At 42.7% G+C, this 288,358-nt stretch overlaps 9 protein-coding genes and 1 long non-coding RNA gene across 24 annotated transcripts in view; 2 read left to right on the top strand and 8 right to left on the bottom strand.

Moving 5' to 3' along the window:
• LOC131131892 (neuroligin-2-like) overlaps positions 1–78,637 on the bottom strand; it is an 86,497-nt gene extending 7,860 nt beyond the window's left edge. Inside the window, exons 1-9 of the mRNA XM_058076905.1 lie at positions 77,859–78,637; positions 49,481–50,214; positions 33,521–33,574; positions 23,216–23,365; positions 8,739–8,924; positions 4,945–5,210; positions 4,722–4,875; positions 2,460–2,826; positions 1–771 (exon numbers count right to left, since the gene is read on the bottom strand). The exon at positions 1–771 is cut by the window's left edge and continues 7,860 nt beyond it. Coding sequence (XP_057932888.1) covers positions 1–771; positions 2,460–2,826; positions 4,722–4,875; positions 4,945–5,210; positions 8,739–8,924; positions 23,216–23,365; positions 33,521–33,574; positions 49,481–49,970 — 2,438 coding nt within the window. The 5' untranslated portion in view covers positions 49,971–50,214; positions 77,859–78,637. The remainder of the gene's footprint in view (positions 772–2,459; positions 2,827–4,721; positions 4,876–4,944; positions 5,211–8,738; positions 8,925–23,215; positions 23,366–33,520; positions 33,575–49,480; positions 50,215–77,858) is intronic.
• A 31,543-nt stretch (positions 78,638–110,180) lies between these two features.
• fgf11b (fibroblast growth factor 11b) lies at positions 110,181–149,700 on the top strand. Its single transcript, XM_058077084.1, has 5 exons — positions 110,181–111,101; positions 132,405–132,515; positions 133,185–133,288; positions 141,992–142,190; positions 142,654–149,700. Exons 1-5 carry the CDS (start codon positions 110,909–110,911, stop codon positions 142,788–142,790), a joined length of 744 nt encoding a protein of 247 aa, XP_057933067.1. The 5' UTR covers positions 110,181–110,908; the 3' UTR covers positions 142,791–149,700.
• LOC131131987 (uncharacterized) lies at positions 123,671–155,511 on the bottom strand. Of its 2 annotated transcripts, none has more exons than XR_009130290.1 (3): positions 154,130–155,511; positions 148,708–148,819; positions 123,671–124,255 (listed from the first exon to the last, which is right to left on the bottom strand). It is a non-coding gene; the product is annotated as an uncharacterized LOC131131987 (long non-coding RNA). The 2 variants fall into 2 exon arrangements; XR_009130289.1 differs by lacking the exon at positions 123,671–124,255 and adding an exon at positions 138,992–139,936.
• On the top strand, positions 154,926–158,612 carry LOC131131986 (claudin-7-B-like). 2 transcript variants are annotated; one of them, XM_058077087.1, is made up of 4 exons: positions 154,927–155,317; positions 157,470–157,634; positions 157,707–157,791; positions 157,878–158,612. In XM_058077087.1, exons 1-4 carry the CDS (start codon positions 155,095–155,097, stop codon positions 158,029–158,031), a joined length of 627 nt encoding a protein of 208 aa, XP_057933070.1. In that variant the 5' UTR covers positions 154,927–155,094; the 3' UTR covers positions 158,032–158,612. The 2 variants fall into 2 exon arrangements, with proteins under 2 accessions (XP_057933069.1, XP_057933070.1); XM_058077086.1 differs by having other exon boundaries at positions 154,926–155,317; positions 157,470–157,791.
• A 1,118-nt stretch (positions 158,613–159,730) lies between these two features.
• npm1a (nucleophosmin 1a) lies at positions 159,731–163,373 on the bottom strand. The gene is made up of 11 exons (XM_058077579.1): positions 163,153–163,373; positions 162,308–162,387; positions 161,784–161,903; positions 161,341–161,434; positions 161,151–161,269; positions 161,054–161,076; positions 160,901–160,928; positions 160,739–160,819; positions 160,504–160,614; positions 160,352–160,426; positions 159,731–160,277 (listed from the first exon to the last, which is right to left on the bottom strand). The coding sequence occupies exons 1-11, from the start codon at positions 163,199–163,201 to the stop codon at positions 160,227–160,229; spliced, it is 831 nt and encodes a 276-aa protein (XP_057933562.1). The 5' UTR covers positions 163,202–163,373; the 3' UTR covers positions 159,731–160,226.
• A 1,651-nt stretch (positions 163,374–165,024) lies between these two features.
• On the bottom strand, positions 165,025–182,714 carry kcnip1b (Kv channel interacting protein 1 b). Of its 4 annotated transcripts, none has more exons than XM_058078340.1 (8): positions 182,180–182,705; positions 169,198–169,322; positions 169,069–169,138; positions 168,920–168,990; positions 168,739–168,846; positions 167,805–167,909; positions 167,670–167,732; positions 165,025–166,602 (listed from the first exon to the last, which is right to left on the bottom strand). In XM_058078340.1, exons 1-8 carry the CDS (start codon positions 182,265–182,267, stop codon positions 166,555–166,557), a joined length of 678 nt encoding a protein of 225 aa, XP_057934323.1. In that variant the 5' UTR covers positions 182,268–182,705; the 3' UTR covers positions 165,025–166,554. The 4 variants fall into 4 exon arrangements, with proteins under 4 accessions (XP_057934323.1, XP_057934324.1, XP_057934321.1 ...); XM_058078341.1 differs by lacking the exon at positions 182,180–182,705 and adding an exon at positions 172,396–172,723; XM_058078338.1 differs by having other exon boundaries at positions 168,920–169,138; positions 182,180–182,714.
• A 3,710-nt stretch (positions 182,715–186,424) lies between these two features.
• LOC131132582 (histamine H2 receptor-like) lies at positions 186,425–211,324 on the bottom strand. Of its 8 annotated transcripts, XM_058078343.1 has the most exons (11): positions 210,899–211,070; positions 210,107–210,359; positions 208,658–208,779; positions 207,135–207,445; positions 201,623–204,463; positions 199,751–199,825; positions 196,638–197,890; positions 196,380–196,481; positions 192,090–193,974; positions 190,005–190,812; positions 186,425–188,004 (listed from the first exon to the last, which is right to left on the bottom strand). In XM_058078343.1, the coding sequence occupies exons 10-11, from the start codon at positions 190,623–190,625 to the stop codon at positions 187,552–187,554; spliced, it is 1,074 nt and encodes a 357-aa protein (XP_057934326.1). In that variant the 5' UTR covers positions 190,626–190,812; positions 192,090–193,974; positions 196,380–196,481; positions 196,638–197,890; positions 199,751–199,825; positions 201,623–204,463; positions 207,135–207,445; positions 208,658–208,779; positions 210,107–210,359; positions 210,899–211,070; the 3' UTR covers positions 186,425–187,551. The 8 variants fall into 8 exon arrangements, 3 of the variants coding, with proteins under 3 accessions (XP_057934326.1, XP_057934327.1, XP_057934329.1); XR_009130400.1 differs by lacking the exons at positions 186,425–188,004; positions 190,005–190,812 and adding an exon at positions 206,936–207,054 and having other exon boundaries at positions 193,764–193,974; XM_058078344.1 differs by lacking the exons at positions 201,623–204,463; positions 207,135–207,445.
• Positions 211,325–216,682: 5,358 nt separating this feature from the next.
• Positions 216,683–240,051, bottom strand: LOC131132347 (protocadherin alpha-C2-like). Its single transcript, XM_058077888.1, has 4 exons — positions 237,260–240,051; positions 233,301–233,359; positions 229,036–229,121; positions 216,683–222,400 (listed from the first exon to the last, which is right to left on the bottom strand). Exons 1-4 carry the CDS (start codon positions 239,801–239,803, stop codon positions 222,090–222,092), a joined length of 3,000 nt encoding a protein of 999 aa, XP_057933871.1. The 5' UTR covers positions 239,804–240,051; the 3' UTR covers positions 216,683–222,089.
• A 9,110-nt stretch (positions 240,052–249,161) lies between these two features.
• LOC131132633 (protocadherin alpha-C2-like) lies at positions 249,162–258,001 on the bottom strand. 3 transcript variants are annotated; one of them, XM_058078446.1, is made up of 3 exons: positions 255,499–258,001; positions 253,713–253,749; positions 249,162–253,191 (listed from the first exon to the last, which is right to left on the bottom strand). In XM_058078446.1, the coding sequence occupies exons 1-2, from the start codon at positions 257,920–257,922 to the stop codon at positions 253,738–253,740; spliced, it is 2,436 nt and encodes an 811-aa protein (XP_057934429.1). In that variant the 5' UTR covers positions 257,923–258,001; the 3' UTR covers positions 249,162–253,191; positions 253,713–253,737. The 3 variants fall into 3 exon arrangements, with proteins under 3 accessions (XP_057934429.1, XP_057934427.1, XP_057934428.1); XM_058078444.1 differs by lacking the exon at positions 253,713–253,749; XM_058078445.1 differs by lacking the exon at positions 253,713–253,749 and having other exon boundaries at positions 249,162–253,188.
• A 10,061-nt stretch (positions 258,002–268,062) lies between these two features.
• LOC131132688 (protocadherin-10-like) lies at positions 268,063–275,264 on the bottom strand. The gene is made up of 4 exons (XM_058078538.1): positions 272,614–275,264; positions 269,682–269,743; positions 269,493–269,605; positions 268,063–269,426 (listed from the first exon to the last, which is right to left on the bottom strand). The coding sequence occupies exons 1-4, from the start codon at positions 275,140–275,142 to the stop codon at positions 269,155–269,157; spliced, it is 2,976 nt and encodes a 991-aa protein (XP_057934521.1). The 5' UTR covers positions 275,143–275,264; the 3' UTR covers positions 268,063–269,154.
• Positions 275,265–288,358: the final 13,094 nt, after the last annotated feature.

The following is a 288,358-nucleotide window of genomic DNA, read 5'->3' as shown; positions in this document are numbered from 1 at the left end:
GTCATGAGCGGCACATCCTCCGGTGCCCGCCGCAGGGCCAGTGTGTAGTCAGGCGGGCATACTGGGGGGCGCAAGGGTTCCAGGTCGCCATGGATACCACGGGAAGGGAGGGGTGTGCCATGCTCCAGCTCCACTCTTTGCTGCTTCATCTGCAGTGACATCAGCTCCTCTTCCTGGCTTAGGGCCAGGTCGTTGTGAGGCGGCGCCCCGACCACTCCGATGCCGACGCCCATGCCCATTGTTGCGCCACGCTGTGGCGACAGTCGGCGGTGTCGCCTCTGCATGAGTTCGTGGCGCTTGTCTCGTTTGTAGTAAAGAGCGGCGAAGGCCAACACGTTCAGGAAAAGGAGAGACGCGCCCACCGCCACCGTCACACTCAGCTCAGTGGAGTAGTCCCTCGTCTCGGGAGGGAAGGGAGTGTTCCGGGGTCTCTCGGAACCATCCGGCTCAGGCGGGTAGGAGGAGATTACGGGGTGCGGTGTGGAGCGGGCGCCGGTGTTGGGGTTGACCTTACGGCGGGGGTCGCTCCCGGGCGGCAGTCGAGTGGTGATGGAGCTGGTGGTCGCCCTGTGGAGGCTGTGGAGGTGCGGTACCAGCTCCAGCCAGAAGGCTACCTTGTTGGCCCGGTAGTTGTCTCGGACGCGCGGCTTGAGGCCGATATGCAAGTACTGCTTGTCTTTGGAGCTGAATTTGGTCCAGATGACCTCCTCAAAACGGTTTGGTTTGGTGTGGATGAAGGTGGTGTCCTGAGGAACCGGCAGGTTCGGATCCCTGGGAAACAGAATTAAGGGGAATTACAGAACGCAATTATGTTCTCCCGACAAAGACTTGTTTGGGAAAAATGCACAGATGCTCCAACGCCGTCCGATTCTAAACTCCTTCAGAGACTTCATTTACCAAATCCAGCTCGACATTTCAATTCCCTTTCAGGCTTAAGTTACAATAAAGTCAGTTTCTTTCCGAGATCAACGTGCACAAGGCATCGTGGCTCTATTGTACGTTCACTTGATCTCATTTCAACAACATCCAATTTGCATGTTTTCTATCCATGCCACCGGTTGCAATCGTTCTAATGCCATTTCCAATGTAGCCGCACAGCCAGATAAGTAGCATCATGACACAACATAATGTTACGTTCAACGTGTGTATGATTGATAAAACTATGGACGTTTGCTGCGGCGGCACGGTGGTTGAGTGGTTAGCGCACAGACCTCACAGCTAGGAGACCAGGGTTCAATTCCACCCTCTGCCATCTCTGTGTGGTTTGCATGCAAAGTTAATTGGCCACTCCAAATTGTCCATAGGTATGAATGTGAGTGTGAATGGTTGTTTGTCTATATGTGCCCTGTGATTGGCTGTCCACCAGTCCAGGGTGTACCCCGCCTCTCGCCCGAAGACAGCTGGGATAGGCTCCAGCACCCCCGCAACCCTTGTGAGGAAAAGCGGTAGAAAATGAATGAATGAATGGACATTTGCTGAGGACTAACTACCCATCAGAGACTGAACTAAAGCCATCGCATCGACGCTCATTGCTTTATAGCTGCCGTGCTTTGCGGTGGTGTGGGGCTACGCTGCATCATCTACTGATACTGCTGAACAGTGAACACCCTGAAAAGGAAACTTCTTCTCCAACCATCCCAATCAAAGCTCAACATCATGGTTGTTATTGTGCAGATGCAGAGAGACGATGAATCAATAAATAGCACTTCACGTTGTTTTTTTACTGGCCCTTGGCACATTCTAAAAATACAATTACCCCCCCCCCCCCCCCAAAAAAAAAAAACAATTAAACAACAAAAATACAGCCCAAATTGAGTGTAAATGTGTGTAAGTGTATAAGAATAAAGTTGACCTCAGTGGAAAAAAGTAAAAGTAAAAAGTCTTAATTGAAGTTAATTTAACTTAAGAATAATGTTGAAATATTTGGAAAGTATAGTCATAATATTAAAATGAAAAAAATATCATTTTGGCAGAATGAAGTCATAATATAAAATTATTATTATTATTTTTTATATTATATTATTATAATATTTACCTATTAAAGTTGTAATCTCATGAAATACAGTCATAATTAAAAAATAAGAATAAAGTCATAACATTAAGACAAAAATGTTGTAATCTTACAAGAAAAAGTAATTTAATTAAAAGTATTAGAATTATTAAAAATATAACAAATAAAAGAAAGAATAACGTTGCGGTTTTTGGAACACTAGCTTGCTATGAAGATAGAATATTTGGGAAATAAACTCAAACTGTGATAAGATTGAAGCCTCGATGTGAGGGGGAAGAAATGACAAGATGAGAAAGGGCAAAAAGGGGAAGATGGAGCGAAGGTCGGTGGACGTGTAGAAAAAGCTCAGTGTACGACTCTGGCTGTAAAAATACTGGACCGCTCTGGTTTTCACGAGTACGTAAATGGAAACTAATAAGATGGATATTGTCGGTACCGTGTCACTCACCCCGTCTTGGCGAAGTTGGTCCAGTACGTCATGACCACAGCACTGAGCATGACATCGTTCTTGGAGAAGTTACATGGAAATAAGTCAGTGGCGCCCACCATGGGAATGCCAAACACGTAAGGGATCTCGTCTCCGTGGGCGGCGTCGGCCCACTCGGGCCGTGCTTCTGTCTGACAATGGTGGTGGAAGGTGTAGAAGAAGACCGGAGATTGGAACTCTGCGTGCAATTTGGCGGTAGCCACGGCCGGAGCCACCCATTGATGATCGGTGAAGAGCGCCAAGAGGGTCTTCCTGCGCATGTCGCTGTTGTCCCGGTCAGCCCAGTCTGTGTACATGAACTTGATGGTTTCCCTCAGGATGTCTTTACCTTGGAGGGAAAGGAACCTTGGTAACTTATTCAATCCCAGACACTTTTCAAAAGCCCACCCCTTCAGTTTTAGACCATTATTATCTTGACTGATCTTTCCAGGCACACAGAATATTGTGTTTGATGGCTATAGAAACATGGAACCCACCAAAAGAAGGATTACACTGCCGTCTTTTATCACATATCAAAACTTACTTTCCAAGTTTTTCCGTTCTTTAGTAATCAGCAGTAGAACATGGGTACGTTTCAGGGAAATATGAGTTCCCAACTAGAAAACCAGCTTTTTTAAAAAAAGATACAACTTCCACTTTAACAAAAATCTTTTTTGCTATTCTTACAGATCAAATATCTAAAAAGTATACCAACATAAACAACACAAACGGGTGTTGTTGGGCATGAAAAGAACCATTTCTTTACAAATATAACACCATCAACTAGTTGCAGTTTTCACATTTGGAATGGAACTATGCGTGTGCATGTGTGTGCGCTTGTGCATGCATTAGAATTTCCCTACTACAATGCTTTTGCATGCGACACTCAGCACTCCTACTTCCTGTCAGGTGTGATTCTTACATCCGCAGGATGTCTGCCGGCTCTTCTCAAATGCACTGCTGCCACCTTGTGGCCGTTTATATGGCTTCAAATTGCTCTAAAGTCAAATACATTAGTGGAGAGTTGTGTCATCACGCAACAACATTAACAACGTATAAATACATTGTTGGGATCGGGCATTCGGCATCATAAAAACATATAAATACATCTTTGGTTTTGAATAGTTAATGTAAAAACCATAACATAGCCAAGTTGACAATGATATACAAGCGGGTTTAAAATGTTAATGACCAAGTCCAGTTATAAAACTCATATCTGGAGGTTTTTGATGCGATTTCATGCCTACCCTCATGAGAATGAGGCATATCTATGTGTGATTTATAAGATATTGGACTATTGATATGAAAATTAATTAGAGAGGTGGTATTCAAATGTGCAGTATGGGTTTAAGTCTGAGACTAAATGTCTTCACAGATGTTTTTAGGGCTTCATGCATCATGTGACAGGTTGCAATTAATACCCATGAAGGATTATTAGGGTCTCACTGAAAAGAAGAAATAATGATTAAAAAAGGTTGTAACGCGTGAGGAAAAAACATCATAATATTGGAATGTAAAGTGGAACCTTGGTTAGCGTCAATAAATCAAAACTCTAACCAAAAATTTTTTTGCATGAGAAAATAATTAAAATTCAAATTAATCCATTACAGGCAAACAAAAATATTTACACAATATGTTTTACAGTTTTACGATATGGAAAAAACCCTTTGAAATGTGTATAAAGACATACTGTATACATGATGAATGAAAGGGATACATGGACGGCCAAGGTAACGTTTACCTTCATTCAAGGTGTGAATGCTGACAAAGACACAATATGGCAACCAACAACACAAACAGCACCTTCTTGTTTTGCCATGACTTATTTCTTGAACTCTCACAACAAATACCTGCTTTTCAATGATGGCTGCAAAATAACCCAAAACTGAGCCAAAGAATGTTGTAGGTGGCAGCACATTGACAAAAGATGATGAAAAACACAAAGAAATAACTCATAGCAAAACAAGAAGGTGATGTCCGTGTTTTATTGAGTAAAAGTAAAAAGTAACCTTAAATGTTGATTTATCCGTTTAATTCCATGTGCATTAAGTATTGTTTTGTACTAGAATTGTAAAATTCTAAAAATTTGTTGTCTCAACATTTTTGAAACTTGTGGTGTGTGTCAGTTAGCAAAGAACTAACCGCTGATGACATGAAAGACGGGCGCCAAGAACACAGTAGGAGTCATGTAGTGTATTAACAACATGACAATATTAGTCAAACTGTATGCTAACCAAAACTGACCATCAGGGTATCCATAAAGATTGTCGACAAAGTTGGAGATGGTGTAGTCAAATGAGGGTGCGGATATTCCATCTTCTCCTTCGCTGTCGTCCACAAACTTCAGCCCTTCTCCTTGGTTAACACCCAGCAGGATGTCGTAGTTCAGGAACTCGCCCTGGTGTTGAGACGTAAGAGGTACCAAGCATCAGATGAAGGGACTAAAAGAAGGGATGTGACCACTGACCTGCTGCATTAGGATCTCCGGGTCGTCCGGCACAACATCCCCGTCTACCACCGGTCCGAACGCAATGTGGTAGCGGGCGGGCTGTATGTCTTGGTCCACCAGCTCCCGGAAGCTCTTCCTTCTCAGGCAGTGCACCAACTCCGCCATGTCCCCCAGGGTGCAACCCACCTTCTTTGCCAGAATCTTGGTGTACATGACAGGTCGGTAGTTGACAGACCAGCTGGCGATGGCTGAGCCGCTCTGAGCGATGGCCCTCTGAAATAAACCTACAGACAAGGAAGTCGTACATGTTGATAAGACGTCCTTTCTCTTTTTTTCTCCCCCCCCGTGGTGACACACTTACAGTATGCTCAATAATGCATATCTTGGAGGAGAAGCATTGAACGCGCCATGAAGAGGATCTTCCTGCTTGCATTGCAACCAGCAAAGAACATTTCTGAACATTAGAGGCAGGAAAGCAAAGCGCTTGTGTTCCATACGTGGGGAGACGGCGGCAAGGAACACGATGACAGCCCTGCACGCAGCACGACTTCAACTCCAAAAGCAGAAGAGATGGGGAAAAATAATGCTGTTGCAGTGCTGCAGTTACGTAAAGTGGCTTGCTGTCCCTCGGTTTTATCTGCAGACTCTGTCATTAATAATTAACCCCCCCCCCCCCCAAACATCCACCCGCCCTCACACACGGCATATATCGTCCGCTCCTTTCCCTGTGAAATCAATTAAGCAGCCTCTCCAGATTTCTTCTGTGCCTTTAAAAAGAACCTGTTCCGTTTTAGAACCGTAAAAGTGTCGCATACTCACTGGCCACAACATTAGGTACGCCTGTCAACTCTAACAGTGATACCATAAACCTTGAAAAACAAGGATAGTGATAGGAGTGATAGAATCATATCACACATAAATGGTTACGATCAACAGGAATAAGCGTAGACATGGAATAAAACAGGGCTGCACGGTGGTCGAGTGGTTAGCGCGCAGATCTCACAGCTAGGAGACCCGAGTTCAAGCCGAGATTCCCAGAGTAGAGTCGTAGGGGGACATGAATGAAAATTTAAGCGGCGTGACCAGAGTGACAGTTACATAATGCGCCTGAACGCCTCATGTGCAACGGCGTGCACAGTGAAGGGAGTACGGTGGGGAGGAAAGACGACACTGATTCTCGTATTGACTTCATTTCCTTATTGATTTATGCACTTGATGTGCCTTTGTTTTCATGATTATTTCTAATTATGACACGGATCATTCCTCGTACGCCATGTTGGAGCATACAGATGACGGTTTACCACATCTTACCACAGCTTGTTATAAATAACGAAACATGAGGTTGTCAATAAAAGCTCAGCTCCACTGTCTTTGTAAACACCCGCTTTTGCTGATCTTATTAGACGGTGCAGGTATACCAAATGAAGCGTCTGGCCAGTGCATATTGATTCTGCTCCAGGTTTTGCAATTGGGAGGAGAATGCGTTTATACGGTGCGGTGCATAAGATGCTTTAAATTCACTACCCGGCAACATCAGCCATCTGTCTCCGTTGTCTGACTCGTGATTATCAGAGATGTGCTCACCCATGCATTGCATACGCGGACTAAAAAAACATATCTTCAAGGTCACCTTGCCCTCGCAAAGGGTAACAGTCCGTCATTAACGTAATCCGATTTCTTAGAAGTACAAAGTGGCGTTGAAATGTTGAGTGAATGAGTGGATTTAGGGATGAAACATCTGGTGGGTATTTTAGAGGTCTGCCATCCAGAAAACAAACACAACACCGACGGATTAGTCCGTGCAGTCAATTATTCAGATTTATCTTGGAAGTCCACCACCTACCTGATGTTGTTTGCATCTGTGCTTGCAGAAGAGACTCCTGAGAATTACTTTGAAAATTACCTGCAGAAGTCGACGTTTTTCCAGTGCGTTGCACCTGAAGAACCCCCCCAGTCTCCCACCAAAACACTTCATAATTGTGACGGACATGGCTGCAGTTACTTTTCATACCAAATACCACTAAATTCTTCTGAGTGACTACGACTAAAAAAAAAAAAAGATGAGATTAGGCCATAAATATGGTTAACGTTAATGTTATATTCCTAATGTGTTGTAATGTCGGTGATTATTTCAATTTATAGCTGGGGTGGGCCACACCGACTCACACTGGCTTAAAAAATTTTAACAACATATTTACTCACGGTGCAACAAAGCAAAAACACATCCGCATCACATAAATCAACTACTACTACGACTGCTACTACTACTACTACATGGGTGATAAAGTACAACTAAGCACTAAACATAACACATAACATGCTCTGTGGATTATTGGTAACTTCCTCCCTAAACCTATAAACCTAAACCTAAGGCCCTAACCCTGATCCTAAATTTACCCCTATCCTTAATCCCAAACCGAGCTCTAAACTCAAGACCCTAACCCAACCACAAACTTTTAACCCTGATTGTAAACTCACCCTATCTCTAACCTTAAACCTAAGCCCCTAATACCAACCGTAAATTTACCCCTATCCTTAATCCCAAACCGAGCTCTAAACCCAAGCCCCTAAACCAACCACAAACTCCTAACCCTGACAGTAAACTCACCCCATTCCTAACCCTAAACCTACTGTAGCTAACCATAACCGGAAACTCATCCTTATCCCTAAACCTAAGCCCCTAACACCAACCGTAAATTTACCCCATCCTTAATCCCAAACCGAGCTCTCAACCCAAGCCGTAAACCCAACCACAACCTACTAACCCTGATCGTAAACTCACCCGATCCCTGAACCTAAGCCCCGAATAACAACCGTAAATTTACCCCATCCTTAATCCCAAACCAAGCTCTAAACTCAAGCCACTAACCCAACCACAAACTCCTAACCCTGACAGTAAACTCACCCCATTACTAACCCTAAAGCTACTGTAGCTAACCATAACCGCAAACTCATCCTTATCCCTAAACCTAAGCCCCTAATACAACTGTAAATTTACCCCATCCTTAATCCCAAACCGAGCTCTAAACCCAAGCCGTAAACCCAACCACAAACTCCTAATCCTGACAGTAAACTCACCCCATCTCTAACCCTAAACCTACTGCAGCTAACCATAACCGCAAACTCGTATTCCTCTTAAACTCGTAAACTCTTATTCTTACCCTTATTCCTAACCCTAAGCGTAAACATACCCCGATCCCTAATCCCAAACCTAGCTCTAAACGCAATCCCCTCACCCAACCACAACCCTAACCGTAAACCTAGCCCTAACCCTAACCCTTGCTTTTGTGGAACAACAGCCACCAGGGCAAACGGACTAGTTTCTTCCTGTACTTGCCATATTGCCTGAAAACCAGAGCAAACTGGGTGAACATTTTGGACAAAAAACAGATCATATGGAAACTGGGCCGGGTCAAGACCAGGTGGACTGTATGCATAAATAGAGGAAACCAATGTCAACAAACTGCTTCATTGTCACTCATTGTCCTTGTGTCTTTCGGCAACGTCGACCAGTGCCAGCGATGTCGAGGTAAGTGGGTTCCACTATACAAAGTAATTGGGGTAACCTCTCCACGACCCCAAAAAGGTACACATGCAAACATGAAATGGTCCAACCGTGGAACATCGACAAGCCATTTCACACCAGAAGCGTTGATTTGAACGTGCAATGAGAAACTAAACGTGCATTTTTCATTTTTCACGGCTTTGCCAGGTTTGTCTGTTTGTCTGAAGTCAGTTCCCACTGAGCGAAGGATATTTTTCCATCAAATCCAAGCCGATCTATACCCCACAGACAGAAGCCAGATCCTTACCTTCGGAGTGGTGAGAGAGGATGAGAAGGTTAACACAGGTGGCACCGGCTCCCGAGCCAAAGATGGTGATTCTCTCCGGGTCTCCTCCAAAGTGGCCGATGTTTTCATTGAGCCAGCGCAGGGCCTGGATCTGATCCAACAAACCATAGTTCCCCTTAGCAGACTGGTCCCCTGTGCTCAGAAAGCCTGCAGGGTAAATGACAACAAACACAGAATGATAAGTGGGAGTCAGGAGCACAGTTTAAGGTTTGTGTACAAACAGTGGGGCAAAAAAATCACAGGCACAGTGTAATGGAAGGCCTTGGCTGTGTTGTACACGGTGGCTACAACTCATTTTAAGGCCGCTAGGCCTCCGTACAGATACTTTTACACTGAGGAAAGCTACTTTGTTTCATTTGCACTCACTCCCACAAAGTAGCTCAAACTTTAATGAGGCTGTAGCACAGGGGTGTCCAAACATTTTCCCAGCAACTTTGCCACTTTCATATTTTTCAAGGCTACACATGTAGGCTACACGCTAAGGAATTATTTACAGTATATTCCAAGAAATCACTGCTTCGTCAAAGCCCAATATTAGAATTCACTTTGTTTGTTTGCGCTTTTCCCCCCGTTTTTGCTTTTTAATTTTCCAAATATTATTCAACTTCCGGCATAAGAAAATCTTTATACATTTTCCTCTTGTAAAATTCTGACTTTATTCCCATTATATCATAACTTTTCCATAACTTGGTTTCTCATAATATTACGACTTTCATTTTTCTTTCATATTTCAAGGGTAAAAGGGTATTATCTTTTCCAACTAACATTGCATTCTTGTAAAATGACAGCTTTCCTTCCATTTCTGATGATGATGTTTTTTTCACAACTGTTTCAACTTTCTTTCATAATTATGACTTTATTACCAGAATATTTGGACTTTATTCTCATAGTAATATAACATTTTCCTCCAACCTAAGTTTCCAAAATTGACGGCTTGATTTGTTGTGTTGTTTTTTCATCACATTACAACTTTAAAAAAACATTTCTTTACTTCAACTAAAATTTTTTATTTTCCCTCATACTATTACGATATTAAGCCTGTAAAATTACAACCTTTTCTTAGATTACTACTTTTTTCATTTAAGCACTTTGACTTTTCTTATATTCTTCTTCAGCTTTCCATACCTGACATTGCTTTTTATAATTTTATAGTAGAATTCTTTCTTCTTTAGAATTATTTTTCTTCTCATGTAATTATATATTTTTTTTCTTTTTTTGGTAATTTTTAGACTGTGCCACAGGCAAAATGTGGGCCACAAATGGTCCCCGGGTCACACCTTGGACATCCCTGCTTTAGGACACAAAAAAGTCATATTCAGTATCAACTGCAGACCTGTTCAAGGTCATTTAGCTTATGCTGGACTTGGGCGCCATTCTCTCTTGTTTCGGCCCGTCTGCTGATGCCATCACTTGGATAATGCTGCATTACTACAATTTCCCTGTCTTTGTCTTATTTTGGTGGTTGTGAGTATTGATCTCATGCTAGCCAGGAGCTGTCATGAATTACTTGCCACAGGAGCGAATCATTAGTCTTTCATACAGTTTTCAACGTTGTTGGTCGATGACTTAGTCACGGTTACAAAGAGTGTTCCAAGAAATAATAAGATGGAAATGGACTACAGGGCTTTGCTTTGCAGGCCCATAAAATGTGGATTTGTGCATCCCTAGAGTGACGATGTAGAGGACTGCATGATAGCTTGGTCTCCATCCTGTCGCCACCAAACAAGCAAGCAGGACAGCAGCAGCGCAAAGGACCAGTTGATCGCGTACAAAAACCACATCGAGTTTTCAAGCACGTGGAGCAGGCAAATTAAGTCCGAAAGTTGATGATTACACACAAGTGACGGTGACGATGAGTGGTGATGACAATGTGCCAAATTGACCTCTCCACAACAATCAGAGCAAACTACACATCTCAGTCCACACTCGTCAGCGTACTTACACTGGTGTTAACAGCACTTTAAACCTGGAGTGATTTGGTTGCCCTAACCTGGTGTCATTGTGATTCATAACACTACATTGTCCACTTCCAGCTGCAGCCCATCACAGCGGAAAGGCAGGGTACACTCTGGACACATCGAAACTGACAACCGTTCACATTGTCTTCCGCACCTACAGGCGATGTCAAAATTGAAATGGTATTCTTGTGTGTGAAAGCCTGAGGCACATTCAGGCCTGGGAAGAATATGCCAGGAGGTTTTAACCCAGGATCTTTTATCTGCCTGTGCTACACTGCCCTACTGTGTCCACATTCTTGGCCCAATTTATTTCATGTCTTTGCCCTAATCAGCGCACATTTAAATCTTAACAACTCTTTCACTTTTAGCCTGGAATTGTCTGCCATGAGCTACCACACCAAGAATGTCAGCATCTCCATCCATCCATCCACCCATCCGTCCATCCATCCATCCACCCACCCATCCATCCCCTACCCACCCGCCCATCCATTCATCCATCCACCCACTCACTCATCCACCGACCCACCCACCCAATTCAAAAACCATCCATCAATCCACCCACCCATCCATCCCCTACCCACCCGCCCATCCACCCACCCACCCACCCACCCATCCATCCATCCATCCATCCACCCACACACTCACTCATCCACCCACCCAACCATCCACCCAACCCATCTATCCACCCACCCACCCATCCATTCTCCACTCATCCACCCACCCATCCACTCATCCACACCCACCCAACCCATCCATCCATCCATCATCGGTGGTGGTCGGAGAGGAAGTCTACAGGTGTAGATCAGGGCTGCCATAAACGGTCATTTTAATATTCGACTCATCGGAACGAAAGAAAACTCAAACACACTTGACTTTTGACTTATTATTATTGTGCATTATTATGGGCTGTCAAAGTTAACACGTTAATGCCGTTAATGGAAGTCCCCTTTAGCGGCTGTGTTTTTTTTGACGCGCGATTAACGTGCACTGCTCCTGTTTGACCCTCGGCCTCCACCGTAGTTTGGTTGAAGCACGGTAACTCTGTAGCCCCAAGCTGGAACAAATATTGATGGGAAATGGAGAAAGAAAAGAGTATTTAGATTGGTAAAGTTAGCTTCAAAGCCCTGGCAGATGGCTCTTGTAGCAAGACCAAAGTTATTTGGATCTACTGTCGCTGTTTGACTTCACGGATTCCATGGCCTGCCAGAGACTGGAGCAGTGCAGCTATTGTTTTTATTGTCATATACAGTGCTACCTTGGCATAAGAGTGACCCAACTAACCAGTCCTTTTCACATTCTGGCATTGAACTGCCAGCTAAATTGGACTTCCAGCTGCTATTGACAGGCTGTCAATGTGATGACCGTGGCTGAATTTTGATTTTGAACTGACACAAATAAACAAAACATGTTTGTGTCAGTGTGAGAGGTTTCACTTGCTCACATCATTTCTGGGAGAGTTTAAGAGCTAATGTGCTAATAATAAAGAAAAATAGTAATACAAAAATATGCTTACGGTATTGTTTTAAATAATGGCCCATAGTTCCCAAATTGATATCGTTTTAAACAAACTCTGCGATTAAATGTGATTAATTGTAAGTCAACTATGGCCAAAATATGATTAATCCCGATCAAATATTTTAATCGGTTGACAGCCCCAATTATTATATATTATTGCACGACAAATTTGAATTTCACTGTCCGTATTTATTTATTTATGTCACTATTTTTTTCACTTTTCTTATCTCTGCTTTCTGCCTTGGTTGTTTTATTTTGTGATGAAATTGAATATCCCGGACACATGAATTTCTCTTGGAGATGAATAAAGTATCCATCATCCGTAAATTGAGTCGCGGCAGCATGAAGCTGCTCTTGTAGAAGTATCATTTTGAAGTGTTTACGGTTTATACTAACTAAAAATAAAGACAATTAAGATGATAGTTCATGAAGCCTTTCATGAAATATGCTCGTAGCAACAAAAACATGTTTCCCTGTGTAGCATAAAGTGCAAACTAGTAAAATAAGGAAAAGGTACTTGCCTGAACACACAAACAGAAATACTTCAGATAATTTTTTAATGGGTTTAGGTTTTCTTTCCATAATTTGTCTTCAGCATCAATGACTTGATGAAGTAGGATCTGCCTGGTAGGTAGTCGTCATGATAAAGGCTTTTGCAAGAAAAACAAAGATTAAAAAAAAAGTAGACTAGTCGACTATTAAATGAGTTGGACATAATCGCAATGGTGACAGCCCTCGTGTAGATGACCCCCACCAGAGTACGACTGAGGAGTGAATGAACAATGGCTTCACTTCACCGTGAAGCGCTTTGGGCGTCTTGAATGTAATCCATGATTATCATTATTATTATTTTTATCCAAACACAAATGGCGGTCATTGTAATAACAGAGTGATCACAAGAAACGTACGCATGATTACATTCCGAGTTAATAGGATTACAAGTGTCAGTTACATGGCCATCCAAGTACACCCGGCACGTGTGAACAGGGTAAGGGTGTTACCCGGGGCTTACGTTGTCCCCGCAGGTGACCGGCTTTCACCCCAATGTGACTCTGACCTGGAGAGGTATCATTGCTGACCTTTGCCTCTTGTCAAACCAGAGTCATGTGGAAGTGTCTGCTCTGTGGCGGAGTGCTGAGCTGCCGACCACGGTTGCCTGGCAACTGTCCAGAGCTTCAGGCTAAATGATATGGGCAGACACTCGCTAAAGCACTTGCATACAGACATGCAAGCACTTACACCGTCAAGCACACAAATGCATACACACACACAGATGATGTTTGTGAACTTGCATGCAATCATGGCTATCCTGTCACTCTCTTTTCAAGGGTAACATAAGAGAGCATTTTCTATTTGCTCTCCAGCACTGATGTCCAAACAGCTTCTCTCCTTCCTCATTTGCTAGGTTTGCTGTCTAGCTTCCGTCCACCACACACTGAGTTGGTCTTCCTACCGACTTAAGCGCTGAGAGCAGCATTTTACCCGACTGAAGTCATGCATATTCAACACTGCTTTTGGTAACGGCTGGCAAAGTGTGGGAAGAGTCTTTAACCTTTAAATAAAGGCTGGAGGCAGTCAAAGGAATGGGCGAAAGATAGACCGCTAGTCGGGAGCTGATGGGAGGGGGGTTTAAAAGACAATTATAAAATAAACAAGGCAAGTGGGAGTGGAACCTCAGTTAGCATATGCCCCGGTTAGCATGCTTTTTGGTTTACATCAAAAATGCATTCCAAAATGTCGGATTGCTTCTGGCAAAAATACATTATGTTTCGGAGTCAGACCTTCTGGAATGGATTAATGGCGCTAACCAAGGTTCTGCATGGGTCTGTTGTTGTGAAAAGTTGAGCTGAAAGGCAAAGGCTGGAAGGCCAAGATGGCAGGTACAAGCGGCTGAAATGAGACTTAAGCCGAGGTTACAACTGGAAGTGCGATTTTTGGGCCATGCGTTCCACACTTCGTTGTATTTATTTTTGGTTGTTGTTCTTGGAGAACGTAGTAGTAACACGGCCTCTATGCGTTTTGTGTATTTCCATTTTTTTGCTGCCGCCGCTGCGCCTCCATGTTGGGATTGACCAGATGAGGCGGCTCGGGCATCTGGCCAGGAAGCATCCCGGACGCCTCTCTGGGGGAAGGGCACTTCCGATGGGGAGGAAGACTCTCAACTGTCTCTCAACTGGCCTGGATACTCTTTGGGATCGTCCAGGAGGAGCTGGACAAAGTAACTTAGGCGTCTGCCCCTGCAACGCAACCTCAGATAAGCGGAAGAAGATAGATGGATGGAGAAATGGATGGACAAATAACAGCCAATCAAAAGACCGTCACAATATAAAGACTCAATAAAACTTGATTGATGCCTGCGCGACATGGTGAGTGATTCTTCCAAAATACATTCACTACCGCTTAGACCTCAAGCTGTGAAACAAGGTGGCTGAAAACGAAATTGGACTGATCCGTGCAGTTTTGAGGAGCAGGAACAAGTCAACCAAGGAAACAGGACACAGGTGGGAGAACATCGAGACAGCGAGCACAGTAGTCAAAAGCCTTTCACACAGATTAGACAAAATTAGCACATCAGAGAGGGGAGTTTTATTTCGCCTGTGTCATTCACACTGAACGCAGCCAAGTGGAACATGACCGTGTCTGTGTGTTCACAAAGCGATCAGTCTATCAATTAGCTTCGCTGCGACATCTGTGCCGGCAACTGGTGCGACGTATACAATACTTGTCAAATAGTTATGATTGCTTTCAACACAAAAGACAGAAATATGTCTTGGGAGTTAATGAAACACTCTGGTCTTGGCATTGCGGAATGGAATCGTCCCTCGTTTATAGCGATTAATTGGTTCCGGACTCGACTGCGATAAAAACATGTCCACAATAAAAGATTCAATGTTAATAAATTGATTATTTATGTAATGTTGTAATGCTGTTTATGACTTTCTAAATAAATTTTTCGACATTATTAGAGCTCTGTCGGCATGGGATAACACCCCTATAGTCACCTTTACACTGGAGATGGCCGCTAGCTGGTGAGCTAACAAGCGAGCGGGCTGGTGGCTGACTTTCTTCTAAAAACTATCAACGTCCACAAGGAATGGAAGGAGACCTTCTTTTCACTCTATCATGTGGGACATGCCGTAACTGACTGCATGCAGTGTTAAGGTAATGTCATGTAAGCTAATATCTCAATGTTTTGTGTCATTACTGCCACCTAGTGACCAGAATACTACATATCACTTGTATTGACATATGTTGTGACTAATAATAGACTACAGTCTACCACCAAACAGCCATCTTTTATTCATTCATTCATTTCTAAAAAACGGCCATATGGCGAGGGACACAGCTGCCTCTGACACTGCCTCCGAAGCCAGCTGATTCGCCACCCCCCACCCCATTCTGTCCTGGTGCTTTTCACACAGACCAGCCACCAAGTCTAAGATTCACTGCTTGAATAAGCGGTGCATGTATTTGCAAAAACGGGACAAGCATCATCAATAAACCAATCAACTGACAGGTATTTGATATTGGTAATTCATCTATTATGATCTACTATCATTGTGTTTGAGACAAAACGAGATATTCAAACCAGTGATGAAGATTTGTGCCTCTTTTCTAATGTGTTGTGGAGCAAACCACTAACTGTGTTTGCTTCATTGATGAGTTTCCCAGTGACTAGCTAGCGCACCGCTACAGTATTTCCATCCATTCTGGTCTTCAGGCATGGTAAGCTACGGAGCATGTGCGACCTTCCTGTCACCGGAAGCCCGGGTTCTCACGTTGTTTAAGAGACTCACTGTCATCCGGTTGCTAGTCTTGCAATTCCCGGTCTTAGAATAATCGAAGGATTTATGCCGAGATAAAGGAAGTTGCTACCGATGCAGTCGCAACTCTCGCCTGCCAAAGTGGATATCCAGTCACATGGGCTTACGGTTCACAACTCTATGAGCGAGGTGGCCGGCTAGTGACCTTGTGTTCCTTTGTGCCGCATCAATGCCACTTTGCTAAGCTGTTAGCTGCAAATGACGAGTAAGTTGCAAAGTTGGCAAGACCAATCTCTCCTAGCCATCTACTGTATGCAGACGTTCCCAGACAGTCCCATTATAATGTGTTTATGCACCAATCATATATCACCAGTCAATATATTTGTGGTGGCCACAAATAAGGTAGGGAAACACTGCGGTATGAAAAGAGGCCAAAGACTGCAGTAGGCTACTGATTACATGTGGACCATTGTTACTAGGCCTGCTTGTTGGACCGTGCCACCAAACTGGCATCAGTTCAACGGTGCTGCATGAAAGAACCCACCATTCTAGATGATCCTTTTGCATGTATACTGCTGATCAAAATTTTAAGACCAGTTGCAAAATATGCTGGCGTAACCAAAGTGAAACAGGCTGTTCAGCAGCTGATCCAAAGTTCAGGAGCACAGCCATTAAAAGTCAAATCTTGGCAAAAAAAAAGCCAAAATGTAGATTGACTGTAAATTAGTGTCAGGTATTCCCACTGTCATGATCTCTTGATGGCAAAGGCAAAAAAGCTTTCTCTCTTTGAATGCGGCGGAATGGTTGAGCTGCATAAGCAAGGCCTCTGGCAGCACGCCATTGCTGCTGAGCTTGGACGTCATTTCAAACTTCTGAAAAAGCATCCTGAGGCTCATCGAACAAAAAAGTTAAGTGGTAGACCGCAAGAAAACGAGCCGGAGGATCAACATTGGCTGTCCAATTCAAATCGGGGTTGTTCCTGGTACCGAGTGTAGTCCGATAGCCGTCAGACATCGTCCGCCAGGGAAGACTTTTAAGAAGAAAGAACGTCTTCAAAGGCCTTGTCTCCTTCGATGCCACAAATTTGTTTGGAATTTGCAGGACAGCACCAAACATGGGACATTGAAAGGCGGAAGAAAGTTCTTGACGGACCTGACGGCTTCCAGCATTACTGGCAAGGAGATCCCACCTGAGATGTTTTCCATCATCATGACCCCTCAATGGAAGAATGGTGCTTCAGGTTGTGCAGGGGCATCAAACGGCAGCTGGCTATGTGGAGAAGTTGCAGGGGCGTCCGCCATGACCGAAGGCCATCGTCTGTGTGGTAATGACTGGCTTCTTCAACAGGACATCGATACACTTCACAGAGGAACAAGCTCCCCAAGCTCCTGTGTGTTCCCTTTATCTAAATCCAATGGAGAACATTTGGGGATGGAGAGTGGCGCCCTCGTGAAGCCATCTTGACCACCCGGAGGAACCTTCCCACACCATCAAGTGTGTCCAAGTCATTTCAGCTACTCATTAGTCACTCCTTTTCTATTTTACAGGGATTTCTCACTCTTGTCTCACTCTGGGTTTGCATTATAAAGCTCTACTTAGAATCTCCAACATTTTGATCAGGAGCGTAGTACTGTACATGTGGGAAAAAGTTCTGCTCCAAAGTAGAAAAGTGCTGCTAATGTGCCCCTCCGCTACACGTGGCCTGAGAGTGATGGCTAACTGTGAGGCCATTGGATGCATGCCCAGTGTATGATGGACCCCTGGGGTAGGTGACCCCGGTGTGAGGGACTCCAGAGACGGGATGCATGAGAGACACCGGGGGAGGTAGCGACGCTCTGCATGCACTCTGACTGCAATATCAACAATCCAAGCTCTTTCCCAGCATATTTGGGTGTGCAGCTTTCCTACACACCAGTTACCGTACAAGCCCACCGTGATTATGATATTGTTATAGGTGATTTAAATTCCCACTTTCCAGTGTTAATGAGCTGTGCAATGAAACTGAGCAGTCCATTGGGAAAGCCGTATTTAAAGCATCAAAAACAACATAACATCATGAAAAAAAAGCAAAATGCTACAGTCAAATGTCAGCTTGAATTCACGACACACTCACTAATCATGTTTGCCGTTCTATGTATCCACTCAACTGCATGTGCTTATAAATGACTCATAATTCTTGGCATGGGATTATGTCATTTTACATTCATCACCACACATTAGCCGTCCAATTATTCCAATGTGGATGCTACATTAGCAGCTCCTGCACACAGCTCCCATCAGAGGTTATTGGTGAGTCACGTTAAAAAATAGATGGAGACTATCTTTCCTTCCTCCAGAATGGCTGCTAAATTACACAACAAGGCAACTCCCAAATCCCGGTATTTGGGGTGGACTCCAGACATCCAGAATTTAAAATGTGACATGTTGGATGTATTATTTTGGCGTGTTTGTTCCAGCTGAGCTTTGGTGAGTACCCTGGAACTATTCAATGTGACTTTTTCTATCTTTGATAGAAAACGGACGGTTAAGTCGTCCCCTGAAGGCCCAGGTAACCCGCTACTGGTAGTAAGCTTCACCAAGCCTTGATTTGCACATGTTCCTTGTCCAAGTCAGAGCTGCCCGTGAAGGGGCCCATGAGGGGCCCTTGAGGCGCTCACAAGGGGAAGTGAGAGCGAGAAGGGTCCAACATTGAACATTGCAGATTGAAATTGACTACTAGCAAAATTTGCCATAAATTTCCCCCCCTGACCGACCCTTACATTCCATAAACCATTTTAATATTATGTACATTGTAAAAAAACAATACTTTAGAGATGAAACCATGAAACAAACAACACTGTTGTAGTCCACTGCATTTTTTGAAAGGCAGACCTACATCGTATAATGGCTTCTTTGAATGGCTTCTTAACGCTTATTTTGTCTACTATACTCGGTGAGACGAGTGTAAAGTCATTTAAAGCAGAACAAAATCAAGTAACATGTAATTTGTCTTATTTATGTCCACTGTGTCTCTGATTATATCTATTCTATTGGGTATAATATGTAAAGGTGACTATAGGGGTGTTATTTCATGTGCTGAGGGCTCTAATAATGTTTAAAAATGTATTTAAAAGGTCGAACACAGGTTTTCTATGCCATAAAATTCACTAATTACAGTTGGGTCTGGAACCAATTAGCCGCCATAAAGATGGTAGGACTGTATGGGAACCATATAGAAACTACAATGTTGTAGTTCCACTGCATTTTTTGCCAGGCAGCATCGTATAATTTTAAGATGGCCATTTGTGAGGCAATTAAACAGACAAATATAGCAGCGCATACTAAATGTGACATATTCCAGGGAGTGATTTGTTTAATTTCCAGGAGGAAGCAGTTAACAGGGCCTGGGAGGGGGGTGCCAATAAAGAATCGAACAGGACAATTGTAAATATGACCGGTAAAAATTGAAATCCGAACGCCGAGGCCGTTGAAGGAGCATCCAGAAGAAGCATGCACCTCTTCTTCCCCAGGTGAAAAATGTGCTCACTCCCAGTGCCCACTTTGGCTGGTCTTTTCTCCAGAGTTCATTAATTAGTTAATTAGTTAATTAGTGTGAACAGATGGCTTTGCAGCCCAAATCAGAAGGCTCCACGAGCCCGGAGCAGGAGGAACGCAGGAGAAGGTGAGGAAGGATCTCAACCATCACCAGACCTCTGATCCAGGCTGTGTGCTGCAGACATTTCTTATTCAGGGTAATTAATATTTCACAGCTAAATTCTGGGTTCTACATCTCTTCCTGAGAAAAAAAAGCCATATCCATGCTGCATCGTGCGTGGCGGTGCGGTGGACACACTGGTGCAGACCTCGTTTGAATGAATACTTTGCATCGCTGCAGATTGAAAAGGCACTTCTGAGGGTTTATTTTTAGACCGTTCTCATCTCCCCCCTTCTGTTTCCCTCACTGTCTCTCACTGATTCTCCCTCGCTCATACGCCTCCATTGCCTGTTCTGTCCCCCCGCCCCCCATTCCTGATTCCCTATCAGCCTCTTAAAGGTACAGGCATGGCACGGAATGAAGTTGGCACGAGTGCGCTTCCCACCGTGTAAGTACAGGCTAATACCAAAGATTAGAGCAGAAAATTACTTAAATACGACACGCTGGTGTTTCTCACTCAGACTCAAATTCGCACTGTCAGAGTGGAGCGACATGAAAAATTGAAATGGACGCTGCATTATTCATTTATATATTTCATACATGGCACGCTAAACAAATAGCCCCCACACACACAGACGGCATCCCGTGCCCGCTACACTGACGCTGCACATACACATAAGGACCATGGCCTTAGTACACTCACCTATTTACAGCCTATCTGTGAGAATGAGAGTCCAACCACGTTACAACAACAACGCCACGAATCAAGGGCACTGCGTCACGCCTCAGACTCACCCGAGCAGAATCCTTCCCCACCTCTTCAAGTGTGTGTTTTATCTGCATATTAATAGTTGCCGAGCAGTAAACATACCGTGCCGTGCATGAGTGCACATCAAACATCAGCGCAGCAAGCCCGCTTCCCAGGCTGCAGCGAGCCCAAAGAAAGACGCCGCTGCCCATTTCTACAACTTTCATTTCAAAAGACACAAGTGGAATCACATGCTCAACTGGCTGCTTATTTCATGTGACGGCATGTTTCAAGGATCATGCAACAAAGTGAGCAGGACACAGCTGCAGGTTGCGCTTCTCAAACGCACTTTGTCCTTGCCCCCCCCCCACCCCGTGCCTCTCCCCATTGGCCCGGATCACGTTACCCTGTGTTAATATGCAATGCCACTCTTGGACAGCATCCTAAACTACTCTCATCCCCGTGTTTGTCAGTGTTCAGAAGTGTTGAAACAGGCCTGATGCACCAAACAAGATCTGATTACCCAACTGGGAAGGCAACAGAGAATGTGTGCAAAAGACGACGGCGAGTGTAAACACCTGAGTCCGCTACTCTATCCCGCCGGCATCCGCTGCAAAACTGTGACAGAATGGACAAATACGCCGCTTCATCCAGAAATACTGGAACTGCAACAGACACATTTGACTGGCAGGATGTCGGAATAGTCGGAAGCTATCGTCCGTGTTCACAATCATACAAACACAAATTGACTCAGCAAAGGCCGAAAAGCCGCGCCCATAAAAATGCCTATTTTTGACAGACGGCTCGCTCCTCCCCCCTGCAAACCCTCCTGTTAGCTCGACGTTGAATAAAATGTGCACTTTTTTTGGAAGATCCACAATCATGTAAGGCATGAACACGTCTTTCTCTTTTCACTTCTAAAGATATAAAAACAGCAACAAAAAGGCAGCTAAGTGCATATAATGGGACACACCGATTTTGCTGAAACAGCCTTCTGAAAAAAAATCCAAAAAGTACCAACAATGCAACAAATTACACATTTTAACCTACATATTAACCAAGATTCAGAGACATTGTTATTAATCTTGTTACGCCCAAGAACAACGTCACACCCGCTAGCCAGCTAGCTGCTAGCTGGCAAGTGTAAGGTACATAAAAGATAAGGTAACATGGTTTAAAAAAACTGTTTAAAATGCATAAATATGGTTTAGAACATTTAAGAGTAGTAATAGTTCATGTCATACATATAAAATTCAGTTGCAAAAGAAAAAAAGACACCCTACTATTTATTTAATATGTTTGTTTCTAAAATAACCAAATCTCCATTGTTCGCGTTTGGGTGTAATACCGCAAGGTCCACTAGGTGGTGCTTGCAACGATGGTGGTATAGAGTAGGTGACAAAACGACAGAAGAAGAATAAATCCGTCAAGTCATCGTGGATTGTCTTCCTTAATCTGTACCACAGGTTAGTACAAAGTAGAGATAATTTATACTAACGGCTGTAAAGAGTTTAGAAAGTTGCTAGAGTAAACAGCTGACTTGCAAAATGTGTTGTAGAGCATTTGAACATAAGCGAAATGGCTAATGCTAGCCAGCGTTAATAGCATGAAGAAGGCTAATTGAAAAATGTGAAATGTGTCTGGACACAAATTGGTAATTGTTGATGTAATCATCTTATGATATCTGAAGAGTTGTTATTTTTAGATTCTAATAAATCCTGAGGGTGAATATACGTCAAGTCATCATGGATTGTCTTCCTTATTCTGTACCACAGGATTTTCAAGGCATACAACCCCTCCAGGTGGTGGAGGAGCAACACAAGCTACTAGCCGGCTAGCTACTAGCTCACAAGCTATTAGCCGGCTAGTGACTAGCTGGCGATGCTGCAGGCCTCTAGCAAAGGGTAATGCTACATATTTTGTTTTGATGCTAGGTCTAGCGTTCCTTACTATGTGAAATCAAAGCACCCAGGATGGATGTTCCCAAAATACTGCAAGTACTACATGTTATGTTAATGTACATGTTGCTACAGGCTCACAAGATAGATAGAAAACCATAAAATGTTGTTGGAGCTTTTTGGTGGTCTTTTAATAACGGCCTTTCTGAGCAGAATAGTTGTATCCCATTACGTGCCGTAATGAGGTGCCTCTTTTTAGCTCATGTCTTTCCCTTTTCTCATGTGTGTGATGCACGTGATGGGACACACTCATTCCACATAGAAGCTCAGGAAACAGAAATGCACAGACAAAAAGAAAGACGTGTGTTCATGTCTCATGGAAAGATTGTGGATTCCATTCCATTCCATTGTGCTCCGCTTATTCGGGTCCGGGTGCCGGGGCAGCAGTCTCAGTAGGGAAGCCCAGACTTCCCGGTCCCCGGCCACCTCCTCCAGCTCCACCGGGAGGACACCAAGGCGTTCCCAGGCCAGCTGTGAGACATCATCCCTCCGGCATGTCCTCGGTCTGCCCCGGGGCCTTCTCCCAACTGGGCATGCCCGGAACACCTCACCAGGGGGGCGTCTCAACTGGCTCCTCTCCATGTGAAGGAGCAGCGGCTCTACTCTGAGCCCCTCCCGGATGAGTTTTCCTTTAGATGCAGCATATTTGGACTTCCCAATCGTCGTCATGATGAACCTCGCTTGGCTAGTGCTAGTTTGAAGGTGTCCATCCTTTGTGTACATTTTATGAACTTATCCACTTTTTCTTTGTTTTTCTGTTCATTTGACAACACGTACACGCACAATAAAAATATTGTTGTGCTGGTCGGAGTGTCATCAAATGCCCCTGGTGCAAGAATGAGGAAGTAACACCATACTCACCGAGCACGCCCAGTCGATAGTTCATGGTGACCACGATGACATTCCCATACGCGGCAAGGACGCTACCATCAAACATGTTCCCCGAGCCCTCCATGTAGGAGCCGCCGTGGATGAACAACATCACCGGCTTCTTACGGCGGTCGCGGATATCTGTGGAAGCACACACATTGATCAGATTGACGATTTTTAGGTTAAATTGACATCCAGAATAACATCACAAGTGGAACCTTCTAGCAGTTTCATCCCACACGTTTACATCGACAGTGAGGCAGTGAAAAAAGTGTGAGTAAAGGAATGTAGGCATAGAAATTAGAAACAGATGACGATGTACTCAGACACTTGGAATCTCTCAAGTTATTAAAAGTGAGTCCTTTTCTAATTTCTAGCTTTCAGAAACGGGTGAAAGAGCTACGCAGATGTCATGTGGACGGAGGAGTCACGCATGACAGGAAGTAGTAGGAAGTGAGAAAGCGTGGAGGAGTGTCGCGTGCAGAAGGTTACGCATTGGAGGGGAATTTAACGCATGTGCACACACACACACGGCATTCCGAAGACGCATTCAAAGACGTTGTGATAAGTCATGTGCGATACCACTGATTTCAATTACGATCTGATACCGGGTAAAATTCATGCTGGTATCGGCCGACTGTAGACAAACTAGACTAGCCAGACTAGAGATCATCTTCTACGACAACCTGAACAGTCCAGCTGCCATGGACTCGAAGCCCTGAGAATACAAAGACCTGGATTGTTGACAATACTCACAAGCATAGGAAACAATGGAAACTCACTTCATTCGTTCACAATACGCTTTATATAGAGAACAACTGGAGTTTTACATGCAGGAAACAATGCAAAATGCATATACAATAATCCCGTCTTTGTCGTGGTTAATTGGCTCCAGACCCGACTGTCATAAGTGAATTTTTGTGAAGTAGGATTCTTTAGTTATAAATGTAATACTTTCACAGTTAACTTGTTTACAACCTTCCAAATATGGTTTCAAACATTATTAGAGACCTCTAGACATGAAATAACACCCCTATAGTCACCTTTACACTCCTACTATCTACTACAGTAGACATAAGACACTCTAGACTCGTGCTCTTATGTGTGCGTTACTGTCAACTCGAAAGGCAGGCAGACAGGAAGTATCGTCGGGGTTTCAGAGTTGAATTTCAGATTTAAATGCAATTTTGTGAGATAATTCAAACCAGGAAAAAAATCTGGTTGTGTATCCAGGCAATCAAGTCTGGTGCTTGTGTGTAATAATAACACTACTGACACCTGGTGACCAGTGTAGAATACTACATATCATCAACGTCTTTGAATGTGTCTACTTCATGCCTTATATACAGTCTTATATAATACTTAACTCGGGCAAAAACACATGCAATATTTACCTCAATATAAATATGATTTGAGCCAAAATAGGCCGTATATGTCATGATCTGCACTTGTTTTGGTCTGCTGCCCCCTGTTGTCTCTTTTCTGTGCTGCAGCAGACCCTGCCTGTTCACCTGGTCTGCACACCTGCTGGCCATCATCAGGCCTTCATATATCGCTCCACTTCCATTGTTCCCCTGTCAGATGGTCGTCCCGTCATGCCTTGTTTTGCCTCGTCCTGCCTGCATATTGCACGCTTCAGTTTTTGCTCCTGACCTTTTGCCCCTCTGCCTTGTAACTTGCCTTTCCACTGCCTAGTGTCTGTAAGTTGAGCCTCTTTGGATATCCTTATTTGATACTTCCAACTCTTTTTGGTTGTACTTTTAGCTTCCCGGTGACCTTCTGTCACCTGCGTCTTGTACTTTGTTTTTCCTCCTCTGTGGGCGCCCTGTTCTGGGTCCTCAACACCTGGCACGAGTGCCACCCAGTGTAAAGAGGTATTCAACCGTAGCAAATGAATGCACACACCTATTACGCCAAATAGGCCGAGATTAAAACGCTGTTTGTGCTGTGAGCATATACTGTAGTAACAGGCACATTCATGATAACATGTAATACTTATGGTATTTAGCCATGTTTTGGTCATTTTTAAGCATTAGCAAAACACCCCTCCTGGGTGCAACGACTACATATACAGTAGCAACATAGAAAGCAACTCTACGCTTAGCGTCCAAAACAAAAAGACAATACATAGTGTTACCTTTCGCTAGCAGCCTGAGGCATTGTGAGCGAGTGTGTGGTGAAGCTAGTCTCTAGCCGGTGTGGTGTGTCGAGGTGTCACTATGCCAGTAATATCCTTCTTGAGTGTAACAATGTTAATAACAATAACAATAATAATGTCGCTGTATAGCTTGGTTAATACACAGGTATTACGTGCATCTTAGCTGCCTCTTTTTTTAGCTGTTTTTGTACCTTTAAAACACACACAGGCAAGACCCAGACATGTGTCTCACAAAAGGATTGTTGATGATGGCCACTTTTCCTTGAATAAACTTCATGAATAATTCTGGCATATCAATGAAACACAAATGTCCTCCCGAATACCGAAGTCATATTGTCTGATGCCTCTGGCCTGTGAGGGGACACCTTTCAAAACCACCAAACCTCCTCAAGTGTGTAACAAATGGTGCAACCACTCGGATGCCCCCCTCCCCCTTCCAAATAAAACCCCTCTCGCTGCGTCGGTGGTATGGTCTCAGCATCCGAGCAACGAGAGCCGAGCCGGTGCAGCCCAGTTAAGCCGAGCGTCTGCACGATGCAGGCCATGTGGATAATTTGTATGAAAGGCAGACCAAGTGGAAACATAAATAACAGCCACAGCATCTGTTTACCCCCATGAGCCAAAGCACTCGGTGATGGGGCGAAACAGAGATAGCAGCAGAGGAAGAGCGATAAAGAGGTATAAGACAGAGGGGAAGACGATGAAAATAGGACAGCGTGAGAGAACAGAAACGTGCGTGCGTGTGTGTGTGTGTGTGTGTGTGTCGGGGATGCTAACGACGTGGATGGAAGGTTCACACCAGAAAAACAACAACATGATAGCAAGGATGAAAAAACATGAGATGCTAAAAAGCCAGTCACACACAGCGGGATACGCTAATGAACACTCACATTCACACCGCAGTCATACACACACACACACACACGCACAATGCTTGCATCGGCAGCTGCGATGCTGAGTCGCTATGGAAACTGCTTCTCGCTAATAGAACTGCACCAGCCATTCCATTGCACCGACTCACTGAATGCCTGTTGCCGTGGTAACAAATTCAACTCACGTCTTTGCACACCCGCCTGCATCACCACCTGAATCTCAGGTTGCACAAGTCTTGGGTGCGACACTCACAGGCGCACGTACACACACACACACACACACACACGACACATTATGGATCACACCAGTGACTCCAGCAGACGGCTACAAAGAATAAACTATTTTCTGTCCCATACTCCAACACGCTGCTCTTCTCTGGCGTGTGTTCTAAACCTCTGCTAATTTCCCAGAGGATATGTAAACTAATTCAATTATGCTTAAGCAATACCAGGACAGTAAAGAAGAGCCCGTGTGAAGGCGTCAGCACACACAAAGACAAACTAATCACTTGACATGTAGCTGCCATGTCAAGGCCCAAACTGTGAGTGGCGTCACTGCTGAGAAGCAGCTTCTCTATCAGGACTTTTCTAAAAGAAATGAACACATTCTACATCATTCAATATTTTCCGTGATTTAAAAAAAATGAATGGGCAATGTCAATGTTGCCCCATTTGCTGGAAATTCATTTGACATTTAACATTACCTGTAACATTCTGCTTAGTTTGTGCAAGGTGGGACGACACAGGTCGTAACACGGTCGTTGGATGGTTGGTCATTTTTTTTGTCGACTAACTCCTCCCCCAGTTATGAAAGGATGATCCATCGTCACGATGTTCAGCTCATTCACATGTACTGTCATTTCGTATTTTCTGTTTTCCCAAAAATGAATGGGCGACCCCGACTGCTGGAATTTTTTTGACCATTCCCGTGAAATTCTTCTTATTCAGGAGGGTGACATGGCTCAGTCTGCATTTTTACTTCCTGATATTTCAAATTCCGCCAAATCTATCAGGACTGTAAAATAAAATTCCCTCATTTCCCTCATTCCGCTTATCCAGGTCGCGGGAGCAGCACTCTCAGTAGGGAAGCCCAGACTTCCCGGTCCCCGGCCAGCTGTGAGACATAATCCCTCCAGCGGGGCCTTTTCCCGGCTGGGCATGCCCGGAACACCTTACCTGGGAGGCGTCCGGGAGGCATCCGGACTAGATGCCCGAGCCAGAGAAGCGGCTCTAGTCTGAGCCCCGGATGACTGAGCTCCTCACCCTATCTATCAGGGTGAGTCCAGCTACCCTACGGAGGACACTAATTTCAGCCGATTGTATCCGTGATGTCATTCTTTGAGACATGACCCAAAGGTCATGACCTTAGGTGAGGATGGGAACATAGATCCACATAGAACATAGATCCACCTTCCGGCTCAGCCCTCTTTTCACCATAACGGTCCGGTACAGCGACGGCATTACCGCAGAGGCTGCCTTGATGCATTGTCTGTCGGCCTCAAGCTTCCACCATCCCTCACTCGTGAACAAGACCTCGAGATACTTAAACTCCTCCACCTTGGGCAGGACCTCATTCCGGCCCTGAGGAAGCACTCCACCCTTTTCTGACTGAGAACCATGGCCTCTAATTTGGGGGTGCTTAGTCTCATCCGAGAATGCAAACTGTCCCAGTAAACGCTGAAGGTCGCAGCCCGAAGAGGCAATCAGGACCACATCATCTGCAAATAGTAGAGATGAGATCCTAAGGCCCCCGAAACAGAATCCCTCGATGCCTTGGCTGCATCTAGAAATTCTGTCCATGAAAATTGTGAACAGAATCGGTGACAAAGGGCAGCCTTGGGCGGAGGCCAACGTTCACCGGAAACAGGCTCGACTTACTACTGGCAGTGGGAAACAGACTCCTGCCCCGTTTGTATAAGGACCGGATGGCACGTAGTAGCGCGCCACCAATCCCGTACTCCTGGGCACTTCCAAAGGGCACCACCTGTTGCCAGGTTGGGCAAACTCCCATGCGCCCTCCAGCACCCTGCCAAGGGTGTAGAACTGGTCCAGTGTTCCGTGACTAGGACAAAAACCGCATTGAACCTCTTGAAGCAGGGGTTGGGCCAACAGGCGTACCCTCTCCAGCACCCTGGAATAGACTTCCTCAGGGAGGCTGAGAAGTGTGAACCCCCTTGTAGTTGAAACACACCCTCTGGTCACCCTTCTTAATAAGGGGGCCCACCGCCCCGGTCTGCCAATCCAAAGGTACTGTTCCCGACTTCCACACAATGTTGAAGAGACGTCAGCCAAGACAGTTCGTCAACATTCAGAGCCTTGAAGAATTCTGGGCGGAACTCGTCCACCCCCGAAGCTTTTCCACTGAGGGGCATTTTGACCACCCCAGATACCTCAGCCACGGTGATGGAACTGTCCGTGTATGTGTCCTCAGATCTGCTTCCTCTATGGAAGGTATGTCAGTGAGATTGAGAAGGGCCTCAAAGTATTCCTTCCACCGTCCGACTACATCCCCAGTCGAGGTCAGCAGGCCCCCGTCCCCGCTGCAAACACCGTGGACTGGGCACTACTTCCCTTTTCTGAGGTGCTGGACGGTTTGCCAGAACCTACAACAGAAAGTCATGCTCCATGGCCTCACTGAATTCCTCCCCCATCCGAGTTTTTGCCTCAACAACCACGGAAGCCGCGTGCCACTTGGCCTGACGGTACCTGCTTCAGGAGTCCTACAAGCCCCCTCATTTTCCATAATTCAATATTTTCCGTCATGTTTATCCCATTGGAAATGAATGACCAATTTCAATGTCTCCCCCTATTGGTGCAAATTAATTTTGCATTGAACAAGACATATAACATTATGCTTAGTCTGTCCACGGTGGGATGGCTCAGGTGGCAGAGTGGCTGTCTACCAACCTGATGGCTGCTGGTTCGATCACCACTAGGTTTCCTGTATTTCAACATTAATCCTACATTTCAGAATTCACTCACAGTTTCTTCAGGGGTCACCAAGGCACTGCCTGTAAGCACCAGGTCGCCCCCCCCCCCCCCCCCCCCCCCCCCCCACGACCACATGAGGGACAAGCCTGCTTTTCCTCAGGTTGTCGGTTAATAATGTGAGAACAAAGAAATTCATTCCGAAAGGCAAACGGTGAGCTGTGGATGCCGCTGGTAAAACAAGAACATCCGATGTGTTTGGGCTGAAATAAGCTATGAAAATAAATGTTCAAAAAATGAGAAGCTCTCAGCTATTTTCATTTTGCAAAAGTAGCTCTCATGTTGGAGAACGATGATCTATCTCCTCCGCTTCTTCTTATTCCGCCTCGTGTTTTGTCTGCCAGCTCCAATGTCAAAATGTTCAGGTCATTTAGGACACGCCGGTTATCTATCCGGGCTTTTCAAGGCATTCCCACATTTATTGTCATTTTACATTTTCTGTGTCAGTTTTCCCACTGACAATGAACAGCCAATCAGTGGAACATTCTGTTTATTCTGCAGGGTGAGCCATGTCACTCTGTGTTGGTCTTTCCCCAACTCCATGGTTGCTGGTTCGGTCCTTAGAATTACTCAGCTAACTTACATTTCAACATTTACGTTTTTTTACTTTCCAACATTTCAGATTCTGTGGTTGATACTCAGCTCATTCTGGACATTTTGTAAAAAAATATTTCTATATTTTCTGTGACAGCTGTCCCATTGAAAATGGAGAAATTTAAAGTTGCCCCCTATTGGTAGAAATTCCTTTTACATTTAACGTGACATGGAACATGATGCTTATTCGGTGAATGGGGGCATGGCTCAGGTCGCACTGAGGTCATCTTCCAACCTGATGGTTGCTGGTTCGATCTTCGACTGCAATCATTCGACTATCTTATGCAACTGTCAGTCTGCATTTGTACTTTCACACATTTCAAGTTGCACCATTTTTAGTCAGCTCATTCAGGACATATCGTCTATCTGCTGGGACTTTTATAAACATTCCCATATTTTCCAATAATTCATTATTTTCTGTTTTTCCCATTGAAAATGAATGGACAATTTCAATGCCTCCCCCTACTGGTATGTATTAAAATTACATTTACTAATTTACATTTGCTGCACGGTGATCGTGCGGTTACCGTGCAGACCTCACTGCTAGTAGACCAGGGTTCAATTCCACCCTCGGCCATCTCTGTGTGGAGTTTGCATGTTATCCGCGTGCATGCGTGGGTTTTTCTCCGGGTACTCCGGTTTCCTCCCACATTCCAAAAACATGCTAGGTTAATTGGCCGCTCCAAATTGTCCATAGGTATGAATATGAGTGTGAATGGTTGTTTGTCTATATGTGCCCTGTGATTGGCTGGCCACCAGTCCAGGGTGTACCCCGCCTCTCGCCCGAACACAGCTGGGATAGGCTCCAGCACCCCCGCCACCCTAGTGAGGATAAGCAGTAGAAAATGAATGAATGAATTTTACATTTAACATTACACGTGACACTGCTTATTATGTCCAGGTCATAAGTGGTATAAGTGGTCGTCTCCTAACATGATGGTTGCTGGTTCAATCCTCGGCCAGTCAATAGACTTATACTTACGGATATTTCCGTTAAGCTTCAGCATTGGCACACAATTTTTACTGGAACTTCTCCATCTTATTATACGAGACAATTGAACATGGCTGAACAATTATTTCATGCCAAAGCTTCATCAATATACGGGACAGCGACGGCTAATGTTGATAAAAGGTTGTGACGACACGACTTTAGCTCATGGCTTATTTGTTTCCTGCTAATTATGATATTGTTGATTTCACTTTAAACAACCACAAATTACAGCGCTTATTTCATTATATGGTAATTAAATCATGTGTTTGTCTTGTCATTGTTTGTTTTTATCATTTCGCAGCAGCAATAATATTCCAACGGGGGGAAAAAAACAGAATCGATAAAAAAAAAATGAAATATCTGCCTGAAACTAAATGGCAGTAAAAATCCATTCATTTGGGAATGGAAGATAAAAAGCTCATGCATAACTATAATACTTTAATGAAGGCTAGATGAGGAAAAAAACTCTAAGTAGGTTTAAATAAGAAAGCACGCCGTATCTCATCACCTGGACTCCCTTTTTCCCCACTTTTGGATTCAAGGATGTAATTTTAAACAGAGTGTTTGTCTTGTGTGTGCAATTACAACAACATACACCTTAAAATAACAGTACATGGACACACACACCACACACACACACACACCCGCAGTAACGTGTGGATGGTGGTGCCAGCCAGACATCTCCATGAATCTCGCGTACTATGAGCCAGCTGTAGCTGTCACATGACATCAGTCAGCTGCCGTCTGAATCCCTTCCTGATTGGCTGTTCTGTTCCTGCAGCGGCTGGCATCTACCATCCAAAGGCGGGTGAAATAAGTATTATTGTTGCCATTATTTCATCAGCAATTTCAAATAAATGATGTTTGTAATCATATTATCCAAAAATAACTGATATAACTTAATTATTTAATATTTCAACACTATGCTACTTTAGTCGAGGAATGTTGCTTTTTTCTTTTTAGTACAACTTTATTCGCTTCATATTGTGACTTTATGCTCCTAAAATTACAGCTGCTTTTTGGCATTTCTGCTGCAACTACTTCAAGTTTTTGGTTAGAAATTAGACTTTATTCCCATAATATTTTGGCTGTATTCCACTAACTTTTGTTTCTCATACTATTACAACTTTTAAAATAACTCTTGTTGGAGTCCACGTTTAGAATGTGCTGCGGGCGCCAAAGCCATCCCTTCTCTTTCTCCCGGACTTTCAAATGGGCCATTCCCGGACGCGCACGGCGTCCACGCCAAAGCCACAGTAATTAAGAGAGGAACTGTAGGCCCCCCCGACCCGCGACCCATTCATCCATGTGTTGACGTAAATGTCAAGCTTTAGCCCCCCCCCCCCCCCCCCACATGTCCATCACTCCAAAGCTGTCTAAATGTCATCTTCATGACTTGATGACTTACTTACACAATATTATACAATACCCTATATATATACAATATGAAATTATACAATATTACAACTTTTTACCTGATTTGGTTTTGTTGGTTTTCTCATAATATTATGGCTAACATGCTAATAAAGTCACACGATTTTTCCTCATAAGATACCATTTTACAAATTTATTCTTCCCAATTTTCTCATGAAATAATTACTTTTTCTGATGCTTTTTAAAATTTTCCAATTATTTCAACTTCTTCTTGTACGTATTTTTTTTAAATCAAAATAAAAACTTTATTCCCATTTTTCTGGCATCATTGGGAAGATTTTTTTTTTTTTTTGTACAAGTGAAAGCATGTATTATGTGTTCTCACTGGTCCACCTCACATAGATCATTCATTCATTCATTCATTCTGAATGTTTCTCACAAAAGACAACAAAAAATATGTTTTATTTATTTAATATTCAAGTTCTATGCGACTAAAAATAATAATTTCCTCAGTTTAAGACTTTTTTTTCCCCATTAGAAAAGATTTTTCTCTTGATATTTTGACTTTTATTCTTGTGAAATTCTTATTATTTTATTTCAACTTTGTTATTATAATTATAAGTAAAATTATTATATTAATTATATAATTCTACATTTACCCAACCTAATTTTCCAAAAATGACAACTTCTGTTTGTTTTACTTGTCCTAAATTATACATATTATATTTATACAATATTAATATATTATGATATATTATATTAATTAGATAATATTTCATGTCATATTATTTCAACGCTATGCTACCAAAATGACATTTTTTTGTTCAACAGAAACTTCTTTATTGATAGAATAGTTCTTTTTCTTCATAATTTGACTCATAAAATGACTCATAAAATGTTTTTTTTCCATTCTTGGTTGATTTTCTCATATGAAACATTTTTTTTAATATTTGAACTAATATTCAAAGCATTTCTAACTTTTTCTTGTAAATTGTTTTGACTTTTTCACCAACATATTTTTCCTTGAAAATTTGCAACTAAAACGACATTGTTTTTCCTCCGAATAAAATGAGAGCGTGCAAACGTGCACGAGCGTGCATGAGCGTGCAGCGAGGGTGAAAGGGAACAGCGTCAAGGCTTCACACAATGTTTTCTTTGTCTGGGACCGCACAGGTCAAACAAAAAACAAAAGAGCAGTAATTTTAGCATTGACTGTAATGTTAGTATTTTGGTAGTACAAGCGCATCAATGTAAATATAGATGTACTCCATCTGGATGTAAAGTTTATAGTATTCATGCAGTGCAGCCAAGTAGCCTACCTTCATCCCTGGGTCTGTTCATTGTCGATTCGTCCTGTTTTTTAGTGAGTGGACCTAAGAACGAGAAGCAGAAAGACGAGAAAATGAAAACCAGAAGCTGGCAGCAGCAGAAGAAAGCCAAGGCAAGACAAGGAGAAAGAATAAAAGACCTGTGACGTAGTGTTTGTCAGTGAGGATACACTTGTTAGAAGGATTACACACTCCTTTCTTTCTCAAAGGATCACCCCAAAGTCAACTGTTTCAACTGCTTAGTATCTTGTCACGGACTGCCTGGTGAATGACCCCGAGGGCTGCGGCTCCTCCATCCTCCTCCTAATCGCTCCTGACACTGTGCTGCTTTGTCAAGAAAAATGAGAAGAATCAAGTCATCACTCTTTTTTTTTTTTTTTAGGCCGACCGCCATTTCCGTCCGTGACTGTGACAAGCCCGCAAAAACGCGAGCGGCGCGGCGGAATATAGACGCTCCTACGTCTTTTTATCTGACCTAAAATCCTTTTCACAACGCAAGGGCAAACACAGGACGTGCCAGCAGAGACGCAGCGTGAATAAAAGTCAAATAAAAAGCAAATAATGGAATGGATTGAGTAAGGACCTCAAACAATGCACAACGATGAGCCAATTCAAGAAACAATACAAGCAGTTGATGTTTGCTAAATACAAGGATGAAGAGTCTTGAACCAGTCATGATGTGCTATATATATCACTATATTGACACTTACTATGGTACCCATTATGGCATTGGATGCTCATATCACCTCCTACTTCGGTACGAGGTACATTATTAAAAACCAAAAAACAAACTGCATGATGGAAAGCAGGAAGTGAACAAATGTAACAGTTACTGATTGTAAAAGTACCAGATGGAGGGGTAGGATTTAATAAGCTTTGCTTCTTCCTACTCCTTTTGGACATGTGGAACTGTGAACTGATTATGGGATGCACTCAATTGTAATCTGATGCATGTTCAAATGAAATAAAACCATTACCATTACCATTACCAAATAAGATCAGGTTGGACCATTTGGAAAAGAAATGACTTGACGCAGACGCTTTTTCATCCGTTCCAACTGTACCAACGTAAACAACTTAGGGCTCTACATTAAAAACAAAAATGACTTGCCCATGGGGAATCCTTAAGGTGAGAACTACTTGCCCGAACATGCCCGAATATGCTGATAATTCATCAGATAATAGTACTGATGCATTGTATTTGGAGGAATGTCTGAAACGTATGTTAACATGGCATGCCATACTACCTTACACATCGTAGTCGTAGTAAGCAGTGATATTTATACGTTGTGCACCACAATGAAACATTATTGAACAGACACATTTGTGTAGTAGTAAAGTGTTTTGAATCCAGAAAAAATGCTCAATAATGCTCAACAATAATAATTTGTGAAGCAAAAGTGAGAAAAATACACAGAGAAATGGAAGCGCTAGATTTTGTAGCTTGTGCAAAATCAGCACTTGGTATTGGATCTAATGGGTGGTGTTTCATTGTGACCACTTCAAATTGTCACAGCAATGTGATTCACTCACCTGTGCCATCATTTGATTTGCTGCCGCTAATAAAATACTTGTTTAGGAGGCACTGGTTCATCACTTTTTGCTGTTTTCCTTCACAAGTTGTTGAAGAATTAGACCATGTTGGCAGGGACGCCATGATAGATGTTTTCCTAGTCAAACCATCGCTGATTGGTTGATCGCGAACAAGAACGGGTGTGGGTAAAACGCGGACTGTGGACTATGGACCCCGGTCTAAATAAACGATTCTGATTGGTCCATTTCAAGATTTGCAAGGATTGGTTTGCAAATTACCACCGGAATTACGCAGTCCGTGTTTTACCAACACCCAACAAGAACCGCTTTTAAAAAAACTCTTGGCAGTATGGCATGCCAAAGTGTACTTGCCCGACGGGAATATTGCTGATTGGATTTACTTGCCCCAATTTTTTTTAACTTGCCCCGGGCCATCAGTACATCGTTATTGTCGAGCCCTGCAACTCAAACTAGGATTGTTTGACATCACAACAACAATTTAACCTTCTGCACGCTACACTCCTCCATGCGCTGTCACTTCCTCTTTCCGCTCACTTGAGCCCTGCCGAGCGCTTATCAAACACCCTTCTGCCACCTTGTGGACGTTTTTATAGCGTAAAAGTGCTCTGGAGTCAAACGCGTTAGTGGAGAGTTGAGTCATCGCCTATTTTATACGTGTAAATACATTGTTGGGATTGGTGGTTTGGGTTTTATAAAAAGGTACAAAGCCGTCTTAGGTAGTGAATGAGTTAATGGTCCCATATCCGATGAAGGACACGAAGTAAAATGTCTGCTGTTTTTATCTGAAAAAGTGAGGAGGATTGTGGCGCTTGGAGTGTCTTTCTTCCTTCCCTCATTAAAATGGTATGCCATCCTAAGCATTATATTTGGCTTGCTGCAGATTGTAAAGTCCCCCCACCCCCATCCACCGCCACCCCCCCGCTCGGTGCCGTGTGATCCCTGCATAAGGGAAAATTCCACGGCCTGAAACCGAGACGCTGAGGTTCACCTGAGGACGCTATGAAAGTCTGCAGGACGCGTGAGACACCGACAACGCCGACATACGCTTACGCTCATGTCATGTGACCGTGCGCCGCATGCCATTTAGTTTCAGGTGCCTTGAGATATTTACACGGCCCGTGACAGGACGGCCGCCACCAAGGTCAAAGAGGAGCCCCGCATTAAGCTTTAATGGTAAAGGCCGTTAAACGCTCCATAGGGCCAGCCAATAACACACCTTTATCAGCAACACCTTAGCCTGTCAACCCCAGGAAGTTTCCCTGATAAGGATGCCATTAATTTGCCTATTCCCGCTCCCTGCTGTCTGCTGTTGTTCCCAAGTCGCTATCTGCAGCAGTCAAGTCTTCAAGGAAGCCATTAAAACACTCCAGTCCCCGAGCCCACACTCATTAAATCCACACATGCTGCACAAAGCATGTTTACACGCGCCGTAACATCTGTTGCTGCGCTGCTCCCGCCTCCTCGCTACACAAAACTCACTTTTTGTGATGCTCGTCATCCTGGTCACCCGGAATAGTCGGGGAGATAAACAATGAAGTGGTCATTTTGGGAAAAATTGGTTGGGGAAAAAGAAAGAACTGATGTGGTATTTTGGCCTTTGGCCAAGTTTTGGTTTTCTTCCCATGATGTTACCGCTTTAAATAAACCACAATACTCATTTCATTTCAAATTTTTTCTCAGAATATTTTAATTTTATTCTTGTACAATTACTACTCATTTTCCCCAAAATGACAGCTTTATTTTTCTTTTGTTTAATTCTCATTATATTGTGACCAAAAATTACATTTTTCATTAACATTTCAAGTCTCTGCTCCTAAAATGACTTTTTAAAAAACTTTTTTTCTCTTAATATTTGGACATTATTATCAGAAATAATAATACATAATAATATATATTTTTTTCATTTCTGCTGGTGCTTTTTTTTTTTAATTAAAATTATTTTCTTTATTCAACTTTCAATGTTCTTCTTTCAATTCTGATTTTCTAAATAATAATGAATTCATGTAATATATAATTCCATTCTCCTCCGCTTATCCGGGTCGGGGGGGGCAGCAGTCTAAGTAGGGAAGCCCAGACTTCCCGGTCCCCGGCCACCTCCTCCAGCTCCACTAGGAGGACACCAAGGCGTTCCCAAGCCAGCTGTGAGACATAATCCCTCCAGCGTGTCCTCGGTCTGCCCCGGGACCTTTTCTAAGCTGGGCATGCCCTGAACACATCACCAGGAGGGCGTCCGCGGGAGGCACACAGACTAGATGCCGAGCCACCTCAACTGGCTCCTCTCCCTATCGCTTTCGGTAAGTCCAGCTACCCTACGGAGGAAACTAATTTCTTGTATCCGCAATCTCGTTCTTTCGGTCACAACCTAACGCCCAGGACCATAGGTGGGGTTGGGAACATAGATCCACATAGAACATAGATCCACATAGAACATAGATCCACATAGAACATAGATGCACATAGAACATAGATCCACATAGAACATAGATCCACATAGAACATAGATCCACATAGAACATAGATCCACATAGAACATAGATCCACATAGAACATAGATGCACATAGAACATAGATCCACATAGAACATAGATCCACCTTCCAGCTAAGCTCTCTTTTCACCACGACGGTCCGGTACAGCGACTGCATTACTTCAGACGCGGCGCCGATCCGCCTATCAACATCACAATCCCACCTTCACTCACTTGTGAACAAGTGGGGCAGGACCTCATTCCGACCCGGAGCATCCCACGATTTTTCCGAGAACCATGGCCTCTGATTGGGGGTGCTGAGTCCCAGAAGCCTCACACTCAGATGCAAACCGTCCCAGTAAACAATGAAGGTCGCAGCCCGAAGAGGCCACCTGGACCACATCGTCCACAAGATCCTAAGGCCCCGAACCGGACACATGGATAGAATTTCTGTCCATGAAAATGATGAACAGAAGGAGGCCAACGTTCACCGGAAGCTGGCTGGACTAACTGCTGGCAATGCCGACCAAGACCCTGACCCGATTGTACGAGGACCGACTGGCACAAAGTAGCCAGCCACCAATCCCGTACTCCCGGGGCGCCCCCCAAAGGACACCACGAGGGACACGGTCCAATTCCTTTTCCAAGTCTACAAAGCACATGTAGAGCGGTTGTTCAAACTCCCATGCACTCTACAGCAACCTCACGAAGGTGGAGAGCTGGTCCAGTACTCCGAGACCAGGACCACTTGTAGCAGAGGTTGGACTAAGGGTGGTACCCTTCTCTCCAGCACCCTGGAATAGACCTTCCCAGGTAGGCTGAGGAGTGTGAGCCATAATATACAATATTATTCACCTAACATTATTATTATTTTTGTTTACGTGTTCAATCCTAATATCGTGACGTTTTATTCTAAAAATTACATATTTTTCTCTGAATATTTTGCCTTTATTCTTATCATGGCTGTTTTCCCGCCTTTCGGATGCGTGCTGTACAAAGCGTGCTTACATGGTTCTTAATATTTGCTCTTGTACAGTCGGTCCAAAAAAACAAAAGAATAAAGAAACACTTGAGTTTTTGTTATGTAATTTTCAGTAAGATGTTAAGGAAAAGAGAACAAGAAGATATTTCCCGCTGATGAAAAGCACTGCAACCGTTGCAATGCAGCATTTCCATCCCATATGTCTCTATGAGTCCAACTTCCTGACATAAAATGTTTATCTTCCTTCTAAATGGATAAAAGATCAATGCTGAATGGATTTCCTGCATCCCCCCCCAAACCACCACCGAGGCGCTTGATCCAGATAGTGCTTTGTGCGTTGGAGGGGGGGGGCACAGCTGGTCCCGGGCTAGGCTTCTCCTCACCGAGAGGAGCCAGGTAGGCAGACCGGTAATGGATGGAAAGGCACATTAGTCCTCCATCTTGTCAGCAATTTTCCACTACTTAGCGCCACTCTAAAACCACACCTCTCGTCTTAATGGCAGCGACTCTGCTTTCATTCATTTTCTAATGCCTTATAAAGAGCTCCATTGGATGTGAGCAGAGGACCCACTCAAACACGGCGCGGAAGGCATCGTCGCGTCGCTCCGAGAGGAGGGGCCAAGTCGTCTGCCGATAAAAGGATGTGGGATTTCAAAGTTTTCAAATTCATTAATCCGATTAATCAGACATTTACATTTCTCATTTTTAATTTTATTTATTATGTATTGTGTAAAACTAAGACAGGACCAACATCAAATCAAAAGAGAACCACCTTCCACCAGTACCAGCCTGGACTTGGTTTTTCACCAAACAGGTTAGCACGTTAGCTCTCAGTAACGTCATTGAATCTTACCTTTATGCATTCCCACACAGTATCAGCATTTGGTAGCAAAGATGTGAAAGAAAAAGGGGGGAAATATTGTATAGTAGTCTATCCGTGCACCGTGGGAGAAAGTTACATGGTGTGTTCAAATGCTGTCGAATAAAGTGGGAGGATTGTGATTGATATCGAAATCACTCATGGATGTTTGGTATCGGAATCTGAGTGTTCCTAGTAGTTCACATGACTTCTTATGGGAAAATGGAATTCCGTTATTGTCTGTTTTTTGCTTCCAAGTTAGGTTGTGGTAGTCCATATGGGATGGGTTTTCCTGGGATTTTTCTTTTCATGAAAAATCATTAAAAAAATCTAAATTCAAAAACCTGTTGAGGTCAACCAGACAACTTTTTGGTCCCTAGAGGGCTAAAAAGTCTACTCAAGAAAACTGCTACAAAAACACAACATATTAAAATTTTTGTCTACATTTTTTTGCCTAAATCTCTCAGAACAAAACAGCAAACATGTGAATATAATTCTAATTTTAACCCTTTAAATGCCCATTTCATAAAATGATGTCACTGTTTTTGCTTAGAAAAATACAAAGAAAAGGAGTTAATTTCCATATAACAAATTTTAGACAACTTCACTGTATACAAGGTGAGTAATACAATTCATTTTGATGCTTTGTTGTTGTTTTTTTTTTTACAGGGTCAGATTCCAAATTTCCCACCTTTTTGGGTTCCGAGAGGACAAAAAAAAAACAACAGATGAATCTTTTTTTCTGCTTTTTGACTTTTTTTTGTCCATCCGGGGACTCGAAAGGGTGGGTGGGGAATTAAAGGGAGCGTTGAACATGTGATGCACACTTTGTCAGAAAAGCTACATTCCGCATCAATTGAGAAATGGCGATTTTATCCTTAAAATGGAAAGGACTTTCTGTTGAGAAAAACAGGAGTGCGGTATGACCGTTTGACTCCCTCAGCACTAAGACACGACCAGAATACCGAGCAGAGAGATAACCCACCAGCATTAAAAAAAGCATCAAGACGTAAAGATGTGCTCAAGGGAATATTTTTTTGCATGAAATGAAAGAAAAGTGTTCTTTTGAGAGGAGGCCATCGGTTAGTGAACACAAACTGAACGCATGAAAGGACGATAAGAACAAACATACTTTTTTGGGTCATAAGCATACCCTCTCGGCCCCCGAAGGAAGGCCTGCTGGTAGGCCGACACGTGTCACATGATGCAGTGGCCAGTGGTCACCCTACGTAGCGGCGTTTAGCCGGGCTTTTTCCCCGGCGTGGTTTGACCCAATGTAGCTCCATCTCTCATTCGGCGGCGTTTCTGTGCGCTTGAGTGCGCTAGTGGCCGCAGTGCAAGCTGTCTCCTGTCTCTCTCCATTTCCTCAGCGCGCTAAATGGGATGAAGCTGCGGTATGTCATGTCTGCGGAGGCCTGTCTGCTTGACAAGGTGTCTGACACAGCAAGCCTTGCATCCAGCTGTTCCTCACGCATGCAGCCCTGCAAAGTCCTCCTGCTCGACGCTTCTTCTACCCCTCCCGCCTCTTGAAATATGCTTTTTAATAAAGAGCACAGCACTGCAAACGACTGCTGTAGCGGCAATAAAAATGAAGGATCTCGGGTCTTCTGGTTGGAAGGTGGCGCTGCCTGGTTGTGCAGGACCAACATCGTCCCGATGCTCCGTCCTGACCAGCACAATTTGGTTCAGGGGTTCTGTTGATGCTTTGCCAGAATAAAAAAAATGGAATTTGTCTCTTTGGATCGCTTTGCTCGGATGAAACCAAGCTTGGCTAGCACCAGCATGACGGGAAGAGAAACGTAAGCAGGGGCGTCACAGTCGATGACAAGACTGCTTCAACCGGAGTCGGGCGAACATCAGGTCCATCGAAAGAGTTGCCTTACTTCATCGAGTTTAAATAAGTTGGCATCAGTCCGCTGACCGCATGAATGAATCTTGCGTTTTGACTGAAACTACATTCCTAAAGTTAACTGAGTATACTTGCTTCAGCGATGCATTCAAGGGAAAATGTGCTGCATTTGTATATTTTGGAGCTGGAGAAGGAACCGGCAGACGTGGAGGAGCCGCAAATGGACATGCACGGCATAATTATCTTTGCGTATGATTCCAACGCAATCAAACACACAATTTCTCTGCTCTCCTGAAGACTTGATGCCCTCTTCGGGGCAATCTTCTCAAATATACACATTCTTCTTCATCTTCTTCTAATGAATTTCCGGCCAGCTGCTCTCCTGCTCTGATGTCCCACTTCAGTTATAACAGCCTGTCATAAAAGATTAGGACTGTGACCAATTATAATCAGGAACATCAGAGCGGCGAGGTCCGCCCCCTTACTGCTAAGAAGAGCAAAAATCCCAGCAAGAGAACCAGGTCGAAGTTTCTCGAGTGTCCAGGTGTTCTTCTGGATGAAAACCCCATGATATGATAAGTTCCTCTGTGCATTTTAACACAAATATGACACTGCATCTTCACACGTGGATGCCATCTCTGCGTGTGGTTATTGGCGGCTCAAAGCAGCCAAAGGCCTGGCGGGGAAGGGCATCGGCTTCATTTGCATTCAGAACAGTGAGCCATTCTACCGCCATCTGCATAAAGATGGAGGAGAGACGTGGGGTTGCTTCCAGATCAGGACGACGGGGGTGAACAGATGCGGAAAGAAAAGAGAGTTATTTAGTGCAAAGACTGTGTGAGCATCTCGGGCCGTGAAATAGCTGATGGGTGGACGGACGGCTGCATGCGGCATCGCTCTCTGGGAATGAAACACGTCAGAACTCCAGCCATGCCGCCCAGATGCAGCGCAGATGAAGACCACTTTTTTGTCTCTTTTCTGATATATTGAAGACGAAATCACAAACCACATGGATTTGGTCCATCTAGGGGTAGGCAACCCGCGGCTACGGAGCCGCATGTGACTCTTCAGCTTCCTTGTTGTGGCTCATTTTTGTCATGACATAAAATTAATGTTATTTATTAATGTAATTATTCATTCATCCACTTTTTACCGCTTATCCTCACGAGGGTCGCGGGGGTGCTGGAGCCTATCCCAGCTGGGTACACCCTGGACTCGTGGCCAGCCAATCACAGGGCACATATAGACAAGCAACCATTCACACTCACATTCATACCTATGGACAATTTGGAGTGGCCAATTAACCTAGCTTGTTTTTGGAATGTGGGAGGAAACCGGAGTACCCGGATGCACCGGGATAACATGCAAACTCCACACCAAGATGGCCGAGAGCGGGATTGAACTTGTGTCTCCTAGCTGCGTGCTAACCACTCGACCGCTGCACAGTCCAATGTAATTATTATCTACATATATATTATTTCCTTTGGTTTATTTTATATCTTGGTGTCAAATTTTGCAGACTGGGAGAAGGCATTGGAGAAAAAATGTTCTTGGAGGAAACCATGGTGTGGGATCCCGGACCACCTAAATCAGGCGGTTCCCTCCCAGGATGGCGGCCGCGCCAGTTGGACGCCGCCAGGTTGGCCGTTTGTCACCGACTCTGTTCATCACTTTGATGGACAGATTTCCCAGGTGCAGCCAGGCCATTGAGGGAGCGCTTTGGTGGCTGCAGGCCTGTGTTGGGATAAACGGAAGAAGATGGAGGGCTTCCATGTTGTTTTGGCTCGCTTTCAGAGAGCGAGGCGCTTGTTTCGACACTGACTTCCGAATGTCTGTATTTTACTTCATTGAGCCATTTAAGCTTACAAATGGTCAATTTGGCCAAAATGGGGTAAAATGTTGCTAAATATGAATATGGATGACTTATAACAGGCTGTAGTCAACTGCCAAACCACAGTATGATTTTTTAAGATTTTTTTTGCCATTTGCTGGTTGTCCCTCAGATTGTTACCTCATCAAAAAGCGGGTGGGGGGGATCTACAGCATAACTTTGCTTCCAAACACAATGAAGCAACAGTATAATCCACATAATTGATGAAACAAAACGATGAAATTATTTAAAATGATGACTTCCCCGACAGTATAGCTTCCTTTGGATCCCTGGATATTGCCCAATTGTACCTAATGTTGTGTCCAGGTGAGCGTACATCTCGCCACGTTGTATCTAAGCGTACTCGGGGCCAAATCCCGCTGTTCAACCTGTTCGCTTTCCCTGAATATAATAAATAAATCCTTAAACAGGCTGGCATATGGCTCCACGTAATTAATGACCAACTGTTCCATGCCATCATCAGTTGCACCTCCAGTGAGAGGCGTGTGATGAGGTTTCCAAGCAGTTCCAGGCGGCGTCATGTGTCGGCGTCACCCATGCATGAAAGGCTTGGAAACAAATGGGCAGAGATAGAGACGCGTCTGCCACAAGCGCAGAGGAAACAAATGGGGGGATCGTGACAACGCTTACAAACAGAGAAAAGGAAACATGTTTGAATTATTTTTCTCCAAGCTCCATTTCACTGTCGCACACAAGATAAAAGGCATCCTGGGGGACAGCATCAGCCTTGTAAGCGCTGACCCCTGACTATAAGTGACAGATTCTGACAAGCAGAAGGGCTTCATGTAAAACTCTGTCACTCATTTGTACACCTTTCTCCTGGGAATAGCACCGCACATCCGCATCATCCTTCATCGCTATTAGCCGGAAACACAACACATGCATCAAACCACATGTGCTCCGTTTTTGTGTGGTGGGAATCGATTGTGTCCAACAATTGTGTCCGACCACTGCAGAATGAAAAATGAAACAACGGAAGGGCCACATGTTACATTTTGGAAAGAAACGCATTTAGGTTATACTTTGTACTCGTGGGCTCAAAACTGCGTCGAGGGGTCGTCCATATGTATATAGGTGGTCATCAAACAGAACGACAAACTTATTCACAGTGCAACAACATTACACACAAGTTCATGCTAAAGAGAACAGCTAACTTACAACTGTTATTTATAAGTGCCCGCAAGGCATGCTGGGCAGTCCAGTGGCATCAATAATGTGAGCTGTGGTCATCAAGAGTATTGTAACATCCCTCCTTGTTCACTTTTTCGACTTCCTAACATATTTTGCACCCAAGCAAAAATGCTGGGAGAGAGAGTACCACGAGGTACCCAGCATGCCTTGCAGCAGGAATATCTGGGTGTCATATTGGCATGGTATTTTGCATAGATATGTATTTGTGTGCCCACATGGTGCAGTAGGTAGGTTATGTGTGTGTTGACGTCTTGTGTTGTTTGGTTCATTCATTCATTCATTCATTTTCTACCGCTTTAACTCACGAGGGTTGTGGGGGTGCTGGAGCCTATCCCAGCAGTCTTTGGGTGAGAGGCGGGGTACACCCTGGACTGGTGGCCAGCCAATCACAGGGCACATATAGACAAACAACCATTCACACTCACATTCATACCTATGGACAATTTGGAGTGGCCAATTAACCTAGCATGTTTTTGGAATGTGGGAGGAAACCGGAGTACCCGGAGAAAACCCACGCATGCATGGGGAGAACATGCAAACTCCACACAGAGATGGCCGAGGGTGGAATTGAACCCTAGTCTCCTAGCTGTGACGTCTGTGTGCTAACCACTCAATCACCATGCAGCCTGTGTTTTTTGGTTGAAGGTTTAAAAAAAAGGAATTGAGAAACGGCCGGTGGACCACGTTAAAGCTTGACGCATCCGTGAGGTCTCCACGGATGGACGGTCCTGCACGGAAAAACATGGCGGGTGTGCAAGCCCCACTGGCGTTGTAGATTTGAACATACACAAGTCTTTAAGATCCGGCTCATAAAGGTCACCGAGATCAACAGACGGTCAGGAACTCTTGGAGACAAATGGCTGCCACTCTTGGAGGAGACGAGAAATGACATCCCCCTCCGTCTTGGCGAGTCTCGTTTAATGGGCGAGTTGATCATTTGTTTTGTTAAAGCTGTCACACCAACAACGCTTCTACTCGTACTATGGTTTAGTGTTGTACGCATGCCGCAGACGCCCCACACTGCCCCCTATCGTCTGTTAGAACTTTCCCCAACCTTCATTCATTCATTCATTTTCTACCGCTTTTTCCTCACGAGGGTCGCGGGTGTGCTGGAGTCTATCCCAGCTGTCTTCGGGCGAGAGGCGGGGTACACCCGGGACTGGTGGCCAGCCAATCACAGGGCACATATAGACAAACAACCATTCACACTCACATTCATACCTATGGACAATTTGGAGTGGCCAATTAACCTAGCATGTTTTTGGAATGTGGGAGGAAACCGGAGTACCCGGAGAAAACCCATGCATTCCAAAAATATTTCACATAATATTATGACTTGACTATTTTAACTTTATGCTCCTAAAATGACAGCATACAATTAATTCCTGTAAAATTGCACAATCTTTCTGGTCTTTTTGTATGGTCATATCACCTCGTACTTCGGTACGGGAGGAAAAAAATTAAAAAATTTAAAAAAATAAAAACAAAACAAAAACAAAAAACCTTAAACCATATTAGGAAAGCAGGAAGTGAACAAATGTAACAGTTAGTGATTGTAAAAGTACCAGATGGAGGGGTAGGATTTAATAAGCTTTGCTTCTTCCTACTCCTTTTGGACATGTGGAACTGTGAACTGATTATGGGATGCACTCAATTGTAATCTGATGCATGTTCAAATGAAATAAAACCATTACCATTTTTACCCTGAATATTTTGACGTGATTCTTGTCAAATGGGATAGCGAAGTAGCTACTGCTAACCGGACCATCAGTTAATCAGTTGTGAAATGATTCGCTGTTGCAAATGCAGGATGAGGTTTTTGATGTGTCCTGCTGAAATCTCCCAACGGCGGCGTGGGATCCGTGGTTGAGGTTTCCTGGCAGCAGGGAAGCAGACACAAAGCTGCGTAGGTTGAGCATCCTCAGCAACTCTTAAGACGAGGCCAATTAATTGGAATTTTAGAAAAAAAAAACTTTGTATCATTAGACGGGCATACTCATTAGCACTGCCTCCAAAGTTGGACTTTGATCCTGTTTTCTTTCACCTGCCAATTAATAAAAGACAACAAACAATGAGCCCATTAAGGCATGCAGGTTTTGCATCCTGCTCTATTCCTTTTTTTGTGTGTGCTAATTTTACCCCGAGAGGCCAAAACAAGGTTGTGTTTTGTGTTGTATTCGATCTGTATTTGCCTCTCACCTCCTTGCTACACTAATCTTAGCAGCTTTAATTACGACTTCCTTCTGACCTTATTAGGAACTAATGTGTAGGAAAGTACTGATGTGCTAACCCTTCAGTCAAGCACGGTTATTACGCCGAGCAAAATTTAAATATATCTCTTATGAGAGGTACTCAGAGGGAAAGAAAATTCTAATGAAGATGCCTTCTTTGTCCAGGCTATTCCCCCGAGACTAACTGAGCTCAAAGGAACATCAACAGGAGATCAATATGAGATTGAATCATTTTCTCATCTTCAAATAGACTCGCTTTCCTTTCTTCTCACGTTGCAAAAATACACAAAAGTACAAAAGACATATTCAAGTCAAGTATTGACTTGTATTGTTTAGGGCGGGAGTGTCCAAACTTTTTCACACACACACACAAGCACGTACACACACGTAGATGTGCTAAGACGTTATCTACTGTCTACTGTATTTCCAGAAAAAAAATACATCTCTCCTTTTTTTTTTTTTTTTGAATTGTCCAAATATTTCAACTTTCGTCTTGAATGATCTTTGTACATTTTTTTTGGTAAGATTATGACTTTATTGCCACAGTATTATAACTTTTTAATAATTAATTTCTGTTGTTTTATTTTATTCATTCAATATTTCAATGCGCTGTTGCTAAAAGAACATTATTTTCCCTCAATATATTATAAAAAAAATTGTCTTAGTATTTTGACATTATTGCCAATAAATGATCAATAAATACATCATATAAATATCTGTCTCTGCTGTTGTTCTGCTCTAAATTTGACAACTATTCCAAATTCTTTCTTGTGAATTTTCTTCTCGGAATTATGATTTTATTGTCATAATATATGTAGGAGCCATGAATGAATTTGGATTGATTTTTTTGTAGGTGCATGATGGTTTAAATTTGAATAGTGGTGTTTGTTATTGTTTATGATATTATTTAGATTCGTTGTGATCACATGGACACGGGAAGTAGGTCAATTGGTTATGGGCGGTGACATTTCGTTAATATAGGCACCTGTTCACCTGTGTGGCCAGAGAGACAAAGAGAGAGGGTGAGCAGGGTTGCCGTATTTTTTGTTGACCGCTAATTCATTTAGCTAATTCATTTATCTCTGTGATTACTTTGATTGTGAGTTTGAGCCTCTCAGCGACTCTTTTTGATGAAGTCGCTATAATATACATTAATAAACAATGTTTAAGATACCAAACAACATTATTAGTAATTATAATATCCTGATGTTGGTCTAGTTGACTTTTTCTGGTCAGTTTACAACATTTTTTTCTCAATATTTTGACTATTTTGACCAGTTTTCTTACTGAACAGTGGTTTTACGTGCCGCAGCCAATAAAAATACTGCAGTGGGCCAAAAATGGCTTTTAGGCCGCACTTTGGTCACCCCTGATAATCACAATAATAAAGTTCATCCTGATGAAATATTTCAATGAATTAAACATGAAGAATACAAGTCAAGTGTACTTAATTTGTGAGCAAGTTATGATTAGCACGGTGTAGTCTGTCTGTGCTAAATAATCTAAAAAAAAAAACAAACAAACATTTATCTAAATGATTAATGGTGATTGACAAGGACATAAACCACAGGAGATGAAGAAGTATTTTTCCAAATGTGACATTTAAGAAGGTATGAGCTGTTGCTGTGGACTCAAAGTCTCTTTTGAAGCAAAGGAGCCCCGATCGATGAGGCTGAGCCCACGGCGTTTACCCTCACACTCCTTTTTTCCCTGATTTAAACAGGCGGGAACGCAATTCATATCCTCTTCCAGCCCTGGCCACCTCGCTACAATTTGGGGTCCGATGCTACGGTAATATAGACTGGGGGTCATTCCACGCAATCGGTGCATTTGCATCCCCAGCAAATAAAACGGACTGTAAAATACATTTATGCATACATAAATTCTTTTATTAAAAGAAAAACTGCACTTTTGGGGCAAATTTTTCCCATCATCCACAATCCTTATGTGAGACACGAACACACACGTCCTTCTCTTTTGTGTGTTCTAAAGATACAAAAACGGCAAAAAAGAGGCAGCTAATTACAACACATAATGGGACACACTATTAAAACACCTCCAAAAACCTCCAACACGGTTTTATGGTTTTATATCTATGTAGTGAACCTGTAGTATCATTTTAGATAACATGGAATACTTACAGGATTTTGTCATATTTTGGTCATTTTAGGTGGAACTTTAGCGGGACTTGTTTCATGGGATGTATCGATTTAGCGTTACATTTTGCTATAGTGGTGTCAGGCATTATGAGGAAGCTAGTTGTTAGCGGGCTAGGAGCTAGAGCGGTGTGGCGAGGTGTCACTACACCGGTAATGTAGTTTTTGTGCATAACAATGTTAATAAGAACAATAATAACAATGTCACTGTAGCTTGGTTAATATTCAGCTCACTTTATGGAAATGTGAGCGTTGTTGGCAATTTTTTGAGTTTTTTTTTTAAAGTAGGTGTTTCCCATTATGTGCATTCTTAGCTGTTTTTATATCTTTACAACACAGAGGAAATAGAAAGACATATGTAGCTGTATGTCTTCTTGTAATGCATAATGATTGTTGATGATGGGAAACAAAAAATTGCAATCTGATTCGTGAACATACCTCGCATTCTGGTGTGTGCTATTCGTTTTCTACGTCACCACAAGATGCATGTATGTTTTGGTCCATTGTCCCTTTAAATATAATATTTGAGAAATTCTTCGCACTCACAATCATACCTATGGAGAATTTAGATGTGCATTTTTACATGTTTTTTGGAATTGATGGAATTGGAAGTCGAAGTCCCGGGCGAAAACCCCAACCACGGGTTGAACACAGATGCCCAAACTGCGATACAAACCCAGATCTTCCAGATCTCCCGACAGTGTGGCCAACATGCTAATTCGATTCGATTCCACCGTGCAGAAAAAAAGAGGGACTGTGTGGTGGCCACTTACCGTCCTCTGTAGGTACATAGATGTTGAGGTAAAGGCAGTCTTCGCTCTGGTTCTGAACGTAGGTGGCGGCGGCATCCAGATTGTCGGTGAACCACACCGGTAGCATGATCTCAGGTAACACCCCGTGCACGTTCTGGGGACACACGGGTGCGAACTGGGTGGCGTTGCGGATCTCCTGCCAGGAGCCCGGCGCCTCGGGAGGCTGGAAGCGGCGCTCGCCGATGGGCGCGGTGGCGTACGGTACTCCCAGGTACTGTTCCACCGGGCCCAAGATTTCATTGTTGAGCTCCTTCCTGACGCCGCGGATCTTTCCATAGCCAGTGGACACTATGGGATGTCGGTCAACTCGCTGACACGAGGAGAGGACGAGGTGCAGGGCGAGCCCCAAGAGCCACAGCAAACAGGGGTTAGCATTCCTATGAGGCGTCTGTCGTTGGCGTTTTCCACCAAAGCCTTGGTGGCTGGCAGCATTGAGGGGAAAAAACAACATGTCCAAAATAAAGGCTCCTTTTGTCTTCTCAAAAGGACATCAGCTCGACCATCACAGATTCACAGTCATGGAGAAGGACGGCAAAAAGAGGATTGTTGTGAGGTGGCAGGTTAATGGTTTTCCTTGGCTGACACGGTGCTGTGGTGGTTTTGGTAGCATCCTCAGGTATAATATGTCGTCTCATCTGTCTCCTGCTTTGGATCTCTTGATGGGACCAAACAAGCAGTCAGGAAGCCAATTCCACCTTCAAGAAAAAGAAGGTGAAAGAAGTCAGAGGTTGGTTAATCGTTGGTCGTCAGCGTGTTTACGAGGCAAACGCAGAGACGAGATATCTTTGGTAAAGGAACAATTGCACCAAAAATGATGTCTGTTTGAAGATAAAGGAAGGAATGAGGACAAGCCAAGCTTTGATATCCACAGCGAGAGACACAAAGCGAGGGTTGTGACGTGTGAGCAAGATTGATGGAAGGTGAAAATGGCTGCACTGTGACAAATAGCTCACATTTACTTAAGAGTTGTTGCTGTTCCCGACTGTTGGGAGCAGCAATCGCTGGAGCAATGATGTATCTATTAGGGGCGTGCGTATGTCACCGTACCATACAGTATTGCCATATTGGCCACTATGTTGTTATATTCTACATTCTTTCTTATGTTACACTTTATATTATTAGCTAAGTTAATAGACCTTGCATCTTTTAGGACACATTAAGTTGTAATATGTCGTGTTAGCTTCAATAAGGGAATATTGACTTTACATCTCTAGAGTTATAAAGTTTATTTTGGGTTTTTACCATCTTGGATCACATAGGATTTATACAAACAATAAATGTAGCTTTTAAACCTGACTCGTTTGATCAAGGTAACACAGTGCAAATAATATATCCATCCATCATCTATACCGCTTATCCTCGCGTATGGGTATGCTGGAGCCTATCCCAGCTGACTTCGTGCGAGAGGCGGGGTACACCCTAAACTGGTCGCCGACCTTAAACAAATAACATCAACAAATTGCAATAGTTTGTCGAGATTAACATGCGCTTCAGTGAAGTGTCCATGTTTTCAGAGCGTCATTGAACGCTCCATCTTGCTATTGCATGTATAGGCAAACAGATATGGCGCTTAATGGCTGTCGTTTGCAGTTTGTAGACGATTTTGCAGTCACCTCAATGGCGAGGATGGAGTTTGCTTAAGTCACTAGTGCTACTAGCTTTACTAGCGCTACTAGCGTTACTCGCGCTACAAGCATTATGAATGCTAATAGCGTTGCTAGCATTACTAGCGTTACTAGCGCTACTCGTGCTACTAGTGTTACTAGTGCTACTAGCGTTACTAGCGCTACAAGCATTATGAACACTAATAGCGTTACTAGCGCGACTAGTATTATGAATGCTAATAGCGTTACTAGCATTACTAGCATTACTAGCATTACTAGCATTACTAGCGCTACTAGCGTTACTAGCGCTACTAGCGTTACTAGTGCTACCAGCGTTACTAGCGCTACTAGCATTACTAGTGCTACAAGCATTATGAACGCTAATAGCATTCCTAGTGCTACCAGCGTTACTAGCGTTACTAGCGCTACAAGCATTATGATCGCTAATAGCGTTACTAGCGCGACAAGCATTATGAGTGCTATTAGTGTTACTAGATTTACTAGTGCTACTAGAATACGTTACGAGTAAGAGTACTGGTAAACTAGCACTACTAGCATGACTAGCGCTACTAGCATTACCAGTGCTACGAGCATTATAAACACTATTCGTGTTGCTAGCATTACTATGTCTATTAGCATTACTTGCACGATTAGCACTACTAATGCTGTCAGCATTTATAACGCTACTAACATTAATGGTATTAACAGCAGTGCTACGACTATTACCAGCATACCAGGTGGGAATCACAGCAGCAGGTTCGCCACTTTGAATGCGCTCCGATTGTCTGGATGATTAACTGCAGCCGAAAGGGAGGAGGCGGGGCGAGCAAGCAGTTCGCCAGAACAGGTACAGCAACAGCAACAGAGGTGAGGAAGTTGAAATTGGCCCATAACATGACTTATTCAATATCAAGACATTCAAAATTTTTTATTACATTGAAAAAAAGTATCACAATATATTATAATGAATATTAATAATATTGATTCATTCATTTTCTACTGCTTATCCTCACGAGGGTCGCATGCGTGCTGGAGCCTATCCCAGCTCTCTTTGCGCGGAGAGGCGGGGTACACCCTGGACTGGTGGCCAGCCAATCACAGGGCACATATAGACAAACAACCATTCACACTCGCATTCATACCTATGGACTATTTGGAGTGGCCAATTAACCTAGCATGTTTTTGGAATGTGGGAGGAAACCGGAGTACCCGGAGAAAACCCACGCATGCACGGGGAGAACATGAGATGGCCGAGGGTGGAATCGAACTTGGTCTCCTATAGGTGTAGCCTGTGTGCTAACCATGCATCCGCCATGCAGCCATATTAATAACATATTATATTAACATATTTTATCGATATTTTCACCTATTCCTAAACTACAGCCTAATCCACGGTGTATGATTGGTTATTGTAATATTTCATCTAGCCAAGCTAATCATAATAGGACAACGTCATGTTATCCTTTTGACCCTATAACAGACGAGTTTTACTTCCTCTCAGCACATCTGAGGTCGCAAAACATGAGACATTTTCTTTATTTTCTTTGCTAAAAGAATAGAAAAACAGAAGCAATAAAAGTATCATTACATAACCTGATCAGTTGCGGTACCATTAAAATCTTAATGGCGCCCTTCTTTAGAGCGGAGCGGCTATTGTACGGTAATGACTCCAATCCTCAGAGAACATCAAATAAATAAAAGCGTATAAATACAGCGTACCACAACGCCGTTTTATAGCGGAGCCTTTCCCTCTCGACTCACTTCAGTCGGTTCTTGCTGCCGCATTATTACAGACCAACGGGCAGTGCTTATCGCACTCTGGCTTTGGAGACGGAGTCTTTAGGTGCGATAAAGGCTTGATGTGGCGCTCACAATTGCTTGATGCCGCATCATCCCTCCATCCTCCTCAAACCTGCAACATCCACTCCTCCACGGCCAGGCCGAGGGAAGCACGGCGAGGGTGTGCAGCGCTACAAGAGGCTTCAAATTAGTGACGTGACAGCACATTTGTCTCATTAGGAAAGCCAGAAACAAGCTAGCTGGAAAAATATTTGGTTAATTAAAGGCCACTTGAGTGACTCTATGTTTTGTCACACAGCCTCAGGTGGCGAAACGGCCGGAAGCCTCTTTGGACATCACCAATCACTTTCATTTGGTAGAAAATTACATGAAAAGTACAGCACAGCATTGTTTTCTAATATAGATATTATACTCTATGCTGTAGACTCAACGTGACAGACGGACATATTCATTTGGTCTGTCTCGGGAAACAACAAGCTTCACATTCATCGACTAAGAACGTAATCATCCTAGATTTTCCACAGGGTTACATCCAGGACTATTTCCTAGCCGAGAGTTTCTCTGCAGTATCAGCTGGTTACCTGGCAACCACAGAGCAGTGCCTGTGATATACTGCAGACTTACCAAGTGCAATAACCAATAACTGATAACCGATAACCAATAACCGATAACAAATAACCGATAACCAATAAACAACAACCGATAACCATACGGAAATAGGACTCCAATGCAAACATGGAGTCCCCGTCCATTCTCGATGCCGCTTATCCTCACTAGGGTGGCGGGTATGCTGGAGCCTATCCTAGCTGACTTTGGGCGAGAGGCGGGGCACACCCTGGACTGCTCAACATGGTGTCCCATTATGGTGACTTTTTCCAGCCAGGGTTGCATATTGAAAAAATGAACAAATGCATTTTTTTTATAAAACATAAAAGAAACAGCCTGCATCTCAGATATTTTGTTTTTGACCTTACTGTACACAACTTCTTGTTGCCATTTTTTTACACAAATATTTTCCAACAATGTATACTTTTTATTTTGTTAATTTCTTATATTACCACTTTATTTACTTTCAAATTTCAATTTATTTGTATTTATTTTCCCCTTAATACCATGACTTTAATATTTTGTATTTACCTACTTCACTTAATTTCTGCTCCTTTTTTGTAGTCTTGTTTAATTGTATTTTTGGAAAGTGCTGAGGGCCGATAAGAAACAGCTGCTGTCCGTAAATGCCCCCCCCCCCCATGTGCACTTTAGACACCCCTGTTTTGTAAGAATGAATCAAATGTTCAAATAATAAGAGAAAAACTTGTAATCAGACAAGACAAATTCATAATTTTATGAGAATAACTTCATACAATTCAACCAAATAGTATGAAAGTCATTTTATCAGCATAAAGTTAAAATACTAAAAAATACATATACATACACTGCAATACTACGAGAAATAAAGTTTTAATTATTGTGAAATTAGGTTGCAAGGAAAGTTCTAATGTCATCAGAATAAGTGAAAATATGGGGATAAATTCATCAATACGTGAAGAACATTTTCTTGAAGAAAATTGAAATTGTTCTAAAATGTAATGTTTTTATTTCATTTGAACATGCATCAGATTACAATTGAGTACATCCCATAATCAGTTCACAGTTCGACATGTCCAAAAGGAGTAGGAAGAAGCAAAGCTTATTAAATCCTACCCCTCCATCTGGTACTTTTACAATCAGTAACTGTTACATTTGTTCACTTCCTGCTTTCCTAATATAGTTTAAGTATTTTTAATTTTTTATAAAAAATTTAAATTATATTTTTGTCACGTACCGAAGTACGAGGTAATATGACCATACAATGACATAATGGATAACATAGTAAGTGTCAATATAGTGATATATATATATAGCACATCATGAAACATCAACTGCTTGTATTGTTTCTTGAATTGGCTCATTGTTGTGCATTGTTTGAGTTCCTTACTCAATCCATTCCATAGTTTGATTCCACATACTGAAATGCTATGGCTAGCATAACGTAGTCCTAGCATAGAAGTGTTTCAAATGTACTTCTTCCCTGAGATCATATTTCTCCTCTCTTGTAGAGAAGTATTGGATGACAATTTTAGCTAATTGGTTATTTTTAGCCTTATGCATTATTTTAGCTGTTTGAAGATTAATTACGTATATCAGCAAGTTTAAGTATTAGTGATTTTAGAAATGGGGAATTAGTATGTTCTCTGTAGGCGGCATTATGAATTATCCTTACTGACCTTTTTGTAGTACATTTAGCGAGTGAAAATTGCTTTTATAGTTATTAGCCCATATTTCCACACAATAAGTAAGATATGGTAGAACCGTATCACATAAACATACTGTTGTCAAACAAAACAACAGCAGAAATACAACAAATACACAGTATTTTTACAGTATTCCCACATGTACAATACATGAGCGTTGGATGTGGCGTGAGACGGACGTCGCCACAAATGGGTGTGTCCCCAACCTTTCACAGCAACCTAACATGCCGAACATCCGTTCACGTCAACCATCCGTGGGATGAAATGGCACTAGACTTCAGTCCTTGCACATTAACGGGGATAAGCGGACACCCAAATCACCTGGCTGATGTAAGAGTGGTCGGTACTGCGTTATATAAATGGTGGTCCTGTCATCGGAGGCCGCATGAGAGGGTAATATCTCCCCGTGACTGGGACACTTTTATGGCTGTGTTAAAATGGAACAGTCAACGTAGTTGGGGAAAACTTTGCAGAACGGGGGTGTCGGAAGAAAATGCTTGCCTTGGGGGTCCAGATCGCTTTGTTTCTGCATTTGGATGTTCAAACCACATGTGTTGCTGTCAAGTTGCTCTCCTGCACGAGTCTATGGACGCCAACCAACTCGGCACGCCAGACAGAGAATGCTGAGTCTTTAAGTCAGCCTGCCAAGTCCTATCCCTGGGCTGAGTAAATTGCCCGCTTAAATAGAAATGAGCCAATACACATAAACATATTCTTCTTCTGCAGCATGTTTGGATGCTGTCATTTGGTGTCCATTTATTCTCTGAGAGGAACATTTCCCTCTGGAACGTCATCATTCATCAATGCATGGAACACTTGATAATTAGATGTGCTTAATAAAATATTCTATAGCTCTAGGACTGAAATTTAGTCAGAAATGATCCCTGAAGTACTAAGATAAGTTCATATTACATCCAAGGACACTGTTGCCGCTGCTACGTGGTTGCAGACCACTGCTCCTCAGGCATGAGGAAGGCAAAGAACGTACAGTATTGCTGTAGATCAGTAAACAAGTTCCAAGCACTCGGCTAAAGTACAAAGGGAGAGGAAGCCGGACTACCCCGGAGAGCATGGACACATGCACAGGTCCAAATGCAATCTCCATACGCAGAAGCATAAATAGAGTCCAACCTCCAAAATGCTAACCACCATCCACCATGCAGGTAATGACTCTGTTAGCAATGACAAGGTTCATTCATTCATTCATTTCAATTGCTTCTAGTGTTACTTACATTCCGAGCACTAGTAGCATTACTAGCGCCACTAGTGTACTTATTGTGTACCTATTATAGAGTGACTATGCTATTAGCATTACTAGAGCTACTAACATTACTTCTGCTACTCGCGTTACTAGAGTTACTACTGTTATCAGTGTTACTAGTACTGGTAGCATTAGTAGCACTACTAGTAGCATTACTAGTGCTAATAGCTCTACTAGCCTTACTACCGTACTAACACTACTTGTGTTATTAGCAGATATTAGCGTTACTAGTGCCACTAGTAGTATTAAAAATGCTATCGTTATTAGCGTTACTCATGCTACTAGCGTTACAAGCACTACATTGTTCGCGGTGGGAATCACAGCGGCAGGTTCGCCACTTTGAATGCGCTCCGATTGCCCGGATGATTAATTGCAGCCGAAAGGGAGGAGGCGGGGCAACCAGGCAGTTCGCCAGAACAGGTACAGCAACAGCCTGAAGAGGAGAGGAAGTTGAAATTGGCCCTAAACATGACTTATTCAATATCAAGACATTCAAAATTTTAGATTATATTGAAAAAAAGTATCACAATATATTATAATGAATATTAATAATATTGATTCATTCATTTTCTACCGCTTATCCTCACGAGGGTTGTGAGGATAAGCTGTCTTCAGGCGAGAGGCGGGGTACACCCTGGACTGGTGGCCAGCCAATCCCAGGGCACATATAGACAAACAACCATTCACACTCACATTCATACCTATGGACAATTTGGAGTAGCCAATTAACCTAGCATGTTTTTGGAATGTGGGAGGAAACCGGAGTACCCGGAGAAAACCCACGCATGCACGGGGAGAACATGCAAACTCCACACAGAGATGTGGCCGAGGGTGGGATTGAACTCAGATCTCCTAGCTGTGAGGTCACTCGACCGCCATGCAGCCCACAATGACAAGGTTAAAATACTAAATGAATATCTATCCATTTTATCCATCAGAGGTCAGCCCAGATTTCCCTGGCTGCTTCGTTCACCTTCTCCTGGCAGATACAGACGCATTCCCCGACCAGTAGACCAACGTGTCCTGGGTCTTCCTGGAGGCCTCCTATCAGTCAGATGTCAGGAAGGCATCGGAGCCACTTCATCTGACACCTCTTAGTGCAGAGAAGCAGTGTCTCTACTCCAAGCTTCTTGAGGATGACAGCGCTTCTCACCGTATCTCGAAGGGAGAGCGCAGCCACCCTACGGAGGGAAGTCATTTTGGTCATTTTGGCCGCTTTCGGTTACGACCCAAACCTCATGACCATAGGTGAGGGGAGGAATGTAGATCGACCAGTACACTGACAGCTTTGCCTTTCGGGTCAGCGCCCTCTTTGCTCCAACAGACCGAGTCCGCATCACTGAAGACACTGAGAACCATTGACTCGGACATACATCCATACATCCGAATATCCATGTACATCACAAATACGTACATTTCCCATTGTGTTGAGATGTATTACGCTATGTATTCGTAAACTAGGAGTTTGCTTGCTGAAGAACTGAGAAGCTAGTCCAAGCTAGCATGTTAGGAACAAAAAGGCTAAAAATAACCAATTACCTAAAAATGTCATCCAACACTTCTCTACAAGAGAGGAGAAATATGATCTCAGGGAGAGAACTAAATCTGAAACATTTATATTCTAGGACTACATTAAAAAGCCATAGCATTTCAGTATGTGGAATCAAACTATGGAATGGATTGAGTAAGGACCTCAAACAATGCACAACGATGAACCAATTCAAGAAACAATACAAGCAGTTGATGTTTGCTAAATACAAGGATGAAGAGTCTTGAACCAGTCATGATGTGCTATATACAGTATATCACTATATTGACACTTACTATGGTACCCATTATGGCATTGGATGCTCATATCACCTCCTACTTCGGTACGTGACAAAAAAAAACCAAACAAACCAAAAAATTAAAAAAAAAATTATAAAATAAAGTTTAAAAATATATATATATTAGGAAAGCAGGAAGTGAACAAATGTAACAGTTACTGATTGTAAAAGTACCAGATGGAGGGGTAGGATTTAATAAGCTTTGCTTCTTCCTACTCCTTTTGGACATGTGGAACTGTGAACTGATTATGGGATGCACTCAATTGTAATCTGATGCATGTTCAAATGAAATTAAACCATTACCATTACCATTACCATTACCAAAATAAAGGTATCCAAAGGTATGCGCTCAAAATGTGTCCTAAAATGGGACAAAGATTAGTCTTGTTAGTCGCCTGAGCCCCTGGGACTCATCACCCCATACCAGCCAGCTAAGTGTGCATCCAGGATATGGTGGGTGGTAGAAGAATAGAAACCAAAGAGAAGATGGCTACTAACCCGGAGAAGTGCAGCATGACATTATATTTTTTACTCTGTGATGCATCCGTGAGGCAACAGGAAGTGTCGGCGTAAGATTTTCCCGTCCTACATCATTGACCAAAGTAGTGCCTTTAAAATGGACATCAACATAAAGTGGTTTCACATTTGAAGAAGCTTTTAAGGTAGGTGCAAGACCGGCACATCTTGAGAAGTGGGCGCTGGTAGAAACGTCACAGGATTGAAAATACGCCTTTTAAGTTCCATACACTCTAAAATAAGATACTCTGAGACCTGTTCCAGCCAGCCGTTGTCATTTAGAATCATGCGGAATACGGTTGCTATCCCGAAATAGCCAAGTCAAACTCAACATCATCAGATCGTTTTGGTCACACTTGTAATGTATTTCATCCACAACAAAAATAGTGCCTTCATGTGCCTACCTTAGTTTAAAAAGGGTCTTCATGTGAGGAAAGTGTTCTGATTTTTATACATTTTCATCTTCAGTTACTCGCGTGCATATACACTGGAGAAATGAAAATAGGCTACATAGAGAACACATCTCATTTGTGACGCATGGATGAGATAATATATGACGAGTAGGTATGATGTTCAGGACATGCATCACTGTCTAAAGCCACAATTTGTACGCGTTTCTGTCTACCTAACCAAGCCATTCATTACTTTTGTGGACAGAATTGGTTGGCACAGCCTAGAAACTGAAGGGATCCAGTTTGGTGGGGGCAGAATTGGGTCTCTGCGTTTTGCTGATGATGTGGTCCTGCTGGCTTCACTCACTGGAAAATCAGCACTTCCGAATCCATAGTTCTCGCACAGAAAAAGGTGGAGTGCCATACCGAGGTCAGGGGTGAGTACTGCCCCAAGTGGACTGGGAACTTCTTAGGCTGCTGCCCCCGCAACTCGACCTTTGGATAAATACTACATGAATACTTTATTGATTTCCAAGACAAATTCATATGCAGAAGATGCCTGGAAACGTTGGTCTCCCGGGCTACCTCGTCCAGCTCTTCTCAGTGGATGGATGGATGGGATGAATGGAATGGATGGATGGATGGATGGGATGAATGGAATGGATGGGATGAATGGAATGGATGGGATGAATGGATGGATGGATGGGAAGAATGGAGTGGATGGGATGAATGGAATGGATGGATGGATGGGATGAATGGAATGGATGGATGGGATGAATGGATGGGATGAATGGAATGGATGGATGGGATGAATGGAATGGATGGATGGGATGAATGGATGGATGGGATGAATGGAATGGATGGATGGATGGGATGAATGGAATGGATGGATGGGATGAATGGATGGGATGAATGGAATGGATGGATGGATGGGATGAATGGAATGGATGGATGGGATGAATGGTTGGATGGATGGGATGGATTGATGGTTGGATGGGATGGATGGTTGGATAGATGAATGGATGGATGGATGGTTGGATGGGATGGATGGGATGGATGGTTGGATGGGATGGATGGTTGGATGAATGGGATGCATGGATGGTTGGATGGGATGGATGGAATAGATGTATGGACGGATGGATGGTTGGATGGATGGATGGATGTTGGGTGGATGAATGGATGGATGGTTGGATGGAATAGCTCATTACATTCTCCCAAACATGAGACAAGTTCTGTCTTCCTTTCTGTTGTAAATGAGGCTTCATGTTACTTAAATTGAGACCTGAGTCCATGAAGACAAGGGAAGGGCTGCAGGGGCTAATAGACAAAGATTTGACAGACTTGGTGCTAATTTGGCTTTTATACATAGCATGACATCTTAATTTGATCCCTGCTGAACCTGCTGAGCGGGCAGTGGAGTTGTGCAGTCATGTTTTCTTTCAAGCAGAGGTTTATGAAAAACAATGAGTCAACGGCGTCATGAAGGTCTCTGCATGCCGCGTGGCTTCAACGGCAACTCTGAGACTCATCTGAGACTTCTGAGACTGCAAGATTCAACAGGAAAATAAGTATTACATGCAACAGTGAGACAAAATTCTGCCTGAAATTCCCCCTCAGTCTTAAGATACAATGGAACCGTGTGTCATAAATCCGTTCCAGAAGGCCTGACTCTAACTGAAATGTACTCGAAACGCATAAGAAATAATGTTAATCCAATGAATCCATTCCAGAAAGCCAAACATGTTAACACTACACGTGGTTTACAATTATAGTTTTACATGCAGAAAACAATAAATGAAAGGGATAAGCTAACATTAGCTTTATTTTGGTTTTTAGGTTTGTTCATTGGCCACTCCAAATTGTCCATAGGTATGAATGTGGGTGGGAATGCTTGTTTGTCTAAATGTGCCCACCAGTCCAGGGTGTACCCCGCCTTTTGCGAATTTTCAGCTGGGATAGGTTCCAGTATACCCCCACAACCTTAATGAGCATAAACGATATAGAAAATAGGTGGATGGATGAAAGGGATAAATGAACATTCACTTTTTTTTTGACGAGGACACAATGTGGCAGCAAAATCAACATGGACATCTCCTTTGTCTTTTTCTAGGAATCTATGAATCTAGTTCAATAGTGTTTACAATATTCAATATTCAAGAAAATGAAGGTCATTGCTTTTGATACAACGTCTGCCATTATTATGCCATATATTATCCTTACATTGATGATAAAAGTGGTCCCAATATAACGGTGACAATACTACATACATATATTATCCTTACATTAATGAAAAAGTGGCCTGAAAATATTGTGCCAATTATGTATGTCATTTATCTGCAATTATTTGTCGCACAATTACCATCCACCAAAGTGTGTTATTGTAACAAGGAAAGAAGAGAGTGAAGCACATTAAGAGGTGGCCCTCCCAGACACATACACTTGGAACGGTCCCATTGCACAGTTTAGTCCATATTCCAGCTGTGAGGACTAGGGTTGTAAGAAAATATCGTTTAGGCGATATATCGCGATACTTCGTTCCGCGATACTGTATCGATATTAAAAAGTATGATATGGATATTTTTAGGCATTTATCATGGACTGTATATGGTATTTATTCAAGTGCAGACACTGCAAAGGTTCATTTTCTGATTTTAATTTAAACCTCCGATCGTTAGGTGGCAGCACTTACGTAGTCAATTAGGCAAGGACGTTGAATGAGATTCACGAGTGAAACGTCCTCACACATTAACACAGTTCAACAGCGGCCCCTGCGGCGTACAAGGCTGAAGTGTGGACACATTTTGGATTTCTACACAAAGTAGGGTGTGCAGAAATTGACAAAACCCAATGCCGTTTCTAAAATGTGTCGTGCCCGAATGAAGTATTCGGGAAACACAAAAAATCTGCGAGTCCAGTTAGCGAGACACATATGTGCCCTGTGATTGGCTGGCCACCAGTCCAGGGTGTACCCCGCCTCTCGCCCGAAGACAGCTGGGATAGGCTCCAGTACTGCCCGCGACCCTCGTGAGGAAAAGCGGTAGAAAATGAATGAATGAAATTGATATCACTATTTTGTTAAATAATGGTTATTTTATGGCATCCTAAAAGGACTCTTTACTGATGTTAGTTACTTTGTTCCACAAAAATACTGTTCTGATGGTGGAAAAGTCAGGGACTCTATACTCTGCATTTTTTCACAGCTAATAGAATGTGAACATTTGAGCAGGATCTTGAGACACAATTAAATTTATTTGTTTTTTATGGGTTTTTTGGTAAATTTAAAGCTGGATGTTAAAGCTTTATTTATCCAAATGCTACACTTTAAGTTTTTCCATAGGAAAGTTTGTGATACAGCATAACACAATGTTTTAATCGAACAAAAATGTGTTTAGTAAGTGCATATTGCTGGTGTAATTCATTTTTTCCAGGAAATAATCTTTAACTACAAGAAAAACAAAAAAAAATATCGCCTTGTTAACAGTATCGTGATATATCATATTGTGAGTCTAGTATCGCAATACGTATCGTATCGCCATATTCTTGCCAATACACACCCCTAGTGAGGACATAGAGGTGCATAAAGCCGTCCAACCTAATCAAACACCTTTGGGATGAAGCGCAACACAAACTGTGAGACATTTGAATTGAAAAATGAGCATAACTTTGGCAAGGCTATTGCGTTTTATGCGGTGGAAGCTGGAGGTGAGTTGGAAGTAAGATTGCACTCATTAGACACAGGACTCACTCATTTATGTAAATAGTCAGTTCTGAGAAGCCTCAAGGACACTCATGCGCGCAGTGGCCGAACCCGTAATTATGCCTATTATCTTTTGGTGCGGGGCTAGCATTAGTGTGAATGGTTTGCAGTGATGGAGCCGCATTGTGTGCGTGTCGTATCATGGCACAGTAATTAGTGAAGAGCCATGTAAAATTGTTAGTTGTGTCGCTTGTCTGTCACAACACCCACAGTGTCAGTGACCGCTCTGATAGCATCATCCACAGCTCCGAGGCATTTCTGAACGAGATAAATCAGCGCAGACGTGATTGTGCTTGAGTCTCACTCGTCATTATTTGGAATAATGATCATGACGGCGATTGTCATCTTTTCCTTTTTTTTTAACTCGGCACAAAAATAAGGAAGAAAAATGGAGAAACACGGTGAGGAGATAAAGACAGTCTATAATGGCATGTCTAGAGGGGTGCAATTTAAAAGGAGATTTACAGGATGACATTGAATTAACTAGCTTACGTTCCTCAGGCAGCCATGTTCAATGCTAAGCCCCCGGAGCAAAACTGCAATCAGCTTTTATTCTCCAGTGTAGACTAAAGAAGAGTCAAAAAGAGCCTGAGGATCTCGGGCTGATGGGAAACTTAGAAGTCTCCGTGCAGTTATGTGCCCGACGCTGCTTTGGCCTACTTTGTACGTGATCACTCTAATGTGGCAACGCCGAGCCGGAGCGCCACAATCACCTCCCAAAATTGCATCATGCTTTATCTAATCTCGGGATTGCAGCAAGGAGATGCGCTCACGCACTCGGCACACTCGTCTCCGTCCGACCAAGGTTGCGGAGGTCAAGTAGTATCAAAGTAGACACGGCCGACGCAATATCACATGTGTAATTTTACAGTCTGGTGTGATCGAGTTGGAGAGCTTTAGGCATCGGAAATTCTGCTTTCCCAACGCCTGTAGAGTTTGGGCCGACAACAAGTTCCACAGATATCCAAGTGTACCTTAAGCCAAGTGTGTAACTGTGTGTACTTGTCGTGCCATTGACATCCGTGGGATCTGTGACCGCGTCCGACGTCCAACAAGAGTTGTGCTCCTGCTCGGAGAGGGTCGGAGACCAAAGCAAATTAGCAACACTCTCATTAGCATTTGTGTCAGTGAGTGTGTCAGCTGTTCATAGTTCAAAAAGCAAACCAGATGATGAACTCTAGAACCCTTACATGCATCAGAACACACATTTACACAAATACACAAACTATTTGAACATCAACTGTAATCACGACGTTCATTGTTGTAGCGCCGTGATTTGACGTCAGCATTTGATACCGTGACGTAATAGTATAAGTGGAGGCTGCAGGCACGTGGGGAAAGGACTCCTGTCAGATATACGTATAGCCTCCATGGGTGGGCTACATACATATGTTCCTTGTGGGGTTCCGGGGTACACCCTGGACTGGTGGCCAGCCAATCAAAGGGCACATATAGACAAACAACCATTCACACTCACATTCATACCTATGGACAATTTGGAGTGGCCAATTAACGTAGCATGTCCACCCACACCGACGGTAGATGCTAATAACTTCGGTCTTGTCCAGAGAGCCATCTGCCAGGGTTCTGAAGCTAAACTTACCATTCAAAATACCCTTTTCTTTCACCAGTTCTGCCCGATATTTAACCCTTTAACTTTGACATCCCTCATGCATGCGCTTTAGATAGACAGAAAAAAAAGCACTGCACGGGGAGAACATGCAAAGTCCATCAAATGATCCCCGAACGGAGATACAAACCCAGATCTTCCAGATCTCCAGACTGTGTGGCCAATATGCTCACCACTAGGCCACCGTGCCAGTACAAAGAGCTGTCCATTGAACATGTTGGCCACTGCAGCCCTTAGCTCAACACGCTCACAGCAAAGGCGAGGGCCCGCGACTTACAGTTGTGAGGTCAGAGAAGAGCTACACATATGAGGTCAAATGAGGAAAGAGGAGAGGACAGCTTCAAAAGGATGAGGAGGAGCAGATGTCAGAAAGGGAGCGAGGGCGAGGAAGAAAAAGGAGCTAAATGGAGGTAGGTGCAGGAATAAGGTTGGCACGCACGGTGGTTAAGTGGTTTGCTGCTCTGCCTTTACCGTACGGATGCTCAGGGCAAACACATCCCAAGATGACGTAGGGTATTATTCCGTTGCATTACTGAAGCGACATCATGCAAATGAGATATGCAAACTTAATAATGACAATGAGATCCAAGGAGCAATTAAGTGGAGTGGAGGTGGAGGATTTCTTGTTTTTTCTTCATCAAATATCTATTTTAAAAATCAAAAGCAGCCAACTCTTAATCCTTCAAGCTGTCACTCATCACGTTTTATCTAAAAATGCTCTGCTTTTTCTTATTTTATATTTCCAGCTCCTTTGTCACACATCAAGGTGCCCAAGTGACTCATGGTGAAATCATTATTTATATGTTTAGCGTGCACCCTCCTCCCCCCAAAAATATGCCTGTCAAGTGTTTTGTAAGCTTATTAAAAATGAAAGAAAAAAACATAAACGTTGACAAAAGACATATGGCTAGCTTGTCTACGTTGCTGTGGAAAGTAATTCCCTTGTGTGGCTGTTAGACACGATCCATTCAGACACTCCACCACAATATTAGCCAGCGGCCCCCACTGGACCAGATCAGCATTCCTCAAATATCCTGGAAAACAAACAACAAAATACCATAAACATCTTTAGCAGGCCATTTGCTTTGACGATGCTATTTCTGAATATTGAATATTATTGTTTTGTTTTTTTTAATCTGCACTGTGCAACTGCGGGATAATAAAAAAAAGACGTGCGGGTCTTTCTTGTTCATTGTGCATTCAGATGCTTTGTTTGGTGAGTGTCAGTCAGAGTAATTCATCATTTTTTAAATGACTGTCACAACAGATTACACTGCTCTTACCATCTTTCAATGTGACACGCCTGGAATTTTAATGAATCAATCTTTACAAGACAAATGTAACAATTAAGGAAGCCATGTTTGGTATGTTCCAGCCCACATCTGAGAAGAAGATACACATCTCAGACCGCCTCAAAGCGGCGGCTTGTCTTGCATGTTCAGCGTTTCAATATGTACTGGACACGATCAAATATACAATGCATAAGGGAATTATGACGTATAGTTTAACGCATTTGCCAGGGGGAGTAGAAAGTTTCATGTGATTTGGGAGTCAGTCTAGATTTTACTTCTCTTGGGCGCCCTATTAGGTAGGTGGCATTCAGCTCCATCCAATGTAGGCAGGAGTAGTGGTTCAGCGAACACAATTGCCAGTTAAAGCTGGGGTGTCCAAGCCTTGTCCTGCGAGGGCCGCGTGAAAAATGAAAGGATGCAACTTTGCCACGTTGGTATTTTGCAAAGCAGCTATCAAAGTTAGCACCATGATAACCTGGGATGGGTACCAAATGTGGTACCGAATTCTATGAGTACGATCGTTTAGGTACCGAAAACGTACCATGTTTTGGTACCTTAACGCATCTTTGTGACTGTGAGGGAGTGGGGGAGTGGCCGAGACGCCCGGTTGCAGTCGGCACCGACTCAGGTTAGTGACCATCAACAACCAAAATTTATACTGAAATTAATTTCAGAAAAAAAGACCTCTTCGTGAGAAAGTGTTCAGGGCATGACCGACCAGTAGGTCCTCTGGAAAGACCCAGGACACGTTGGAGAGACCATGTCTCTCAACTGACCTGGGAGGAGGTGGACCAAGTGGCCAGGGAGGGTTTTTTTTATTGTCATTTAGACAGTGTTACCTTGGCATACGAGTGTTCCGACTAATGGGTATTTTTGATACGCGAGCATCTCTTGACTGATATTTTGCTTTGAACTGCAGGCTAAAATTTGGGTTATGAGCTACTAGTTATTGACAAGCATATCTGAGGACAGCTATTTGGGGGGGCTTGTGTCAATGTGACAAAGGCCAGCTTTGTGGAAAGAAGTATGTTATGTGTATGTTTTTGGAAAGCTATTATTTGTCCAAATATTCTGCCTTCCAAAAAAAGTAGAAAAAAACCCCAAAAGAAAATCGGTCACCCCTTTGGGATTAAAAAAAATGATGTATTATTTAATCATACTGATAAAAAAAACACACACACATTTAGCAAAAGCATTTCCATGCCTGAGTTGACGTTTGCCTTTTTATGATCTGCATTTTCCCTTTCTTCCACAATATGACTGATATGAAGCGACTGGGGCGGCACGGCGGTCTAGTGGTTAGCGCGCAGACCTCACAGCTAGGAGACCAGGGTTCAATTCCACCCTCGGCCATCTCTGTGTGGAGTTTGCATGTTCTCCCCATGCATGCGTGGGTTTTCTCCAGGCGTGGGTTTTCCTCCCACATTCCAAAAACATGCTAGGTTAATTGGCCACACATTGTCCATAGGTATGAATGTGAGTGTGAATGGTTGTTTGTCAATATGTGCCCTGTGATTGGCTGGCGACCAGTCCAGGGTGTACCCCGCCACAGCTGGGATAGGCTCCAGCACCCCCGCAACCCTGGTGAGGAAAAGCGGTAGAAAATGAATGAATGAATGAAGTGACTGCAATCCAAAATAATGTTGATATACTTCACGGTCAGCATATTTCATGATGTCATAACAGAAACCGATGACAGTACCTCTGCACATTAGCGGTTAACTTTCCTGGCAGAGGCTCACATTTCAAACTGCCGACAAAAATTGTCAAATTGCAAAAAAGAATGAAATGCAATCCAACACAACGTTATCCCACGGAGATCGGCCTCACGTTTAAATATGCGCTCTTCAGCGCTAATACCAATAGCATTGTGCAAGCAAACCAAACATTCCACCGCTGTTGGCGTAGGCAAATAAAACAGCAGCTTTAATTGGGAAGAAACCACAGCACACACAATGTGTTTGTCTTGGATTTACTAAGCCTGCAAATGCAAATGAGCACATCCCCTGACATGATGATGCTCAAGGAGTACACTCATTCATCTCTGAAAGCAGTATTTTTACTTTTACAATGTTATGATTGAAGCGTAATCATGAGTGATGTAACCAAGGCCGTGATGCTTTTTGAACCTTAACTATGACGTTAAAGACAAATTCAGCTCATGTGGTCTCTGTGCCGTTGTTCATCCTACAACGCTCAACATCAATGCTGATGTATGATTGATCCATTTGGAATGAAATTATCTAATAAAACAGGGTCTATTCTATACTACAGTGGTGCCTTGGTCAGCGTCATCAATCCCTTCCAGAAGGTCCAACTCAAACCAAATCAGACTCTAACCAAAGCAAATGTTCCCATGAAAAATAATGTAAACCCAATTATTCCGTCCCAGTCCAATCCAATCGCTGTTTGTTTAAAAAACAGATATGGTGCATGTCTAATTTATAATCCTGTGATATTGCAAATGTTGACCCAAAATTGGAGGAAAACTCAAACATCAAATTAGCACAAAGTTTTGGAGGGCGGAGGGAGCAAGCTGGGGTACTGTACCTAGGCCAGGGTGGTTGCAGCATGTTGTCAAACTATAATTTAACAAAAAAAACTAAAAAAAAAAGTAAATTAATGTTTTAATGAAGTAAAAAGTTGCATCCTTTCATTTTTTTACGATGTGGCACTCGCTGGGAAAAAGTTTGGACCCCCATGGTCTGGGCTGTGTGGTCTCGGAGCGTAACCCCACATTAGCGAGGATCTCCATTGTCTACTTACTCAAGCACTCGTCTTTTTAGGGGGACTGACTGCAAACACGTTTACGTCCCAAAAGTTGCAGCCCGACCCGACGGCAAGAGCCCGCTTTATTGTGTCATTCCTGGCTCCTGTTGACCGACCACGATAATCCCTGCAGATGCGGTTTACTGTGCAAACAGCATTCCAACAGCCACAGAAAAAAACAAGCAGCTGCTGAAATTTAAATGTTGCCTTAAGAGGCCTGTCATGTTGAGCCGAGAGCCTACCTTGACAGATGGGGTGCGCTGGCTGCATTGATGATGAGGGAGTTAGTTGAAATAGAGCAGTAAGACTTGTTGTGTGTGATGTATTCCTCTCAGATGATTTGTATCCCCAAAAGTGGCAAGAGCCTTCCTGGGACACACTCGGGGACCGATGTGAGGGCAGTTGAATAAAAGATGGCCGAAGTAATGTGGGTTTTGGTGTCACTGCTTTCCAAAAGGGACAGGCAAGTATAAGTCAGGCTAAGTAGTGACAAGACGTACAGTACATCAATAATTCCACAAAAAGAAGCTCAATGTGCTGATCAAGGCAGTGATGCTGTTAGAAACATGGCCCCCGACAGCAATCAATGAGGATAAGCAGTTGAAATTCCTAATTAGTCAAAAGGCTGACAAAAATAGGATAATAACCTGACCTCACATTAAACCTTTAGCATTTTGACTTGGGCAAAATAGAGAACAGTAATGGTGGAAGTTACATCATAACATATAACCATGGATGCCTAACAAACACAGTATACCCACCTGGGTTGTCTGAGTGTAAGTACAGTGGAACCTCAATTGGCATATGCAATACGTTAGCATGTTTTCAGTTAATGATGAAAATTTACATCAAAGTTTTGCCTTGGTTTAGGTAAATTTTCTGGTTGGCGTAGGCCCTGGATTGCGTGTTTTTTCGATTAACAACAAAAATTTACACCAAAGCTTTTGCCTCAGTTTGCATATATTTTTCAGTCCGTTTAGCATACAATGTGTCGTGGAACCTTAGTTAGCATACACACTGGGCATCGTGTTTTTTGAGTTAGTGACAAAAATTTACACCAAGGTTTTGCCTCGGTTTGCATACATTTTTTGGTCCGGTGAGCACGCAATGTGGTGTGGTACCTTGGTTAGTGTACGCCCTGGTTAGGGTGTTTTTCAGTTAACAACAAAAATTTGGAACAAAGTTTTGCGTACATTTTCTGGTTATTGTACAATATGGTATGAAACCTTGGTTAGTGTACGCAATGGTTAGGTTGTTGTTCAGTTAACAACAAAAATTTGCGATTTGCAAAGTTTTGCGTACATTTTCCAGTTATTGTAAAATATGTCATGAAACCTCGGTTAGCATACGCCCTGTTTAGCATGTTTTTAGGTTAAGAACAAAAATGTACTGCAATGTTTTGCCTTAGTTTGCATACATTTTCTGGTTATTGCACAATATGGCATGAAACCTTTTTTAGCGTACGCCCTGGTTAGCATGCTTTTCGGATAACACTGAAAACTTACACCAAAGTTTTGCCTAGGTTTGCATACATTTTCCTCGCAACCATTTTAGTATTCAAAAAAATCTTCAAAATACCTTCCGATTTCAGCTGTTCAAATTGCTGGCACTCATTGGCTTTCTGGCGGGTTCTTTCGCAGTAAAGAACGGCCGGACAGTGATTCAGCAGTGCAAATGGTGCTTTGCGAAAAGATACCGTACAGAGAAAACAAATATTGTATAAAAATCGAGACAAAATGTTGCAGAAATGTTTTGATGACCACCAAATCACACAAAATATGGGGGGGTAAGAAAACTAGAGTTTGACTATATTTCCGAATCAGTGAAAGGTATAGTTAATATCATCTTTGGTCTGGGAAACGACAAACTCAGAAGGGCGCTGCTATAACGTGCCGATAAAAGGAACAAATACTATGTTGTGACGATATAAAAATGCCCAATAATAGCATTAGAGTAAAAATACCCAGTGAAGAGTGAGTTATTTTTGCTTGAACAAAGAGAAAGAAGCTGTGAAAGTTTGAAGAAGATTGATTAGGACCAGTCAGACAGGAGCAGGTACTTCGGCTGTCCATCTCCTGTTGGTTGGCTTCCTTAAAGCTATACAAGTCCCACTAAAGCAATGTAATTAAAGCAGTCTGGACGATCTGCCAGGCAGCTTTCATTATTTATGTCACTGCTCCCGTTATGGGCCGCATATACACTACATGCGCAGAATTTCTCATGCCGCTCAGATTCCCGCGGCCCATAAAATGTAGAGCATCGGGCCATCTCATTTGTTGTAGGCGTTGGACTGAAATACGACATCGTGCAAAGCTACTCTCGCTTGTCGCGGGTGTAACTGCAGAAAAATTACTTCTTTGCAGGATAAAAAAAGATGATTCTGACGTTGGGTACTGTATGTAAGCTCTTATGATGCCGTCCCTCTTAACAGGTGCACTAAGTGTGTTTGTTAAGTTGCCATCGCTATAGCTGACATACCAATCATTCAAGCCCCCCTGAATTACACTCGGCAAATCCCAGGCTGCCGCTCTAATATAATCATCTATAACGCATTTCACCCCTAATTAGAAGAAATTGATTTTGCTAAGCAGATCAGAGGTAATATTGTAAAAGTGTCTGCTTGTCTCTGGGAGGGATATTTCTTTATTTTTAACAAGATATGGGACCCTGTGTTCCGCTTCAATTATTGTGCAGTTAACGCACTTTTCAGGTCGCGAGTGTAAATGTGCTCGAGCGTTACACTCCTCCTCTACTCGCTGACAAAATCTGCACAACCGGGGAGCCAGGATTCATTTGCAGTCTTTACTCCAGAGTCAACAAAAGAGCACCCAGACATACTGCATCTATCGGCAAAATGGAGATACGCTGTGACAGCATGACAAATCTTACAGCAAAGTTGAACAAATCATTGATTAATTGATATTCAATTGTGTATGCTACCTCCTGGTGCAATGGTCTTCAATGACAGAGAATTAGGGATGTCAGACCGACATGATGGGCTGATACAGTGGAACCTTGGTTAGCGTCCGCCCCGGTTAGCGTCCGCCCCGGTTAGCGTCCGCCCCGGTTAGCCCCTTTTTCAGTTCAGGTCAAATGTAGGCCACACAGTTGCCTTGGTTTGCAAACATTATCCAGTTTTAGCCCAGTATGGTGTGTACTAGGATTCTGATCTCTTTTAATCACAATACACCCTTGTCCTAAAATATGCGTTGCTTCTTCTTTCTCCCTTTGGACATGTGGAACTGAGAATTGATGTGACGTCTATCATAACCCGTATGCAATTCAAATCCAATCAAATAATTACCAAAATTAAGGAAATCACTGCATGCTTAATTGACACTTTTTTGGTTAGAGTACCTTTTGGTTAAAGGAATGGATTAATGACGCTAACCGAGGCTCTGCTGTGTTGACAACACGGCGAAGCAATTTTCAGTGACACAAGGACTTGGGTCCTTTTGAGAGAAGAACTAAGGATTTGGAGCAAGCTTTTTACCATTAGTTTTGAGCAGGGGTGGGGCCACATAGGGTTAAAAAAATTGGCAGAGGGGCCGTTATATCGGTGGTCATCAAACAGAACAACATAATTATTCACAGTGTAACAAAACAAAAACAAACAAATCCACGGTAAGTTACCGCATCACATAACTACTACTACAACAACTAAGCGCTAAACTTACACTGTTATTTACAAGTGCCCACAAGGCATGCTGGGTAGTAACAACAATAACTATGTATGATAAAACATTGGACATCAAGAGCATGTCAACATTCCTCTTTGTTTACTTCCCCGCCGCCTTCTCAACATATTCTCCAATCAAGCAAAAATGCGACAAACATTTTTGGGAGAAAGAATACCAGCTACCCAGCATGCCTTGCGGCAGGAATAGATGGGTGTGACTCATGTGTGCCGTGAAAGCACTTCAAGTCATGTTGCTGGTTATTGCTGTGGTGTTAAAGATTTAAAAAAGGAAAGGGCCGAATTAAGGCTCTTGGCAGACCGGATGTGGCCCGTGGGCCACAGTTTGCCCACCCCTGCCTTTGCCAAAGCACTTGGCTGATTAGAGCAGTGTTTTTCAATCTTTTTTGAGCCACGGCACGTTTTTTACGTTGGAAAAAGTTTGCGGCACACCAATAACCAACATTATTTGCTTCTTTCAGTTTTTTCCTGATTACGGACTCGCCACAGCAGATCCTTTCGATCCGCATACTAATTTAACCAACAATTTTACAACATGTCACCACTACCTCTCACATGCATCACTAAGTCTATTAGAGGAACGAGGCAATCAGCTAGTGTTGCCACACGGACGAATATTACATTGCCAGTCTTTACACCAATGACACGCGACAATGACATAATATTTGCAGAAAATTATGAATACATGTTAATTAAAAAAAAGTGATATTGAATAATTCCTCACGGCACACCTGACGATTTCTCGCGGCACACAACAGTTGTTGAAAATCACTGGATTAGAGAAATGTACCAGAGCGAAAGAGTAGTTGTTAAAAGACAAAATCAGCATCAACAACAGGTGAGCGTGTATTATCTTTCTCAAGTCATTCAAACAGCCTTGTGAGCTTGACTGGGCGGATCACAGGTGAGCCTCATGAGGACTACCTCAGTGATTAGTGTGCCTGGAGGGTTAAATCATCCAGCTCAACTGCTCAAACAATAATTGTATTTTTGTTCATCTCCCTCTGCCAGCGACGTACAGTGACAGGGCATCCCGGGCATCACTTACTCTTGCTTATCTCAGAGACGCTTGTTATGCGATATTGTTCAAAACAGGTTACACAAGATGGTCACCATGGCGTTTGCACTGGTGCTTCTCCACCTTCGCTGTGCTCACAGATAATGGGTCAGGTCAAGCTACTCTGTTGCTTTTCTCCTCCTTGGTCGTGACTCGACTGAGAGCTGGGTCATTCTAACCTCTATTTTCTCTGACTTAACATCTTCACACAGAAATTGAAACGTCCAAAATCCCCATGACAGAGGCTGCACCATTAATTCAGCATACAAGCGAGGCGTGCTGATAAAAAGATCCTGGAGCATCGATGGCTGACAGACTCCAGTGGTCACATGGGACGGAGACACAACATCTGAAACTATTCTGAGGCTGCGTTCACACGGCAGGTTATGATGCCTGATCCTTGATGCATTACCAAAACTAGATGATGAATGTCAGTCGAAAAACACTGCTAACTTTTTACAGCGGCGAAACCCCTTCAGACATCTGACCTGAAGCAATGTCCGCCTCACTCCTGGACACTTACGACACATAAACCTTTTCACCTTATATAACTTGAAATATTAAGTAAATAAATACCTCATTCTTTCCTTGGTCGGGTCAGGTCACGGGACTGTTAGCAACTGAGAGAAAACGCTAGCCCACTTATCCTCCACTCCTGTCTCCTTCTCAATCATCTGCGTATTTGGTGACCCTGCACATGAGCAGTATGTCGACCGACAAAGGCGACAGCAGCGCGGTCGTACGGGCGCCGCTCAATGCTAGCGATGCACAGGAAACACCCGTGGTTTCTACATAACGAAGCCCAGTTTGCAGGAACGCCATGACGGATCATTATTGTGCTTTTCAAGACGGTAACCAGGGAGTGACGTGGACGTGGGAAATTACGAGCCGAGTGGCATTGGATTCATGACCACATACGAAAAAGACCTGGCTTGCATTTGAAAACATGGGAATCAAATACCGGTAACACATGGACACAAACACGAACGTAGCCTAAAGAATGGTTACGTTCGGTCCCTGCCTGTGAATCCCAAACTGGGATGAATAATTATTTGATTAGACATGAACAAAAATGTATTTTTACCATTTTATCAGATGTTGATGATATCACTTCGTACTTCGGTACAAGGTACATTATCAAAAAAAAAAAAAAAAACTTAAACTGTATTATGGAAAGCAGGAAGAGAACAAATGTAACAGTTACTGACTGTAAAAGTACCAAATGGAGGGGTAGGATTTAATAAGCTTTGCTTCTTCCTACTCCTTTTGGACATGTAGAACTGGGAACTGATTATGTGATGCATTCAATTGTAATCTGATGCATGTTCAAATGAAAACCATTACCATTACCATTATCATTACCATATTCTGTCTCCCTCTGTTCAAATAAACCAACCATAAATTCTGGACTGTTCCAGTCTTTGGGAGTATCAACTTCCAAACAAAAACAGCTGCGGATCAGATGATTCTTCCCCTCAGCCACACGGGAAGGTTCTCGATCCAATCCTGAGGATACATGGGAGTCCCACAAGTCATATGAGGAATCTTCCTCAGTCTTTGAAATCCCTGAGTCTTGTCATTGAGTGACCAGCCTGCAACTCCCGGAGATGTGACATTTCCGACAGCCATGACGAAGACAACCCAGAAGCATCAACAAGAGCCCTATTGCTGGCCTCCAAAATAAAAACATGCCGCTTTTGCTTAATAGAGAAGAATTGTGTGGCGTTCCATGACTCACCGTTGAAATGCCGTTTTAGCAAAGCTGTATGACACAAACATGTGATGATTGACAAACTAGAGTTGACTCCAAACAAGCAAATATCCGCTTTTATGTCACTTATCCAGTCACAGCAACCTGTAGAGTCCTGAAGGATCTCTTACAGAACCTCTTACACGGACGTCTCAATGTTTGAATTGCGGGGACAAAAAGCTCGTACCGAACTACTACTACTCCATCTCAGAGATCACCATATACTGTTTAACTGTTTATAGCATTGAACAATATGCTAATGTAATTTTTTTTTTTTCATAGCTCAAAAGCAAGTGGTGAAGACACGATATGCAAACTTAATGGTCTCGTATTTGTAATTATCTTATACATTGCTTGATTTTTTTTAAAAGCAAAGAGTAAATTATCAAAAATTACATTTATAGTTGATGATGCCACCCATGATGCCCAAAGCTCACAGCTCAGCCTCATCTCTGGACGTTCATCTGACGGATATTCACAGTATCCCCGTAATGCTGTATGTTTGTTTTCTTTTCCAAAGAACAACATTTAAGACAGGAATGAATGGAGCAATTGCAGAGAACCAGAGGCAAGATGGACGCCCACCTCGACTTCTGTCCTTTGCAGTGATCATTTCACTGATGACTCCTTCGAAGGAACATCTGTACAAGAAGCCTTTAGCTTGAAAATACCGAATAAACGCCTTCTGAAAAGGGATGCGGCACACAGGGACACAAAGACAAGAAAAACGACCGCTATGTCAAAGTATGTCATGTCTTCTAGATGTCGATTCCACTATAGCGACAAGGCTGCAACGCTTTATATGTGTTATATGGCAAACAGTCTTCATCTCTGTGTCTTAAGGCTTCAGTCCATGTTCTGCAAGTTCATCTCCAAATGTTTCTTACTTCTTTTCTCCTTGAAAACATTTTTTTTTATGCTTGACTGCCAAGTTGAATTTCATCAACTGCTATTTTGACTTCTGCGCTGCTCAACCTAACCAGCAACCAGCAACCGGTAACCAGCCCATGCCTACCAAGAACCCAATGAGCCACACAAACATGAACACAAATCGTGGAAATGAATGTGCGGTAAAATCAAAGCCATTGTGGATGTCAGCCATGTTTGTTTATGTTTGGATGTGAAGTTGTATTTCATTGACTCCAAATGCAACATTGAAAATGCAACACTAAATGCTTATGAGGCGGGCTAATGTCAGCGCTATCGATGCCCGACTTCTGGCAACACGACACACGCTTCAAAGCCCAGTTCCGACAACCAGGAAGTATTTCCTTATAGTGGTTTCCAAACTGGGACGTTTTCATACCGAGGTACACCTTGCCACCGGTGATCAAGCCACGCCTACCTGGCATGTCAGGGTATATTTCGTATGTTTGAGTTCTTGCGGCCACCGTTACACAGATAAGGGACTCAACTAAAGCAAGCGCTTTATGGGCATTCGGCACATAATAGCCTGCTGGGCAAGGAGCTAGCACAGTATATTTTTATACCGGCACATTTTTGTCTCGTAACAAGGCTCATTGGTCCTAAAATTGAAAATTTCCATTAAACCACACAGTAATGCAGCATCAGAGAGCAGATAAAGGGCCCATTTCATCTACGACTAAATCTATGATCTGTGCCTTGTTTTTAAAATTCATGGCCTACTTCAGTCCATAGACCAAGTAGTCAGCACGAGGGAAGATGCTGATGAAAATTTCAAGTGCTTGTCAAGTCGCTGAAGTGGTGTGTTTTGTACTTTGGAATGTACCTTACGTCGGCGTGGGAACGGGAATAAACTCTGACATCTGTTTTCTCGTCTGTGTAAATAATCGCGGTTAGTCAATCAATAATACAAGGGAGGTTATGTGGGAGCACACGCCGCACACTTCCCGCCTAAACAAACATTATTTAGCGGCACGCGTCATCCGTGTTGTCCTGCAGTCTATTTCTATTTCATTATCCAAAAGGACAATTACTCCGCTCACCACAATATTAGCTTTATTGGCTTGAACACCCCCGGGACGGAAGATGCTTGATTCAAAAGCGCGGTTGGTAATGATACACAAGTACCACACAGGCTTTCTATGTGTTCGCCCAGCTAACACTTCAAATATACCTTTTTTCATCCATGACCTGTCGGAACAGAGGTCTTGTTGTCTAGCATGAACCAAGCACTGAATATTAATGGACCCCCCCACCACCACCCCCCCTCCCGGATCATCAGCGTGTGTGCATTTAATTCCCTGTCTGCGTCTTGTAGGACACTGGCTTTGTGTGTCCAGATGAGTGTGATGTTTTTCACATGCAGGAAGAAGACATCATCGCCGAGTGATGTCTCTGACAGGCTGTGATTGACGTGATCGAGTCGTGCCTTCCGATTCACCAAAAGAAGCATTCCGCCTGCCCGGGAAGTGGAACGCAGCACGGACGGCACCATCACCTGATTGGCCGAGTTGCTGTGAAGACGGGACACTTTATCAACAGGCAAGGCCGAGCTGAGGCTCCCTGGGGGGTGCTATGTATGCGCTATGTGGCGACACAGTGATCGGCGTTCGATACCCGTCAGCACCCCCAACCCCCCAATAGTGACAGTGCGTCAAGATGGACAGCGTGCGCAATGTGCAAAGTCACCAGCAGAGCGGTGCGGATTGCGCACACATGAACATGCAAGATCGTCTGCAAAAGCAGGAGGTGCCGGAGCAACATATGGCTTACCTTCCAAACACGGAGCTCCGAGCCGTGGAAAAGTCCTCCGTGGTATCCTCGGCTGTTGGGAACTAGGCCATTTCTTTGCATGGAGGTGATTATTTCTCAGGAGGCTCACCTTCCCGGGTTCCGTCCGGCTCGCTTCCCCCCTCCGCCACCTCCACCCCAGAGAAAATGCACAGAAGCGCCTTCTTCCTCTCCTCCACCTCTTCCTCCTCTCATCCCCCACAACACGCCGCTCTGTTTACCGACGTGACACTTTTTAAATAATAACAATAATAATATTCAGCCGAGAGGATGGGGAGGAGGGGGGATCCGAACGGACACGCAGTGCGATAGCGTCAAAATTGCGCGCTGTTTGCAGCCAACGCAAGCTTCTGTCTGTCCTCTGTGGCCCGTTTGTCAATGCCGATCATGATCCGGAATATCTCCTCCGTGCCCCGGACCGACAGGGCCTTCAAAAAAGTCACATCAGTTTGGCTTCGTATGTGAAACAGACACCCCACCAAAAAAAATCTCCTTTTTTTTACGCGCTTGCGTGGAGGACTCGCGCTCGTTCTTTCTCTCCCCCCTTCTCCCTCGCTCTCTCTCTTTCTCTCTCTCTCTATCTCTCCTACTCGGTAAAGCACAGCAGCCCGACAAACAAGGCAGGGATGCTCATGGCTTTATAATGCTAGAATTAATGCACCTATAAGGACGCACTGATTGTTGCGCTGCGCCGAGGGAGCCTTCAATCCCCGCTGCTGTTTTCTCTCTCTCTCTCGCTCCCTCTCATAGGACACTGCTTCAATATTTCAAGCTCGTTGTCATGACGAGGAGGTCCGACGCATAACTCAGTGACACTCTGCTGACGTCATCATGAGGAAAACCAAAGTCATCATCTCAAACAGGCTGGGGGGGCTGCACTCTATAGGTTGCCTGGAGATTTAAAAGAGAGACGAGCACTCAGGCTCCATTTGTTTCCCTCCACTCTGACGGAATAATAATGAGCAATCAAAGAGCGCGACGTGAGGCTGGCGTCTTCTTAGACCGGGAGGGGGGGTGTCCCCGGCTCCCGGGGGCCGTTTGTGTGTTTATTGGCTCCCGGCATATTTGATAAATAAACACAAATACAAATAAACAGCAGACATCAGAAGCATTTTTTCAAGAATAAAGTCAAAATATTAAGTGAAAAATGTTGCAATCTAAGAAGAAAGGAGAACAATGACGTGATGCGAGAAATATAATTCATATTTTAGTATTCTGTTCAAGTCTGAATATCATGAGAAACAAAGCAAACAAAAAATAACGTTGGAAAGTTATATAAGTTGTAATGTTCAGAGACTAAATATATATATAAAATGTATATAATATAATATAATATAATATAATATAATATAATATAATATAATATAATCTAGGAATACAATCACAAGAGAAACATTTCCAAAAAGAAGGTTAGTCAGTGGAAAATTAAAACAAAACAGCAGAAATGGAAAAAATTGTACTTTGGCAAGAATAAGGTGATATTCTATAAAAGTAACTATAAAAGCAATCTTCACTCACTAAATGTACTGCAAAAAAGGTCAGTAAGGATAATTCATAATGCCGCCTACAGAGAACATACTAACTCCTTATTTCTAAAATCACAAATACTTCAACTTGCTGATATAGTTCATCTTCAAACAGCTAAAATAATGCATAAGGCTAAAAATAACCAATTAGCTAAAAATGTCATCCAATACTTCTCTACAAGAGAGGAGAAATACGATCTCAGGGAAGAAGTACATTTTAAACACTTCTATGCTAGGACTACGTTATGCTAGCCATAGCATTTCAGTATGTGGAATCAAACTATGGAATGGATTGAGTAAGGACCTCAAACAATGCACAACGATGAGCCAATTCAAGAAACAATACAAGCAGTTGATGTTTGCTAAATACAAGGATGAAGAGTCTTGAACCAGTCATGATGTGCTATATATATCACTATATTGACACTTACTATGGTACCCATTATGGCATTGGATGCTCATATCACCTCCTACTTCGGTACGGGACGGGACAAAAAATTACAAAATTTAAAAATAAAAAAACAACCTTAAACTGTATTATGGAAAGCAGGAAGTGAACAAATGTAACAGTTACTGATTGTAAAAGTACCAGATGGAGGGGTAGGATTTAATAAGCTTTGCTTCTTCCTACTCCTTTTGGACATGTGGAACTGTGAACTGATTATGGGATGCACTTAATTGTAATCTGATGCATGTTCAAATGAAATTAAACCATTACCATTACCATTACCATATTCCTCCATCCAATTTCTACCGCTTATACTCACAGGGGTCGCAGGCATGCTGGAGCCTATCCCAGCTGTCTTTGGGTGATAGGCGGAGTACACCCTGGAGTAGAGTGATTGATATTGTGAGGGAAAATAACATCATTTTAGTCTAAATATTACATTTGTAGATGTCCCAATATTGTAAAGTTCTATAATGTTATGATAATGACGTCAAAATCTGATGCAAATAAAGTCCTAACTACAGGAAAGGTCATAATTCCTTCTGTTTTCACTATGCAGTGTTTCCAGCCAGCTTTGTCCGTACCAGTGCAAACAAGTCCTCCACTCGTTTGTGTTTTGGATGATTTAGGTCAGCACAAATGGCACGGCCAAAACGTCGTCCATCCGGTTGCGATCAAAGCTTGAGGTAGCTTCGAAATTTGTTGTGTATAAAAACCTGCTAACGTAACTGTAGCATCAACCGCCTGATCGCGAGAATGCGAGGCCGACGGGACTGGAATGCGGACATCCGGAGACCACGTGAATGGACCCCCACTGTACATGACTGCCGTAACCGGCCATTTACTTTCAATCTTTCAATGAACGCTTTCGGAGACCCCTTGAGGTCCTTCCCAATGTAACGACTGCGCTCTGGGATATCGGCAGCCCTTGAGGGGGGGGGGCTCTCTTAAGACTGCATGGTCTTCACAGCATTTGTAGCCCTTCCAAACCGTGAAGGTTGGATGGGACGCTGATGAAATGCTATAGTCTACGGAGGTTTTCTTATCGTTGTCACCAGCTGTCACTACCCACGCCCTTCGACCAATAAGCGCCACTTCCAGAACTTGTCGGACTTGGGGGGGCACTGTCATGTTTGGTTAGAGAGGAAGTCATTTCAAAGGAGATCATTAGCTTGGATCACCTTATAGGATTCTCCCTCTCAGTTCAAAACCTTGTTATCTGGGGATCTGGTACCCGCCAAGGAGCCACGAGGAATCATGAGCTCTTGTGCACGGCGGGGTGGGGGTGGGGGTGGGGGTGGGGCGCACTGCGACAAGATCGAGGATGAAAGCTAACCAAAAGAGTTGTGTTTGCAGGGTGTTGCAGCGTGTGTTGGCTTTGCCTTTTCTGAAGAGTCGGAGGTCTCCTGGGCACTTTGAGCTGAAACCCAGAAAAGAGGGGTGATGTAACCCTTTTAGTCGGGGAACGACTCAGGATGAAAGATTCCCGCGCTCAGAGCCAATAGTTCCAATTTTCTTCTTTAATTTGGTGTCACATTTGACTTGACAGTTTGACTCGGTGTTAGCTACCAGGTGGTGCTACCGCCTCTTTTTCTGCTGATGGGGTTCAGCCGAGGGTCTGGTACAGACTATGTGCCCTGGCATTGGCTGGCCACCAGTGCAGGGCCAGCTGGGATAGGCTCCAGCATACACTCTACTGAGGCTAGGCAGCTTAGAAAGTGGATACTTGGACAAAACCAAGTATTCAAACCACACAGCAGCAGAAATGCAAAGACCACTTACATACGTATGATGTTACAAGAATAAATATAATACTACCGCATTTCCAAATCAATCAGATAAGATAGAATAGATTCTGAGTCCCAGTCAGACATTGCAGACAGTATTTTCCCTGATATGAGTACAGATAAGGTGAATTAGGATGCTTGATGCATATTAAATATGCAAGATGAAAATAATTTTAGTCATGATTATACTCTGGAGGCCAAAGTGTTGAGACCCACCGATCAAATGATGGATGAATCCATCAGGGGTTGGATGAGATTCGCTGATTTCCCCTGAATGTTAATCTGCCAGGAACTGGAGGACCCGCCCTTCCAAATGTTCTTCTGGGTGACAAAAAATAAAGAACATTCCAACATAAATACTGCAAAACCTGACAAAACCAAACTCTGTTATTCGGTGGCAGCAAACCTCCCGTTGTCTCGAATTTTAACTTCCTGGGAGGTGCAATGGTTTGATCCCGGCCCCACACTGAACATCACATTTCTAACATCATAGATGCGGCAGCCTTGGGTAAAAATCATGCATTCCCGACACTGAATAGAAAATGTAAGCTGTCTCAAATCAGTCTATGAAGAGCAAGGAGACGCTGAATAAACACAGGACGGGGGACAAGGACGCTGCTGTAAGTGAAAGAAGAAAATTTATGCAGCATGGCGGCACGTGAGAGACTAAGCCGAGCCTCAAGATCCAGCAGTTCAAAGATGCACTCATGATGAGATGATAGCTTCCTCTGACCAGTCGCAGGCAAACAGCTCACTCTGCTGCACACACTTGCTACTGCATCAGTGGAGCATTCCAGCACCGATACAATTGGGGCGGCTGGCGGATGTCGTACCTGGGGACTTTAGCGACCCAATTCCCACCGCGATCATGTCACAATTATACAAAAGCATCAATAAAATACCAAAACGCAACATAACCAAGTGTGGTATTACAGAACCAGGGATGAAAGTCATTATTACTTGATACTCATCGTACTGATAATTATCTGGCCAATATCAGGGAATTATGACGTCATTCAGATATATCTGATAACATAAAAAATAGCTCCCTTGACCGATTTTAATGCTCCAATGAGGCGACGTAACCGGTACTGTGCAGGTGAGCAAATGATGCACTCCTTTTTTCCTCCTGCCAGTGAACTTAACGGACTGTTGTAATGTCCCCTGAGCTCACTAGTAAACAAACACTTCATTTTCCGAGAAGACATTTCGGGTGCCATTGTATCCAATGAAAAAAACATTGAGCGCCAGAGACATTTGAAAGGTTTTGACATTTGCCAGACCTCCATGGCATCACACCAGCTGCTCCAAGCATGTGTCCGAATATAGTGCACCTTGCTGGGCCACAGCAGGCGGTTGCTCCCCCTCTAGACTCTGGTTTTCCTGATAGTAGTGATGTGCTCGTAGTCTTGTCATATTTCACTAGTACACATCAACAGGTACACTTGGTCAAATCCTAATTTGAGATCTGACATCTAGTGACAAGGGCCAGCGCTCCTGATTCTGAAGGCCCTGGGCAAATTACATGAGACATGGTACGAAATGAAGATTTCTGCACGTTTTTTGGAATAAGATAAAATGAGATAAGACAAGGCTTTATTAGTCCCACATGGGTTAGGTTTAGTCCAGGTTTACAAGAGGTTTACAAAACACAAGAGCAGATTGAGCATAAAATCAAGGTAATACAAATTAAACAAGCCACTGGTTTATTGCACAGTTATTGCACGGTTATTGCACAAGATTTTTGGAGCAGTTTTTGTTAGAGTCTGACTGCAGCAGGAAGGAAAATCCTTCACACACTTTGGATATATCAGCCTGTCACTGATGGAAAGTGGGAGGAAACCAAAGTACCTGGAAAACACCCACCTACGCACGGGAAGAACATGCAAACTCCCCGCAGACTGATAGGGAACTGGGATTGCTGCACACTAGAAAACCACTTCTTCCGTCCAATGTGAGGCCTTCATGATGAAATAAACCTGTTTGCATCTGGTTGCATACAGACACTGTACTTTATGATCAATCCTATTTGCTGTAGCTGCTTGCTATTATTAGCCAGGCCCCATTGGAAAATGCCACGTTTGTGTTGTGTTGCGTGTGAAGTCCAGAAATCGATCAAGTAAATGAACTGATTTGCAACTGTCTGCAAGAGTGAGAGTTAAATAAATTAGAGGCGCTGCGGCGGAGACGCTATCAGATGAACCCATCAAAGAAGATGGCTCCAGTAATTGAGAAACAATCTCCTCGGTTCAAAACGAGAGGACAGTCTTCATCATCGCCAGCCAAGGCCACTCGCTCGTTTTGTCGAACTGCTCATTCATCCCTCTCGGTGCCTGTGTGGGAAGAGTCACCATGGCGACATGACACGGGACACAGCATCCTCAAGGATGCTTTGCTCACTGGATGGCCACCCTCGAAATGGGACTATATGTCATCCCTCGTTCATCACGGTTAATTGGTTCCAGACCTGACCGTGATCAGTGAATTCCCACAACGAAGGATTCTTGATTTATAAATGAAATATTTTCAAGTTTAAGATGATTTTTAGCATTTTTAGAGCCTCTATACATGAACTAGCACCCCTATAGTCACCTTTCTACTCCTTTTACTCAATACAGTAGACATAATAAGAGAAAGTACGCCATTGAAAACATGTTGGTAGTGCTCGTATGTGTTCTGGTGCGAGGGCAGCTGAGTGACGGGCGGACAGGAAGTGACCTTGGGGGTTCAGAGTTGAGTTTTAGCGTGGCTTGGGTTACGGTCACAACAGTAATAGTAGTTCAGGGTGCCGGTGCCGAGAGTGAGATCGTTGAAACAATACAATATTGCAATACAAGCCTCCTGTTCTGGTGCTTGTGTGTCTCACATGACAGCAACATTGTAGTGTGTGGAATACGGTTGTCCCTCGCCAATTTGGGCTTCAAATGTTGCAGCTTCACACTATTCACTACTATCACTATTTAAAAAAAATCGCTTCATAAAGTGATGCTGTTTCGTGGTTGAATGCAGCCTACTGGTCGTCCAAAAATACGCACATCGAAGCAAATATTACCATATTTGGCCGACATGAAGCATTTGCAAGCAAAAAAATAACTAAAGCAACTAAAATACAAATATAAACAGACTTAATAGATGCAGTATTCTAAGATTTCACAAGCACAAAAATCCCTACCATGGCCTACTCTTATGGCTGTAACCCACGGCGAGCTCAAACTCAACTCTGAACCTCTGACATCACTTCCTGTCCACGAGCACCAGAACGCATTTACGGTCCTATTTATGTCTTTTTATCCGCTTATTATGTCTGTCAGTATACTGGTTAATAGAAGTGTAAAGGTGGCTATAGGGGTGCTATTTTATATCTAGAGGGCTCTAATAATGTTTAGTAGTATTGTTACCATAGTATTGTTATTGTAGTAATGTTTAGGAGTCTAGTAGTATATTTAGATGGTTGCAACCAGGTTTTCTATGCTTTAATGAGGAACCCTCCATTGTGGAAATTCACTTATCACGGTCGGGTCTGGAAGCAATCAACCTTGATAAATGAGAGCTTACTGAATTTATAGCAGCGGTGGGCAAACGTTTTGACTCATGGGCCATGTTGAGCTCATAAAATTGTCCAGGGGGGCAGAACATTTATTTAATACACACGCACAATTTCATGATGATAATTTGCCGTGATTATTTGTCAAATTGTGTAAAAATCTGTAAATATTATGTATCATACTGTGTCATACTATCATCTGTATGTTCTCATGTCGAAATCTCATACAAAATTTTATTTTTCAGTTTTGTTGGCATTTTTATTCCGAATAAGACATCTGATTTGCAAGTTATGTTGCCAGCTTGTATGTTAAAAGTTGAAATACTTAGAAAGCAACTGGCGGGCCAGAGCCAAACGCTTGGTAGGCCACATGTGGCCCCCGGCCATAGTTTGCCCACCCCTGGTTTATAGCATATTATTATGAATGTCCTTGAATCGTTATGCTTGAGAATGCTTCAAACATGAATACAGTTTGACTAACATAAAACTGAGTTATGAGTCGAAGTGCAAAGCGCTTAGAGACGAGTGTCCTGCACTCCCAGACCGCAGGAAGCGTAGGATGTACATGGAACATATACGAAGCTGCTCACTGTGACGATTGACCACTGCAGTGATGATGAAATGTACGGCTATTGACTCGGTTGAACTTCACATTCGTTCAGCGTTCAGTGTGATCAACTTCCACCGGTTAATGGTCACCACATCCCTCCCCACATCCCTCCCACCCTGTGTGCGCAGAGCTCGGACCTCATTTCCTGCACGGGAGAAAGGTTTGCTCTTAAATGTGCGTCTGTGCGTGTGAGGATTTGCAGTCGGGCAAACAATGAAAGGTCATCCAGTCCAATCTACGAGAGATGATGGCGAGAACCGTGAGAAGCCCGAGCGTAGATAGAAATATGAGCCCAATGAGGATTTGTTCTCAACATTCAACATTCATTTAATCTCTCCCTCTCATTTCCCCTTTCTCTCTTTCTCACCCCCCCCCCCCCCCCCAAGCCTTAACAGTCTGGCTACCCATAGCTATGTCTTTAATAGGATGAGGGAAATCATGTTAAAGGCTTTAAAACCTCTGCAGTGAAACGGTGTCGATCTGCCAAGCCTGCTCTGCGTCGTTCAGCTTCTCATTCTTTGCGTGCGCTCAAACGCTCTCCTCCTTTTTTGGAGTGACTTAGCACCGGCTCTCGCCGCTCACGCCCACAGGCCCCGGCTCATTAATGGCGGGAAAGAACGTCGCAGCCGTCTGCACCAGTATTTGTGTCGGGATGTTTCCTCACTTGACGGAACGGACACAGCAATTGGAAAAAGCGAGGAAGCTTCCATGCAAGAGTTGTACTGTACAAAAAAAAGCAACGACGCCGTATTATCTGTACCAGCAAGACTCCAGGCCGCCGCTGGAATCCCAAATATGGATCACAGACTGAATGAATGTGCTGCCGTGTCCTACTTTCCTCAGTGTAACCAAATTTGCCAAAGGCCCTTTATAATAGCTGGAATACAACTTGCCTGAATAATATATGGATGCTGAAATCACAAGACAGTACGCTACTCGGAGAGGATTCACGTATTAATGTTGCATTGAATAATATCCAGCCTCTTTAACACATTTCTCTGGGTGCCAGAGCATTTATGTTGAATACAACAGCTAGCTTCCCTCCCGTACACTTCAACCTATACGGAGTTCCGTACGGAATACGGAAGACTGGTCAGCACAGGTGAGTCCACACTTCACACCTTTTTATTGGCCCACACACATTCAATATTAAATATTATTTAACAAGAAATGGAAAAGGGGCCGCACAGCTTGGAGACCTGGGTTGGATTCTGTTCTGTTGTATGTTTTCCCCATGTTCTCCCAAGGAAAACGAGAAGAGGTAGAAGAGGTGTCTGCTGTGGACCAGGAAGTAGCAAAGATTGGTAAACAGGAAGTGAGAAGAGCATTGAAAAGAGTGGGAAGGCACTTGGTCCTGATGGTATACCTGTGGAGGTATGGAAGTGTCTAGGAGAGGTAGCAGTAGAGTTCCTGACTGGTTCAATAGGATCTTAGGTGGTGAGAAGACACCTCAGGAATGGAGGAGAACTGTTGGTGGCCATTTTTAAGAACAAGGTTGATGTGCAGAGCTGTGGCAACTCAAGGTATAAAGTCAATGAGCCATACCATGAAGTTATGGGAAAGGGTAGCTGGGCTTATTTCATGCCTACAGGGCTCTAAACTGGTTTTCAATGTTCTAATATGAAAATATTCCAATATCCTATTTTGTGGAAATTGACTTATCACGGTGAGGTGCGGAACCAAATATTATTGTATATAACTTTTGTTTTTATCTTCTTTTTCATACCAAATCAAGCATCTGTGGAAAACGCTTGGACGCCCCTGGTGTGTATGGTCACCTTTATGTAATAAAGTCAAACAATATATCAAGCATCCTCAACAACATCATGCTGATGTTGATGACGGCATGATAACACGGCCGCCATGAGGCTTTATTTATTGTCTCCGTCTGCCATCTTTTCCCCGTGACGCCAGACAAATGAGCAGAGCAATGTCCTTGCTGTCATTTCTCAAGGAGATTTGGGAGGTCGTTCCATCCTTTGCTCTGCAGGTGGCGCTGTCGGACCGCATTCAGGTTTGTCTCTCTAATCCTGTAGTGGCTCTGTCGGGGGGAGATAGTCACGGTGTGCGGCTGAGGCCATCAGGAAGGAGAGGGGAACCAGGATTGAAGGGGAAGATGAGAGGATAAATGTGCACGAGCCAGGCAAATGGGGCTCACTGGTAAGGTGTAAGGGAAGGGGGGGGCTTTCGGGAATAGATGGGAATGGTGTGTGATCCCTGACGACATAAAGTAGCAAGCACTCTTCTTCTCAATGATTGTTTGTCTTCAGCCAGGTTCTCTTGTTACACCCCCCCCCCCCCCCAAGTGTCCATCTCCGGGTGTCTCCGAGTCTTATCACCCAGGGAAAGCACTCCCTCACCCCAGCCTGTGTCTCCAGGAGTTGCAGGTGAAATTAGAGGGTATAATTTCCTGCAATCAGCAGAATGTGGTTCAGAGCACCCTCCCCCCGCCCGCCACCCCTCTAGCCCTTTCCCACCCCAGCATCCACCCACACACATAGACACAACCCTCCCATGGCCTGGAGCAGAGAAACCTCAGCAGTCTCAGCGAGAAACCTCCCATCCCTCCCTTGGTTCTGTCTTCCACATGAGGTCACTTTCATCTTAAGATCGGAGAAAAAGAGGCACTAATGAGGGTGAAATGCCGATGAGGTGTAATCTGGGGTGAAGAGACTCTGGGAGAAGGTGAGGGTTGAATGCTAAAAGAGGCAGGTAGATTATGAAGAGCGAGCATATACTGTAAAGTCAGACACACACGGACACGTCACATGATCAACCAAGCCGCCATGAAGAAGGAGATTATGGCACGCTGGAATGTTCTCTCCTGTCCACCCTCGACCAGCCCGACCAACCCCGGCACATACACTCTTCTTGGGGTGCAGCCTGGATGCATTGGTGCTCGGATGGTTCGGTGCCTCGCGGTTACATAACCTTAGCCCCGTCATGTGTCCCCAATGCAACCCACTCTACACACACACACACAAGCATAATTTCAGCTGTGCCGTACATTGCACAGCCTTTGCAGTAAATTATCAGGGTCATCTGAACAAACCATGGAAGATGCTGATGCTGTCAAGGATACATGTTACATTTTCTATCCTTTGTTGGGGCTTTCATCCATGTACAGTCATCCCTTGGAATATCGCCCCTTGCTATCGCGGTTTTACGAAAAATAGAATCCTGAATACATGACGGCTGTTTCGTGGTTGTCTGTGGCTTATTATTAGTCACTCAAGAAGGGGAAGCTCATTTTTTTCATAAATGGGAAAGACACCGCAGAATGACACAAAGACAAAGTCGCTGAGGATCGGTAAAGTCTCCAGTTCAGTTCAGAGCAACGGAATGAAAAGATCGCTGATTCGTTCATTTCACTGCCAATCGAAAAAAGCTTCAGACAGATCATCCAATCATCATGCAGAAGCCAAGCGTCCAGGCCAGTCCACTGCCCCATAGACCCCCTGAGACGCTGAACGTCCAATGGGCGCCCAGCATTTATCCAACGACCATCCAGGTTCCCCCAGTGGACCAATCCCTCTAGGCTTCTCCATCCAAGTAGATGCTTAGAGTCTGAGAAGGAGAGAAGGCGAGAAGGAGCGACAGTCTTACAGGCAGGGAATATTTTTAACTAAATGCTAAAGTGTAGAAAAAAGTCAGGACTTGAACATTTCTACTGAGGTAGCAGCTCTAATATTATCAGGTAGGGCATTGGAGCCTCAATAGAAAAGGCTCTAGAGCCTACATACTTCTTTCTGGCTCTCAGGATTGTCAAAAGACCGGCGTGTTGTGAGCGTAGGTTTCGAGACGGAGCGTAGGGTACAATTAGGTCAACCAGCTAGGAAGGTGCCAACCCCAAATTGGAGGATGACCTTTGTCTGCTACAATGGATAGCTTACGATAAGAACTTTGTTCCAAACAGTCATGATAAGACCTTCCAGCAATGGATCCCAATAGGTATAACCGCATGGTGTACAATAGTAAACAAGGGGAAATTCATGAGCTTTTAAGAACTACAACAACTATATGACCTGGGCGAAAACGATTATTTTAGATACATACAAATGAGAAATTACTATGACAGGAAAATAAAATTCTGGATGAATAGAAGAAGACATGGGCTGATTCAAATGACAATGTCTGCCTACAAATCAAAAACTACCAAGATAGTATCCACACTATATCAAATTTTAATGGAGGGAAAGGCAAATACTCATTTTATTAAAGAAAAATGGGAAAAAGAGCTCAAAACAAACATTACAGAAGCTGAATGGTTGGGTATGATTATGACCCAAAACACCACAACATAATCTCGGGTCTGGAGGGAGCATTGCTGGAAGAATATAATTAGATTTTGAATAACACCAGAAATTAAACAAAATTATCTAAAGGTTACCCAGCCATGCTGGCGTCAGTGTGGTACAGTCAATGTCAACCATTCACATGTGTTCTGGCTATGCCCAAATATCATTCATTTTTGGAAGAGGGTATGTAAAACCATGGAGAGGATTTTGGGTTACAATGTGACTTTTTCATGTGAGACGTTGTATCTGGGCCACCTGGTGGGAGACTTTGTGTTAAGAAAAGATAGGTATTTGTATAAAATCATGTTGGTAGCAGGTAAAAAAGCCATTACAAAAAAATGGCTTAGTCCAAGACCCCCGGTACTGGAGGACTGACTTTGTGTGATGAACACAATACATGACATGGAACTATTGACACATAGATTGAGGACTGAAGAAGACATGTGTGGAGAAAAAATGGGTGAAATGGACACTGTTCACGGACAAAAATCAAGGACATGACGCAAATTGTGTGCTGTGTATGTCCAGTGCCCCCTTTTTGTTTTGAGTGTGTTCGTATTGCTGTTGACGTTTTGTTTAAAAAATATATAAAAACAAATAAAAACAAAGTATAAAAAAAAGAAGGTGCCAACCCATGTCATATTTTGTAAACAAGAAGCAGAACCTTAAAGTCACATCTTAAATGAACTGGGAGCCAGTGCAAGTTGGCTAGTACTGGAGAAATATGGTCACATTTAAGACATCATTTAAGAGTCGTGCTGCAGCATTTTGGACTAACTGCAAGCTTTTCAAACCAGAAAACCAGAAAGCAGTACATTACAGTCGTCAAGGCGACTTCTGCATCAGAAGTGGAAAGAATAGGCCGTATCTTCGCCATGTTGCCAAGATGAAAAAAATGCTGTTTTAATAACATTCTTAATGTGCTTATGAAACAATAGAGTCTAATCCAATATCACACCCAGATCTTTTACACAGTCACTTTGGGTAATGTTGCTTTTATCAAAGCACAGAGTGGTGTCCTTAAACAGGCAGCTCTGTTAAGCAGGACCAATCATCAACATCTCAGTGTGGTCGGGGTTTAAGAGTAAAAAGCTACAGGACATCCATTGTTTGATATCAATGTTATCTAACATGACATTAGAGCAGAGCCCAGCCGAAATGCCATTGCTGAGATCGAGCCCAAAAAAGAGATTCTCCTCTCATTCCGTGTGGAAGTGGTACTGTTTGGCTTCTTCGTCCTTTTTCCACACCTCATTGGAAACATTTTCTTTAGTTTAGAATAACTAAATTTGAGAGGCTTACAAGTTAGCTCACTATCTTGCAAGTTAGCACGCTATCTTGCTATGCTAGCAGCAGCCATCTTTTGTCCCTGCAAATTGGTGGCAACATCGCAATAGCACAGTGAACATTCACACAGGAGCTGCTGCCAGCCAAAATTCAGCACTCTCCACACTGCTAACCATGCTAACACTCAGCGACTCAGCTAGCTGATGTCACACACAATGCTTCCCAAGCCCCGCCTCTTAAAGGCACACACATCTACATCTGTAGCTACATCTGTAGCATCTTCTAAATGTCTTATATTTTCATTAATTCGGCCATTTTTGTGTACTAAAATGCTTAATTTAGGCCAGGAATACATACTATTTGCTTATATATGCATATGTCTTGACTGATAATAGGCCATATTCAACCACAAAACGGAGATCATTTATGAGTGATTACATTTTTGAAAAGCAGCGATAGAGTGAAGGGTTGATGTTCAACGACTGTAGTACGTTTCTACCTTCAGGGTACTGAAAGTGCTGCGACATTGTCACCACATTTACCTACTGTGATGACGCAGCATCAGGAGTAATTGGGGCTTCACCATCTTGCCCAGGGACACTTCAACATGGTCCCAGGACGACGCAACATCGAACTGGCAACCTTCAGGTTAGTAGATGACGGCTCTGGCGCCTGAGCCACGTTGCCTATTTAGTACACTTCAAAACATGGAAAACAGTAAAGAAATGAAAGTAAAACCATTTGGTTAGGGTTCTTTGTGAATGGAGATGTACTACTATCGGAAAGGAGTAACCTTAAAATACGAATGACACTTACGTGTTGCCACGTCTACAACACTGGGGCTTCCCATTTTTTTACAAGACTGGAACACCACCAACATCACTAAGCAGTTAAATTATGTATTTTCTGGGTGCGCCTCCAAATGAATTAGTATTCTCTTTGACAAGTGTTTTTGTTTCAGTTTGGAAAGGAACTCTTGGATGCAACATAATTGGCCCCGGTTCAGAAGCTTTGAAGTGAAATTGCTTCGGTGGAGAGGACTATTGTAAACTGGATTATGAGTCAAGGGGGTAATAAGTAATCATTCTTATTCTCTATCATCTTTCACTTTTCTTTTCTTTTCTTGCCGTGTGTGAAAAGAGCTCGCAACATCCTGCTTCCTCACCCGTGCCCTTAACGACCTCTTAATTGTTTGCATGGGATCGATTTGAGTGCTTGCTGTGAAAAAACATCACAGATGCAACAGAGATGACATGCCAGAAAAAGGCATACCCATATAGTTTTAGTCAACATTTTGAGAAATACTGACAAACCTTGGATTTTGAACACCCCAGTATTCATATGACTCAGTTTTGGATGAAAAATGCCAGTTCTCGTCCACCGTCTCGGACGATCCAGGAGTGTTGCAATCAATACTAATAATTCATTAATTCATTCATTTTCTACCGCTTATCCTCACAAGGGTCGCGGGGGTGCTGGAGCCTATCCCAGCTGTCTTCGGGCGAGAGTTGGGGTACACCATGGACTGGTGGCCAGCCAATCACAGGGCACATATAGACAAACAACCATTCACACTCACATTCCTACCTATGGACAATTTGGAGTGGCCAATTAACCTAGCATGTTTTTGGAATGTGGGAAGAAACCGGAGTACCCGGAGAAAACCCACGCATGCACGGGGAGAACATGCAAACTCCACACAGAGATGGCTGAGAGTGGGATTGAACTCGGGTCTCCTAGCTGTGAGGTCTGCACGCTAACCACTCGACCGCCGTGCAGCCCTCAATACTACTACTACTACTAATAATAATTGTGTTGCTTGGTTAATATGTAAGGGTTGTTTTCAGAAGGCTTTATAGTCATTTTCCCATTACGTGTAGTCTTCTTTTTTTATCTGTTTTTATATCTTTATAACGCACAACAAAGAGAGAAATGTGTGTTCATGGCTCACATAATTCCATAAAAAGTGCGTTCTTCATGGGAAGAACAACTAAACTATGCGGCAGAAAGGGGTTAAAATGTTCTGTAGCGAGGGAATGATGCATGCAAAGACAGGAAGACAAAGACAGTGGGCTTAATAGAGAAAAAACAGACTCCTAGCAGGGCGTGACAAATGATCCTTTAAGCCACAGGGCACTAGATGGGCTGCAGTCTGAAAACAAGGCCAGTAATTAGACAAGGAAGCTTTGTACGACCACGTCCAGAAGCAGGTCACATTAAGCCAAGTGGAAAAGTCAGTTGTAGCGATGAAAAGCTCATTGTACCTGAACGTTGCTTAGTCCAGAAAGTATGACACGTTTTATGCATGTGTGCTTATAACAACAGCTAATGTACTTGTTCAGCTGATATCTCATGGTTGGATTTCAGTTTTACAAGACTCCCTGAAGAAGAAACCTGCTCTCTGTGTCTGGCGTCATGGAATTCATTATATTCATTTGAAGTGTCTATTGATTTTCGCCACTCACTATTAACCAATTAGATCCAATCAGCGGGAGGCTATGGGGATTTGGAACACTGACTCCTACTGTATCAAATACTGGTGCACTGGTAAAGGGTACATTGGTGCATGACTAAGGCCTACTGTTTGATTTCAAATGGACAAAGGAGTGTTGTTACATATAACAGATGAATTGGCGGGGGAAGTGTGTTCCCATACGCAGACACAAAGTAAGGATGCAATCCTCCCAGAAACTTTAATCTTAAAAGTAGGGAAACGTAAGCGGCAGGAAGCACAATAAAGTCTGGCAACAACAAACCACAAATCGTGAATAGACCCAGCGGAAGCAATGTGACAACAAAGACTAAACTGAAACCGAGGAAAGAAATAGACTCAGGTTCATGCAGAGAAGACAAAGCTGCTAGAACACAATGGCGGGCGATGAGCTAGTCGGCTGAAAAAGGACACCAAGTCCAAGAAAACATTTAGGGAAATGCAAATCACTTCTAGACATTTCCGTGCAGTCTGACACACAAGCAGAGTCGGAGGAGAGGAAGTTGCCCTATCTTGTCTCTGTCTAGTGGAGAAGACGCCCAACTGGAGCTCCACTCACCCTTTGAAAGACAACACAGCAAAGCCACATGAAACATTCTAAATTGCAGCAAGAAACAAAACTTTCTTGGCTTCAGTTTCCCTTAATCACGTTTCAATGGTTGGACACAGTACAGACCAGGGATTGTCCGCTAAAATTTTCATAGCTCCAGGTACAGAACATTTCCTCAAGCTAAGATCAGGTCTGGTCCAATTTGGACAACGCTGGGTTAGAATTGCTCTATGTTCTATAGACCTGAGCTCAGACTTGAGTGGGTATGTTTGGTCCAATACTTTGTGCTTTGTCTCACAGTTTGACATTGTTACTTTGGATGAGGGCCACATTTACTGTGGATGCTTTAGTGCTTCCAGAAGGAAGGATGAACATCAACGAGTCTGTTTTAGGTTGAAAGCATTGTCCACTTTTCTGCTTTTCAAGCGCCATGAGCATTTATTTTTATTTTCACTTGTCTCGTTGTCCTCTGGTTCCTCCACCATTGCTGGTGGACAGGACGAGGGAGGGGGGAGTAGCAAGCGGGCAGGGAGGGGCATAATGCTTTTCTTTTCCCGTAACTCTCACTGTCCACTTTACCCCTACCTATCACTCTTTTCTTGCTGTCCACTTTATCCATATCTATCACTCTTTTCTCGCTGTCCACTTTATCCTTTTTTATCACTCTTTTCTCGCTGTCCACTTTATCCATATCTATCACTCTTTTCTCATTGTCCAATTTTTCCATACTTATCACTCTTTCTCTCATTGTCCACTTTATCCTTTTTATCACTCTTTTCTCGCTGTCCACTGTATCCATATCTATCACTCTTTTCTCACTGTCCACTTTATCCATATCTATCACTCTTTTCTCACTGTCCACTTTATCCTTTTTATCACTCTTTTCTCACTGTCCACTGTATCCATATCCATCACTCTTTTCTCACTGTCCATTTCATCCTTTTTATCATTCTTTTCTCACTGTCTACTTTATCCATATATATCACTCTTTTCTCGCCGTCCACTTTATGCGTCCACTTTCTCGCTGTCTATTTTATTCATCTTTCACATCTGGTATACACGATGGAAGGCATATTTTGCATAACGTGTAAAACTTCATCATCAGAAAAACAAATTCCCTCTGCCTGCATGCCTGTGCACGTGAGCACATCTGTACCCTCAAACACCATCAGAAAGAGTGGCATCTGTTGGGATGTTTCTGCGTGGTGCGAGCAAAAGGTATCATATTAATTTAATTGCAAGCAGAGTCAGGGCCTCTGCCGAGAGACCGGCTTAATGTGGCAACAGATGAGTGTTCGGGGTAAACAAGGATTTGGCTGTCCTCCACGGGAATTGAGAGGACAGAGATGGTGGATTAAAGCAAGCAGTTTTGGCAAGAAACCCACCAGCCCTGTGGTGGTTACGGCTGCCAATCCGAGAGCTAGCTACCACCGACATGAACACCGGACCCCATGTAACAGTCCACATGTGATCTCAGATATTTACTGTCACAGTCCATCCTCATGAGCACATGAAGTGAGATTAATTCAGGATGGTTGCGAGGGAAAATGGCCGGCAACATTTCTTACACATTGCTCCGGTGGCTTTGAATGTGGTGACTTTGTGCTCGTGCTTTTGGTTGGTGGCTGAGCTCATATCGGATCTTCCATGCAGTGGCTTGCTAGTTCTGTCTTCAAGTGAACTGCAGTGATGATGCTTATTCACCGACTGCCTCAAATTCATCTCTGTGGTGAAAAGTCTACCTTCTGTCCTGCTTTATTTGCTCATTTCTCACCTGCTGTGAGGAATGTATACAGGTAAGTATACGGGTAAGTATGCTCACTATAGATGTGACCTAACGTTGACACCACTGGCCAATCACCAATCAGTGGGGAGGTTTTATTCAGCGCATCTTTTCCAGTGGAAGGAGTGGGGTCGTGAGGAAGGCAAACTGTGACTAGTGTAAAGAAGAAAGTACAGTGAAACTGGGGTTTCTGTACACCACAGATTTTGTAGTATTCAAACACGTATTATAGATAAAGTTATCATATGGCCAAACAGTGCGGCTAACGAGACTGGTCGAGTGCTCAAACAAAGCATCCATGCATTGGTGAAGAGAGCTTTTAGATCTTTTCCAGCCCTTGTGTGTGGTTTATTTGTTCATAGTAACAACTCATTGTCTGCCTGCTTCCTTCCGCTGATAGCCCAAGAACACTGTGTATTTTGGACTGTTACAGGAATGTGTACTTTTTTTTTTTTTTAATTCAGGTTGGAAGTGCCACAACTTTGATAACGAAGATGAAAAACACTATTAACTTCAAAAAAGAACTCAAAACAAAGTACAAAGGTAGTGTCTGTTTCAAAAGAAATCCCATGTAAAAGTTCCTCAGTGGCACAAGGAATGGTTTTACTAAGACACACGATAGCCAGCCAGGCCAGTCATCTAACTGAACCCAGGTTCCATAGTACAGGCTAACAGATCTTGTGTAGAAATACAGGAAAGATGCAAAGGAAGTTGTTCCTCTGCTCAGGGTCACAGAGTCTTTGGGTGAAAAGGCGGACTACACTCAGGACTGACGGACTACAGTCAGGGTTGACGAACTACACTCGGGACTGACGGGCGACACTCAAGGCTGACGGGCGACACTCAAGGCTGACGGACTACCCTTAGGGTTGACGGACTACACTGAGGACTGACGGACTACACTCAGGACTGACGGACTACACTCAGGACTGACGGACTACACTCAGGAATTCTTGCCTGTGCCTACCAGAGAACTCCAACTGCATGCAGTGCAAATTTTTTGTCAAAATTGACGGGACAAAAGTTGATGTGTATTATTTCCAGGCTTCTATTCAAACAATGTGGCAGACCAAATGTGCCCCCAGGCCTTGGGTGTGGCACCTGTGGTACAAACCAACGATGGAACCATTGCATTAGGCAGCTACAATGTTACTACAAATGTATTAGGTAGCAAAATTAAGTCCCCCGCCTTTACATTATGTCATAAAAAGCATGAAAAAAATAATTGTGATTAAATGTTTCTGTTTTTATACTTGGCGTGGACCTTTTTGATGTTTTGACCTAACCTCGTGTCCTCTGCAGACCCAGAACTGAATCATCTGAAATGCATTCCCTTGGCCAACTAAGGTTTCACAACACAGATTGGCAGCCCTCCCCAGACTGACACACACACACACACGCACACACACACACATACACACACACACACACACACACACACACACTGGCAGGCAGGTTCAATTTGTATCCTGGCATACCTCAATACACCTAAAGCCGGATTTAAAGTTGACACACCTGAACTTCCCTGCTTTTTCCTCCTCTGTATGAAACTATTCCTGAATTTGTTTTGTAGGCAGAGATAAAGACGAAACAAACAAACAAAAAAGCCGGCAGTTATTTTGACGTTTTTGTAATCAAAACATTACTCGGCCCCACTCTACCTTAGCGCTTTCATCTTAAACATGAATAACTACGCTTCCCCGGAACGTGGCCCCGTGATTACGATCCCTCTTTGACAAAAAACATGCAGCACATGAGAGACCCGGCGGCATTGCCCCTCGCTGGGGCTAATGCAAATTGTCTGTTAGTTTTCTGGTACCTTGATAACATCACAGATATGCACGGTATTCTCACAATAGTACAAGTAAGCCCCGAGTGACTGGACTGCAATTTCCATTAATGCATTGCAGCTTCCCTGTGGTTCAAAGGCTGTCCTGCAGCAGAGCTGCAACATCAAACAGGACTTGCTTATGAAGGAGAATATTGGAATGTGGAGGCTTCAGCTCAACTATGCACACTGCAATAGTGGTTTTGGGTTTTTACAAAGAGACTGAGTTGATTCAAGTCGGGTCTACACAGAGGGACGAATACATCAGATTATACTGTATATATACCGTCACGGACAAAAATGTTGACATGCCAAAGATGCACATTTTGGGCCAAAGATGTCATTCTTGTAAAGTATTATTTGATACTTCCAACTGTTTTTGTTTGTTTTGTTTTTGCACACGTATGTATACTACCTATGAATCAATACATCTGACTAATACTAGGCCATAGTCAACCATGACGCAGAGAGCCAGGGAGCGATATTGGAACCGTGATATAGAGAGGGACTTGATAATGACACAGGTCACTTTCATCACCAATTACACTCCTCCGCCTCCATAAAGGTCAGAATCATGTCAGAATAAATTCTAGAGCTTTTTAATCTGTTTACAGCACAGAGGCCGCCCCATAATCCTGAACGCGCCGTCTCGGTGTAAACACATTATGTCTCAAGCTGTAATCTGACTAAAAATGTCCGCTGGCTTAAACCTAGCATCCATTAATGCTTTTATATAAAGCTCTCAATGCATAAAATGTTGCCAACACACGTCCAGCAAATAAACACATGCATAAATACGTCATTCCAAGGCAACCCCCCACCCGCCCCGTGTCTGCAGATGTGAGTATGAGCAGGACACTCAGTCCGCAAAAAAGCGCAGCGTTCTCCCGGCGTCCTGGTATGACCACCTGGTATTTGTGACAGCTGGAAATGGATGATGCCTAAAAACAGAACAGCAGGCACACCCAATGACACACGCATCCTGTGCACCTTGCAAAGCCATGAGCAATGGCAAAGCAACCCTTGTCAGGACTGCGCTCGAACGGACACGGAGATATGAGATGCTCCGTGAGTAAAGACTACGTTGACAACGTCACAGCATACGACACACGGAGTTGTCTTTTAGCACCAGGATCCCGGCATTCCACATCCAAAACATGAAAGTAGGAAGACATCTCCGTTGCTCTTCACCTCTCATCTTATGTGAACAGATGGAGGTTGTGTTTCTCCAAACGGACTCATTGAGCCAAGTAATTGTCACAGGATTCCAAGTAAAGCGTGTTTAAACAAGTATTGCCACAGTGTTGATGGCGTCTCCAAGAATAGTATGTCCTCTTATTTGAGGGAAAAGAAGCCTGTGGTGTCTTGGTTGGTGTGGCGGAAGCAGGTGAACCCAACAAATGTTTGCAGAAAGAAAGACGTTTTAGGAAATGCTGGCCAGAAAGACTAAGACTAAGACTAATTGGTGTAATGGGCGCAAAGGTTCTAAAAGTCAAAAATGTCAATTAAGAGTCAGAATTTGATTGGTTGCAAACCAATTTTGCAAAACCAAGCCTCCATCCATCTATTCATCCATTACCTTCCACTTACGCGAGGTCAGGTGGAGAGGTCCTCCTCCCAGCTGCTTTGTCAGTTGAGAGATACACATCTGCAAGTTCATATATTGCGTGCGGAGTATCAATGATATCTCCAAAGTCACCAAAGACTTAAAACTGGTATTATTTGCGGATGATACCACTGCTTTTTGTTCTGGAGGGAGAACAGACAAAATAATTAGAAAGATCAGAGAAGAAATGGTCACACTAAAAAGATGGTTTGATGATAATAGATAATAGATTGTCCTTGAACCTAAGTAAAACTAAAATCATGCTGTTTGGTAGCAGAAAGGACATACACCAGCAAATACAAATACATGGTGTAGACATTGAAAGGGTGAAGTAAAATACATTTCTGGGGATAATAATAGATGAAAATATGAGCTGGAAACCTCATATTACAAATATACAACATAAGGTGGCCAGAAATATTTCAATATTGAACAAAGCAAAATTTGTTCTCAATCAGAAATCACTCCACACTCTTTATTGCTCTCTGGTTCTACCATATCTTACTTATTGTGTGGAAATATGGGCTAATAACTATAAAAGCAATCTTCACTCACTAAATGTACTGCAAAAAAAGGTCAGTAAGGATAATTCATAATGCCGCCTACAGAGAACATACTAACTCCTTATTTCTAAAATCACAAATACTTCAACTTGCTGATATAGTTCATCTTCAAACAGCTAAAATAATGCATAAGGCTACAAATAACCAATTAGCTAAAAATGTCATCCAATACTTCTCTACAAGAGAGGAGAAATATGATCTCAGGGAAGAAGTACATTTGAAACACTTCTATGCTAGGACTACGTTATGCTAGCCATAGCATTTCAGTATGTGGAATCAAACTATGGAATGGATTGAGTAAGGAAGTCAAACAATGCACAACGATGAGCCAATTCAAGAAACAATACAAGCAGTTGATGTTTGCTAAATACAAGGATGAAGAGTCTTGAACCAGTCATGATGTGCTATATATATCACTATATTGACACTTACTATGGTACACATTATGGCATTGGATGCTCATATCACCTCCTACTTCGGTACGTGATTAAAAAAAACAAAAAACAAAACTATATTAGGAAAGCAGGAAGTGAACAAATGTAACAGTTACTGATTGTAAAAGTACCAGATGGAGGGGTAGGATTTAACAAGCTTTGCTTCTTCCTACTCCTTTTGGACATGTGGAACTGTGAACTGATTATGGGATGCACTCAATTGTAATCTGATGCATGTTCTAATGAAATTAAACCATTACCATTACCATAGAGACATAGTCTCTCCAGTGTGCCCCCAAAGAGGTATCCAAGTGGCATTGTGAGCAGAATTGTATCCAGGCCCAGAAATCCCAGGCTACCTCAAATGGTTCCTCTCAATGCGAAGGAGCAGCGGTTCTACTCAGAGTTTCTTTCGGATGATAGCGCTTCTCACCTTATGTCTAAGGGAGAGCCCAGCAACCCTACAGAGAAAAGTCATTTTTGCCGCTTGTACCTGGGATCTTTCCTTTTCACTACTGCTCATGAGGGTACCATGAGGGTACCAAAGTAGAGTGACCAGTAAATTGAGAGCTTTGCCTTCACCGCGTCACTGCAGATGCTGAACCAATCCGCCTATCCATCCCGTGTTCCATCATTCCCTTGCTCGTGAACACGACCCCGAGGTAATTCAATTCTTCCACTTGGGGCAGGATCTAATGCCCGACCGGGGGTGGCGCTCCACCCTTTTCCATGGACTGGGACACACGGCTGCCAACCAATCCAGTCAAAGCTGAAGATCAGGACTCCATGATCCCAGCAGGACCACGTCTTCTGCAAAAAGCAAAACCCTAATCCCACCAGACCGGATCTCCTCAATACACCTAGAAATTCTGTTATGGACAGAATGGGAAGAACCAAACCTCTCTGAAGAAACATTGTAATGACATCCACCTTAATCCTAAAATTAAAAAACGGATAAAGTTGATGAAATTCCTGGCTCGTGATCAATAGAGTGTGATGGTTGCTGGATTTCATAGCAGTGATATCAGTGGCTGAAGTTAGCTTTGAGCCTTCTAGGGATGTTCTGATGCTAAATGAGTGGAACATCTGTGCTGGGAGGTGCTCATCTGATGACCCAAAGGACTCTTCAGCTACGAGCCACAGAAATACAGAACATACGTACATCGACCGCTCCAATCTCCATTTTCTGCTTCCCGTCTTTAAAGCCGTGTCCGTTGCTGCTCCGTAGGTCCAGATTCAAACGGACAGGACGGACTTGACAAATCCCCTCACAGTTCCCACGCCATCATTTCCATCACATTTCCATGAATCGCTCTAAAGTGTAGCTATGTTAATCCCTGGATATAGCGTGACGTCTTGGGGGTCGTCACACTGCAAGGTGCGTGGTGACAGGTTGTCACACTACGGCATCATGGCCGGGAGAGACGAGACACCGGAACGCTGTCTTTGTATCAGTTTCGATCTTTGATGGGTGTTCAGCTGTAATCAGCTCGCCTGCAGAGACTGAGGGGTTACGTGTACGTGATGTCTGAAATGACTTCCTGAGTCCGACATCAGCAGCGATGGCGTGCTGGGAGGCCTGGCTTATGCAGCTCAACCATGCCACCACCTTCAAAGAGAGAAAGCTCTTCCGCCACCAAGATGATGACAGTGTGAATAGCCGACACTAAATCACATTCAATCCACATTTTTCCTGTTAAAGGCTGAGCTCTTCAACTTACTTCACTTGAATGCATCTTTGTAGGGGTGTGAATCTCAGCGCTGCGGATGATTCGATCCACATCTCGATGCACTGCCAGCGATACGATACTTTAACCATACATGGAATTTTCTGGTGATACGATTCACCTTCTTCACGATACAATACGATACTCATTTAGTTCAAATCAATGCAATCCGATATGATATGGTGCAATTTCTTGCAATATGATGCAATTCAACATGATGCAAATAAACAAAGGGAAAAATGGAATTCCGTATGGTCCTACAAAAAGGATTTGGCTTTATTCCTTCTAGGCACTTGGCAGTAAATTCAACTTAAGTGCTGTTTGTCTTTTTTACTATGCACCACTTCTTCATCATTCTTTTTGCCATCTTAAAACAGCGACAACTTTTCAAAAACAACTTTCCTCCCACTTTCACATGGGCTATGCAATTCCAATAGCAGTGGTTCAGTGGTGGAGTCAAACAATTCAACAATAATTACTACTGTATAAAATACAGTACAGCAACAACAAAGTTAAAGTGACACTTTCAACAGTGCAATCAATGTTTGTTTATATTCCTGTCTGCAAAACATACTGCTAATATGAATGAGCTAGCAGCTAGGCTAATACAGTAGTGAGGAGCAGAAAGTGGAAAACAACTTCTACCCTTTTTAAATTGTTTCCAAATTCAGGAAGAAGCCAACTGCTCTGCTGTTCTAATGTCATCTGCTGTGCTGAACACTCGTTCATGGGGGGGGGACACTTGTTGCAGGGACGGACAAATAGCTCCTGGACAATTTGGAAAGCAGAGGAAGATCCACTTGTTCTGACCTGCTTTGCTTGGTTCTTCCCCGGTGTCCGACGAGGAACTAGACGGGGAGGGGGCGGTAGACTTGTCCGTGTTGTGGTGTCCCCTTTTTAAGGGGGGGGGGGGGGGGCAGTTTGCAGTGCTGCCATTGTACAGCTTCTTAACACATTTTTTGCAAATGGCGGACGTTTTGTCAAGCTTTCTGCTGTTCTTTGAGAATCCGTAGTGTTTCCAAACATCCCATTTAAATGTTGCGGGGGGGGTTAAATATAGAAACTTCCTCGCTGCTGCTTGCTACGAACGTCCATGCTGTTTTACTAGTAGTTGGATGTGCCTCACGGCTTCCGTCCGTATTCGATACAAAACGCCAAATAATGATGGTGCATTCATGGCACCTGGGGAACAGCATATGGGATGCAGTTCAACATTACTAAAACGCCGCTTGCATCGTTTTTTACCGATACCCCCAAACGCATCGCGATGAATCTCGATTTCACCCGTCAATTGCATCCATATCCAGTGAATGACCTGATGCACTCGCATCGTGCGCATGCGCATGGATGTTTTGATTAATATCGATTATTTTCCACACCCTTACTTCTTTGCAGTAAATCCATCTGTCAAAAATGCTTGTCTCACTCCCATTTCTTTGTTTTAAAATTTGGCAAAATGCAAATTCATGCAGGTCTTGGAGGGGTTTTTTGAGTACCGTTTGGATTGATGTCAAAATGTGAATGCAATTGGCTTTATTTTTGTGTGTATTTTTGTTGTTGGCATGAATCCAATGATCATAACCATAATATGGCCTGAGGTTTGACTGACTAAATGCACCCTCAACTCTTGTAAAAATGTCTTTACCAACCTGTATTATTTACATGCTTGATGGAGTCCATCTATACTATGGTTCCACTTTCACAGCAGGGGGGCCAATAATCTACACACAACCTTTCATTTGTCTTGATTATCCTGCCCGCACTTGACTTCTACGGCACATAGACACGGCAAACAACAACGTTAGAAGTGAATCATGCTAAAAACAAACAGGAAGTGTCTGCATTAGAACATGTCTGTTGTTTTAGTTCCTGGCTGGTACTTTCAACTGGATGTTTGCAAGGTGCTGATCACACACATTAGTATTTCTCTCTAGATACTTCCGAGATGAAGAAGCATTTGACAAGTGAATGTTTTATAATACTTGTGAAGAAGCAATTATCCCGTCTTCAGTCAGCGAGCGATTTGAGTGTTGGCAGAATCTGATGAGGTGGGTTCTCCGAGCGCATGAACACAGAAGCTTTGGAGAATTTGCATGCAGCAGGCAATCTTTACCTTCTCAGTGAAAGGCAGGTTTAATCCCAGAGATTTACCCGGTGAGACTTTAACCTCAGGTAAGAGTGAAGATGGGGTGCTGAGAAAATGGGAATTTCAAATAAAGAAAGTGCAGACCCGTTCTTGGGTACCAAATGTCGGCTCAAACTGTATTGACAATACCACCGTAATATTTCAGCAATAGTTATCATTAATCTAATTCTACCGCTGAAGGTCAGAGTTACTGATGATCCGTCCCGGTCGGAATCCAGGTTTTTATAGTACTGTACGGTGCATTCAAGTACCCAGTATTTTCATAGATTGTTAAGATTTACTCTTTCTGAAGGCCTAGGATTCAGCAATGCAGCCATTATTGGCGTCTAACTTAGTCAACTGCTAAAACGTAGCGTAGGGACCTTTTCAGGGGAAGGTTTAGAAAGGTCCTTCTCAATTATTGCCTGTCATGCCCTCGGGGACAGAAAGTGTAGTGAGGCCCCCCCGACCTGAAATGCTATTGAGAAACTGATAATATCAATTTATTTATCTGTAATCTACAGACTGAACTCCAAAATCAAACCAGGGAAAAGCAACAAAACGGAGACCTGTGAGGAATGCAAGCGCATTCAAGAGTCAAATTATGTTGGGTAAGATAAATTTGTACAGGTTGGCAGGTCTGCAGTAACATTGAAAGTACTCCCAGCCTCTCACGCCCCCCCAGGGGAGCCCGGCACTGGTGTTGATTGGTTGTTAAAATCAATACAAAACTTGGTTATAATTACCTATTTGTGCGTTTAAGTTGTGTCAGCACGTTGCGATATGCTAAACAGGTGGACTCTACGTGCTTTGTTGTCACACGTGGTCTGCTAGCGTTGGGCCACAAGGGTTCATGGGTGACGCCATTCAGCCCCCAACTGTGACCTGTGGCGTCCGCGACTTATCGTGCACCCCTAGTATATACCGATACGTACTTTACCACCCAGTCTGTGTTGACCAATGTCCGGATTCAAATGCCATATCGACTTCTGAAAAACGTTTTTACAAAAAGTTGTCGAAACAAACTCATTGCTGAACAAGACTCCTCGTGTTTGTTGAGAATTCCAAAAGGAAAAAAAAACATATACATTTGTCCCATGGGCCAAGGAAGTCAGGTCTAAAACCTAATTAGCATAGACTGATCCGTAACGGAAATGGAGACAGATATGTACAGCCTGCAGCTAATGAGCAACCCACCCATGGGTCACGGACATTGGAAATATAATTTCTGTATGCAAGGAGCAGCTTCAGATTCCACATGGATGCATAATGGAGGGGGATTAGCAAAGAATGCCTCCTGTCATCGGCGGACAGCGTGATGAGCTGAGAGGGGATTGAAGGAGAGAGAGAGTGATAACGGGAGGAGGGAGACAAAGACAGAACTAGGCCAATTGTTTTGATGTGCTTAACTCTTTCTGGCTTTGCGAGTGAGTGTGTGTGTGTGTTTGTGCGTGCAGTTGTAGTCTTATGTAAACACGCTTATACGTCTGGAGTCGGGGTATTCACCACGGCCATTGTGCATCTGAGTACAAAGCACCGGGACGCTCATTATACCAACAGCACTTTGCGCTGGAGTGACATTTAGTTTAATTATATATGTAAATCAGCCGGTGTTAATTGATAAATACGCCAATTATTTCAATTAGCACCAGTAGTCCAAGCAGTTACTAAAGTGCTGGCTGAATGCTTACCGGAAAACAATACTTTCAAGTGGAGGATGTCCGGGTGGGATGTATTGTGGTCGTCTACAGTCATGCATTTCTAGCATTGAAATAGGCAAATCTATGAAAAGCAAAAGTGGGTTTTCAAATCTACGATCCAGGCAGCGGGAGTTTATCTGGGTTAGTGAGTCTTTATCAGTGATAATAATAGATGAGCTGCACCTCCTGCCCTACTGGGAGGTGCAAGTCACCTAAATGGCAGGGTAACTGTCAGAAATGGGTCATTTCACCGATGATATTATCCTAATCTGGAAGTGACTCCATTGGAAGTTGAATATCCCGGACGTTGAGGCTGAGTATTCTGGAATGCACAGGAATTATGCTTAGGAAAGGAATAAAAGTACTACCATATTCAATGAAACCAATTGTTGATTACTGTTATGGAGTTTGGAGGTGCCGCCTGGGCGTTCAGAGTATCCGGTTTGGTGGCTGAAGGATTGGGTCTCCGTGTTTTGCAGATGATGTGGTTCTGCTGGCTTCATTGGGCCGTGACCTCCAACTCACACTGGATCGGTTCAAAGCCCAGTGTGAAGCGGCCGGGACGAGAATCAGCACCTTCAAGTCCGAGACCATGGTTCTCGCCCTGAAATGGGTGGACTGCCATCTCCGGGTCAGGAGTGAGATCCTGTCCCAAGTGGAGAACTTTGGGTCTTGTTGACAAGGAAGAGAAGAATGGAACGTGAGGAGTGCCAGGCCAACAGGCGGCCTGCAGTGATGCAGACTGCATCAGTCCGTTGTGTTGGAGAGGAAGCTGAGCTAAAAGGCAAAGCGCTAAATTTACTGGTCAATCTACATTCCTACCATAAACTTTGGGTAGTGATTGAAAGGACAAGATCGCAACTCCAAGCGTCTGAAATGAGTTTTCTCTGTAGGGTGGCCGGACTCTCCCTTGGCGATAAGGTGAGAAGTCATCCGGGAGAAACCCGCAGAAGAACTGCTGCTCCTCCGCAATGACAGGAACCAGATGAGGTGGCTGGGGCATCTGGTTAGGATGCCTTCGGGACGCCTCTGGAGAGGTGTTCAGGGCATGTCCGACCGGTAGGAGGCCACGGGGAAGACTCAGGATATGTTGGAGAGACTATGTGAGTGATTCACAACAGGTGGGTCGTGACTAGGGACGTCATTCCGTGATAGAAGATTCGATATGCATCAAGATACACGGGTTACCATACAATTGATATATTTGAAAAACAAATTCCACATGATCGGATACAATGTACAGACCATACTATTCCATCCGATTTGCTGAATCTCCATCCATCCATCCATCCATTTTCCTCCGCTTATCCGGGTCCCGGGGACAGCAGTCTCAGAAGGGAACCAGACTTCCTGGTCCCCGGCCACCTCCTCCAGCTCCACCGGGAGGACACCAAGGCGTTCCCAGGCCAGCTGAGACATAATCCCTCCAGCGTGTCCTAGGTCTGCCCCGGGGCCTTTTTCCCGGATGCCCAGAACACCTCTCTGAATCTCTCGTTTGTAATTTTTCACAGCCGTAGTCGTGGAGCCGTTTTCATGGGGTTTCAGGTCTATGCCAATGTCTGTGTGCCGATGTCCATGAATGCACCTCACGTTTCTGTCTGTGCTATTGTGTCGCCTATGCTGCATGCCTGGGCAGCCATGTCATCCTTTCAAACAGTCCCTTGAATAAGATATCTCAGAGGTTTTACTTGAAACGTTCATGCAGGTTGTGGGGGGGGGGGGGGTGATGGTGGGTCCGCAGCCAAACCAGTTGACAGCCGCTGGGTTAGCGTACGTCTCTGGAAGGACCAAGGTTCCACTGTATTGTTTATTTTCTGTTTCTACTTCTACTTCTTTTTGTCTAATTGCGTGAATTAGGCCCCCTTATTCAGGACCCCAATACGGGACCCCACATGGATTCATCAGCAATATTAGATGCTCTCTGTGACGAAAGGACCCAAACGGCAAATTCTTTACCAGCCTTCATTATAAGGATGGGACATTTTCATAACCTCCAGAAAGGGAAACATCCCAGGAATAAACAACAAGCCTTCTTTCCGAGTACCAAGTAATGCAAGCAGAGCGGAGAGCAACCTTTGGCAACGTTTTTACCGTCATGTCCATTAGGAAATTGATTCTACACTCAGAAAATACGTGCGCTTCCAAATCATTTGGAAAAGGAGAAAACATTTACTTCTCTTTAGTTGTCAATACAAACTTCATTATCTCATGTGTGATTTCCTTCCCGCCATGCCCTTGTCTCTCCATGGGGACCAAACACCCGCTGTCACCTGTCAATCACGTTGTGACGTGCGGTGACCTTGTGCGGCATTGTTGGAAAAGATTTGCATTGACCTTGCTTTTTACTTCCACGGCCGCTTTCCTCGGAAAATTGGCTAGCAAAAAAGACGCAAGCAAAAGAGCGTTTGATTGATTGACCTAAGATCACTTCCGTTAAGATCAGTCAGCGTGATTGGCTTTTAAATCGGAAGTGCCAGAGATTTTTTTTTTTTACATTCAGTACAGACGTAGCTTAATGACAGTTAATTAACCTTTAAGACTAACTTGTTTATCAAGCTAATGCAAACTTTTATTTGTAAAAGAGATGCAGTGGAACCTTGGTTAGCGTCATTAATCCAATCGATCCAATCAATGCATTCCAGACACCCAAGCCTGTTAACACAAAACATGATTTCATTGAAGAGATAGATGAGATCGATAACGATAACGTTCTGCTTTTCAATGCCAATACGCTGCTGATACCCGAAGTCTAGTTTGTTTACACCTGGAGGTAAGAAGGACCGAACCAAATTAGAATTTGACCAAATGTACCTGTTGACTTGTCCTAATGAAATATCATAACATGCCAACCAGCACATCGCTCCTACCAGGAGAAGCAGGGCATGGAGTGGGAGGAGTCACATGGCGTGGCCTAGCAAGGTGTACTGTATTCGGGTACATGCTCCGAGCAGCCGGTGTGACGCCACGGGCTGGCGTTTCAGATGGCTGATAAGGTTTTTGTGTGCTTGATGGGTTTTTTCCCCTCATTGTGGCGCGTTTGGTACAACTAACACACAAAATGTCTTCCTTGGAAAGTCAATGTTTGTTCACATGTGAGCTATGACAAGATGTTAACTGTTTTACTTTTAGTTTTACTTGCAGAAAAAAACTCAAATTAATAAATACAAAGTTGACAAAGACAATGTGGCAGTGAATTCTATCGTAAACTTCGTCAATAAAAATGCTGGTGACTTGCGTAACCGTATTAGTTAGCAAAGAACTTCAGGTTCAGCCGCTGACGACATCACAGGTCGGCGATGGAGCTAACTTCTAATTCCGGTTTCTCGGCGACAGCGAGCCAGTCATGGCTGGTGCCGTGAGCTATGAAGGTCATTTTTGTGAATTTACCGTAAAAAATGCATGCAACGATGTAGAGCATAAGTGCAAAGAATATATAACATATTTAAGCAAAAGGTGATTCATACTAGTTTCCTTCATTTGTGTATTGTCGAGCTGAATAAATACATCCCAAGGAGACATCCCAACAATGGCTAAATTAGAAGAAGATGAAGCGTAATACCGACAGAGACCCAGCAGGGGAGACTGCGCTACAAAATACACTGTGTGTGTGTTTGTGTGTAACAAGATGGAAGGCTGTCTCTCCAGAAGTGAGGAAGACCAATTTTCTCCTTTCTTTTCCTTTCTCCGTCAACGTGACATTGTCGCTCTACAATGTTTTTTTTCTCCATGAAAATCAACCAACCAGCAGCCTCGACAAATCCATGAGTTGGTCTTTACCGCCTTGTGTTGCCACTGAAGCTCATTCTGAGACAACGCAGCTTCTCTCTCTTTCGCTCTCTCTCCTGTGCTCATGAATGTCACCTCTACTGATGGTGGCTGCCGGAATCCACACACACATACTCTCACAACCACGGGCTGACTTTGGATGAGGAGGAGGGGGAGGACGCGGGGCAGGAGGGAATGGGAGAGCTGGGGGTAGGGGGGGGATTTGGTGAGGACTGTGGGAACAGAGCGATGCCATCGAGAGACAGAAGAGGAGTCTCCATCTATCTGGGTCCATGTCTCTTCACTGCTCCCTCAAGCGTCGCCAGCGTACCCACTGCTGCTCTACCTCTGGATTTAAGTCGGCTGGATTACCGCTGGGACTCCCGGATCGTTGTCGGGTGCTGCCACATTTAAATGGGAGGCAAAGTTGGACCCCCATGGACTGCACAAATGGTGACCACCACTTTGGTTTTTCTTGCATCTTTAAGAGCTTCCTAGCATCGGGAATGATTTCACTTTCCTTAAGTAAAAGTCTTTTTATACATGAAATCCTCTTTTTTATTGCTTCTTCCAAGTAGGACCGGCTTCGACATTATCGACTTGGTTGTGGACTCATCTTTCCTTGGTGCGGACCATGCCAGACAAAAGCAATATATGATAAAGATCTACCGTTTTTAAAGCGTCCTATCAATATGTGACTGCAGCACTTTTTCCTCTGATATATTGGTATGATGTGTACATTGGACTGCAGGTGAACTTGCGTCCCTCCCAGTTCTTCTATCTCCAAGGGAACCCTCCCACTAAACTTCCCTGTTAACCCACTTAGGGCTCCCCTGCGGGGGCTTCTCTAAAACCTTTCGTCCTACTCCAGTTTTTGCCGAAAAACAAATCCACAGCGTCGCAAGGGGGGAACTGTGAAAGAAGACACCCCCCTCCCAAAGTTGAGAGGGGGGTGGGAAGATGGCAGCTCTCGCCAGCTCACTCATTAGACAGAAACGGGCGGTCAAGGACGACCAAACCAACCGGCCGGTGGCCAGCAAGCGGAAGCCCTGTCCGAAGAGCAACAAGTCCTTGTGCCAGAAACAGATCCTGGTTCTCATCTCCAAAGTAAGGCTATGTGGGGGTCGCAAAAGTCGCAACGACAAGAGACCAGGTGAGTGACCGCTACCCCGCTTTCAACTTATCAGCGATACAAGTCGCCAAGATCGTAAAACTAATGTGTTATGCATGACATTAACGTTTTATGTGGCGTTTTATTTCAACTGTAAAGATTTTGTCCCCATTTGCAATGAACTTGGTTTATATAGATCATGAAAAAATATGAGAGTTTTGCCCCCAGTAAATTCCAATCTCTTCTTGTTTCCAAACAAACCAAAATTGTGCATGGCAACCACACACTCTCCTACCAGGGTTCACCCACAATGACAGCAAGGTCTAATGCCCAATGCGGGTGACGATACTACACTGTGCTGGGCAATATGGAAGACACCATCAACCACTAAAAATTAGACAACCGCGCTCGGGAGCAATTGCATCAGCAAAAACATGTGACAGCCGCTTTAATGTCGATCCAGTGCATAAGAGAACTTCATTTTCATTGACATTGTCAGGACAGGCATGAATTAGGGCTTTTTTATCAGATGAATCACAGTTTTCTAATGAATTAATCGTGATTAATCACCATTTAAGACTATGTCTGAAGTATGTCCGTTATTACTATATTTCACTAAAAGAAAGATGTCAGGACACAAGTATATATATTTGCTAAGACTGTCAAACATGACATTTTTTGCATCAGATTAGTCACACTTTTCAAATTAGTTAATGATGATTAATCATTAAAACAGTCTTTCACTGTAGTCAGTGCTGTCAAATGATTCCATTTTTATCTAATTGGTCACAGTTCTCAAATTAATTAATCATAATTAATCACCATTTAACACTATGCCTGAAATAGACCCATTTACTGTATGTTATTAAAACAAAGATTGCAAAGGCTGTCAAATAACCTTTTTCATCAGATTAATCACATTTTTCAAATTAATCAGGCAAGATAAAGCGCCATTTGCAACTGTCTGAAATATGACAACTTTGTATTATAGTTTGATTAACCTGCAGTGACAGTTGATGCTAGGGCTGTCGAATGATTAAAATTTGTAATCAGATTGATCACAGTTGTCAAATGAATTAATCATGATTAATCACCATGTAATAATATGTCTAAAATATGGATTTTTATAGATGAGGTATCTGTATATGTATTAAAAGCTCCAGATGAACCCTTTGAAAATTGCGAGTCCCTGAATGCAACATTATGCACGTTTATGGCAACTTACGGATGCAAATAAATCCAGAATACATACTATACTGCCTGATGGGTACAGTGGCCATATAGTGGCTCACTAAATGCATTTTTCAACATTTAATAGCTTTTGGGATGTTAGCCTGTGCATGCTCCAAATAATTGCTTTTTAAAGAGCACGATTCCATCAACTTAGAGAGAGAGGATAATCGGTAGTCATATTAGTACATTGTGGCTGAGAGATTGTTGAATTATTCCATTCATGGCAGCAGAAATGTTTTCCTTTATTTAGGAACAATAACCGGGCGTCAGACAAACGCTGCACGTGCTGCTGAGCAAACATATGAAACACGAAGACGCCACATCCTGCCACAATTGATTGGGGAAGACACTGAGGAAAGTTCCAGTGTTTGTATCCCCACAGAGCCAAAAGCTGCTTGGAAGCAGATTGAATATGGGGCGTGATGAGCGCCGCTTTGTGCTTGATGAGGGCTTTCCATCATTCTGCACCACAGCAACATATGTCTGCTCGGCTTCAAACGGCATTTTAATGCAAAATCTGCAAAGTCCAGCCCATGGCCAGAAGCGTGTGGAATGGGAGATAGTCTATCATATTGGACAGTAATCATTATATCAATTCAAACCACTCAGTCATGAGTTCATGCTTATGATTGCCCGTGCAGCAAATATGATGTAATAACACTGCAACACACCGTAAGATTAAAGCTTTGTTTGTATATTTTGGGTCTAGTCTGGACTCCAGCTTAACCTGTTTACATAAGAGCGTCTGTTGTTGCAGTACAGAGAGGTCATCTGCGGACAAAAACTTTCCTCACAGAGCCTCTCTCTGACAAACCGATGTTCACAACAAAAGTCACAACGATATCACAGCCTTGCGTTGACATTTAACATCGACTTCAGAATAATTCATCCTTCCACGGAGAATCCAGCCAGCCAATGTTGACCAGCACGTGCGTCAATCAGTTGTCAGTTGTCAGATCAAAACATGACGTTGGTAATCCAAGGTTGTCAGCACTCATGAAAGTGACAGTGACCGGCTTTCGTCTTCGCCGCGTGTCGTCGCTGGCCTCCAGTACAAGGACAACCTCCCTGCATCGCGGTTTTTCAGAAATAATGAGCTGATAAATGATGGCTGTTTTGTGGTTGACTACGGCCTTTTATGAGTCAAAAACACTGAAAGACAAGTTCTATGTACTATTGTGGTCACTAGGCATCACTACTGTTATGACACATGACGTTAGATGACGTGACCTTTCACACTGCATGGAGACTACTGAACCAGCAGAGCCTAGCCGACATGCCATGGCTGAGATCGAGTGGGGAGGTTCGCCACTCATTTTGTGTGGAAGTGGTTCATTTTAGGCTTCTCTGTCCTTCTTCCCTACTCTGTTTGAAACACCGTTTAGAAAAAGTACATTGTAGAGGCTGCCTATTTAACTCAGTAGCTTGCTATGCTAGCGGCTAGCTGTTATGCTAACTCTAACCCTTTGACAACAGCATTATGAAACATTCTTTGGCGACGATATGTAGTGGCAAGACTATTTCTTGTCTTCTGCCTTTCTTCTCGGTTCTTTGGAGCGCGTTGCTATCGGATTAGTAGTCAACAATCACACAATTGAAAAGGTTTTCAAATTGTATTTAAAAAATAAGTGTGTTAAGAAAGGTACAAAGCACGGCATCATATTTATCTACTGCAGATACTTGTCACACTCAAAAGACCTTCCACTTGGAAAAGATGCACCCTAGTGTTTCTAGCACACAATTTGTAGTGACTTTTCCGATCGCTGTCTAAGGAGCGATTAGCTGTGCAAACGGATACTGACCGGACACAGTTCAAATTAATATCCCAAACAAATCGCTTGCATCAGATTGTAAACTATCCACGAGACTCTGACTAATTTCACAGCTGTTAGAATGAAAAAACATGGGGGTCCGTGCATGAGTGGGAACAATGCAGTGCCGTTTTTCTTGAACTTACACTGGACATCAAGTTAACAACCCAGGCTTTTAGCTCAATGGCCAGTGCTCACGACTCGCATTCTGCATAAAAGGCTGAATCAGGCGGGCTCTACCAGACAGCACAAGAAAACCGCAGTCTAATTATGTAAAAAGTCCAACTCCTCATAAAGTCGAGAAATGGGATGGTCAGCCTCCTGTGACATCCATGTTTATGGTCTACACTTGAGATAACATCTCAGGACTTACATTAGACCGATATAATTTAGATGACACAACAATCGAGTGGTTAGTGCGCAGACCTCACAGCTAGGAGACCAGGGTTCAATTCCACCCTCGGCCATCTCTGTGTGGAGTTTGCATGTTCTCCCCGTGCATGCATGGGTTTTCTCCGGGTACTCCGGTTTCCTCCCACATTTCAAAAACATGCTAGGTTAATTGGCCACTCCAAATTGTCTATAGGTATGAATGTGAGTGTGAATGGTTGTTTGTCTATATGTGCTCTGTGATTGGCTGGCCACCAGTCCAGGGTGTACCCCGCCTCTTGTCCGAAGACAGCTGGGATAGGCTCCAGCACCACCCGCGACCCTCGTGAGGATAAGCGTTAGAAAATTAATAAATGAATGAACATTCTAATGCTATTGTGCATCAATAGAATTTTCTCTTGTAATGTGCCGTAATTTGCTATGATATGCTGTGATGCATCACATCAGCAATGGCAGTTCATGTCTGATGGAGCGATATCTAACTTGCATTGAAATGCATCATTACTGGAACAACTGTAGTTTATTCCAGCAGTTGCATGTTGATATGTGTGCATCGTGTAATTCCAGATTAATCTTCCGTGTCTACGCATCTCAGATGCGGGTCATTTGTACACACAATAGTTTACAACTAGCACGTACTATGAGGAGGCTCTTATTTAATCTCATCTCTAATCCTCAATCTTTTCTGCGAGGTGGAGAGTTTGTTCCCAGCTAAACTTTGAGTGACAAACTTCCCAGACTCGGTTTGAATTTTACTGTGAATATCCGATCAGACCTCCAGCAGGGAAGTGATTATTTCATGTTCCACGTGTTCAGTTTCTGTTTTACCTGCTATTATTTTGTACCCTCCAGCTCCTGTTTTTTTGTTTGTTCATGACTCCTGCTAAGACGGAGCTGCGGAGCACACCTGTTGGTCATCTGCAGTAGTGGGCAGTGCAGTTGGTACCTTGGTACCTGGGCCTTCAGCGGGGGCTTAACCAGCCAGAATTTTTTTACGGCAGACACTGTGAAGACCATTATTGTTAAAGTAATAAGAATACATATTGCCGTACATTGTCATTCACCCAACTGGGCTTGGGTGTGACCCATTTTTGCTTTGGGCCATCCAGGCCTGCAGCGTCGCCAGGTCTGATTCCTTTGTTTAGTTCTACTTTGTTCTTTGCTGCCCCGCGTGAGCAGGCAATCATTCATGAAAGGCTTTATCGATTCAACCCGCGGCCATGTCCTTGCATCCTGGGGTAGCGCTAAACCAAATCATAACAAAACATAACAGATCAATTGATAATCGCCCTCGTAGATTGTTCAAGGTGGAATTGGAGTGTAGGAAAAATATACTGAACTTCCTGCTGTGTATCACCTGATCACCAATTAGCGCCAACTTTACTGACACGTAGGCATTAGTAAAAAGAAATAAAGAATAAATATAAAGAATGAGGGACCTGCATGGTATTATACACCACAATGTATCAATGTTCTATCCATCTTCTAATGCTGATCTCGGCCTAAGCAGGGAAGCCACAACTTCCCTCTCCCCGGGTCTCTCCAAAGTGTCCTGGGTCTTTCCCGAGGCCTCTTACCGGTAGGGCATGCCCTGAACACCTGCCCAGGGAGGCAACCTGACCAGACACCCGAGCCACCTCATCTGGCTCCTCACAAGGCAAAGAAGCAGCGGTTCTACTTTGAATTTCTCCTGGATGACAGCGCTTCTCATCCTATCTCTAAAGGAGAGCCACGCCGTCCTACGGAGAAAACTCTGCTTGTACCCACGATCTTGTCCTTTCAGTCACTACAGCCAAAGCTCATGACCCGAGGTGAGGGTAGGAACGTAGATCCACTGGTAAACTGAGAGCTTTGCCTTTCAGCTCCGTTCCTTCTTCCCTATGAATAATTACCAACCTTTTACACCCCCTGGCATTCAAGGGACCTTGGAATCGTCCTGACTATTCCGTTTCCACCCCTGGCCAAAATAGCACTCATCATAAATACATTGGCAATTTATTATTAATCCATGTGATCGACATCTGCCAATTTCATGAATGATTGGTATCGGAAGTGGCAAAATAAAAGCTTGATGGGAGCATCCCTGGACGTAGGTTGTAGTAACGGGACTAAAAAACCAACGACTGTCGACTCAGCAACTTGGAGGTGATATTGTAAAGTACGTAACTCAGCATCCCGGTAGAGCTAAACGGAGTCAGATGCTCTTTTTAAACTCAAACACCACACTTGCATTTCAACACTTCCTCATTCTCCACCAATCACATGTCATAAAAAAGTACCTTTTGACTGTATTGGATAATAGTGAAATGATACCCAACCGTACCGCTTCATCCCAAGCGGATACTATACTATAAAATGATGAGTCATCAAAATGTCCACATGTAGTGTAGACGTTTTCCCTCCCCATTGACTGGGCTGTTTGGCAGCGAGGCGCGACGTAGGCGAGTACTTCAGGACAGTCGAGCATAAAGGTTAGGCCCGGCTGGGAAGCAGCAGACCGAGTTACAAGGAGATCCAGCGGAGGATGGCATTAAGCTGACCCCAAGAGATCAGGGCTGTGCAAAGTCGCTTACTCGACAACACCTGATCAGACGTTGCAGTGTTGGGTAGCTTCTCATCAGAACTTTACTGACTGTGACAGGGGTCAGAGCAAGGCAGAGACGGGAAGGGAGGAGGAGGAGGAATCTGGCAAAGGTAAACAGACACTAAAAGCCGAGATCTTTGTTTTAAAAGTGGAGTTGGATGGGAAGACGAGGGGTGGACGCAGATAGAGGGGGTAATCAAACATGCAGGAAGAGGAGTAAAGAGAGATAGGAGGAGATTAAAGGGAAGGTGGGTGGAAGTGAAAAGAGCTGTGAATCAGCCTGTCGTACAGGCAGTACCAGATAGGAAACCACTGGGCTGGATATTAACTGTCACTGCAGAGAGCTCCCTTCAACATGAACTTTTCACTTGTTCTCCACCCCCCAAAACCCCCCCACCCCCGCCCTGCCCCTCTATCTGGAGAGCTCGTTCTGTTGTTATTTTGGATTTGATTCTGTGAAAGTTGAAAGGACCGTCTGTTGTTCGACTCGCAGAATTACTGCTGGAATCTGTCTTTAGACGCCGCCAGGGATGTCACCAGACGCTCAGCTCATAGGCGAGACGAGATTTTAACACTACTTTTAGGAAAAGTACAATGAAAAAATTAGGAGTGCACATTAATTATTGGACTGCGGCGAATTATGATGTCATACTGACCATAAATTCAATAACATTAAAAGTATCTGCAATACTCGATAATGTAAATTTAAAAAACGCTGCAATCAGGCCAGATTTCCCATACTGGGAGGGTGAGCAAATTCATTCATTTTCTACCACTTTTCCTCACGAGGGTCGTGGGGGGTGCTGGAGCCTATCCCAGCAGTCTTCGAACATTGCGAGAAGCGGGGTACACCTTGGACTGGTCGCCAGCCAATTACATATAGCCCATATATGTGTGTGTGTATATATATATATATATATATATATATATATATATATATATATATATATATATATATGTATGGATATATATATATGTGTGTGTGTGTGTGTGTGTGTGTGTGTGTGTATATATATATATATATATATATATATATATATATATATATATATATATATATATATATATATATATATATATATATATATATATATAGCACATATAGACAAACAACCATTCCCACTCACATTCATACCTATGGACAATTTGGAGTGGCCAATTAACCTAGCATGTTTTTGGAATGTGGGAGGAAACCGGAGTACCCGGAGAAAACCCACGCATGCACGTGGAGAACATGCAAACTCCACACAGAGAAGGCCGAGGGTGGAATTGAACCCTGGTCTCCTAGCTGTGAGGTTTGCGCGCTACCCACTTGGTCGCCGTGCAGCCTGTGAGCAAATCAAGCGCTCCATTTTTCCTCCTGCTTGTGACGCGAGCAGCCTGTCCTAACTTCCCCTGAGCTCGCTGACAAAGATCGACTCTAAGAGGAAGGACGCTGTACAAACAAAAACCTCAATCTACTTATTTAAATTCAAAATGTTCTCTTCTACACTCTGTGTGTATGCCAGCCGTCCCGCCTCCACCCACCAAGGTCACAAATAGCCCCCCTCTTTTGTCCCACTTTGGACACCCCTGCTTTAGAGTGACATGACTGCTTGTCAGACTAGCATTGTCCGTGCAGTGGGCCCTGGGCTTGAGTACAGACTTGGGTACAGACTCGGATTTGAGTAAACCTACAAACATACCACATCTGAGGTCCTAGGCCTGCTCAAGAATAAGTCCCACAAGCAGTCATCTCCATCGTCTTGGCATTTCCAACTCCAAGCGCCATCACGTGGATGTCTTTATCCAGAACTAAATGCTGTGAAATGACGAGTTATAATCTATTTCATCCCTAAAACTCCATCAGATTAAACTTCAGCAAAGCAGGAAAAGTTTCAGGCTAATCACTGGGGATTTTCTTCTTCATAAATGTGGAAATCCACACAAGATTAACGATTTTGTTTATACATTTACTTTCATTTCATGGTTTATCTGATTTCTGGTCTTTTGATTGCACAAGCTCCCCTCATCGCTTGAAAAAAAAAAAAAGTCAATGGACATGATGAGGGGGTTGTCTGCATGGCTCTCTGAATTTAGAGTGGGTTTGATTCTTTGCCGTTGAGAAGCTCTTAAAGGATAACGCCACTTTCCCTGGAATTTTGCCCGTCGTCCACAATCCTTATGTAAGACGTGTCTTTTTTGTGAGTTAGAAAGATATAAAAACAGCTAAAAAGAGGCAGAAAATTAAAGCATGTAATGGGTCACCTAGGAACAGGTACATTCAATAGTAACATGTAATACTTAACAGTATTTTGATCATTTTACGCATTAACGGAACTTCCTTCCCGGGTGCCTTTATTTCGCATAGCACCAGAAAAAGGAACTCTACAGTGGCGAGTGTGTGGTGAAGCTCGTTGCTAGTCGGCTAGTAGCTAGCCGATGTGGTGTAGCGAGGTGTCACTACGCTAGTAACGTAGTTCATAACAAGGTTAACTCATTCACTACCAAAGATGTATTTATACTTTTTCAACTTGAAAGCCCAATCCCAAACACTTATTTATACGGCTTTAAGTTTTTTTGCACAAGAGGCAAAACGAGTTGATGATGTAACTGCACAGTAAAAGACAGCATGTGCGGTGCAGTTTTATGCTGGAAAAACGGCCACAAGGTGGCAGAAGTGCATTTGGTGAGAGATGGGCAGGCATCTTTCCTATAGATATACGCGGCAGGGCAACCAGGAAGTGATTTGTAAATAGTTCAGGTGTTATATTTGTAAATATTTTTTTATGTTGTTGAGGCATAACTGTTTATATTAATTCATCCATTTTCTACCACTTATCCTCACAAGGGGGTGCTGGAGCCTATCCCAGCTGTCTTTGGGCGAGAGGCGGGGTCCACTCTGGACTGGTGGCCAGCCAATAGCTGTTTATATATTTTGGCTAAATATACAGTACAGGGCTTAATTTGTGTCACTCTGAAAGTTATGCTTTTCACAAAAAGCTGGTTTTCTCCATTTTCTAGTCAGGAAATTATATTTTGTTGAAATCTGTGTTCTACTGCTGATTACCAAAGAACGGAAAAAGGTTTTTTCTTATGAAGATGAGAGTCAAACCTTTCTTTTGGTATATACAATGTCTAGGATGGCTGGGACTGATTGAGTTAATGATCATAACAATGTCATATACAGGTCACGTTATATAAATGAAGTGTTGTTGTTCTTTTTCAGAATCAAAATGAGTTCTTTTTCATTATGAGCATTCTTAGCTGCCTCTTTTATCCATTTTGATACCTTCAGAGCACACAGAAAAGAGCAAGAGTTTGTTCATGTCTCACATATGGATTGTGTCCGATGGGCAAATTTTCTTTTTTAAAAAGGGCGTTTTCCCATGAACTCTTATTTAAAAGTCAGGCAGCTGAAGGATGTGGCTGCAGAGAAGGAGCATTTATTTCCTGTCGTCCTACAGGTAGCACCTTAACTGGCTAAGTGGGATCTGTGGGCGCTCTGATTAAACCTGACAGAGACAGATTGAACTTACCTGGAACAAACAAAAGACAGTGAAGATGGAGGGATGCTGATGAGAGGACCAAGATTGGCGAAGAAGAAGAAGATGTCCTATAAGAATGATGGAAGGGCTCAAAGGACCTTGGAAGTTATGTAACATGTCTCGAGGTACACTTGTATCGACATTTTATGAGCGTAAAACTTAAAATAATGGCCGTAATATACCCCATGGAGATGTTCACATGGGATTGATGACTGCTTACTGCAACGCTTTATGTCGTGAAGTTGAGTTCTAAGAAGATTTGCGAGTACGTTGAGCTGTGCGCTTAGCTTGGGTATAGCGACTATATTTTTAGACCAACTTAAACAACACGTATCAACAATCCAAATAGTTTGCCATGAGGATGTTTCGTCATACTCCTATTTCAGCGTTTGGGAAACTACATCTGGCACCACTGGCAAAGATGATAAAACAAGGTGACAAACCTTCACACCCCTGCGGGACTTGTGCTCATGCTTGTTCTGCATTTTCAATTTTCTATTTCCATCTGTGCTGGGGGGTTAATGAGAGAACGGACAGGTGAGCTCTTGAAGGCACTTTCTCACCTGACCGGGTTCCTCTTTTGTTTGCCTTGTTTCCCCATGACACGCTCATCAGTATCGTTTAGAAGCAGCGAGAACTTTGTCTCCCTGCCCGCCATTGTCATGGGAGGTGATTTATGGAGCCTTGAATTGAAATGAAGAGGCAGTTGTTGGAGTCACAGGCGACGTGATGCACCAGGATACACCTCATTCAGTCAAATTCCTTCTTTAACCTCAGCCCCTTGTTGCTACCCTCCTGTCTATTTATGTGCAGCATCCTTCCCAACCTCAACATCCTTCCTTTCTGCCTCTCTGCTGCTCTCCCTGGTATTCACATCCACAGCTGATCATTATGAGCACGGCTCTGAAGCTCATGGCCCAGTTTAGCTTAAAGTTTAGTTTCAGGCACCGTGCTCTCCCTCCAATAAAAACGTTCATCTATGTTGCACGATTCCAGCAGAAATGGATCATTTAATGTTCGACGACCGATACATGCGAGGGTGTGGAGAGCGATGGAAAACCGTGTGCGAGTTTAAGAATACGAGCAGTAACGCTTGAAAGAGCGCCAGACTCGATGTGCCTCTGTCGGGACGCGGCATTACTAGACTTGGACTTGACTGACTACCATCAGCCCTCGTTTATAGCCGTTCATTTGTTCCAGACCCCACCCCGATAAATGAATTGCTGCAATATAATATTACATGTTAATAAATTTCATATTTTTATAGTTTGAGAATAGAAAACAGGTTTATGACCTTCTAAATACAGTTAACATTATTAGAGCCCTGATGATATGGAATAACACCCCTATAGTCACCTTTACACTCCTATTATTCTTTCTTTCCAACACATTGGGAGCTAATCAGTTAGCCTCCTATTTATTTCTTCTCAACTTCATTCATTTTCTACCGCTTATCATCACGAGGGTCGCGGGGGTGCTGGAGCCTATCCCAGCTGTCTTCGGGTGAGAGGCGGGGTACACCCTGGACTGGTGGCCAGCCAATCACAGGGCACATATAGACAAACAACCATTCCCATTCATACCTATGGATAATTTGGAGTCGTCAATTATGTTTTTGGAATGTGGGAGGAAACAGGATTACCCCGGAAAAAACCCACGCATGCACAGGGAGAACATTCAAACTCCACACAGAGATGGCCGTGGGTGGGACTGAACTCAGGTCTCGTAGCTGTGAGGTCTGCATGATAACCACTTGACCGCCATGCAGCCCTCTTCTCAACTTAAGAATTCGAAAACTTGTTACCACTTCCACATGGAATGGAGGGAGGACTTTTTTCCATGTTGTGTGGGACATGCCATGCCAAGGTAATTATCAATGCTTTGTGTCATTACTGCCACCTAGTGAACAGATGACCACATGTCACTATTACAACATGTTTTTACTAATCATAGACCATTGTCTACAACCAGACGGCCATTATTTATCCTTTTTTTCAATTTATGAAAAAACACGATATAGCAAGGGAGCAGAAATCGAACAGCAATATTGCGAGGGACAACCGTATGACGCTCAAGCACTTGTTGCAGGTGGACGAGTCCACATCCTTTGAGGTCTGCGGCTTGCAAATCTGCACGTCACGTACGCCCTCCTTGAGTGACCAAAGCTTTAAATCGGGTTCCAAATGAGAACAACAACATGGATTCCCAGAAGATTCTTGTCAGGACTAAGGGACACACGTAACACTGGGGAATTTGAACAATATTGAGTAAGTGACTCTTACAGAAACATCAGGTCATGTTGACCTCTTCTTAAGTGCAATTGGAGTTCACAGAAAGATTCCTTCTATGATGTATTCCCCCTTTTCGGGGTCCCAATGCCCCCAAAACAAACAAAAATGTTCTTTGTGTTTATCTTGGTGTCCCGGTGGTATTTCCCACTTAGCCATTTTCTCACAGATGAAATCGAGTTCATGGGGCTCATGATGCGTTCTGTCACGATTCATCCTGTTGAAATGAGAATACGTCGAGGGGAAGGGAAAGTGTCGCGGGCAAAGGATCTGGAGCAAAGGCAGTTTTGGCCAATGTTTCCGTTCACGTGAACACCACCCATAGGAGTATTGTACCTCTGTAAGAACGCTGTTGGCCATATTCAGTCCCTTTTTTGAATCACCCACTGATGATCAGCATGTGTCATTGGGGGACTCGTTTTTTGTATCGCCTGGCCTGTTATGATCCGTCAGTGGAGTAAGTCAGATGGAAATGTTTGGGATAGTTTGGCCTTGGCCTCGGCAAAGTTCTGAACTCTCGTGAGTGTCATTGTCGGCACCCCGGTGGATTTGATCTCATTCGACAGCACAGACGCATGGAGACGAGGGACACAGCAAGAGAGCAGCTGAGGGTAAAAGCGATAATAAGCAGGGAGGGGAGAGACGGGAAGTCCTGAAAACATAAGTCAAGGAAAACCCCCAGTGTTTGATTCGGTCAGAGTCGAAGAACAAATGTCCTTGGCTGCTCAGTCATGCGGCTCCCAGCAATTACCTCCAGCCCTCTCAATAGGAGCTCACATAGCCGGGTATTAGCGAGCAACATACGGAGCTTGACTCGAGCCCGATAAATACATTAGTGCGATGATAACTAACACAGACCTAACGCTGATGAGCAATAAACCTCAACTACTGCTTATTTTTCACTGCAATTACGCTGCAGCTCAGGGTTTAAGCGTCCTTGATGGCTGCAGTGATGCGTGAAGTGATTGCCTTGGGTTCTTATGCACATTGAACTCATTTATACAGACACACATTTAATTGCTTGGTGAATGGTGGTACTGTTAGGATGAGGCACCGGTCCTCCCCTGGGGTTTTCAAGATGATTATTGGTGTTGAATCTAAATTGATGGGGGTGGGGGGGGGTCCCCCTGCATGTGTACGCCGTGATGTGGCTACTGCTGGGCAATAAACACAACGTTCTCAATGATTTCTTTGGGAGGTATTACAGTCCTACCTGTCCACAGCTATTCTTGGTCCCACTCGCGTGCGGTGAAGGTCACTTGGGAAATGGGCCCGCTGATGAGTGGACATGTTGCGGGCAACACTTGTGTCAGAGATGTACACAAGCAGACGGCGAGCTCTCTTTGACCCACGCTCCACTGACCTGCATCAGATGAGGTTTTCCGTCACTCAGGGCCACATTTGTGCTATAATAATAACAGTAATAGTGTACACCGCCTCTCGCCCGAAGACAACTGGGATAGGCTCCAGCACCCCCGTGAAAATGAATGAATGAAGGAATATTCATTCATTCATTCATTTTCTTCCGCTTTTCCTCACGAGGGTCGCGGGGGTTGCTGGAGCCTATCCCAGCTGTCTTCGGCTGTGAGCGGTAGTGTTCATTTAGAGCTTAAAAACAAGGCTAAAGATGGGGCACAGCAGTCAGGTATAAAAAAGGATTTAAACAGGTGGGTTTGGAGTCGCTTTTAGAAGGTAGGAAGGTCAGGGCAAGCACGGAGTGAATGGGGCAAAGAATTCCAGAGGGTGGGGGCAGCAATAGAGAAGGCTCTGTCTCCCCAGGTTCGGAGCTTGGACCTACAGGGAAGGGCCGGAAGGTTGGAGTCTGAGGAGCCAAGGGGACGAGAGGGATTGTGTGGATGGAGGGGGTCTGTGAGATATGGGGTATGAGTACGTTGGGAAAATGGGAAGCCAGTGTTTTTAAGGACAGGGGTAATGTGTTCACAGGAGCCGGTGGAGGTGAGGAGGCAGGCAGCGGAGTTCTGAATATACATATTGTAGTCTGTTTTTGGTTTAGGATGGTGTATCGTAGAGAATACTGTTCCGGTCGTCCATTCTGGACGTGATAAATGCGTGGATCAGGGATTCAGCGGTGGAGAATGTAAGTGATGGACGGAGTCAGGCTATGTTCTTAAGATGGAAAAATGCAGTCCGGGGTAACTGTTTGACGTGGGGTTCAAATGAAAGAGTCGGGTCTAGGAGGATACCAAGGTTGGGGATCAGAGGGGATGGAACGGGGGTGGCACTGTCATGTTGGAGACAGAAGTCATGGGTGGATGTTGGGATGTTTAGGGGACCAATGATGATTATATCTGTTTTGTCTCTGTTGAGTTTGAGGAAGTTGTGTCCCATCCAGGTTTTAATGTCGGTTAAAAGGTTGGTGAGGGTGGAGTAGATATTGGAGTTGATGGAGGTGGTGGAGATGTATAGCTGTGGAAACCGAGGCCATGACAAGAGGAGAGGACCAAGCACCAAACCTTGGGGAACACCTTGAAGTAAAGGGGCTATGGAGGAGGAGCAGCTATTGATGTGCACCATCTGTTGACGATTGGTGAGGTATGACTGGAGCCAGGACTGAGGATGGTAAGATGGCCAGAGCCGGAGCAGAGATCATTAGTGATTTTAAGAAGAGCTGTTTCAGTGCTATGTTCGGGACGGAAGCCGGACTGGAAGGATTCAAACAGGCTGTTGGAGTCGAGTGACAAATGCCGTCATACATGGGAAATACCCAACATGCAGGCTGCAGAATGGGCCAATGGCACATTTACAGTATCTAAGGTTCTGTGAGGACGCTGCTTGCCGTGATAGATAACAAACATGCTGCTGCAACGATATCAAACTCTGTCCAGTAGCTGAGCCCATAAAACTAATTGATTAACCTGAAAGTAATTTTCCAAAAAGTAGATTTTGAAGTGACTTCAAAGGTGAAGCAGATTTACAGCCCTCATCTGCTTCGTCTTCATTTGAAAGTAGAAAATAAATCAAAAAGTGAGTGATGCTCCGGTGAGCCTCACGTTTCTCCAAATATTTTATGATATCTTTTCTTGTGACACACGACACTTTGATACAACATGAAGTAGTGGACACACAACCATTAAGGTCTAATGTTAAATTCTACCAGCTGGGTCCAATCGACCTTTTTCTGCTATGGCTCTTGGCAAGGCTCCGAGGTCTCGGGTGTGACCAGGGAGTCATCCTGGTCACTGGAAGTTCAACGTGGCACTTCATGGCAAAGGCCTCCCAGAGGATGTGGAAAATGGACTTGTTGCTCCACACCATGATGTTCTGTGCGTTGTGTTAGTTTCTCATAATATTATGACTTTTAAAAAAAATCCTTTATTTATTCTCGTAAAATTAAAATTTTCTCTTGATATTTTAACTTTATTCTCATAAAATTACAGCTGTTGATTATATTCTTGCTGTCGTTCTTTATTTTTAATTTACCAAAAGAAGAATCCAAATTCTTCTGGTAAATTTTCTTCTGATAATTACAACTGTGCCATAATATTTTAACTTTATACCTTTTTTCACCAAAATTACTACTTTATTTGCGGTTTTGTTTGTTCCTCATGATATTAAAATACTTGTTTTTCTCTGTTGACTTTTTCCGCTTAATATTTCAAATTTTGCTATTGTTTTTTTTTAGTTTTCTTGTTAATTTTTTTTAAACGTGCAGGGGTCAATAAAAGTCACAAATGGCCACCAGGCCATACGTTGGACACCCCTTATCTAAACCCTATTGAGCATCTGTAGGGCATCCTCAAACATGGTGTGCAAACTGTCACAAAAATATTGGGCCAATATAACATAAATCAATAAATCATATCGGCCTGCATGTGAAATCTCTGCTACTGGCACGCCCATAGAAGCCATTGATTCCAGACTCCGCCCCAGCAGGCGTATTGGGCAGGTCCAGGTAGAGCCCACGTGAACACAATAACAACGTACGCTAACATGTGAAGCATGGAGTAGGTGTATTTTTGGTTCCAATCTGAAAATGACGTTGCGGCTTCAGCTGAGAGGTGTCACCTCGATGACATCACTTCCTGGAATGAGGGTAACCGGGAAGGCTAGTTCGTCATGGGTGGCGCCATCAACTATAAATGTAACTTTTGCTAATTTACTGTTTGCTTTCAAAAATCTACCAAGGTAGAACATACTTACAAACAATATAGAACACGTTGATGATTCATGTCAATGCGATTTACGAAACTTGACCAAAGACCATGAGATGCTAAACATGTCAATGCCTGAGTCATCCATCCATTTCTGTACCACTTATCCTCACTAGGGGGCATTGGGGTGCATGTTCTTGGAATGTGGGAGGAAAGTGGAGTACCCGGAGAACGGGAAGAACATGCAAATTCCACACAAAGATGCCAAGCGGAGAATCTAACCTGATCTCCTGACTGTGTGGCCTACATGCTAACCACTCGTCCAGCCAAATGTCTAAGTCAAAAACCTGAGTAGTTTTCCTCCATCTGATCTTCACCACTAATCAATACTTTATTAGAATTCTTGGAGGGGATTTGCCTTTGGTGGGTGAACAGGGTATTCCCTTTCCAAGATACTGGAACTCCAGGAGTCATTCAGAATGAGATGAGATTAGAGGAAGCGGAAGAGGAGGAGCTACAAGTGTTCATTATGGGAGCTGGTGTTCCCGTCACATGAGGGGGACGGCTATTAACCCGCGTGACCCTGCACATAGTGGTCTACATGTCTACCACAATGACTGATGTTTTGGAAAGGAACGCGGATATGAACGAATACTCCTCAGCCAACCCTAATATCATCCCTAAAATACCTCCCAAATAGAGCATGTGGTCGGGTGGTAGAGCTAGATCTACTTTTACCTTTGCTGTTTGAATCAATCTTTCATCCCCAAAACACTAAAGAGTCACTTGTTTTTCCGGATGTCATCCCGTCTTCCACCCATGCGGCCCAGCGCGAGCTACATTTGCATCGCTGTGACAGAAACACAAGTATTTTTGCTCATGTAAACAACTGTGGCTTTTGCCAATCCAACCAGAGGTAGACGGCTGTCACAGCAAGTTACTATCTGTCAGTGCGCTTCTCGGGGGCTTTGGGGGACTGGAGGTGGGCAACATGACAGCAAGCGGGACACAAACCATTAAAGCAGGAGTTCAATGTTTACGGAAGAAAGTCTCTGCACGGCGGTGGAGGGTTACGTAAGGATGCCACAAAGCAGTAAGTACTGTAAATATTTGGTTAGCCGAGCTTAGCACAAGGCCTTCTATATCTGTGCCGTGATGCGAGACATCTTCCCCCGGCCTTTAAATATTAAAAACAAGGAACGCAATCGAGATGTTAACCAAAAGAGAGACAAATTTAGTTACTTAGCTTGGCTACTTCCTGGTCCGGGGAGGATGACAATTCATTATGAATGAACGGACGATGCCTTTCTGATTTCACAGTGGCTCAAGTTGTGGAAATGTAAAAACCATGATTCCAAGCAACTGAAACAATCATGGGAAAACCCCCATCCTTGCCCCAATCCTCTAAAGCAGGGGTGCTCACATTTCTTTAGCCTGCAAGCTACTTTAAGGTGACCAAGTCCCAAACAGCTACATCCTATTCTAAATATAGAAATACATATTGACTATATTTATACAGTAAATATACACATATATTTATGTACATGTCAGGGGTGCACATAACATCAAAACACAAGCTAGTTCCTGCTACAAAACTTAGAATATATGTATAAAAATCAACCACAAAACTTTAAAACTACTGTACCAAATACTAATGATTAGTATTTCCCACATAACTAACCACTACACGTGAACTGATACCTTTGGTTATAGATATAAGAGTTTCAAACGGAGTGGGGAGGAGAAGCCAAAAACGCACCACTTCCACACGGAATGAGAGGAGAACCCGTGCATGGCATGTGGGACCCAGCCATGTAATATGGGTCCCACCCATTGGCACATGGGTCCCAGCCATGGTACATGGGTCCCAGCCATGTCATGTGGGTCCCAGCCATGGCACGTGGGACCCAGCCATGCCATTTGGGTCGCACCCATTGGCACGTGGGTCCCAGCCATGTCATGTGGGTCCCGCCCATTGGCACGTGGGTCGCAGCCATGGCTGTGGAGCATGGGTCCCAGCCATGTCATGTGGGTCCCAGCCATGGCACATGGATTCCAGCCATGTCATGTGGGGCCCAGCCATGTCATGTGGGGCCCAGCCATGGCCCGTGGGACCCAGCCAGGCCATTTGGGTCGCACCCATTGGCACGTGGGTCCCAGCCATGTCATGTGGGACCCAGCCATGTCATGTGGGTCCCGCCCATTGGCACGTGGGTCGCATCCATGGCTGTAGCACATGGGTCCCAGCCATGTCATGTTGGTCCCAGCCATTGGCACATACTTGACTCAGGTGTAAATGTGTGGTGCGAGAGGGTGGGTGGCATTCTGTGCCAATGCGCAACATGTTGTGTCACCAGTGTGCAAAGAGTGCGTCAACTAGTCTTCAACCCTTTCAGGCAATTCCACGGGGAATTGCGGGCCAATGCGTGCAAACAGTGTAAACAGTGCTTAAGGCCACCGATTTACAACTACATTTGAATTGTCGTAATGTATCAGTAAAAATACATGAAACCAGACTGAATTTGGAGTAGAATGATTTGAAAAAGAGTTGTGTGCACGGTAATAGTGTGTTAGGAGTCGACAGTGACTGAATCTTTATCCAGTGGCAGTAAAAACAGGTTTCTGGTTTTTTCGGGGAAAATACGATGCTGTATTGGAATGTACAGGTTGTATTGGTTTGAGTTGCGGCCAGCTAATTGAAACATTAGTTTGAGTGTGTTTGACACCCTCAACGTGGACATTTTGACTGCATGCGCCGTCTATTGAATTTCTGCTTAAGTGTGCTTTTGTTTGTGGGGCCACTGCTTATTAAATGACAGCTTCATTGTAGATATCTCTCCATTCATCTTGCTACTTTTTTGCACAGTAACAGACCGCTCTGCTGTTTTTGGCGGGATGAAATCACTGCGTGTATAATTTAAAGCTGGGATGAGGAAGAGCGTGAGGGCAGGGAGCTGCTGCGGTATTTTGACAAGCAGAATAGAAAGATAGAAAGAAGTGGCGCGGCCGCGTGCACGGAGCGACGGGAATAGGTCACCATTTCACTTATGCCTTGACCCCGGCACACTTCCTGAGGGAAATAGTCCTCCAGATCTCATCACTGCCTCATCATCATGCTACTTCCTTGCTCGTCATAAGAAGACACATTGCGCGGCGTCCCCCGGTGCATCCCTGCGGGGGAGAGGGCATGGGCGGAGATTAGCCAACGAGAAACACCAACATAAACTGCTCCTCCAGCTATGTTGGCCTCCCTCATTAGCGGGACACTGGAAGGGAAGGGTCAGGAGAAAAAGTGAACGTTAAGATGAGTCATTGAGGACCTGCAGGGCCCCCCCTCGCTGGGTGAGGGGCCAAGAAGGAGGGGTGAGATGCTGCAAAGGTTCTGTCAGTTTCTTAAATTAAAATAGGCTGTGGGGCTTTCACTCATTAAACATTCACTACCCCCCCTCCCCACCACCCACCATCCTCTCCACTACCACGAAGGTTTCTGATTGCATTTTTTATGTTGCTAACTTTACAACTCTCTCTCTTTAACTTTAACCTCTGATGACCTTAAAGGAAAAGCACACCTTTTTTTAGTTTTGCCCATCATCCACTATCCATATGTGAGACAACAGCTAATTCATGCACAGAATGAGGCAGACGTAAGAAAAAATCATCCATCAATCCTCCAAATCAATCATGTGACCTCCCCATTAAATCATTCCATCATGGCCGCTATAGCGCCGCCAATGCTGCTGCCAGGTGTAGCGTTCCTTTCTGTGTTGCTATGTGAAATAAATGACCCAGGAAGGAAGTTCCGCTAATGCTTAAAATGACTCAAATACAGTAAGTATTACATGTTATCATGAATGTACAGTATCTGTTACTACATGCAGAGCATGGATATACGACCACAAAACCTTGTTGGAGGTTTTAATAGCACACTTTCCGTGCACAATAGGTGCATCACTTAGTGGCCTCTTTTTAGCTCTTTAGAATGCACAGAAAAGAGAAAGACGTGCATTCATGTCTCACATGAAGCTGGCGGATGATGGGCAAAATTTGTGTTTCAAAAGTAAACTTTATTTTGTTTTGCAAAGTCACTCCACAAGATCCCAAACGTTTGACTTGACAACCATGACATTATCGTTTCTCAGCTGTACTTTCAATTAGCGCGTGCAAACACAAGAATAACAGTGAGGGTAAGTCGGTATGCCAGCGTTGCTGCCAGCAAGCTAACAGGCTAGCTTATTGGCGACCTGCGGTGTCACAAGCGGCTCCATTCTGAGAGAAAATGACTATTTTTCTTGAAATTCAGACTTGATTGTCTTACATGAATGTCAGGATTTGTTGAAGTAAAAAAATACCAGCTAATAGGTGCATTTCTTTTCTCGCCAGAGTCTCCAGAGACGTCTGACTGCAAAGAGTTATTCAGCAGAAACACTTTTAAGTTTTACTCAGTTTTTTTGAGTTAATTAAAGAATTGCCCAAGGTGCATTTTGCACTCTAGTGATGGGGATTTCGTCAGGTACTTTTGGCTTGGCTCCCTAAAAAGAGCCCCCAAGGTGCTCCTAAGACTTTATTTTTGTTGTTCAAATGGATTTCTTACCAAAACATGAGGGGTGCAAGAACACAGGTATCCTGGATCACACTGCAGCTTCACTCAGGGGTGTCCAAACTTTTTCCACTGACTGAAAAATGAAAGGATGCAAGGGCCCAAATTTGGGATTCATTTAGTTATACAAAGAGTATGTCAGGTACAAACTGCATCAGAGCCCTGGGACATATGTGAAAGAGCTTTTTATTATACAGAATACAAATTTATTTATTTAAAACCATATTTTGACTTGATTCTTCTTTTTCATTTTCTTTTGCTGGGTTTTATCGTATTTCAACTTTCTCTCTCTTTTTAAATGTGGACATTATTCCTATAAAAGTTGGATTTTATTCTCGTAACTGTTCCCACAACCCTATTTTCCAAAAGTGGCAACTTTGTTTGTTGTTTTCTTGGGTTTTCATAATATTATGACTTATTATGTCAAAAATAACTTACGATTAATTAATTTAATTATTTCTCCTCCCCGTGGGTTTTCTCCGGGTACTCCGGTTTCCTCCCACATTCCAAAAACATGCTAGAGGTTAATTGGCCAAATCCAAAAAGACAGCTGGGATAGGCTCCAGCACCCCCCTTGTGAGGAAAAAGCGGTAGAAAATGAATGAATTAATAATTATTTCTCGTGACAATGAAGATAATCAAATCTGCTTGTAAGACAAATGATTTCGGTGAATATTTTGACTTTACTCTAGTAAAATGACTGATGTTTTGAAATAGATAAGGTTTATAAAATGTGCTGACGAAAAAGCACTTTGGACACGGCCGCATGAAGTGATGAGCTGTCCCACCGTGTTGTTTTGCAGAGCCACAGCTAAAAGGCATCGTCACGCGCCTGTACAGCCAACATGGATACTACCTACAAATGCAGCCCGACGGCACCATGGACAGCACGAGAGATGAGAGCAGCTCTTTTTGTAAGTCTGTTAGCGTGCGTGCCTGCTCAGACGCCCGGGAGAAGCCAAACATCCTCGGCGGAGCACGTATCGCCAATGATGGCGTTGCTCATTCCTGCTGCTGACTTTACGTGGACGTTATCTGACCTCTGGAAATCAAATGAGATCTTTTCAGTCGCAAATTATGCACTATTCCCCGCACGTTTAATTGAATTTGGAGCTCTGACCCTCCACAGACATTTCACAAAGCAGTTTTAATGCACGCGATTCCAACTTTAATTTCTTCCATTTTCTACTTATAGTCCATTTTTTTTGTTCCTATCTTAGCTTTGGACCAGAGAGCCGCTCGGGCACTGTGTCTAACGGTCCGCTTTTAGCCTCGGCTCCAAGCCCCATTTGCTGAGGGTGAGCGTCCTGCTATTATCCAGTTTTAGAGTGAGCGTTAAGCTTAGTGAAGGTGACACGGTGTAGAGTTTGCTGCAACATAAACTCTGAGAGGTCACAGCATTTGGGCAAAAAGGGAGATGTAGCATGCAGCAGAGACACTGCAGCCACCGAGACTGCGACAACGTAGAATAAAAAACACATCTTTGCTGTATGATATCGTCTTTTTCGATTCACACTCATCTGACTTGATATTCTCTCTCTCCCTTTCTGTTTATGTTCTCCAAACTTTTTGATCCAATTTAGCACAGTTCAACTTAATTCCAGTGGGACTGCGGATTGTGGCAATCCAGGGTGCAAAGACGGGGCTGTATCTGGCCATGAATAGTGAAGGATACCTCTATACCTCTGTAAGTATTCCGTGCAGATCGGTCTGTGAAATATCACTGCAGGGGTTTGTGATTGGGGTAGGTAAGCTCCGAGAGTTGCTGTGCCTGATCCTGATCGTTCCTGAGAGGCTTTTTAGCAGTTACTGATAAGGAAATTCTCTCTGTAATCATATTAAGAAGGGAATACAAGGGAGGAAGGCCTTTATCGGCTGCTGTCATTTTGGATTCAGAGCCTTTGAGATGTCCGTCAGTTCCATGTTTACCATTGCGCTTGTGTCGCCGCACGTTAGACTTGATTTTGAAGAGATTGCTTTAAGAATGGGCGGCACGACGGACGAGTGGTTAGCGCGCAGACCTCACAGCTAGGAGACCAGGGTTCAATTCCACCCTCGGCCATTTCTGTGTGGAGTTTGCATGCGTGGGTTTTCTTCAGGTACTCCGGTTTCCTCCCACATTCCAAAAACATGCTAGGTTAATTGGCGACTCCAAATTGTCCACAGGTATGAATGTGAGTGTGAATGGTTGTTTGTCTATATGTGCCCTGTGATTGGCTGGCGACCAGTCCGGGGTGTACCCCGCCTCTCGCCCGAAGACAGCTGGGATAGGCTCCAGCACCCCCGCGACCCTCGTGAGGAAAAGCGGTAGAAAATGAATGAATGAATGCTTTAAGAATTGCATTCTTTAAACCAGACCGCATGGTGGCCGAGTGGTTAGCATGGAGGCCACACAGTCAGGAGATTGTGAAGACCTGGGCATCTCTGTGTGTTCTTTTCTCCGGATACTCCGCTTTCCTCCCCGATTCCAAAAACATGTTAGCTTCATTGGCCACTCCAAATTGTCCATAGGTATGAATTTGAGTGTGAATGGTTGTTTGTCTATATGTGCCCTGGGATTGGCTGGCCACCAGTCCAGGGTGTACACCGCCTCTCACCCAAAACAGCTGGGATAGGCTCCAGCATACCCCCACCCTAGTGAGTATAAACGGCATAGAACAAGAAAAAAATTACTTTTTGGGAATTTGTGGAGGCAAGAATTCACTTTTTTGTGTATTCTACATTGTTTATGGCTTACAATGCAGGTAATGCGGAGTCACCTATTCCTCCTAAAGCGTAAGGGACATTACAGTGGTTGATATTGTTGCTTTGCCTTGGTGTGTACTGCGACTGCAACCTGTTGGATGATGATGGTGATGATACACCAGATATGCGTACCCAGGCCTGAGTCTTTGCATGCGTTTTATTTATTTTTTTACTTCTTAGCCATTTCTATCCTTGAAAATGCCTAATTTAGGCAAAAAAAAAAACAGCGGACGGTTCCCCCGACCTGCGGCTTGGCCTCAAGGGCGAGGGTAAATACCCGCTGTAAGTCATGATCACCTAGGCAACCCCCCGGGGCCCCCTAGTCGGCGTTGCGTTTCCCTCGCCCGACCCATTGAAGTGAGATCGAGACGACACGTCTGACCCAGCTGTCCTACATCGGCACCCTGCCGGTTCGGCCCTCGGCGTCCCGGCCTTCTTCTCCGGACCGCCTTGCGCGTTGTCTGGGCTGGGTGGGGCTCATCCCTAGGCAACCGCGCACAGTGTGAGGGTGCTGCCACGGAACGCCGCCTGACGAGACTCGGGCACCAGTGCGTGCCAGAAACCAGCCGTGACGGAAGACAGGGCACGAGGGAAAGCCCCCACCGGCCACTAGTTGCGGGTGCAGCGGATCGCTCAGGAATCCTTGCGCCATACCATCGCCCTCCACGGCAGCCCGGTCCCAGCCCGTGTAGGGCCTGCGAGCCGCGCCTCTTTCTCTGCTATTCCTCCTTTTTCCAGCGGCCGCCACCCTCCTACCCGAAACCTTTGCCCAACATTTGCTAAAAAGTGCATTATTTTTGACAACTAATATCCCATAGCTAACCGTGAGAGAGTGAAGCTGCAAACGTCGAAGTGAAAAGTGGCGAGGGCCGACTGTACCTGTCTGTGTAAGATTTTCTCCAGGAGTCCCAAAAGTAAATGTATGGTGTTCTGCTCCCTGACAACAGAGCGTAAGGCGTCAGGGATTCAAATAGATTAGTGGTGCGTACTTCTTTTTGGGAGGCTATTTGCGTGTTGCTTTTACTGAGCGATACCACAACAATGATGTGCAATATGGTAAAGGCACCGGTTTTTATTATCCTCTGAGCCCCTGCTTAGTATGCTTTGCGGCAGTGAAGGGAGAGGGGATTTCCTCCGTTGCAGTCAATAGTTGTAGTACGACCCACACGGATGCACGCACGCATGCACATGCACCAATGCACGCATGCACACGGTAGCATGTAGGGGCTGTACGACCGAACACCTGTCTTTTGCTGTAATATCATGCATATTTGATTTTATGAGGCCATATTACTCTCTGGAGTGTGTCTAACACGCTGATTTAATGGTGCGGGAAGGGATTGGAGGTAGAATGGTACAGGCCTCTGCAGATTACTGTTCAAAGCTCAGGCTCATATTTGCTTTTTCGTTTAATGGCATCCCAGGAGAATGAGAAACAACACTGTCCGACTCCGAGAGGTGACAAAAAAAATGTTCTTCCTTCAAGAAATTCTCATTTCAAAAATACTACCACTAAGTCTTGAATTATACAGTTTCTTTCTTATACGACAGTCATACGGCAAGGTAATGTAAGCAGCCTTGTCTTTGACATAAATCTCAATATACACCTTGGTTAGTGTACGCTTCTGGTTGGGCTGATTTTTGGTTTCTGTCGTAGATTTATGCAGAATTCTGCCGCTTTTTGCGTACAATATGACGTACATCTTGTCAAGTAACTAACTCATTTAATACCAAAGTTGAAGTTCTACATTTTTTATAATCTCCAATGCCAGATTCCAACAACATATTTATGCGTCTTTTACGTGTTTTTGCACGAGAGGTAAAAAGAAGTTGTGACGCAACGCTCTACTAACGCATTTCACTTCAGAGCAATTTTACCTCCTGGAAACGACCACAAGGCGGCAGAAGTGCATTTGATGAGAGTTCGGCAGGATTCACGTGAAGAGAAAAATCACATGATCAAAAGAAGGAAGTGAGAGAGCATGGAGGGGTGTAGCGTGCAAAGGGTAAGGAATTTTTTACGCGTGCCCACGCACAGTTGAGTTTCAAATGTGACAAATGGAAATGGTTGATGGTGTTATATTATATAATATATATTTATATAATAAATTGTTATTTTGATGTTAAAAACAACCCTTAGTAACCCTCGGTAACTCCTCCAAATGGATGTGCTTTAGTCATCAGCTCATCATTAGTAACTACTGTATTTTTGTGGACCTTATTTTAAAGTCTAAAGAGCAAAAAAATATTTGTGTCAAAGTGAAAGTTATGCTTGAAATGTATCTTTTCACAAAAAGCTGTCTTTGTTTGGAACTGATATTTTCCTGAAACTTGTGTTGTATTGCCGATTACTAAAGAAAAAAATGAAGTATTAAGAAACCTTTTTTTCCTCGTGAAAGACAGGAGGTTATCTAACTAAAAATTGCACCTAAAGTCTGATACCCTTGAGCAAAAACATCACAGTATTATAACTGCAGCTCGAAAATGTGTTAACCTCACATTCATGTTATGTTTGTGATGCCATGACACAAGTTTTCATGTTTTCACCAATTGGTTTTTGTGACGGCCTTTGAAAGGCATTATGGGCAAATGCCGATGACATGTTTTTTACAGAAATCGGTGGCATCCCTAATTGAAAGGTATGTAATGCCCAAATATAGTTCTCGTAATTTGCTCCGATATGAAATGCCTCTGGTGATAATGACACACAACCAAGCATTACTTGTTCCCTGCGTAGCGTGGATAATTAAAAGCAGAGTGATTAGTGAAGGCAGCAGGCGTCAACAGAGGGTCCGGGAGAGAATGGAAGGAGCTCCGCCCTTCTCCGCTACCTATCAGCTGTCAATCATCACCCCACATCATCATCCACCCGCTTAACGTACGTGTTATCATGAGCGTACACGTGCGGTGCGAGACAGTATTAACCGTCTCATCCAACGTTAAAGCCCTTTTAATAAGCACATCCGTGTCCTACAGACTTACGTAACACGGCCCCTGCCATCGAGCGGCTACATCTGTGCTCCGAAACAACATCAGCGATGCGCCTGCCTCACACTCTGCAAATGTGGCTTCGGGTGAGAGGTGGGTTTGCTGCAGTAATATTATGGAAATATGATGTTACCATATTTATGTTAGTGCGGCCGGTCACATTTTCACACATCCTACCCCAGGAGCTGATGGGACGCCTGCATGACAGAAATACTGTCACTGCATGTCAGATACGCCGAAAAATGTTGACAATTACTCTACGTACGTACATCGGTAGGGCATTCAAACACATGCATAAACTGCCGTGGATTTGTCTTCGCTGCTCTTTATATCTGAATTCTACACAGCATCAGTGGGTTAGCCTTGTGAGCTCAAACGTTTATATTATTCCTATTTCCCTTTGCTTGTTTGGAGGCGTAAGAGCAGTTCCAGTGTAGGACGGCATGGAGAGTTAAGCTTCCTAAAGCAGGTGGGACAGATGTAATCAGAAAGGAGGGTTGTGTATTGGTGGGGGACGCTGGTTGGGGGTGGGGGGCTTATTCCCTGCTCTGCATCATAAGAAGGTTCCCTCCCATCTTGTGGATTCTCAGCACGGACGCCACATATTATACTCTACCTCTCTCATCTGCTTTGGTTTCAATTCTTTTTAGCTCGGGACACGACGGGAAGGCACGCAGGTCAGTCCATCGGTTACCCAAAGTCCCACCCGGGGGCAATTTATCACCCTCTTTTGTTTATAAAGCTGCAAAATTAAGTAATAAAGTCAAAATATCATGAGAAAAAAAGGAATTTTCCGAACACAAGTTTAAAAAGATCATATCACGGTCCCTTGCTGTTTCACAGTTGATGATGATTTGCAGATTTTACGTGTTTTTATTTCCTAAATGAAGCATTTCCAAGCATAGAAATTGTGAATTGAAGTGAAATACAAATATAAGGCATTGGGAAGGCATGTTGTACACACTGGAAGACAAGGGCCTGGTTACACGTATCTAAAGCGCATCTAAAGCATATCTAAAGCGTATCTAGCGCACCATTAGACAGGTTACTGTATTTTCACAGGTTAGTACTTGTGTGTAAGAACTGTGATGTACTTGTATATCACAGTATTATGAGAAAACAAATCATAAGTTCAACGTTTGTGTGTGTGTTTCTGTGTCCATATATAAGAGGTCTCTAAAGTGCATTATTATTATGCCTCCGATACTGCATAGTAAGAGTGTAAAAGTGACTATAAGGTTGTTACTTCATGTCTAGAGAGCTCTATTCATTCATTTTTTTGCCGCTTATCCACACCAGGGTCGCGGGGGTGCTGGAGCCTATCCCAGCTGTCTTCGGGCAAGAGGCGGGGTACAACCTGGACTAGTGGCCAGCCAATCACAGGGCACATATTGACAAACAACCATTTCAACCATTACATTCATACCTATGGACAATTTGGAGTGACCAATTAACCGAGCATGTTTTTGGAATGTGGGAGGAAACCGGAGTAAAACCACGCATGCACATGCAAACTCCACACAGAGATGGCCGAGGGTGGGATTGAACTCAGGTCTCCTAGCTGTGAGGTCTGCGCGCTAACCACTCGACCGCCATGCAGCCCTAGAGAGCTCTAATAAAGTTAAAAATCATTTAGAAGGTGGTATATTAGGGTTTTTTTATGCAAATATATTTGGTTTACAAGTCAGGAATCCTGCATTGAGGAAATTCACTTATCACTCATGGGGTGTGGAACTGATTAACCGCGATAAAGGAGGGACAGCCGTACATACTTTTGACAACCCAACCAAACAAACTAATCTGGGTGTTAGTACATATTGGATTCCGCTCGGATCCGGAGGTTACTTCAAGGTGAGTTTCAAAAATAGATGTAATTACAGTGACAAGGATTTGGACCTCTGTGCTAAACGGCCATGAAAAATCATTTTATTGAACAATGATTGCATGGTCGTGTCTGGATATTTTTTCCCCTCATCTAATGACGCCATCCATCCCTTTGGAGATTACATGAATGAAAGGCAGCCGATGCGGTTTCTATAGTTTGCTTGATTTCAAGGGAGTGATTATGAAGGGTAATTACAGGATTACTTGAGAGAGGGGTTATCACTGGTGTCACTTCAAAGGTTGAGCCCAAGGGTACTTAGTCGGCGTGATGGTCTGTCAGATCAAGGGGCACGGGGAATGTTTGGCCACAATTCTTGGATTTGGTCTTGCGGGATGTCGAAGAGCATCTCCGTTTGTCCTCTGGATCCGTGACTTACGTCCTCTCCAAGTGATCTTCCGCTCACTTTTTTCTACTTTTTCTCCTCGCTTTCTTTTCTTTTTGCCCCTTTTGCTCTCTGGTCTGTTTAATAATGAATGAAGCGGATCATCTATCGATCCTCTCCTCTTTGTGTTAGCAGAGCAAAGGATATCAAACCTGTCAGAGGATCTTAAAATAGCTCCAAGCTTTGGTGGTCTAGTCGTGGGTGAGGAGCCAAGGCTTGTGTTGCTCTGGCCAGGGAGTGGGCGTTGAATGGGAATAAACTCCCAGGGCAGCAAAGTGGACAGAGAAAGGTCACAAAGTCCTGAATTGCCTTGTCAGCTAAAGGATGACGCCTTCCTGTGAAGGAGAAAGGTGATGATGTATGATAAGTGTGAAACTGGAGGTCTCGTGTACGGTCTGGAAATACTTTTGGCCTTTTATTAAGTCATTCAATACCAGAAAGAGTTATAATTTTTTAGAAATCCAAACGCCTTATCCCGAAAACATATTCATGCGTCTTTTACGCTATTTTTTGGAGTCAAGCGAAAAGAGTTGATGACGCAACTCTCCACTAATGCATTTCCCTTCAGAGCAATTCGAATAAAAATGGCCACATGGTGGCAGAAGTGCATTTGATGACAACTCGGCAGGGATCATTTGGACGGTGGAGAAGGTTACGTGTCGGGAAGTTTTAACACACACATATTTCAGATGGACAGGTGAAAGTTGCAAATAGTTCATACATTGTTATTTGGCTGTTTTGTTTATGTTTGTATAGTTGTTGAGACATTTGAGCTGTCACAAAAGCAAAAAATATTTGCGTCAAAGTGAAAGTTATGCTTGAAATGTATCTTGAAATTTGCCTTTCTCCCTTTTTTTTTAGTCGGGAACTGATATTTTCCTGAAACTTACACATGTTCTACTGCTTATTACTAAAGAACAGGAAAAGGTAGAAACGAACTTTTTTCTGATGAAAGACAGGAGTGTAATCTTTTTTTTTGGTAGGTTCCATGTTTATATAGCCATAGAACACAATATTGTGTGCTACCTTGTGCAAAATGGCCGGTTGTTTTTTTGAAAAGTGGTGGTCTTCTCGCTAGAGATGTACGTAAATCTCTTAGCTCTCTCGATCCAATGCACAGGTTACGATATGACTGTAAAAACTTTATATCTGGAAAAACCAATTTGATCCAATTTGATTCAATTCTACGGTTATTTCTTGTTGTAGACATTCACCCTACTTTCTAAAGTAAAGATGCCAATGATTAGAAAGTCTTTGGCGGTGACTTGCCTGCTACTATTAACATCCATTCTTTTCTTTAGTCCTGGTAAGCTACAGAGCATGCGTAACAATCCCTTGGACGGCAGCCCAGGCTCTCTTGTTCTGTCAAACGACTTCTTCTCTAGCGATACCCGCTGCATGCCTCCCCAATCCACTCGTCTAAGGATTTATGTCTGGTCCGTACTGGTACAGGAGGCTGCTAACGGTACAGCCAAATCTCTATCCGGTCGCCTCAGTTTACCCTACGTCTAGCCTTCGTCTGTCTCCCCAAAGTCTCAGAGAAACTGGTCTCTTCCGCCGTTTTTGCCGTGCTGTGGCGGGGGTTAATCAATTCAGCAGATTGGCTTTGCTGTCTGACAGGAGAAGGACTCGGTGGAGACCCTGATGGAGACGAAGGGAGATGTATATCTCTCGCTATTGCTTCATATCAGCCGTCACCATTACACAGAGTTGGCTTGTCCTTACGTTGAGGACACACCGAGGGAGGGGGCAGGAGGATGGAGTGATGCTGGGATCATGTTTGACGACCGGCTTCATTTAAGGGATTTCATTTCGCTTTTTGCTAATTAGATTTTATGAGAGACATTATGCCGCTGCGGCCAGTAACGCATGAATGACGAACAGCGTACAGAGTTTGATGAATTACACGTTGCACATCACTATCTCCCCCTAGAGACGTGTTTGTTACCGACGTTAACATAACCAAGACACACCTATAGTGAAGAATTCCAATTATTATAAGAATAAAGTCTAAATTATGAGAATAATGTAGATTTCTTTTAATGAGTACAATACTTTCTGAGAAAAGGTTGTATGATTACAAAGGAAAGGCACGTAATTGTGTCCTCTGTCTCATGTAGCTATTGTTGTACGGTGGATGTTAGCGGATAACTGCTTTTCATCTTGGTTTCCCTGTGGACCGGATATCTGGGATGCTAATGTTGTCTTGCCATGAATGTTCATCCTGTTGTACCCCAAGGATAAGAATGTCCATGCTTGCAGTCATTTTTTTCATGTTCAAAGACTCATATACACGATCTCATGACAATTGCATTATTTTGCTTCCCTTGCAATGCCGGCTAATGTGAATCTCTGCCCCGTTCTACCTCCCTTTTCATGTTTACTTCCAGGAGAACTTCACTCCGGAGTGTAAGTTCAAGGAGAGTGTGTTTGAGAACTACTACGTCACATACTCCTCCATGCTCTATCGGCAGACCCAGTCTGGCCGCTCTTGGTATATCGGCATCAACCGTGACGGCCAGGTCATGAAGGGCAACCGGGTAAAGAAGAACAAAGGAGCCGCCCACTTCCTGCCTAAAGTTATCGAAGGTTTGTTTCCGTTTGTATGAGCTTGGGATTTTTAGTCGGGATGGGTGTTGGACGGACGGAACTTCATCAATCAGCCAATCACCCAGAAAGCTTTCACACCAGGGATATCCAACTGGCCAGTCTGGCTCCTGAACGACCACACTGGCCTGCGAGGTCCGATCAGAACTTTGAACAGCGCTCGTACAGAAGATCGGTGATCCGTTTTTTGGCAGTCAGCCACGCGTGCCTGTCATATAAAGTAGGTCCTGAAAAACAGCAGAGCCTTTCTGTTAAATAGAGAATATTTGACTGGTGTATGGCTGTCCTTCACGTTGATATGAAAGCAAGACAGAATTTCCCAAAACAGACAAAATTCCCAACAATCTATTGATAAATGTGAATGCCCATCCCTACTGTTTATTAGCTTAATGTTTTCTACTTGAATGGCCGTCAATAATCACAATGTTTTGTTTGTCTTGCACAGTGGCGATGTATAAGGAGCCGTCGCTACATGAGCTCACAAGTGAGCCTGTGAGTCCTCCTCGAAAGACAACCAAAACATCAGATTCCCCATCCCTGAAGAACGGACGGAAAGAAACTCCCAAGGCTGACGCCTCATAGCACAGGAGACACAGGGTGGGTCAGAGGGCAACAGTGACACTTGGAACACAGTCACCCATCATGCAGGGACGGTGTCTGGCTCAATGGCCCTCATGGGCCACCGCGTTCCAGAGGAGCACCATAAGATGCTGAGGGATGAAGGGTGCGTCGTACATCAGCAGCCAAGAGGTGGAGAGAGGAGTCATCCCCCCTCCCACCCTCCCTTGTCGCCACAGAACGACAGGCCTGGGCTCTGAGCCAGCGACGAGCACCCCTCATCCCTGCGTTTGTTTGTCTTCTTCTCAGCCCCTTCCGACTTTCGAATGCAACCCCCCCACCCCCCACTGCTGGCATAATTGGGCTTCTTTGTCACTTTTATAATTGTGTCTTTTCTCCCATGACTCTATGGAAATACAATGGAACCTCGGTTTTTGGCAACCGAAAAGTACAAAAATCACAGGAAATCGCCTGTCCTAACGTCCCCTGTGATTAGGACAACAAGTACAAAAAGTTGCCGTATCTGTCTTGAGAAGCATAACATTATTGGTATCGGTTTGAAAGAAAATACAGGTATATCGTTCATATCGTCTTATATAAATGACTAGAGGAAGATTGGCCAAACAAAAACAGACAGGATTTTAACAATACTTACAAGAAAAGTACAGTGAAACCATAAATGACAATATATTGCAATCTAATATAATTTCTGCCTTGTTATACTGTTCTGCACTCAGTGCGTATGCTACCAGCCCCGCCTCTACCCACTGAGACAAAGAGACTGCAAGATAGCTCGCTCTGTTCATGTCGTTGTTCTATGGAACAAACCAATGCACAGAGTGAACTCTCTTCCTGCCTGTTTGGAGGCGGGAGAAGGATGAGAAATCCCATCTCATTTTAATCGCACAGCATCTTGTGCCAACCCTACAAATGAGGAATTAATGGCTGATCCCGGCGAGATCGAGTGAAAGCGCCACCGAGTCAGTCTACAAAAACATTTTTGACAAAAACCCAATCATGCATAAACTGTGGTGTACCAAAACCAAGGTTGGACTGTATCACATTCACCGCTCACACATTCCCAGGGCGACCTCGACTTCATAATCCTCACCCATGGGCCCTCTCTTGATCCCTAAAGTTGGTGACTATGCCACCCCCCCACGCCCGCCCGCCCGCCAGCTTTTCCCCACACACCATCTGCCGACCAGCTCAGCTAATCATCAAGGTCAACTAAAGCTCAACGAGAGATGAAACAGCTCAGAGAGTAAAGACGTCAACTGGAATCCTGGGTCGGGTCGGGTCGGAACAGGATCAGCGTACAGGGTGGGGGGGGGACAGAATATCAGATACAAGTCCAGGTCCTCAGCACAACTCATTTTTGCTAAAGGCTTAACATCCCTACAGAAATCCACCTGTGCCATGATTGGAATTCAGGAACGCACAGGATTTGGATGTGGAAGAATATTACTCCAATAATGGAACACTAAGAATATCTATTAAATATAGTATGAATTACTAGAGATGCACAGGTAAATAAATAGGATTATGAATGAAGAAACCAAAAAAGACACGAAAAGATAAGAAATGACGTCCTCTTCCCAGTCTTTCCACCCATCAGGTGATCACTTATCATTAGAGAGCTCGTTCAAACGCTACACATGAACAAGTGGGTCGAATATTTTCAATCCAGCGTGGATCAGAAAGCAGTCGTCTGAAAACGAGAGGAAGTGTATACTTCACTCAGCATCTGCTGTCAGCATAAAGCCGGGTTTGAAGGCAAACATCAAAGCCAGAGGAGCCTCTGAGCGGGAGCACTTGTTATTCTGACGACGTCTGGCAGCTTATCCACCCGCTCACTTTATCAAATCACCTTGGAAGAATCACCCTCCAAAATGTAGCTGTCTGAGTGGATGTCTTGGTGTGACTACGCCGTAACCCCTGCGTGTAGACGTCTTTGACGCCACACGTACACTTTGTGTGTGAAGGGGCGCAAGCGAAGGGGATACTGTAGCTAACCTTAACCATGTGTCATATAAGACAACATTTTAGAATAATAATGACCGATACAGAAGCGACCAAAAGCGTTACGATTCAGATTCCAATATTGCAGCATCTGTAGTGATGCGGACTCTGCATCCGTCCATTGTGGTGAACAGGAAGCTGAGCTGGAAGGCAAAGCTCTTAATTTACCCTCACCTGTGTTTCGCAAGCTTTGTGTAGTGACTAAAACAGAGATGGCGGCGTTTTCTCCATACGGTGGTTGGGTTCTCCCTAAGAGATATGGTGAGAAGCACGGGCATCTGGTCAGGACGTCTCATTGGAGAGGTGTTCAGGGCACGTCCGAATGGTGGGAGGCATCAAGGAACGTTACGGAGGCGATGTCTCTCAACTGGCCTGGTAAACGCCTCAGAGAGGGGCTGGACAAAGCTGTCAGGGGGCGAGAAGTCTGGGTTTCCCTGCTTTGACTGCTGCCCCCACAACCCTTCCTTCGGGAGAAGATGGATGGATGGATGGACGGATAAATACATAGCTATATAATCATTACGGCCATGAAAACTACATCAAATTACAGGGACAGTGTCACATTTAAACTCGCCCTGATAAGAATTAAGTAGGATTTCTCAAATAAAGCAATACTAATTCATAGTTTTTTTTTTATATAAATTTGTGTCAACCCCCTTAACCTCCTAACTCAGTGGTTCTCATGGACAGAATTTTTTTCCACTTGCTCTGATCTTACTATATTGGGCAATACCAATGTAAAGGTGATTATAGGGGTGTTATTTATTGTCCAGAGGGCTCTAATAATGTTGGAAACCTCATTGAGAAGGTCCTAAACGCATTTTCTACGCTGTAACTATGACTATATTCTATTTATAAATAAGGAATCCTATTTTTCGGAAATGCACTTATCACGGTGACGATAAAGGAGGAATTAATGGTAGTCCCTCATGTCTCTCACCCCACTATTTCAGAACCACTTGCCGAACTGCTGTGAAAAAAAACAACAAAGGGCAGCCTTTTTGTGTCAAAAGATAATGTGTTGCACACTGAATGTCGGGCCATTTGTGGCGTAAACGTTGTTTTTGATTCTAACTTATACTATCATGGTATACGCATGTGAAGCTGGATCAAAGAAAGTGAAGTGAAGGCTTTATATTTTGAGTGTGATAGCCTACGGAGTGTTAAATAGCAAGGAGGCCAGTACGTGGAGGCTGTTATTGGAGAAAGACTGGCATGTGGATTATATGCTGATAAGGAATTTCTTCAGTAAGGTATGCAAGGCTCTTGGCAGGGACGTATGAGGCGTGCAGATATGATCATGAATGTAAGACACGAAAGTTATGGAGGATGAATGTAGCTGGAGGCTTCCAGTTTTCTGGGGGTTAGTTTCCCATACAGACATCTCTCACGATGTAGCGTTTTTTTAAGAATGAAATGACGGCTGTTTTGTGGTTGACTAAGGACGATTAGTAGTCCAAATATCAAAAGACAAGCTATGTGTTGTATTGTGGTCACTAGGCATCAGTAATGTTGACAATGAGACAATGAGACATGATGTGATGGACATGAGACAGACATGCCATGCAGGAGGGTCTCCTCTCATTCTGTGTGGAAGTGGTACGTTTTTTGCTTCTTTATCCTTCTTCCCCACTCCGTTTGAAACACTTAAGTTTGTAAAGGGTGAATTGGAGAGGAAAACTAGTTAGCTTGCTAGCTTTTAATGCTAGCGGCGGCTGCAGTGATACCGTAGCCTTCCCAATGTGATGTAAACAAAGAAAGATAGGAGTGCAAAAGTGACAATTGGGGTGCTACTTCATGTCTTCACTCTAACTATGAAATTATTGTGTTTATTAATCTTGAATATTATTTCATGGAAATTCCATTATCAGGATCAGGTCTTAACCGCCATAAAGGAGGTGCGGCTGACCAAACCAATTTGGAGAAGAGGCTGGGGTACAGTAGATCTCTCTAACAGGCTTTTTTAGATGCCACGCTGTCAACCGTGTCACATTTGATTAATTGAACCCAATTAATATCCGATATTCACATTCCTCTCCTTGTGAAAACAGCCCCCGGTGTTTGTCGAGCTGAAGAAGGCCCCCGCAAGTTGTCAAGATGGAAATACAACAAGTAGACGGACAAGCAGCGAGAATGTTAACACGAAAGTGAAGCATGGACAGGGTCAGGAATCGAAGAACAGTCAGTCATCAGTGCAGAACAGTTGAAGAAAGATTGAAAGATTCTTATTGCAGTTTGGAAAGTAGGTGTGGAAGGCTGGTAAGGAGGGTGTACGTGTGTCTTTGACAAGAAGTTAGGTGAGAGGAGACGAGCAGGGAGAGAAGGGCGGAGAGAAACAAAGGGCATGGGAAACAATGATCGATAGATTCAATAAAGCACAAACAAGAGACGAGCCAACTTGTGGCGCTTGCAAAAATGACTCAAAGGTCTGGCAGAGACAGCAAAATCCATGGCTTCATAAAGAAGCCAGAGTTGTGTTTTTTGGGCATAAACGCTCCAAAGAGGCCAGGTGAAATGACAGTGTTGACAATAGCGTTCAAAGTACTTTGCACTTTAATCCACCCGAAGCCCCATTGGTGGTCAAAGTGTTGTATATTATTGGTCAGCTTCAGTGGAACAATGTGTTGCAGCATTGCTGATTATAACTAGCCATTTCAGCAAAAACGGTGACCAAAATAGCTCATACTTTACACCAGGGGATGGCGGACATCGGTGACTTTCATGTGGGCGTGGTTTCATGCAACGTGTAGAGTTTGTAGACTTTCAACTAGCGTCTACTAGCGCCAGCGAGTCCGCCGTCACGGTCCACAAGCGGCATCCACTTTCGCCCATGCTTGGCTTCAACCACGTTTGGGGTGGCGGGCGTGGACATGGTGGCTTGTCAAAACACCGCTAATGGCGAAAGGGGATGGTGGCAAAGATTGCCGTTAGTAAAAATACACTAGTTTGACCTGAGAATACTGTGACCCGGATGAATGACAACAATCTGGCATAGTAGACAGACAGATACTTCTATCTATCTATGCAGTAGTAGTGGTATAAAGTAGTGGTATATAATGGTGGTAGAGCCAGCGGAGCTTGTCAAGATGACGATGACGATGGCTGGGTATCACGAGAGGATCAGACATTTTGATGAGCTGGGATCGTGGAGACCGGGATCTGACAAGATCTGAGTCCGGTGGCGTGATGGTACATGGTACATAGTACATGGTACATGCACATGACATGAGTACATTTATTCCCATCACAAACTTTGGGTCTGATGATTTTTGACATATTTTCAAGTTACGACCTTTTCCAATAGGAAACTCCAACAGTGCAATTTAACCTCTATTTAGATTTTGATGGGGAGTGGATTTGCCCTCCCCCCCATGTAATTTGCCAGGATGAGTCATTGAATCAGACGGGGGGGGGGGGGGGGGGGGAATGTGAGCACATATTATGAGCAATGACAATAAAAACCACACATACTTTGATAAGGACTAAGTTGCGCACAGAAGCCCTTTATCTCAAAGCGGCGGTCGTGTGAGTGGAGTGACGCCGACAATAAACGGAAAGGCGTGATAAACTTCATCAGCTATTTAACAGTGTGCTCCAATATCAAAACCCGACTGTGATATGAAATGTAGGCTATGTTATGAATATGCGACATGCAGTACAGTGTATTGTACGAGTGACGCTCCATGTTTGGACATGGACACTATACATGTGGTCTGTTTCTCTTGTGTTCCGTTTAATGTCAAGTCCTGGAGCGATGCTTTTACTCGTCTCTGGTTCGCACTGATGCATCGTTCCAAATGTGCCCCCTGTGTGACCTCCCCCCGCCCCCCAGCTGTGACGGGCTGTGTGTTGTGAAGGATGTACTGAAGTGAAAACAAGGACCAAAGCCCACATGTGTCCCGTCAACACCAGCACTGACCTCTGTGGGCTCAGAGTTACGGTCACGCACGTCTTCCAAAAACTTCCTCTTTCCTACTCTTCTGGGCTCCCGGCGTCTCTGTCTCACGCCAATCTTCTTGTCTTGCGAAGACCTGAGACCGAGGAGAAGAGATTTTTAAGCCATAAATGAAAATGGGCATTGATCGGCCAAGGAGGGAAGGCCTGGATCCCGCAGGCCCCTTCGGATGCAGACGCTGTTGGACTCCAAAGGAGCCAATCAAGCAGTCTGTATTTTCTACCAACTCCAGGTGAAAACCAGCAAAATGTAACAGGAAGCAGCTGCAAACATCTACTGTGGATTCACTGGCCAAGGCAACCTATGGTCTGCAATAAGAACTACTCATTGTCCTGAAGGAGAGCTCATGTTTTGTATGTCACTGTGGTTTGACTCCCTCTCGGTATCTACGGACTACAGCCCCTCGGTTCACCCCTTCCATCGCCTCACGTCCCATCACACCTGTATACATTTCTACTGGAAGCAGCGGCCCATCGGGAACAATATTCAATAAAAGCGCATATATTTGTATGGATGGAAGCAGCGTGCTGGTGTCGTGTCTTCATTTTACCTTCAAGGTAAGATGCTTCCTTCCAGGCCACAAAGTTGAGCATCACGGTGTCTGTGCCGTTCCCCAATGGTGGCACCCCATCCACTATGCGGCTCGCAGACAGCAAGTCTACGGTCCACTAAAATACGTCTTACATAACTCACGTCTGACTTCGCCTGAAATATCAGCCTTCTTCCTTTCTAACAAAATAAATACATTTTAAATTGGATTTACAAATAACAATGACCAGTGTAAAAAAATATTTACAAAAAACATAAAAATTTTAAATGACAAAAATAAGTGCAGAAAAGATTGAAATTACTTCCAGAAGTGGATATAAAATAAAATAAACAAATGACAAATATGTCTATTATAATAGAAAAATGTCAAATGACTTGATAAAAAATAAAAATAGATTACATTAATTACATAAAACTGTAAGTAATAATAATAAAAGAAAAATAACAAATAAAAACTTGAAAATGAATACATTAAATTTTATGTAAAACTATTTTTACAATTTTAAATGACTTAAATAAGTGTACAAAAATAAAACAAGTCAAAGAAATTAACATCCACACAAATATGATTAAGCTAATAAGATTAAGATATGCCTTTATTCGTCCCTCAGTGGGGAAATTTGTAATAAAACCTCCCCCTTCAGGAGGAACCTGGGGGTCCCAGGTTGAGACCACGTGTAAACCCCTGCTGAATATTAGGCGTCTGCCATGACCATTGGTGTAGAATGTGTCAATCAGGGCTTGACAATAACGATGTACCGATGGCCCGGGGCAAGTCAAAACAAAATTGGGGCAAGTAAATCCAATCAGTGATATTCCCGTTGGGCAAGTGTACTTTGGCATTCCATACTGCCAAGAGTTGTTTTTTTAAGCGGTTCTTGTTGGGTGTTGGTAAAAAAAACACGGACTGCGTAATTCCGGTGGTAATTTGCAAACCAATCCTTGCAAATCTTGAAATGGACCAATCAGAATTGTTTATTTAGACCGGAGTCCACAGTCTGCGTTTTACCCACACCCGTTCTTGTTTGCGATCAACCAATCAGCGATGGTTTGACTAGGAAAACATCTATCATGGCGTCCCTGCCAACATGGTCTAATTCTTCAACACCTTGTGAAGGAAAACAGCAAAAAGTGATGAAACAGTGCCTCCTAAACAAGTATTTTATTAGCGGCAGCAAATCAAATGATGGCACAGGTGAGTGAATCACATTGTTGTGACAATTTTAATTGGTCACAATGAAACACCACCGATTAGATCCGATACCGAGTGCTGATTTTGCACAAGCTACAAAATCTAGCGCTTCCATTTCTCTGTGTATTTTTCTCACCTTTGCTTCACAAATTATTGTTTGACCATTGAGCTTTTTTTTTCCGGATTCAAAACACTTTACTAGTACACAAATGTGTCTATTCAATAATGTTTCATTGTGGTGCACAACTTATAAATATCACTGCTTACTACGACTACCATGTGTAAGGTAGTATGGCATGCCATGTTAACATACATCTCCACATTTTTTTTTTAAGCACAATGTTTATTCAATCATGAATGTACTTTTATTTATCAAGGCAAAGTGCCTAGAAGTCTCTTGACAATCCAGATTTCCATGCAACGTCATGATCTATGTAGGAAAACTACCACAAGAAATGATATTTATCATGTGATGCCACAAAAATTAGATGATATCATTATGGCGGTCTTTTCATTTTACATGGGGCAAGTTCGGGCAAGTAGTTCTCACCTTAAGGATTCCCCATGGGCAAGTCATTTTGGTTTTTAATGTAGAGCCCTGGTGTCAATATATACAAATAAAATGTATTACTATTATTATTCATTCATTCATTTCCTACTGCTTATCCTCAAGATGGGGGTGCTGGAGCCTATCGCACCTGTCTTTGGGCGAGAGGCGGGTTCCACCCTGGACTAGTATTATTCATAATATATTCATGGGAAGTCAACAAAGAGAATGAAGCTCAAGTTCAAATGGAAAGATTGCAGACCAGAGCTGCACCAATTAATCTACGATTAATCGATTATCCAATTAATCAATGACTAATTTAGTCGTGACTAAATCACTTTTGGATTTTAACATTTTAACGGTGCTCTGAGTTGTTGGAGCGAAGCTTAACCATCCTGCTACTTTGATATACTTCAGGGTTGAAAAATAAACAAATACAATTCTTAAATGACTAATTTATTTTTATCGATAACTTATTCAATGAATACAATAATTAAATATCTGTATTCTTTATGCTGTGTTAAGAAATACACTACTTTTTACACACATCTGCACAATGTATCGGTATCGCTGATACCATATGGAATTTTACTCGCACATCACTTGTGTGCCGTGCTTGATTGTAATGTAGGCAATCTACCACAAGGGGACACTAAAAACCTACCAACTAGGATGAGGGCAAAAAAAGAGGAGAAATTTGAAATATAATATGAAATATAATGGGGCAAGCATCAAGCAGAAAATGTTTTTTCATAAATATGAGCCCAAATCAAGCACTGATTTTGTATTGTGTTATTATTCTTTCATTTCTTCTGATTGCGTATTGGTGCGGTACAGCACACCCAGCACATCGCTTCCCCTCAAGAACATCATGTTGGCGCTTGTCAGCTCTCTGATTGACTGGCGCCCTGTCCGGCGTGACCCTGCCTGTGACCCCACCTCCGTGACCCTGCACGGGACAGTGACTGTGGAGGGCATCATATTTCATATCCTGCTCATGCCTTCCAAAAACTGCGCCAGAAAGGCTGCTGTGAAAGAAGGAAAGAAGAACAATGTTTTGGCTGTTTTTTCTATTTTCCAAATATTTTACACTTCTTGGTAAATTTCCTTTGTAATATTCTGACTTTCTTCCCATATTTTCACTTTTTACCTAACCTGACTTTTCAAAAAAACACTTGCTTTGTTTCTCATATTACAAAAAACAAAAAAAGTCTAAATAAAAATAAAATGACATGATTTTTCATCCTAATCTTACATGTTTATTCTTAGAAAATTAAAAAAAATTTCTCTTCATATTTTGACCTTATTCCTATAAAATTCAGGCTGCATTTCTCAGTTTTTGCTGTTGTTTTTTTTCCCAATATTTCAACTTTCTTATTAATCATTTCAGTACATTTTCACTTTCATCCTACCTTCATTTTTCTAGTCATAATATTACAACTAAAACAAGAAAAAAAATGCATATTTTTATTCCCTTTTCAAGTCTGTGCTACTACAATGACACACTACTTTATTTTCATTTTGTCTGTTTTTTCTCTTTCTACGAAAAACAATCAAACACCTAAATAGTGGTTGATTAATTGGATCATGGCCAATTGGGTTAATTGATGCAGTTCTACATGAAACCATTTGGCGGTCCTTGAACGCACCATACTGCAGTTGCTATGAGAATCCAAAGTGAGACGTGTATCTCTTCTGACTTCTCCACTGATTCCAGCCACAGGAGTGAAAAATATTCACAGGTATGATCAACTGGAGTCTATATAAAGAGTCAGAATTAACCAAACATGTCCAACGCATGAATAGCTGCAATTACAGCTAGTTCACAGCCCAGCAGCCAATTAGATGTAACAATGTCAGAATGATTAGCCCGCTAAATGGACGACAGCTCATGTAGCGCAGATTAGGCTAATTAACTCACAAATCGTAATCGCCATCAAGCCGAGCAGCATGCGATCTGCTAGATTATGGCGTGCTCTGTACCGACACTGACACTTCCCTTTCAGATGCCACCTCAGTCTGGGTTAAAAGCTTTTTTTAATATCATTCCCAGTAAAAGCACATCAAGCAAAACAGTCTTATGTCCTCACGCAAAATACCAGCACGGCCAAACATTAGGCCAAATGTAGCGCTCACATTAGCAAATCAGCTTTAGACTTTTGGGGAAAACCCTCAGCCATTTCAGCACCCTACCAAGGTCACGGACATTCCCAACCTTTATTATGCGTGTGTGTGTGTTCTAAGCTAGGGGTGAAAAATGAAGAACGTTGCCACATGGATGTTTTGTAAAGCCACCCATGTACAGTAGATATGCTAAGAAATTACAGTATATATATTTGTAAAAAAAAACAGCATCTCAACTATGTGATATAGGTGAAAAAATTATTAATATCAACTTCCCTCTTTACTCTTTTTTCACAATTTTTGCTGTTGTTTTTTTTTTTATTTTACAAATATTTCAACTTTCTTCTTTAATAATCGAAGCAAATTTCCTTTTCATGAACTTAGAACCGCACTTTGGACACCCCTGGTTTACACGTATGTAAACCATACACAACAAAACATGATTCCATATGTACTTTTATGGTCAAAGACATGAGTCATAATTTTATGAGTAAGAATTAAATCAAAATATTATGGAAATTATGAGAAGAAAATTTGCAAAAAAAACAGCTTTAAATTTACAAGAAAAAAAATCCAAATAAAAAAAGTTTAAAAAAAAATAATTTTTGAAATATATTTTTTAAGTCATAAAACTAATGGGGGGAAGTTGGGGAAAAGGTTATAATATTATGGGAATAAAGTCAAAATATTACGGGAAGGAAATTTACTCTGGCTATTTCAAAAGACCGTTGAAATATTTAGAAAAAAACTGAAAAAAATGGGGACAGAAGGGCATGACAACCTGGTCACGGCCACTAGATGGGGTCATTGAACTGCAGTCAGGAGCCTGAAGTAGCCTCTGCTTCTACGATAATTCATTAAGCCAATGAGTTAACATTTGTCATATGTGTCAGCTGACAAGGTTAAATCATAATTGCAAGGCCTTTCCCGCCATTCAACTCATTCATAACAGTCAAGGAATGAAACTACAGTACCTGCATTGCATTGCGTGCACGAGTCCTGGAAACCGGAAGCAGGAGGACCTAGACAGACCGCCAAGCACAGACACTCCTTGTCGAGTAGTAAACAGTTTTAGTAGCAGTTTCTCTTCGGGTGAGTAGTTGTCTTGGTCAAGAAGCAGAAAAAGACACGACACGCCTGTGCGAGTGTGACTCACAGCGCCAGTGGGCAAAGTCTCCAGTATCAATGTAGGGTATACGTATGTCAACACTTGAGTGCTCGTTACAATAGCACTATATTGTCCAATTACAGCATACATCATACATATGTGTACTGAGTGATTAGATAACACAGGTGTGGGTTGCTTGACAAATAACTGACAGCTAAAACCCTCCACTACTGTTACAAATTCACCTTCAAAAATGATTACAATTACTACTCGAGAGTGTAGTAAACGACACGGTTGAACGAGCGATAATTATAGGTCGATTTGTGAATTAATGCAAAAACAAAGACTATGTTACTCCTCAACTGAAAGGTATTTATGACATTTGTCCTCCCCACCAAACTAACAATCTACTATCGGTTTTTATCGGGTCGCGCGTGACACATCAACAGGCAGTTTTCCGGAAGTGCCGACGTCATGAAACTGAAGGCGCGCCTTTCGGCGACGTATGCGTCGAAACTGCGTGCGCGTCCCCGCCCACCTGCGACGGAAACCGCCTAAAATGCTCGCTCTCGCTGTCCCCTCCCGATTCAAGGTGCGGCAGAGCAACAGGTGCGCGAGGGGACATCGGCAGCCATTACAGACACAAGTACCGCCATTAAAGAAAGTATTATTTTCTCCTTACGGACAACAGTTGGAATTCTTTTTAAAACTTTCTTTTTAACTCAAGAGAGGAAGTCAAATTAAAGACGTTTGATTTAGAGGCGTTGGGGATATTTTGAGCAGGTGGACGTTCCTTTTTGAAATCAGGTCATCGTCGACGAACAAGAGAAAATGGCCAACTCGGGTTTACAGATGTTGGGCTTCGTCCTGTCACTTCTGGGCCTAATTGGCTTGATAGTGGGCACCATTCTGCCGCAGTGGAAGATGTCGGCCTACGTCGGGGACAACATTATCACGGCGGTGGCCATGTATGAAGGCCTGTGGATGTCCTGTGCCTTCCAGAGCACCGGCCAGATCCAGTGTAAAGTCTACGACTCCATCCTCCAGCTCAACAGTAAGTACTGCTAATTATGCCGCTAAATAGCCATATTTCAGCTTTATAAGCTCCTATTCAGCCACACTTTGTTTTTTTTCTTGAATTATGAAACGGGCTTTATAACCAAATGACCCCAATTTGACTAAAAAAGGGAAGCAAAGTGTATGAGGAACAAATGCAAGCAAATGAACCACGCCTGTAATAGTCCTGGGGAATCCCTAATCCACCGTTATACCGTTCCAGGTATTGACAACCCTCACCTGCACCCCCATTGCTGGAGCTAACCGGTTTAGTCAGTTATTGACTCCCAACCGGAATGCGGTTACTTGTACTCTGTGCAAGGAAAGGGGGAAAAACATTGTATTTAAAGCAGGTTTCGGAGGATCCTTCATTATATCTTTATCAACAGCTCCATGCACAATGAAGTACTTTTATGGTGGTCTGTTCAAGGAAGTGGTTGTGCTGATGTAGGGCAAGGTGCCTTTGAGTTTACGCTTATCTTTTATGACTTGTGTCTGTCGTTTTTTGGGGGAACGGGTGGCTAAATGGGTCAGTTGGTAGCTGGATTTCCTTTTACAGTATGCGTTGGTAAGTCCACAAATCCTATACGCCACCAACCGTCACACCCGTGCGCATCTTTTTAGACTTTTGAATTTTTTCCCAGTCCGCCACGCTTTACAACTGCATGTGCCGACCCAACCTTGCAGAAACACGCGCGTAAAGTCCCGCTTCCACTTCAATAATGGTTTGACCTTTGGAAAATGCCAACACAAAGCTCAACGTTCAGGCAAGTAACTTAGACATGATGCACAGTGGCTCTTTGTTTGTGGGTGGAGGTCTCAAACTTCAAATGTCCACGAGGAAGCAGCACCTGCATTAGGAGTGTCCTCCAAGATACTGTAACCTGAAACCTGGTCAGACCTGTTTGAGTTGCACATACTGCACTCACCCGCATCACCCCCCACCTCCTTTCTGGGCTTTCTAGGCGGTTTATGGGAGCGCCACTGAGACACAAGGGACCAAAGTCACTCTGTCATACGTCAACCAAAGCTGCAACACGCGATTATTTTGTTAGTCGATTAATCTCAAGATTGTTGTTTGACTGTGTCCTAGACCAGGGGTGTCCAAAGTGCGGCCTAGGGGCACATTCTGAAAAATATAATTTAACAAAAAAACATCTGCAGTAATTTTTAAAATAAAGTCAAAATATTAATAGGAAAAAAGTGGAATACAACCAGAAAGTCATACTTTTGAGAATAATATTTCAGCAAGTGAAGTTGGAATTTTAAAGAAATAAATCCTAATGAGAAACAAAAAAAACAATGTTGTAATTTTTGCAAAATTGGATTGCGGGAAAAGGTATGTTATGAGAATGAAATCAAAATATGATGGGAATAAAGTCATAATTACTAGAAGAAAGTTGAAATAGTTGGAATATATAAAAACAGTATTGGTAATTTTACGAGAATAATGTCCAAATATTGATAAAAAAAAATTCTATTGTCAGTTTTTGGGAAAAATATCAGAATACGGAAGAAAATGTAATTTTGGAAAATGGCAGTGCTTGGAATATTAGGTTACGGAAAATGCTCTAATGTGGAAATAAAGTTAAAATCTGAAATGAAAATCGCTGAAGAGTCAGATTAATGTTGAAATATTTGGAAAATTGAAAAAACGGAAACAATGGGCAAAAGGAGTGAAGTTGATATGAATCATAGGCTTTTCCACCTGTATGACCAAGCTGAGGGGAAATAGCTTAGCATATCTCCAAGGCTTGCTTTACAAAGTAGCAAAGGTGCGTCCTTTCATTTTCCACAAAGTGGCCCTCACTGGAATCCAGTTGACAGCCCTGTCCTTGACAGACCAAATCAGCACGAAGCAAACAGTTAGTGGTTTGGTACGCAACATGTGGGAAAAGACGCTAAACATCCATCACCGTTTGCCAAAGTCAAAGCTGATGTGTGGGAATATGTTGGTTTGCCTAAAACGGCACTGATTTCATGGGTGAGGAAGGAAATTACAAATATTCACATTTGAGAGGCTGAAGTCACAGGATGTTTACATTTGTAAATAAAACAATGAACAAAATGCCAAAATAGTTGTGGATTAATCCTGCATTAACTGCTGCTGCTGTTACCTATTTGACTCATGCTGTACTTTCCCCACCCAGGCGCTTTGCAGGCGACACGTGCCCTCATGATTGTGAGCATCATCGTGACGCTGGCCGGCCTGGGCACCGCCTGCATGGGGATGAAGTGCACCAACTGCGGCGGGGACGACAAAACGCGCAAGTCTCGCATCGCCATGACAGGCGGCATCATCCTTCTGATTGGAGGTACGGACTGTCACGCCAACGCAGACGTGTTCTTTAACGGCACTTTACATAACATTCCTTGCTTTCCTGCAGCGTTGTGCTCCATCATCGCCTGCTCTTGGTATGCTCACGACATCATCCGAGCCTTCTACGACCCTTTCACCCCAGTCAATACCAAGTGAGTGCAATTCTTATTTGCTACACAATAAGACTGAAAGAAGCATAACAACAAACATAACATTGCTTACCTTTTTCTTTGCAAAGGTACGAGTTTGGATCCGCCATCTTCATCGCCTGGGCCGGAGCCTTCCTGGTTGTCATTGGGGGCGGCATGCTGGCAGCTTCTTGCCCCAGAGGCAAACCTGCACCAAAATACCCCATCTCCAGACCCCCCAGCAGCACCAAGGAATACGTTTGAACAGGACACTTCCACCCACCCACACAGAGTCTAAAACTGTTCATATCTTTGTTAAATTTGGATTGAAGTTGCTCTAGGGCAACATGAAAATGTTACTGTCATATTTTAACCACACACCGCCCTGTCAGGACGTCCCGTCACAGCTTTAACCTGCCAAGCACTCAAGTTTTACAGAAGTCAAAACCTGTTTTAAAAATAGTTTCCATGTTACTGTGAAACAAGAGCTGCTTTAGAACGTATAGTGGCTAAAAGGAATGCACTGGATGGAGAACAGATGTGGCTGGCAACATTCAAAACCTTTCCTAACACCTGAGAAACAACATCACCTTCCTTCCACGTCTTTCTGCCTTTTTATTTATGTCAATCATTCCTACTGAACTAATTGTGTGCCAGAGTGAGATGATGTATATTTCTGATTTCTTTCATTAAGATGATGCCAATGTTGTTGCTGTCAGCCATAACAGGACATATGTTGTGGGAAATTGTTTAAATGGCTTTTACTCCTGCACTCCCTTTTTATGTATGTTTTTTTATCTGTGATTTTAAGTTTTTGTTGTATATAATTAAAGTGGAAAAACTACCGTGTGGTTGCCCCTTGACTAGTAAATTATACATAAAATAGAGGCTAACTGGTTAGCTTGCAAGCTCGCGACTCGAGTCCTGCAATTTAAACGCACTCTACCGGAAACGTGATCAGTGTTACACATGCGCGAGACAGTCAATTCCGTCTTTCTACATTGTCATACTCTGCTTCTACGACGTCACGTGCCGTGGTAGTGATTTTTAAATGAGCACAAATGGCCAATAACCATACTTCATATCTACGTATGCTTTGCAATGAGCATAAATGGTCAATAACCGTACTTCACATTATCTATGTAAAAAACTTCAAGCATAGCGGATGCGCAGATGTAAACGCCATATCCTGTCACGTATATGACTAAACGTATCTTGCTAATGCTTTGTTTTTTCAGTGGCGAAAAAATACACATCGAAAGAGGTTTTATAATTTATCAATTTGTACCATGGACGGCAGAAAATCGACTATTTCTTCCATCTTGCTAACGTGACGTAATTGCACATGCGTGGTAAAAATGTTGCCAAACATTTATTCCATTACTGCCGTAGAATAGGTGGATAAATGACGCATATTACACATGCGTAGTACTAATACAGGTGTCCACCCCTCAAAACACTCCGGCAACTGTTTTTTTTTCCTCAGGGTTCAGGGCCACACTTCCATCGTATGCAGTAAAAGATAGCGTTGCTCTACTGTACCCTGTCGGCACAATGAGGTAACTGACGTCTAGCCAATGAACAGTCTTGTTATGACCTGTACTCTGGCCGCCTCGCTATTATCAGTTAATCTGAAACTGGTGAAGCTGTTTTTAACTTTGTTTCAAGGGCCACACTTTCACCGCTTGGCGGCCATCTTCCTCACTTGACTCCTGCACGCCGTTGGTAATGATTGATAGCTTGGCTTCTACCGCCACCTAGCGTCTACTCATTCCTTCATCAGTTATTCTTTAAATGTTGTGTTTGGGTGCTGGACAGCCAACCAAGCATCTAAAAGACATTTTGTCACTGGATAACAAATCCAACTAGGAGGAAGCAAATGTTTCCTCATCCTTGTCAGGTTAAGTTCCTGTTATTTCAATGACAAACTTGCATTTGAAAAAGCAAATCTTTTGAGAAAGTGCATCATCACTTGAACAGGCCTCGCCATTCAGTATTTATTCACTTGGTCAGTTAACACGACACCGCTATCTTCATACAGGCGGTAAACTTGCATCGAGCCATCATGGACGCCCCAAAGACCCTTCGCAGCAACAACACACAAAAAAACAGGTCCTGTGGATGGTGAATACACTGTCTGCTAATGAATCAACACTGAGACATAACTCAACAAAAAAGGAACTTGCCCACAACAGTAAATCATCCAAAAAGGCGTTTGACATTATTGATGTACATGATGAATGTTATCCATGGACACTTGCATCATGTATTCCCATAGGAACATATTTACATATGCAAATATGTAAGGGTGCGTTGGACAATCCTTGCATAAATCAGGATCAGCCCTTCGTAATAAGAACATCAGATGTGATTTTCAATGAGGCACACTGGGAGGTTGGGGCGGGGGGCAGGGGGGCATGAAGTAAAAAAAAAAAAAAAACTAATAAAAATCTGAATATTTATTTTGGGTCGGTCACACTTTGCCTCCACTTCCACAGGTCTTCGACAACCTGAGGAGAAAAGGGGAGCATGATTCAAGATGGCTTCTCCAAGACAAATCAATAAAGCATGACGACAACACTACCTTCTCATCAGAGACTTTAAAAGAATTCTTCACAAAGTTCTTAAACTTGGCCTGCAAATTGGGCATCCTGACTCCCTGAGAAACAGTACAAAGAATAAAAATCATCATTTCAGTGCCAAGACGTGCTGATACTCGACAACCCATACACCCACCTTCTTCATCGCCTCCGCCATCTTTGTTTGGATCTCAGGGAGCGTTAAAGGCTCCTTGGGGGTCATTGGAGCATTAGGTGATTTCTCCCCTTTTCCTTTGGGGGTCCTCGCCTGCAAAGTAATTGTAATAATGATCAATGACAGCATCTTAGTTTTACTACAATATAAGTTGAATGCGTCCATCGGCCTGGGAAGTAGCGCTTGCGGAGAAGAGGACGGATTCAACGCCGGGTACCTGCTTTGGGGCCGGAGTGTTGGGTTTGGAACCTTTGCCATTTTGGGCGGACTTCTGTGGTTTGGACGGCATCCTCTTGGCCTGTGGAAAGATGCAGGGGCGGGCGTTAGCAGGAGAAGCGTAGTCGCCGCTGCCTCTAAAGTGGATCTACTGAATGCTCACCTTGACGGGCGAGTCTACGTCTTCATTCCTAAAGACAAAAAACAAACAAATCTTAGCAGGGTTGTCCTTTTATTCACAATCAGGAGACTGTATGCCAGCAAACTATGTTCTCCATAGTACTTCAACGGGGGAGGGGGTAATGTAGACACTCACTCAGCATCAATCTTCATCTTTTTCTGCAAAAAAACATGAATGACTTATTTCACAATAAAAGTATTGGACATGATTTGAAAATAAAAATAAAACTCACCGGAGATTTGAGGACAGGAGACAGGGCGGGTCTTTTCTTGGGCACTTTGACTTCTTCCTCCTCTTCTTCCTCCTCATCATCATCATCGTCGTCATCGTCAAACGTATCGGGTTCCATCACTTTAGCGACAATTCAAATGCGTTAGAGGCGGCACCATGCCGACCTCCTCAGAAGCTGACAAGACACTTACTGACGAGGTGCTGCCCACTGATGTGGATCGGACCAGAACCGGCCTTCAGACGGAACAATGCCGGCGGCGTGACGGTGAAACCCCCCAGGCACACCTGCAAACAGCACCACCACACGCCCGCACTAAATCCACACTCCTCAGGGCCAGGATGAAACACTGTTCCAGAACATACTGCAGCCATTATAGCAGTGCTTCTCAAAGAGTGGAGGGTTGTCAGAGGCTTTCATTTCAATGCAGACCTACCAACACGTGCACATTTATAGTACTCGGAGGTGGGGGGTTTATGTCTGTCCCTCAAAAATAATTGAGAAGCACTGCATTATCATGTCAAGTATGGAAGACACAGCCATGCAGATAACTCAACAGCACCTCCATTGGTCGCAGGCCGGTACTGCACCCTACAAACCATAACTAACAAACATCTCACGGGGGTCCGCACTTACACTCGGTAGAGTGGAGGGCTTCAGGGAAACCAGCGCGGCCGTCACCTTCTGACCCTCAGAGTCTTGTCCTTCCACCTCCACCAGGTGAAACTCGTCTTTTGTGGCCGGGTCAGCACACGCCTGCGGGGGGCCACGACAAACACCAGTGATCATTATAATAATACATTTTATTTGTATAGCGCTTTTCAAAATACTCACACTTTACAGAAGAATTAAGTTGAATAAAGCAAGTAAACAGAGTAGAAGACACACCAAAATACAACATTCATTGGTTAATACACAGTTAAAACATGAGTAAAAGCGGGGCGGGGCACAGCAGTCAGATATAAAAAGTTAGACATTAAAAACAGATTTAAAGAGGTGGGTTTTTAGTTGTTTTTTGAAGGGGGGAAGGTAAGGGCAAGCATGGAGTGAATGGGGCAAAGAGTTCCAGAGGGTGGGGGCAGCGATGGAGAAGGCTCTGTCTCCCCAGGTTCCCCATTATCCTGCATCCCAACTGATTCAAATGTGAAGCGTGCATTTACCATCCGTAGATCCAGCTGATGCTCAAAGTCATCGTCCTCTGGATTGAAGAGCACCTCCTTTCCGGTTTCAAGCACACAACCTGGTGGAGAGAATGGACAACAAAGAACGGCACTATTAGTGCAACTCGAACCTCCGCCTTGAAGTCCTAGAGTCCAGGCAAAACTTTGGCATTAAACTTTCATTTCGTTACTGTTTCATTATCTACAATTACGTTTTTAAAAAGCAATTATCCCAATGTGTGAATGTGCGTCATCGTGTCCACACATGCAATTAATCGGATGTACACAAGGGGCGCTGTAGTACCAACGTGGTTATTTCCACATGGCCGGACCATGTGGAAATAACCACGTTTTTAACAAATCTGCCTCTTTTAACATATCAGCAAAAACGATTCTGTTGGCACAACTAAATGGTTGAAAGTGAGCAAAGATTTAAGGGGAAAAAAACTCACGTCTACACGGAGTGAGGACTAGCTTAAGACTGATCCTAAGCACATCAATGTGGTAACAGTTCCAGTCATCATGAGCGAACATAAAGTGAAAACATCGAGTCGACTTCCGCCTAGTAACCCGAAAGCGAAAAAGGCAGTGAACGCCAACCCAAAGTCAAAGCTACCGCTTGCGAATAAATAGCAACGTAAAAGGAGGACGCCATGTTTTTTGGCCCAAACCACGTGTGTGGCTGCGCAGTGCTAGTGACACGCGTGCACACCGTCAAAGAAAATACTCAATGGTAAATACTACATGACGCAATGTTGCGCATTTTATAAAAAGGGTTGTATTTTCTGAGAACACTTTACCTAGATTGACCAGTAGCGTTCTTACTTAGTAGGAAATAGTCTCACCGTAAAGGAACGTCTGTGGAGACATCTGCTCGCCGTTTAAACCGTTCATTTTGTAGTAAAGTAAAGAAAAACAAAGCAAAATAGTCTCGAACTTGACTGCCGTGGAGCAACAAAGAAGTTGTTGCCGCAGAAGGTGCACGCTTCAATACTGGAAGCTAACTCCGCTCCTCCTCTTTTTTCTTCTTCTTCTTCTCCGTCTTCTTCTTCTTTTCTCTTTGAGGTCGAGGAGCCAGCCAATTAGCTCAATGTCGTCATCTGTCTTACACAACGTGTATTGCACACGACAAACACGCCAGCGCTCTATTACAGCGCTCTATAACAACGTCTGTTTCATAGTGAAACATTCTGAATAAAGTTAAATTCAAATTCTGTATTTATTTTGGTTAGTTTAACCTACATTATTTTATCGCCCTACAAGACAATGGCGACACTTAAACACAGTAAGCGCACCGACTTTTTAATGACAGAATACAATTGAATTAGTGTCAGCATGTTGAATCGTGAGAAATGTAATTACAAACGTAAAAATAAATAATTGATGTCAACAATAAATTTAAATCAGTTCCATATTTTCAGTGGAATTTTTCCCCATTGAAGATGAATGGATAACTCATACGTCACCCCCTATTGGTGGAAATTAATTTAACTTCTAACAGACATCCTCCTTTTGACTTTGAGGGTACGTTTTCCCGTACATTTAAAAGCTATTTGAACCCGTGGACATGAAATAACACGACTATAGTCACCTTTACGCTCCTACAGCATTACTCATTGTTTTCATCACATTGCAACTGCTAGCGAGTTAACAAGCTAGCGAGCTAACAAGCTAGGGAGCTAAAAAACTAGTCCGCTAACTAGTCAGTCAGCGTAAGCGAAGCCATGTGTGTCTTGTCAATAAAGTTTTAATTTTTACAGTAGTTGTTACTGAGTTAATCGTGTATTTTCATGGTTTTATTATTTAACTTTTTTGTTCAAAATACCATTTTCACATATTTTTATATGATTGTCAACCGTTTTATTCCATTGTTTATTACCTTGACTATACTGTAAATAATCCTGCGACCTCAATATACTTCATGGTGTAAAATAAAATATTCAATGACGTATTTATTTATAGTCGGACTCACCTCGTCCCACAGTTAAGGGTCTGGAACCAAATTCCTCGAAAGGGGCTGGACTTTGTTCTACTTTGGATGTTCTACTCTGGAGTTGCTGCAGGGGAGAGGTGGCAAGAGTCTACATGTGCTTTGTGGACTTGGAAAAGGCATTCGACCATGTCCCTCGCACGGCCTTTTAGGGGGGTGCTCCAGAAATATGGAATTGGTGGAGCGCGACCGAGAACTGAGCCACAAGGCGAAGCTCTCAATTTACCGGTCAATCTATGTTCCCACCCTCACCGATGGTGATTATAGCTTTGGGTCATGACCAGAAGAATGAGATCACGGATACAGGCGGCTGAAATGAGTTTCCTTCATAGGGTAGCTGGACTCACCCTAAGAGACTTAGGCTTTGGCTTGGGCATTTAGTCCGGATGCCTCCCGGACGCCTCCCTGGTGAGGTGTTCCGGGCATGCCCGGCCGGGATTATGTCTCACAGCTGGCCTGGGAGCCCCTTGGTGTCCTCCCGGTGGAGCTGGAGGAGGTGGCCGGGGACGGGGAAGTCTGAGATTGCTGCCCCCGCGACCCGGATAAGTGGAGGAAAATGGATGGATGGATGGGTATTAATTGGAGCGTCAATATTGTCTGGATATTTATCGTTCCCTCCTAATTCCAACACAGTGCTGGGATAGTTCCGCATTTTTTCTTGTATGTTTTAAGTCAATTCAAGTCAAAGCTACGGGGAAAAGAAAAGTCAAAGACAATGTAAGGATTTATACTTTTATTACCGGTATGGCTTAGAATTGGTTGACTTTCCTCCGGATGAAATGAAGCAACTCCATGTGGAACCAGGACCCGAGGCTATGATGTCACATACACTGTACGTCAAGTAGCAAAGAGATGCAAAAATGATTCATAATTTACTGCCCTTTTTACTATATAATCCAAACACCGCCACTTAATGCAGGGAAGTCCAGTGCTCACCCGGCTCGCTCAGCACTTCTGCATTTAGCATTGGATTGAGGATGTACCACCCCCGCCCCACATGGTGGATGGAAACATCCAAAGCTGCCATTTGTACACACGAAAACGAAGCCTTCACCTGAAGGTTGGCTCTATGTACACGCGCCACACTGCAGCAAGCGCAAACAAACACAGCAGGCTTCGCTATGCACACATGAGATTTACACCCACAGAGTCTTGACCCTTTAAAGACACACAGAGACACAAAAGGCAAAGCATGAAAGGAAGACCTTCAACAGACACAAACGTACATCAACACGTCGTACAGCCAGCTCAACATGGACTGAAACCGACTCAAACCTCACCCCACCCAGTGGTTCCCGACAGCGCTTTCGATGGCAAAAAGACCCACTCCTTCTTTTTTACGACTTCTATTGATGCCAAGACAACACTGCATCTCAGCTCTGTCATGCGAATTCATTCGTTGCTCTTTTTACCCGTTTTTCATGTTTTTTCCTAATATTTCAACCATGTTCTTCAACCATCTGTGGACTTTTTCCCACTTTGTTCATGTATTATTTGGACTTTATTCCCATAATATTAGAACGTCTTCCACAACCAAAGTTGTCCAAAGTTCTCATAATGTAACTTTTTTCTTAAATATTTTAAATCTATGCTACAATTTGATATTTGTTTCCCCTCATAATATGAGTTATGAGAAGTTTACTAAGAGTTATGAGAAAATTATTCTCATATTTTTCTCTTAATATTTATATTCTCATAAAATGATATTTCAACTGTCTTCTTAAATAATCTTTGTAAATGTTCTTTTTGTAATATTCTGACTTCATTGGCATAATATTTGGACTTTTCCATGTTATTACTTTCCCAGATAATATGAGGAGTTTATGCTCATCAAATCTCAGCTCTTTATTTGTTTCTCTAATTTTCCAACTAGTTCAACTTCCTTGCTATAAATTCTTCTCATAATTTTGACTTGATTCCAATATTTAGAACTTTTCCCGCACCCTGATCTAAAATGTTATTTTACTCCAAATATTGGGTTTATTATGAAATGATATTTTTCGAATGTGCGGCAGCCGATGGAAAACAAAGAAGCGGCCCACCTTTACAAAAAGTTTGACCTCCATGCTTTTTCTCTTCCTCGCCACTAAACAATTCAAGTCCGCCTCTGCCATGCAAGTCTTTGTCTGCGTTCAGTCGGCTGGTGGATTTAAAAAAAAGGGCAACAGGACGAGAGACGGCGTGTGCCGCACACGCTGTATGCGTCCACGCAGCAAGCCCCCTGATTGGTCAGCAGCCCTGGGTTGCTCCTCCCCTCCTACATCACGTTCTCGAAGAGCTGCATGGATCTCATCATGGTTTCATCCTGGGAACACAGACAGCAGGTAAACACGCTGGAATGATGTACATACAGTACATACAATATACATACAGTACCCATAGTACCATAGTACATACATACAGTACATACAATATACATATAGTACCCATAGTACATACAGTACATACAATATACATTCAGTACCCATAGTACATGCAGTACATACAATATACATACAGTACCCATAGTACACACAGTACATACAGTAGCCACATTACAGTACATACAGTACATACAATATACATGCAGTACCCATAGTACCTAGAGTACACACAGTACATGTAGTACCCACATTACAGTACATACAGTACATACAATATACATGCAGTACCCATAGTACACAGTACCCACATTACAGTACATACAATATACATGCTTTACCCATAGTACCCACAGTACATATAGTACCCACATTACAGTACATACAGTATACATGCAGTACCCATAGTACACACAGTACATATAGTACCCACATTACAGTACATGCAGTACCCATAGCACATACAGTACTTACAGTACCGATTGTAAATACAGTATTTAGAGTACCTACAGTACCGTACATGCAGTACATACATTACTACAGTACTACAGTACATAGAGTACATAAAGTACCATACTGCATACAGTACACACAGTACATAGAGTACATAAAGTACTACAGTACATACAGTACTGCACTACATACACTACACACAGTACATACAGTACATAGAGCACATGAAGCACTACACTACATACAGTACTGCACTACATCCACTACACACAGTACATAGAGTACATAGAGCACATGAAGTACTACACTACATAGAGTACATAGAGTACATAGAGTACATAAATTTATTAAATGTCATCTCTATGCTTCTAGAAATTGCATGTTGACGTATTACAATTTTATTCTCAGAAAATGTTGCCTTTTTCTGAGAATATGATGGCTGGTTTTTGTAAATATTTCAACTTTATTCTTGGAAAATGACAGCTGTTTTTTTCCCTTTTTGCTGTTTTTCATTGCCAATTAAAAAGAATGGCGGTAGGAAGGAAGGAGGAACACGTACCTCCTGGCAGGCCACAACAAACTCCTCCAAAGTCACCACCCCGTCCTTGTTTTTGTCCATTTTCTGGGGCAAAACAGCAGATTGCGCGTGAGCGGAGTCGAACACGACACACGGAGCCCCAAACTACAGACACACCTGGAAGAAGATGTCCACGTGTTGCTGTGGCACGTCTCCCTTCAGTGCTGGGTAGGTGTACTTGCCCATCATGTCGTAAATGGCCTTCACGATCTCCGTCATCTCCTGCAAAAGAAACCATGAACACTGACTTCCTGCACAGACTTTGGAAGAGGGGAGGGGCCAACGAGCTAATGAGGAGCGGAATGGGGGCGAGGGGTGGTGGGATGGGAGAGGAGGGTGGGAGTATGGGGGGGGGGGTGCACCATGGCCCACCATGACAGAACCATGGCCCACCATGACCCACCATGACAGAACCATGGCCCACCATGACCCTCCATGACAGAACCATGGCCCACCATGACCCATTATGGTCCACTATGACCCACCATGACAGAACCATGGCCCACCATGACCCACCATGGCCCACCATGACCCATTATGGTCCACTATGACGCACCATGACAGAACCATGGCCCACCATGACCCATTATGGTCCACTATGACCCACCATGACATGACCATGGCCCAACATGACCCATTATGGTCCACTATGACACACCATGACAGAACCATGGCCCACCATGACCCACCATGACAGAACCATGGCCCACCATGACCCACCATGGCAGAACCATGGCCCACCATGACAGAACCATGGCCCACCATGACCCATTATGGTCCACTATGACCCACCATGACAGAACCATGGCACGCCATGACCCACCATGGCCCACCACGACCCATTATGGTCCACTATGACACACCATGACAGAACCATGGACCATCATGACCCACCATGACCCATTATGGTCCACTATGACCCACCATGACAGAATCATGGCCCACCATGACCCATTATGGTCCACTATGACCCACCATGACAGAACCATGGCCCACCATGGCCCACCATGACCCACCATGACCCACCATGACCCACCATGCACGTCCTCACCTCCCTGTTGATGTAGCCATCTCTGTTGATGTCATAAAGGTGGAAGGTCCACTCCAGTTTTTCCCTCAGGGTTCCCCTCAGGAGGATGGACAGGCCCACTACAAAGTCCTGGCAGCCAGAGAACAGGTCATCAGTGCGTCAGTGAGTCTTTCCCCCAGCATGCGGTTGCACGTGCTGTCACCTTAAACTTGATGGAGCCGTTGTTGCTGGTGTCGAAAGCGTTGAAAAGGTAATGTGCGTACATGCTCGCATCTGCAGTCCAAAACACCAAAAAGACCTGAGAGGCCTGTTCCCAACACATAAAGAGCGCCCACGCGGGCCAGTATTTACCTCCGTGGGGGAAAAACTGTGCATAAATGTGCTTGAAGGTCTCCTCGTTTACCACTCCGCTGGGACATTCCTGGGGAGAAGAAGCAAGATGGTTAAGATGTCAAATGTGGAATATTTCTCTGTGATTACATTCTTGAAGCCGCGGTAGAGGATCTGGAGCTCCTGCTTGCTGAAGTTGGTTTGGGCTTCCAGCTGATCCAGACCCTCCGGCCGGTGGCAGACGGTCGTCATCTCCAGCTCCTCGTCCGTTTTATCTGCAAGGACAGCCGCGACTTAGCAAGCTGACGGAACGCTCGCCGGGACGCGAAGGGCTGGCGGTTGATGATGTGACAACATGGCGGACGGCTGGGACGGGCCTGTGGGTAAATGTTTGTCTGGGAAACGTCAGCACGCAGACGCAATTTCATGAGCAAACATCCCAGAGCTGCCTTTGGACTCGCAGATCCCAATCCGATGTCTGTTTCAACCTGAGAGAGGAGAATCCTTGAAAACACAAATCAGCTCCACTTGGGACGCCTTTATTCATATATTCATAACTTTTATTCTTTTTTTACGTCTTTCTTGGAGCTCTTTTTATTTTTTACACTTTTATTGAATTTGCTTGTCAATGTTTGTTTTGTTTTCCTGGAATATTATTTGTTTAGACCTTTGTTCGTTTTTTTTCCTGGATTGTTAATTTGCTCCGTATTTTATATGTTTTGTGAAATATTGATTTGTTTAGTTTTCCTAATATGTTCTCTTACATCTTCATTGGCTCCATCTCTTGTTGGTGTTTGTTTCAAGGTTTGTTGATGTTGATTTTCTGAAATGTTAGTTAGCTTCACCCCCCCCCCCCAATTATGTTCTTAAGCCCCCCTAAATAATTTTAATTTTAATTTTAATTTTAATTTTAATTTTAATTTTAATTTTAATTTTAATTTTAATTTTAATTTTAATTTTAATTTTAATTTTAATTTTAATTTTAATTTTAATTTTAATTTTAATTATTAAAATATAATAATTATAAAAAATAATTAAAACAGGGCAAAAGCAGGCTAATACTAGCCTACTACTTGTAGTAGTAGTAGTAATAATCAGAAGAATAATGATGATAGTAATAATAATAATAGGCTAATCAATTATATAATAATGTTTATTATATAATTGATTGGGGACTCCGGTTTCCTCCCACATTCCAAAAACATGCTAGGTTAATTGGCCACTCCAAATTGTCCATAGGTATGAATGTGAGTGTGAATGGTTGTTTGTCTATATGTGCCCTGTGATTGGCTGGCCACCAGTCCAGTGTGTACCCCGCCTCTCGCCCGAAGACAGCTGGGATAGGCTCCAGCACCCTCCACGACCCTCGTGAGGATAAGCGGTAGAAAATGAATGAATGAATATAATTGATCGCTGTCCACTGGACAGAATGGTTGCGGAGTTTGAGCAGCAGTTTTGCAGTGTAGATTGTGCGTACTTGTGTAAATTTAATGGTGGCCTAAAACAATTGAGCATCTCTACTAAATCTGTCAAAAAGTTATAAAAAAAATTATATCCCGGTTGTTGTTCCTTATTTGTTTTTAGGATTTTTTAAAATGTCTACTACATTCATTCATATCCTGTGCATCTCCAGCGAGCTAAGCCCCCCCCCCCATCCTCAGAACCAAGTGACGCCCCTGATGTTGAGTGAAATGTCCAAACACGATGACGTGTATTCTAGCAACGTGGCGTCATGGTTGGTTCCATTATTTGAAGAAAAAAAGCGTGGTGTGAAAGAGTAAAAAAAAAAAAGGTGTGGAACAGAAATCGTCAGGCGTTGATAAGATGAAGGTGAGATGGCGAGGTCACGCGGCTAAGCCATAGCTTTCTTCTCTCGCCGCCTCCAGGATGAAAAGCAACATCTTAAAATAACTGCTTCCCAACCGCCGCCAAAAGCTGCAAAGTAGTGATTATAGCAATCATCCTCAGCGGCCGCGGCATTAAAAAAAAAAAAAGACGGCTGAGCTTGACGAGGAGCGTGTGCCGGGAGGGAAGTGATGGAGATAATTAGAAATGTGTCAGGTGGCCACGACAGCCTGGAGGAAAAGCATCGCTTGTGAATGACACCAGCTTGAGGTGTTTACACAAACATTATCCGCCGCTGTTTGTTTGTCTCACGGTTGCCTCATGCCAACGCTCCAACCGCTTGGAGAGTGTGACAATGCTAGCTAATTTTCTCTTATTATACTGTATTGGGCGATAGGAGTGCAAATGTGACTGTAGGGGTGTTATTTAATGTCTAGAGGGCTCTAATTGTGTTAAAAAGAAGGTGGTAAACAAACTTTTGTTGCTCTAACTATGAAAATTGGCTTGTTGAGTGATTGGCTGAAGTATCAAAAATATTGATATTTTGAATCAATTTCAGAGCATGAAGATTGATATCGTATCGATAAATATCGATATTTCACTGTTGATCCAAACATCACTACTCACAGCACTGGCCTGTACATCTACAAGCATGAGTCTTATTATTTTCTCTAATCATGTCTACTATATTGGCTGTAGGGGTGCTATTTCATGCCTAGAGGGCTCTAATAATGTAAAAAAAAAACACATTTTGAAGGCTGTAAACAGGTATTTCATCCACAATAACACACCTGTTGTTACGTTCATCACCATGGTGTCAATAATGGGGAGGGGGGGTCTTAAAATGCAGCTCTTTCCACGAGACCAACTTTAACGATGATTGTATGTTTCATAATATTCCACAGCACATATTGAATATCCACGGCCTCTTATATTTATATCTCATCCTCATCACACAGGTTGCCGCCGTGTTTCCAATCTTCTTCATCACGCTGCAACAAATTCACCATTCATCCCCGACACATCGTTGTTCACTCTCTTCTGGCCCTTCAATCCAGTCGCCATGACAACAGGCTTCTCAAGCGTGAGGGGAGAGAGAGAGAGAGAGAGAGGTATGATATGTGAGCTGTGTGTTAATTCACATGCAACCCTTGTTTCCCCTCCTTCGCTCCTGTCCAAACCTGGTCGGGGCGCCTACGTGTGTCCCTGTGCACGTATCGCCGCCACAGAGTCAGGGACAGTGATTGTGCTCGCCACTTTTATGTGCAAGGACACCCTGCCTGATGGCACACTGCAATCTCTCCATCATAACCACAGTGCATGAGATATGACTCACTACAGTACGGAGGGGGGATTTAAACAGCATACTCCCATTAATGGATGCCATTAACGTTAATTGGTATGTTTTCATTAACTGGGAAGACAACAGGAAGACAGAAGACGACGTTGCAAGTTAAGCAAGCACATGTTGCACAGAGAAGCACTTCCACAAGGTTGACGTACCTCTTGTTGGTCTCCTCTGCTTGGTTTGCATGGTCAAAGTTCCCACCACTGCACCCATACTGTCACCGTGGTAACCGGCCCTGGACAATCCTAACAATTCTTTTTCTTTTCCACGTTGCTGTCGTCCTGTCGCTCCCGCTTGGTCTCCCTACAATTTACCCCCTGGATTATTTCCCCTCATGCCTTTTCGCACAGCGTCGACTCTCCTCTGTCAGATGCTTCCCATGGATTTCTCATCTCATGCTCCGAACGCACACTCATAAAACACACAGCAGCCGATCCTGCCTCCCGTGCGCCACTCCCTCTTTCCTGTGGCTCCCTCCGCTCATCTGTCAGCCTGCCCCGTCTCCCCACTCCCCCCTTCCAGCTCCCCGCCTGCCCACGGCTTCACAGCGTATCCAACTGATGCAGCGCTCGCTGAAAGTCAATAACAGCTGGCAAAGGATTTCTGAAACTGACGTAGAATAGTAGTTTCTCACTAACTTCTAACTTCCTTGCTATATTTGCACGGATGCGTGTCAAGGGTGACTCTGCTGCTGGCTCCAAAATTGATGAGAGACGAAACACGCTCATTAAAAGGTTCAATTTCATGCTGAATGGTTAGTTAATTTAGGGGTCAACATGTGTCTGTGAGGGACAGACAGTGAAGGACAGACTCACATGCCCAGACACCCAAGCCTATTGGAATCAGGTGCTAAGCATGTGAAGGACTTCTGCACGTAGTATTCTGTGAGAACATATCATTATAAAGGCAAAATATGAGGAGAATAAATTTGGAATATTAGGTGGAAAAAAAGCCTAAAAACAAAACCAAAAGGGAATAGTAATATAAAATATATATAAGGGAAATATTATGGAATTTGGGTTGGATAAAAGTAATAATATTATAATAATTAAGTCAAAATATTGTCGGAATAAAAACATAATATTGAGTAAAAAAAAATGTACAAAAAAAGGTTAAAATATTGGAGGAGGAGGGCAATTAAAAACAGCAAAAAAAAACAGCAAAAAAAACTTAACGTACAGAGAAAAATCAACATGGGTTGGTTTAAAAAATGTAAAAGTGACCCCCGCATCTCTCGATCTTTTTTTATTAAGTATGTGGCCCTTGGTGGAAAATGTTTAGCCACCCCCACAATGAGAAATCGTTTCAAATGTGCACAATTAAAACAGAGACGACAAAAGGCAGACTCACATGCTCAGACACTCAAGCCTATTGGAATAAGGTGCTAAGCACATGGAGGACTTCTGCACGTAGTATTCTGTGAGAACATGTCACTATAAAGGCAAAATATGAGGAGAATAAATTTGGAATATTAGGTGTAAAAAAAGCCTAAAAGACTAAAAACAAAACCAAAAGTGAATAGTAATATAAAATATATATTAGGGAAATATTGAAATTGGGTTGGATAAAAGTAATATTATAATAATGAAGTCAAAATATTGTGAGAATAAAAACATAATACTAAGAGAAAAATGTACAAAAATTATAAAATATTGGGGGAGGAGGATAATTAAAAACAGCAAAAAAACATAAAAAATTAATGTACAGAGAAAAATCATACTCAACATGGGTTGGTTTAAAAAATGTAAAAGTGACCCCTGCATCTCTTGATCTTTTTTTTAGCCACCCCCCACTATGAGAAATCGTTTTAAATGTGCATATTTAAAACAGAGATGACGAAAGGCAGACTCACATGCCCAGACACCCAAGCCTATTGGAATCAGGTGATAAACATGTGTAGAATTTATCGTTTTTGAACATCACATAAATTTAAGGTTGCGCATTGCTCCTCAAGGGACTGGAGTGCTACTGAATATTCATGTAAATCCATGTCATAAAATGTTACCGTGTGCTTTCTGAGAAAGGCTGCACTAATACTGAAGTGTCCTGTTGTGCTATGCGAGTCGCGCTTCATTTAACGCAGCATATCATCTGCACAGCTTGATCAAAAATTCTTCCTTATTAACATACGGCAAGGATAACTCACCATCCTCATTAAAAATGTGCAATGCGGGTTTGAATATTACAATACTTGACATTGACTGAGGTGAAGCGTCTCTGCACCGCAATCTATCTTTTGCTGTGTGTGAGAAAGTGAATGATTGCTTCAGAAAAGCTCTCTTACTTGTAAAAAATTCATGGATACACGTTTTTTTCCCTTTTCACTGCAGCTCCAGCTTCTGCTGTTCTTGAAAAGAAGTACAGTACATAAGTTATGATTATAGTAGCTTAAACCCATAAACGGAATCTATTATTGCCTTGTTATGCAAGACTTAAAGACGTGATTGCAAAACACAAAGTGATGGTGACGACCAACCCGTCTAAAAAACGTCAGAGAAATATGATGTAGCATCAGCGCATACCATGGCACCGCATGACTCAAACGAAGCGCCTGGAAGGAAAGATCAATAGAACCACAAAAGCAGGGGGAGGAAGACGGAGGACAGGGCTGTCAGGGACAATGGTGAAACCGTGTTGTGAAGTCGAGCAATGTCCACTGTCCTCCACGACACGGAAGCCTGGCCAGCTGGGAACCGAGTAACCGAGGTAAACCCGTACCGGCTCAAGCAGCCTGCGGACCACTGGCCTTCGACACATTCTAGAAATACGATTAAATCCTCAAAGGTTATTGAATGCTATGGGGGTCATGGATTCTGTGCGCTGTTACAAGGAGATCAGAGAGGAGCTTCAACGCCTGCAAGACAACCAAAGGGTTAAAAGTAAGGAGTAGTTCTCTTTTTAAGAATCTTTCTTGTATTTCATTTTTTATGACTTGCCAACCGTCCCATACTGAGTGGACTCAGGATGCGCTTCGTCCCTTACTAGCGCGAGAATCCAAACTTGGGTCTGTAAAATGTAGATTCCATGGATGACAGATTGTCACAGGCTAAGCCAATCAATGCCAGTGTATCTGATCACTCGCCAACCTATCAATCGCGCTGCTGTTCTCCTTTTCCAGCATCTTTGTTTACACATTTTCTCTGGCGGTCACTCTGCCCCATTTTGGCAGCAGCTCGCTGGCTGTCTGCCTAGCTTCTGATCTGGTCAAATGTGCCTTTTTACCACAATGACTGACACAATGAATTAGTTAGGAGCTCATTTTTTGTCCCAAGGAGGCATCACGTTTACTGTATAACGTACGTGCTAACTTACTTTTATCAACTTTGCTTTCTTATTACAATCACAGCAATCACAGTGGTCTCCAACAGGTAGCTTGTGAGCTACTATCTGATTTTGAGCTGCTCACCAAAGAATATTTGCTTAAACTCTTTAGTATTTTTTTCTAACAGTTCAATTCAGACATGGTGCATCTTTGGGTCAAATAGGTTAAAATATGTTTCACACAGACAGAGGCAAACAATAATAATAAGGTATTCGTTTTCCGGGAGCTGACAACCCTATATCTTTTTTCGTAATTATCCCTTTTATTTATATTATTGAACTATGTTACTATTTTACTCTATTGCTATTGTGTTTAACTTACATGTCACAAAATGTCGTTTGCCAGGCCAGTAGGCTACTTCCTGGTTCATTCATTAGAAGTGACTTCAGACAAAAGGTGGACTACACTGTACTAAAGTCTTTAAGTTTCGACATACACACACAGCACCTTTTTAAACACTATCGCCCACCTTAGAGAACATTAAAAGTAGAGAACATTTCCAACATTATGTATTCATTTCGCCATCGCGGCAGCGTTGTCACCCAACAGCAACACAAAACTTCCTCATTATCAAGCAATCATCGTCACGGCGAGCGAGGTGCGTTCAACAACAGCGGAATTCTGGCCATCAACATTACAACACAGGAAGGATGTTTTTTTTAATGATATGTGTTCTGTTTGAATATTGACTTTTTTCGGGCGGACTACACTGTACTAAAGTCTTTAAGTCTCGACAGACACACACACCACCTTTTTAAACACTATCGCACACCTTAGTACTGCAAAAGGTGTGAACAGCTCCGAACGTCATACATTCGCTTCGACGTAGCGCTATCCACAAAAGCAACACAACACTTCCTTATTATTAACCAATCACCGTCACGGCGAGCGAGGTGCGTTCACTAACGGCGCAATTCTGGCCATCGAAATTACAACAACAGAGGTAGGAGGAAGGAAGCGATTTAGCAGCGGTCTCAGATCAAATGGAAACAATATTACATATTTGCCAGTCAATCACAGTTACAGATTGTTGCATTCAAATTCAGATAGATAGATGAATTTGCACCAAAGGTGAATAAGTAATAAACTATATTCAAAACATCACATATTTAGGTGCTAATGCTCAGTTTTGACTTGTGATAGATGTTTGCAGCGGTGTAGAATTGACACAATATCCACATTTTATGTGTTCCTAATGTTTTGATACCAGACATTCTGAAAAATGCCCAACTGGATCACATTCGATTGTGTTTTGCACCTTCTCTTGTTGCCCAAACCTGTCCTATTCTATTGCATGACATTGTTTCCTCTGCATTTTATAGCTCATCGCTTTCTCGCCAGAGGGGTGAAAGAAACCCCAACCCAGCTCGGCATTCAGAGAGCTATCAGAGACCGAGGCAGTTCCCTTGACAGATGTTTGCCATCTCAAACTGCGTTTCAGCACCGTCTCACGCTGCACAGAGTCGCGCCAAGGCTGCTGCACTGCAGTATATAACTTCATTATCTTTTCATTATCGGCTCATATGCTGCAACACACCACCCATGCACGCGTGACCTCATCGCTGCCCGTTTTTACATGCAACAATAACAGTCTGGGAAACAAGTTCAGCATAACGTGATGCATGTAAAAAAATAGCCCATGGAGGCTGCGGAGGCTGCGGAGGCTGTGGAGGCTGCGGAGGCTTGGGCCCGGCACTAAAGATACGCTGCACTGTGATTAGTGTGTGGGTGATTGCATTGGCAGGGAGCAGCAACACAAGTGAGGCCAGCTGAAAGGCAATAAGATAGCGGTATATATCACCATCAATGACCCAACCTGCAAAGCTTTGTCAAATGGAAATGGACACTTCTTCTCTGGGAATTTGCCAACTGCAGGCTTTGCTGAATATTTCAACACAAGGTGACACTTTGTTTTTGTCAGGAGACATTATGTCCGCTAATGACAAACCTCGAAAGGTGTGCTTATGCTGGGGTGACCAAAAACCAGCAATGAGATACTCAAGTGATACTCAAAGACGCCTTGTTACTAATATAATAATAACTGCAGTTGTCAGTTGATCAATGCTAAATTAAAATAGGGGTGTTATTTCATGTCTACAGGGCTCTAATAATGTTCACATCTGTATTTAGAAGGTCATAAACAGGTTTTATATGCCTAATGTGTCTTATTTTCTCTTATTATGTCTACTATATTGGGTAACAGGAGTGTAAAAGTGAATATAGGGGTGTTATTTCATGTCTAGAGGGCTCCATCATTTAGAAGGCACAAACAGGTTTTATATATCTAATATGTCTTATTTTCTCTTATTATGTCTACTGGGTAATATGAGTGTAAAAGTGAATATAGGGGTGTTATTTCATGTCTAGAGGGCTCTAATAACGTTAACATATGTATTTAGAAGGTCATAAATGGGTTTTCTATGCCTAATATGTCTCATTTCCTCTTATTATAGCTACTATATTGGGTAATGGGGTGTAAAGGTGAATATAGGGGTGTTATTTCATGTTTAGAGGGCTCTAATAATGTTAACATCTGTATTTAGAAGGTCATAAACAGGTTTTCTATGCCCAATATGTGTTATTTTCTGTTATTATGTCTACTATATTGGGTAACAGGAATGTAGAAGTGAATATAGGGGTGTTATTTCATATCTAGAGGGCTATATTGGGTAATAGGTGTGTAAAAGTGAATACAGGGGTGTTATTTCATGTCTAAACGGCTCTAATAATGTTAACATCTGTATTTAAAAGGTCATAAATAGGTTTTCTATGCCTAATATGTCTTATTTTCTCTTATTATGTCTACTATATTGGGTAACAAGAGTGTAAAAGTGAATATAGGGGTGTTATTTCATCTCTAGAGGGCTCTAATAATGTTAGCATCTGTATTTAGAAGGTCATAAACAGGTTTTCTATGCCTAATATGTCTTATTTTCTCTTATTATGTCTACTCTATTGGGTAACAAGAGTGTAAAAGTGAATATAGGGGTGTTATTTCATATCTAGAGGGCTCTAATAATGTTAACATCTGTATTTAGAAGGTCATAAACTGTTTTTATATGCCTAATGTGTCTTATTTTCTCTTATTTTGTCTACTGGGTAATATGAGTGTAAATGGGACTATAGGGGTGTTATTTCATGTCTAGAGGGCTCTAATTTGAGAATTCCTCTGTTTAAACATATTTAGAGGGTGGTAAACAGGTTTTTTGTAAATAAGGAGCTGTTCCTATTAACCGTGCTAAACGAGGGCTGGCTGTAATGTTCCTCCAGAGAAGGGCTGGTCACGGTGCTCATGAGCAGCCATTGAATTATTGAATGTGTGTTTGTCCCCTTGCCGCGTCACCAGCACGCTCCGTGTTCCATGACATGTTCAACATGCGGTGAAGTCATGACGAGACAAAAGAGCTGCAGGAAGAATCAAGGTGTGGATGTCTTTCCGCAAGCATGAATTATGGACAACACAGCTTTCCAAAATAGAAAAGGCTGAATTCTACACTTGATAAGGAAATTGATGCTATTTCTATGAATATTCATACCTGGGGGTCAGCTTGTAGTCAATTGTTCACAGTCAATCAATGAAGTGGGAAAAGTTATGTAAACTAATTAACACTTTACGCATTAATATTTCTAATGTTTCTTTTTTTGTATCTGTTTATTTGTCCTAATCAAACATCCTGAAGTGACAACTACCACATCACAGCTATCAGGATAAGCAGAGCCTATAGCTGGGGGCAGCCACCTGGCGGGCCCAGCAAGGTAAACAGCTAAAAAGAGGCAGCTAATTAATGCACGTAATGGGCCACTCTATTAAAGCCCCAACAATGCTGTGAGCATGCAGTAGCAGGTACATTCATACATGTCAACATGTCATACTATTTTTACTACTACTACTACTAATAGGTATGAATGTGAGTGGGAATGGTTGTTTGTCTATATGTTTGTCTTCCCCGCCTCTCACCCAAAGATAGCTGGGATAGGCTCCAGCATACCCCACCCTAGTGAGGATAAGCGGCATAGAAAATAGATGGATGGATGTTCTGATGCAGGCCGTGTTTCTACGTGTGTTACTATTTTAAATAAATGCCACGGGCCACCACAAAACGAGTGATAACTGACAAACAATAAAACAAAATGGTAGAAATAAATAATCCCAAGCATAATCTGAGTAATACAGTAGAAAGGTGCATACTTTTGCTGCAGCAATTTTGCTGCTCAACTGAAGTCAAACTGAACCAACGAGGCCGCCATATTTACGTTGTAATGTAACACAGTGGCCGGCAGATGGCAGCAGAACTGTGCACAGCATCGCTCCAAGCAGAAAAACGTTGATGATCGTTTGCCCAATAAAGTAACACCAACACCAACACACTGCCTTCACCACTTCCGACTAAAAGCATAACACAATGTTCAATGATGACTTCTCTGACAACATCAATCATACTTTTCTTGGTAAAGAATGACGACGGTGTACCCAAAAATGACTGATACTGTTATGTGTACATTGTGGACAATGCAACAAATACCATAGAGCAAGGCAGGCCAAGGTAAAAATACATCTCAATGATGGTGGTTATATAAAAGTGTGTGGTGAGGTGATGTAAAAAATTAAACGCAGATACACACACACACACACACACACACACACACACACACACACTGTAGGCTCCACTTCACTGCTTTCACAGCTGAGGCAGAAGAAGAACAATGGGAATAAAATAAAGTAAAATAAAGAGCTAAATACACCAAGAAGCTCATGTGACCTTACACAAGAGTACACAGGTGTCCAAAGCACGTCCCGGGGGCCACTCATGGCCGGCAGCTGTTTTTTTTATTGGCCCTCAGAAAATACAATTAAACAATAACACCAACAAATGTGAAAAAATGGAAAAATTAGAATCAAGAAAAAATATTAACGTAGTAAAGTTTGTAACGTGTATAGCATAAAAAATAGTCACAAGATGAGAAACAAACACAACAAAGAGAAAGTTGCAATTTTTGGAAAATCAAGTTGGGGAAAAAAATTAATGTTACAAAAAAAGTAATACTCATAATATTACACACATTTGTAATTTACAAAATTACAAATTCAATTTAAAAATTTAAAATAAAAAATGATTTAAAATTTTAATTAATTAACAGTAAATAAATGTAAAGTGGCCCCTGCATCAATTTAGTATTATTATTTTTTATTTTACAAACCTAGAAAGGTGTGCTTATGCTGGGGTGACCAAAAACCAGCAATGAGATACTCAAGTGATACTCAAAGACGCCTTGTTACAAGTCAATTGCAATATATAATACTGAATTCATAAAATTAAAAAAAAATTTGCAATTGCAATTGAGTCATCATATGAGAAACAAAACAAAGAAAAAGTTGCGATTTTTGAAAATGAAAGTTTGAATATTGTGACAATAAAGTCAAAATGTTACGACAATAAAGTCATCATGTTGGAATAAATGCAAAAGAAGAAAAAAAGTGTTCCATAAGATAAAAATGTCATATTAATATGATAAGCTTTATGAAAAGCTGAGTGTTTTTCTTCTGATCGGGCCGACATGGTTCAAAGTATTTAACAGTGGCCCCCGCATCCTTTCGCTTTTTAATATGTGAAAAAGTTTGGACACCCCTGGTGTGGTAGATGAGTTTTTTGTGAGAGTGTCCTGCTTAAAGGTGCTTCCATTGGCCTTTCCTGTAAGGATGTAAGAAAGTACCCCCCTCCCAACACGATTCAGGCTCGTATCAGCTTCTCCCTGAGCCCGGCTCTTTTTAGCCTTCAATGTTTAAATGATGAAGATGAACACGGATGCTGCGGCGTTTGCCAGTGGAGCGTTTTAAAAGGTGACTAAGCTAACGTTTGTGCTTGCTGTCGCTGTGCATGTGTGCAAGCAAATAAGGCAAAAAAATGTCAAAGATGAGTTCCTTAAATGTTCGGGTTTACCTGTGTGCATGTGTGGGGTGGGAGTGAAGGTGGGGCGTGGTGGTGGTGGTGTACTCTTCCATGCATATGATAGCAGGCATGCAGAGGCGTATGCTATAGGATATATATCATGGCTGAACTGCTCTACAATACACACTGTCCAAAGGTAGTGCTTTTTTTAACATATGCATGCATGCTGTATTTACAGTATGTTCACACGAGCATACACACTGTACATACTGTATATCATAGCATCAATACTTCATTGAAAACATATGCATCCAGGCATGATTGACACATACAGGTCACAGCACAGCATTTAAATACCAGCATTGTGCTTTTCTAAGCCTGTCAAAAGATCTCGCGAGATTAAAACGTGACAAAAATGGTCTGGCGTTGATGAGTAAATAAAGGAAAAATTAAGTTTGAATATTCCCACAATGAACTGTAATCATGATAAGAATATAATCTTAATATGACAATAAAAAGATTCAAAAAGTGTAATTGGAGGATAAAAATGTTCCTACTGATGTACGCTTTGCCACAGATAACAAACCAAGTTGAGTTGCAGGAAAGTTTGGGCACCAGTGATGGGTGTCCAAAGTGTGGCCTGGGGGCCATTCGCAGCCTGCAGCTGTTTTTGTAACCGGCCTTCGGCACAAGTCAAACATGATTTACTGTCTGGAGAGTGTTGGATACCTTTGGAGAGGGTTCCCGAAAGCAGCCGCTGAACAGACTGGATCAACTTGAGCACCCCCTGCTGGCAGCGGCTGGTACAACCCGCCATCCTTGGTCACAAGCTGGGAGAGACCGGCTTCTTCCTCTGGATTTCAAAGCCAAACACAAAGACTGGTAGTGTTTTTAGTGTATGGCAGCCGAGGTTCTTTAACACAAGTCCAAGAAAAGTAGAAGAAAGTGCTGACGTGCGTTTGAATTCTCATGGAATCCACTTTGTTTGCCCAAGTCAGCCTCTGGCGCTCAGGAAAGTTGGGAAGCCAATAGCCAAAAAGTGCCAGAATTCCCACCTTGGCAGGAACAGCAAAGAACTCCAAGATTTAGTCCCTCAAAGCGAGGCGTGAAGCAGCATACAGGCTGTACCTGAAGATGATTACTCTCTGCTCCTTTTAGAAAAACCTCATCTTCATCCTCTGAAAGCGTCTCGCTCCTAACCTCGCATTTTATTTTCTCATCTGCAGCGAGGGACTCGGCGGAGGCTCGATGGAGCCCCTGGTGCTTGGAACAGATTTGTCAACAGCACTTAGCCACCTCCTCCTCCTCCGCTCCTCCATAGCAGCTCCATCCCTCCCTCTCTTACAATGTCTGTCTAGTCTTTAAAGGAAAAGTGCACTTTTTTATTTTACTCATCATCCACAATCCTTATGAGAGACATGCGTATGGACGAGTTCTAAAGATATAAAAACAGCTAAAAAAAGGCATCTGATTAATTCATGATGGCATGTCATACTTACACTTACTATGCTTACACACATTGTTTTCTCATAGCAACACAGAAAGGAACGACACGCTAACTTATGCTAACTTATGCTAAACAGAAACACATCTGCGCTAATGTAGTTCTTGGGTGTAACAGCACAGTAATAATAATAACAATGACGTTGTAGGACGTGTTGGAAATGGCGCCTTGCTGGTGCTTTTCGGAAGGCTTGAGGCGGGATAGGTGCGTCCCATCACGTTCGTTCTTGGCTGCCTCTTTTTAGCTGTGTTTATGTCTTTAGACGGCACAGAGACCAGAAAGAACTGAAAGCTCCAATCATACAGTAAGTGGGGTGTTTTTATATATTCCGGCTACCCAGAGGAAGTAGTTTGTGTATTCACGTGACCGCAAGCCAACAATCAGTTCCACCAGGAAACGACTCCAAAAGCGGTTATGTAATCTTGCAGGTTGCTTGCGGAGACGGAGCTCTTTTTGTGTGCGAGTTTCTCGCTCCACTCAAGTGGGAAATGCTGAGAGATGGTTGCTAGCTCCCTCTTTCTCTTGCAGCTTTTTGTTTGTTTGCCCGCTAACTACTCCCGTATTTCGATTCTTATCTGTCGGGACTTGAACAGAACCCCCCCCCCCCCCCCCCCCCCCCCACCCCTGAACTGTCATTTCATATTGTTGGTGATGATCTGAATGGGAGACCAGGCTCAGCTGGTCTTGCTTGTCTCCCACCCTGTGGATAAAACAGTCTCCCACTGAACATGGATGGACTCTTTCAATTATAACTTTATTCTTTCTTTTTTTCAATTTTTATTTTATTTTTTTAACCTTTAATATTTCCACTTCATGCTTTTAAAATTATTTCCCCATATAATATTGTGAAATGACTACTTTTTTTGTGGTCAATTACAACTTTTTCTTTTCATATTTTGACATCTTGTAAAATGACTGAGGATGTTTCCATTATTGGCTTTGTGTTTTACTGAATTGTACTTCTCTTGTTAAATCATAAATTATCTGTAGATTGATTTATTATTATTATTATTATTATTGTTATTATTATTGTTATTATTATTATTATTATTATTATTATTATTATTATTATTATTATTATTATTAGATTGATTCCACAAATGGCCCCTGGCTGCACTTTAGCCGAAAAAAGTGCAAAATCTCAACGCTTCTAAAAATGGTAGGATATTTAGTGGTATTATCACATGTACTGTATGTACGTTAGTACCAGATTTTGGTGAAACAGTCTATTTTGGGAAGGGGTCGTAAAAGAACCCCCCCCCCCCATGAAGATTTTTGGAATCAAAATTTCCAATTCTTCTACTTCCATTATGCCTTTTTTTGTGATGAATTACAACTTTTTCTCTTCATATTTTGACATTATTCTTGTAAAATGACTGAGGATGTTTCCATTATTGGCTTTGTGTTTCACTGAATTGTACTTCTCTTGTTAAATCATAAATTATCTGTAGATTGATTTATTATTATTATTATTAGATTGATTCCACAAATGGCCCCTGGCTGCACTTTAGACAAAAAAAGTGCTAAATCTCAACACTTCTAAAAATGGTAGGCTGTTTAGTGGTATTATCACATGTACTGTATGTACTTTAGTACCAGCTTCTGGTCTATTTTGGGAAAGGGTCGTGAAGGAACCCCCCCCCCAATAAAAATTATTGGAATCAAAATTTCCAATTCTTCTCCTTCCATTATGCCCTTTTCACCAATTTCTACCATGTTCCTTTAAGATGATCTCTAACATACACAAGTTGCAACAGTACAAGCTATACGTATTCATTCATTCATTTTCTACTGCTTTTCTTCAAGAGGGTTGCGGGGGTGCTGGAGCCTATCCCAGCTGTCTTGGAGCGAGAGGCGGGGTACACCCTGGACTGGTGGCCAGCCAATCACAGGGCACATATAGACAAACAACCATTCACACTCACATTCATACCTATGGACAATTTGGAGTGGCCAATTAACCTAGCATGTTTTTGGAATGTGGGAGGAAACCGGAGAAAACCCATGCATGCACAGAGGGTGGAATTGAACCCTGGTCTGCGCGCTAACCACTCTACCACCGTGCAGCCCCCAAGCTATACGTACTGTACTTAAAAACACTTTATGGGCATACCACCATGCTGATGCTTCAGCCCTCCAAGCGCAAGTGCCTTGTTTTCATTTTCATTTCGCCAAATGCTTAGCAAAGCTGGCATAGACACAGGGTCGCTGCCTGGGGGTGTAATGGTACAGATGCTACCTCTTAAGACAAAGAGCGTGGGTTTGATCCCAGTCTTCAGCAGTAAAAAAAAACTGTTAATTTGTTGTCTTGCAGTAAAAAAAAATTATTCACATGACTCCAAAACTTGCGTTCCATAGTTTGAATGGGTCAAATGCTTATGATGGTAGTCCTTGACGTGACATGGATGTCATGATCAGAGCTCCGGCCTAAGAAAGTCTTTTTTAAAGCACACCTACACAGTCAGGTCTCCTACGGCTGGGGGACTATTTCTATTGTACTTGACAACAAACGCCATCCTGCTGCGCTCCGCTCGGGGACAATTTGGCTCCACCGACACCAACCTGGAGTTTATTCAAACGCAGTATTTACACTCTCCTACTGCCGACTGAAATAGCTGGAGAGAAATTAAAATGATTTTTCCTTCTCCACACCACCCACACACTTGCATAATGTGTGCATAATGCATTTAAACACTGCAATGCCACTGGGCCCTCCCCCAAATAATTGTACTATTTAACATGGTCACTATATTAGTTGATTTCTTATTCTTTGGGTGTGATGGTATGATTTTAGCACCCCCCCCCAACACCACCCACTTCAACTAAATCATGAAAAAAAAACATTTGAGTGCCTGAATATAAATAGTTGCATTTCTAAACTGTAATGGATGAGTAGAGTATAATCATCTCAATAAGACAGCAAACTACGGCCTGGGGGCCACATGCGGCCCACCAAGCGTTTGAATCCGGCCCGCCAGTTGCCCCGCCAGTATTTCAACTCTGAACATACAAACTGGCAACATGACTTGCAAGTCGGCTGTCTTGTTTAGTAAAAAAAAAAAAACAACAAAAAACAACAAGTTTGAAGTGTTGGGTTGCACAGTGGTCTAGTGGTTAGCACGCAGACCTTACAGCTAGGAGACCCTAGTTCAATCCCACCCTGGGGCATCTCTGTGTGGAGTTTGCGTGTTCTCCCCGTGCATGCGTGGGTTTTCTCCGGGTACTCCGGTTTCCTCCCACATTTCAAAAACATGCTAGGTTAATTGGCCACTCCAAATTGTCCATAGGTATGAATGTGAGTGTGAATGGTTGTTTGTCTATATGTGCCCTGGGATTGGCTGGCCACCAGTCCAGGGTGTACCCCGCCTCTTGCCCGAACACAGCTGGGATAGGCTCCAGCAACCCCTGCGATCCTCGTGAGGACAAGCGGCAGAAAATGAATGAATGAATGAGTTTGATGTGGTCTGATGTTTAAAGTGCTCCTGAAAAAAGGGACATGCCTTCGACAAATAATTCAAGGAAAATTATAAGCATAAAAAAGTGTGTGTGATAAATATATATTCAGGCCCCCCGTGCAATTTTATTAACTCAATGTGGCCCATGAGACAAAATATGTGCTCAGCCCTGCAATAAGACATCAGCCAACCGCATGTATAATTAGTTATGACTGCCATCTGGTGGAAGAAAGTAGACAAAACAGGGAGCATATTGTCGTTCGTATCCTCTTGGGTTCTAAATCTGAGCATCCTAATTTGAGGCTATTTAGCCAACAAATGTGAACTCAACAGCCCCTCCACTCAACATGCTGTGCTTAACTTAAAGGGGGCCTGTGATGTTCCACTCGGTTCCACTTGTATGACTTAGAAATGACTTAGAATGTTGTATGAGGTCTGGGCATTTGGAAGTGAGCCCTGAAAGAAGCTTGGCATGGCTCAAAATGCACGGTTTCAAAAGGCGTGGTATAACTGCCCCTTTATGATGTCACAGAGGGTTGGACTTCCTTATATATCAACTGGGAAAAGGAAGTCAAGTCATCTGTGTCCCACGTCTTTGCTAACTCACACAGCTACGCCACAAGAAAAATATCAAGAAGAACTAACTCACGGAACTAACTCGGAAAGGTGGTGCCATCCTTGTCTCCAATGAAGTAAACGTGACATTGAATGTTCATTTCTACGCCATGAAGCCGTAGCGATGATGCATGAGGCTCAGAGTTGCTTTGACACTCTCACAGCAGATGACGACGACAATGATGATGATGATTGCAACACTTCCACAACATGCTGTGGCGGATAAATCATCAAAACCTTTTCATTCAGTCACATGGTCAAGCCAAACTTTAGTCGCTTGGTCACTCATTCACTTTCATTGGCAGCGCTTTTAACCGCTTTCGTCTCCAAGGAGCCTGCTCAGGTAACAAATAAAGTTAGGGATTCATGACTTATTTCCTTTTTCCTGTTATTTACATTTGGCATCGCTGTTGAAATTGTGGCTCCTCCCAAATAGATGAAAATATCAAATAATATACAATATAAAATAATTGAATGAAAGAAAGAAAAAGAAGAAGCTGCAAGAAGCCGATGCTAGTCAGTCCATTTCACTGTGACTCATTAGAAATATCACTCTGGTTATTTTGCATGTTTAGATTCCTCATCTCAGTCTCTCTGTGCTCCTTAGATATTTGGGGAAGCCTTGGCCCGTTCGAGAGGGTCGATCGTGTGTACACTCGCAGTTCTCTGCGTGCCAGCCTCCTGGAGAGAAGCAGCTCCGCGTAGGCCTTGCGGAAGTCCCTGTTCAGGGCGGGGTACAGGATGGGGTTCAGGAGCGAGTTAAAGTAGCCCAGCCACAGCAGCACAGAGTGAAGCGTCGTGGGGGGGTTCATCTGCTCTTTGATGCCCGTGCAGGTGAAGAAGGTGAAATACGGGAACCAGCAGATGACAAAGGCGCCCAGCACGGCGGCGAGCGTGATGGTGGCTTTGTGCTCTCTGGCGACGGCTGCGGTTGACGCCGTGCGGGCGAAAGAAGGCGTGGCGGCGCGTATTCGCTGCACCTGTGATCAATATGAGACGATGACATTGTAAGTCTCGCAGTGTGTTCTTTTCTATCAGACACCCCAGCATGTAATGGGACAAAAAGAGGCCAAGAGCAGTGAGCGTTAACAAACTCAGCGTTTATCGATGTTGATTGGTTCCAGACCCGACCACGATATTAAGAAATTGAATGTTTTCGTAGTTGTGGCATAGAAAACCTGTTTGCAACCTCCTACATATGGTTTTAACCTTAGAGCCCTCAAGACATGAAATAACACCCCTATAGTCACCTTTACATTTGTATTATCCAATATAGTAGACATAAGAACCGAAAATAAGACATATTAGACATGCAGTAAATACCCGAAGCATTTTGCACACTCTTGTCATTCTATTTATGCATAAATGACACACTTGGTATGCAATTTGTGACCGAAAATCACGAAATATCATCAACTTATTTACACCTTGTGAAATACTGTTAAGTGCATGACTTAAGTTGCGGCATGGGTGTGTACTAGGGGTGTGAATCTCAGCACCGAGGATGATTCGATACACATCTCGATGCACTGCCAGCGATACGATACTTTAACGATGCATGGAATTTTCTAGCGATACGATACGATTCACCCTCTCACGATGCGATAATCATTTAATTCACACCAATGCAATCTCATATTATATCGTGCAATTTCTTGTGATTTGATGCAATTCAACATGATGCAAATAAGCAAAATATAGAGAAAAAGAAAAAATAGAATTCAGTATGTTCCTACAAAAAGGATTTGGCTTTATTCCTTCTAGGCACTTGGCAGTAAATTCAACTTAAGTGCTGTTTGTCTTTTTTACTATGCACCAATTCTTCATCATTCTTTTTGCCATCTTAAAACAGCAACAACTTTTCAAAAACAACTTTCCTCCCACTTTCACATGGGCTATGCAATTCCAATAGCAGTGGTTCAGTGGTGGAGTCAAACAATTCAACAATAATTACTACTGTAAAAAATACAGTACAGCAACAACAAAGTTAAAGTGACACTTTCAACAGTGCAATCAATGTTTGTTTATATTCCTGTCTGCAAAACATACTGCTAATATGAATGAGCTACCAGCTAGGCTAATACAGTAGTGAGGAGCACTAGACTAGCACTAAAAGTGCAGTAAAAGTGGAAAACTTTTAAAATTGGGCGGGGGGGGGGGGGGGGGGGGGTAGGACACTTGTTAGAGACGGACAAATAGCTCCTGGACAATTTGGAAAACAGCGGAAGATCCACTTGTTCTGACCTGATTTGCTTGGTTCTTCCCCGGTGTCCGACGAGGAACTAGACCGGGAGGCGGCGGTAGACTTTTCCGTGTTGTGGCGTCCCCCTTTTTAAGGGGGGTTGTCGTGCTCCCGTTGTACGGCTTCTTAACGCGGCAAATGACGGACGTTTTGTCGACCTTTCCGTCGTTCTTTTAGAATCCGTAGTGTTTCCAAACATCCCATTTAAACGTTGCGGGCAGTTAAATATAGAAACGTCCTCGCTGCTGCTTGCTACGAACGTCCATGCTGTTTTACTAGTAGTTGGATGTGCCTCACGGCTTCCGTCCGTATTCAATACAAAACACCAAATAATGATGGTGCCTTCATGGCACCTGGGGAACAGCATATGGGGCGAAGTTGAACATTAATAAAACGGCGTTTGAATCGGATTTTACCGATACTCACAAACGCATTCCACCGCATCGCACATCGATGTATTAATTAATATTGATTATTTTCCACACCCTAGTGTGTACTGTCACCAGGACGCCTCGCATCCGTGAAGCAGTCGTGGTCCCGTCTGAATCCAGGACATAACAAGTCCTGCTTCCTACACAGTCGGTTCTGGATCCGATTAACCGTGATAAACGAGGGGATGAGTGAGAATTGCAGGTCTTTAGATGTTTCGGGACTGTTGTGGTTTCTTCAACAAAGCGTGCATAAGGTATTAGCAGAGCGGGGGTGCTACGGTGCTCCCAAAGTGACTTTGATGCTCACCTGTTGGCGTGCCACTCGGAAGATGCAAAGGTACATCCCACAGATAATCAGCATTGGCAGATAAAAGGAGCACAGGACATAAAAAACAATGTAGTTGTTATTCCATTCAAACTGGCAGTAGCGTCCGTCCTTATCCTCCTCCCCCATGTGCCAGTCCAAGTGCTGCACTCTGTAGTCCACCGTGTTCCAGCCCAGGTGGATGGGCACAAAGGACACGGCCAGCGACGAGGCCCAGATGGCCACGATGGCCGCCGTCACCCTGGCGGAGGTGATTCTCGACACGTAGCTGAGGGGCGCAGAGATGGCAAGGTATCGGTCCACGCTGATGGCCAACAGGCTCAGGATGGAGGCGGCGCACAGCATGACATCCAAGGAGACATAGATGTTACACATGGTGCCCCCCAGGGGCCACTTCCCGCCACGAAGCTCCAGCGTGGCAGAGAAGGGGAGCACCAGCAGGCCCATCAAGAGGTCTGTCACCGCCAGCGACACCACAAAGCAGTTAGCAATGCGCCGCAGTCGGCGGCTGAGGCCCACGGCCAAACATACCAGCACGTTGCCGCCGACGGTCAGGGTGATGAAAGACACCAGAACTGACCAGTGGAGGAACGTGGAAATCATGACGCGTGGGGCTACGCCGTAACTTGGTTGAAAAGGCTTCCTTGTCCGCTTAGCGCCGCCGCCTGTTCATCTCTTCATCAGAGCTTCATCAGTCATCGGGTTCAAAGGTCGCGGAATGAAAAGATCTTCCCAGATGTTTGCATGCTTTTCCTTTTCTCTGCTGTGGCAATCTGAGCTCAGCGAGGCCCTGATGAAGATAAAACAGCAGTTATGACAGAAATATCACCGAACCGCTGTCACAGGCCCGTCATCGCCCCGCCACCGCCCCGCCGCCATCACATGGCGAGAAGAAACAACAAGCCAACATAGCATCTGAATATTTCACATGCTGGTGTATTAGTAATACTCTATATACTATATATATATATATAGTATAGTATACTCTGTATACTATACTGTGAATAGGAAGGTAGTATTGACTGTATACTGTACTGTGTATAGAAAAGGTAGTATACTGTATACTATACTGTGAATAGAAAAGGTAGTATTGAGTGTATACTGTATACTGTGTATAGAAAGGTAGTACTGACTGTATACTGTGAATAGAAAAGGTAGTACTGACTGTATACTATACTGTGTATAGAAAGGTAATATTGACTGTATAGTGTATACTGTGTATAGAAAGGAAATACTGACTGTAGAGTGTACTGTGAATAGAAAGGTAGTACTGACTGTATAGTGTATACTGTGTATAGAAAGGAAATACTGACTGTATAGTGTAATGTGAATAGAAAGGTAGTACTGACTGTATACTTACTGTGTATAGATAGGTAGTACTGACTGTATAGTGTATACTGTGTATAGAAAGATAGTACTGACTGTATACTGTACTGTGAATAGAAAAGGTAGTACTGACTGTATAGTGTACTGTGTATAGAACGGTAGTACTGACTGTATAGTGTACTGTGTATAGAAAGGTAGAACTGACTGTATACTATACTGTGAATAGAAAGGTAGTACTGACTGTATAGTGTACTGTGAATAGAAAGGTAGTTTTGACTGTATCGTGTATACTGTGAATAGAAAGGTAGTACTGACTGTATAGTGTACTGTGAATAGAAAGGTAGTACTGACTGTATAGTGTACTGTGTATAGAAAGGCAGTACTGACTGTATACTGTATACTCTACTGTGTATAGAAAAGTAGTACTGACTGTATACTGGATGCTGAATTGTGAAAGGTAGTACTGACTGTATACTCTACTGTGTATTGAAAGGTAGTACTGACTGTATACTATACAGTGTATAGAAAGGTAGTCCTGGCTGTATAGTGTACTGTGAATAGGAAGGTAGTACTGACTGTATAGTGTACTGTATCCATCCTTTCCCATATGGGTTCCATGGTGTGAATCTTTAACCAGCAAACATACGTGCCCTAGGAACATGTCCATTCATGGTGATATGTTTGCCCAAAGAGCCTTCAGCATCCACCCTCATTCTACTGGTAAGAAAAGTGATGCCTCACCTCATGTTGTTCTGCAAACGTCCTCCCGGCTCGTAAATAAAGTCTCCTGCCAGGCGGATGCTGTTTATGTGCTCGCTCTCACGCTCTCCCTCTCTCTCCCCAACCCTGTACACTTTTCCACCGACTTACTGACCGTGTAACGCGGCCAAGCCACCTGCGGTTAGAGCTTAATCATTCAAGGTCGGAGCTTAATCGGTTACTAATTTTCTAGCGTCAGAACATGCAGCTGAACTTTAAGGCTTTGTACCATTTGACCAATATTTCATGATCTAATCATCAAGCCATACTTGGCTTTCTCTATCATTGTACTTGTCAGGTTTTTGGCCCGTTTAAAACATTTGAACTGTCTAATTTGTTTTTTTTAATCTTACCATAATCAACTTAAATTAAAAGAGCACCATAATGAAACATCTTATGAATAAAAAAGCAAAGTCAGCTGAATGGATCATATATAAACCAAAGTACTGCAGGACTGCGTATGAGCCCACAGCTTTGTACACATTAATCCCAAGTTATAACTCCACTAAACGACTAAATCAAATGGATGATTGAAGAGCGAGATCAAGAATACACAGAGGAAGCGTTTCGGAGATGCTGACCTTCAGTCCAGCGTGGAAGAAAGAGAAGCCCTGAGAATCAGAACAAAGAAATAACACGTCTAATGTCAATACGCTCCTGATTAAGATCTTAAGACCAGTTGAAAAAAACTGCAACATTTTGATCTTTTGGATCTTAAGGAGGTTGTCAGTGAAACAAAGAAAGCGACCAATGTACTGCAAACAAGCATGAAGGTCCATCTGCTGACCAAATGCTTCAGACCACAGCTCAAGGAGACCCTAAAACCCCCAAAGATAGGACTCACCTCCAGGTGGCGAAGATGGCATCAAGGAGGGAATCCACGTCTGGAAGTGATGACCATTTAGGTCGTCTTCCCTTGCCATCCATCTCCAAATGTTCTCCACTGGATTCTTTATGAAGTGCGGTGAAAAAGCCAGTCGTGTAGCCATCTGCCATTTGACGCCCCTGCACAACCTGAAGCTCTATTGTTCTATTGAAGGATTGCGATGATGGAAAACATCTCAGGTGGGATCTCCTTGTCATGTCAGTCATGTTGGAAGCCACCAGGACGGTCAAGGAGATCTTCCACCTCTCAATGTCCCATATTTGGTGTTCTCCTGCTAATTCCAAATGCCCAAACTCGTGGCGTTGAAGAAGGCCTTTGCTCCCTTCCCTCGCTGATGATGCCTGATGGTTACGGGACTGCGCTCGGCACCAGTAACAACCTTCATCTGGGCCCAAGATGGCGCCATGTCTTAACAAACAGCCAATGGGATCGTCCGGATACCGATTTCCCTTTCATGCTTCTTTGCAATAAATTGCTTACTCAATTTTTGGGTGGCATTTTGAGGCTCTACTTAGAACGTCCTTAAGAGCCAACATGTCCATTGTTGCAATGTCCCAACTGGGTATTGCACATTTTGAACAGGCCATATGTGAGATGTTTAACAGGACTCCACGGTTCCATCTGCTGGACATGAGGGGGTACTGTCTGGCAATGGGGGTTGGCGACATATTAGGATTAGTTGCAATGATTCAGAGGCTGTCCATCCACCATGAATGCTTTATTATAATGCCTTCCATCCAACACAAATCCTGGTTAATTACAGCTGCTAATCTTCATTAGAACTGTTGTGGCTGCAGACTATATGGCTGATTTTAAGCCAGCTGTCAATCATCCTCTTCATGCCGCTGTTGAGACCAGACGCAAGCGAGCCCAAGGTGATGTTTCTTTGACTGACAGGATAATTCACAGCCTTTGGAGACTAATGGCCTGCTCTGCTTCGTGTTTGAATGCACTTCAGCATCTCGGCTCTCTTTCATCCGCCTTGGAAATAAACCATAAAGCAGCTCGGTGAAGAGTCGCTCTCACTCCGTAAAAGCAGACATACATTTTCCCATATTGTATCATGCAGCTCGACAGTTTTACAAGTACCTCTCTGGTTATTGTTACTGGCATTACTGGTCATCAAGTCACAACCCGCTTTTATTTAAGCCAGACCAAGCAAATGTATATGTTAGTTAAAAGTCACCCTGATGCACATAATCATATGTCCAAAGTGCATTTTAGAGGAATTCATTTCTGTATTTATTATACAATTATTTAGAGGAATTGATTCATATTTATCATTGTATTTAATATTATTTCTAAAAATATTATTATAATAAAACATTGAATGTTAATATAGAATATAATATATAATTATATTATATATAATATAATATATAATGTATATATATAATATAATATATATGTAAATGTATGCATATAAATAATGCAAACATTAAAGTTATAAACATATAAAACCGTGCAGCCTGGTGTTTCCAGTGTTTTGATTTTCTTCGAGTTTTTACAACTAAAAAACAGGGATGTTTTTTTGCCAAAAACCGATATGCCGATATTGTCCAACTCTCTGTTTCCGATACCGATATCAGCTGATACCGATGTGTGTCACATGACATAACTCCTGTCATGGAATGAACACATGTCTTGTATACAGCATTTTTCAAATGTCGTTTTTCATGATCGGAATGATACCGATGACAACCGTTATGATAATTGTCAGTAGCGATAATCCCTACTAAAAACCCAACAGATCGTTGTAAATTCTTCAATATAAATTGGTTATGAATCGGTATAAATCCCCTCACCCTTGACTTGAGAGAAGGTGAGATCAACCCTTCAAACGGAGCATTCGGGCGGGAGAAGGAGCGTGCTCTTGCACCCCCGAGGTCACCAGGGTTTAAACTAGCTACGCGTTTTGCATTGATGAACCAAAAACCCAGCAAGTTTAAAGTCTAACATTAAAGCCTGCAAGGCACCGTCTTAGAATTGCACCATCGTGTCTCTTCCATTGTTGCCTGTCACGTCACATTTTCATCGCAGGGAAGCCCATCTCTCACATCTTGGTGGATTACTGCGCCTCCGAAGCCCCTCTGGAGGACACTTGACCCCAAGAGGAGGAGTGACAGTCAACCCCAACTGCCCTTCTTTGCCCTCCCCCCTCCCTCGCCGTCCTCAGGGAACACTGCCAGTGAGTCTCTACGTCAAAATGACTCATTAGTCGCGTCTGCGAATCAAACCCATAAATAGGGTAGACTTCCCACAGTTTATTTTTGGTAGTGCAAAAAAAGAATTGTGTGTGTGGCTGTGTTTTAATCAAACAAGTTCATATCAACCTCTGCAAACAAATGCTGACACGCAAACTAAAAACTATTGCAGTTTTGGGTGGTCACGTTTGGAACGGTGGTAATTCAATTATTCCACAGTGGAACCTCCGTTAGCGTGATTTTCAGTTAACGTGGAACTTTTAAGCCAACCTCTTGCCCAGGTTTGCGTACATTTTCCGGGTAGCGTACGATCGGCTTGTGTCTTGTCGTTGTTATTCTTATACTGTGTGAGCTGTGTACAGCTTGTAGCCGTGTACATCTCACAAGATGCGTTCAGAGCCATCCCGAACTTCTATTAGGGCGCAAAGATCATTATCTGAAAGTTTGGCATCTTTTAACACGATAATATGACCTTCTAACAACATTATACTTTGTGGTTTAAAATAAATAAATACTAAACAAATAATATATATATATATATAATATTAATAATAAAATAATAATAATTTATTATTTATACATTATTATAAATAAAAATTTATAAAATGTATTTTATAAATAAAAATATATTATAAATAATAATGTATTTATTTAAATTAAATATTAAATATTTTTATAAATTAAATAATAATTTTTAATACATAAAATCAATAATTTAATAAATGAATATCAATAAATTAATTAAATGTGTTGTAGTTTTTATGTTTTTACCAGACATGATCTCGCCAATACGAGCCTGATTTTTACTCAGTATCGGCTCTGAAAAAAAAAAGCTAGCTGAAAAGCTAGCTATACCCATAGCTAGCTGTGGGTATACAACCCATATGGGAAAGCTGAAAAAATACTAGCTTGTCACACTTGACAAGCTAATAAAATAGCAACCAGAACCGGAAGTCCGCTCCTTCGCCAGTCTATGACGTCATCGCGACTCTCAAAGAACAAAACACATGCTATACATTATTTTTTATGGGAAAACCGTACCTTAACTGTACATTAGCTTAGTACATGCTACGTAATTGACGCACACGCATCACGGACAGTCACACCTCTCTGTTATGACCGAGGAAGGGGGGCACATGAGCCCCATGAAGGGTCTGAGCATCGTTATAACATTATTCTCACCTGAACACACCAACAGCAGTACAATTCCAACGACGCTTCCTCATGCTCAACAGACGCCAGTCACGGGTGGGTTCATGGACACTCTGAACATCACAGCGACTTCTTTATTAAAAGAGAATATGTGAATGAAATAAAAAGAGCGACACAGAGAAAGTGGATATTCTCATCGCTCACTCCAACTCTTAATGCGGAAGTACAATGTGCTGCATTTGAGTATGGCCGGAAATCCCAGAAAATACACTCAAAACGTGACCTCACCTTAAATTACGCGGTGTCTTTAAACGCAACCCCTCCTTGCTCATAAAGTGTGGTTCGAATGTTCTACTACTATGAAAGAGAATTGTGTAATAAAGGATCAGACGGTGTGGCTTCTTGAATAAATAACCATTCATTATTATGTTATGCTGCACTGGGTCCGTGCATGATTAGCATATATTTTACTGGATTCGTTGGCATCGCTGCACTGCAGAAATGCACACAAAAGTAAAGAAAATGAGAGTGTTCTAGAGGAAAGTTTGTAAAGTGGATAATGTAAATAATATTTTATTTTTTTCTCAGAAGAAGATAAATGAAAATCCTTGAATTAATAATGGATAATGAGTTTAGAGAACTTCAACTCTATACTTGTTTGGCTCATCAATGCTAGCATTATTTACTGACGTAATACCACTTAATACCATCTTGAAAGTGCTTCATTTAGGCAATTTTTTTTCTTAAATATGCCTTTTATTTATTATTTTTTTTAAACCAATAATAGGCTGTATTTAACCACAAAACAGTATGATTTATTCATTCATATATTTTGAAAAATCAGGAATCTGTGCAATTTCAAGTGCAAAGTGGTGAGGAATGACGGTAAAACGCGTTCCTGATGGTTTTATCTGCTTCAGCCAACCTGCACCCAACACAGACGTGCTAAAAACACAATATTTTCCCATTTGAATTTGAAAAATTATCGATCTGAACATCTTAAAGATCAGAAGCAACTTTAAAGTACAAAATCCAAAGTGGGAACCCGTGGTAAGTCTTTTATCGGTAAAAACGGTCAAACCTCGGTTATCGTACATCCCAGCTTGGGGAAAATTTGAAATGTTCACTAAAACTTTGTTTTGGTTTTCGTACAATGTAAGTTGACTCGCTACATAACCCTCAATGTTAATGTTTTGAGTTAATTGGAGACACATCACTTACTATGGGAAAACTTGCCTCGGTTTACATACGTTTCGGTTTTCACTCAACATTTTGGAACGGATTCACAACAAAAACTGAGGTTCTCTTATTGTGAAAAATTCTAAACATGCAGAAGTTTCCTGGGCAGCCACTTGAGGAGAATCTTGTAGAGCTTTTTGCTTTTCTTCTTGGTCTTCCTCACGTTCTTCACGGCTTTTCCCAGCAAACTGAAGCTCAGCGACCCAGATCGGTGAATGTGATCTGCCTTGCTTCCTCTCACCGAGTGATGATTCAGAACCTCCAAGAAGCACCTTTCCTGCTGCCTGAAGTCGTACTCCACACTGAACGGAAAACAGATGAAGAAGTCAGCATCACATTCAGCTCCCGCTTGAAGCTGGACAGCCCGTGACGTCATATGGGACCGTCCCCCAATTCATCACAGTGTGTGATTTGTGCTTTGTCACATTTCAGCACGGTCAAGGGCAAGACACCGACATTCATCAGGGGATGGTCAAAGCAATTTAGAAAATACATAGCACATAGTTCAAGAGGAATCTTTCAAGATAAAGGCGTCTCAGGTCTGCCTTTGTAGTGCAAAAGCCTTTTTTTTCCATTTCAAAAAGATCAGAAGAATTTAGATTTTGTGGCCTTTCTCAACCTCCACAAACAGAACTGCTGGTTCAGTTGATTAGGACTTATTTTTATATTGGCTCCACCTGACGCAACGAATCAGCTTGAGGGTGCAAACTAAAGTTGAAACGTCTGACGATGCAAAGTCATCGGTAAACCTTTAATTAGATTCAGCTTGACGGCACAAAAATGATTCCAATAACAGAAAGACACAGGAAGCTTTCCTTTTGGAATGGAACCAATATTTCCGGTGAGGAAAGTTGCAAAAACTTGGGAATTTTATTAAAGCTTATTAATAAAGCTTATTAAATCCTACCCCTCCATCTGGTACTTTTACAATCAGTAACTGTTACATTTGTTCACTTCCTGCTGTCCATAATACAGTTTAAGGTTTTTTTTTAATTGTTGTTTTTTAATAATGTACCTCGTACCGAAGTAGGAGGTGAGCATCCAATGCCATAATGGGTACCATAGTAAGTGTCAATATAGTGATATATATAGCACATCATGACTGGTTCAAGACTCTTCATCCTTGTATTTAGCAAACATCAACTGCTTGTATTGTTTCTTGAATTGGCTCATCGTTGTGCATTGGGCAAATTTAACCGCCGTTGTGCACGACGTCCCCAGTTTTACCAGACCTCAACTCGGCGAGCAGCACAGAACCTGGGTTTTGCTTGTTCTTCGGCTTTCTGCTGCTTTTTAGCAACACTCATTCAAAAAGCGTCTAAGGGATGTTTGGGATCATGAAAACCAGGACATTTTAATCACTTTACCCTCAAAAAAGACATTAATGTCCTGGGAAAACAGGACATTTGGTCACCACTTGTAAAAGGTGCACAAAGCTTTACAGATCTGTAGAACACTTGACTCAAAACGGAGACAGATATGAGAGTATGTCAAATTACAAAAAATAAAACCCAATGAAAAACACAAAACATTACGGCAAACCATACCTAACTTTGAACTGCTTGGCTTTCTCTTTGGCTTTTTGCAAAAACCTAATTCAAAAAGCCACCCGGCTGGCAGCCTCTCAGGAATTTAGTCACATGGAGCTGACTGCCGAAATGCTGCTCAATTTAATGTTTGAATGAAAACCAGGACATTTTCATCATTTTACCCTCAAAAAAGAGACTCATGTCCTGGCAAAACGGGACATGTCCTCATAAAGCAGGGCATTTGGTCACCACTCGTAAAAGGTGCTCAAAGCTTTACAGATCTGTAGAACAACTGGCCCAAAAGGGAGAAGATATTAGAGTATGTCCAGTTGTCCAACAAAAATGTAACCCAATGAAAAACAAAACATTACGGCAAAACATACGTAACTCTGTGCTGTTTGGCTTTTTCTTTGGCTTTTTGCAAACCTAATTCAAAAAGCCACCCAGCCGGCAGCCTCTCAGGAATTTTGTCACATGGAGCTGACTGCCCAAATGTTTCAATGAAAACCAGGACATTTTCATCATTTTTCAAACTCAGCGTCCTCTGTTACTAGGACTTTTGGTCACGGACAGTTGGTCACTTTTCGTAATAGATGTTCAAAGTTATTTATAGATCGCCCACATGTTACTCACCTGTAGACAATGCAGGCAGTCTTTTGGCAAGTTGAACACTTTTTGAGATCCTGTCCAGTTTTGAAGGATCGTCGTCTGTAAAAAACAAACACGTAAAATAAATTAGCAGAACTTTTTCTGAGCACCCTGACATGAACGAGCGCTTTTGGCACCAATTAATTGTATGACACACATTTTGGCCGACATGAAACAGTTCGTACCGGGAGAGGGTTATTCTCAAACATGACCTCAGACAGTCACAACAAATTAGCCCTCCATGTTGGATGGGAATGATGGACAGAGACACGTTGCTGGAAGCCCATTTTAATCGCTGCTATCCGGCTCCGAGGACTTTCAGAGGGAAACAATTGGCAACCTTTACACACCCAGAAGTTGCACGAGACTATATTTAGGTCCTAATTAAACTGGCAGTCCAACTACAATACCAGGGGTGTTCAAAGTGCGACCCGGGAGCCATTTGCAGCCTGCAGTTGTTTTTTCATGACCCGCAACACAGTCTAAAAAAACAAATTAAAAACTATTCTAACAACAGCAAAAACAAAAAGAATCAGCAGTAATTTTAGAGTAAAGAATAAAGTCAAAATATTCAAAGAAAACAGTAAGAAAAAAAGGCGAGAAAGTCATAATTTTACATGTAAAATCGAACAAAACAACAAATAAAGGTGTCATTTTTAGAAAATTGGGTTGCAGAAAAAGTTATAATGTTATGAGTCTAAATATCATGGCAATAAAGTCAATACAAAATACAAAAAGTATAAAGTAAAAGTACAGTAACAAACTTGAAATAGTTGGAACAAAAAACAAAAACAATAGTATAAATGTAAGAAATAGCTTGGATTTGGCAACAATTTGGTGAGAATAAACTGGCAATACAAGGAAAAATAATAATAATGTTAATTTAGTAGTAAAAAATATGTTTGTTTTTTTAAAGTCCTGACGCTATGAGAAACAATCTAGGCTGGGGAAAATGTTTTTTTTATTGTCCGCAGCACATTAGAAAATTATCATTTAACAAGAAAAAAAATGGAAGGATCAACAGTAATTTCACAAGAATAGAGTCAGAATATTAATTGAAGAAAATGTGGATAAAGAAAAGGTCATCTTTTTATTTAGCATAAAGTTGATACAATTATACAATTTACATTTTATTATGAATAACACTATTAGTATTGTTGTTACTTAATAACTAGTTGTATTATTATGAGTGACAAACCAAAAAGTCAATAAAGTTGAATTCAGAAGAAAATTGGATGGTGGAAAAAACTTAAATAAAAAAAAAAACCAAACTAATTATAACAAAAAAAATTACATAAAAAAATGTGAAATATTCGGAAAAACAACGGCTGTAATTTTAGAGTCATTTTCATTTTAAAGTCAAAATATCAGGAGAAAAAAGTTAAATTAAAAAAACATTTTATGAGAATTATTATGAAGAAAAATCTTCATTTCATTGGTATACAGTTGAAATAGCAAAAATGTATTTTTAAAAGTTCTAATAAGAAAAAACCCCAAAATCAAGTAATTTGGGAAAAATAGGCTCGGGGGGGAGTGGTAATGTTATGGGAATACAGTCTAACTAACATGAGGGAAATGTCATAAAATGACATATACTGCGTATAGTATATACTGCGTACAGTATATACTGCGTACAGTGTATACTGCGTATAGTATATACTGCGTACAGTATATACAGCGTACAGTATATACTGCATACAGTATATACTTTGTACAGTATATATATGTAAGTGGCCCTTGCATCCGGTCATTTTTCCAAGGAAACAGCCACAATTGGTGTGTTGTGCACCTCAGCGCCACATTTCACTCCTCTGATGTTAAATCCATGCACACACACACACATACGTCTCGTCGTACCCAGTGGCAGGAGTGTGAGTGGCCTCGAGGTCATGGATGATGTTCAGCAGCGTAGCGATCCTGTCCTTGTTGGCAGCCAGACTGGCCTCCACGCTTTGAAGCCTCTGCTGTACCGACGCTGATTTACAGCACTGTGGGGACGGAGGCAACAACAGGGCGGCTTCAGTCGGGTGGGAATGAGCCAGAATGAGGTCCTCTGGGTCCGGCTTGGGGCCAGCAGCGGGGCCGCCTTTTGAATCCCGGCTGACGATTGCCTCAGCCCCACCGGACCCGAGGCGTTGAAAAGTGGAAGTGAGTTCCCCCTCGCTGCAGCATCGTGCTGCTGCAACTAAAGACAACTTTGGGCACGGGTGAGGTTCTTGTGCTGATGATATGTTGAACTCAGACCGGTGCATGACGACGCCAGGCGCCCTCACGTTTGCCTGTGTCGAGATACTGGGCAGGTGTTTTCCTGTTGCTGGGACAGAAGCGGTCGGATCGTTTGGATACGTGTGTTTATCTGCATCGGATTGAGGCGTACTGCTTGCATGCACGGCTGATGCGCCCAAGGCAAGCTCTTTTGTGTTTGAATCCATCTGCTGGGCTGCTTTTCCTGGTGGGCATGCAGCACACTGGCCCCCGTGCTCTGTTACCGTGCCTCCATCACGTGCACCCTTCTGTTGTTTGGCCTGAATGCAACCCTGCAGACAAGAGCTGTTGGACTTCATTTGGGGCTTAGTCACCTGCGTTATGCTTGGACGATTCTTTGAAACGAGATCAGCGCTCAGTAGCCTTGCATCCGTATTCAATTCGCCGCTTGGTCTGTTTGTCTGATGGCTCTGTACCACATCTGACACGAGGCTGCCTTTGCTCCAATGTTTGGACACGTTTGACAGCCCGCACAATGCAATCCCGGCTGTTTTTGACCTGTTTTTCCGACTGGGAACTACACAGAGAGCTGCTTCATTAGTGCTATCTGATGTTTGTGTGTAGCAAGGCTTCTCTGTATTCTGACAAAGTGATTCAATGTGTTCATGTGACACGTTGCTTGTTTTAAGTAAAGAATTACATGATGCACTGGAGCTGCTTTGCTTTTCCTTCAGTGTAGATGGAGGTTGAAGAGTTGAAGAGCTCCTCAGGGCTGTGTTTCTGTACAAAGCATAATTAGTGGTTGTAGAGATGGGAGCTGACATCCCAGATTTAGACTCCAGTCTCGCACAAGATAGTGCACTTAGAGATGCCGTTTTCAGCGTTAATTCGGAATGTGATGAGGCTGGCTGGACTTTTGCACTGGAACCTTGAGGACCATGTTTGCCATTTGGATTCCTTCCATTGGGATTAGCATTACCTGCACCAGGGCTATTTTGCAGCGGAAGAGCTAAATCGGTATGTGACGGACTTGCAGCTATGAATTGTGTTTTGGATTTATGAAGTCTTAATAATCTGGAGGGATGGTTGGGTGAATCTTCTCTTTCTGTGGATTCCGTGGACATGAGTGTGCTAGCAACCGTTAGCACCGGAGCGTTTCTAGGGATGCTAACGCTGTGTGTTTTTCCCGCGGCTGTTGTGTAAACATGAGGCGGAGTCTTTTCTTGGGCAGCGTGCACAGATACACACACGTTTTGCATACTGGGCTCATGGAGGTGTGTTAAAGGCGTTTGTGTGGGGGGGTAGTTGGATTTAGTGGCAGTGGCCATAAGAGGAGTTGAAGGGAGACTTCCTGTTCGGGGGGGTTTCTTGTCGAGGGACACGCCTGTTAATGATTCCAAACTATAGTTTTGTGTTTCAACTGTGGCTCCAGCGATGGCGTTAGCATTAGCATGGGTGGGTTGGTGTTGGGTCATGGCGGTGGCGTGTCCATTCATTGAATGGAACGGGCATGTTTTCCTCCATCGCAGTACTTCTTCTTCACAATGTAACACTTGTGGATAGCCTGTCTCTTCATCTCTGTTGGCGGGGCTCTCATAGAGCTGACGGTTGCTCGGTTGGACGTTTGTCTCATTATGGGGCCACTGAAGATGTTTGCTGGCCGAGAGCAAGTCGTGGGCTGACTGAAGATGTTTCTCTGCTTGGCAAGCAGGAGCAGTAAGATTTTTCCTCCCTGAAATCTCAGCTCCCGCTGTGAGAGGCCGTCTACCGCCGCAGTGGTTGCATATTTTTTGTGATGCGCTGAAAGACCTGGGAGCAGAAAACAGCAGCATCTTCCGAGATGGCTTGCTGTAACGCGTGTGTACTCTTGTTTGGTCTCCAACAGTTGGGCTGGCGTCACCAACGCTTTCAACGCTAATTCCTCCCATTGCCTCTGAATCAACCACACTACCGTTGGTGTAGCGCACAGGAGGTTTTAGTTTTGGGCCCACGCTGGTTGATGGGTTGGTCTTGATTGTCCTGGAATAGCAATAATAGCGATCTTGACAGCACACAACATCCCCTAAGGCCTCCCCGACAAGTTCCCTTCTACTCTTGGAGTCCATACTCTTTGCTCCGTTTTCCTTGTCACCATTTGTTAGCAGTAGTAGCTCTTTGTACTCCTTGCTAACGTAGCTGTTGGACGGGTGGGCACTGGGAATCGATGGCGTGCAGAGTTTATCCACGAGCTGCGCACACCGCCTTGCAGGGACTCTGCTTATCCCCGGGGACGTCTGAACGCCGACGCTGCAGCTCTGAAGACCCCATGTCTGCAGCTGTGCCCCTCCGGTGGTGTCGCTTTCTGTCGTCCTCCAACCATGCGCTCCGACCAAGGCTGGGACGCCCAAAACGGGAACTGGAGTGGTCAGGTCAGCCGCTCTTCTCCCCATCGTCTGGCTTATTGGGTCCAACGTTTGACGATTCAAAGGAGTATTTCCCAACTGTCTAACGCATCTGCAAGTACAAATAAGACGCTTACAAGAAGAGACATGTTACGTGACAAAGGAAGCACACTTGTGAACTTTTGGGATGAATTGTACAAATGAACGAGACTTTTGAGAATGAAGGATGAGAAAAGAGACGTTTGAACTGTCAACACAAGCGGAAAACGGGTATTTTCAGCGTGCAATAACGAGGCAGCTGAAGTCGGCAATGAATGTCTTTTATTCTGATGCCACACAAACGCAACCTAACTGGCAGATAAGTTGCAAAAAAATATCTTTGCCAAACCGTGAACAAAAACAGGGCTACTGGCGACTAAGTCAACATAGGCGCGGCTGAAATAGTCGTAAGATAACCGGACGCTTCCACTGAGACGGAAGCATTAAAAGAGGAAACCAATGGCTCATGACATGGAAAGACTCTTCCCATGTTTGTCCGGTTGTCCCTCCGTATGATCGTTAGTAGCCACATGGTGGAGAAGTGGTTTACGTCTTAGTCTCACTGTCAGGAGATCGAGATTTCAAATCTTCTTTTTGGATTTTCTCCGGTAACTTGAGCTTCCTCCCACATCCTAGAAGCATCCATGCTAGCTTATGTGAGGGTGACCATATTTTGATGACCAAAAACCAGGACACACAACCATCCATCCATCCACACACACAACCACCCATCCATCCATCCACACAACCACCCATCTCCACCCACCCACCCATCCATCCAACCATCCATCTTCCATCATCAATCCATCCATCATCCATCAATCCATCCGTTTTCTATGCCACTTATCCTGACTAGGGTCTTAGGGCTGGAGCCTATCCCAGTTGAGTTCTGGTGAGTGGAGGGGTACACCCTGGACTGGACGGGAATATTCATGTCTTCATTCATGGAACTATTTTAGTTCTAGTTTAGGAACTATTAGTTAAAAAATATGTATATTTAAAAAAATGCACATATTTTTGGCTAAATGAAATAATTTCATGCATAAAAAGTAAAACTACTTTGTTTTTGTTTAATATTTCAAATCTGACCTGCTAATATGACATTATTTTATCCTCATAATCTTACTAGTTTATTTTTGTACAATTTCTACATTTTTATCTTTATATTCTGACTTTATTCCTGTAAAGTTATTTTTCAATTTCTTATGTTTTTTGGTTTATTTAGTGATTTTATTCCCATTATATGTTGACCTTATTCCTGTAATATTGTCACTCACCCAATCTCATTTTCAAAAAATGACCACTTAATTTTCTTTTGTTTGTTTTTTTGTGTTGTAGTTTTTAAATTACCTTTTTCTTTAATATTTAATTTTTCTGACTAAAATGATATTTTTCATCATAATATTACATTACATAGAATTATGATCTCGTACATTCCAGCAGTTTTATTTCTATTTTTACTGTTGTTTCTTTTTATTTTATAACTTTATTCTCACAATAATTTGATCTTATTTCTATGATATTATAACTTATCCCTCATCTCATTTTCCAAAAATTACTACTTTAATGTGTTTTGTATTACAACTTTTTAAAAACAACCTCTTTTTGATTGAATATTTTAATGTTTTCTACTATAATGACAAAAAATATACATTTATTCCCCAACCAAATTTTCCAAAATTTACAACTTGGTGGTTTTTTTGTTTCTTATAAGACTACAACTTGAAAAAAAATATTGTTTTTCAATATTTAAATATTTTGGTATTACAATGACGCTATTTTCTTCATATTACGTTATTCTCCTAAAATTATGATGTTTCCCCTATTGGATTACAGCATAATTCTTTTAATGTTTTGATATTCCCATAAAATTACTGCTGAGTTTTCCGTTTTTGCTGGGGTTTTTTTTTTTTTGTTAAATTCTATTTTTAGAACGCGCCGGGAGCCATGCTTTGGAGACCCTCATTTTAAGCCATAACTGCTGGGGCATAGGGGTACCCTGAAAAGTACTGATACTTGACCACCTGATCCCTACCACATGGAACCACGGAACTCACGGTCGGCCATATTTTGGCCCGATACGCACGTGCAAGCGTCACTACGCCTGTAGAAAGTACTCTAATGTCATATTAGCATTTCTAATGCATGCACACATCTCATTTGTCTGACAGTAAACAGAATAATTTATTGGCAAAATAAACTACTGGCACTCGTGTAGCCCTTATGGAGATCAGGCTTGCCTTCATGGTCGGCTGCCCCGCTCGTGTTGAACAGGGGCCCGCAGTGGTGCTAACATAGGCGGCATTAGGCTGGGTGAGAAGTGAATAGGATGTAACACCCTTTCACAGAGATGCTGCAGTGTGTGTGTTTATGTGCGTGTTTGTGTGTGTGAGTGTGTGTGGTTCATGACACATACATGTCTCATGTCAACAACACCAGCGGGCAACAATGCTTTGCATGGAAGCAAAGTTAAATGTTTAAAAAATTGAGTTGATATGCGTGTCATAACTTTCACACAAACACATTCTGACAAGGCTCCTCTCACCCTCACCCTCCTCTTCATCTTCAGCATGACAGGCACCCAGCCATGTCAAAAGTGCAAAAAGAACATGTAGTCATTCATCCCTGTAGGGTCTATTAACTTGGGTGGCTGCTGCTTGGACTCTAAAGGGAAGTGACACACACGCCTTGCAGATGTAAGCAAGACAATTTCATGAAAGAAACATTCTGCTTGGCTGTCATACCTGCGTGATGTCCAAATACGAAGCGCCAAGTTTCCACTCTCTGCCGTGTCCTCCGGAGTCCTCAAGTCACACAGCGGGTTAAAAGGAGTGAAACTTTACAGTATCCAGCTCTGACATTGATCGGGCCAGGCTGCTTCCGCATTGATTCTCTCCTGATTTGGTTGTGATGCTGCTCCACGCTCGCCCCATGTCTCCTTAGCTGCCACTGAACGCAACCCAGCACTTGCTTCTTTGCTTCCTCGCCTCTACCTTCCACTGCCTCTCTCTTATTTCCATCACTATCCTCCCGCCTCCCAGCATCTCATCTACAGCTGGGTGGGGGTGGAGATGGAGAGAGAGAGAGAGAGAGAGAGAGAGAGAGAGAGAGAGAGAGAGAGCGAGAGAGCGAGAGAGAGGGGGGGGGGGTGACTTGCATCTGGCGAGGTAGGGACCGTGTTTAAATTACCATGCAGGAAATATGGGATGCATTAACCCTAAAGTTGAACACTGTTCCATCACGCCGGGTGGTTGACCCCCAAGTTATTCGAATTCATAAAATCCTAAAGTCCAGACCACTCTTAAATTAGAGTGAAATAAAATGAGGCTCCAGCATACCCCTGCCACCCTTGCGAGGACCAGGAATAGGAAATGAATGGACAAAATCAAATAAAATAAAAAGGATGAATGGCTGGTTAAAAAGAAGTAAAATGTCAACATGTAAAAGTATGGTAGAAAGTGTGAGACATGCACGCACATATTTTTCTTTTTCTCCAAGTTAGATATAAAAAGGTCTAAAAGATGCATGCAGGTAATTAATGCACGACACATCTAGTCCGCCTATTAGAACACCTCCAAAAAGCTCCAACAGGCTTTTTATGGTTTTCTAAGCATGCTGTGATCTTGTAGTAACAGGTACATGCTTGATAACATGTATATCATCAATAGTCATCAAGTGTCAGGAGGTTCATGGAGGGAACTCTGATACCAAATGTGGCCATTATGAAGTTATATCATCAGTAATGGTGAGAAAATATTTGAAGAGGAGACACTTGGGGCTGCTCGTAGAGTGTGTCCAACCACAGTGCACCTTGCTAGGCCACGCCAGGTGGCTCCAACCACTCTCTACCTGGTTCTACGACCTCCAGGGTGGAACATCAGCAACATGGAGTGTGTCCGACCACAGTGCACCTTGCTGGGCCACGTCAGGTGGCTCCACCCACTCTCTACCTGGTTCTACGACCTCCAGGGTGGAACATCAGCAACACGGAGAGCATGTCCGACCTCAGTGCACCTTGCTGGGTCAGGTTCCATGTTCCATCGGAAGCTCGTTCAAGACGTCTTTTAAAGAGGACTAAGAAGGCTTTTCTGGTAGGCTTGTGTTCATGTTTATGTTTCCATGTCACAACGTGGAAACATACTATGGCTTGTAGACCGGTGCTGCTTATTGAGAGACAAATCTGTTATTGTCTTTAAATTTAATGGGTGCAGCTTAAATACTATATAGTCTATATAGTAGTCTATAGTCCATAATTTATGGTAATTACCCAATGTCTGTGATGCACCTGACGTTCTTGGCTGAGCTACTGTCCTTCTCCGCTGGACGATGGTGAGGCTTGAGTGGGAGACTTAACCTGCCGTCCATCCGACACACAGTTGCAGATATCTGCTGGAGAAGAACCCGCCATCAAAAAACAGTGTCTCAGTCCAGCAGCTCCAATTGTGTGGAAAGCAGTCACTTTAAAATCTACAAATATAATACATGAGAAGTTTGAGTGGAGAAATTCCTGCAATTCGGGTTCCCACATGCACTGAAAAAAATTATACTTTGGATCAACTTTTAAAAATTAGTGTAATTTGTTACACCTAAATTTATTAGTTTTTCTCAAATTAAATTTATGATGTGGTTGAAACCATAAATTTAGATTTACTGGAAATACAAGTTTAACCTTAAGACAAAGGAAGAAACTGCATCCATACAAAGTCAAAATATAATTCATAAAGACTGTCAACAATGTTTATACTTTGTTACAACTTTTTCATTTTGGAAAAAACTATCATTAAATATAAGTATAGATTGTACTTTGTTATAAACTAATTGAATTGCTGTAATTTTGTTACATGCATTTTTTTGTTTTCTCAAATTGAATTTCTGATTCAGTACAAAGTAGAATTTTAATTATACCTTCATCAGACATGTCTTAAGGTAAAATGTATTTCCAGTAGATCAACATTTATGTTTTCAACCACATCATAAATTTAATTTGAGAAAAACTAATAAATTTAGGTGTCACAAATTACAGTATTTTTTTTTGTTGATCCAAAGTATCATTTTTTCAGTGCAGACAGAATACTTCATCCCTTCGGGATTCCCTCAGGGAAATTGGCATCTCCACTGCTCCATGTATAGCACTGTTTAAAGTAAATAAAGTGTAAAAGAATATAAAATATATATACTCAGAAAAATAGACATCATAGACACCATACATATTAACAAAAACTCGAAAATTTCACAACAAAAACTAAATTCCCTATACTATAAAACTATAATCACTGAACTGTTCCACTGCAAATAAAATTAAAAACAGAAAGATTATCTTCAAAAGACCATTTATTTGTGATGATTCTGAAAATGGCATCACCTTTCAAAATAACAATAAATAAAAACCATTAAAAACAGTGTTCTTAGCAGTACAGCAGGCCGGTGTGTTTTACACTAACAATTAAGAAAGAACACTTGCATGTGAAATTAAATAAAATGTGGTCTTTAGGTTTTTTTCCCTAATGAAACTGTAAACACATCAATTTACACATCTTAACATGTAAAACAGGTTTGCTCACCTCTTCTCTAAAACTTCAGTGATCCAGCATTATAAAAACAGTGACAGTAATAAAACAGTATAAAATAGAAACTGTGTTAACTCTTTACTACTATGAAAAAGACAAAGTTGTGTCTGTGAACAAACTTTAAAACTGTTTAAAATATTACTACTAACGCTGATTAGTGTGGAGGAACAGTGATGCTCTCACATGACGTCTGGGTCAGACTTGCGTCTGTACTCTGCTGTCAGACACGTTTTACATAAATGAATTGCAGCAGGGGTTCTCATCTTTTCTAAAAACTTATTTTACACTTGCGTGTTATGAAAGTTTGGTGGTGCGACGCAGTACAATGCCGTCTCTGCCGCTGTTTTCATCGCGGTCTGCTGATGAAATGTCAAGGAGACACAGGAGAGGGAGGAGGGAGCGCTTGTTTTGTGTGAGCGCGGCAGCAGGTCCAGTGAGAGTGGTGCGGGCAGAGACAGGAGGAGAGAGAAACGTTACACTGGCAGCTCTTTGATGCCAAAAATGAAATATACGCATCCTAATGAGATGTATCGATACGCTAGTGCTACATTGATTTGTTTCTAATTCGTGTTCAGCTTTTACCGATACAGACCGTCTGAACTTCATATCTTACACACCTTACACATGCATCTAGCTACTAAATTACTTCAGTATGTGTGCGAAGGGGATTCTCGGACAGTAAAAGTGGCCTTACCACACTAAATAATAAGCGTAAGCGCTTATTCTTTCATGACATGACTTAACAATAACATTAGCAACGACATTAACTTTGCACTCGCCCTCTGCGTGTCAAATAAATGAAACCTGGTTTAGCTGGCATTAGCTCACAAAACACTACGACAGTCTTTGAGATAATTTTAGTTGTTTATCCTCTAACTAATTAGAACTATGCCTGGCAAGCCCTCATTGCCCCCAATAACATCTACATTTTAAATTCTTACCTTGTTTTAGAGTTTCCAAGCACGGTAGACACCTTCGATGCGAGGGACCAGTAATGGCGGACTTCAAACTTAAAAAGCGCGTTCTGGCGTGACGTCACGTCGTCACGTGACAAGAAAACCTCGGGTTTAAAGTGAAAATACCATTTAAGTCGAATTGTTTCATTTCATTTTGTCCAGGGGGAGTGTCGTTTGCTTTAAAGCAAAGTAGAAAAAACAGATTCAACCTGGAAACAATGATTTCCAATTAGACCAATTTAAAAATGCACTTTAAAGGAATGGCACAGTCATTTCACCTTTTTCAGTGTGGCGATGGTGGTGGTGGGTCCCGCAGTTAAACCAGTGGATGAGCGGAACCTGCAACTGTAGTTTCCCACTGCTTTGGCACTTGGCTTGTTCAGGCGTGCTTTCTGACGGGCCTCATTTCAGATCCCGCCCTCTTTGTTAATCGCCAATGGAAGTTATTTCTCCTGTCACCCAAATGATTGCAACCGCAGACCGCTTTGAAATGGCTTTTATATGAGGCCTTGGTGTGTTGCATTCATTAGCTTGCCCTCATATTCCATTACTGCAGCTGTGGGGAACATGAAGCTTCCTTGATGCGTGGAAGATTGTTCCTTAGCCTCAAGGTGAATACATAATACTTTATCACTGCAAATGCCTAACCCGGCATAATAACCAGGCCGCAGTTGATTTACTGTCTCTAAATGTTTATTTGGATCACAATTAATCAGCGCAATATTGATTCTACCGTTAAGACGTATTCATATCTGCAGATTCTTTGTGTTTATTGAATTTATGAGGCAAATATGACTGACACACTATTGGAAGAGACTAATACAATATCAGCAACTCCAGTGATTGCAAATGCATATGCCCCAATGCATTGTATATAATATAATATAATATAATATAATATAATATAATATAATATAATATAATATAATATAATATAATATAATATAATATAATATAATATAATATAATATAATATAATATAATATAATATAATATAATATAATATAATATAATATAATAATATTATATATATAATATTATATATATAATATTATATTTTATATATATATATAATATAATAATATAATATAATACTAGGATTATATAATATAATATAATAATATTATATATAATATTATATTTTATATATATATAATATAATAATATAATATAATACTAGGATTATATTATATATTATATTATATTATATTATATTATATTATATTATATTATATTATATTATATTATATTATATTATATTATATTATATTATATTATATTATATTATATTATATTATATTATATTATATTATATTATATTATATTATATTATATTATATTATATTATATTATATTATATTATATATATAGCCCTGTGATTGGCTGGCGACCAGTCCAGGGTGTGCCCCGCCTCTCGCCCGAAGACAGCTGGGATAGGCTCCAGCACCCCCACGACCCTCGTGAGGAAAAAGCGGTAGAAAATGAATGGATGAATATATATATATATATATATATATAAAATATGGCGGCACGGCGGGCGGGTGGTTAGCGCGCAGACCTCACAGCTAGGATTCAATTCCACCCTCGGCCATCTCTGTGTGGAGTTTGCATGTTCTCCCCGCCACATTCCAAAAACATGCTAGGTTAATTGGCCACTCCAAATTGTCCATAGGTATGAATGTGAGTGTGAATGGTTGTTTGTCTATATGTGCCCTGTGATTGGCTGGCCACCAGTCCAGGGTGTACCCCGCCTCTCGCCCGAAGACAGCTGGGATAGGCTCCAGCACCCCTGCGACCCTTGTGAGGAAAAAACGGTAGAAAATGAATGAATATATAATAATAATATAATATATATTATTATACAATATGTTATATATTATATTACATTATGTGTATATATATATATATATATATATATATATATATATATATATATATATATATATATATATATATATATATATATTTTTTTTTTTTTTACAGAACAGCACTGAGGGACTGTGATATTTATGATTTGTATTGAAGATATTTTCTGTCAAATAGACACACACACTCACCCAGCACAATCAGAATTGAGCAACACTTAGATATGACTCATGGAACGACTTCACTGCGGCCAGCTTCACCCAAAAAGCAAACCAAAGGACATTGGCACCACCCTGAAGGGGATCGTACCCTTGCTAAATTATTTAATGGACGTTTTTACCTCCATCTGGTAACAACTGCAATGACCGGCCATACGTGCAACTAAATTACGTCAAGCAGCTCAAGTGTGGGCCACAAACGGGCATCTTTCTGCCTCGAGTGAGTGGGAATTTAACCTGGCGGCAGCATGGTCACAGGTGTGCACCCGAAAAAATTCCAAACAACACAGACATGCAATCATCATCACAGGCCGTCATCATAGTCAACTTTTTATACACCATTGCTTTTTTTTTTTTTTTTTTTAAGCTACCAATGTTACTTTTAAGACACCTTTTTACGTCTCCATATATAAAATCAAATATAGGTCAAATAGCAATGAGACCCAGCTTAGTAGTACCGGTAGATGGCAGCATTGCTGGAGAGATGGCCTCTTTAGGGGAAAAGCAGGCGACGAGGGAGCATTTGAAGCATCATTGCTCGGATCTACAGACAGATGGCGCCCACGACACATGTACTGTATTATAGGCGACCCCCCCCCCCCCACACACACACAGACAATAATTAGCATGAGGCTTCATTGTTCAAATGGAGGAGAGGATTAGCGTCCCATGTTAACACCAGCGTCCTTGAATCCCCCACCAGTTTGTAGTCATACTGATGCCTGCTTTTGATCACCAACGTTTTCTAGTTGAAAAACGGTCTGATGTTATTGCTTGGATTTGAATGCCAGATTGTTACTTACTAGTAAGCGGTGTAGGAGCATCGGTGTGGCCATGTAGGGGTGGCCTATGTAACAAATTTTGGGATCAATCCGATATCAACCGTATTGCCGATACTGATTTCTTGAAATCTTTCAAGATGATTTTGCCTTGAATGTGTTGGTTATTGTTGGTTTTGGACTGTAATCAAAATACACACAAGAATGGTTCATTTTTTTCATTATTACCAAAGTTTTTTATGTTAGTCTTGCGATTGGCCACCAGTCCAGAGTGTACCCCGCCTCTCGCCCGAAGACAGCTGGGATAGGCTCCAGCACCCCTGTGACCCTCGTGAGGAAAAGCGGTAGAAAATGAATGAATGAATGAGTTATTCAACTGAATATAATTCATAATATTTAAATGATCCCTAAAATTGAATAAGAATGTGTTGAAAATTCAGTTTTTTTTAAAATCATGACAAATTTTCAAAGTTTCAAATCTCACACTACACATGACCCGTGTCATGTGACATTTGGTAAAAATTGGTAATAACAAATGAACTTTAAGTCTGTGATTACAATCGTGATGATTGGGACACCACATGACTTTTAGATACCATTAACTTGTTAATGTGGCGTCATTTGGCGCCACAACTGTAGCCTAGCTTCTTGCATTGCAGCTGGTGTATGTTACAAGTAAAACAGAAGGCGTTCAAGGAACCTTGCACGTGAAGTAACACGCGTGATGGTGGACACAAACAACAACAACAAAACATGAAAATATTTACAGTAGGTATTTGGGGAAATACATATGGAAAACTAAACTGAAATACAGTGTAACTTTGGTCGAAAACTTACACCCAAATTTTCTGTACCGGTTAGCGTACATGGCAAAACAAGAAGGAACATGACTGTTTTCCAAAATTGCACATGGAATTATTTTCTCTTTGCCATATGCCAAAGGTTTATTTCCGCTTACCTGTGTCCAGGAGATACGTGGACTTCTGTGATTGAACTTGCTTTGATGACGGCCCCGTTCATGGTTGGGGATCCTCCCGCTGCATGTCACGTGGGAGCCAATCATGTGACTGGGGCCTCCAAGTGGTGGAGTGTTCAGTGTTTGCCCATTTTGGTTTCCTCACGAAGAGTTGATGAAAGCATCACAACAATTGTAGCAAACTGTTTTCTTGTCTTGCTTTTGCTGTTTTTTATGTTAATCCAAGCAGCTCATGAAGAGGAGAAAAAGAAAAATAATAAAATCATTCACTTTTGGAAAAAAAGTGTTTGTTATTTTGTTCTATAAACTGATTTTTTTCTCTACATGGACCCTGTCCAGGAAATGCTCTTCTACTTTGTTGTAAAAGTCTGATCACCATCTGTTGAGCATGGATATGTTAATCCTCGCTCTTGGCAGTCATATTCATTCAGCAGAGCGTAAAAATATCTTTATTGCATTTAATTTGTTGCTGACTTGAGCTCTTTGTGAATTCCAATAAAAAACTGGTATAACATCATCATTTAGCTCCATCTTCTTGCTGAACGTTGGAGGTCATGGTTCACCAGTAGCACCGATCTTCGGCTGCTAATAACAATCAGGGGGCTAGAATCAAATATGCATCCATTCAATCATTTTCTATACCGCTTATCCTCACGAGGGACGCAGGGGCGCTGGAGCCTATCCCAGCTGTCTTGGGGCGAGAGGCGGGATCCACCCTGGACTGGTGGCCAGCCAATCACAGGGCACATGTAAACAAACAACCACTCCCACCCACATATGGACAATTTGGAGTGGCCAATGAAGCTAACACACTCAAATATATCATACAGAAAGCCCAATCCATGAATTACAATTAGGGGTGGACTGATAATTATGGGGCAGATATGAGGGAGTTATGACTTCATACCGATAAATCCACTAACATTACATAGCTCAGATAACTGATCATTTCAAAAAACTCTCAAATGAGGCAAAATTACCTGTACTGTGCAGTGCTGAGTAAATCAAGGACTCTTTTTTCCCTCCTGCATGTGAAGTTAACGTCCCCTGATCTCACTTGTAAACAAACACTCATTTAAAGAGGACGAACTGGTACCAAATGCTCTGCGATGAGCATAAAAACCCACAGAGGATGAAAAAAACCTCATCAGCCACCCAAAACCCTGGCACTGCAGTGTCCGAAAAATGTTTGTGTGCGAAATGTTTGCCAGAAACCTCTGCGGCGTCGCACCAGCTGCTCGGTTCAGCGCTTGTGTCTGAATACAGTGCACCTTGCTGGGCCAAAGCAGGTGGACCCCCTCCACTCTATACTCTGGCTCTCCTGGCAGTAGTGATGTAGTCGTAGTAGTAATGTGATGATATTTGATGAGGACAAGTCGATCCAAATTGGTTCCAGTCCTTCTTACCTCCATGTGTGAACAAAGTACAGTCAAATCTAAATGCAAAAATGTAGATATAAAAAAAGATATCGGTATCATATTGGTCCTGAGAAGTAGCAATTGGTATGGGTATCAGTATGAAAAAAAAGATATTGTGCATGCCTAAATTGAATGTTAAAAAAAGAGAAGGTGGAAAGAGCCCAGAAGTACACAAAGTCGATAAGGCAGTTGCCGGGCCTTTCTCGAAAGTGAAACTTAAGCTTGTGTGGCTGGAAAGTGAAAGTTACGCTGTCCCGAGCTGGTTGTAACGATGCTGGTAGCGGGTCTGGCTCTGTAATTCTCCATATATGAGAGTAGCGCAACTCTTGTTGTGCTGTGTGAGTGTGTGTCCAGGCGGCCTCCAATGAGAAGCCACTAGAATGAATCATCATATCCAACCATAGCTTGGTCCATGTGAAACACAGGAAGTGAACAAGTGATCAGTAATTGCTGCGAGGAGATCTGGGTTTACTCCCAAGTCAAGCCGATGGCAGTGAGAATCCCAACAAAAGTTTGAGATATTTAAGAAAAAACTTTATTTGTGACTTATTAACAAAACACATTACCAGGTTGATGGACTCTTTAGAACCACTATTATCACCTCGACAATAAGCAGGTGTACAAAAGAAGTTTATGAACAGATTTGCACTGTCACAGTCAACTAGCGTGTGCCACCCACGGCCACACCCAGTGACCGACAAACATTCACTATACACAAGCGGCGAATACATCGACAGGGTTTTTTTTTGTACTTTCTATTTTTTATTTTTTTTGGTCATCTTTTTGAAGTTTTTTTTTTTATCTCTACTAAGCAAGGAATAACCATGGGGTTTGTGTACATGAGTTCACAATAGTGTTTGCTTGATCATTTCAAAGCGTAACACAAGTTCAAGGGTTGATTTTCTGTAAAAAAACTAAACAAAAAAGGCATTTCATAGCGTAACACAAAAGCATCATGTATATATAGAAGATTGGATTTTACAGCAGTAAAAAAATGTGATACTCTTAGGTTTTGCCACAAACTGCGTTACTGTTGGAGTTTGAGTGCGTATTGGATGCGTATCGCAGATTTGTGGTTTCAGTACACATTTACCGGTGAAATAAAACATATTTAGGTATATATAGTATTTATATAATATCTGTTTCCTTTGCTTTATAACATGCAAACAGCCACTTGGTGATCTGACAGCACAGGAGCACACCTGACGGACGGACAGGGGGACGGGCGGGGTCAAGGACGCGTGAGCATGGTTTGGTTTGAGCACCAACAGAGACTGGAACAAGGACAGTTCTAAGAAATGAGATGATAAACTTCCAGTTCCAATGCCTGAATGCTCAAATGTGTTTCAAATGATGTCAAATGTCAAATAATATTAGCAACGAGCCACAAAAACTTAATTAAAAACTAAAGATGTCCCAATCAGCATATTGGCCTCTGATCCCACTCGGATTTCTGATATCGAGTTCTAGATTGGCAGATCACAAGTTGATCCATATATTCTCAAAGGCCGCCACACAGATAGGCTGGATGTCCGACTCAATAAATTTGACAACCTTTCCGGTACCTTTCTATCTATCACTCTCGTTTTTCTGCTGTGGCATATCAGCCTTGCTAACCGCTGTTTGGTCCTCAGATGACGGATTCAATTTGTGGTATTGAATGCAGCTCTGCTCGTACCACCCCCTTAAAATGGCCATTTTGTAGACATATTTTCATGATACAATGCAGAAGTACTTCCACGTGACTACTACTTCCCCTACAGTTCAATATCCGGCCTGCTGTAAAAATGAATCACCCATCTCCACTCAATAAAAAAAGGCATGGAGATGGGGACATCTCTAAAGAAAAAAAAACAACTGCTCACTGATGATTGCACCATCTCTAACCATCTTGGGGCAAACAATAAATGCCTTCAGCAAAAACGGAAAAATCTGCCAACATTAGTTTTATCCGATTTGTAATCATTTTCCAGAACCTCGGTGAGGGTAGGGATGTCGATCGACAGGTAAATTGAGCGCTTTGTCTTTTGGCTCACCACGAGGTGATGCTGTCAATGCAGCGATCTAAGTTGCTACTCTCACCTACGGTCATGAACTTTGGGTTGTGACCAAAAAGACCAAATCCCAGGTACTATTTGCACAAATGAGTTTTCCTGTAGGGGGGCTGAGCTGGTCAGATTGCCTCCCGGACACCTCCACAGGGAGGAACATCCGAATGGTAAGAGGTCTCGGGGAAGACCCAGGACACACTAGCCACGTTTACATGGACCCAAATATTCCAATTCCATTCGGGTTATTTGCTCAAACGGAAAGAATGTAACCTTTGTATACACCTCATTCTGTGCCAATCCGAATGAATATATAATCGGATTCACAGGGGTGGAATATTCCTTTCCCCAATCCGATTGAGGTATCTTGTACCCGCTCAAACGGAAAGTTGTCAGACTGCGTTCTTCGTGGTGTTTTTCTTCTTCTGTTGTTTATTGGCGGTTGGCAAGCAGCTTTGGTGTGCATTAGCGCCATCTGTGGAACAGAATCTAAACCCTTCTATACGCCATTCACAAGTCATTCATAAGGTTAATTATAAAATTTTAGCAAGATTGAACTTTATCTTTTCCTGTTCCCGGGTGCGTTCTTTCAGCGAATGCTGAGATATGACGTAACACGCAGCTCCAGACGTTCTTCGATTTAAAAAAATGGAGGCGAGCAATCGGCACTGGACTGCTGTGGAAAGTTTGTTTTTGATCCAAACTAAATTTCAAGACTGGACGAAGGAAAAACTGGCAATACGGAGTTATTCCAACAAGTGAAAGAAAAACTGGAGGAAGTCTGTATCACGTGATGTTGGTGTTTACGTTATACTGGGCATGCCCCATTGACTATTCTGGTTGATTATAGCGACGCATGTAGACAAGAGATTGGAATATTCCTTTCCATGTATACCATTGCTTTCGGAAAGGTCATTCGGAAAGAGAAAAACTCCTCATGTAAACATGGCTATTGTCTCTAAACTGATCTAGGATGAAGTCCCTACCATGGATAAACAATAGAAGACGGCTGGATAGATGGATTGTTATCAGCATTCCGATAAGCCTCAGATTGGCCGAAACTAAGCAATCATGGCAAAGGTATGTATGTTTGATGAGTGTGTAGTCTGTTTATGAATATGCAAAGACACGACAGTGACAGTCTATGCAAGGGGAATGGTTTTCCAGTACAGATGGTATTCCCGACTGTCTATTTGGGCATATGGGACTAGTAGAGGGCAGACAAGCAGCGGGCACGCACGTCCTACAAGCACTGAAGCAGTTGAGGCGGTGGCAATGGACTTGAAGAACATCTACTGAAACATTCAAAGACAGAAGTAGAGGGAACGTCCCCACTATACAGCCGTATAATTTCACTCTCGTCATCAAGAACGCCATCGTCCATCAGTCTTGGAGCGTATACGAGGGAGAGTAGCGTCCCATGTTTGTTTGAGTTGGAGAGTCAGTGTTTGTTTCTAGACTGGGGCGGGGGTGGGGGTGCTGGTGCACAGCTGGCTTGAGACCCCCAGGAGAGCTGTGCTGTATTCCAAGAAAAGAGGCAAATGGTCAGGTGGCGGTTGCATCAGCTGCACATACTGAATGTTCCCGAGTTACACTGCATCACTGGAGTACAAGCGGCAACAAGAAAAGAGTTAAGCGAACAATAAAGCCGGTGCAAATGATACCAAGTCACACAATTGAACTCACTAATATTAAAGTGTGTTTATCCTTTTTTTTTTTTTTTACCATTCACGTTATATCTCTAAAGGACTATAGCGGATATTTTGAATGATTCTCAACCATTTCTACAAATGACTAGTACTTGGTGTCTGTCCCTTTTCCAAAGTACCGTAAAATTCTCGTGCAATTCAATTTCTCAGAGACTGAGCATGTAAAGACTGTTTGCCCGAGTACGATGGTACTTTAAAATGGACAGCCATGTCGCAGAGGATGGAATTAGAAAAATACAAAAACTTACCGTATTTTCCGGACTATAAGTCACACTTTTTTTCATAGGTTGGCTGTTCCTGCGACTTATACTCCAGAGCGACTTATAAATGAAAAAAGTGTTTATTTACATGAAGACTGGACACCTTTTCTGTTCATGTTTATTTTTTGTGTAGCTTTACTATTATGTTAGCATATCTAACACCTATTCAGCCTGTTCTCTATTCTTTTATTGTTAGAACTTTCCTTCCAAGATGACGTAATGTCTGTTTTGGTCAAGTAGTTTGTAAAATAATGAATTATACTCCAGTGCGACTCATGTATGGTTTTATCTACCTAATTATGCATTTTTGACCTTGTGTGACTTATACTCCGGAGTGACTTATAGTCCAGAAAATATGGTATATTACACCTCATGGTCTCATCCTTTGTGGGCCGATGATGACTCTATGGTCAAACGATTACTGTAGGTTACTTACTGTAACTGGTAAAATGATTTCATACTTATTTGTAATCGTCATGCTAAACCTAGTTGCAGCCATGGAATGTCCCTTAAAGGAAAACTGCACCTTTTTTGGAATGTTGCCCATCACCCACAATGCTTATGTGAAAAAAGAACACGTCTTTTACTTGCTGAAAAAAATCATCCAAACACCGCCAACTGTGCTTCATTTTGGAGACGCGAACACCAAGAAATGACTTTTCTGGCAGAGTAACACGGCTAGATCCACTGGATGGACAGTTGTCTGTCTGATCCAGATTTTCCTAATAAATAATATAATCACAATTCTTTGTTGATAGAGTCTCTTGGAGCAGTGTCTTCCTCGCCTCTCCATCGAGAGCCACTCGATTTCTCTCGAGCGTGACGTCTCGCTGCTCCGACGTTTTACCCTTTCTTTAACCTGTAGCTCATCCTCCATGTGTTAGGCTAAGAAAGATAAGAAAATAAGACTCTGGATCCTCATTTGTCCTAAAAGTAGTCATCAGCGTCTCATACAGTCTGCAGCGATTGGTGGTACCCAACACAGGAAGTGCTCTTTATGCTGTTCGGAAGTTGGAAGTAGTTAGTTGCTATGCACTCTTTGAAATCGCTGCGCCCAGTCATGCTTAAAATGACCAAAGTACTTATAATAATATGAAGAAGAATGACATTTTATCCTGATGTGGCACAATAAGGTGAAAGACGTGTTCCTGTGTGTCATGTAGGGATTGGGTAAAACGGGTAAAATTCCAAACAAAGTGCAGTTTTCCGTGACTATAGTACAATCAAATCTTGCAGTTGTCTAACAAGCTGAACCTGGGAACAAACCTTGGCATAGTTGGTGCAACCATGGGTAGATCCCTAACCCGTGCAATGTGCCGTTACACCGAAGGAGACTGAACGGTCGTGTTGCTCGTGTCAGCCACCTAATTCTCTTAAGGTGCTAATCTCATCGTCCACATGTCAGTTGTTCCTGTTTCTCATTGTTTTTTTTTCTTACAAAATTGCTGAATTTCATTGATGCCTACATATTCTGAAAAGAACAAAAAAGTCACATTTTTTAGTTTGACTGAAAGTGGGGTGCATAATCGGCGGCATCGTCTGCCGGCAATTGTCAAATACAAATTGCTCCTTTCTATGTTTTTTTTTTTTGCCGTTTTGGTTTTCATTATACAAACTTGGGCATGGTGAAGAAATCGGCAGGGTAGATACTAAGCCCATAAAATACCTTTTAAATGTACGTTTGAATAGAATCAACTTCTACTAGTTAAAGTTGCAGGCCAAACGAGCCGTAAGGAGAAAAGCATTTGTTTAGCAGGTTTGCTTGCTGCAGCGAGCCAGGCTGGGCCGAATGCCTGATTGGCAACAGTACGGTGTAAATATGGCATTTAATGCATATGGTGCAAAGACGATACTGATTTGGCTTTTTTCTGGCATCATGATATTAGCTTGAAATGGCCCCTTTCACTCCTCCCCATCATCTTTTCCTTTATCCTTCTTTTCCTTCTTATCCTTCTTCTTCTTCTTCTTCTTCTTGGCTTCGTCCTTCTTCCCGAAGCTTATGAAGTCACCTTTATCGTCAACAGGGCCGGGGTCATGGCGGATGGAAATGATGGCGGGGGATCCGGGGATGATGAAGGCTTCGGGAGGAATCTCGCCGGGCTTCAGGGCCTGCGGCGGGCCGTAGCTTTGTCCGGCGCCGTACCGGAAGTGCCAGCTGTTGCTGTTGACACCGGCGCCGACTGGGGGTGACAGCTCGCCACCGCCCTCTCCATCTAGCAATGAAAAGACATGCCTCATGTCACATCAAGTCAATCATGAGCATTGTTGGACAGAAGGGACTTGAACCCACGGCAGCTGGATTGTCTAAGACATCTGAATGAAAGGTCCATTTGTGGTCGACTCCATGCCCCGAGAATACAATATCCAATGTCAAATTATTTTCTGCATGTGAAACTATAAAAAAACATAAAACAAACAAACGCTTTCTGGAACAGATTCATTGGATATACATGATTTCTTGATTTCGGAAAAATGGATTTGGCTAGAGTTGGAACTTCTGGAATAACCGGGGTTTGACTGTACATATTTTTAAAGACAAATCTTTCTGTTGCTATGAGATATTAGTCTCAGCTAGGAATGGTTCCCTTTCTATTTGCTTTGCTTTGATTAAAATATATATTTGGTCCTTTCATGACGTCATCATGTATTCAAAGTATTTTCATTGACATTCATGAAGCAGTTTTATTTCAAAAACATGACTTCAGCTTTTGTAGCTTTGATTTGTGTCCATGTTGGTGTAAACTTTGCCCATCTTCTCTTGTCAATTGGATATTGAACGTTGTTAGGAGCGGCACCGTGTCACTTCATGGAAATGGCGTTTTGGTACCGAAACCTGGTACCGTTTGATTTTAGGTGAATCGCTGCTTGGTAGAGTTGGGCTTTCTTTGGATTTGAACACTTCTGATTGCGGTTCCTGAGATTCTGGATTCTGTATTTTTAATTACACCCAACAGGATAGCGCTTTTATTTTGAAGGCTGGAAGTGTTTTGCGTCCCTTGATTGTCCCTCGACTGTTGCAAACAGAGACGGACTGTCCCAGTAATAAGATTACACCAAACTTCCACATCCTGAAACCTGGCTTTCATTGGCTTTCATTTTATTTTTTGACGTGGGTTTGCAGCCATTTCTTCCGGTGAAGAAGGCATTGGACTTTGGAATTGAACAAAAAATCGGAATGTTATTCCCGGTTCTCACTGATGCTTGAGACTGGAAGCCCAACCCTTGTGCTCGGGAGTACTGTCTGAATTTGCTTAGTACCTGGAAAAGCACCATTTCTGTACCCATCCCTAGTCCCTATTTTTTCTGTTTATTTTATTTCTACAATGTGCAGGCCCATAAGAAATGGTCGCTCACCGAGGTTCGACTGTATAGCGCTGTGATAAAATGAGCACACCCCACATTTAAAGGTACCATAAATGTATGCGTTGGAACTTTGAGGACAGATAAATAGAAGAGAAGACTATGTATAAGCAGAATACTTCTATTCTAAGGGAGGATGGACAAATGAATTTTTTGAACATTTCAATCTTGGGATCTGGTGTCAGATGATTGGGGCAATGTAATCTTACTCTGAACAGGTACAATTGGCAAAATAGATAAGAAATTGCCATGAGGGGTCGGGATCTACACGCAGAGATGATGTGCAGCCAAATAAGATGGCAAGGTGAAAAGGTGACAGATGAAATAGTAAAGGGACTGTGAGATGAGACCAGAGAGATGTCGACAGCGAGAGGCATAGCAGTAAGGAAGACGGGGGTGGGGGGCGGTGCTTTGCAGACACCGTGCTCTCAGGCCCACACCAGTTCTCTCTGTGCTGACCTACTTTCGGGCGGGATTTTATTTAGATCAAACAGACCCTTGCCAAAAGATTCTTTTTGATTTGTCTTTGTAGGCTATTTATGACATTACTGGAATGCTGAAATGGTTTCAACTGCTGTCCCTCTGGGACGTACGTACGCCGTTACACACGGTCTGGTACAGAGCTCCTCCCCCCTCGGTTTTAACGACTTCATCAAGTCAATTACATGCATGGACATGTACCAGCGGCCACAACAATAGACTGCACGCCAGTCAAAACATTGCTACAGAAATCATCCTAACAACGCAGCACGCCAATTTCAAGTCGCTATTCTTTCAAATATGTTGTTAGACGTGATGCTTATTATGAAATAGTAACTTGGTGACAGAAGCGTGTAGTTTGGGCATCACCAAAACCGAAAGTAGTACTTGATGTTGTTAGGACCAAGAGGAAAAAACAAAAGAACATACTGGAATCATTTGAAAATATATGCAAGAATTATAATCTTGTATTTTTACATGTTTTCACAATCTGCTAAAAAAAAAAAGGCACACAAGTTAATTACCCGGTGTAAATGAGCTTGATTAATGATGCATCAGTGTCAGATTAGATGATTTTATCTCACCATTAGTCGAGTAAATCCCCTAATACAGTAATGCTGGTCTGTTTTTGAGGATTATGATATTTGGTATGTATTTAATCCCGCTATAAATCCACGGAAGGGCTCTAGCATTTGGAACAGGTCTTGTTTAGCTGCTGTCACTGGTCAGGGAGGAGGACATGATGAGTAAGTTCAAGAGGGCATTCAGGACGGCAACCTATCTATCATAATTTGGCCTGTATTTTTTTTTAAACAAGACAAAAAAAAACACAGTGGAACCCTGGTTAGCATTTCTTTTCTTTAGCTTTTATTTAGCTCTTATTTTCTTGGAACCACATTGATATCGGAGAAGTAATCAAAGATCACACAATTTAAAAGCAGTTTGGAAACAGCACTGGACAGAACAGTGTAGAGAACATCTAAAGTCTACTCATAGGAAACTGTACTTAGAAGGAGAAAAAGCAGGTTTTCTATGCTCTCTATACTACCAAAAATACTCCATTAATGTATAGGGAGTGCTACTTGGTGGAAATTCACTCATCACGGTCAGGTCCGGAACGATTAATGGTGATAAACGAGGGCTGACCGTAGAGTAATTCTTTTCCATTTTAATCAGGTGAATATTGGCTAGAATAGTAGAGCCGGAATCCAGGATCAGGTGTACATGATAAATTTGACTGTATGAGCTTGGGAAGCCGGCTATTTGCTATTCAGCCCCTGCCTCATGCTAGCCTATATTTCACAGGAAACATGCATCAGAAATGGATTACGGCGTTGCTGCAGCTAAGCCGGGCTGTATGGCTGCTTGAGGCGGTTGCCATGACACCTGATGTAGATAAGCGGCTGTTTGAAGCCTCCTACTGTAACCTGCATTTAAAACGGGGGCTACGCTATTTTTCCTCCCCCAGTCCGCCGCTCAAGGATTCTGTTCTTTCCCCCCGTCCTTGTCACCGCTCCATCCTCCTCCTTTCCGTCTCTAATTCTCCCATTCAGAGATAGGAGCGGTTGCCATGGGAACTGCCTTCGCCCACTCCCTGCTGATGGAGGGTGCGGCTGCTGCAGCAATCGCTCAGTTAGACAGTGTTGCCAGGCAACAAGTCACATGGTGTTCCCTAGCAACAACACCACTGCAGGAACTTGCCAATCCTCTTAACCTTTCTCACTCTACACCCCCCCCCCCCCCCCTCGTTCCCTCGCCCCCGCATCACCCCTCTATTGTACCTCGACTTTGCTCTTCCTCTTCCTAAATGACTTCCTGTGTTCAGGGGTTTGCTTTTCTTCACTGCGGCCTCTTATGACTGATAATAGCGTCTGTCATCTTCAGTCTTCTCCTTTCGGCCACTTACATGAACACCATTTTGAGGGTGCGGAAATTAAAATTCATCACCACTACGTCGGACTAATTCATCATCAACAATCCGCTGCAGACGTCTCCCTGAAAAAGCCAACCTGGCTCCAGTGTATGCCTCTGCAACCATGCAGACCGATGCACCGATGTTACACAAACGCACGCTTCTTCAAGACAATATTTGAGGATTTGCTCAGCCAAGGAGGCAGATTTCCATCTGCTCCAACAACTGGCACAGATTGTATATCCAACACACTATTTCAGAAGGAAATGATACATATAAATATGCCTTACAGTGGCAGACATGCAGCACAGACACCGGTGGAAAATGGCAAGAATGGAGACTTTGCACTGCTGGATCTTAAGGAGCAGGCTCCAGCATGCCGACGACCATTAAAATCAGATCAAAAGTTTAAGACCACATAGAAATCCACAAAAGTCCCTTAAAATTTGAATAAAATGTCCAAAAAAGGAGCGACGATCAGCGGTGCCATTCCTGTTAATCAGCTAAATGGGCTGGTGCTATTGTTCCCAAACTCAGAGGCGAGTGGGAATGTTGCTCCAGATGCCGAAGATGGCTTCACAGAGGGCATCCATCATCTGGAACTGGTTTTTGTAAACTTTCCTGACCATCCATCCCCAAATGTTCACCACTGGATTTACATGATGGTGGTCTACCAGAGTGAGCGTATTCCTCTGGAAGAAGTCCTTTGTCAAGTGCAGAGTTGTCTTTACCACACAGACAAGGGCCTTCAGTCCTGAGGGATGCAGATGCTGTTTGACGCCCCTGCACAACCTGAAGCTCTATTCTTCTATTGAATGATCATGATGATGGAAAACATCTCAGGTGGGATCTCCTTGTCATGCCAGTAACGGAGACGACAACTTTCTTCCACCTTTCAATGTCCCATGTTTGGTGTTCTCCCGACAAGGCCTTTCTCGTCGTCTCTGGCAGATGGCGTCTCATGGTTATTGAACTACACTGAGCACCAGTAGCCAATAGCATCCTTTGGGTCATGCCCGGTGGATTATTCAGGGTCTCCTACTTGACTTTTTTGATCATCAGGATGTTTGAAGAAGCAATGCTGAAAGACTGCGAGAGACTGTGCTTACGCAGATGAACAAACCCACTGCTTTTTGCCTTTGAAATCAAGAGATCATGACAGTGTGAATACCTGACTCCAAATCATATTCAATCCCCATTTTTGGCCAAGATGTTGCCTTTCAAAGGCTGTGCTCTCCAACCTTTGATCCTCCGATGAACGTCTTTGCAATCCATTGTTTATTGTCTCTGTCCCATTTCATCTTTTGAAGCTCGACTTAGAAGTTTTGCAACAGTGCAAAATGCACATTCTTGACATTTTTCAACTGCTCTTCAAATTTTGATCAGGAGTGTATTTTACCATGGAATCACTGAGAGAGTGACTGTGATGAAACGTCTCACCCTGCCGTTTGTTGTAATTCCTAATGTCTGACAAGAAATCAGTGAACCAAAATCTTTTTTTTTTACGCCGAGCTGTGTGTATAAATATGTAAGTATATAAGTGGAGGTCATGTTTGGGGTCGGCACTGTTTACATTTACATTTACTTGTGTTGTGCCACAGATGTTCATCCTCACCGCCCATGTGGTGTAAATCTTTTTTTTTTTTTTTTTTAACAAAAAGTGAACAAAAACATCTGTTTCGGTCTGCGTGTCTATGCGGCGGTTGTTATCTCTGTTTCGGTGCTCGTCCCTCGGGATTTTAGATGCTCAGCTCAACTTTAAATGCATCTGACTGTCATATAATGTAATATAATGTAACTGTTAATCAGGATTTTTAATAATTTTGCCATATTTTTGAGACATAAAAGAATAGGTCAACAATTTTTTCTCATGCTAGCACAACTTTGGTTCGCACCATTAATCCAGTCCTGAATGTCCGACCAAAACATACTAAACTTTTCCCATAAGAAATAATGTAAATTCAATGAATCCCTTCCAGAAAACCCAAAATCTAAACACAAAACACATCTTGATAATTTCACTATTTTGGTTTTACATGCGGAAAACAACAAAATGCATATATATGAGGAAGGAAAGATGTCATTGTTGACAAAGACAGCTTGGTGGCAACTAGATCAACATGAACACCACCTTCTTGTTTTGCTATGAGTTATTTCTTGGATTCAACAGTGTTCCTCCCCTTCTTGACTAAAATGCCTGCACTGGCAACTTTCTGGCTTATTTTGCTTATCTTGAGTCTTGTGGCGTAACTGTGTTTGTTGGCAAAGAATTACCACTGTATTAACACGCTAACACTTCAATACATAAATACATCCAAAACTTAGTTGGACTGACGCAGTGTATTAATAACACTGCTAGATCTGTGTTGTATTGTATGCTAACCTGAAAATGTACTTAAACCGTAAATGCTCTACCTTGGCAGGAAACACGCTAACCAAGGTTCCACTACATTAGAAAGCTAATCAGCTGCTAACAAGGATGTTTTGTGGTAAAAATACATGAAGAATACAGTTGAACTCACGTACTGTATTAATAAAATGACAAAATGTGCCATACTCCAAGCTAACTGCAAAAAGTACCCAAACTGAAGGAAAATTTGGGTGTAACTTTGCCATAGTAAGTGAAAAACACACTAACCAAGGTTGCACTCTATTAGCAAGCTCTATTAGCTTGCAAAATTTTGTATCGTATGCTAACCGGAAAATGTACGCAAACTGAGGCAAAATTGTCAATGTTATCCAAAAAACACTAACCAAGGTTCCAGTATATTAGAAAGCTAATCGGCTGCTAACATGGACGTTTTGTGATAAAAATACATTAAGAACACAGTTCTTATGCAGTGTATTAATAACACAACATCATATTGTACGCTAACCAGAAATTGTACCTAAACCAAGGCAAAATGTGAACCTGCGTGTACGCTAAGCAAGTAAGTTCCACTGTACTTCTTTCATTTGTATGAAAGTAACTTAATCGGGGGAAAGCCTCTGAATAATTACTACAGCGACACAGTACTTAAAATACACAATATTAAAAGTACACTCATTATTACAATCATTAATCATTAATTTGCTTTTAGCTACATTTCCACTCACCAGCAGCACTGGACACAGTGGGCCAATTCTGGACCAGCATTCCTTGGGCGCCCTGCATCACAGAGGCCTCCTCCATGTGGACCGAACTGAAAAGCACAAAACATCAAGTGAGAGACGTCCAAATAAATATTGAGTTGAATCAGCTGCTTTTATGAAGATGTTTTTCATGCACATGTTGAGAGAGGAGTGCCTTCCAAAATATTGGAACATGTGTTCTATTAAATAGCACTTTCAGATGATTTGCTAGGATAGGTATACTGCATTTAGAGGTGAAAACAACATGAAAATGTTGATGGTCATCACCATAAGCCAGAACAAATGGGTGTTATAACATTCATCATGGCGGCGTTCAATGTTTCAAGATCCTCCGTTGCCATAATTAGCGTGACTGATGAATATCACGCTCTGACAACAGAAAAGGCCAAATGCCTTCATATGGTGTCACATGTGCAAGTTGCTGGGACACACTACGACAGGAATAAATGACATGCTAGCAATGCCACAGCCTACGGCCGTCTTTGCATGCTTGTGTTTTTCTCTCTCACAGAGTATTGTTCCACTAATGCATGTTGTAAGGCCCCAGTGAAACCTTTCTCCGAGATAAACACCTGAATGCTTTTAGGTACATTACCATCTCCATGTAAGCTTTTAGGTACATTAGTATCTTTGTGTTTTTGCCAGGGAATTCGCTCTAAGCATCGTCGAAAGGAAACGTTGAAAGGATACCACATGTAAGCAATCATTAGCGTCCATGTCCTCATCAGTAGGGTTGGGTACATTGGTGGGTTTGGTGGGTCGGGTCAGGAGCTACTTTTTGTTGACACCCCCTTTTGTTGTTGAGTTGGGAACAGGTGTGACTGACATGTGTAGGCCTGTCACGATAACACACCTTGTGGGTGGATAATTGTACGATTAATTTTCGACTTGCGTCATGTCACATTTAAGCCACTAGATGGCACTTAAGTGTAGTGTACCGGTGTGATGCTATATTAGCTACGAATCGCTGGGCATTACCAGCTCATACGCCATTCCAAGTCGTGGTGCCAAAACAACTACACACAACACCGCAACAAGTAGATGAAAAATACAGACACTACCAACGTATAATGCAGAATATTAACCAACTACTATGTGCATGTGAGCTGTAGTCATGTGCTTTCCAGCCATTTACAAAAATAGCAAAGCATGCTGGGAAACAGAAAGTGAGTTTAGATGGTAGTCATCCTTTTACGTCATAACATGCTTGAATACAACACTATGGCTGCTTAGGAGAGACAATAAAGACATCACCACTTCCTGTGCATGACAAGGTGGACTACACCGCACGATATTGTGAACGCGCGCCATTTTGTTTTTCTGTTTCTGTTTCGTTTAATATTTACTCTGCCGAGCTGACAATGGGTGAAAAACAAACAATTGTAAATATGAGAGAAGATGGAAGGTCAATGAGAACCATTGCACAAATTGGAGTTATAGCCAGCCATCCTTCTTTTTTAAATCATTTTTTATTATTTTCATAGTCAGAGCATAGAAAACCTAAAATGTGGTTTTTAACATTATTAGAGCCCTGTCGACACGAAAAACACCCTTACATTGTGTAACTCCTACAAGAACTCAAGATCAAGCGAGCTAACCAGTTAGCCTGGAATGTATTTCTTTTCAAATTAACAAGCAAATAACTTACCACTTCCACACAGAATGGGAGGAGAGCTTTTATTCACTTCATGCGTTGTTAAGGGAATGTCATGTCAATGTTTTGTGTCATTACTGCCACCTAGTGACCCGAATATCGCATGTCACTCGTATTTGTATATGTTTTGACTAATAACCACCAAACAGCCATCAATTAGACATGACATACCGCGATTGTAGATTGATATGTTCCCTTCTGTATCATCACCCATCCATTTCCTATACCGCTTATGCTTATTAGTGTATGCTGGAGCCTATCCCAGCTGACTGAGAGGTGGGGCGAGAGGGGTGAGAGGCGGGGTACACCCTTGACTGGTGGCCAACCAATCGCAGAGAACAACAACCATTCACCCCATGGACAATTTGGAGTTGGGAGGAAATCTCGATCCCGATCTCCTGACTGTGTGGCCTACATGTTCACCACTCGCCCACTGTATCATCATAATTAGTGAAGTTAGCATAAAAGTGGACCTCCTCTGGCAGGGCCCTCTGCAATGCAGTACATCCAGAATCTCTTAAGTGCAAGACTTGTTATGTTGGGCGGGGACGTGTCATGAATACAAAATGGTTATGTTCACTCCAAGGAGTGTGAATGTTCTGCTTTTACTTGCAAAAATGCTACTTTAGTGTGTCAGAATATGGCAGGAAAGGACTGGTGTCGTTTTTTTTTTCTGCACTGACGACTCCGGGAATGTGGGTCAGTGAATTCATGGCAACATGCAAAGTGTGCGAGGAGTAGAAGATGACAAAACGCCTGTGTTTGGGGTTAAGTGTTAACGAGAGCGTCTCCTCTGTCCATGAACATTACAGGCTCTGACATTCTCGAGATGGCGGCGGCAAATTGCGGTGATGATTTATGTTAATCCACATCATGTTACAGTCTCCTGATGACATGATGCACATTAGGATACTTCCACACCATAGAAATTAACACTAATTCCCAATTAAAGGCCGCACAGACGCCAGCAGAAGACTGCACAAATGAACAGTCAGCATTGTTAGTATGAAATTATAACATTTCACTACAAAGAGGAGGAAAAAAACTCATTAGTCTGTAAAGTTCCGGCTGTCCTCGCCTCACATTTGCAGAACATTTCATTCCATACGCTAATGCTACTTTTTGTACCCTGATCATTACAAACTCGAGGGCCAGATGAGGATGAAACAACTACATTCTTCTTCAAAAATGCTTTGCTTGCTTGCTAATGAGAATGTCTCCATTAAAAATATTTCATTATAAGACAAATGTGGAAGCGCTGTTCTATATTCAGATCTCATATAACGTCTCATATGTTTGTTATTGTTGGAAAACTTTAACTGGAGCTTGAGCAGCTTTCTATAAACAAGAAGCCATTATGAACCTCCTAATTGAATTGTTATGTTTCAGTGTTATACTTTCTGCATAACGCTGCGTCTTACTCTGTCTTTTTTTGGATACAATTTACACAAACAATTGCAGTCGGCGCTGGTTTAGAACGGTGTAGTCGGATCCAGACCCAACCGAGATTCAAGGTTAACTACAATTCAAGGTTAACTAATGGAATGTTGGAGCATTCAGCATTATTAGAGCCCCGTAGACATGACATAACACCCCTATAGCAACCTTAACACTCCTATTATTTACTGTTTACAATACACATACTGTTTACTGTCGAATTTAGCCTCCAATTTATTTATTCTAAATTTAAGAAAAGCCAAAAACCATCATGTGTGACATGCCATGGCTGACTTCATGGCTTCATGATACTTCACAATACTACATATTACTTATACATATTTCAACATGTTTTATTTGTTAGTTACGACTTCATCAAAGTACGATCTCTTTTTTTAACAAATCAACTTTATGATAATAAAATGATAGCGTTATTTTTTTTTAAATTACACCTTTTTATTTATTTTAATATTTTGACTTTATTTTGGCAAAATGACTGCTGATGTTTACATTTTTTGCTGTTTTGTTGTTTTCTTGTTGAGTTATACCCTGGCCACACTTTGGACACCCGTGGGTGACTTGATTGACTGAGACAACGAGGTGAAGAAAAATAATTATTAGCTGCGAGCCCTCGTCCCAATACTTTTGCCATAAAGTGCATTAGCAAGTGCTGTATTAACCTGAGTCTAAATGTCCTCTGCTGTCTGTGTTAACAAGTTCACACCTCCAGACAAAACGTGTATAAATACACACAGAGTGCGTGTGGGGGCAGTTGTACGCGCAGACACTGATGCGTGCGTACATCAGCTAATCTGAGAAAGGTCATAACTCATTCGTCCTTCATGCTTCCTGCTTAAAGACTGCAAGTGGCCAGGGGGTGGGGGGGTGTTGTGGGGGGGCGGGGGGGGGGGGGGGCGCGTTGTAAATGGCCTATATAGTGTTACACTGCAGAGGACATGTGCTAAGCATTCACTGATGAGAAAGGCCCTAAAGGGGCAGAACGACATGCTGGGGGTCAAATATGTCATCCTGACAGTGGCAGATGCTAATATGCAATATACTATATTTCAGGCTCTGCGGGGAGGGGGAGTTCATGGGAGCTTTTGATTGAGAATATGATCAAAGTTGCACAACTTACCTCTGCACCCCCGCCCTCAAAGATGCAGAATATCGCCAGTCAGCATTTGGGGCTTTTGGCTGAGCGTGCAAGAGGTGAGCAGAAAAGCAGATGAGAGAGAGAGAGAGAGAGAGAGAGAGGGAGGTGATGGAGAGATAAGACCAAAAACAGTTGGTTAAATCTCATACAGCTCCATGAGTCTCATCAATTAATCACGATGCACACCCCAGCTCTGGATCCCACACAGACGTACATGTTGATATTTCAGCACATGCATGCAACAGCAGTCCTAAATAAGCTTCCTGCTTGTCTCCGAGCCATATGTGTGTGTGGGGGGGGCTTTGCGTCTGCCCCTATTAGGCGGGGATGTAACGGCCTTGCAGGCTTGTGAGGATGTGATACTCCCCGCAGACCTGTGGTAAATTACAGCCCGTAAAAGCAATAAGCAAGAGCCTTCATTGCCACGGCAACCACACCCTTTGCATCTCGTCTGAAGCGAGGAGGATCATTGCCACAAATGCCACTCTTGCCACTTGTACAGCCTCCATGAGACGCGACGATGCCTTTAAGTTCAGTGAAGAATGCGCTAATGGCCTTCCTCATTCATGGTCATTAAGTTTGTTTGGCCCTTTCAGAAGCATTTTCCATGTGAGTAACTGAACATCCTTGACTGAGTCAGCCACGACTGGTCTCGTGTTGGTCGGACTCGTCACCGGCTTATTACCTCCGCCTAGCGCAGCGCGGAGGTTCTGTTTATTTGTTTGTGTTCCAAATAGCTTGAAAAGTTCTGAATGGATTTGGGTTAAATTTTCAGAAGTTGTCAAAAATGGGCAATGGAAGAACTGATTGAGGTTTGAGGGGAACTTTTTAAAGGAACATTGAGAGATCGGACCATTTTTGGCATTTGGGCATATAACTCCACAAAAAAAGTCCTTAAAAAAAATCAGGGTTTTTTGCAACAGGTTCTACAAAATATGAAAGACCAAATATCCAAATAATGGAATTATTATAGATAATGTGAACCAGAACAATAATTGACAGTTACCATGGTACCCATTATATCATTGTATGGTTATATCACCTCGTACTTCGGTATGTGACAAAAATGAAAAAAAAAAATAATAATAATACATTAAAAAACTAAACTATATTAGGAAAGCAAGAAGTGAACAAATGTAACAGTTACTGATTGTAAAAGTACCAGATGGAGGGGTAGGATTTAATAAGCTTTGCTTCGTCCTACTCCTTTTGGACATGTGGAACTGGGAACTGATTATGGGATGCACTCAATTGTAATCTGATGCATGTTCAAATAAAATTAAACCATTACCATTACCATTACCATTACCATTACCAATAGAGACCTTTGGAATTCATTACGGAATTCATCATGGAAGACAACAAATGAAGCTCTAAACATGCAACAAACGCCATGATATCCAGCCAAGACACCGGAATGTGGAGTTTGCCGATGGATTTGTTGTATCTTCAAAATTGAGCTAGATCAAGAAGAAAATGCCATTTTTGTGAATAACTACTGACCTAATATTGATATCATATTCAATCCAATTGCTAATGATATGTTTTCATGGTCAAGGAACCTAAACGTTTAGATCAAATAAATGTCGGACGAATATTTATGCTGTAAATCACAATATGGGGGATCTGTGACGCTTGGCAGAGGTCTGCGCTAAAGGGGCCACGGCTTTGGACCTGAAGAACGTACAGTAGCAAGTGTCCCAGATAAAGACGGCACATAATGTTCAGTCTGTGCAATTCATAGGGGAGTATTTTCTGCAGCCTCTTTGACAAAACCTAATTTGCGGGTCTGAGCAAAAGAGGCTGGAGGTTAATCACATTTATTTCGCTCCACTCGACTCTGTGAAGCATTTCCCCAACATGTAACAGATGTACAGGGGACAGCTTTGTGGATACCATCAATATACCAAATCTCCCGCTACAACTGCTGAGCAATAGATTTGCGTATCGATGTCCTGTATTATTGATGAGGATCAACCCATGTGGCGACATTAGGCCTCTGGTTATCAACTGAATGAAGTCCATCCATCTATCCAGGGTCATGGGTATGCTGGAGCCTATCCCAGCTGTCTTCGGGCGAGAGGCGGGGTCCACCCTGGAATGGTGGCCAGCCAATCACAGGGCACATATAGACAAACAACCATTCACACTCACATTCATACCTATGGAAAATTTGGAGTGGCCAACTAACCTTGGAATGTGGGAGAAAACCGGAGTACCCGGAGAAAACCCAAGCACGCATGGGCAGAACATGCAGACACCACACAGAGCGAAGAATCGAACCCAAAGTGATGTCCTAATAGTCCTAATATTACAGCGTAAAATTATCATTTTCACTTTATTCTCGTCAAATTACTGCAGATTAAAAAAAAAGTTTTCTCTTTAAATTATATTTTCAAAGCGTGCTTGGCTAATAAAAAAAAAAAATGCCACAGGCCGTACTTTGGACACCCCTGGATTACACTATTAATCAAAACAATTAACTTCAGCTCAATTCTAAGGAAATAATCCTTAGTTGCATCCCTGGTTGCATGGAATTATGAATTGAACTATATAGGAGCAACCAGCAGAGGGCGCAGTCCACTCAGATGCAACTTGTTAGTAATAGTAAGCCACGAGGAAGACCTTTATGAGCTAAAAACCTTTATGAGCGTATATTGTGTACTTTATTGTCTATGGTCCTACCTACGTACGACACAGACTGGCTGTGAAGGTGAATGGAGTGAGGTTCCCCAGGCTGGTGGAGTGAACGCATCACTTCCTTTGTGACATTTCAACTTTAGTGTCGCCGGATGACGTTTTCAGCTGCAGAACTGGCATTAGGCTGCTTTTAAAGCGAGCTTAATTAATATTAAATTTATGAAACTGAGTTTTAAAATGAAGGTCCCAGGGGAGTGCAAATCTTACAAATAAAAACAAAAGTGCTGATGGATGTTTTTACTGTTGGCAATCCTGATTAGGTTTACTAATTGAATGTGTAGCAAATGAGCAAATCCAGAACCTCTGATCTTAATTTTCCTCGACAACTAGTCTTATAGTAGCTTCTATGGAGTCAATCAACTGTAAGGTCCGACTGTCAGGCCCTGGTCTCGTTCAGACACACCACTTAGTTCAAGCCCACTTGCTCAGAGAATGAGCAAAGAGGTGAAGACTACATGACCCACTCCGAGCGTGGATGTGATGACAACCTCAAATGGAGACTCAAATCTCTGAATCATCAGAAAATCACACAGCGCTGTAGAAAAGCATCAGGACTGACGTTAATGCGGTGTGAGTGCTGAGCTGGGCGAGGCGGAGCGACTGCACGGGATGAGAGAAGGATTCAGTTGTTGGCTTCCGTGCCAGAGGCCAGCGACAGTGTCGCAAATGGGAACGTTGATAAACATTTTAGCTGATGTGAGACATGAACGCACACATCTTTGTCTTTTCCGTGCGTTTTAAAATGATAAAAACAGCTCAAAAGAGGCGTCAAAAGACATTTCCACATATTTACCAAGCTACTTAGTCCTACTAAGCTTATTTTTATTGTTGTTAACATTGTGACACCTAAGAACTACGTCACTGGCGTAGTGACACCTCGGCAGACCATTAGCTGCCGAGCGACTAGCTTCACCACAGACTCGCTCACAGCGCCTCAGGCCACGAGCCAAAGGTAGCGCTCCATATTGGATCTGCTGCCACTGCTGCTGTTTTTGTTTTGGAGTTGGAAAAGCTAACGCTAAGCGTAGCGTTCATTTTGATGTTGCTATGTGAAATAAATGCACTCAGGAAGAAAGTAAGCAAAATACTATCAATCAAGGTTTTGGGGGGGCGGGCTTACCAGGTGTGTCACATGACGTCCCATAATTCATTATCTGCCTTTTTTGTTGCTGTTTTTATAATAAGCCATCATAAAGCATACAGCAGTCATGCAAGCAAAGACACGACGTGTTAAAACTTACCTCCGGGCAGATTTGCAGCGACGCATCGGGCATGCTCAGTCTGCGTACAAATCCACTTCCACTTGTAAAGAAGCGGTCGGCTCCGCTGCCCCAGGTGCCACTGATGGGCCGCCCTGTGTTGTAGAACATGAAGGTGTCGCTGCCAGAGGTGGCTGTCAGGCAGGTCTTGTAGCAGTAAGTCTTGGTTAGGGAACCATTTCCACGCACCTCGATGTAGTGAGGCTCCACTTTAAGGTCCCTACGGAGCACCACATTGTTATTCGGCTGTCCTGCGGCGCCGCCGCCGGGGCCGCCAGCACTCACGCTACTGTTCCCGCCATCTGGAGGGGGCTTCTGTGACCCACAGCAAGGGGAGCAGGACCCAGGTTGGGTGCAATAGGCGTGGCAGCGGACAATAGCCAGCACCACCACGGTGACCAAGAAAACGAAGGTGGTGGCGCTCAGAGCAACAATCAAGTAGAGGGTCACGTTTGAGAAAAGCAGTGTGCTGTGGGGTCGGATGATCTTCTTGGGGTCGAGGACCACCTTGGTGGTCACCTCAACAACAGCCACATTGATGGTGGCGGTGGAGGAGAGCGCAGGCTGGCCGTGGTCCTTCACCAAAACTGTTAGCGCAAAGGAGGTGGAGTTGTCTTCCAGGATTCTTCGAGTGGTCCTGATCTCACCTGTGTGTTCGTGCACCTTGAACAAGTCCAGGTCAGTGGCGGTCTCCAACACGTACACCAGCCAGGCGTTTGGACCGGCATCTGCATCATACGCCACCACTTTGGTCACCAAGGCGCCGGGCTCTGCGTTCTTTAGAACCGTCTCCAAGGAGCGCGTGCCATTACCCGGAGGTTTCACGATGAGTGGCGCGTGGTCGTTCTGATCCATGACGTAGATGTAGACGGTGGCGACGCGACTAAGCGGAGGAATGCCCCCATCTTGGGCTTTGACCTGGAAGTGAAACTCTCTAAGTGATTCATAGTCGAAGGCTCGCAGGGCATAAGCCTCGCCAGTATCGGCCTTCACGGACACATACGAGGTGACGGGAATGCCGTGGTTGTTGTCATTGAGCACCGTGTAAGTGATGCGTGCGTTCTCCTTGATGTCTGCGTCTTGAGCTTTCACGGTACACAAGGAGGCCCCGGGGCCGTTGTTCTCCGTCACGTAGACCGTATATGATGTCTGCTCAAAGCGGGGTGGGTTGTCATTGACGTCAGCCACGTCCACCTGGATGGTCTTCTGAGAGGAGAGAGGAGGGTTTCCTCCGTCTGTGGCACTCAGCGTGACATTGTAGGCATCAACGGTCTCGCGGTCCAGGAAGGCTGAGGTAACCAGGGTGTAGTAGTTTCTGAATGACTTGATCTTGAAAGGAAGGCCTGCGGGGATCTCTAAAGTCACCTGCTTGTTGGCGCCGGAGTCCCGATCAGTGACGCTAATGAGGGCCACAACCGTGTCGGCTCGAGCGTCCTCCCTCACGGGGCTGGACAGGGACGACAGCACAATCTGAGGGACGTTGTCGTTCACGTCCACCACTTCTACCACCACCTTGCAGTGTGCTGCCACCGCCCCCGGACCTTTGTCCATAGCTTGGATGTACATCTCGTACGAGTTGGTCTCTTCGTAGTCCACGTTGCTTCTTACTCGTATTTCTCCCGTGTTGGTGTCCATGCTGAACATCTGCCTCACTCTCTCAGGAGTGTAGCTGCTGAAGGAGTAGTACACCTCGCCATTGGTGCCCTCGTCCAGATCCGTGGCATTGAGTTTGATCACCAGGGTGTCTTTGGGCGAATTTTCCAACAGTTTCACCTTGTACACGGAGTTGTCAAACACGGGGACGTTGTCATTGGAATCCAGGACTCGCACGTTGATTTTGGCGGTGCCCGTCTTCTCGGGTGTCCCGCCGTCAACGGCGCTCAAAATTAACTGGTGGTAAGGCGTTTGCTCCCGATCAAGAGGCTTCTTGAGCACCAGCTCGATGTGCTTTGTATTCAAGGAGGGCTTGTTCGATACCAGCGCAAAATGGTCATTTGTGCTCAGCTGGTATATGCGAACTGCATTGGAGCCGATGTCAGGATCCTGGGCATTTTCGATCGGGTACCTCGACCCCGGCAAAGCAGATTCTGTGATTTCAACCTGGTACTCGTCCCTGGGGAACTGTGGCGCATTATCGTTGGCATCCACTATCTCCACGTCAACATGGTGCTCCTCGGTGGGATTTTCCACCAGAACCTCCAGATTGATGAGGCAGCTGCTGGACGAATCGCACAGCGCCTCCCTGTCCATCCTCTCATTAACAAGCAATTTGCCATTTTTGGGGTTGACAATCACGTAGCGCTTACTGCTGCTGCTGGAGGTTACCTTGATTTTTCGGCTGGCCAGCTTTCGAATATCCAGCCCCAAGTCATGCGCCAGATCGCCAACCAGTGCCCCATTTTCCAGTTCTTCCGTAACAGAATAGCGCAACTGTCCACACGAAAGGCCACAAAACAAGGAGAATATCACAAAATAATAAAAAGGCACATGACTCCCTAGCCGGTGGCATATCCCCGCAACAGCCATTGCAAACTCATAGGATCCGCAGACGGATTAAACGCAGCCTTCCGCCTCTTTAGCTTGCAATACCTCGCGTCCCAGCACCTCATTAAGGTGGGCTAAATGAAGTCCGGCTGAATGGAACAGAAGCGGCTCATCCATTGTCGGAACCGGCGGTGGCGAATCCTCTCCAGGGCACCCATATTTTCTTTGTCCGTGATGCGTTTCGTTTTTTTTGTCTCCAATGCGCGCTGCTGACGGGTGTGTTTCCTTGCCACTGGAGCAGCGAGAGCCGTCAAATAGCGCAACATGACCATGTAGTACTTCCGCAAAACGACAGCATCTTCAAAATAAAATACAGGCTGACTGTGAAGTGAAGGTGCATTCCATAAAGTCAGTCAATTCAGCTTGGCTATTATAGCGTACTTCGGTTTAACTTAGCATAGATACGTTACTCCGTTTATTACGGATATGAATTCAAAATTATCCGCAAATTGTTGACTATTTTGAAAAGCCTAGCCAGAAGTAACGCCACCAATGCTTGCAGCATGACCTTGAAGGCAGCATCCCACCCGAGCGCGCACTCAGACGCTGGCTCCCCTCCTCCCTCACCGCCCAGTTCTCTCTTCCCGAAGATCCAATGTGTCGGTTATGGGGATGATAAATACCCACATAGACTCGTATTAACCGTATTAATGCTATAAAAGCTAGTGCTCAAACGGAAGGCCGTTTTGCCTTGCCTTTTGCCAGCCTAACATGACACGGAAATGTGTGCTGCAATGAAACGCATTTGGGGTGTTGTCCGTACCACCGCAGCTTAAGGCGAATGTATAAAAAAAAGCGGGCTCCATGCTTTCTCTCTGCAATGGAGGACGCTTCATTTGCCGGTAGCGATTCTGTGGTGCAGCCTACCGCATGACGATCATTTGGGCAAGGCACAGCATGCAGGGAGAAAACATTGCGCTGGCAATCACAACCTTCCCTCCGCATGCATCACTGTCAGTGGTAGACCCCAGACTGTCAGGTCACATCATGACATTGAAGACGCCTGTGGTGGACCCCGGAAAGCAGACGTATCACGTTCCCTCGGGTCCGCTTCCCAGGCAGGCAGACACATGATGGGTTTCATCCATACCGTGGGTGGCGATGGACTGTTCATTTCCTGCACGGCCTAATTAGGCGGTGGTGCATTGAAGGGGTGGGGTAGGGGGCTCTACCTGCAATGAAATATCAATTCATGGAGTCTCTTATATTTTTGTATTTGAAATAAATACACAGAAATAAACGAAACCCACAGGTTGCCAATCTGTACACGATAACCCGAGGCAGGGGTTCTTTGTCTGGCGCTCTGCTGCATCAGGATTACATAAGGTGAGGACATACAGTCAGGTCTGTCATGCAGACTGCATGGAAGGATTGGCTATGGCCGGGTTTCTCTGACCAATCACAACATGAACCTCACCATATATACTGTACAGCTTTGTGTGGGTGCAGTTTCCCATAAGGGTCCACGCCACGGTCCTGGATCCCATATACGTATCTGCAACCGAGGGCCACATACTGAAAAATGAAAGGGCCACTTTATATATTTTGTAAAGCATCTCTTTGTGAAATAGGTCAAACTCATTTTATGACCATGACCTTTGGCCTTTGTTGCCTTGCCCCCCATTTTTGTTGTTGTTTTTAATATTTTAAACTTCTTAAATAATCATTGTACATGACTTTTTTCCATAATATGACACCATACACCATAACCTAACCTAATACCCACAAAATTTCAATTTTTTTAAATTATTTTGTTTCTCATGACTTTGACTATGACTTTTACAAAATAACATACTTGAATATTTCAATAGTATAGCCATAGTATACAACTTTTTTTTACTTTCTTTTTGTAAAATTTGCTGCTCATAATCTTTTTCACTGCTGTTGTTTTTTTAAATTAACTATTTCAGCTTTCTTCTTGTCATTTCCCTCCTCTTAGTTATGACTTTATCACTTTTCTGCAACCAAAATGTCAAAAAATTACTCAATTTTGTTTAGCTTGTTGATTTATTTATTGCGACTTTTAACAAGTAACATTTAAAAAATATCTAAACTATAAGCTACTAAAGTGGTATTATTTATCTTCATAAAATTCTGACAATATTCTTGCAATTTACCAATTAAAATTCTTTTTTTTTTTTACAATTTTCTTCTCCTAATATTTTGATTTTTTTTTAAAATAAAATTACTGCTGATTTTTGCTATTTAAAAAAAGTTTTCTTGTTAAATTATATGCTATGGGTCAATAAAAACTTGTAACAACAACAGTAATTACAAAGATTGGTGAGGTACAGTGCACTTGTATCGCCAAATAACTGGTTCATGTTACTGGAGACATACATATGAGCGGTGAGTATGTAGTAAATTCCGAATCTATTGGCCCCACGCCCGTAAACTCCCCTTTAAAGGGAATAGTTGGGGCAAATCAATTCAGCACTATGGACAGCTCCTATACTGGGCGCCATTGAAACACGTGCGGTCCTTGTTGAATGCACCTAATTGGCTGAATTAAAGGGAAATTACACCCAGTCACGCCTGGTAATAAATGAAGTTATCGCCTTCATTTGCTGATTCGCTTGATCCGTGACGATGCATGATGCATGTTTACAAGAAGATACCGCCATTAGCTGCCACTCACTTCGGGGGGGGGCGAGGTTTTTTGGGGGGGGCAAACCAGGTGACATAAATGTTTTCACACCCCCTTACCACCCCTACCATAACTTTTATCATCAGTATGTTGCCGTCGTCAAGGGTAGCTACTGCCATCGGGATGTGCAATGTGCCAGTCTGTCTCTTGTTGAGTAGCTGAAAAATGCTGTTTCACGTTTATCTAAGAAAAGTAAGATACAAGCTAAGTATGGTATGTTTAACCAGCCAAAAAAAGTAAGCATAACATACTTTCAGGCAAAAACAATGTATGGCCAGCAAGAGACACACGCTTGGAGGTGCTGGATGTGGCTATGTAAATTGCTAACACTAATTGCTAGCATATACATGGGATTTCCAGTGTCAATTTGTGTGCATTTGTTTTCACTGATGGTGAATGTCACAGAGGAATAATATGCACTTTATGGAAGCCGTACAATTGTTTTTATAATTTTCCATTTCAAATGTATTTTTGCTCATTTATTTCTTTTTTTATTTGTAATATTTAATTTATTTCCAGTTTGTTTGTTTTTTTTTAATGTAGATTTATTTCATCTAGTTAATTAATTTACTGGGCTGCACGGTGTCCGAGTGGTTAGCGCGCAGACCTCACAGCTAGGAGACCCGAGTTCAATCCCACCCTCGGCTGTGTGGAGTTTGCATGTTCTCCCCGTGCATGCGTGGGTTTTCTCCGGGTACTCCGGTTTCCTCCCACATTCCAAAAACATGCTAGGTTAATTGGTGACTCCAAATTGCCCATAGGTATGTGAGTGTGAATGGTTGTTTGTCTATATGTGCCCTGTGATTGGTTGGCGACCAGTCCAGGGTGTACCCCGCCTCTCGCCGGAAGACAGCTGGGATAGGCTCCAGCACCCCCGCGACCCTCATGATAAAGATAAACGGTAGAAAATGAATGAATGAATGAATTTACTATATTTTTTATTTGGATTTTTTTGTATGTCGAGTTGAACCCGCTAACCCCGCCCCGCTCCGAGGGGGCCACGCCCCACTATTTGAGAAGCACCTCCTACAACCACATTATCTGTGGTTCAAAACGTGTTTCATGTCAGTCAATGTCTTCCCTTCTTTGCCGAGTGCTCCTTCTTGCTTGCAGAAATCACTTTGGGATTTGTTGCGTAAGCCCCAGCACATTGTGTTACCATGACAACAGCATGTTGCGCTGCCAGTTGTGATCACTGTCCTAAATTTCATGTGCACTCCTTGCACGGAGCTGTGCTTCATGGTGTCAACATGCTATATATGCTATACACCCCCCCTCAAAAAAAGCATCATCTGCCACAGGCATCACTCAAGATGGAGTCCAAGCTGCGGTGCACTTAGTTGTGTACCTCCATCAGACCTCCCTTCAGTCATTTGGGAAAACAAGGCAGAAATAATCTAATCGTTGCAATCCAAATTCTCTCTGAAAGGAAACATCGGTGATGTCGGGTGAAGGCGACGAGACGGATGTTGTCATCTTCGGCCTTTCACATGACATTCTATAACACATTTCTACTCAGGTGTCGCTTTCCAGATGGGAATGACAACCTGTTCATATCTCTTTCCGCAGCATTGCAGTCACTGACTTATCTCTTCTCACAGGCTCAAAGAAGAAAACACACACACACACACACACCGAGGCCATTCTTCCTTTGAGTTGGGGGCCCATCGGCACGTCACAGGGCGCCTGTCGACTTTATCTCGGCTCTCCGCTTCCAGCAGCGGCTCTAGGTAATAAAGACTCATGACCCCATTGTGCATGGGTTCCAGCCAGGCCATCCTCCCTGCTGTTCTGATTCCCTCTACAAATGGGTCAAATCCTGCTCCACACGTTATGTGCTCTGGCCGCCTTTGTTTGGAAACTATTTCCATTTGACAAACATGGATAAACATCACTCTGCTCCACAGTTATGTCGGCCTTTGATTCTTTCCGTTCCTAAATATTTGACGTGTGTAATAATATCAAAGGTTACTACTCATTATGACACAGGAAGATGAATCACGCTCAGGGATAAAAGAAGCAGAAAGAGGGCGCCAGAGAGCGTTTTTTTTTTTTTTTTTGTCCTGCTCAGGTCTTATTGCATCACTTCATCTCCACTGTGCATCACCTCCATCAGCACCTGATGGACTCTATTGATGGATGAATTCATCAATAGAGCCAAAGTGACCAGTTAAATTGCAGAAGTGATTTGACTTGAGTTTGGGTTTCACGGATCCTTTTTTGGGGGGTGGATTAGGTTATTAAAAAAAAGAGATTTTGAGATTTGGGAACAAGCGCATTATGGGATATTTACTAGATTATCCTGACCTTTTTTTTTTTTTATTATTGGAAAGTCAACATGGAAATGTTTAGCACCGGGTTGATCCACTCCAGCCTAAAAGGGGATGCTGTTTTGCTTTTCACTTTCTCTTTCCAACATACGGGTACATAAATATTATAAGAACACAGCTCATGTTACAAAGTGCAGCCTAAGGCTGTAATTTAACAATAAACTTAAAATAAAACAGCAAAATGGACAAACATCAATAATTAAAGTCCAAATAATAGTATATGGACATGAAAAGTATATGTACTTCCTCAAAATATTAATAAATAATAAAATATTTACAGAAAGAGTCTAAATAATGGAATATTATAAAGAAAAAATCTGTCTTTTAAAATACTAAATATATTAATTAATAAAAAATAACTAATTCATATAATAAAGTATAGTTAATTAATTAATTTAATATAGATTTTTTTTAAAATTGGAAAATCATTCATTTTAGAAAAACAAAATAAAAACATTGAAAAAAAGACATTTGAATCTAACAAGACAAATGTGTAGCTTTATGAGAGTATAATATGAGGAAATATAAGAAAAGTATTTAAAAACAATTTAATATTTAAAAAAAATAAGCCACAAAATGGACAATGCAGCAGTAATTTTACAAGAATACAGTCAAAATATTAAGAGAAAAAGTTGTCATGCAATCTAAAAAGTCACACTAATGTAATATTAAGAGGAAACATTATTTCATTTTAGAAGCATAGAGCTAAAATATTGAAGAAATATGTATTTTTCAAGTTGTAATATTACAAGAAACAAAGAAAAAATAATTAAAGTACATAATTATTGGAAAACTAGCTTGAGAAAAAGTAACATTACAGGAATAAAGATTAATGAAGATTATTTGAGAATGGAGCCCCAATGGGGTACAAGCCAGTGCCTTGTAGTGCCAGTCCCAAGCCTGGATAAATACAGAGGGTTGTGTCAGGAAGGGCATCCCACGTAAACATTTAGCCAAACCAACTATGCAAATTAACAACACGACTTCCATACCGGATCGGTCGAGGCCCAGGTTAACAACGATACCATGAAGTTATGAGAAAGAGTAGTTGAAGCTCGACTAAGGGCAGAATTCAGCATCTGTGAGCAGCAGTATGGTTTGATGCCAAAAAAGGAACTGTGGTTTTGTATGAGGAAGTCTGGAGGGAAAGAGAAGTATGTTCAAGTGGTGCAGGACGTGTATGAGGACTGGAAGACAGTACTAAGATGTGCTGGAGGTGTGACGGAAGAGTTCAAAGTGGAGGTGGGAGTGCATCAGGGATCAGCTCTGAGCCCCTTCCTGTTTGCTATGGTGATGGACAGGCTGACAGATGAGCTTAGACAAGAATCTCCATGGACTATGATGTTTGCAGATGACATTGGGATTTGTAGGGAGAGTAGGGAACAGGTGGAGGAGATGCTAGACGAGTGGAGGTTTGCCCTGGAAAGGAGAGGAATGAAGATTAGCCGCAGCGAGACGGAGTATATGTGTGGGAATGAGAGGGACCGAAGTGGAAGAGTGAGGTTCCAGGGAGAAGAGAATTTTAGGTATTCTGGGTCAACAGTTCAGACCAACGGAGATTGTGAAAAGGAGGTGAAGAAGCGTGTGCATGTGTGTGATAGAAGAGTTTCAGCTAAAACGAAAGGAAAGGTATACAAAACTGTGGTGAGACCAGCCATGTTGTTTGGTCTAGAGATAGGAAGCAGAACTGGAGGTAGCAGAGATGAGGATGCTGAGGTTCTCATTGGGAGTGACCAGGATGGATAGGATCAGGAAGGAGTACATCAGTGAATACAATACAGTGAATATATTGGTAGAAGGATGCTGCCAGGTAGGAGGCGTAGAGGAAGACCAAAGAGGAGGTTGAAGGATGTAGTGAAGAAGCACATGAGAGTAGTTGGTGTGAGGGAGACAGATGCAGAAGAGAGAGTTGGATGGAGGAGATAGAAGAACAAGAAGATGAAGATTATTTTCCAGTAAAGTTGAAAGATTTAAAGAGAAATTCCAGAAATGGAAAAAAACAGCTGGAATTTTAGGAGAATAAAGTCCAAATTTGAAGAGATAAAAGTTACATTCTAACCAGAAAAAAATTCATTTTAGGAGAAACATTTATAACATTATGAGGAACATTATGAAATCTTAAAGAAAATAAGGTACAGTCATGACAAACAACAAATTAAGTGTCTTTAAAATATGCCTAAAATATGCCTTTCTTTCCTAATATTCTGAATTTATTCTCAGAAAATTGCAGCTGTTTTTTGTGCATTTTTGCTGTTGCTTTTTTTTTTTTTTACATTTTCCAGAGATTTCAAATTTCTTCTATTTTTCCTCGTAATTATGAGTTTCTTCCCATAATATTTGGACTATATTCTCATAACCTTAAATCACTTTACTCCAAAATGACACAGTTTCTCAAAATATTCTAACTTTTTCAATGTATTAATTCAACTTGCTACTAAAATCATTATTATTATGATATTAGAAAAGAGTCTTAATAATTTAAAACAGCTGGATTTTTAGGAGAATAAAATCCAAATTTGAAGAGATAAAAGTTACATTCTAACCGGAAAAAAGTTGTCATTTTAGGAGAAACATTTGTAACATTATGAGGAACATTATGAAATCTTAAAGAAAATAAAGTACAGTTATGACAAACAACAAATAAAGTTGTGGTTGTAGAAAAATGAGGTTGGGGTAAAAAGTTCTGATATGATGTGAATAAATATGTGAATAAATATAATATATGAGAATGTCGGCGGGCCGCGGCCGCGATGGATGGCACGCATGCACGCACAAACGTAGCCACGGGTGCACCGCTTATTTCCCCCCCGACCCACTTCCTCTTCTTTTCATGGACCAAAGTCAGCAGAGGAGTTCAAGGCCTTTTGGGGCAAAGTACTGCTGAGAGGGTTGGAAGCCTTGTCGGTCAGCACCTGTATATTTTTAGATATTATTATATGTACGTATGTTATATATTTTAATATGACAAAAACAAAACTGGTCAAAAAGAGATACAAAAAACAAAACAAAAAAACTTCCAGGAAGAAAGATAACCGTAAAAAGCTTTAGCACAACATGCCAGGAGCTGCACCACGCTGGTGAGGTTCGGCAACAATCTGGCAAGCAGTCTTAACAAGTCTCCCAGCAAGGCTTAAGAGGGTCTAACTGCTGATTGGCCACGGCTGTGGCGGTGAGGCCAGCAGGTTTGTATCCCCCCTGGGGAGCCCTATACAGGTGTTTCTCATTGTGTGCTGACCTCAAAAAGTCCCCCTTTCTTTAATATTTCATCCCTAACGACTAAAATGATACTGGCAATTTATTCCTGTCAAACTTCTTTGTCATGAAAATATGCCTTTGTTTCCTAATATTCTGAATTTCTTCTCAGAAAATTGCAGCTGTTTTTAGTGCATTTTTGCTGTTTTCTTTTTTTTTTTTTTTTACATTTTCCCATAATATTTGGACTTTATTCTCATAACTTTAAATCACTTTACACTCAAAATATTCTAACTTTTTCAATATATTAATTCAACTTTATTAATATAGGGCTGCACGGCGTTCGAGTGGTTAGCGTGCAGACCTCAAAGCTAGGAGACCAGGGTTCAATTCCACCCTCGGCCATCTCTGTGTGGAGTTTGCATGTTCTCCCCGTGCATGCGTGGGTTTTCTCTGGGTACTCCGGTTTCCTCCCACATTCCAAAAACATGCTAGGTTAATTAGCGACTCCAAATTGTCCATAGGTATGAATGTGAGTGTGAATGGTTCTTTGTCTATATGTGCCCTGTGATTGGCTGGTCACCAGTCCAGGGTGGACCCCGCCTCTTGCCCGAAGACAGCTGGGATAGGCTCCAGGACCCCCCACGACCCTTGTAAGTGGTAGAAAATGAATGAATGAATAATTCAACTTTATGCTACTAAAATTCATTATTATTATTATTATATTATAAAAGAGTTTTAATAGTTGGACTTTATTCTTACTGTTACTGCCAATTTTTGCATTTCTGCCGTTTTATACTATACGTTTTCACTACTTCAACTTTGCTCTTGTACATACATTTTCTTCTCATAATATTCTGATTTTATTCCTATAATATTCTGATTTTATTCCCATAATAGTTTGACTTTATTTTGGTAACATGAGCAGCCATGCAAGCATCCACGTCGATATGCTTCTGCTCATCCTCACAAAGACGACGTTTGTATGCTGGAGGAGAAGGTTTGGTTTCTAAGAATGAGCACACAGCAGAGAAAGTGGGTCAGAATGTGAGGGGGGAGTTCGGGGGGGTGGGGGTTGTTGTAAAGAGAGAGAGAAATAGAGAGAGAGAGAGCGAGAGAGTCACTTTTCATAACTTCAGCTTGTTCTTTTTTGGAGACAGAGCAGACAGCGTGATTTCAAAAGCTTTATTCCAACTATCATCATCAAGCAGAACATTAAAGCCAAATGAGCGACATCAAAACCCGACAATGAACTGGACCGGAAAAGAAAGCAAGACCGTTGGCTCCCATCGGGTCAGGGTTCCATGGAACTGGGATGGGACGTCGGATGTGGTTCTCAAGCGTTGTGTACAATCTGACGTGGTGGCGACACTCGGCCAAGAACAAACGCACCTCCTGTGCCATCCCATCACAGTGAAGATATCAAAAGGTGGACTTTATTGAAAAGAACGGCAGGTAAAAAGTGCTGGACTTTACAGTAAACGCATGGAAAACAAAAGGCTGAGTCACCAGCTTGCTTCTATACTGTATCTCCTACAAGACCACACATTGTGGTATTTCAGCAGAGGAGGAACCGCAATGGCCCACAAGAATTTAGTAGGACTTTCAAATGTTTGTTATTGAAAAAGAATAAATGAATGATATTGTAATCCAGTGGCCCCCAGAAGTAAGTAAACAATTGGCTTTGTCCAATTTCTTTGTTTATTCAATTAATAAAAAGAAATCCAGGGCGTTCCTTACCATCAGATTGGGTAGGATAGGCTTTGCCTGCATTTAGAGGTGAAAACAACATGAAAAGCAAGGGCGGGAAATCAATCAGCACAAAAGAAGATAGGAAGGTCAGGCTGGAATAAAAAAAAAATCATAACTCTCAACTTTTCTTTCCCCATTTTTGCTGTTGTTTTTTTCTACTTTCTACTTAAATAATCTTCAGAAATCTTCTCATATTTTTTACTTCCCATAATACTATAAGTTTTTCCCCCAACCCAATTTAAATAGTTAATAGTTAATTAATTAAATAGTTCATTTTTTAATTTAAAAAAATATGACGACCTTATTTTGTTTTCTTTGTGTATCATAATATTGCCACTTCAAAAAAAGTTTTCTTTAATATTTCACCTCCAAGCTACTAAAATTATGTTTTTTTCTTTGTAATATTATGAAATTATTTTCTTAAAATTACTATTTTTTTGTCTTCATATTTTGACTTGATTCTGGTAAGATTACGTCTGCTTTTTCATTGGCAAATTATTTCAACTGCGTTTGAGTACTCGTGGTTATGGTTTTATTTACATCTGATTTTTTCTGGACATTATGATTTTTTTTCTGCAACCAAATCTTTGGAAATTGACCCATAAAATATATATTTTTTCTCATGACAATTTCCCCTTTATGCTACTAGAAGGATAATATATAATTCAACCTTGTTCTTGGAAAATGACGACGTTTTTTTTTTCTCTTTTGACTTCATTCTTATAAAATGAGTGCTAATTTTCCACAATAGCTATGATAATATTCTCATAATATGAGGACTTTAAAAAATAACATCTATTTTCTTCAATAGTTCAACTCATCTGTGTTCCTAAAATGATGTTATTGTTTCCAAAAATTATATTTTCAGATAATTCAAGTACATATTGTTCTGGCTTTATTTCCATAATAAAGTTTTTCTTGTGATGTTATAACTTTTCCCCCAACCAAATCTTTGAATGTATTTGTTGTTTTGTTTGTTTCTCAAAATGTCTTTTCATCTTTAACAGTTGACATTTATGCAACTAGAATGATAATATTATGATGTTAATGAAATGAGGATTTTTTTTTCTCCCCCCAGGCTGCTCTCTGCTTTTCATGTTGTTTTCGCCTCTAAATGCTGTGCAGCGATTGAACCAGCAATGTCCCGACACATGCTAAATCACAACACTTTTTGTGTCCAAATGTGACATTTTATTGTGTTTTTGTTGCCAGTCGGTTCGCCGTGTGCTTGCGCTACCCGGTGAGGCTCTTCCTCAGCATTTCCTACTAAATTCTTGCCAGTTTCGGCCACATCCATATCGTTTTACAATGCAGAAGGCACGCAAAGAGCTTATCATACGTTTAACAATTGACTGCTTTAAGAAATTGATTGCACAAATGCATGTTCTCCAAAGCAAAAGATCCTCAGCCTTATACCGAGCCCTGCGACGTATCACCGTGTAGTGGAACGGAAATACTCAGCAAAAGCAGTAAAAACACTGACTATTAAAACGGGATTGTGGACAATCTCTACAGCTGCAATTCCTTTCATCTTTTTCTGCTTATTTTTTAACCTTTTTTCTTATCTTCATAGCGATTTCAACCACGTACTGTACTTCAGGCTATTAGCTTCCATCCTTTAGCACCCAAATCAGTTGCTTTAATCAGCCCCTTGTTTCGGAGAAATAAAAAAGGTTGAAAGAGTTACTGTATTTTCAGAACTAGAGTATAGCAAAAAACATCAAAACCACTAAACGCACACGAACGCAACACAAAATGCCCTTGGAAAGAAGCTCACGGAAGCAGCATTAAAAGTTAAGACATAGAATACCCAGAAAAGAATGTCCTTCATTCATCACCAAGATGAAGACATTTTCATGTCCTTCTTGACAGACAGAAATGGAGAGATTTAACATTAAAAATCTTTTTTCTCTCGTCGTGTTTTTATTGCCACTTTTATCAGCTTATATCATTGAGAGAAAAAACATGAACTTCCATTTATGGGACTTTTTCTTTTTTTGCAGTTTTAGTGATGTGGTCGTTCCTCGAGATCAGGGGTGTCCAAACTTTTTCTGCATTTTGTTACTATCAATGTTGCAGCTTTCTGCTACTAAAATTAGGTTATTTTTCCTTAGAAAATTAGCAGTTTTTTCTGGTGAAAATAGCGCTGGTTTTGCTTTTTTCCTCCCATAACATTATGTCTTCATTCTCATCGTATTTGGACTTCATTCCCATCATATTATAACTTTTTCCCAAACTAATTTTCCAAACCTTTATTTTGTTTTGTTTCTCTTATTACAAAAATTTACTTTAATGTTTCAACTCTACGCTACTAACATGAAGTTATTTTTCCATCCTAATATTAGGAAAACCATATTAGGAATATTTGGAATTTAGTCTGATAACATTGCAGCTTTTATTCGCATTAAAATATATAAATTTTTCTTAATATATTGACTATATTCTAGTAATATTAGTGTTTTTTATGTTAAATTTTGTCATTTTTTTCATCATAATATTTTCCCTTTATTCCCATAATATTATAAGAAAGTTTTCCAAAACTTTATTTTGTTTAGTTTGTTTCTCATCTTTTAAAAAATATTTTTTCTTTAATATTTAATTTCTGTGCTAATAAAGTTATATTATTTTTTTCTCCTTATATTACAATGTTATTTTCATAAAATTGCGACTTTTTCCTCTTTGTATTTTGACTTTGTTCTTGTCAAATTACTGCTGATTTTCCCAGTTTGCCGCAGTTTGGACACCCCTGCTCTAACTCAACATTTTTGAGTTTGGGGGGAGTCTTTTGGCTCCTTCCCTCCTCCCTCCCCCCTCCTTCCTGCCTCCTCACTCATTCCAAGCACCTTAGAAATAAATAATTAGCGCTGCAATGAAAGTTCGGCCAGCAAAATACAAGTAGATATTAACTAATAGGTGAGGTTATTTTCAACAGCACATATGCCCCCCCCGAAGGTTCACTTGATAATTTCAGTCATCAAAATGTCATCAAGAATATCACAGACACATAAAGCCCAAGCCCACAATCTCCTAGAAAAGAGTATAAAAATGATCTTACATAGTTTTTTTTGTGTTGAGTACAATACCAATATTCAATCAAATGAGCGCTGAATTAAACTGAAACTGGATGACTGAGCTACAATTCACTTGCATGGAAGAATTAGGCCCCCCCTGACTCATTGATTGGGCCTGTTGTGTACTTAGCACTAGCAAACGTTTCCGCTGGGTTGACAGGGAAAAGGCATGTCCATAATAATGAAGAATTTCACCTCTTGGTCCAAATCAAACGTGTTCTAGAATCATGCAGATGCATGCCGGAAAGGGAAGGAGAAGGTCTGTGATGATTCATGGCTGATATTTGGAGGGTTGGAAGCCGGCTTGGAGAGACTGGAGGAAAAAATGCTTTCCGTGAAGAGATGATTATATCACGGCAGTTCCCTTCTGGTTGCCTGCTGAGAAACGGAACACGGAATTAGCATCGACACGAGCGTGCCGAAGATTACAGAAAGTCCTCCCTCATGCAACGGTGGATGGTGACTGGTTACTGCGGCATCATTGTGGAAATGTCCACAATTAGGGGTTATATCAGGACACCACGTCAATCAATTCAAGAAAAAAAGCAAGACAAGGTGACCAGTGAGGAGTCATACGTGTTGCTAAAGCATGCACAAGCAGGCGTCATCTTTTTTTTGCCATCACTTTGTCCTGGATTTTGGCCGAGCCGGCCAGATGTGCACGACACGACTCTGACCGGCAGCCAATTTCATTCTAATCTCTGCTCTCGGTAAGCTGATAGGTTTCCACCCTTGAGAGCCCGGCCAATTGAAATGATCGCTGAAAATGGCATGGCAATGGCGCATAGCTAGTGAGGGAAAACGCAGGCAACCCGAGGATTTTTACAGCCAACCAAATTCAACTGAAAAAAAGTTGGAGAAATATTGGCTCTACGACACGTAGATAGCAACCAGCATACCTCCAGTTGTAGAACGGACTTCCTTTCATTTTGAGTACTTCGGAACAGAAGAAAGAGACAAGTTGAACAATAGGTGAGAACGTACAATGCACAGACACCATGAGCATCATCGAGAAAGGACGATAAACATCAAGGATGCACGACAACGACGTCATACCGATAAATCCCATCACATTAAAAAATAGCCTCTAAAAAAACACTTTGATGACGCCAGATTACCCGTACTGTGAGGGTGAGGACATCAAACGTTCCTTTTTTCTCCTGCCTGTGATGTTATCGGACTGTCATAACTTCCTCTAAACTCACTTGTAAACAAACGTTCACTTTATGAGGAAGACGATGGGGAGAAATAAAATACCATCCAGCAAACAAAACACCTTATATAAGCCACCTTTTGAAAAGTGGAAAAGGTTTGCCAGAGACCTCCGTGGCATCATGCTAGCTGTTCGGAGCATGTGCCCGCATACAGTGCACCTTGCTGGGGCACACCAGGTGGCTCCTCCCCCTCTGTACTATGCTTCTCCTGATTACAAAAAAAAAGATATTGTGCATCGGAGCTGTCTTGGGGCGACAGGCGGGGTCCACCCTGGAACGGTGGCCAGCCAATCACAGGGCACATATAGACAAACAACCATTCACACTCACATTCATACCTATGGACAATTTGGAGTGGCCAATGAAGCTAACATGTTTTTGGAATGGGGGAGGAAACCGGAGTACCCGGAGTACACGGGGAGAACATGCAAACTCCACACAGAGATGACCGAGGGTGGAATCAAACTCGGGTTTTCTAGCTGTGTGGCCTGCGCGCTAACCACTCAACACGGTGCAAACTATTAGTGTATTTATTTTGACATTATTTATAATGAAGAAATCATATTCTCGTTAATGACACAAAAAATATAAAAATTGCTAAAATATGCATTTTTGCACTTTTTTGTCAGTAGGTTGTATTGAATCAGAAAACAGCCTGATTTATGACTTCATACAATTTGCAAAAAACACGGTCGAGTGAAGGCGTGAAATTGAAAGTGACGAGGGATGACTGCAGTCGGTGGAGTCGGGATTCGGAGCGGGACCGTCTTTAACCATAGAGTTTGCGCTGGACTCTATCCTGCTTAAGATGCACCAGACTTCCTTATGATGCAGCTCATTCAGCACATCCTGTCCTTGAAGGGAACCGTCCCGTGTCTGCTTTCTTTGACCTGGGATAAATGACCTACATACCACGTTAGACATCGAACAGTGGAACATTATCTGTGTGTGGGTGTGTGCATATGGGGGGGGGGTGTATTTGTTTCGACCTAATTATTCAATGTGATTGCTTGTTGGCTCTTTCAATACTACTAATAATTAACTGTGATCAGGTCTTTCAGCACTTTTACCCCCTGCCAAGATGATGACCACGCCCCCCTCCCCCATCCATTAGTTTTTTACTTACTCCGCATCACAAAGGGATATGCCTGACTAGTAAAATATGCATAATTAACCAAATTTGACCTATTTTTGGACTAAATTAGGCATTTTCAAGTACAAAAATGGCTTAATGACCCAACATACAAATATAGGTAATTGTAGTATTCTACATTGGTCACTAGGTGTCAGTAATGTTACATTGATGAGACAGTAGGCACTCTATCCATGCTAACGTGTATATATGTATATATTATATACCATTTATGTGTTTTCTCTGATTTTGTTGGCTAATATGGATGTAATATGTTTGTGCACGCATTGCTCTTATAAGAAAAGCATCACCCTACATGTTGCATAGAATGGTACGCACCTCCAGGGTGGACGCTCTGGACTCTGTGGTCTCGCTCGGTCCTATGCTCCTGGGTATACTGGACACAAAATACCCGGCTCCTTTGGGAATTATGGGCTGTCTCACAACCACTTTGCCTTTCCTGGTCTCTGCCAGGAACAGACTGTACCAGTAGGCGTCGCTGGAGATCAGAGTGGAGTCCGCGATGGTGGAGCTCCTCTGGCTGATCACGCTGTTCCTGCTGATCACGCTGTTCCTGTTCACCGGTGGGATCTTGATGGCCTTCGGTTTTGGCTTTTGACACTTCAGCACAATAATAACCAAGATGGTAATGAGCAGCAGGAAGGAAACGGCGCCCAGGCCGATGACTAAATACAAGTTGAGGTCTGTGAAGACGTCGTACTCCAGCGGCAACTCTGTGGTCTCTGAAAAGGCCATAGCGTTTTCCACTGTGGATATTTTAACGGTGACGGTGGCGGAGAGAGCGGGGTCGCCGTTGTCTTTGGCGACAATGACGAGACGTTGTTGCCGGGGGTCTCGGTAGCTGAACATCCTGGTTGTCCGAATCTCGCCGTTGTATTGGTCCAGACTGAAGAGGCTGCTGTCGCTGATTTGCAAGAGCTGGTATGTGACTCGGGCGTTCTGCTCGGAATCGGCATCGATGGCGATCACTTTGGCCACCAAATGTCCCTTATCCGTCGACCTTGGTATCACCTCTTCCACCACAGACCCTTGTGCCCGCCACGGCGACACGATGACGGGGGTGTTGTCGTTTTGGTCCAGAATTATGATGTGAACCGTCACATTGCTGCTCAGTGGAGGAACACCCGAGTCCCTCGCCTCGATGTGGAAAAGATACTCCCTCTCTCTTTCGTAGTCAAACGTCTTGAGAGCGTAAAGGTCTCCGTTCTCTGGGTTGATGGAGAAGAGCATCGACATGGACGTGTTCACGATCTCTTTCTCCATTATGAAATACACCAAGTATTGGTTCTCATTCAGATCCGGGTCAAAGGCGCTCAGAGACGTGAGCAACGCCCCCGGTAGGTTGTTCTCCATAACGTGGATGGTGTAGAAGGACCGGGGGAACGTGGGCGCATTGTCGTTAATATCATGAATCTCCAAGGTGAAGGTCTCGCTTTCACTCAGCGGCGGCGAGCCTTTATCGGACACTCGCAGCGTGATTTCATATTTGCTCTGTATCTCTCTGTCCAGCGGCTTTGAGATCAGAAGCTCAAAGTAGCCCTCGGAGGACGGATGGAGGGCGAAGGGCAGGCTTCCCTGCTGACTGAGGCTGAGCTCCACCTCGCCGTTGTTCCCGGAGTCCCTGTCGCCGACGCCGACCACCGCGATCAGCGTCCCCACGGCGGCGTTCTCCATCACGGCGCTTTTTAGCGACTTAATGGTCAACTCGGGGTAGTTGTCGTTTAAATCTGTGACGGACACCATCACCTTACAGTGACCCGACAGCGGGGCGGCCCCCCTGTCCTGAGCTTGGATGTGCATCTCGAAATTCTGACTCTCCTCAAAATCAATCACGCCCTTCACCTTGATCTCGCCGGAATTTGGGTCAAGCGAGAAGAGCTCCTGGGTCTTCTCAGATGTGTAGAGCGTGTACGAGTAGAGCAACTGGGCGTTTGTGCCTTCATCCAAATCTGTTGCGTTTAAAGTCATAACCACGCTGCCGGCAACGGTGTTCTCCGAAACGTCCACTTCAAATACGGCTTGGCTGAAAACGGGGGCATTGTCATTGATATCCAGCACGTTAATAATAATACTGGCTGTACCGGATCGGGGAGGAACCCCTCCATCCACGGCGGTTAAAATCAGATGATGCACTTGATCCATCTCCCGGTCCAGATTGCCATCAAGAACCAAGTCGACATATTTGGAGCCGTCGCTGCCAGTTTGAATGTCAATGCTGAAATATTTGCTCTTGCTTAGGTAGTAAGTCTTGATGGAATTAGCGCCAACATCTGCATCTACAGCATTTGTTAAGGAGAATCTCTCACCGGGAGGGGTTGCCTCGGAAACATCCAAATAAATGGTCTTCCTCCGGAACACTGGCGCGTTGTCGTTGATGTCCATGATCTCCAGCTCGATGTTAAAGATACGTATGGGGTTTTCGAGTATGACATCCATTTTCAGGAAGCATGAGGTTGTTTTCGTCATGCAGATGCTTTCCCTGTCGATCTTCTCACGGATGATCAGCTCACCGGTGTCTTTGTTGATGTCGAGGTAATTTTTGCTGTGAATGACGTCCAGCTTGGCTTGCCGTTCCACCATGCTGCGCACATCCAGACCCAAATCCGTGGCCAGGTTCGCAACAAAGGAACCCTCTTCCATCTCCTCCGGAATGGAGTAGCGGGTGATGGCGAGCGCGGACCCCCACAGTGCGTTGAATGTCACGGCGGCGAGGAGGAGCGCTTGTGTCCGTGAAGGTGCCATCGTGCCGTCTCAAATGCGTGCAAACGTTCAGGCTGTCTGGATGTGAGGACGCGCCGGTGTCATTCTTGCCTCCACGCGTGGGAGCTGCAGCAGGCAGGCCACGCACGGTGCACGCGCAGCACCGCTGATCCTCTGCAGGGGCGTGTGCAGCGCTTGTGGGGGCTGGCTTGGGGTGGCCTTGCTCACGTGAAGGGAGACCCTTTCTTGCCTTTAAAGACGTTCATTAGAAATAACCGAACCCTGAAAGTCTGCAGTTTGTGTTGCGTTTTTATATTAAGCCCGTCCGCGTGTAATATTTCTGTTACATTTTATTTATTTATCTGTTGCAAACCCGATTCTACTGCCTCGCAGTTTTCTAATGTAATTAATCGTTAATAGCGTTTAAATTAGATTTTCTTTGCGGGTTACCATAGCAACCTTGAGTTCGGCGACTGTGTGTGCCTGGGCCTGATGTACGCTGACATTGTGCATCATTAGTACCTGTATTTTGGCGCTATCTTGTGGCGAACGGGAGAACTGCGTGAACATCCGGGCGTATTACCCCTCATACAGGTCCATACGACTAAAAATAAACATGAAAATAAACAAAAAAAACCTGCAAAAATTATTAAAACAATAATAATAACAAAGACAAAATATCGAGCCAGTAAAGGCATAATTTGAAGGTAGACAAAAATTGTAATTGTGATCTTCACCAGCGTATTTGCCGCCCTGGCGTCAATCAATGGTGGTCAGTGTGACTTCAAGGTCTCAAGCACAAAATCTAGGAAACCATCAAGGTGACCAGGAGACACACCAAGGTAACCAAGACATCACCAAGGCCGCCAGGCCGCCCAACAAGGGGACCAGGACACCCATGGAGGGCACCAGACTAGGGGACTATCATTTCATTTTTTATTTTTATACCAACCAATGTTGATATGCTGAAACCTTTTTTATATTTAAAGAAAAAAAACAGCCAGCAACTCATCTTTTTTCATATCAGTGACAAAGTGGATTATATTAGTACCACATTTGAACCCTTATGCACAGAATAGTTGTACTTTTGTTATGCTGGGTGACAGCTGAAGAGTGTTATATAGGACCCTGAGATGCGGAGGCATTGAAAATTAAAAAAAGAGTTTATTAAACAAAGGATGTCCAACACGTGTGTGATGGGAAAATTTATATTTCACAGGTATAACATAGGTTACACATTGTTTGAATTACTTTAAGGCCTTTTGTGGACCTTCAACATTTGTATCCGAGCACATCCTGCTGTTCCTTCAAAGATGGTGGCACAGCAGGAGGCTATCTGTAACCTGGGGTTAGGGGCAGTGTCGGAGGAGGTCATTCTTTGATCAAAGCTTTACCTTCATGGGAAAAGGGGACATCAGGATGTCCCACCAAATGGCTGACCCTAGGAGGTTGTCTCACATGGGTGTGACAAACCGTGCCAGAAGAATGGGTGTGAAGGCTAACCCCCATACATGAGGGTGGCATCGGGGGAGTGACAAGAAAGTCTCTTTTCTCTTGTAATGTAATTCATTTGCATGCTATGGAGTATAAAAGTTCCAGCCAAGAGACCACTCTGGGCCAGACACCTACAGACCGCCATGCATACTGTGTGTTGTCTGACCCCTTTGTTTTGCAAAGGTAATAAAAACTGCCAAAGCTATGTATTTATTTCAGGCATTCTCTATCCTACTTGGGATGATAGAAATTTTTTCCACAACAATTTGGTGTCAGAAGTGGGATTCCTTGGCTGATTGGATCTGGACCTGTGGCGGACAGCGACTGATCATCCTGGAATTAATTTTTTCCTCCAGCCTCTCTGTCAGTGACATTCAGAGATTTTCAGGGCTGACCGTCCAGGACTCCAGACCATCACCACTGGAATCTCTTATCAAGAGTGGAACTACGTTTTTTTGATGGTGAGAATCCTGAAATAATTACTATATTTGAGCATTAGTTGCATGTTTATATGTAAGTGTTGTAGTGTTTCCCATATGCACATTTGGTCACTTGTCGGTACGGATAAGATCTCTGGAACATGAGTGAATCGCGTATCAGAGTATACTGGGTATACTTTCATGCTAATAAGATCTCAGTAACAACATTGAGTGAGTTACGCATGGTATGGGCGGACAAGACCTCAATAATATAAAAAATAAACCAAAAAAATTGTGAGTGAGTCGCGCACCATTGGGCGAACAAGACCTCTGTAACAACAAAGAGTGAGTTTCGCTTGTAGCTGTTTTGTGCTAATGAGACCTCAGTAATAGATTAATAGATAGTAATAGATTAGACAATAGGAGTGAATCATGCACAATTGTATATTGGATATACATTAATGCGAACAAAATCTTGAAGTGATAAAGAGTGGATTACGCATTATTCATAGGATACAGCTCGGCTTTGTCGTGGATTGTGCCGAAGGAACAACACGGATTCGGGGTGACGACCTTGTCTTAAGGGAATTGTGCACAACCGAGTGACATCTGTAAATATGGGAAATCTGGTAAACATGCAACTATAGGTAAAGAAGAAAAAAAATGGGGAAAGCATGCATAAAAAAACACTAATATGGGGAACTTTTGAGAACAAGAGAAAGTGAGTTAAACAAAATAGATAAGTGAGATTTTTGTTGGGAAAAGTGGTGATAAGGGAAAAAAATCACATTGCATTGTTTAAAAGAAAAATAATTATTTGAGAGAAAATCAAAGAACATTCAAGAATTTTGTTTAGGGCATTAAAAAAAAAAAAAAAAAATTTGGAAAAGGCTAAAAACCATTGAGGGCAGAGAGCACGGCTTGCAACTAAGACTTGTAATGATGATCGTTACATAGATGATGAAGATCTGCAACACACACTGACATGAAAAGAACAGACAAGACTTCTCAGAATAGGTCTTCCTTCTCTTTCTCCTACAGTGCCTCAGTGTCTCAGAGTGGACCATGATCTTGATCGCACACCTCCACCCTTGCTCTGCCAACAACCTGACAACAACATCCTGATACAACAACATGCACGATGAGTCCAATATCATCAGCCAGGCCATTATGTCCAGTTTCATCTTCACCAAGACCTGAAGAAGATCCATCACATGAGCTGTGTTCTAACTGCAAACGATCCCTTCCAGACATGCATTGTCGCTCGTATCCAAACGGATGCTTAGCAAGTATCCTGTGACTGACGGTGGAGACCATGAGTGGGACAATGGTGTAAGGAAGGCGTGTGGGGAGGCCATAACAGCCCTGCTTGTGTTTAGTGAAGTTGTCCCACTTTCCCTGACGACTGAAGAGTTCTGAAGACGTTTGCTGACATGGTGTTCACGGTGACGACAATCACATCACCAGCCACTAAAGTGGAATGTGGCCGAATTAGAACTGGATGGATCACACTTTTGACCGGATGGATCACACCTTTGATGCAAGGACAAGCCATGCACCAGAATCCATGGGTGGCAACAAATGGCCACCTGCAAGGAGGACATCCAGAGAAGAGACTGGGACAGCAATATGACCATGGCATGTGCAGTAAAGGAGACTTTGGACCAAAGACTTGATGGAGGACTTTCTTAACAAGCATAGTGGAAGGAAGCAAGGAGGTGGGGCGTGATGGGATCATGGCTACTCTGACTCAACTGATGCCAAGGATGATACTGAAGTTGACAGTAACACACACACACATACACATCCATATGCTCTGTCCTTTTCTTCCTTTTGTTTAGAGTCTTGGCTTAAATCAGCCCCTCTTGCTGATAACTATGTAGGATATGATCTACTTCTCTCTTTTAGAATATGCTATAAGAAGACGTAGTACAAAATATGGCAAGGTTATTTCTTTTCCTTTCGACTCTGATGAAACACACTCACTAAGAGTGACAAATTCCTAACCTCTCCAAAGTTGAATGGCAATTATGTTAACTTTGTTGGCCAATCAGGTGAAGTGGACCAAAGACAAGTCACCATTGGATTTTCTGTTTAAGAGAAAATTCAACTTAAAAAATTAGGTTTGTTGGCATATGGTGCAAAGGACCAAATGGCCTATTTTCTAATTCAGATGGAGGTGAAGTTGTAAAAACTCACACTGACCCTGATGTTCACACTTTGGTGAAGCAAGAGGCCAATCAGCTGTATGCATATCAAAGGAAGATGCAAACTGGTGACATGAGTGCTCAACCGGTGGAGGAGGTTAAGAATGTACTTTCTCACACACACACACACACACACACACACACACACACACACACACACACACACACACACACACACACACACACACACACACACACACAATTAATGCAAATTGATGCTCTGCAAGGTCTTGAATGCACATCATACTTTTCTATGGTGATGAGAAATTTGATAAAAGATATTGACATAGGGATAACTGCTTAGGGAATGTTTATCTCACAAATATTTTGTCCTGGGCATAAGTGCTGCCTTGATGCACATTTGGGTTACTCAGGTACCGTTTTTTTGACGTCAATGATTCCATTCCTCATGGGTCTCTATCTAAAAGAGACACAGTGACAAATGGAATAATGTGGGCCTTTTTTGTACAAGCATGCTATTTTACATTCGATTGGGAATGCACAAAGAATTTGTTAATTTTTTACAGTCCTAAAATTGAATTTTTTGAAAAGTATTTTCGGCAAAAATACACTCAGAAAGGACTGTCCAGCTGGTTTTTCATTGTTGTGTTGTCTTGTTTGTCTGTGTGAGTGTGAATGTGAGGCTGAAGCCATCTCTGACCATCACTTTGGAAAAAGGAAACAAATGTATTGCAATACAGAACAAACCCAATGATTAGTTTACTAATAGACACATGCAAAGAACATATTAGGCTGTTCTGCTCTTTTAGCATCAATAGGCATAAATTAAATCTGCTAAAATGTAGATAGTTCATTTAGGGTATGCAGAACCTTCATCTAAAAATTACCTATTCCGAAAAAGGCCTTGTAAATTAGGACAATCCGACTTTCAAAGGAACTTGGACCTTTTAAGTGTTGCAAATGACATCCTGACATGACGACTATGAGTGCGACACACCGACAGCAGGGTTCTTCATGGGGGACAGTGGACTGGGACAAAAATTTTAATTGACTGAAATTTAAATGTGTTAATTGTTCTTTCAGGGTTGTTCTTGTGTTGTGGAAAGACATCAACTACTATGAACTATTTCAGCCTAACCTTCATTGTTCCACATTAGGAAAGCACATTCCCCTGGAGGAGGAGAAGACAAATGTCATATGTGGCCGAAACATGACATCTTTTTTGTTTAAAACTGTTTAACAGTACTAACATGTACTAACTTTAACACTGTAACACTTGAAGTCATTCACACACCTGGCGGGGTGTGTCATCATTAACTTCAGTTTGTTCCACAGGACACTTCTTCAGGATCCAGAGTTCGAATTGTTGTACTTTGTTTGATGTGTCCAGCTTCACAGATTACTGTTTGCAGATGTATAAAAAGATAACCACCATTTGACTTTACAGGGAACTGCCAATGCTTTTGGAAGTTGACACATGGGAAATACATGTGTCAAAAGGGGGGAGATTGTCATTTTGTTGAATAATCATGGTTAACAATTGGACATGATATATTTTTTTTGCTAGAATTGGTTTCGGATGCAAAAGTGAGTGAAACAAAGGTAGGTATGAGTTCCAACATTAGAGGTTGATAATGATCAGTGATCAGCAGTAGTAATGACACTCCATGGATTGTACAACACGCTGAAGACTTTGGTAAGTTACTGTATCTTGTTTTTTCTTTACTATATTACTGTATTTGGTACTTTGCCTTCCATAGTGCCAATGGTCATGCTAATGAGAGCAAATGGTCCATTGAAACCCAAATTTCCAACTGTGAGCAAGGAACACTACTACAGTGTGACAATGTCCATCTTAATGCAAATTCAGACCAGATGGTGTGTTGGTTTAAATTCAGTGAAACCTTGTGTTGTTTGGCAAAAACTTAAATGCAGAGCTGGATGTTAAAATTAAAGTTAAAATAGATATTGGTGGCATGATGGCAGAGTGATTAGCACTGCTGTCTCACAGCAAGAAGGTTTGAGAACCTTTCTGTGTGGAGTTTCACATTCTCCTCATGCTTACGCTGGCTTTCTCCTGACAATTTGAAAATTTTAAGGCTAATTTACAATCGACGTCAATGGCCAAAATATGAACAAAGTGTCAGTATTCAGTCAGACACTACATGATGGTTGCCTACTGCTCTCGAGATTAGTCATGTGTAGAGAACACATCAGACATGTATCACGTAGATGTAAAATGTTGTGTTGCTCATTAATTTTTTCTATGTTCTTGGTGGGTGTCGAGTGACCTGACATCTGTTGGCCCTGGGGGCCATGGAGAGGACGTGTTGGAGTTCCAGCAGAGGGAAGACTCCACTGTCAGCGTGGTCAAATGAGAGACCTGCACACAGATCGGTCAAGGCAGAAAGACACTAACTAAACAGAATGGAAGAAATGTCCATGACGCACTCAACCTTCTCAACTGCGTGTTTGGATTGAGCTCACGAGTTTGCACCGCAAGCTCCGGCAACGTAAGAACAAATGCTTCAATCAAGAGGATTGGCTGGCTGACTGACTGATTGAATACAACACAATAGAACAACAGCAAACCATCAACAGAGGCACAAGGACTTCGACATAATTTGGATTCTCATTGGGATCGCGGGTAGGCTGGAGTCTATCCCGGTTGACTTTGGGCAAGAGGATGCACTGACTGCCAACCAATCTCATGGCAGACACCAAATGAATTGAACTGACTGTCGATCAACACCTCCACCATCTATCACAACAATTGAACACATTATAACACAGTTTTCCACATTCCTAACTTTCATGATAATTAATTTACTGACAACCCTGATCTGTTTGTTTATCGGTTTGTTTATCTGTAAATGTACTGTAATTCATGATTAATTAATAATCAAAAGGGAGGAGTGTGATGGGAAAATTTATATTTCACAGGTATAACATAGGTTACACATTGTTTGAATTACTTTAAGGCCTTTTGTGGACCTTCAACATTTGTATCCGAGCACATCCTGCTGTTCCTTCAAAGATGGTGGCACAGCAGGAGGCTATCTGTAACCTGGGGTTAGGGGCAGTGTCGGAGGAGGTCATTCTTTGATCAAAGCTTTACCTTCATGGGAAAAGGGGACATCAGGATGTCCCACCAAATGGCTGACCCTAGGAGGTTGTCTCACATGGGTGTGACAAACCGTGCCAGAAGAATGGGTGTGAAGGCTAACCCCCATACATGAGGGTGGCATCGGGGGAGTGACAAGAAAGTCTCTTTTCTCTTGTAATGTAATTCATTTGCATGCTATGGAGTATAAAAGTTCCAGCCAAGAGACCACTCTGGGCCAGACACCTACAGACCGCCATGCATACTGTGTGTTGTCTGACCCCTTTGTTTTGCAAAGGTAATAAAAACTGCCAAAGCTATGTATTTATTTCAGGCATTCTCTATCCTACTTGGGATGATAGAAATTTTTTCCACAACACGTGTAAAGAGAAACAAGGACAAAAAGGCCCAAAGAGGTTAGCTACATGTACCAAACCTGCTGGTCATTTCTTACCTGTGGCCAAGCAGAAGAATCCCAGGACCAGAAGCTGGAGACCAAGTCTTATGGAACAATAATTTGTAACAATACCATGGAAAGGCATATTTAATGATGGGATGATGCTAATATAGAGTCAAACAGCAAAGTCAGTCATAAAAAACAGGCGTGGTCCATGGACCAACATAAATGAAGCAATACAAAAACAGTGAAAGTGACAAATAAGATAATTACATAACAGCTACACGTCCCAAACCTCAGTAAAGGATTGATTGATCTGGCCTTTGTTCTTACCGGCATGCCAGAACATTCCTAGGAGCAGAAGGATGAAACGAAGCAGCATCATCTTGGTAAAAGGATGTTGATCGTCCTCAATTCTGGACCCAAAGTGTTTCAGGAGACCTACGATAGGGACCAAAAAGACCTGGAAGAGGTTCAGGAAATCCACAACAGGTCACACGGACAAAATGGTCTAGGAAACCATCAAGGGAACCAGGAGACACACCAAGGGGACCAAAACACCTATCGAGGGAACCAGGACACCCACCAATGACCCACCAATGGGCCCAGAAGATCATCAAGGGTACCAGGGTACCAGGCTGCCTGCCACAAGAACCAGAAGACCAACAAAGAGACCTTCCCTTTGACCCCCCCCCCCCCCCCCCCCCCATCCTCCAGGATGGAGAGACCAGGATGGAGGGACCAGGATGGAGGGACTAAGATGGAGAGGCCAGGATGGTGAGGCCAGGATGGAGAGACCAGGATGGAGGGACTAAGGTGGAGAGGCCAGGATGGAGAGGCCAGGATGGAGAGACCAGGATGGAGGGACCAGGATGGAGAGACCAGGATGGAGGGACTAAGATGGAGAGGCCAGGATGAAGAGGCCAGGATGGAGAGACGAGAATGGAGAGACTATGATGGAGAGGCCAGGATGGAGGGACTACGATGAAGAGGCCAGGATGGAGAGACTATGATAGAGAGGCCAGGATGGAGGGACCAGGATAGAGAGACCAGGATGGAAGGACTAAGATGGAGAGGCCAGGATGGAGGGACCAGGATAGAGAGACCAGGATGGAGGGACTAAGATGGAGAGGCCAGAATGAAGAGGCCAGGATGGAGAGATTAGAATGGAGAGACTATGATGGAGAGGCCAGGATGGAGGGACTAAGATGGAGAGGCCAGGATGGAGAGACTATGATGGAGAGGCCAGGATGGAGGCCAGGATGGAGAGACCAGGATGGAGAGACTAGTCAGGCACCAGTTTGTCTCAGTTGGACCGCTCCTCAGCCCTCCTCAGGAGTTAGTCGCTCCTCAGCCAGAGATTAAAACGGTGGGATATCTACAAACTGTGTGTGTGTGTCATATTGCCGTACTTTGTCTAAAACACATGTGGTAATTAATTGTTTTTGAAGTTTTACACTTCCTGGCAGGCCGCAAAGAAAAAGAGTTTAAAAAAAAATCAAACAACTCACTGCCGTTCATTATATTATATTATATTATATTATATTATATTATATTATATTATATTATATTATATTATATTATATTATATTATATTATATTATATTATATTATATTATATTATATTATATTATATTATATTATATTATATTATATTATATTATATTATATTATATTATATTATATTATATTATATTATATTATATTATATTATATTATATTATATTATATTATATTATATTATATTATATTATATTATATTATATTATATTATTCATTCATTTTCTACCGCTTTTTCCTCACGAGGGTCGCGGGGGTGCTGGAGCCTATCCCAGCTGTCTTCGGGCGTAAGGCGGGGTACACCCTGGACTGGTAGCCAGCCAATCACAGGGCACATATAGACAAACAACCATTCACACTCACATTCATACCTATGGACAATTTGGAGTGGCCAATTAACCTAGCATGTTTTTGGAATGTGGGAGGAAACCGGAGTACCCGGAGAAAACCCACGCATGCACGGGGAGAACATGCAAACTCCACACAGAGATGGCCGAGGGTGGAATTGAACCCTCGCTATATTATATTATATTATATTATATTATATTATATTATATTATATTATTGTTGAATGACGTGAATAATGTGAAAATGTGAATTGGCTTATTTTGCTTTTCGCTTTGCAATCCTGTCAAATGACAGAATGCAATGCCGAACGAGAGAAAGCCTTTCAGACAATTCAATTGACTGACCTGGATTCCAAAACAAAGCACAAAATGTCCCCTCTGTGAGGAACGTTCCCCCTCTAGTGGATATAAAAAAATGGCATCTACTTTTTGGATTTACTATATATCAAACTATATAAACGATATATCAACATCCATATATCATATATATATATACCATGGTATATATATATATGATATATGATGACCATTCCATGATATATAACCATATATCAACATATATCAACTTCAAGGCAATTTTATAATCCTGAATTGTGATTCTTTGCATCACATATGGTCACCACATCCCAACTGTTCCATAAATACTGGCCTTTCTTGCGCTGTTGTAGCCCCAAAAGCCAACATTATAGGGTCAAAGGTGGACTTTATTTATACAATATATACTGTACACAGACTTTATACAAATGACTTCTATCAGTGTGCTACTGGAACAGATGCATCATGGATAACAGGAGATCACGGCACAAGCTGAATGCTCTACAACGGATAAGGACTCGTGTAAAAACAGAACTGCTTTTAGTGATACTTCGGTATGACATGAAAAGCATCAGTAATGTGCAAGGAAGACCTACGGTTTCTATCGGAGCGACTTGGTAGACAGCTGGAGCGTCCCAACGTTTGCCAGGCTGGGCCACATTGTGAAAAATGGAAGGATGCAACTGTACCAATTCTACGTATATTTTGCAAAGATATGCTCAGAAGTGTCCAGATTTCAAGAAAGGTTATGGGAAAAAAGATATTATTATAATAATTATGATAATATAATAAGATAAGATATTATAATAATAATAATTATTATTAACTATATATTATAATTAAAATACTAATTATATTATAATTATAATAATTACAATATTATTTTTTCATATTGTTTGAATTTTCACCATATTATTAATATTTGATATTAATATTATAATATGTTTCAATATTATAATTATTACAATATTGTTATAATTATTAATAATAATAATTGCTAATAATAATTATGATTGTAATATATAGTTAATAATAATAATTATAATAATTATTATAATATTATCTTTTTTCCCAGCCTAATTTTCCAAAAATGTACAGTAGTTAGTTTTTCATAAAAGAAAAAAAGGGTATTTTTTTCTGATCCTAAAATGAATTTTATGCCACTAAAATGATTTTATATATATTAATAATATTTGCCCTCATATTTCTTTATTCTTGTAAAATTGCAACTTTTTTTTCTTTACTTGATTGGTCAATCAAGTGGATGTACGTTGGCCGTACATAGACTTCGGACCCCCCAGTTTGACCCAATGACCTTTTATGAGATGTTGAGCATCGTATTGATGTTTGATGCGTGCATTACAAGCCCATAACGACCATCATTTGCGCATATGCTGTGCGATTATGGCATCCTGTTTCCATAGCATAACCTCAGCATAAATGTTTTCTGATAAGCACAATTGATGATGCCTCATTTGAAAATCGCATTGCTAATGAGCCCGTCATCTTTGTCCAAAGACGCTTCATAGTTGGAGATGAATTTCTTCTTCTTGCCAAACGTGGAGAAGGTGTTATACACATCCAAGTCACCTCTCGGCGCCAGCTTGAGCGTGCTGTAACCCGACGTGGTGCCAGGAATGTACACGTTGTGCTGGTAGTCCGCTGCCTCAGACTGGGGCTGGGCGTACTTTGGCGTCCACGCCAAGCTGGGATTGCTTTCCTCTTGAAGAGACATCTTGCACTCTGCAAACACCAATTCATGATTTAGCGTCCTGCTTCTTCTGCATTTCCAGACAGAACAAACGTTACCGCTCATATGGTTGCCCCAGGTCCAGTACTGTGGTGCCACAGAGCAGAAATAAGCATCGGCGTCGTACTGCTGAGGACGTGACAGAGTCCCCTCCATGTTTCCTGAACTGTACCTGAAGAGGGAGACACACAGCGTAAGTATGTGTTCCTAAATTTGCAAGATGTGCCATAATATTCAGAAATAATCACCTCTTGTATGCCGAATTGCGTTGATTTTTGGCCCAGGTCCAGTCCTTGCTGGAATACTTCAGCTGCATGGTTGAAGCACAGCACACGTAAATCAATAATTTGCTGGAGTGCAGCAAATGTGTTTTCTGCTCGACCGGGGTGCCCTTTTCTCCTTTTGTTATGCTGACAGCTCACAGGCTGCGCAGGCCAACGTTCCGAGTCATGGGGGCCGCATTCTAGGCAAATGTTGCCACAATCATAGAAACAAATAAAATGGCCGAATTCAGCCCCTTTCCTGGCGGTCCTGGCTAGTGTAATGCTACAGCTGCTGCTACTGCAGGTTTGGATGCGGGTTCCATCCTCCCATCCTCATGACATATATTTCAATATTTAATAAAATTACAAACAACCAATAGCTTATGTATTTATGAAAATAATACATTATAATAATACATTTTCAATTTTTACATTTGAAAATATTACATATTATAGTATATATACTTACATACTGTATTACAGTGTGTGTCTATAGACTGTACATTAGTCATGGAATTTCATGTTTTTCTCTTTCCATTTTGTCTTTTTGCCGTATTTTCCCCATTTTTGCTGTCTTTCAATAAAATTCTGTTTTTACAATGTGCCACAGGCCAATTAAAACTGAAGCATCAGGCCACAAATGGCGCCCGGGCTGCACTTTGGAGACCTCTACCCTGAAACTGACATCTAAGTAATGGTAATGGTAATGGTTTTATTTCATTTGAACATGCATCAGATTACAATTGAGTGCATCCCATAATCAGTTCACAGTTCCACATGTCCAAAAGGAGTAGGAAGAAGCAAAGCTTATTAAATCCTACCCCTCCATCTAGTACTTTTACAATCAGTAACTGTTACATTTGTTCACTTCCTGCTTTCCTTTTTCAATTTTTTTTTAATTAAAAAAAACCATTTTTTATATTATTATTATTATTACACTTCCTGCTTTCCTAATATAATTTAAGTTTTTTTTATTTATTTATTTTTTATTTATGTCATGTACCGAAGTACTAGGTGATAGTAAAGTAAATGCAGGTTTAAGTCAAATAGCGCCCCGTTATGGAAATACTGTGCACTTTTGTGCTAAAATCGCAAGACATGCTGTCACATGCTGCTTGAATATCGTGGGTGCTGCTATGGAAACCCTGATAAAACATCATCATCAAATCAAATTGTTCCCTTGAGATGACTGGAATATTTTTCAGATTTCTTGCAAGTCAAAGCCATGATTATATTACGCGAGTGTACCCAATGTTGTGACTGAAAGGTCCTAACAAATACGCGAATCCCAATCGAATACTCATCCGTGACAGAAGCGCTTACATTTTCACATTTGCCTGCGAGTTGCTCTATATATGCCGAAGGAGTCGGAAAAAAGAACCTCTAACGAGATAATGATGAGGTAATGAGCTACAAATTGACTCGGTGTGATGCATCACATTACTTGGAGTGCACGGAATGACTAATGGAATGAATAATGAATGTGGTTGCAAATTTAGCAGCTCACACTCCAGGTAGAATTTGGCATTTCATATATATACACTAGAGATAAATGATAATTTTTTGTTCAAAGCCAAACTTTATGCTTCCCGAGACCGATATGATAACAATAACTTTAATATCTACTTTTTAAAAAGTAGTTTTAAGTGTGTGGGTTCTTGCTCCAAGCTGCAAGGTCAGGAGAACCAGAGTATAGAGGGGGAGGAGCCACCTGCTGTGGCCCAGAAAGGTGCACTGTATTCGGACACACGTTCTGAGCAGCCAGCGTACCGCTCTGGAGGTCTCTGGCAAACTTTTGCATTTTTCAAATGCCATGGCGCTGGCTTTTCAGGCGGCTTGCTGATTAGGTGTTTTGAATACTTCATGGGTAACCCCCCCCATCACAGATTATTCGGTACCATGTCCGTTCTCTTAAAGTGAATGTTTTCAAGTGAACACAAAAGAAGTTGACGTACATGTAAGCTCATCTACTTAGAGCATTAAAAAAAAATTATGGTACACCCCTAAGATACAGTATACGATCATCAAGCAGTACATTTGAGGGGGCCAATGACACAACATGTGACAAGTTCCCTGAACCTGCTGGCCAAAAAGCTGGCAAGGGTTTAAATCATGTCAAAAGACGATGTAAAAACATTCATGCAGGCTATGCTTGGACAGCTTTCATGCTTGTTAGACGCAAACATCGCACAACGATGAGCCAATTCAAGAAACAATACAAGCAGTTGATGTTTGCTAAATACAAGGATGAAGAGTCTTGAACCAGTCATGATGTGCTATATATATCACTATATTGACACTTACTGTGGTACCCATTATGGCATTGGATGCTCATATCACCTTGTACTTTGGTACGAGGTATATTATTAAAAAAAAACAAAAAAAAACCTTAAACTATATTAGGAAAGCAGGAAGTGAACAAATTAACACAACAGTTACTGATTGTAAAGCTTTGCTTCTTCCTACTCCTTTTGGACATGTGGAACTGTGAACTGATTATGGGATGCATTCAATTGTAATCTGATGCATGTTCAAATGAAATAAAACCATTACCATTACCATTACCATTACCAAACCAGAAAGCGTTCAAGGTGCCTCTCATGCTAATTGACGCGTGGACACCACAGCTCATAATGTTAAAACTCATTTAGAAAGTCATAAACAGGTTTTCTATGCTCTAACTACAAAAATATTTAGTTTCTTAATATGGAATCCTGCCTGGCAGAAATTCCCTTTTATTTATTCCCTGTGTTTGTATTTTATTTGGCCATTTTTATGCTTGAAAATGCTTAATTTATATCAAAAAGATATAACATTTGCTTAAATATGATTTTTTTTCTATGATGAACCAGCATACATTTTGGAGTGAAGCCGCAAAATGTGCCGCTGGAAGTGGCGCCGGACTAAAGGAGCTCACCTCTGGTGGAGTCGATGTCCTGCGGTTGGCCAGCTCGTTGCGGTCCAGCGCGCTCCAGCCAGAAGTCATGTAGTCTGTACTCTTGGCGTTATTCTGCCGTGCCGACAACACGGGGCTGCAGGGCTTGAGAAACATAAAGTCACTTTTGGACGATTCCGGAGTCAGACACATTTTATAGCAGTACGCTTGCGGGAGCGCTCCGCCGCCGTTGGCTTCCGCGCAGCCGGCGGAGTCCGCAGACATCCTGATGGTCAAATTGGACTTTTTGAAGATATCTGAGCCGCCGGGTGACCCCGAGCGCCAGCAGCAGGAGCACAAGTTGGCGGAGGGGAAGCTGGACTCTCTGCCGGATGCTCTGTCCTTCAACCGCCTCACTGTAACAAGGACGATGATGGCCACGAGGAACGTGAAGGAGATGGCGCCCAGGGACACGATTAAGTAGAGGCTAAAGTTGGAGCTGTGATGGGGGCTCAGTGACAGGTCACCCGAATCGGGCTGGGATTCTGGCAGGCTGTCAACCACTGACAGGATGATGGAAACTGTGGCCGAGAGGGGCGGTTGGCCATTGTCCTTCACCAGTATGACCAATCGTTGCCTGGTGGGGTCTTTCTCCACCAACTGCCGGATTGTCCTGATTTCCCCCGTGTACAAAGCCACGCTGAACAAGCTAGGGTCGGTCGCTTGCAGCATTTGGTAGAAAAGCCGCGAGTTCTGACCTCCATCCGCGTCCACCGCGCTTATTTTGCCGATCAGGTACCCGGCGTCCACGTATCTCGGCACTGCTTCAGTTGGGGGTGTTCCATTTTGAGGCAGAGGCGAAACGATAATGGGTGCGTTGTCGTTTTGATCCAAAATAAATATGGTCACGGAAACATTGCTGCTTAAAGGCGGGAATCCGGCGTCTTGAGCTTGCACCGTGATTTGGAAGGATTTTAGCTGTTCGTGGTCGAACGATCGTAGGGCGTAAATATTCCCGTTATCCGAATTGATGGACACGTATGTGGAGACAGGCATGCCTTGGATGTTGTCATCGAGTATTGAATAAGAGAGGTACGCATTTTGTCCGAAATCCGGGTCCTGTGCTATCACAGAGCAAATGGAAGCCCCCGGTGCGTTATTCTCCGTCAAATAGACGGTATAAGACGGTTGTTTAAACGCGGGCGCGTTATCGTTCACGTCGGACACCTGAACCAGAATGGTTTTCCTGGTGAACAAAGGCGGAGAGCCCATATCTCTCGCCGTCAGTGTGATGTTATACTCCGCCACCGCCTCCCGGTCCAGGAAATCACTGGTCACCAGCGTGTAGTAGTTTTTAAAAGAGGAGTGCAGCTGGAACGGGACCAGATTTGGGATCTCACAATCCACGTTCCCGCTTTCCCCAGAGTCCTTATCCGTGACGCTGATGACAGCAATGACGGTGCCGGGGGGCGCGTCCTCGTGCACAGGTGTAGACACTGACGTCAGTATGACCTCCGGGAGGTTGTCGTTCCGATCCAAGACGTTCACCAGCACCTTGCAGTGCACCGCGACAGCTGAGGGACCTTTGTCCTTGGCCTGGATGTAAATCTCATGCATCCTTGCTTTTTCATAATCGATCACCCCTTTCACTTTGATTTCCCCCGTGCGCGCGTCCACACTGAAAAGCTGGCGCACTTTGATGGGCGCGTGCCCGCTGAACGAGTAGGTGATGTCAGCGTTGGCGCCCTCGTCCGAGTCGGACGCGTTCAACTTGATGACCACTGCGCCCTTGGGTGCGTTTTCGGCCAGTCTCACCCTGTAGAAGGTCTGGTCGAACACGGGCGCGTTGTCGTTCGCGTCCAAGACCGTGATGTCAATTTGCGCAGTGCCGGACCTCTCCGGAGAGCCCCCATCCACCGCGGTCAGAACCATCTGGTGCGCGCTCTGCTGCTCCCGGTCCAAAGGGCTCCGGAGAACGAGTTCCGCGAATTTACTGCCGTCACTTCGAGTCTGTATGTCCAAAGTGAAATGCTCGTTGACGCTCAGCAGATACGTGCGCAGCGCGTTGGAACCCACGTCCAAATCTTGCGCGCTTTCGAGCGGGAAGCGGGACCCCGGTGCCGCAGATTCCGAAATGTCCAGATTAAATTCAGTCCACGGGAAGCCGGGAGAGTTGTCATTCACGTCCACGATTTCCACCTCCACTCGGTACAGCTCCAGAGGACTTTCTATGACCACCTGCAGGTGGAAGGAACAGCCCAAACTCTGCTCGCACAGTTCTTCGCGGTCTATCCTCTCGTTGACGAATAAAACTCCATTTTCCAAATTCACCTCCACGTACTGCCTCCTCGTGCCGGAAACGATGCGGAACCTGCGCGCCGAGAGTTTATCCAAATCCAAACCCAAGTCCTCCGCTATGTTCCCCACAAAGGCGCCATGTTCCAGCTCCTCTGGGATGGAGTAGCGGATCTGACCACGAGCCGAGTCCGAGAAGCAAACGATGAAGACGAAAACACAAACTATGGGCCATTTTACGTACGCCTTTCGTCGCTGCACACGCTGTTTGTCCATTTGGAGGCTGTCTCAACTCCCATCCAAACTTGACTCTGCTCGTAGATGGCGCGCAGTGCAGTGAGGGGGGTGCGGGATCGGGGGGAACAATAACAAAATATATATATAAAACTTGACATTGGTGGGACTGAAGCAGCTCCTGTCTGCCTGAGAGAAAGGAGAGAGGGAAAGGGGGTGGGAGTGGGGGGGGGGGGGGGGTGCTCAAGTGGGCTATCACAGATTGCTGTGTGTGTGTGTCATTGGTTCAATTGGACATCTGCTTGGATAATCTTTATTGCACCCCGTCCAATTCATGCCACAGTCTCAAGGCTTTAAGTTAGGGGTGTCCAAAGTGCGGCCTGGGGGCCACTTGTGGGCCGTGGCGGAGCCAGACATATTTATTAGTGTGATCAAGGTGAGACCATTAGTCAAACAGGGGTGGCAATAAGTTGATACCTGAATTGTCTAGATGGCCAATGGGGTGGCCGGTGAGTGGCCGCGGCCACCCTGTAGCTCCGCCGATGTTTTTGGACCGTCCATTAGAGCAATTGTGAGCAATTTGTTGTTTCAGAATTTAAATCAAAGTCAACATTGTGAGAAAACTTAACCGACCAAAGTAATCATGTTAAACTTACATACCGCTTGCAGTCGGCGCAGCTTTGGCTGCGCCTCCTCAAAAAAGGCAGCTCTCTTCTGCTGTCCCACGGAGAGTTGTGTGCTGCAGTGAAACGCGTCCAAGGCTCAACCAATGTTCTGCACCACAGAGCCATATTTGTCAAAATTGTCACCCAGCCGTGGGGGTGGCCACTGGGGTGGCTGGAGAGTAGCCGTTATTGGTTGTAGCCACCCTGGTCAGTTTCTCGGTGCTGGCAACCTTCAAGAACATCGTTATAGAGCAACTTTTTGTTGTTCGTTTGGGTATAGTATGAGGGGACTGCAGATGCATGCTGCTATTTTAAGCTGCACACTGACTACTTTACATTGGATTACAAGGGGAATGATTATGCTTTTTCCACTTTTTGGACCTATAAATGTTGTTAGAATGTTGTATTCTCGTGTTGAACCCGTTGAATTCTCATGTTTCAGACAGTTTTTTCTAACACCAAGCTTTGTGACGTCAATGCGATCTGGGCTGTCTTATATGGGCATGCCCAGATACACTGTAGGCCTGCCCTCCTCCCATCTCAGTCTTGACATTTCAACTTACGTCTTATTTGGTGGTGGTCCGATTTCACACCAGTGTACGGTAAGAATACTCCCATTTGACTAAATGTAGCTACTGTTGTGGTGCGTACGCTGAGAGGTGTTTCCATCCGGTTTGGTCCGTTAGCGGCTAGGGTGTGGGAGGTCTTATCTCTGAAGGCGCCAACTGAAAGTGAAAATGATCATTTCTCCTATATTTTGTTTTTTTTTTTTACAAAAGGCACAATTAAGTTAACGTGCCTAGCGTGGCGGTTTGTGAGTGAACATTTAAGAGTATTATCACTTCAACAGAGCAGTTGGATCTGTTTATCATCATCTCCCTGCATGCTCGACCCCCCGAAAAATAAAAAAAAACAGTTACCTCGGCTGAAAAGTGAAAACACAATCTGTCTGCGGCAATGAAACAGCAGCAGATGGTGAGGTTTTTCCACAGGCTCATGCTCTTTTTAATTAATGGAATGGAGATTAGAGGGCATTTTCCCTGGATCATTAGTGAACAGAGGAATTAAGACATTTTGTGAGAAATAATCCCAAGGCTATCCATGTGATGCACATGTGCTTTCCTCTCAGTGGTCATATTGACCTGCTTTTCACAGCCTAAGTGCATGGCATCACTTACCCACTGCACGCTAAGTAGCTGGAATACGGCGACACAACCACCACATTTAGGGATAAAAAAATACAAAAGAGATTATCTCCTTGTCGCTCTCGCCTACACACACACACACACACACACACACACACACACACACACACACACACACACACACACACACTCACACTCTATCTCCCTCTTTCACTCATTCAAGGGCAAAAGCAGAATACCAATCCCTTTGTCCTTAACTGCTTTTTATCTTTAAAAGGGTGGGATTAGAATAGGTTGGATTGTACTCTGCTGCAGCTTCTTCCACTTAATCGCTTTTAGTTGGGAAAAACTGTTGTGCATACTGCTCAAATGGTTGAAATACTTTTTTTGAGGTCAACTAATTATTATGATTTTCACCCCCCCCCAAAAAACCATGCAAATCTTCTGCCCTACCTGCTCTCGAAATGCCAAAAGCAAAATTGTACTTCTTGTAAAATGATTGACTGCTCTGGTTATGCGGTTAATAACAATTACCACCGCCGTCCACCCCCCTCTTTGTGTCAAAGTTCTTACCTCCATGCTGCACAACAGGGTCAAAAGGAGCTTCACCACACCCTGACAACACAATAATCGGGTTCAAAAAAGAAATAATAAGAGAAAATGTTGAAGAAAGGAGTCTAGCTGGCGACCCATTTATTATTGGCCTGTGGCAAATTATATGAACCAAAAAATTACCTACAAAAATGGGAAAAATAGAGCAAAAAGGGCACAAAAAAGCTGAAATGTTGACAGTCGTTGCTTGCTTATTGTGCATAATTGGTTAATTAATGGTAATGGTGATGGTTTTATTTCATTTGAACATGCATCAAATTACAATTGAGTGCATCCCATAATCAGTTCCCAGTTCCACATGTCCAAAAGGAGTAGGAAGAAGCAAAGCTTATTAAATCCTACCCCTCCATCTGGTACTTTTACAATCAGTAACTGTTACATTTGTTCACTTCCTGCTTTCCTAATATAGTTGTTTGTTTTTTGTCACGTACCAAAGTAGGAGGTGATATGAGCATCCAATGCCATAATGGGTACCATAGTAAGTGTCAATATAGTGATATATATAGCACATCATGACTGGTTCAAGACTCTTCATCCTTGTATTTAGCAAACATCAACTGCTTGTATTGTTTCTTGAATTGGCTCATCGTTGTGCATTGTTTGAGGTCCTTACTCAATCCATTCCATAGTTTGATTCCACATACTGAAATGCTATGGCTAGCATAACGTAGTCCTAGCATAGAAGTGTTTCAAATGTACTTCTTCCCTGAGATCATATTTCTCCTCTCTTGTAGAGAATAATAATTGGTTCCTGAGACAACCACGATAAATGAAGCAAAGTAGGATTCCTAATTAATAAATTGAAGACTTTCATAGAAAGACATATAAACCTGTTTACAGCCTTCTAAATATGTTTTTGAACATTGTTAGAGCCCTCAACATGAAGTAACACCCCTATAGTCACTTTTAATAAGACAGTCATCAGACGTTATAGAAGTTTGTTGGTTCCAGACCCGGCCAGGTTAAATATGTAAGAATATTTTTGTAGTTTTTAGATGTTAGAAGACCGGATCAGATGGAGGAGAATGGTTTGCTGTGGCGACCCCTGAAGGGAAAAGCCCAAAAAGAAGAATGTATTTGAAGTTGGAGCATAGTTGCATTTTAGCCCAATTTTACTATACACGTGTTCCTGACGGGACTAAAAGCCTGTTGTTCCAGAGATCAAGTCTGGTACTTGTGTGTCTTACAGTGGCATCACTGACACCTAGTGACCAGTGTAGAATACTACATATCACAACCTGTGGATGTGGCTTCTGAATGCCTTATATTTGTATTTTACCTATTTTACCATTTTTTAAAAAACAATTTCCACCACAAATCAGCATGATTGAATAATTAGTATATTTTTTAAAGTTGAAAATGGTGACGATGTGAGGGATTACTGTATTGGAACTGTAAGCATAGATTATTATGGATAGATTTCCTGATTCACTGGTCTGTAAAATCATATCAACATTTATTCTTGCATGCTTGACTTCTTATGAACATCTGTAGAAATGATGAAATATAAGCAGCCTGCAGGTATTTATTTCTTCTTGAGGGACACATTTGGAGACCTCATAATGTCACAGATCACTCAACCCCTCCTCCCGAAAGTGAATCTATCATTCTGAGAGGTCATCACCTGCGTTATGAAGTCAAGCTCAGCGTGGATGGCTAAAATGTAAGCTGGACAAAACACGTATTGGGGTTGTCACACGGGCGCGTCAGACATTTTATGAAAAGCTCTGGAGGATTTGACATGGAATGCTTCTCTGCGGAAGCAACAAAATGAGTCTGTTCACCTGCCATCTTTTCCATTTCCCTTCCAGAGCTTGCTCACGTAGCAGAACTAATATACTCAGATGCATTCTTTTCTTTTTGTCCCTTTTTACAAATCCACATGCACTGGGAGCAACGTTACTGACATGTGACTTTGAGATTTGTCGCTCGTGGCGAGCGCTTTGTAAACATCCGTGTCCTGACTGCTCCACACAGAGGGAAGCTGATGGTCGCGTAGGAGAATATTCCCATCGTGAGTTGCCTGCAGCAGACCTACGTCCAACACAATGTTGTATTGTTGGTATGAATTGTCTTCTATGCCATTGCTAAACCTTTGAATTGCTTAATGGTAAATCACAGCATCAAATCTGAGTGTCCCGATACGCTAATATCCCCGCACAGACACGCCCACACCTGTGGAGGTGAAGTGAGGTCAGGGTCACATGACTTGATCTTCATTCATTAATTCATTCATTTTCTACTGCTTATCCTCACAAGGGTCGCGTGGGTGCTGGAGCCTATCCCAGCTGTTTTTGGGCAAGAGGCGGGGTACACCCTGGACTGGTGGCCAGCCAATCACAGGGCACATATAGACAAACAACCATTCACACTCACATTCATACACTGTAAACCCAAATTAGTTAGCAGAACTCAAAAGAGTGAGGCAATCAATTGCCACATTTTTTTTGAGTTCATAAACTCAAACATTTGAGTATATTAGAGCTTTAATATTTGGAGTTGATATTAGATATACTTTTTAATTTTGGGGTGAAGAGAGAAATAGCTTTCTTTTTCACATTCTCTCTGCCATGCATTCTCCATTCTTTAATTTTCATTCTATGTCAACTCTTTCAATAGGAAGAAGGTGTGCATGTGTAACCTACACAGTACAAATCTATCTGATGCAATGGATTTATTCTTAATTGATTATTTGATTTAATCATGTTTAATAGATACTTTTTTTACAAGTAACTACAAATTCTTCATATTCATATTAATAAAAAATTACAAGTTAAATAAACCGAAAAGACAGATAATGCAACTGGCAATCAACATTTAGTAGAACTTTTAAGAAAATTTCAAGTTAACTATATTTATACCAATTAATTATTTTGAGCATTCAGATGTACAGTGTCTTAAGTTGTATGTAAATTATGTTTTTAAGTTAATCTTACTTAATATAGCCATAGTTCAATTTATCAAATCAAATCAAATCAACTTTATTTGTATAGCACTTTTCCTGCAAAGACATGCAACACAAAGTGCTTTACAGAATTAAAAACAATTACCACAATTAAAAGGAAAAACAATTATTAAGAAAGCCCCTCCCTCCCACCCTCCATACTAGACACCCACACACACCCACACACACACACACACACAATCACACACAGTAGGGAGACATGGCATGGCACTGAGGATCAAGGAAACGCCACCTTTGGGGCCGTCCACACTGGGAGGAGCCGCAGGCCGTGCCATCGGGGGACCAGCACCCGGGCCCCCCGACTCCAACAGACGGGCGGACCCCCACATTAAAGGGAGGAACCCCCATCCGGCCAGGTGGAAGGGACCCAAGGATGGCACCCCCTCAGCAGACCTGACACAGCCCCCAGTGTGGAGGACTCCCCCTGAGGAAACACTGGAGTTAAAAGCCAAAGACTAAAAGCATAAAATAGGACTAAAAAGATAAAAACATAAGAAAAGTTTAAAAATATTAGTTAAAAGCCTGATTAATTTAATCAAAACATATTAGTTAAAAATACTCAAAATGTAACATGTTAAATAAACTTGACATCATTAAGGTATTAGAACTTTTTTAAGAACTTTGAATATGCATAACTTCATTTATTTAAGTACTTTGAACATTTAGGTTTACAGTGTACCTATGGACAATTTGGAGTGGCCAATTAACCTAGCATGTTTTTGGAATGTGGGAGGAAACCGGAGTACCCAGAGAAAACCCACGCATGCACGGGGAGAACATGCAAACTCCACACAGAGATGGCCGAGGGTGGAATTGAACCCTGGTCTCCTAGCTGTGAGGTCTGCACGCTAACCACTCGTCCGCCGTGCAACCTTGACTTGTACTTATTTTTGTAAAAAAATATATATACACAATGCCTTTTTCTGACTTTCTATATGAAGAGTTGAATTGAATCATTAGAGTTGATGATAAAGATATGAGAGGTGACATAAGACGTTTTTAAAGAGACTTTGTCTGTAAACAATCTGCTCCATTTGCAGATGAAGCAGGCGATGCAAACACACGGAGTCGCTTAAAGGCCGGAGATTAGGCCACGATTCAGGTCACTGGCAGATGTGCAGAGGCGAAACAATTAAGGGGCCAACAAGCAGATGTCTCAGAGATAGCATAAACCCGCCCCACGTATCAGTGGGGAAAGCTCTTTAAGGCCATCTTTCTTTTCTTTGTCTCCAGAAGCAGCCGCTTGATAGCCTGCCAAGTTCTGCTTGCTCGCCACAGGATGATCCGGAACTGCACAAGTCAGGATCTGAGTTTGCTTTGTTGTGCTTGCAACCTTGTGAAAGGTTGTGTTAAACATTTAGCATCGCTTTGGCAACCATAACATTTAAACAATTACAGTGTATAATGTATCAACAATATGATGACAGGAGTGGGAAAAGGCGTCAATGCGGTGTTGTGTTCAAAGAGCTACGGTAATCCCCGCCTTTGGTTGACTATTAGTCAAATATACAGTATGCATCATCTGTAAATACTACACATTTAGCCGAAACTCAGCATTTTGAATGAAAGAGTGGCTGAATGAAGTAATGTACAAATATAAGGCATTATATTTATTATTACTTATATTTAAGACATTCTAAAAACACTGGTCACTAGGTGTCACTAATGTTACATTGAGAAAATATATCTTACACTATTTCCCTTTATGTCTACCATATTGGGTCATAGGAGTCTGTTGTATGTTAAAAAATGTATGTTAAAAAATGTATGTAGAAGTTGGTAATCTGGTTTTGTGTCTAATATTTATAAATATTCCGGTCTGGAGCCAAATAACTGCAGCAGACGAGGAATTACCGTACTTTCAGCAAAACAACTTGGAAATATGTCAAAGCATCTATTAAAATTTAAGATATTTAAACAAACATAACAAATATTTATTTCCCTTTTCTGTGCATTATAACTCCAGAAGACTAGTTAATATGAGCTGGCTAACAATGCACACCATTACAACTAAAAATCCCTCTAAAAAACGCTCTACTAACGTTGCATGGTTTGATATCCATGCTGTGATCATGCATTAAAACGTACATTAATGACAACATGAAATAGTTGCATTTCAAACACTACCCAAACATCTTTCCTCTGCGCATTGATACACATATTTATTTTAGTTCCTTCAATAACAACAGCAGCATTGATACAGCTACAACATTTATGATGTCCGCTCTCCTTGGGATGGCTGTATCTTCCAGCACAAGATGTTTACTCCAGTCCTCAGGTCAAAAACCAGCATCTTGTTGAGTCTTTGTAGCCAAATGGAGAGCTAGGTATCCACTCTGGTTAGTGAGGCGTCGTGTTAGTCTGCCAGATCAAAATAGTTTTACGTGTTAGCTGCTACAATAATAGTAACATTGCTGTAGCTTGGCTAATATACAAGTCAGTTATGTAAATTGAACACTGTTGGAGTTTTTTTGTGAAGGCTTTTCCAGTTTCCAATGATGTCTGTTGTTAGCTAGCTCATACTAACTCGTTTTATCGTGTTACAATACAGAAAAGGGAAAGAAATGTGTTCATGTTTCACATCAAGATTTTAAATGATGAGAAGAAGTCCAAAAAAGTACAGTTCCCCTTTAAGCTACGCTATATGTCTGTTTTCTTCTAAGAGTCACACTTGTGATTTTTTAGGTTATATTTATAATATTTCAGCTACTTCTCTTTACAGCTGGCCTTTTGCTTTATTTTTCCAATTTTTGCTGTGTTTTGTTTAATTGTATCTCTACCATGGGCCAATAAAATATCAAGCTACAGGCTGTAAATGGCGCCCGGGTCCCACTTTGGGCACCCCCTGACTTAATCCTCATAAGAGAGTGATTATAATAGCATGTGTCATAATGCAGTGGCATTCCCTTTCCACACAACTTCAGCTTTATGATTTGCTGACATAAAAGTCAGACGTGTTGCTTTGAGTGACCTTGAACAGCAGCAGCGGCAGGTGGGAGGAGAATAACCGTGCACGAGACGTCTGAAAATGTCATTTGTGCCCAACTTTAACCTCATTTGGCGACAGCTCGCAGAGACTGTGTAATAAGTTTGCCATTTGAAGTCAGCCGGGGCAATCATAATTATGTCCAATTATGGAAAAGCAGTTGAGAACAATGGGTTGTGTTCAGCACATTTTTCTCATACATATTCAAAGTCTAACATTTATCGAACCATTCGACTTATTCAGGATGCTTCTCAACAAAGACAAACGTGTTGCACATCTTGCCTTTGCATAATAATACCATCCTGCATGCTTCCATGAATATTAAAGTGCCGCTTCTACCCGATAAGCCGCGACTACCCTGCCGTCTAAAACAGCGACACGGCTAATATGTGAACCGTGAACATGTGATCCATGTAATCCCAAATGAGACCAGGAGATGTAGTTCTAGCCTCAGCAACAATGAGCCAACGTTTGAAGATCTGTCCGTTATTCCGGCATGACAACATGGCGGCACACGGACTGCTCGGAGCGTGCATCCGACCGCAGTGCACCTTGCTTGGCCGGGCTCCACGTTCCATTGCAAGCTCATTCTTCAAAACGTCTGGTCTTTGGTGGGCTGCTGTTTATGTTGACTCTTTGTGGGTGACATCTTTCTGTGTACTAACTATGCAGTAGACTGGTGCGGCTCATCTATGGATCTGTTTTTCTCTTTAAATTTAGTGGGTGCGGTTTGAATACAAGTGTCCTCTAGTCTGGGAATTAGGGTAATCCCTTATGAACTACAGAGGCTTTACTTCCTGCAGCTTCGCTTCTTCCTCATTATTTCAGTCCACTGAGGTCAACTGTGAATTGTTGACCTAGCATACATAGATCATAGATGCTTCCCTCTCTGCTTGGCCATCCGCCTCATCATAACCTTGAATATTATTTGAACTTCTCATAAAAATAACGCTAACTGTTTATCCTATACAATAGAAAATACGACAGTACAACATCACAGCAACACAATGAAAGCGGCAGAAACACCTCCTCTCACTAAATATTATTGCAATATCATAACATATGACATAATATGCTGGAAGATGAATAGTGTTGATATGGAAATTCATTTTGGTTATTTTAATATTTCTTTGTGCTTTTTATGGACATATTTGCCGCCAATGTGTTATATAAATAGTCTTATTCATTTACATAGTGATGATGTGAGGTTGTCTCCCCCTGCTGGGTGCAAGAAAGAAAGCAGCTTCACGTGCTTGGCATTGTCTACACCAGGGGTGGGCAAACTTTTTGACTGGCATTGATTTAACAAAATTGACGGGGGGCCAGACTCGATATTTTACACGTAACAGTCCAGCTGGAATTATTGTATCTGTAAAAGTGTCATGCAATCTGCTATATGGGCACTTTGAGATCATTTATTTGATGTAAAGTGCGTTATAAATTTATAATAATAAATGTATTATTATTTATATTGATATTATTATTATTATTATTATTATTATTATTATTATTATTATTATTATTATTATTATTATTATTATTATTATTATTATTATTATTATTATTATTATTATTATTATTATTATTATGTGCCTGTGTCCCTTTTTTCAGGAGCACTTTGTAAATAACAGACCACATCAAATAACGAAATTATTGTATCTGTAAAAGTGTCATGCAATCTGCTATATGTGCACTTTGAGATCATTTATTTGATGTAAAGTGCGTTATAAATTTATAATAAGAATAAATGTATTATTTAATATTATTATTATTATTGTTATTATTATTATTATTATGTGCTTGTGTCCCTTTTTTCACTTTGTAAACAACAGATCGCATCAAATAACAAAATTGATAAAACCGCCAAACCATGAAAATGTCGTCTCAAGCCATGATGCCAGCTTGTATGTTGACTTTAAATGAAATACTTTGGAAACGGGCCGTATTCAAACACTTGGCGGGCCGGATGTGGCCCCCGGGCCGTAGTTTGCCCACCCCTGGTCTACACAGTCAGACTAAATGAAGGATTTTGTTGTTTTCTTCATGTGGAAGTCTGGCAAAAGACATGGCAGATTATTATCACCTTTAAGTAGATTATTTGTTTAAATTTATTTAAATTGATGTTTGCAAAATTGCAATGTTACAGCTAGATTGTAAAAATACCATTAAATTAATATTGCCTGAACAATGCACATTATGACAGTTGTACTGGTGTGAATATTAAAGAAACGCTGGTTATGCCAGGGGTCGGCAACCTTTACTATGAAAACATAGGTTTAAAACAACGTCTTCTAAAGTCTAAGAGAATAGAAGAAATAGAAGTGTAGTGTTTGCACAGTAAATTGATAGCCTGGTTTTGGACGTCAAATTTGGAAGGAACTTTGGGTATCAAAGTAGTTCAGATAAGAAACAAAGAGTTGATGGAGTACTACTGTCTCTAGTATCGGAGATAAACTTACATAAATGTATGTGTCAATTACTGTAAACTTACCTGATTTGATTTAGGTTTTTAAAATTATCTATTTATTATTATTTATTTTTGAGAAATGTCAAACAGCTCTGGGAAAGTATGACTTAGAGAACTGAATAGCATCCTGTCAGCTCATCCTCGCCAGTTAGTTAGAACATAGAATCAACAGTCAGGAATCAGCCAGGATGCATTCATGGTCTCACACAAAGTTGGATTTTTTAAAAACTTCCACTCGGGTGTTAGAAAAAATTGAGCATTGCAAAGGGAGTCACAACAAAGAGGCTGAAGAGCCACATGTGGCTCTGGAGCCGGGGGTTGCTGACCCCTGGGTTATGCCAATTTCAAACAGGACCCTCAGAAAGACCACCAAGGCTTCAGAGGTCAAACACAGCTAATTGTAAAAATAGAATAAAAATCATGATAAGTGACTTTTGCAAAACAGGAGTTCTTATTTATAGATAGAATATTTTCATACTTTTCATACACCATAGAAAACCTTGACAACCTTCTAAATAAGTTTTTTTTAACTTATAATTAGAGCCCTCTAGAACTGAAATAACACCCCTATAGTTTCCTTTACACTTTAATGATTAATTAGCGTAGTAAAGAAAACAAGACCAGGTTGTCACTCCTGGGGCCTTGATTTGTTGATATGATGCACACAGAGCATCTGTGTCGTTCTGTTCAGGCGCACTAGTATTTTTGAGTGTTAGGCGGTAATTGTTTTTCATTTTTATTCACATACGGGGGGTATATGGCAATTGACGTACCCCTGCCTGGGGGTACGAGTGCCCCACTCTGGGAACCACTGCACTACGGGATGTACCGCCATGATAGAGGTGAAGCCGCGAAACGAAAGCATCAAGTGGCGACTGCTTTTAGGATCGCTGTCATCGGAAAGACGTGAAGTTGGAAGTTACGAGTTAAAATGAGTTAAATGAGTTAATGTTATCCGATTTCACGGTGTGACGTCATAATTCCCTCATATTGGACCGATATTGTAAGTATCAATATTTGGTTTGGTAATGGATTTTCAAGCACGGAGCGCTGGTATCGGAAGTATCGATCCATACATCACTCGGTCACACAGTGATACCAAGTGTTGCATCTTCCATCGTCCATACAGTTTGCATGGAACGCGTGTAATACCAAATGTGACCAGCAGATGTAGTTATATGTATTAAATGTATTATTCATTCATTTAATACCGCTTATAAAATGGGGTGGGGGGGGTGCTGGAGCCTATCCCAGCTGTCTTCGGGTGAGAGGCGGGGTACACCCTGGACTGGTGGCCAGCCAATCACAGGGCACATATAGACAAACAACCATTCACACTCACATTCATACCTAATGGACAATTTGGACTGACCAATTAACCTAGCATGTTTTTGGAATGTGGGAGGAAACCGGAGTACCCGGAGAAAACCCACGCATGCACGGGGAGAACATGCAAACTCCACACAGAGATGGCCGAAGGTGGAATTGAACTCAGGTCTCCTAGCTGTGAGGTCTGCGCCCTAACCACTCGACCGCCGTGCAGCTAAATATATTATTATTATTATTATATTCTCAGCAACATGGCGGCACACCGTCAGGTTCTCGGAGAATGTGTCCGACCACAGTCCACCTTGCCGGGCTTGCCGCTGCTTCCCAGGGCTTCTTGGTGGCACTTTGGCTACTCTGAGACTGTGTGCGTCCATTTTAATTTGAAAATGGATTTTCGAGCATGAACATTTCAGTATCGGTGTGCACATGACACGTTCACACGGTATGAAATACCCAACTGTCGTATCTTCCAAGAAAAAAAAAAATCCCAAATTGTCTGGGTAATGTATGAAATAAGCGAAGCTTGGCTTGGACGTGGAAGCCAGCCTTGTCAAGTCTCCCCACACAAATCGGCCATAACCACCTGTGCAATGAGACATCAGCTCCTAAGCTGACCGGCGAGCGGTGAGCTGCATTCCGCTGCCAATGGCTCAGGTGCCAATCACCATTAATGCCTGCCGCACCTGTATGGCATTTCCCTCCACCGACACTCATTCTACCCTCAATTGCTGCCACTTATTTCCTAAAGGCTGTCATCTTCACTTTGCGCTCTGATGCCTACCCCTCCACCCCAAATACCCCCCCCCCCCCCCCCCATCCCGTCCCTCCTCTGCTCTATTTTCCCCGATTCAGTCAAGCCTGCGGTTGTTTGTCAGTAGAGGCTGATAGCAGTTATTCACTTTCCCCTCCAGCCTCCCTGTAGCTTTGCCACCACTTTTTGGCAGAGTGCCTCATTTCTGATGACGCCACGTCACCGCGCAGATGAGCCGTATTAAAACATCTCCTTGTATGCCTGCACACAATATCTGCTGCAGAAATGCATACCATGCATCGATAGAAGCCCCAAATGTGCCCTTTAGTTGGAAGTGT

The sequence above is a fragment of the Doryrhamphus excisus genome, chromosome 7 (genome assembly GCF_030265055.1).
Source record: "Doryrhamphus excisus isolate RoL2022-K1 chromosome 7, RoL_Dexc_1.0, whole genome shotgun sequence".
Classification (NCBI taxonomy): Eukaryota; Metazoa; Chordata; class Actinopteri; order Syngnathiformes; family Syngnathidae; genus Doryrhamphus; species Doryrhamphus excisus.
This window is presented reverse-complemented; position numbering and strand designations above follow the sequence as displayed.

Coding starts and splice junctions, on each gene's coding strand:
- fgf11b (XM_058077084.1), top strand. CDS start 110,909: ATGGCAGCTCTCGCCAGCTCACTCATTAGACAGAAACGGGCGGTCAAG. Junction 132,516..133,184: donor AGATGAGAGCAGCTCTTTTT/GTAAGTCTGTTA, acceptor GATCCAATTTAG/CACAGTTCAACTTAATTCCA. Junction 133,289..141,991: donor AAGGATACCTCTATACCTCT/GTAAGTATTCCG, acceptor GTTTACTTCCAG/GAGAACTTCACTCCGGAGTG.
- npm1a (XM_058077579.1), bottom strand. CDS start 163,201: ATGAACGGTTTAAACGGCGAGCAGATGTCTCCACAGACGTTCCTTTAC. Junction 161,077..161,150: donor CTCCTGTCCTCAAATCTCCG/GTGAGTTTTATT, acceptor GTTTTTTTGCAG/AAAAAGATGAAGATTGATGC. Junction 160,820..160,900: donor ACGTAGACTCGCCCGTCAAG/GTGAGCATTCAG, acceptor ATCTTTCCACAG/GCCAAGAGGATGCCGTCCAA.
- LOC131132582 (XM_058078346.1), bottom strand. CDS start 190,625: ATGATTTCCACGTTCCTCCACTGGTCAGTTCTGGTGTCTTTCATCACC. Junction 188,005..190,004: donor TCCGAGTGGCACGCCAACAG/GTGAGCATCAAA, acceptor TATTGATCACAG/GTGCAGCGAATACGCGCCGC.
- kcnip1b (XM_058078338.1), bottom strand. CDS start 182,267: ATGGCGGGTTGTACCAGCCGCTGCCAGCAGGGGGTGCTCAAGTTGATC. Junction 167,733..167,804: donor ACGTGGACATCTTCTTCCAG/GTGTGTCTGTAG, acceptor GTTTTGCCCCAG/AAAATGGACAAAAACAAGGA. Junction 166,603..167,669: donor TTGTTGTGGCCTGCCAGGAG/GTACGTGTTCCT, acceptor CTGTGTTCCCAG/GATGAAACCATGATGAGATC.
- LOC131132347 (XM_058077888.1), bottom strand. CDS start 239,803: ATGGCTGTTGCGGGGATATGCCACCGGCTAGGGAGTCATGTGCCTTTT. Junction 233,360..237,259: donor CGCTGCAAATCTGCCCGGAG/GTAAGTTTTAAC, acceptor TTGCACGCTCAG/CCAAAAGCCCCAAATGCTGA. Junction 229,122..233,300: donor TTGAGGGCGGGGGTGCAGAG/GTAAGTTGTGCA, acceptor TGTGCTTTTCAG/TTCGGTCCACATGGAGGAGG.
- LOC131132633 (XM_058078444.1), bottom strand. CDS start 257,922: ATGGCACCTTCACGGACACAAGCGCTCCTCCTCGCCGCCGTGACATTC. Junction 253,192..255,498: donor CCAGAGCGTCCACCCTGGAG/GTGCGTACCATT, acceptor TCCGTTTCTCAG/CAGGCAACCAGAAGGGAACT.
- LOC131132688 (XM_058078538.1), bottom strand. CDS start 275,142: ATGGACAAACAGCGTGTGCAGCGACGAAAGGCGTACGTAAAATGGCCC. Junction 269,744..272,613: donor GGACATCGACTCCACCAGAG/GTGAGCTCCTTT, acceptor TCAACCATGCAG/CTGAAGTATTCCAGCAAGGA. Junction 269,427..269,492: donor CTGGGGCAACCATATGAGCG/GTAACGTTTGTT, acceptor TGGTGTTTGCAG/AGTGCAAGATGTCTCTTCAA.
- LOC131131986 (XM_058077086.1), top strand. CDS start 155,095: ATGGCCAACTCGGGTTTACAGATGTTGGGCTTCGTCCTGTCACTTCTG. Junction 155,318..157,469: donor CTCCATCCTCCAGCTCAACA/GTAAGTACTGCT, acceptor TTCCCCACCCAG/GCGCTTTGCAGGCGACACGT. Junction 157,792..157,877: donor TTCACCCCAGTCAATACCAA/GTGAGTGCAATT, acceptor TTCTTTGCAAAG/GTACGAGTTTGGATCCGCCA.